We start from the raw sequence: 264,043 nt of genomic DNA, 5'->3' as shown, positions 1-264,043 counted from the left end.
TTCAGCCCCTCTGTTTCTCGCCCTCTGTTTCAGCCCCTCTGATTCAGCCCCTCTGTTTCAGCCGCTCTGTTTCTCCCCCTCTGTTCCAGCCCCTCTGTTTCAGCCCCTCTCTTTCAGCCACTCTGTTTCAGCCCCTCTGTTTCAGCCCCTCTGTTTCTTGCCCTCTGTTTCAGCACCTCTGATTCAGCCCCTCTGTTTCAGCCGCTCTGTTTCTCCCCCTCTGTTCCAGCACCTCTGTTTCAGCCTCTCTGTTTCAGCCACTCTGTTTCAGCCCCTCTGTTTCAGCCCCTTGGTTTCTCGCCATCTGTTTCAGCCCCTCTGTTTCTCGCCCTCTGTTTCAGCCCCTCTGTTTCAGCCCGTCTGTTTCAGCCCCTCTGTTTCAGCCCGTCTGTTTCAGCCACTCTGTTTCTCGCCCTCTGTTTCAGCCCCTCTGTTTCTCACCCTCTGTTTCAGCCTCTCTGATTCAGCCCCTCTGTTTCTCGCCCTCTGTTTCAGCCCCTCTGTTTCAGCCACTCTGATTCAGCCTATCTGTTTCTCGCCCTCTGTTTCAGCCCCTCTGTTTCTCGCCCTCTGTTTCAGCCCCTCTGTTTCTCGCCCTCTGTTTCAGCCCCTCTGTTTCAGCCCGTCTGTTTCAGCCCCTCTGTTTCAGCCCCTCTGTTTCTCACCCTCTGTTTCAGGCTCTCTGTTTCAGACCCTCTGTTTCTCGCCCTCTGTTTCTCACCCGCTGTTTCAGCCCCTTTGTTTCTCGCCCTCTGTTTCAGCCCCTCTGTTTCAGCCCCTCTGATTCAGCCCCTCATTCAGCCCCTCTGTTTCTCGCCCTCTGTTTCAGACCCTCTGTTTCAGCCCCTCTGTTTCAGCTCCTCTGTTTCAGCCCCTCTGTTTCTCGCCCTCTGTTTCAGCCCCTCTGTTTCTCGCCATCTGTTTCTGCCCCTCTGTTTCTAGCCCTCTGTTTCAGCCCCAATGTTTCTCGCCCTCTGTTTCAGCCCCGCTGATTCAGCCCCTCTGTTTCAGCCCCTCTGAATCAGCCCCTCAGATTCAGCCCCTCTGATTTAGCCCCTCTGTCTCAGCCCCTCTGTTTCTCGCCCTCTGTTTCAGCCCCTCTGATTCTCGCCCTCTGTTTCAGCCCCTCTGTTTCTCGCCCTCTGTTTCAGCCCCTCTGATTCAGCTCCTCTGTTTCAGCCCCTCTGATTCAGCCCCTCTGTTTCTCGCCCTCTATTTCAGCCCCTCTGGTTCAGCCCCTCTGTTTCAGCCCCTCTGTTTCTCACCCTCTGTTTCAGCCCATCTGATTCAGCCCCTCTGATTCAGCCCCTCTGATTCACCCCCTCTGTTTCCCGCCCCTCTGTTTCAGCCCCACTGTTTCTCGCCCTCTGTTTCAGCCCCTCTGTTTCAGCCCGTCTGTTTCAGCCACTCTGTTTCTCGCCCTCTGTTTCAGCCCCTCTGTTTCTCACCCTCTGTTTCAGCCCCTCTGATTCAGCCCCTCTGTTTCTCGCCCTCTGTTTCAGCCCCTCTGTTTCTCGCCCTCTGTTTCAGCCCCTCTGTTTCAGCCCCTCTGTTTCAGCCCCTCTGTTTCTCGCCCTCTGTTTCAGCCCCTCTGTTTCTCGCCCTCTGTTTCAGGCCCTCTGTTTCTCGCCCTATGTTTCAGCCCCTCTGATTCAGCCCCACTGTTTCAGCCCCTCTGATTTAGCCACTCTGTTTCAGCCCCTCTATTTCAGCCCCTCTGGTACAGCCCCTCTGTTTCTCGCCCTCTATTTCTCACCCTCTGTTTCTCGCCCTCTGTTTCAGCCCCTTTGTTTTTCGCCCTCTGTTCCAGCCCCTCTGTTTCTCGCCCTCTGTTTCAGCCCCTCTGATTCTCCATCTCTGTTTCAGCCCCTCTGTTTCTCGCCCTCTGTTTCAGCCCCTCTGATTCAGCCCCTCTGTTTCAGCCCCTCTGATTCAGTCCCCTCTGATTCAGCCCCTCTGATTCAGCCCCTCTGTTTCCCGCTCCTCTGTTTCAGCCCCACTGTTTCTCGCCCTCAGTTTCAGCCCCTCTGTTTCAGCCCGTCTGTTTCAGCCACTCTGTTTCTCGCCCTCTGTTTCAGCCCCTCTGTTTCTCACCCTCTGTTTCAGCCCCTCTGATTCAGCCCCTCTGTTTCTCGCCCTCTGTTTCAGCCCCTCTGATTCAGCCCCTCTGATTCAGCCCCTCTGATTCAGCCCCTCTGTTTCCCGCCCTCTGTTTCTCGCCTTATGTTACAGCCCCTCTGATTCAGCCCCACTGTTTCAGCCCCTCTGATTTAGCCACTCTGTTTCAGCCCCTCTGTTTCAGCCCCTCTGGTTCAGCCCCTCTGTTTCTCGCCCTCTATTTCTCACCCTCTGTTTCTCGCCCTCTGTTTCAGCCCCTCTGTTTTTCGCCCTCTGTTTCAGCCCCTCTGTTTCTCGCCCTCTGTTTCAGCCCCTCTGATTCAGCTCCTCTGTTTCAGCCCCTCTGATTCAGCCCCTCTGTTTCTCGCCCTCTATTTCAGCCCCTCTGGTTCAGCCCCTCTGTTTCAGCCCCTCTGTTTCTCACCCTCTGTTTCAGCCCATCTGATTCAGCCCCTCTGATTCAGCCCCTCTGATTCACCCCCTCTGTTTCCCGCCCCTCTGTTTCAGCCCCACTGTTTCTCGCCCTCTGTTTCAGCCCCTCTGTTTCAGCCCGTCTGTTTCAGCCACTCTGTTTCTCGCCCTCTGTTTCAGCCCCTCTGTTTCTCACCCTCTGTTTCAGCCCCACTGATTCAGCCCCTCTGTTTCTCGCCCTCTGTTTCAGCCCCTCTGTTTCTCGCCCTCTGTTTCAGCCCCTCTGTTTGAGCCCCTCTGTTTCAGCCCCTCTGTTTCTCGCCCTCTGTTTCAGCCCCTCTGTTTCTCGCCCTCTGTTTCAGGCCCTCTGTTTCTCGCCCTATGTTTCAGCCCCTCTGATTCAGCCCCACTGTTTCAGCCCCTCTGATTTAGCCACTCTGTTTCAGCCCCTCTATTTCAGCCCCTCTGGTACAGCCCCTCTGTTTCTCGCCCTCTATTTCTCACCCTCTGTTTCTCGCCCTCTGTTTCAGCCCCTTTGTTTTTCGCCCTCTGTTTCAGCCCCTCTGTTTCTCGCCCTCTGTTTCAGCCCCTCTGATTCTCCATCTCTGTTTCAGCCCCTCTGTTTCTCGCCCTCTGTTTCAGCCCCTCTGATTCAGCCCCTCTGTTTCAGCCCCTCTGATTCAGTCCCCTCTGATTCAGCCCCTCTGATTCAGCCCCTCTGTTTCCCGCTCCTCTGTTTCAGCCCCACTGTTTCTCGCCCTCTGTTTCAGCCCCTCTTTTTCAGCCCGTCTGTTTCAGCCACTCTGTTTCTCGCCCTCTGTTTCAGCCCCTCTGTTTCTCACCCTCTGTTTCAGCCCCTCTGATTCAGCCCCTCTGTTTCTCGCCCTCTGTTTCAGCCCCTCTGATTCAGCCCCTCTGATTCAGCCCCTCTGATTCAGCCCCTCTGTTTCCAGCCCTCTGTTTCTCGCCTTATGTTACAGCCCCTCTGATTCAGCCCCACTGTTTCAGCCCCTCTGATTTAGCCACTCTGTTTCAGCCCCTCTGTTTCAGCCCCTCTGGTTCAGCCCCTCTGTTTCTCGCCCTCTATTTCTCACCCTCTGTTTCTCGCCCTCTGTTTCAGCCCCTCTGTTTTTCGCCCTCTGTTTCAGCCCCTCTGTTTCTTGCCCTCTGTTTCAGGCTCTCTGTTTCAGCCCCGCTGTTTCAGCCCCTCTGTTTCAGCCCCTCTGTTTCTCGCCCTCTGTTTCAGCCCCTCTGATTCTCGCTCTCTGTTTCAGGCCCTCTGTTTCTCGCCCTCTGTTTCAGCCCCTCTGATTCAGCCCCTCTGTTTCAGCCCCTCTGATTCAGTCCCCTCTGATTCAGCCCCTCTGATTCAGCCCCTCTGTTTCTCGCCCTCTATTTCAGCCCCTCTGTTTCAGCCCCTCTGTTCCAGCCCCTCTGTTTCTCACCCTCTGTTTCAGCCCCTCTGATTCAGCCCCTCTGATTCACCCCTCTGATTCAGCCCCTCTGTTTCCCGCCCCTCTGTTTCAGCCCCTCTGTTTCTCGCCCTCTGTTTCAGCCCCTCTGTTTCACGCCCTCTGTTTCAGCCCCACTGTTTCAGCCCCTCTGTTTCAGCTACTCTGTTTCAGCGCCTCTGATTCTCGCCCTCTGTTTCAGCCCCTCTGATTCAGCCCTTCTGTTTCAGCCCCTCTGTTTCTCCGCCTCTGTTCCAGCCCCTCTGTTTCAGCCCCTCTGTTTCAGCCCCTCTGATTCAGCCCCTCTGATTCAGCCCCTCTGTTTCCCGCCCTCTGTTTCAGCCCCTCTGTTTCAACCCCTCTGTTTCTCACCCTCTGTTTCAGCCCCTCTGATTCAGCCCCTCTGACTCAGCCCCTCTGTTTCTCGCCCTCTGTTTCAGCCAATCTGTTCCTAGCCCTCTGTTTCAGCCCCTCTGTTTCTCGCCCTCTGTTTCAGCCCCTCTGATTCAGCCCCTCTGTTTCTCGCCCTCTGTTTCAGCGCCTGTTTCAGCCCCTCTGTTTCTCGCCCTCTGTTTCAGCCCCTCTGATTCAGCCCCTCTGTTTCAGCCCCTCTGATTCAGTCCCCTCTGATTCAGCCCCTCTGATTCAGCCTCTCTGTTTCTCGCCCTCTGTTTCAGCCCCTCTGTTTCAGCCCCTCTGTTCCAGCCCCTCTGTTTCTCACCCTCTGTTTCAGCACCTCTGATTCAGCCCCTCTGATTCACCCCTCTGATTCAGCCCCTCTGTTTCCCGCCCCTCTGTTTCAGCCCCTCTGTTTCTCGCCCTCTGTTTCAGCCCCTCTGTTTCACGCCCTCTGTTTCAGCACCTCTGATTCAGCCCCTCTGTTTCAGCCGCTCTGTTTCTCCCCCTCTGTTCCAGCACCTCTGTTTCAGCCTCTCTGTTTCAGCCACTCTGTTTCAGCCCCTCTGTTTCAGCCCCTTGGTTTCTCGCCATCTGTTTCAGCCCCTCTGTTTCTCGCCCTCTGTTTCAGCCCCTCTGTTTCAGCCCGTCTGTTTCAGCCCCTCTGTTTCAGCCCGTCTGTTTCAGCCACTCTGTTTCTCGCCCTCTGTTTCAGCCCCTCTGTTTCTCACCCTCTGTTTCAGCCTCTCTGATTCAGCCCCTCTGTTTCTCGCCCTCTGTTTCAGCCCCTCTGTTTCAGCCACTCTGATTCAGCCTATCTGTTTCTCGCCCTCTGTTTCAGCCCCTCTGTTTCTCGCCCTCTGTTTCAGCCCCTCTGTTTCTCGCCCTCTGTTTCAGCCCCTCTGTTTCAGCCCGTCTGTTTCAGCCCCTCTGTTTCAGCCCCTCTGTTTCTCACCCTCTGTTTCAGGCTCTCTGTTTCAGACCCTCTGTTTCTCGCCCTCTGTTTCTCACCCGCTGTTTCAGCCCCTTTGTTTCTCGCCCTCTGTTTCAGCCCCTCTGTTTCAGCCCCTCTGATTCAGCCCCTCATTCAGCCCCTCTGTTTCTCGCCCTCTGTTTCAGACCCTCTGTTTCAGCCCCTCTGTTTCAGCTCCTCTGTTTCAGCCCCTCTGTTTCTCGCCCTCTGTTTCAGCCCCTCTGTTTCTCGCCATCTGTTTCTGCCCCTCTGTTTCTAGCCCTCTGTTTCAGCCCCAATGTTTCTCGCCCTCTGTTTCAGCCCCGCTGATTCAGCCCCTCTGTTTCAGCCCCTCTGAATCAGCCCCTCAGATTCAGCCCCTCTGATTTAGCCCCTCTGTCTCAGCCCCTCTGTTTCTCGCCCTCTGTTTCAGCCCCTCTGATTCTCGCCCTCTGTTTCAGCCCCTCTGTTTCTCGCCCTCTGTTTCAGCCCCTCTGATTCAGCTCCTCTGTTTCAGCCCCTCTGATTCAGCCCCTCTGTTTCTCGCCCTCTATTTCAGCCCCTCTGGTTCAGCCCCTCTGTTTCAGCCCCTCTGTTTCTCACCCTCTGTTTCAGCCCATCTGATTCAGCCCCTCTGATTCAGCCCCTCTGATTCACCCCCTCTGTTTCCCGCCCCTCTGTTTCAGCCCCACTGTTTCTCGCCCTCTGTTTCAGCCCCTCTGTTTCAGCCCGTCTGTTTCAGCCACTCTGTTTCTCGCCCTCTGTTTCAGCCCCTCTGTTTCTCACCCTCTGTTTCAGCCCCTCTGATTCAGCCCCTCTGTTTCTCGCCCTCTGTTTCAGCCCCTCTGTTTCTCGCCCTCTGTTTCAGCCCCTCTGTTTCAGCCCCTCTGTTTCAGCCCCTCTGTTTCTCGCCCTCTGTTTCAGCCCCTCTGTTTCTCGCCCTCTGTTTCAGGCCCTCTGTTTCTCGCCCTATGTTTCAGCCCCTCTGATTCAGCCCCACTGTTTCAGCCCCTCTGATTTAGCCACTCTGTTTCAGCCCCTCTATTTCAGCCCCTCTGGTACAGCCCCTCTGTTTCTCGCCCTCTATTTCTCACCCTCTGTTTCTCGCCCTCTGTTTCAGCCCCTTTGTTTTTCGCCCTCTGTTCCAGCCCCTCTGTTTCTCGCCCTCTGTTTCAGCCCCTCTGATTCTCCATCTCTGTTTCAGCCCCTCTGTTTCTCGCCCTCTGTTTCAGCCCCTCTGATTCAGCCCCTCTGTTTCAGCCCCTCTGATTCAGTCCCCTCTGATTCAGCCCCTCTGATTCAGCCCCTCTGTTTCCCGCTCCTCTGTTTCAGCCCCACTGTTTCTCGCCCTCAGTTTCAGCCCCTCTGTTTCAGCCCGTCTGTTTCAGCCACTCTGTTTCTCGCCCTCTGTTTCAGCCCCTCTGTTTCTCACCCTCTGTTTCAGCCCCTCTGATTCAGCCCCTCTGTTTCTCGCCCTCTGTTTCAGCCCCTCTGATTCAGCCCCTCTGATTCAGCCCCTCTGATTCAGCCCCTCTGTTTCCCGCCCTCTGTTTCTCGCCTTATGTTACAGCCCCTCTGATTCAGCCCCACTGTTTCAGCCCCTCTGATTTAGCCACTCTGTTTCAGCCCCTCTGTTTCAGCCCCTCTGGTTCAGCCCCTCTGTTTCTCGCCCTCTATTTCTCACCCTCTGTTTCTCGCCCTCTGTTTCAGCCCCTCTGTTTTTCGCCCTCTGTTTCAGCCCCTCTGTTTCTCGCCCTCTGTTTCAGCCCCTCTGATTCAGCTCCTCTGTTTCAGCCCCTCTGATTCAGCCCCTCTGTTTCTCGCCCTCTATTTCAGCCCCTCTGGTTCAGCCCCTCTGTTTCAGCCCCTCTGTTTCTCACCCTCTGTTTCAGCCCATCTGATTCAGCCCCTCTGATTCAGCCCCTCTGATTCACCCCCTCTGTTTCCCGCCCCTCTGTTTCAGCCCCACTGTTTCTCGCCCTCTGTTTCAGCCCCTCTGTTTCAGCCCGTCTGTTTCAGCCACTCTGTTTCTCGCCCTCTGTTTCAGCCCCTCTGTTTCTCACCCTCTGTTTCAGCCCCACTGATTCAGCCCCTCTGTTTCTCGCCCTCTGTTTCAGCCCCTCTGTTTCTCGCCCTCTGTTTCAGCCCCTCTGTTTGAGCCCCTCTGTTTCAGCCCCTCTGTTTCTCGCCCTCTGTTTCAGCCCCTCTGTTTCTCGCCCTCTGTTTCAGGCCCTCTGTTTCTCGCCCTATGTTTCAGCCCCTCTGATTCAGCCCCACTGTTTCAGCCCCTCTGATTTAGCCACTCTGTTTCAGCCCCTCTATTTCAGCCCCTCTGGTACAGCCCCTCTGTTTCTCGCCCTCTATTTCTCACCCTCTGTTTCTCGCCCTCTGTTTCAGCCCCTTTGTTTTTCGCCCTCTGTTTCAGCCCCTCTGTTTCTCGCCCTCTGTTTCAGCCCCTCTGATTCTCCATCTCTGTTTCAGCCCCTCTGTTTCTCGCCCTCTGTTTCAGCCCCTCTGATTCAGCCCCTCTGTTTCAGCCCCTCTGATTCAGTCCCCTCTGATTCAGCCCCTCTGATTCAGCCCCTCTGTTTCCCGCTCCTCTGTTTCAGCCCCACTGTTTCTCGCCCTCTGTTTCAGCCCCTCTTTTTCAGCCCGTCTGTTTCAGCCACTCTGTTTCTCGCCCTCTGTTTCAGCCCCTCTGTTTCTCACCCTCTGTTTCAGCCCCTCTGATTCAGCCCCTCTGTTTCTCGCCCTCTGTTTCAGCCCCTCTGATTCAGCCCCTCTGATTCAGCCCCTCTGATTCAGCCCCTCTGTTTCCAGCCCTCTGTTTCTCGCCTTATGTTACAGCCCCTCTGATTCAGCCCCACTGTTTCAGCCCCTCTGATTTAGCCACTCTGTTTCAGCCCCTCTGTTTCAGCCCCTCTGGTTCAGCCCCTCTGTTTCTCGCCCTCTATTTCTCACCCTCTGTTTCTCGCCCTCTGTTTCAGCCCCTCTGTTTTTCGCCCTCTGTTTCAGCCCCTCTGTTTCTTGCCCTCTGTTTCAGGCTCTCTGTTTCAGCCCCGCTGTTTCAGCCCCTCTGTTTCAGCCCCTCTGTTTCTCGCCCTCTGTTTCAGCCCCTCTGATTCTCGCTCTCTGTTTCAGGCCCTCTGTTTCTCGCCCTCTGTTTCAGCCCCTCTGATTCAGCCCCTCTGTTTCAGCCCCTCTGATTCAGTCCCCTCTGATTCAGCCCCTCTGATTCAGCCCCTCTGTTTCTCGCCCTCTATTTCAGCCCCTCTGTTTCAGCCCCTCTGTTCCAGCCCCTCTGTTTCTCACCCTCTGTTTCAGCCCCTCTGATTCAGCCCCTCTGATTCACCCCTCTGATTCAGCCCCTCTGTTTCCCGCCCCTCTGTTTCAGCCCCTCTGTTTCTCGCCCTCTGTTTCAGCCCCTCTGTTTCACGCCCTCTGTTTCAGCCCCACTGTTTCAGCCCCTCTGTTTCAGCTACTCTGTTTCAGCGCCTCTGATTCTCGCCCTCTGTTTCAGCCCCTCTGATTCAGCCCTTCTGTTTCAGCCCCTCTGTTACTCCGCCTCTGTTCCAGCCCCTCTGTTTCAGCCCCTCTGTTTCAGCCCCTCTGATTCAGCCCCTCTGATTCAGCCCCTCTGTTTCCCGCCCTCTGTTTCAGCCCCTCTGTTTCAACCCCTCTGTTTCTCACCCTCTGTTTCAGCCCCTCTGATTCAGCCCCTCTGACTCAGCCCCTCTGTTTCTCGCCCTCTGTTTCAGCCAATCTGTTCCTAGCCCTCTGTTTCAGCCCCTCTGTTTCTCGCCCTCTGTTTCAGCCCCTCTGATTCAGCCCCTCTGTTTCTCGCCCTCTGTTTCAGCGCCTGTTTCAGCCCCTCTGTTTCTCGCCCTCTGTTTCAGCCCCTCTGATTCAGCCCCTCTGTTTCAGCCCCTCTGATTCAGTCCCCTCTGATTCAGCCCCTCTGATTCAGCCCCTCTGTTTCTCGCCCTCTGTTTCAGCCCCTCTGTTTCAGCCCCTCTGTTCCAGCCCCTCTGTTTCTCACCCTCTGTTTCAGCACCTCTGATTCAGCCCCTCTGATTCACCCCTCTGATTCAGCCCCTCTGTTTCCCGCCCCTCTGTTTCAGCCCCTCTGTTTCTCGCCCTCTGTTTCAGCCCCTCTGTTTCACGCCCTCTGTTTCAGCCCCACTGTTTCAGCCCCTCTGTTTCAGCTCCTCTGTTTCAGCCCCACTGTTTCAGCCCCTCTGATTCAGCCCCTCTGTTTCTCGCCCTCTGTTTCAGCCCCTCTGTTTCAGCCCCTCTGTTCCAGCCCCTCTGTTTCTCACCCTCTGTTTCAGCCCCTCTGATTCAGCCCCTCTGATTCACCCCTCTGATTCAGCCCCTCTGTTTCCCGCCCCTCTGTTTCAGCCCCTCTGTTTATCGCCCTCTGTTTCAGCCCCTCTGTTTCACGCCCTCTGTTTCAGCCCCTCTGTTTCTCGCCCTCTGTTTCAGCCCCTCTGATTCAGCCCTTCTGTTTCAGCCCCTCTGTTTCTCCGCCTCTGTTCCAGCCCCTCTGTTTCAGCCCCTCTGTTTCAGCCCCTCTGATTCAGCCCCTCTGATTCAGCCCCTCTGTTTCCCGCCCTCTGTTTCAGCCCCTCTGTTTCAACCCCTCTGTTTCTCACCCTCTGTTTCAGCCCCTCTGATTCAGCCCCTCTGACTCAGCCCCTCTGTTTCTCGCCCTCTGTTTCAGCCAATCTGTTCCTAGCCCTCTGTTTCAGCCCCTCTGTTTCTCGCCCTCTGTTTCAGCCCCTCTGATTCAGCCCCTCTGTTTCTCGCCCTCTGTTTCAGCGCCTCTGTTTCAGCCCCTCTGTTTCTCGCCCTCTGTTTCAGCCCCTCTTTTTTAGCCCCTCTGTTTCTCGCCCTCTGTTTCTGCCCCTCTGTTTCTCGCCCTCTGTTTCAGCCCCGCTGTTTCTCGCCATCTGTTTCAGCCCCGCTGATTCAGCCCCTCTGTTTCAGCCCCTCTGAATCAGCCCCTCTGATTCAGACCCTCTGTTTCAGCCCCTCTGTTTCAGCCCCTCTGTTTCAGCCCCTCTGTTTCTCGCCCTCTGTTTCAGCCCCTCTGATTCTCGCCCTCTGTTTCAGCCCCTCTGTTTCTCGCCCTCTGTTTCAGCCCCTCTGATTCAGCCCCTCTGTTTCAGCTCCTCTGATTCAGCCCCTCTGATTCAGCCCTTCTGATTCAGCCCCTCTGTTTCTCGCCCTCTGTTTCTGCCCCTCTGTTTCAGCCCCTCTGTTTCAGCCCCTCTGTTTCAGCCCCTCTGTTTCAGCCCCTCTGATTCAGCCCCTCTGATTCAGCCCCTCTGTTTCCCGCCCTCTGTTTCAGCCCCTCTGTTTCTCGCCCTCTGATTCAGCCCCTCTGTTTCAGCCCCTCTGTTTCAGCCCCTCTGTTTCAGCCCCTCTGTTTCGCCCTCTGTTTCAGCCCCTCTGTTTCTCGCACTCTGTTTCAGCCCCTCTGATTCAGCCACTCTGTTTCAGCCCCTCTGTTTCTCCCCCTCTGTTCCAGCCCCTCTGTTTCAACACCTCTGATTCAGCCCCTCTGATTCAGCCCCTCTGTTTCCCGCCCCTCTGTTTCAGCCCCTCTGTTTCTCGCCCTCTGTTTCAGCCCCTCTGTTTCAGCCCGTCTGTTTCAGCCACTCTGTTTCTCGCCCTCTGTTTCAACCCCTCTGTTTCTCACCCTCTGTTTCAGCCCCGCTGATTCAGCCCCTCTGTTTCTCGCCCTCTGTTTCAGACCCTCTGTTTCAGCCCCACTGTTTCAGCGCCTCTGTTACTCGCCCTCTGTTTCAGCCCCTCTGTTTCTCGCCCTCTGTTGCAGGCCCTCTGTTTCTCGCCCTCTGTTTCAGCCCCTCTGATTCAGCCCCACTGTTTCAGCCCCTCTGATTCAGCCCCTCTGTTTCAGCCCCTCTGTTTCAGCCCCTCTGGTTCAGCCCCTCTGTTTCTCGCCCTCTATCTCTCACCCTCTTTTTCTCGCCCTCTGTTTCAGCCCCTCTGTTTTTCGCCCTCTGTTTCAGCCGCTCTGTTTCTTGCCCTCTGTTTCAGGCTCTCTGTTTCAGCCCCTCTGTTTCAGCCCCTCTGTTTCAGCCCCTCTGTTTCTCGCCCTCTGTTTCAGCCCCTCTGAATCTCGCCCTCTGTTTCAGCCCCTCTGTTTCTCGCCCTCTGTTTCAGCCCCTCTGATTCAGCCCCGCAGTTTCAGCCCTTCTGATGCAGTCCCCTCTGATTCAGCCCCTCTGATTCAGCCCCTCTGTTTCTCGCCCTCTGTTTCAACCCCACTGTTTCAGCCCCTCTGTTTCAGCCCCTCTGAATCAGCGCCTCTGTTTCTCGCCCTCTGTTTCAGCCCCTCTGTTTCTCGCCCTCTGTTTCAGCCCCTCTGTTTCAGCCCCTCTGTTTCTCGCCCTCTGTTTCTGCCCCTCTGTTTCACCCCCTCTGATTCAGCCCCTCTGTTTCAGCCCCTCTGTTACTCCGCCTCTGTTCCAGCCCCTCTGTTCCAGCCCCTCTGTTTCAGCCACTCTGCTTCAGCCCCTCTGTTACTCGCCCTCTGTTTCAGCCCCTCTGTTTCTCGCCCTCTGTTGCAGGCCCTCTGTTTCTCGCCCTCTGTTTCAGCCCCTCTGATTCAGCCCCACTGTTTCAGCCCCTCTGATTCAGCCCCTCTGTTTCTCGCCCTCTGTTTCAGCCCCTCTGGTTCAGCCCCTCTGTTTCTCGCCCTCTATTTCTCACCCTCTGTTTCTCGCCCTCTGTTTCAGCCCCTCTGTTTTTCGCCCTCTGTTTCAGCCACTCTGTTTCTTGCCCTCTGTTTCAGGCTCTCTGTTTCAGCCCCTCTGTTTCAGCCCCTCTGTTTCAGCCCCTCTGTTTCTCGCCCTCTGTTTCAGCCCCTCTGAATCTCGCCCTCTGTTTCAGCCCCTCTGTTTCTCGCCCTCTGTTTCAGCCCCTCTGATTCAGCCCCGCAGTTTCAGCCCTTCTGATGCAGTCCCCTCTGATTCAGCCCCTCTGATTCAGCCCCTCTGTTTCTCGCCCTCTGTTTCAACCCCACTGTTTCAGCCCCTCTGTTTCAGCCCCTCTGAATCAGCGCCTCTGTTTCTCGCCCTCTGTTTCAGCCCCTCTGTTTCTCGCCCTCTGTTTCACCCCCTCTGATTCAGCCCCTCTGTTTCAGCCCCTCTGTTACTCCGCCTCTGTTCCAGCCCCTCTGTTCCAGCCCCTCTGTTTCAGCCACTCTGTTTCAGCCCCTCTGTTTCAGCCCCTCTGTTTCAGCCCCTCTGTTTCTCGCCCTCTGTTTCAGCCTCTCTGTTTCTCACCCTCTGTTTCAGCCCCTCTGAATCAGCCCCTCTGTTTCTCGCCCTCTGTTTCAGCCCCTCTGTTTCTCACCCTCTGTTTCGCGCCCTCTGTTTCAGCCCCTCTGTTTCTCGCCCGCTGTTTCAGCCCCTTTGTTTCTCGCCCTCTGTTTCAGCCCCTCTGTTTCAGCCCCTCTGATTCAGCCCCTCTGATTCGGCCGCTCTGTTTCTCGCCCTCTGTTTCAGACCCTCTGTTTCAGCCCCTCTGTTTCAGCTCCTCTGTTTATCGCCCTCTGTTTCAGCCCCTCTGTTTCTCGCCCTCTGTTTCAGCCCCTCTGTTTCTCGCCCTCTGTTTCGGCCCCTCTGTTTCTCGCCCTCTGTTTCAGCCCCTCTGTTTCAGCCCCTCTGTTTCTCGCCCTCTGTTTCTGCCCCTCTGTTTCACCCCCTCTGATTCAGCCCCTCTGTTTCAGCCCCTCTGTTACTCCGCCTCTGTTCCAGTCCCTCTGTTCCAGCCCCTCTGTTTCAGCCACTCTGTTTCAGCCCCTCTGTTTCAGCCCCTCTGTTTCAGCCCCTCTGTTTCTCGCCCTCTGTTTCAGCCTCTCTGTTTCTCACCCTCTGTTTCAGCCCCTCTGAATCAGCCCCTCTGTTTCTCGCCCTCTGTTTCAGCCCCTCTGTTTCTCGCCCTCTGTTTCAGCCCCTCTGTTTCAGCCCCTCTGTTTCAGCCCATCTGTTTCTCGCCCTCTGTTTCAGCCCCTCTGTTTCTCGTCCTCTGTTTCAGGCCCTCTGTTTCTCGCCCTATGTTTCAGCCCCTCTGATTCAGCCCCACTGTTTCAGCCCCTCTGATTTAGCCCCTCTGTTTCAGCCCCTCTGTTTCAGACCCTCTGGTTCAGCCCCTCTGTTTCTCGCCCTCTATTTCTCACCCTCTGTTTCTCGCCCTCTGAATCAGCCCCTCTGTTTCTCGCCCTCTGTTTCAGCCCCTCTGTTTCTCGCCCTCTGTTGCAGGCCCTCTGTTTCTCGCCCTCTGTTTCAGCCCCTCTGATTCAGCCCCACTGTTTCAGCCCCTCTGATTCAGCCCCTCTGTTTCAGCCCCTCTGTTTCAGCCCCTCTGGTTCAGCCCCTCTGTTTCTCGCCCTCTATTTCTCACCCTCTGTTTCTCGCCCTCTGTTTCAGCCCCTCTGTTTTTCGCCCTCTGTTTCAGCCGCTCTGTTTCTTGCCCTCTGTTTCAGGCTCTCTGTTTCAGCCCCTCTGTTTCAGCCCCTCTGTTTCAGCCCCTCTGTTTCTCGCCCTCTGTTCCAGCCCCTCTGAATCTCGCCCTCTGTTTCAGCCACTCTGTTTCTCGCCCTCTGTTTCAGCCCCTCTGATTCAGCCCCGCTGTTTCAGCCCCTCTGATGCAGTCCCCTCTGATTCAGCCCCTCTGATTCAGCCCCTCTGTTTCTCGCCCTCTGTTTCAACCCCACTGTTGCAGCCCCTCTGTTTCAGCCCCTCTGTTTCAGCGCCTCTGTTTCTCGCCCTCTGTTTCAGCCCCTCTGTTTCTCGCCCTCTGTTTCACCCCCTCTGATTCAGCCCCTCTGTTTCAGCCCCTCTGTTACTCCGCCTCTGTTCCAGCCCCTCTGTTCCAGCCCCTCTGTTTCAGCCACTCTGTTTCAGCCCCTCTGTTTCAGCCCCTCTGTTTCAGCCCCTCTGTTTCTCACCCTCTGTTTCAGCCTCTCTGTTTCTCACCCTCTGTTTCAGCCCCTCTGAATCAGCCCCTCTGTTTCTCGCCCTCTGTTTCAGCCCCTCTGTTTCTCGCCCTCTGTTTCAGCCCCTCTGTTTCAGCCCCTCTGTTTCAGCCCATCTGTTTCTCGCCCTCTGTTTCAGCCCCTCTGTTTCTCGCCCTCTGTTTCAGGCCCTCTGTTTCTCGCCCTATGTTTCAGCCCCTCTGATTCAGCCCCACTGTTTCAGCCCCTCTGATTTAGCCCCTCTGTTTCAGCCCCTCTGTTTCAGACCCTCTGGTTCAGCCCCTCTGTTTCTCGCCCTCTATTTCTCACCCTCTGTTTCTCGACCTCTGTTTCAGCCCCTCTGTTTTTCGCCCTCTGTTTCAGCCCCTCTGTTTCTTGCCCTCTGTTTCAGGCTCTCTGTTTCAGCCCCTCTGTGTCAGCCCCTCTGTTTCAGCCCCTCTGTTTCTCGCCCTCTGTTTCAGCCCCTCTGATTCTCGCTCTCTGTTTCAGGCCCACTGTTTCTCGCCCTCTGTTTCAGCCCCTCTGATTCAGCCCCTCTGTTTCAGCCCCTCTGATTCAGTCCCCTCTGATTCAGCCCCTCTGAATCAGCCCCTCTGTTTCTCGCCCTCTGTTTCAGCCCCTCTGTTTCAGCCCCTCTGTTTCAGCCCCTCTGTTTCTCACCCTCTGTTTCAGCCCCTCTGATTCAGCCCGTCTGATTCACCCCTCTGATTCAGCCCCTCTGTTTCCCGCCCCTCTGTTTCAGCCCATCTGTTTCTCGCCCTCTGTTTCAGCCCCTCTGTTTCTCGCCCTCTGTTTCAGCCCCACTGTTTCAGCCCCTCTGTTTCAGCTCCTCTGTTTCAGCGCCTCTGATTCTCGCCCTCTGTTTCAGCCCCTCTGTTTCTCGCCCTCTGTTTCAGCCCCTCTGATTCAGCCCTTCTGATTCAGCCCCTCTGTTTCCCGCCCCTCTGTTTCAGCCCCTCTGTTTCTCGCCCTCTGTTTCAGCCCCTCTGTTTCTCGCCCTCTGTTTCAGCCCCACTGTTTCAGCCCCTCTGTTTCAGCTCCTCTGTTTCAGCGCCTCTGATTCTCGCCCTCTGTTTCAGCCCCTCTGTTTCTCGCCCTCTGTTTCAGCCCCTCTGATTCAGCCCTTCTGTTTCAGCCCCTCTGTTTCTCCGCCTCTGTTCCAGCCCCTCTGTTTCAGCCCCTCTGTTTCAGCCCCTCTGATTCAGCCCCTCTGATTCAGCCCCTCTGTTTCCCGCCTTCTGATTCTCGCCCTCTGTTTCAGCCCCTCTGTTTCTCGCCCTCTGTTTCAGCCCCTCTGATTCAGCCCTTCTGTTTCAGCCCCTCTGTTTCTCCGCCTCTGTTTCAGCCCCTCTGATTCAGCCCCACTGTTTCAGCCCCTCTGATTCAGCCCCTCTGTTTCAGCCCCTCTGTTTCAGCCCCTCTGGTTCAGCCCCTCTGTTTCTCGCCCTCTATTTCTCACCCTCTGTTTCTCGCCCTCTGTTTCAGCCCCTCTTTTTTTCGCCCTCTGTTTCAGCCGCTCTGTTTCTTGCCCTCTGTTTCAGGCTCTCTGTTTCAGCCCCTCTGTTTCAGCCCCTCTGTTTCAGCCCCTCTGTTTCTCGCCCTCTGTTTCAGCCCCTCTGAATCTCGCCCTCTGTTTCAGCCCCTCTGTTTCTCGCCCTCTGTTTCAGCCCCTCTGATTCAGCCCCGCTGTTTCAGCCCCTCTGATGCAGTCCCCTCTGATTCAGCCCCTCTGATTCAGCCCCTCTGTTTCTCGCCCTCTGTTTCAACCCCACTGTTGCAGCCCCTCTGTTTCAGCCCCTCTGTTTCAGCGCCTCTGTTTCTCGCCCTCTGTTTCAGCCCCTCTGTTTCTCGCCCTCTGTTTCACCCCCTCTGATTCAGCCCCTCTGTTTCAGCCCCTCTGTTACTCCGCCTCTGTTCCAGCCCCTCTGTTCCAGCCCCTCTGTTTCAGCCACTCTGTTTCAGCCCCTCTGTTTCAGCCCCTCTGTTTCAGCCCCTCTGTTTCTCGCCCTCTGTTTCAGCCTCTCTGTTTCTCACCCTCTGTTTCAGCCCCTCTGAATCAGCCCCTCTGTTTCTCGCCCTCTGTTTCAGCCCCTCTGTTTCTCGCCCTCTGTTTCAGCCCCTCTGTTTCAGCCCCTCTGTTTCAGCCCATCTGTTTCTCGCCCTCTGTTTCAGCCCCTCTGTTTCTCGCCCTCTGTTTCAGGCCCTCTGTTTCTCGCCCTATGTTTCAGCCCCTCTGATTCAGCCCCACTGTTTCAGCCCCTCTGATTTAGCCCCTCTGTTTCAGCCCCTCTGTTTCAGACCCTCTGGTTCAGCCCCTCTGTTTCTCGCCCTCTATTTCTCACCCTCTGTTTCTCGACCTCTGTTTCAGCCCCTCTGTTTTTCGCCCTCTGTTTCAGCCCCTCTGTTTCTTGCCCTCTGTTTCAGGCTCTCTGTTTCAGCCCCTCTGTGTCAGCCCCTCTGTTTCAGCCCCTCTGTTTCTCGCCCTCTGTTTCAGCCCCTCTGATTCTCGCTCTCTGTTTCAGGCCCACTGTTTCTCGCCCTCTGTTTCAGCCCCTCTGATTCAGCCCCTCTGTTTCAGCCCCTCTGATTCAGTCCCCTCTGATTCAGCATCTCTGAATCAGCCCCTCTGTTTCTCGCCCTCTGTTTCAGCCCCTCTGTTTCAGCCCCTCTGTTTCAGCCCCTCTGTTTCTCACCCTCTGTTTCAGCCCCTCTGATTCAGCCCGTCTGATTCACCCCTCTGATTCAGCCCCTCTGTTTCCCGCCCCTCTGTTTCAGCCCCTCTGTTTCTCGCCCTCTGTTTCAGCCCCTCTGTTTCTCGCCCTCTGTTTCAGCCCCACTGTTTCAGCCCCTCTGTTTCAGCTCCTCTGTTTCAGCGCCTCTGATTCTCGCCCTCTGTTTCAGCCCCTCTGTTTCTCGCCCTCTGTTTCAGCCCCTCTGATTCAGCCCTTCTGATTCAGCCCCTCTGTTTCCCGCCCCTCTGTTTCAGCCCCTCTGTTTCTCGCCCTCTGTTTCAGCCCCTCTGTTTCTCGCCCTCTGTTTCAGCCCCACTGTTTCAGCCCCTCTGTTTCAGCTCCTCTGTTTCAGCGCCTCTGATTCTCGCCCTCTGTTTCAGCCCCTCTGTTTCTCGCCCTCTGTTTCAGCCCCTCTGATTCAGCCCTTCTGTTTCAGCCCCTCTGTTTCTCCGCCTCTGTTCCAGCCCCTCTGTTTCAGCCCCTCTGTTTCAGCCCCTCTGATTCAGCCCCTCTGATTCAGCCCCTCTGTTTCCCGCCCTCTGTTTCAGCCCCTCTGTTTCAGCCCCTCTGTTTCTCACCCTCTGTTTCAGCCCCTCTGATTCAGCCCCTCTGACTCAGCCCCTCTGTTTCTCGCCCTCTGTTTCAGCCAATCTGTTCCTAGCCCTCTGTTTCAGCCCCTCTTTTTCTCGCCCTCTGTTTCAGCCCCTCTGATTCAGCCCCTCTGTTTCTCGCCCTCTGTTTCAGCGCCTCTGTTTCAGCCCCTCTGTTTCTCGCCCTCTGTTTCAGCCCCTCTTTTTTAGCCCCTCTGTTTCTCGCCCTCTGTTTCTGCCCCTCTGTTTCTCGCCCTCTGTTTCAGCCCCGCTGTTTCTCGCCCTCTGTTTCAGCCCCGCTGATTCAGCCCCTCTGTTTCAGCCCCTCTGAATCAGCCCCTCTGATTCAGACCCTCTGTTTCAGCCCCTCTGTTTCAGCCCCTCTGTTTCAGCCCCTCTGTTTCTCGCCCTCTGTTTCAGCCCCTCTGATTCTCGCCCTCTGTTTCAGCCCCTCTGTTTCTCGCCCTCTGTTTCAGCCCCTCTGATTCAGCCCCTCTGTTTCAGCTCCTCTGATTCAGCCCCTCTGATTCAGCCCTTCTGATTCAGCCCCTCTGTTTCTCGCCCTCTGTTTCAGCCCCTCTGTTTCAGCCCCTCTGTTTCAGCCCCTCTGTTTCAGCCCCTCTGATTCAGCCCCTCTGATTCAGCCCCTCTGTTTCCCGCCCTCTGTTTCAGCCCCTCTGTTTCTCGCCCTCTGTTTCAGCCCCTCTGTTTCAGCCCCTCTGTTTCAGCCCCTCTGTTTCAGCCCCTCTGTTTCGCCCTCTGTTTCAGCCCCTCTGTTTCTCGCACTCTGTTTCAGCCCCTCTGATTCAGCCCCTCTGTTTCAGCCCCTCTGTTTCTCCCCCTCTGTTCCAGCCCCTCTGTTTCAACCCCTCTGTCTCAGCCCCTCTGTTTCAGCCCCTCTGTTTCAGCCCCTCTGTTTCTCGCCATCTGTTTCAGCCCCTCTGTTTCTCGCCCTCTGTTTCAGCCACTCTGTTTCAGCCCGTCTGTTTCAGCCCCTCTGTTTCTCACCCTCTGTTTCAGCCCCTCTGATTCAGCCCCAGTTTCTCGCCCTCTGGTTCAGCCCCTCTGTTTCTCACCCTCTGTTTCAGTCCCTCTGTTTCAGCCCCTCTGATTCAGCCCCTCTGATTCTCGCCCTCGGTTTCAGCCCCTCTGGTTCTGGCCCTCTGTTTCAGACCCTCTGTTTCTCGCCCTCTGATTCAGCCCGTCTATTTCAGCCCCTCTGTTTCAGCCCCTCTGTTTCTCACCCTCTGTTTCGCGCCCTCTGTTTCAGCCCCTCTGTTTCTCGCCCGCTGTTTCAGCCCCTTTGTTTCTCGCCCTCTGTTTCAGCCCCTCTGTTTCAGCCCCTCTGATTCAGCCCCTCTGATTCGGCCCCTCTGTTTCTCGCCCTCTGTTTCAGACCCTCTGTTTCAGCCCCTCTGTTTCAGCTCCTCTGTTTATCGCCCTCTGTTTCAGCCCCTCTGTTTCTCGCCCTCTGTTTCAGCCCCTCTGTTTCTCGCCCTCTGTTTCAGCCCCTCTTTTTCAGCCCCTCTGTTTCTCGCCCTCTGTTTCTGCCCCTCTGTTTCTCGCCCTCTGTTTCAGCCCCGCTGATTCTCGTCCTCTGTTTCAGCCCCGCTGATTCAGCCCCTCTGTTTCAGCCCCTCTGAATCAGCCCCTCTGATTCAGCCCCTCTGTTTCAGCCCCTCTGTTTCAGCCCCTCTGTTTCTCGCCCTCTGTTTCAGCCCCTCTGATTCTCGCACTCTGTTTCAGCCCCTCTGTTTCTCGCCCTCTGTTTAAGCCCCTCTGATTCAGCCCCTCTGTTTCAGCCCCTCTTATTCAGCGCCTCTGATTCAGCCCCTCTGATTCAGCCCCTCTGTTTAACGCCCTCTGTTTCAGCCCCGCTGTTTCAGCCCCTCTGTTTCAGCCCCTCTGTTTCTCACCCTCTGTTTCAGCCCATCTGATTCAGCCCCTCTGATTCAGCCCCTCTGATTCAGCCCCTCTGTTTCCCGCCCCTCTGTTTCAGCCCCTCTGTTTCTCGCCCTCTGTTTCAGCCCCTCTGTTTCAGCCCGTCTGTTTCAGCCACTCTGTTTCTCGCCCTCTGTTTCAACCCCTCTGTTTCTCACCCTCTGTTTCAGCCCCGCTGATTCAGCCCCTCTGTTTCTCGCCCTCTGTTTCAGACCCTCTGTTTCAGCCCCACTGTTTCAGCGCCTCTGTTACTCGCCCTCTGTTTCAGCCCCTCTGTTTCTCGCCCTCTGTTTCAACCCCTCTGTTTCTCATCCTCTGTTTCAGCCCCGCTGATTCAGCCCCTCTGTTTCTCGCCCTCTGTTTCAGACCCTCTGTTTCAGCCCCACTGTTTCAGCGCCTCTGTTACTCGCCCTCTGTTTCAGCGCCTCTGATTCTCGCCCTCTGTTTCAGCCCCTCTGTTTCTCGCCCTCTGTTTCAGCCCCTCTGATTCAGCCCTTCTGATTCAGCCCCTCTGTTTCCCGCCCCTCTGTTTCAGCCCCTCTGTTTCTCGCCCTCTGTTTCAGCCCCTCTGTTTCTCGCCCTCTGTTTCAGCCCCACTGTTTCAGCCCCTCTGTTTCAGCTCCTCTGTTTCAGCGCCTCTGATTCTCGCCCTCTGTTTCAGCCCCTCTGTTTCTCGCCCTCTGTTTCAGCCCCTCTGATTCAGCCCTTCTGTTTCAGCCCCTCTGTTTCTCCGCCTCTGTTCCAGCCCCTCTGTTTCAGCCCCTCTGTTTCAGCCCCTCTGATTCAGCCCCTCTGATTCAGCCCCTCTGTTTCCCGCCCTCTGTTTCAGCCCCTCTGTTTCAGCCCCTCTGTTTCTCACCCTCTGTTTCAGCTCCTCTGATTCAGCCCCTCTGTTTCTCGCCCTCTGTTTCAGCGCCTCTGTTTCAGCCCCTCTGTTTCTCGCCCTCTGTTTCAGCCCCTCTTTTTTAGCCCCTCTGTTTCTCGCCCTCTGTTTCTGCCCCTCTGTTTCTCGCCCTCTGTTTCAGCCCCGCTGTTTCTCGCCCTCTGTTTCAGCCCCGCTGATTCAGCCCCTCTGTTTCAGCCCCTCTGAATCAGCCCCTCTGATTCAGCCCCTCTGTTTCAGCCCCTCTGTTTCAGCCCCTCTGTTTCAGCCCCTCTGTTTCTCGCCCTCTGTTTCAGCCCCTCTGATTCTCGCCCTCTGTTTCAGCCCCTCTGTTTCTCGCCCTCTGTTTCAGCCCCTCTGATTCAGCCCCTCTGTTTCAGCTCCTCTGTTTCAGCCCCTCTGTTTCAGCCCCTCTGTTTCAGCCCCTCTGTTTCAGCCCCTCTGTTTCGCCCACTGTTTCAGCCCCTCTGTTTCTCGCACTCTGTTTCAGCCCCTCTGATTCAGCCCCTCTGTTTCAGCCCCTCTGTTTCTCCCCCTCTGTTCCAGCCCCTCTGTTTCAACCCCTCTGTCTCAGCCCCTCTGTTTCAGCCCCTCTCTTTCAGCCCCTCTGTTTCTCGCCATCTGTTTCAGCCCCTCTGTTTCTCGCCCTCTGTTTCAGCCACTCTGTTTCAGCCCGTCTGTTTCAGCCACTCTGTTTCTCGCCCTCTGTTTCAGCCCCTCTGTTTCTCACCCTCTGTTTCAGCCCCTCTGATTCAGCCCCTGTTTCTCGCCCTCTGGTTCAGCCCCTCTGTTTCTCACCCTCTGTTTCAGCCCCTCTGTTTCAGCCCCTCTGATACTCGCCCTCGGTTTCAGCCCCTCTGGTTCTGGCCCTCTGTTTCAGACCCTCTGTTTCTCGCCCTCTGATTCAGCCCGTCTGTTTCAGCCCCTCTGTTTCAGCCCCTCTGTTTCTCACCCTCTGTTTCGCGCCCTCTGTTTCAGCCCCTCTGTTTCTCGCCCGCTGTTTCAGCCCCTTTGTTTCTCGCCCTCTGTTTCAGCCCCTCTGTTTCAGCCCCTCTGATTCAGCCCCTCTGATTCGGCCCCTCTGTTTCTCGCCCTCTGTTTCAGACCCTCTGTTTCAGCCCCTCTGTTTCAGCTCCTCTGTTTATCGCCCTCTGTTTCAGCCCCTCTGTTTCTCGCCCTCTGTTTCAGCCCCTCTGTTTCAGCCCCTCTGTTTCTCGCCCTCTGTTTCAGCCACTCTTTTTCAGCCCCTCTGTTTCTCGCCCTCTGTTTCTGCCCCTCTGTTTCTCGCCCTCTGTTTCAGCCCCGCTGATTCTCGCCCTCTGTTTCAGCCCCGCTGATTCAGCCCCTCTGTTTCAGCCCCTCTGAATCAGCCCCTCTGATTCAGCCCCTCTGTTTCAGCCCCTCTGTTTCAGCCCCTCTGTTTCTCGCCCTCTGTTTCAGCCCCTCTGATTCTCGCACTCTGTTTCAGCCCCTCTGTTTCTCGCCCTCTGTTTAAGCCCCTCTGATTCAGCCCCTCTGTTTCAGCCCCTCTTATTCAGCGCCTCTGATTCAGCCCCTCTGATTCAGCCCCTCTGTTTCCCGCCCTCTGTTTCAGCCCCGCTGTTTCAGCCCCTCTGTTTCAGCCCCTCTGTTTCTCACCCTCTGTTTCAGCCCATCTGATTCAGCCCCTCTGATTCAGCCCCTCTGATTCAGCCCCTCTGTTTCCCGCCCCTCTGTTTCAGCCCCTCTGTTTCTCGCCCTCTGTTTCAGCCCCTCTGTTTCAGCCCGTCTGTTTCAGCCACTCTGTTTCTCGCCCGCTGTTTCAACCCCTCTGTTTCTCACCCTCTGTTTCAGCCCCGCTGATTCAGCCCCTCTGTTTCTCGCCCTCTGTTTCAGACCCTCTGTTTCAGCCCCACTGTTTCAGCGCCTCTGTTACTCGCCCTCTGTTTCAGCCCCTCTGTTTCTCGCCCTCTGTTTCAACCCCTCTGTTTCTCACCCTCTGTTTCAGCCCCGCTGATTCAGCCCCTCTGTTTCTCGCCCTCTGTTTCAGACCCTCTGTTTCAGCCCCACTGTTTCAGCGCCTCTGTTACTCGCCCTCTGTTTCAGCGCCTCTGATTCTCGCCCTCTGTTTCAGCCCCTCTGTTTCTCGCCCTCTGTTTCAGCCCCTCTGATTCAGCCCTTCTTATTCAGCCCCTCTGTTTCCCGCCCCTCTGTTTCAGCCCCTCTGTTTCTCGCCCTCTGTTTCAGCCCCTCTGTTTCAGCCCCACTGTTTCAGCCCCTCTGTTTCAGCTCCTCTGTTTCAGCGCCTCTGATTCTCGCCCTCTGTTTCAGCCCCTCTGTTTCTCGCCCTCTGTTTCAGCCCCTCTGATTCAGCCCTTCTGTTTCAGCCCCTCTGTTTCTCCGCCTCTGTTCCAGCCCCTCTGTTTCAGCCCCTCTGTTTCAGCCCCTCTGATTCAGCCCCTCTGATTCAGCCCCTCTGTTTCCCGCCCTCTGTTTCAGCCCCTCTGTTTCAGCCCCTCTGTTTCTCACCCTCTGTTTCAGCCCCTCTGATTCAGCCCCTCTGACTCAGCCCCTCTGTTTCTCGCCCTCTGTTTCAGCCAATCTGTTCCTAGCCCTCTGTTTCAGCCCCTCTGTTTCTCGCCCTCTGTTTCAGCCCCTCTGATTCAGCCCCTCTGTTTCTCGCCCACTGTTTCAGCGCCTCTGTTTCAGCCCCTCTGTTTCTCGCCCTCTGTTTCAGCCCCTCTTTTTTAGCCCCTCTGTTTCTCGCCCTCTGTTTCTGCCCCTCTGTTTCTCGCCCTCTGTTTCAGCCCCGCTGTTTCTCGCCCTCTGTTTCAGCCCCGCTGATTCAGCCCCTCTGTTTCAGCCCCTCTGAATCAGCCCCTCTGATTCAGCCCCTCTGTTTCAGCCCCTCTGTTTCAGCCCCTCTGTTTCAGCCCCTTGTTTCTCGCCCTCTGTTTCAGCCCCTCTGATTCTCGCCCTCTGTTTCAGCCCCTCTGTTTCTCGCACTCTGTTTCAGCCCCTCTGATTCAGCCCCTCTGTTTCAGCTCCTCTGATTCAGCCCTTCTGATTCAGCCCCTCTGTTTCTCGCCCACTGTTTCAGCCCCTCTGTTTCAGCCCCTCTGTTTCAGCCCCTCTGTATCAGCCCCTCTGTTTCAGCCCCTCTGATTCAGCCCCTCTGATTCAGCCCCTCTGTTTCCCGCCCTCTGTTTCAGCCCCTCTGTTTCTCGCCCTCTGTTTCAGCCCCTCTGTTTCAGCCCCTCTGTTTCAGCCCCTCTGTTTCAGCCCCTCTGTTTCGCCCTCTGTTTCAGCCCCTCTGTTTCTCGCACTCTGTTTCAGCCCCTCTGTTTCAGCCCCTCTGTTTCAGCCCCTCTGTTTCTCCCCCTCTGTTCCAGCCCCTCTGTTTCAACCCCTCTGTCTCAGCCCCTCTGTTTCAGCCCCTCTGTTTCAGCCCCTCTGTTTCTCGCCATCTGTTTCAGCCCCTCTGTTTCTCGCCCTCTGTTTCAGCCACTCTGTTTCAGCCCGTCTGTTTCAGCCACTCTGTTTCTCGCCCTCTGTTTCAGCCCCTCTGTTTCAGCCCCTCTGTTTCTCGCCATCTGTTTCAGCCCCTCTGTTTCTCGCCCTCTGTTTCAGCCACTCTGTTTCAGCCCGTCTGTTTCAGCCCCTCTGTTTCTCGCCCTCTGTTTCAGCCCCTCTGTTTCAGCCCCTCTGTTTCAGCCCCTCTGTTTCAGCCCCTCTGATTCAGCCCCTCTGATTCAGCCCCTCTGTTTCCCGCCCTCTGTTTCAGCCCCTCTGTTTCTCGCCCTCTGTTTCAGCCCCTCTGTTTCAGCCCCTCTGTTTCAGCCCCTCTGTTTCAGCCCCTCTGTTTCGCCCTCTGTTTCAGCCCCTCTGTTTCTCGCACTCTGTTTCAGCCCCTCTGATTCAGCCCCTCTGTTTCAGCCCCTCTGTTCCTCACCCTCTGTTCCAGCCCCTCTGTTTCAACCCCTCTGTCTCAGCCCCTCTGTTTCAGCCCCTCTGTTTCAGCCCCTCTGTTTCTCGCCATCTGTTTCAGCCCGTCTGTTTCTCGCCCTCTGTTTCAGCCACTCTGTTTCAGCCCGTCTGTTTCAGCCTCTCTGTTTCTCGCCCTCTGTTTCAGCCCCTCTGTTTCTCACCCTCTGTTTCAGCCCCTCTGTTTCAGCCCCTCTGATTCAGCCCCTCTGATTCTCGCCCTCGGTTTCAGCCCCTCTGGTTCTGGCCCTCTGTTTCAGACCCTCTGTTTCTCGCCCTCTGATTCAGCCCGTCTGTTTCAGCCCCTCTGTTTCAGCCCCTCTGTTTCTCACCCTCTGTTTCGCGCCCTCTGTTTCAGCCCCTCTGTTTCTCGCCCGCTGTTTCAGCCCCTTTGTTTCTCGCCCTCTGTTTCAGCCCCTCTGTTTCAGCCCCTCTGATTCAGCCCCTCTGATTCGGCCCCTCTGTTTCTCGCCCTCTGTTTCAGACCCTCTGTTTCAGCCCCTCTGATTCAGCCCCTCTGTTTCAGCCCCTCTGTTTCAGCCCCTCTGTTTCAGCCCCTCTGTTTCTCGCCCTCTGTTTCAGCCCCTCTGATTCTCGCCCTCTGTTTCAGCCCCTCTGTTTCTCGCACTCTGTTTCAGCCCCTCTGATTCAGCCCCTCTGTTTCAGCTCCTCTGATTCAGCCCCTCTGATTCAGCCCTTCTGATTCAGCCCCTCTGTTTCTCGCCCTCTGTTTCAGCCCCTCTGTTTCAGCCCCTCTGTTTCAGCCCCTCTGTTTCAGCCCCTCTGATTCAGCCCCTCTGATTCAGCCCCTCTGTTTCCCGCCCTCTGTTTCAGCCCCTCTGTTTCTCGCCCTCTGTTTCAGCCCCTCTGTTTCAGCCCCTCTGTTTCAGCCCCTCTGTTTCAGCCCCTCTGTTTCGCCCTCTGTTTCAGCCCCTCTGTTTCTCGCACTCTGTTTCAGCCCCTCTGATTCAGCCCCTCTGTTTCAGCCCCTCTGTTTCTCCCCCTCTGTTCCAGCCCCTCTGTTTCAACCCCTCTGTCTCAGCCCCTCTGTTTCAGCCCCTCTGTTTCAGCCCCTCTGTTTCTCGCCATCTGTTTCAGCCCCTCTGTTTCTCGCCCTCTGTTTCAGCCACTCTGTTTCAGCCCGTCTGTTTCAGCCACTCTGTTTCTCGCCCTCTGTTTCAGCCCCTCTGTTTCAGCCCCTCTGTTTCTCGCCATCTGTTTCAGCCCCTCTGTTTCTCGCCCTCTGTTTCAGCCACTCTGTTTCAGCCCGTCTGTTTCAGCCCCTCTGTTTCTCGCCCACTGTTTCAGCCCCTCTGTTTCAGCCCCTCTGTTTCAGCCCCTCTGTTTCAGCCCCTCTGATTCAGCCCCTCTGATTCAGCCCCTCTGTTTCCCGCCCTCTGTTTCAGCCCCTCTGTTTCTCGCCCTCTGTTTCAGCCCCTCTGTTTCAGCCCCTCTGTTTCAGCCCCTCTGTTTCAGCCCCTCTGTTTCGCCCTCTGTTTCAGCCCCTCTGTTTCTCGCACTCTGTTTCAGCCCCTCTGATTCAGCCCCTCTGTTTCAGCCCCTCTGTTTGTCCCCCTCTGTTCCAGCCCCTCTGTTTCAACCCCTCTGTCTCAGCCCCTCTGTTTCAGCCCCTCTGTTTCAGCCCCTCTGTTTCTCGCCATCTGTTTCAGCCCCTCTGTTTCTCGCCCTCTGTTTCAGCCACTCTGTTTCAGCCCGTCTGTTTCAGCCACTCTGTTTCTCGCCCTCTGTTTCAGCCCCTCTGTTTCTCACCCTCTGTTTCAGCCCCTCTGATTCAGCCCCTGTTTCTCGCCCTCTGGTTCAGCCCCTCTGTTTCTCACCCTCTGTTTCAGTCCCTCTGTTTCAGCCCCTCTGATTCAGCCCCTCTGATTCTCGCCCTCGGTTTCAGCCCCTCTGGTTCTGGCCCTCTGTTTCAGACCCTCTGTTTCTCGCCCTCTGATTCAGCCCGTCTGTTTCAGCCCCTCTGTTTCAGCCCCTCTGTTTCTCACCCTCTGTTTCGCGCCCTCTGTTTCAGCCCCTCTGTTTCTCGCCCGCTGTTTCAGCCCCTTTGTTTCTCGCCCTCAGTTTCAGCCCCTCTGTTTCAGCCCCTCTGATTCAGCCCCTCTGATTCGGCCCCTCTGTTTCTCGCCCTCTGTTTCAGACCCTCTGTTTCAGCCCCTCTGTTTCAGCTCCTCTGTTTATCGCCCTCTGTTTCAGCCCCTCTGTTTCTCGCCTTCTGTTTCAGCCCCTCTGTTTCTCGCCCTCTGTTTCAGCCCCTCTGTTTCTCGCCCTCTGTTTCAGCCCCTCTTTTTCAGCCCCTCTGTTTCTCGCCCTCTGTTTCTGCCCCTCTGTTTCTCACCCTCTGTTTCGCGCCCTCTGTTTCAGCCCCTCTGTTTCTCGCCCGCTGTTTCAGCCCCTTTGTTTCTCGCCCTCTGTTTCAGCCCCTCTGTTTCAGCCCCTCTGATTCAGCCCCTCTGATTCGGCCCCTCTGTTTCTCGCCCTCTGTTTCAGACCCTCTGTTTCAGCCCCTCTGTTTCAGCTCCTCTGTTTATCGCCCTCTGTTTCAGCCCCTCTGTTTCTCGCCCTCTGTTTCAGCCCCTCTGTTTCTCGCCCTCTGTTTCAGCCCCTCTGTTTCTCGCCCTCTGTTTCAGCCCCTCTTTTTCAGCCCCTCTGTTTCTCGCCCTCTGTTTCTGCCCCTCTGTTTCTCGCCCTCTGTTTCAGCCCCGCTGATTCTCGCCCTCTGTTTCAGCCCCGCTGATTCAGCCCCTCTGTTTCAGCCCCTCTAAATCAGCCCCTCTGATTCAGCCCCTCTGTTTCAGCCCCTCTGTTTCAGCCCCTCTGTTTCTCGCCCTCTGTTTCAGCCCCTCTGATTCTCGCACTCTGTTTCAGCCCCTCTGTTTCTCGCCCTCTGTTTAAGCCCCTCTGATTCAGCCCCTCTGTTTCAGCCCCTCTTATTCAGCGCCTCTGATTCAGCCCCTCTGATTCAGCCCCTCTGTTTCCCGCCCTCTGTTTCAGCCCCGCTGTTTCAGCCCCTCTGTTTCAGCCCCTCTGTTTCTCACCCTCTGTTTCAGCCCATCTGATTCAGCCCCTCTGATTCAGCCCCTCTGATTCAGCCCCTCTGTTTCCCGCCCCTCTGTTTCAGCCCCTCTGTTTCTCGCCCTCTGTTTCAGCCCCTCTGTTTCAGCCCGTCTGTTTCAGCCACTCTGTTTCTCGCCCTCTGTTTCAACCCCTCTGTTTCTCACCCTCTGTTTCAGCCCCGCTGATTCAGCCCCTCTGTTTCTCGCCCTCTGTTTCAGACCCTCTGTTTCAGCCCCACTGTTTCAGCGCCTCTGTTACTCGCCCTCTGTTTCAGCCCCTCTGTTTCTCGCCCTCTGTTTCAACCCCTCTGTTTCTCACCCTCTGTTTCAGCCCCGCTGATTCAGCCCCTCTGTTTCTCGCCCTCTGTTTCAGACCCTCTGTTTCAGCCCCACTGTTTCAGCGCCTCTGTTACTCGCCCTCTGTTTCAGCGCCTCTGATTCTCGCCCTCTGTTTCAGCCCCTCTGTTTCTCGCCCTCTGTTTCAACCCCTCTGATTCAGCCCTTCTTATTCAGCCCCTCTGTTTCCCGCCCCTCTGTTTCAGCCCCTCTGTTTCTCGCCCTCTGTTTCAGCCCCTCTGTTTCTCGCCCTCTGTTTCAGCCCCACTGTTTCAGCCCCTCTGTTTCAGCTCCTCTGTTTCAGCGCCTCTGATTCTCGCCCTCTGTTTCAGCCCCTCTGTTTCTCGCCCTCTGTTTCAGCCCCTCTGATTCAGCCCTTCTGTTTCAGCCCCTCTGTTTCTCCGCCTCTGTTCCAGCCCCTCTGTTTCAGCCCCTCTGTTTCAGCCCCTCTGATTCAGCCCCTCTGATTCAGCCCCTCTGTTTCCCGCCCTCTGTTTCAGCCCCTCTGTTTCAGCCCCTCTGTTTCTCACCCTCTGTTTCAGCCCCTCTGATTCAGCCCCTCTGACTCAGCCCCTCTGTTTCTCGCCCTCTGTTTCAGCCAATCTGTTCCTAGCCCTCTGTTTCAGCCCCTCTGTTTCTCGCCCTCTGTTTCAGCCCCTCTGATTCAGCCCCTCTGTTTCTCGCCCTCTGTTTCAGCGCCTCTGTTTCAGCCCCTCTGTTTCTCGGCCTCTGTTTCAGCCCCTCTTTTTTAGCCCCTCTGTTTCTCGCCCTCTGTTTCTGCCCCTCTGTTTCTCGCCCTCTGTTTCAGCCCCGCTGTTTCTCGCCCTCTGTTTCAGCCCCGCTGATTCAGCCCCTCTGTTTCAGCCCCTCTGAATCAGCCCCTCTGATTCAGCCCCTCTGTTTCAGCCCCTCTGTTTCAGCCCCTCTGTTTCAGCCCCTCTGTTTCTCGCCCTCTGTTTCAGCTCCTCTGATTCTCGCCCTCTGTTTCAGCCCCTCTGTTTCTCGCCCTCTGTTTCAGCCCCTCTGATTCAGCCCCTCTGTTTCAGCTCCTCTGATTCAGCCCCTCTGATTCAGCCCTTCTGATTCAGCCCCTCTGTTTCTCGCCCTCTGTTTCAGCCCCTCTGTTTCAGCCCCTCTGTTTCAGCCCCTCTGTTTCAGCCCCTCTGTTTCAGCCCCTCTGATTCAGCCCCTCTGATTCAGCCCCTCTGTTTCCCGCCCTCTGTTTCAGCCCCTCTGTTTCTCGCCCTCTGTTTCAGCCCCTCTGTTTCAGCCCCTCTGTTTCAGCCCCTCTGTTTCTCGCACTCTGTTTCAGCCCCTCTGATTCAGCCCCTCTGTTTCAGCCCCTCTGTTTCTCCCCCTCTGTTCCAGCCCCTCTGTTTCAACCCCTCTGTCTCAGCCCCTCTGTTTCAGCCCCTCTGTTTCAGCCCCTCTGTTTCTCGCCATCTGTTTCAGCCCCTCTGTTTCTCGCCCTCTGTTTCAGCCACTCTGTTTCAGCCCGTCTGTTTCAGCCACTCTGTTTCTCGCCCTCTGTTTCAGCCCCTCTGTTTCTCACCCTCTGTTTCAGCCCCTCTGATTCAGCCCCTGTTTCTCGCCCTCTGGTTCAGCCCCTCTGTTTCTCGCCCTCTGTTTCAGCCCCTCTGTTTCAGCCCCTCTGATTCAGCCCCTCTGTTTCTCGCCCTCGGTTTCAGCCCCTCTGGTTCTGGCCCTCAGTTTCAGACCCTCTGTTTCTCGCCCTCTGATTCAGCCCGTCTGTTTCCGCCCCTCTGTTTCAGCCCCTCTGTTTCTCACCCTCTGTTTCGCGCCCTCTGTTTCAGCCCCTCTGTTTCTCGCCCGCTGTTTCAGCCCCTTTGTTTCTCGCCCTCTGTTTCAGCCCCTCTGTTTCAGCCCCTCTGATTCAGCCCCTCTGATTCGGCCCCTCTGTTTCTCGCCCTCTGTTTCAGACCCTCTGTTTCAGCCCCTCTGTTTCAGCTCCTCTGTTTATCGCCCTCTGTTTCAGCCCCTCTGTTTCTCGCCCTCTGTTTCAGCCCCTCTGTTTCTCGCCCTCTGTTTCAGCCCCTCTGTTTCTCGCCCTCTGTTTCAGCCCCTCTGTTTCAGCCCCTCTGTTTCTCGCCCTCTGTTTCTGCCCCTCTGTTTCTCGCCCTCTGTTTCAGCCCCGCTGATTCTCGCCCTCTGTTTCAGCCCCGCTGATTCAGCCCCTCTGTTTCAGCCCCTCTGTTTCTCGCCCTCTGTTTCAGCTCCTCTGATTCTCGCCCTCTGTTTCAGCCCCTCTGTTTCTCGCCCTCTGTTTCAGCCCCTCTGATTCAGCCCCTCTGTTTCAGCTCCTCTGATTCAGCCCCTCTGATTCAGCCCTTCTGATTCAGCCCCTCTGTTTCTCGCCCTCTGTTTCAGCCCCTCTGTTTCAGCCCCTCTGTTTCAGCCCCTCTGTTTCAGCCCCTCTGTTTCAGCCCCTCTGATTCAGCCCCTCTGATTCAGCCCCTCTGTTTCCCGCCCTCTGTTTCAGCCCCTCTGTTTCTCGCCCTCTGTTTCAGCCCCTCTGTTTCAGCCCCTCTGTTTCAGCCCCTCTGTTTCAGCCCCTCTGTTTCGCCCTCTGTTTCAGCCCCTCTGTTTCTCGCACTCTGTTTCAGCCCCTCTGATTCAGCCCCTCTGTTTCAGCCCCTCTGTTTCTCCCCCTCTGTTCCAGCCCCTCTGTTTCAACACCTCTGTCTCAGCCCCTCTGTTTCAGCCCCTCTGTTTCAGCCCCTCTGTTTCTCGCCATCTGTTTCAGCCCCTCTGTTTCTCGCCCTCTGTTTCAGCCACTCTGTTTCAGCCCGTCTGTTTCAGCCACTCTGTTTCTCGCCCTCTGTTTCAGCCCCTCTGTTTCTCACCCTCTGTTTCAGCCCCTCTGATTCAGCCCCTGTTTCTCGCCCTCTGGTTCAGCCCCTCTGTTTCTCGCCCTCTGTTTCAGCCCCTCTGTTTCAGCCCCTCTGATTCAGCCCCTCTGTTTCTCGCCCTCGGTTTCAGCCCCTCTGGTTCTGGCCCTCAGTTTCAGACCCTCTGTTTCTCGCCCTCTGATTCAGCCCGTCTGTTTCAGCCCCTCTGTTTCAGCCCCTCTGTTTCTCACCCTCTGTTTCGCGCCCTCTGTTTCAGCCCCTCTGTTTCTCGCCCGCTGTTTCAGCCCCTTTGTTTCTCGCCCTCTGTTTCAGCCCCTCTGTTTCAGCCCCTCTGATTCAGCCCCTCTGCTTCGGCCCCTCTGTTTCTCGCCCTCTGTTTCAGACCCTTTGTTTCAGCCCCTCTGTTTCAGCTCCTCTGTTTATCGCCCTCTGTTTCAGCCCCTCTGTTTCTCGCCCTCTGTTTCAGCCCCTCTGTTTCTCGCCCTCTGTTTCAGCCCGTCTGTTTCTCGCCCTCTGTTTCAGCCCCTCTGTTTCAGCCCCTCTGTTTCTCGCCCTCTGTTTCTGCCCCTCTGTTTCTCGCCCTCTGTTTCAGCCCCGCTGATTCTCGCCCTCTGTTTCAGCCCCGCTGATTCAGCCCCTCTGTTTCTGCCCCTCTGAATCAGCCCCTCTGATTCAGCCCCTCTGTTTCAGCCCCTCTGTTTCAGCCCCTCTGTTTCTCGCCCTCTGTTTCAGCCCCTCTGATTCTCGCACTCTGTTTCAGCCCCTCTGTTTCTCGCCCTCTGTTTAAGCCCCTCTGATTCAGCCCCTCTGTTTCAGCCCCTCTTATTCAGCGCCTCTGATTCAGCCCCTCTGATTCAGCCCCTCTGTTTCCCGCCCTCTGTTTCAGCCCCGCTGTTTCAGCCCCTCTGTTTCAGCCCCTCTGTTTCTCACCCTCTGTTTCAGCCCATCTGATTCAGCCCCTCTGATTCAGCCCCTCTGATTCAGCCCCTCTGTTTCCCGCCCCTCTGTTTCAGCCCCTCTGTTTCTCGCCCTCTGTTTCAGCCCCTCTGTTTCAGCCCGTCTGTTTCAGCCACTCTGTTTCTCGCCCTCTGTTTCAACCCCTCTGTTTCTCACCCTCTGTTTCAGCCCCGCTGATTCAGCCCCTCTGTTTCTCGCCCTCTGTTTCAGACCCTCTGTTTCAGCCCCACTGTTTCAGCGCCTCTGTTACTCGCCCTCTGTTTCAGCCCCTCTGTTTCTCGCCCTCTGTTGCAGGCCCTCTGTTTCTCGCCCTCTGTTTCAGCCCCTCTGATTCAGCCCCACTGTTTCAGCCCCTCTGATTCAGCCCCTCTGTTTCAGCCCCTCTGTTTCAGCCCCTCTGGTTCAGCCCCTCTGTTTCTCGCCCTCTATTTCTCACCCTCTGTTTCTCGCCCTCTGTTTCAGCCCCTCTGTTTTTCGCCCTCTGTTTCAGCCGCTCTGTTTCTTGCCCTCTGTTTCAGGCTCTCTGTTTCAGCCCCTCTGTTTCAGCCCCTCTGTTTCAGCCCCTCTGTTTCTCGCCCTCTGTTTCAGCCCCTCTGAATCTCGCCCTCTGTTTCAGCCCCTCTGTTTCTCGCCCTCTGTTTCAGCCCCTCTGATTCAGCCCCGCTGTTTCAGCCCCTCTGATGCAGTCCCCTCTGATTCAGCCCCTCTGATTCAGCCCCTCTGTTTCTCGCCCTCTGTTTCAACCCCACTGTTTCAGCCCCTCTGTTTCAGCCCCTCTGTTTCAGCGCCTCTGTTTCTCGCCCTCTGTTTCAGCCCCTCTGTTTCTCGCCCTCTGTTTCACCCCCTCTGATTCAGCCCCTCTGTTTCAGCCCCTCTGTTAATCCGCCTCTGTTCCAGCCCCTCTGTTCCAGCCCCTCTGTTTCAGCCACTCTGTTTCAGCCCCTCTGTTTCAGCCCCTCTGTTTCAGCCCCTCTGTTTCTCGCCCTCTGTTTCAGCCTCTCTGTTTCTCACCCTCTGTTTCAGCCCCTCTGAATCAGCCCCTCTGTTTCTCGCCCTCTGTTTCAGCCCCTCTGTTTCTCGCCCTCTGTTTCAGCCCCTCTGTTTCAGCCCCTCTGTTTCAGCCCATCTGTTTCTCGCCCTCTGTTTCAGCACCTCTGTTTCTCGCCCTCTGTTTCAGGCCCTCTGTTTCTCGCCCTATGTTTCAGCCCCTCTGATTCAGCCCCACTGTTTCAGCCCCTCTGATTTAGCCCCTCTGTTTCAGCCCCTCTGTTTCAGACCCTCTGGTTCAGCCCCTCTGTTTCTCGCCCTCTATTTCTCACCCTCTGTTTCTCGACCTCTGTTTCAGCCCCTCTGTTTTTCGCCCTCTGTTTCAGCCCCTCTGTTTCTTGCCCTCTGTTTCAGGCGCTCTGTTTCAGCCCCTCTGTGTCAGCCCCTCTGTTTCAGCCCCTCTGTTTCTCGCACTCTGTTTCAGCCCCTCTGATTCTCGCTCTCTGTTTCAGGCCCACTGTTTCTCGCCCTCTGTTTCAGCCCCTCTGATTCAGCCCCTCTGTTTCAGCCCCTCTGATTCAGTCCCGTCTGATTCAGCCCCTCTGAATCAGCCCCACTGTTTCTCGCCCTCTGTTTCAGCCCCTCTGTTTCAGCCCCTCTGTTTCAGCCCCTCTGTTTCTCACCCTCTGTTTCAGCCCCTCTGATTCAGCCCGTCTGATTCACCCCTCTGATTCAGCCCCTCTGTTTCCCGCCCCTCTGTTTCAACCCCTCTCTTTCTCGCCCTCTGTTTCAGCCCCTCTGTTTCTCGCCCTCTGTTTCAGCCCCACTGTTTCAGCCCCTCTGTTTCAGCTCCTCTGTTTCAGCGCCTCTGATTCTCGCCCTCTGTTTCAGCCCCTCTGTTTCTCGCCCTCTGTTTCAGCCCCTCTGATTCAGCCCTTCTTATTCAGCCCCTCTGTTTCCCGCCCCTCTGTTTCAGCCCCTCTGTTTCTCGCCCTCTGTTTCAGCCCCTCTGTTTCTCGCCCTCTGTTTCAGCCCCACTGTTTCAGCCCCTCTGTTTCAGCTCCTCTGTTTCAGCGCCTCTGATTCTCGCCCTCTGTTTCAGCCCCTCTGTTTCTCGCCCTCTGTTTCAGCCCCTCTGATTCAGCCCTTCTGTTTCAGCCCCTCTGTTTCTCCGCCTCTGTTCCAGCCCCTCTGTTTCAGCCCCTCTGTTTCAGCCCCTCTGATTCAGCCCCTCTGATTCAGCCCCTCTGTTTCCCGCCCTCTGTTTCAGCCCCTCTGTTTCAGCCCCTCTGTTTCTCACCCTCTGTTTGAGCCCCTCTGATTCAGCCCCTCTGATTCAGCCCCTCTGTTTCTCGACCTCTGTTTCAGCCAATCTGTATCTCGCCCTCTGTTTCAGCCCCTCTGTTTCTCGCCCTCTGTTTCAGCCCCTCTGATTCAGCCGCTCTGTTTCTCGCCCTCTGTTTCAGCGCCTCTGTTTCAGCCCCTCTGTTTCTCGCCCTCTGTTTCAGCCCCTCTTTTTTAGCCCCTCTGTTTCTCGCCCTCTGTTTCATCCCCTCTGATTCAGCCCCTCTGTTTCTCGCCCTCTGTTTCAGACCCTCTGTTTCAGCCCCTCTGTTTCAGCTCCTCTGTATATCGCCCTCTGTTTCAGCCCCTCTGTTTCTCGCCCTCTGTTTCAGCCCCTCTGTTTCTCGCCCTCTGTTTCAGCCCCTCTGTTTCTCGCCCTCTGTTTCAGCCCCTCTGTTTCAGCCCCTCTGTTTCTCGCCCTCTGTTTCTGCCCCTCTGTTTCTCCCCCTCTGTTTCAGCCCCGCTGTTTCTCGCCCTCTGTTTCAGCCCCGCTGATTCAGCCCCTCTGTTTCAGCCCCTCTGAATCAGCCCCTCTGATTCAGCCCCTCTGTTTCAGCCCCTCTGTTTCAGCCCCTCTGTTTCTCGCCCTCTGTTTCAGCCCCTCTGATTCTCGCACTCTGTTTCAGCCCCTCTGTTTCTCGCCCTCTGTTTAAGCCCCTCTGATTCAGCCCCTCTGTTTCAGCCCCTCTGATTCAGCCCCTCTGATTCACCCCCTCTGATTCAGCCCCTCTGTTTCTCACCCTCTGTTTCAGCCCCGCTGTTTCAGCCCCTCTGTTTCAGCCCCTCTGTTTCTCACCCTCTGTTTCAGCCCATCTGATTCAGCCCCTCTGATTCAGCCCCTCTGATTCAGCCCCTCTGTTTCCCGCCCCTCTGTTTCAGCCCCTCTGTTTCTCGCCCTCTGTTTCAGCCCCTCTGTTTCAGCCCGTCTGTTTCAGCCACTCTGTTTCTCGCCCTCTGTTTCAACCCCTCTGTTTCTCACCCTCGGTTTCATCCCCGCTGATTCAGCCCCTCTGTTTCTCGCCCTCTGTTTCAGACTCTCTGTTTCTCGCCCTCTGTTTCAGACCCTCTGTTTCAGCCCCACTGTTTCAGCGCCTCTGTTACTCGCCCTCTGTTTCAGCCCCTCTGTTTCTCGCCCTCTGTTGCAGGCCCTCTGTTTCTCGCCCTCTGTTTCAGCCCCTCTGATTCAGCCCCACTGTTTCAGCCCCTCTGATTCAGCCCCTCTGTTTCAGCCCCTCTGTTTCAGCCCCTCTGGTTCAGCCCCTCTGTTTCTCGCCCTCTATTTCTCACCCTCTGTTTCTCGCCCTCTGTTTCAGCCCCTCTGTTTTTCGCCCTCTGTTTCAGCCGCTCTGTTTCTTGCCCTCTGTTTCAGGCTCTCTGTTTCAGCCCCTCTGTTTCAGCCCCTCTGTTTCAGCCCCTCTGTTTCTCGCCCTCTGTTTCAGCCCCTCTGAATCTCGCCCTCTGTTTCAGCCCCTCTGTTTCTCGCCCTCTGTTTCAGCCCCTCTGATTCAGCCCCGCTGTTTCAGCCCCTCTGATGCAGTCCCCTCTGATTCAGCCCCTCTGATTCAGCCCCTCTGTTTCTCGCCCTCTGTTTCAACCCCACTGTTTCAGCCCCTCTGTTTCAGCCCCTCTGTTTCAGCGCCTCTGTTTCTCGCCCTCTGTTTCAGCCCCTCTGTTTCTCGCCCTCTGTTTCACCCCCTCTGATTCAGCCCCTCTGTTTCAGCCCCTCTGTTACTCCGCCTCTGTTCCAGCCCCTCTGTTCCAGCCCCTCTGTTTCAGCCACTCTGTTTCAGCCCCTCTGTTTCAGCCCCTCTGTTTCAGCCCCTCTGTTTCTCGCCCTCTGTTTCAGCCTCTCTGTTTCTCACCCTCTGTTTCAGCCCCTCTGAATCAGCCCCTCTGTTTCTCGCCCTCTGTTTCAGCCCCTCTGTTTCTCGCCCTCTGTTTCAGCCCCTCTGTTTCAGCCCCTCTGTTTCAGCCCATCTGTTTCTCGCCCTCTGTTTCAGCACCTCTGTTTCTCGCCCTCTGTTTCAGGCCCTCTGTTTCTCGCCCTATGTTTCAGCCCCTCTGATTCAGCCCCACTGTTTCAGCCCCTCTGATTTAGCCCCTCTGTTTCAGCCCCTCTGTTTCAGACCCTCTGGTTCAGCCCCTCTGTTTCTCGCCCTCTATTTCTCACCCTCTGTTTCTCGACCTCTGTTTCAGCCCCTCTGTTTTTCGCCCTCTGTTTCAGCCCCTCTGTTTCTTGCCCTCTGTTTCAGGCGCTCTGTTTCAGCCCCTCTGTGTCAGCCCCTCTGTTTCAGCCCCTCTGTTTCTCGCACTCTGTTTCAGCCCCTCTGATTCTCGCTCTCTGTTTCAGGCCCACTGTTTCTCGCCCTCTGTTTCAGCCCCTCTGATTCAGCCCCTCTGTTTCAGCCCCTCTGATTCAGTCCCGTCTGATTCAGCCCCTCTGAATCAGCCCCACTGTTTCTCGCCCTCTGTTTCAGCCCCTCTGTTTCAGCCCCTCTGTTTCAGCCCCTCTGTTTCTCACCCTCTGTTTCAGCCCCTCTGATTCAGCCCGTCTGATTCACCCCTCTGATTCAGCCCCTCTGTTTCCCGCCCCTCTGTTTCAACCCCTCTCTTTCTCGCCCTCTGTTTCAGCCCCTCTGTTTCTCGCCCTCTGTTTCAGCCCCACTGTTTCAGCCCCTCTGTTTCAGCTCCTCTGTTTCAGCGCCTCTGATTCTCGCCCTCTGTTTCAGCCCCTCTGTTTCTCGCCCTCTGTTTCAGCCCCTCTGATTCAGCCCTTCTTATTCAGCCCCTCTGTTTCCCGCCCCTCTGTTTCAGCCCCTCTGTTTCTCGCCCTCTGTTTCAGCCCCTCTGTTTCTCGCCCTCTGTTTCAGCCCCACTGTTTCAGCCCCTCTGTTTCAGCTCCTCTGTTTCAGCGCCTCTGATTCTCGCCCTCTGTTTCAGCCCCTCTGTTTCTCGCCCTCTGTTTCAGCCCCTCTGATTCAGCCCTTCTGTTTCAGCCCCTCTGTTTCTCCGCCTCTGTTCCAGCCCCTCTGTTTCAGCCCCTCTGTTTCAGCCCCTCTGATTCAGCCCCTCTGATTCAGCCCCTCTGTTTCCCGCCCTCTGTTTCAGCCCCTCTGTTTCAGTCCCTCTGTTTCTCACCCTCTGTTTGAGCCCCTCTGATTCAGCCCCTCTGATTCAGCCCCTCTGTTTCTCGACCTCTGTTTCAGCCAATCTGTATCTCGCCCTCTGTTTCAGCCCCTCTGTTTCTCGCCCTCTGTTTCAGCCCCTCTGATTCAGCCGCTCTGTTTCTCGCCCTCTGTTTCAGCGCCTCTGTTTCAGCCCCTCTGTTTCTCGCCCTCTGTTTCAGCCCCTCTTTTTTAGCCCCTCTGTTTCTCGCCCTCTGTTTCATCCCCTCTGATTCAGCCCCTCTGTTTCTCGCCCTCTGTTTCAGACCCTCTGTTTCAGCCCCTCTGTTTCAGCTCCTCTGTATATCGCCCTCTGTTTCAGCCCCTCTGTTTCTCGCCCTCTGTTTCAGCCCCTCTGTTTCTCGCCCTCTGTTTCAGCCCCTCTGTTTCTCGCCCTCTGTTTCAGCCCCTCTGTTTCAGCCCCTCTGTTTCTCGCCCTCTGTTTCTGCCCCTCTGTTTCTCCCCCTCTGTTTCAGCCCCGCTGTTTCTCGCCCTCTGTTTCAGCCCCGCTGATTCAGCCCCTCTGTTTCAGCCCCTCTGAATCAGCCCCTCTGATTCAGCCCCTCTGTTTCAGCCCCTCTGTTTCAGCCCCTCTGTTTCTCGCCCTCTGTTTCAGCCCCTCTGATTCTCGCACTCTGTTTCAGCCCCTCTGTTTCTCGCCCTCTGTTTAAGCCCCTCTGATTCAGCCCCTCTGTTTCAGCCCCTCTGATTCAGCCCCTCTGATTCACCCCCTCTGATTCAGCCCCTCTGTTTCTCACCCTCTGTTTCAGCCCCGCTGTTTCAGCCCCTCTGTTTCAGCCCCTCTGTTTCTCACCCTCTGTTTCAGCCCATCTGATTCAGCCCCTCTGATTCAGCCCCTCTGATTCAGCCCCTCTGTTTCCCGCCCCTCTGTTTCAGCCCCTCTGTTTCTCGCCCTCTGTTTCAGCCCCTCTGTTTCAGCCCGTCTGTTTCAGCCACTCTGTTTCTCGCCCTCTGTTTCAACCCCTCTGTTTCTCACCCTCGGTTTCATCCCCGCTGATTCAGCCCCTCTGTTTCTCGCCCTCTGTTTCAGACTCTCTGTTTCTCGCCCTCTGTTTCAGCCCCTCTGTTTCAGCCACACTGTTTCAGCGCCTCTGTTTCTCGCCCTCTGTTTCAGCCCCTCTGTTTCTCGCCCTCTGTTTCAGGCCCTCTGTTTCTCGCCCTCTGTTTCAGCCCCTCTGATTCAGCCCCTCTGTTTCAGCCCCTCTGTTTCAGCCCCTCTGGTTCAGCCCCTCTGTTTCTCACCCTCTATTTCTCACTCTCTGTTTCTCGCCCTCTGTTTCAGCCCCTCTGTCTTTCTCCCTCTGTTTCAGCCGCTCTGTTTCTTGCCCTCTGTTTCAGGCTCTCTGTTTCAGCCCCTCTGTTTCAGCCCCTCTGTTTCAGCCTCTCTGTTTCTCGCACTCTGTTTCAGCCCCTCTGAATCTCGCCCTCTGTTTCAGCCCCTCTGTTTCTCGCCCTCTGTTTCAGCCCCTCTGATTCAGCCCCGCTGTTTCAGCCCCTCTGATGCAGTCCCCTCTGATTCAGCCCCTCTGATTCAGCCCCTCTGTTTCTCGCCCTCTGTTTCAGCCCCTCTGTTTCAGCCCGTCTGTTTCAGCCACTCTGTTTCTCGCCCTCTGTTTCAACCCCTCTGTTTCTCACCCTCTGTTTCAGCCCCGCTGATTCAGCCCCTCTGTTTCTCGCCCTCTGTTTCAGACCCTCTGTTTCAGCCCCACTGTTTCAGCGCCTCTGTTACTCGCCCTCTGTTTCAGCCCCTCTGTTTCTCGCCCTCTGTTTCAACCCCTCTGTTTCTCACCCTCTGTTTCAGCACCGCTGATTCAGCCCCTCTGTTTCTCGCCCTCTGTTTCAGACCCTCTGTTTCAGCCCCACTGTTTCAGCGCCTCTGTTACTCGCCCTCTGTTTCAGCGCCTCTGATTCTCGCCCTCTGTTTCAGCCCCTCTGTTTCTCGCCCTCTGTTTCAGCCCCTCTGATTCAGCCCTTCTTATTCAGCCCCTCTGTTTCCCACCCCTCTGTTTCAGCCCCTCTGTTTCTCGCCCTCTGTTCCAGCCCCTCTGTTTCTCGCCCTCTGTTTCAGCCCCACTGATTCAGCCCCTCTGTTTCAGCTCCTCTGTTTCAGCGCCTCTGATTCTCGCCCTCTGTTTCAGCCCCTCTGTTTCTCGCCCTCTGTTTCAGCCCCTCTGATTCAGCCCTTCTGTTTCAGCCCCTCTGTTTCTCCGCCTCTGTTCCAGCCCCTCTGTTTCAGCCCCTCTGTTTCAGCCCCTCTGATTCAGCCCCTCTGATTCAGCCCCTCTGTTTCCCGCCCTCTGTTTCAGCCCCTCTGTTTCAGTCCCTCTGTTTCTCACCCTCTGTTTCAGCCCCTCTGATTCAGCCCCTCTGACTCAGCCCCTCTGTTTCTCGCCCTCTGTTTCAGCCAATCTGTTCCTAGCCCTCTGTTTCAGCCCCTCTGTTTCTCGCCCTCTGTTTCAGCCCCTCTGATTCAGCCCCTCTGTTTCTCGCCCTCTGTTTCAGCGCCTCTGTTTCAGCCCCTCTGTTTCTCGCCCTCTGTTTCAGCCCCTCTTTTTTAGCCCCTCTGTTTCTCGCCCTCTGTTTCTGCCCCTCTGTTTCTCGCCCTCTGTTTCAGCCCCGCTGTTTCTCGCCCTCTGTTTCAGCCCCGCTGATTCAGCCCCTCTGTTTCAGCCCCTCTGAATCAGCCCCTCTGATTCAGCCCCTCTGTTTCAGCCCCTCTGTTTCAGCCCCTCTGTTTCAGCCCCTCTGTTTCTCGCCCTCTGTTTCAGCCCCTCTGATTCTCGCCCTCTGTTTCAGCCCCTCTGTTTCTCGCCCTCTGTTTCAGCCCCTCTGATTCAGCCCCTCTGTTTCAGCTCCTCTGATTCAGCCCCTCTGATTCAGCCCTTCTGATTCAGCCCCTCTGTTTCTCGCCCTCTGTTTCAGCCCCTCTGTTTCAGCCCCTCTGTTTCAGCCCCTCTGTTTCAGCCCCTCTGTTTCAGCCCCTCTGATTCAGCCCCTCTGATTCAGCCCCTCTGTTTCCCGCCCTCTGTTTCAGCCCCTCTGTTTCTCGCCCTCTGTTTCAGCCCCTCTGTTTCAGCCCCTCTGTTTCAGCCCCTCTGTTTCAGCCCCTCTGTTTCGCCCTCTGTTTCAGCCCCTCTGTTTCTCGCACTCTGTTTCAGCCCCTCTGATTCAGCCCCTCTGTTTCAGCCCCTCTGTTTCTCCCCCTCTGTTCCAGCCCCTCTGTTTCAACCCCTCTGTCTCAGCCCCTCTGTTTCAGCCCCTCTGTTTCAGCCCCTCTGTTTCTCGCCATCTGTTTCAGCCCCTCTGTTTCTCGCCCTCTGTTTCAGCCACTCTGTTTCAGCCCGTCTGTTTCAGCCACTCTGTTTCTCGCCCTCTGTTTCAGCCCCTCTGTTTCTCACCCTCTGTTTCAGCCCCTCTGATTCAGCCCCTGTTTCTCGCCCTCTGGTTCAGCCCCTCTGTTTCTCGCCCTCTGTTTCAGCCCCTCTGTTTCAGCCCCTCTGATTCAGCCCCTCTGTTTCTCGCCCTCGGTTTCAGCCCCTCTGGTTCTGGCCCTCAGTTTCAGACCCTCTGTTTCTCGCCCTCTGATTCAGCCCGTCTGTTTCAGCCCCTCTGTTTCAGCCCCTCTGTTTCTCACCCTCTGTTTCGCGCCCTCTGTTTCAGCCCCTCTGTTTCTCGCCCGCTGTTTCAGCCCCTTTGTTTCTCGCCCTCTGTTTCAGCCCCTCTGTTTCAGCCCCTCTGATTCAGCCCCTCTGATTCGGCCCCTCTGTTTCTCGCCCTCTGTTTCAGACCCTCTGTTTCAGCCCCTCTGTTTCAGCTCCTCTGTTTATCGCCCTCTGTTTCAGCCCCTCTGTTTCTCGCCCTCTGTTTCAGCCCCTCTGTTTCTCGCCCTCTGTTTCAGCCCCTCTGTTTCTCGCCCTCTGTTTCAGCCCCTCTGTTTCAGCCCCTCTGTTTCTCGCCCTCTGTTTCTGCCCCTCTGTTTCTCGCCCTCTGTTTCAGCCCCGCTGATTCTCGCCCTCTGTTTCAGCCCCGCTGATTCAGCCCCTCTGTTTCAGCCCCTCTGAATCAGCCCCTCTGATTCAGCCCCTCTGTTTCAGCCCCTCTGTTTCAGCCCCTCTGTTTCTCGCCCTCTGTTTCAGCCCCTCTGATTCTCGCACTCTGTTTCAGCCCCTCTGTTTCTCGCCCTCTGTTTAAGCCCCTCTGATTCAGTCCCTCTGTTTCAGCCCCTCTTATTCAGCGCCTCTGATTCAGCCCCTCTGATTCAGCCCCTCTGTTTCCCGCCCTCTGTTTCAGCCCCGCTGTTTCAGCCCCTCTGTTTCAGCCCCTCTGTTTCTCACCCTCTGTTTCAGCCCATCTGATTCAGCCCCTCTGATTCAGCCCCTCTGATTCAGCCCCTCTGTTTCCCGCCCCTCTGTTTCAGCCCCTCTGTTTCTCGCCCTCTGTTTCAGCCCCTCTGTTTCAGCCCGTCTGTTTCAGCCACTCTGTTTCTCGCCCTCTGTTTCAACCCCTCTGTTTCTCACCCTCTGTTTCAGCCCCGCTGATTCAGCCCCTCTGTTTCTCGCCCTCTGTTTCAGACCCTCTGTTTCAGCCCCACTGTTTCAGCGCCTCTGTTACTCGCCCTCTGTTTCAGCCCCTCTGTTTCTCGCCCTCTGTTGCAGGCCCTCTGTTTCTCGCCCTCTGTTTCAGCCCCTCTGATTCAGCCCCACTGTTTCAGCCCCTCTGATTCAGCCCCTCTGTTTCAGCCCCTCTGTTTCAGCCCCTCTGGTTCAGCCCCTCTGTTTCTCGCCATCTATTTCTCACCCTCTGTTTCTCGCCCTCTGTTTCAGCCCCTCTGTTTTTCGCCCTCTGTTTCAGCCGCTCTGTTTCTTGCCCTCTGTTTCAGGCTCTCTGTTTCAGCCCCTCTGTTTCAGCCCCTCTGTTTCAGCCCCTCTGTTTCTCGCCCTCTGTTTCAGCCCCTCTGAATCTCGCCCTCTGTTTCAGCCCCTCTGTTTCTCGCCCTCTGTTTCAGCCCCTCTGATTCAGCCCCGCTGTTTCAGCCCCTCTGATGCAGTCCCCTCTGATTCAGCCCCTCTGATTCAGCCCCTCTGTTTCTCGCCCTCTGTTTCAACCCCACTGTTGCAGCCCCTCTGTTTCAGCCCCTCTGTTTCAGCGCCTCTGTTTCTCGCCCTCTGTTTCAGCCCCTCTGTTTCTCGCCCTCTGTTTCACCCCCTCTGATTCAGCCCCTCTGTTTCAGCCCCTCTTATTCAGCGCCTCTGATTCAGCCCCTCTGATTCAGCCCCTCTGTTTCCCGCCCTCTGTTTCAGCCCCGCTGTTTCAGCCCCTCTGTTTCAGCCCCTCTGTTTCTCACCCTCTGTTTCAGCCCATCTGATTCAGCCCCTCTGATTCAGCCCCTCTGATTCAGCCCCTCTGTTTCCCGCCCCTCTGTTTCAGCCCCTCTGTTTCTCGCCCTCTGTTTCAGCCCCTCTGTTTCAGCCCGTCTGTTTCAGCCACTCTGTTTCTCGCCCTCTGTTTCAACCCCTCTGTTTCTCACCCTCTGTTTCAGCCCCGCTGATTCAGCCCCTCTGTTTCTCGCCCTCTGTTTCAGACCCTCTGTTTCAGCCCCACTGTTTCAGCGCCTCTGTTACTCGCCCTCTGTTTCAGCCCCTCTGTTTCTCGCCCTCTGTTGCAGGCCCTCTGTTTCTCGCCCTCTGTTTCAGCCCCTCTGATTCAGCCCCACTGTTTCAGCCCCTCTGATTCAGCCCCTCTGTTTCAGCCCCTCTGTTTCAGCCCCTCTGGTTCAGCCCCTCTGTTTCTCGCCCTCTATTTCTCACCCTCTGTTTCTCGCCCTCTGTTTCAGCCCCTCTGTTTTTCGCCCTCTGTTTCAGCCGCTCTGTTTCTTGCCCTCTGTTTCAGGCTCTCTGTTTCAGCCCCTCTGTTTCAGCCCCTCTGTTTCAGCCCCTCTGTTTCTCGCCCTCTGTTTCAGCCCCTCTGAATCTCGCCCTTTGTTTCAGCCCCTCTGTTTCTCGCCCTCTGTTTCAGCCCCTCTGATTCAGCCCCGCTGTTTCAGCCCCTCTGATGCAGTCCCCTCTGATTCAGCCCCTCTGATTCAGCCCCTCTGTTTCTCGCCCTCTGTTTCAACCCCACTGTTTCAGCCCCTCTGTTTCAGCCCCTCTGTTTCAGCGCCTCTGTTTCTCGCCCTCTGTTTCAGCCCCTCTGTTTCTCGCCCTCTGTTTCACCCCCTCTGATTCAGCCCCTCTGTTTCAGCCCCTCTGTTACTCCGCCTCTGTTCCAGCCCCTCTGTTCCAGCCCCTCTGTTTCAGCCACTCTGTTTCAGCCCCTCTGTTTCAGCCCCTCTGTTTCAGCCCCTCTGTTTCTCGCCCTCTGTTTCAGCCTCTCTGTTTCTCACCCTCTGTTTCAGCCCCTCTGAATCAGCCCCTCTGTTTCTCGCCCTCTGTTTCAGCCCCTCTGTTTCTCGCCCTCTGTTTCAGCCCCTCTGTTTCAGCCCCTCTGTTTCAGCCCATCTGTTTCTCGCCCTCTGTTTCAGCACCTCTGTTTCTCGCCCTCTGTTTCAGGCCCTCTGTTTCTCGCCCTATGTTTCAGCCCCTCTGATTCAGCCCCACTGTTTCAGCCCCTCTGATTTAGCCCCTCTGTTTCAGCCCCTCTGTTTCAGACCCTCTGGTTCAGCCCCTCTGTTTCTCGCCCTCTATTTCTCACCCTCTGTTTCTCGACCTCTGTTTCAGCCCCTCTGTTTTTCGCCCTCTGTTTCAGCCCCTCTGTTTCTTGCCCTCTGTTTCAGGCGCTCTGTTTCAGCCCCTCTGTGTCAGCCCCTCTGTTTCAGCCCCTCTGTTTCTCGCCCTCTGTTTCAGCCCCTCTGATTCTCGCTCTCTGTTTCAGGCCCACTGTTTCTCGCCCTCTGTTTCAGCCCCTCTGATTCAGCCCCTCTGTTTCAGCCCCTCTGATTCAGTCCCCTCTGATTCAGCCCCTCTGAATCAGCCCCACTGTTTCTCGCCCTCTGTTTCAGCCCCTCTGTTTCAGCCCCTCTGTTTCAGCCCCTCTGTTTCTCACCCTCTGTTTCAGCCCCTCTGATTCAGCCCGTCTGATTCACCCCTCTGATTCAGCCCCTCTGTTTCCCGCCCCTCTGTTTCAGCCCCTCTCTTTCTCGCCCTCTGTTTCAGCCCCTCTGTTTCTCGCCCTCTGTTTCAGCCCCACTGTTTCAGCCCCTCTGTTTCAGCTCCTCTGTTTCAGCGCCTCTGATTCTCGCCCTCTGTTTCAGCCCCTCTGTTTCTCGCCCTCTGTTTCAGCCCCTCTGATTCAGCCCTTCTTATTCAGCCCCTCTGTTTCCCGCCCCTCTGTTTCAGCCCCTCTGTTTCTCGCCCTCTGTTTCAGCCCCTCTGTTTCTCGCCCTCTGTTTCAGCCCCTCTGATTCAGCCCTTTTGTTTCAGCCCCTCTGTTTCTCCGCCTCTGTTCCAGCCCCTCTGTTTCAGCCCCTCTGTTTCTCACCCTCTGTTTGAGCCCCTCTGATTCAGCCCCTCTGATTCAGCCCCTCTGTTTCTCGACCTCTGTTTCAGCCAATCTGTATCTCGCCCTCTGTTTCAGCCCCTCTGTTTCTCGCCCTCTGTTTCAGCCCCTCTTTTTTAGCCCCTCTGTTTCTCGCCCTCTGTTTCATCCCCTCTGATTCAGCCCCTCTGTTTCTCGCCCTCTGTTTCAGACCCTCTGTTTCAGCCCCTCTGTTTCAGCTCCTCTGTATATCGCCCTCTGTTTCAGCCCCTCTGTTTCTCGCCCTCTGTTTCAGCCCCTCTGTTTCTCGCCCTCTGTTTCAGCCCCTCTGTTTCAGCCCCTCTGTTTCTCGCCCTCTGTTTCTGCCCCTCTGTTTCTCCCCCTCTGTTTCAGCCCCGCTATTTCTCGCCCTCTGTTTCAGCCCCGCTGATTCAGCCCCTCTGTTTCAGCCCCTCTGAATCAGCCCCTCTGATTCAGCCCCTCTGTTTCAGCCCCTCTGTTTCAGCCCCTCTGTTTCTCGCCCTCTGTTTCAGCCCCTCTGATTCTCGCACTCTGTTTCAGCCCCTCTGTTTCTCGCCCTCTGTTTAAGCCCCTCTGATTCAGCCCCTCTGTTTCAGCCCCTCTGATTCAGCCCCTCTGATTCACCCCCTCTGATTCAGCCCCTCTGTTTCTCGCCCTCTGTTTCAGCCCCGCTGTTTCAGCCCCTCTGTTTCAGCCCCTCTGTTTCTCACCCTCTGTTTCAGCCCATCTGATTCAGCCCCTCTGATTCAGCCCCTCTGATTCAGCCCCTCTGTTTCCCGCCCCTCTGTTTCAGCCCCTCTGTTTCTCGCCCTCTGTTTCAGCCCCTCTGATTCAGCCCGTCTGTTTCAGCCACTCTGTTTCTCGCCCTCTGTTTCAACCCCTCTGTTTCTCACCCTCGGTTTCAGCCCCGCTGATTCAGCCCCTCTGTTTCTCGCCCTCTGTTTCAGACCCTCTGTTTCTCGCCCTCTGTTTCAGCCCCTCTGTTTCAGCCACACTGTTTCAGCGCCTCTGTTTCTCGCCCTCTGTTTCAGCCCCTCTGTTTCTCGCCCTCTGTTTCAGGCCCTCTGTTTCTCGCCCTCTGTTTCAGCCCCTCTGATTCAGCCCCTCTGTTTCAGCCCCTCTGTTTCAGCCCCTCTGGTTCAGCCCCTCTGTTTCTCACCCTCTATTTCTCACTCTCTGTTTCTCGCCCTCTGTTTCAGCCCCTCTGTCTTTCGCCCTCTGTTTCAGCCGCTCTGTTTCTTGCCCTCTGTTTCAGGCTCTCTGTTTCAGCCCCTCTGTTTCAGCCCCTCTGTTTCAGCCTCTCTGTTTCTCGCACTCTGTTTCGGCCCCTCTGAATCTCGCCCTCTGTTTCAGCCCCTCTGTTTCTCGCCCTCTGTTTCAGCCCCTCTGATTCAGCCCCGCTGTTTCAGCCCCTCTGATGCAGTCCCCTCTGATTCAGCCCCTCTGATTCAGCCCCTCTGTTTCTCGCCCTCTGTTTCAACCCCACTGTTTCAGCCCCTCTGTTTCAGCCCCTCTGTTTCAGCCCCTCTGTTTCTCGCCCTCTGTTTCAGCCCCTCTGATTCAGCCCTTCTGTTTCAGCCCCTCTGTTTCTCCACCTCTGTTCCAGCCCCTCTGTTTCAGCCCTTCTGTTTCAGCCCCTCTGATTCAGCCCGTCTGATTCAGCCCCTCTGTTTCCCGCCCTCTGTTTCAGCCCCTCTGTTTCAGCCCCTCTGTTTCTCACCCTCTGTTTGACCCCCTCTGATTCAGCCCCTCTGATTCAGCCCCTCTGTTTCAGCCCCTCTGTTTCTCGCCCTCTGTTTCAGCCCCTCTGATTCTCGCACTCTGTTTCAGCCCCTCTGTTTCTCGCCCTCTGTTTAAGCCCCTCTGATTCAGTCCCTCTGTTTCAGCCCCTCTTATTCAGCGCCTCTGATTCAGCCCCTCTGATTCAGCCCCTCTGTTTCCCGCCCTCTGTTTCAGCCCCGCTGTTTCAGCCCCTCTGTTTCAGCCCCTCTGTTTCTCACCCTCTGTTTCAGCCCATCTGATTCAGCCCCTCTGATTCAGCCCCTCTGATTCAGCCCCTCTGTTTCCCGCCCCTCTGTTTCAGCCCCTCTGTTTCTCGCCCTCTGTTTCAGCCCCTCTGTTTCAGCCCGTCTGTTTCAGCCACTCTGTTTCTCGCCCTCTGTTTCAACCCCTCTGTTTCTCACCCTCTGTTTCAGCCCCGCTGATTCAGCCCCTCTGTTTCTCGCCCTCTGTTTCAGACCCTCTGTTTCAGCCCCACTGTTTCAGCGCCTCTGTTACTCGCCCTCTGTTTCAGCCCCTCTGTTTCTCGCCCTCTGTTGCAGGCCCTCTGTTTCTCGCCCTCTGTTTCAGCCCCTCTGATTCAGCCCCACTGTTTCAGCCCCTCTGATTCAGCCCCTCTGTTTCAGCCCCTCTGTTTCAGCCCCTCTGGTTCAGCCCCTCTGTTTCTCGCCATCTATTTCTCACCCTCTGTTTCTCGCCCTCTGTTTCAGCCCCTCTGTTTTTCGCCCTCTGTTTCAGCCGCTCTGTTTCTTGCCCTCTGTTTCAGGCTCTCTGTTTCAGCCCCTCTGTTTCAGCCCCTCTGTTTCAGCCCCTCTGTTTCTCGCCCTCTGTTTCAGCCCCTCTGAATCTCGCCCTCTGTTTCAGCCCCTCTGTTTCTCGCCCTCTGTTTCAGCCCCTCTGATTCAGCCCCGCTGTTTCAGCCCCTCTGATGCAGTCCCCTCTGATTCAGCCCCTCTGATTCAGCCCCTCTGTTTCTCGCCCTCTGTTTCAACCCCACTGTTGCAGCCCCTCTGTTTCAGCCCCTCTGTTTCAGCGCCTCTGTTTCTCGCCCTCTGTTTCAGCCCCTCTGTTTCTCGCCCTCTGTTTCACCCCCTCTGATTCAGCCCCTCTGTTTCAGCCCCTCTTATTCAGCGCCTCTGATTCAGCCCCTCTGATTCAGCCCCTCTGTTTCCCGCCCTCTGTTTCAGCCCCGCTGTTTCAGCCCCTCTGTTTCAGCCCCTCTGTTTCTCACCCTCTGTTTCAGCCCATCTGATTCAGCCCCTCTGATTCAGCCCCTCTGATTCAGCCCCTCTGTTTCCCGCCCCTCTGTTTCAGCCCCTCTGTTTCTCGCCCTCTGTTTCAGCCCCTCTGTTTCAGCCCGTCTGTTTCAGCCACTCTGTTTCTCGCCCTCTGTTTCAACCCCTCTGTTTCTCACCCTCTGTTTCAGCCCCGCTGATTCAGCCCCTCTGTTTCTCGCCCTCTGTTTCAGACCCTCTGTTTCAGCCCCACTGTTTCAGCGCCTCTGTTACTCGCCCTCTGTTTCAGCCCCTCTGTTTCTCGCCCTCTGTTGCAGGCCCTCTGTTTCTCGCCCTCTGTTTCAGCCCCTCTGATTCAGTCCCACTGTTTCAGCCCCTCTGATTCAGCCCCTCTGTTTCAGCCCCTCTGTTTCAGCCCCTCTGGTTCAGCCCCTCTGTTTCTCGCCCTCTATTTCTCACCCTCTGTTTCTCGCCCTCTGTTTCAGCCCCTCTGTTTTTCGCCCTCTGTTTCAGCCGCTCTGTTTCTTGCCCTCTGTTTCAGGCTCTCTGTTTCAGCCCCTCTGTTTCAGCCCCTCTGTTTCAGCCCCTCTGTTTCTCGCCCTCTGTTTCAGCCCCTCTGAATCTCGCCCTTTGTTTCAGCCCCTCTGTTTCTCGCCCTCTGTTTCAGCCCCTCTGATTCAGCCCCGCTGTTTCAGCCCCTCTGATGCAGTCCCCTCTGATTCAGCCCCTCTGATTCAGCCCCTCTGTTTCTCGCCCTCTGTTTCAACCCCACTGTTTCAGCCCCTCTGTTTCAGCCCCTCTGTTTCAGCGCCTCTGTTTCTCGCCCTCTGTTTCAGCCCCTCTGTTTCTCGCCCTCTGTTTCACCCCCTCTGATTCAGCCCCTCTGTTTCAGCCCCTCTGTTACTCCGCCTCTGTTCCAGCCCCTCTGTTCCAGCCCCTCTGTTTCAGCCACTCTGTTTCAGCCCCTCTGTTTCAGCCCCTCTGTTTCAGCCCCTCTGTTTCTCGCCCTCTGTTTCAGCCTCTCTGTTTCTCACCCTCTGTTTCAGCCCCTCTGAATCAGCCCCTCTGTTTCTCGCCCTCTGTTTCAGCCCCTCTGTTTCTCGCCCTCTGTTTCAGCCCCTCTGTTTCAGCCCCTCTGTTTCAGCCCATCTGTTTCTCGCCCTCTGTTTCAGCACCTCTGTTTCTCGCCCTCTGTTTCAGGCCCTCTGTTTCTCGCCCTATGTTTCAGCCCCTCTGATTCAGCCCCACTGTTTCAGCCCCTCTGATTTAGCCCCTCTGTTTCAGCCCCTCTGTTTCAGACCCTCTGGTTCAGCCCCTCTGTTTCTCGCCCTCTATTTCTCACCCTCTGTTTCTCGACCTCTGTTTCAGCCCCTCTGTTTTTCGCCCTCTGTTTCAGCCCCTCTGTTTCTTGCCCTCTGTTTCAGGCGCTCTGTTTCAGCCCCTCTGTGTCAGCCCCTCTGTTTCAGCCCCTCTGTTTCTCGCCCTCTGTTTCAGCCCCTCTGATTCTCGCTCTCTGTTTCAGGCCCACTGTTTCTCGCCCTCTGTTTCAGCCCCTCTGATTCAGCCCCTCTGTTTCAGCCCCTCTGATTCAGTCCCCTCTGATTCAGCCCCTCTGAATCAGCCCCACTGTTTCTCGCCCTCTGTTTCAGCCCCTCTGTTTCAGCCCCTCTGTTTCAGCCCCTCTGTTTCTCACCCTCTGTTTCAGCCCCTCTGATTCAGCCCGTCTGATTCACCCCTCTGATTCAGCCCCTCTGTTTCCCGCCCCTCTGTTTCAGCCCCTCTCTTTCTCGCCCTCTGTTTCAGCCCCTCTGTTTCTCGCCCTCTGTTTCAGCCCCACTGTTTCAGCCCCTCTGTTTCAGCTCCTCTGTTTCAGCGCCTCTGATTCTCGCCCTCTGTTTCAGCCCCTCTGTTTCTCGCCCTCTGTTTCAGCCCCTCTGATTCAGCCCTTCTTATTCAGCCCCTCTGTTTCCCGCCCCTCTGTTTCAGCCCCTCTGTTTCTCGCCCTCTGTTTCAGCCCCTCTGTTTCTCGCCCTCTGTTTCAGCCCCTCTGATTCAGCCCTTTTGTTTCAGCCCCTCTGTTTCTCCGCCTCTGTTCCAGCCCCTCTGTTTCAGCCCCTCTGTTTCTCACCCTCTGTTTGAGCCCCTCTGATTCAGCCCCTCTGATTCAGCCCCTCTGTTTCTCGACCTCTGTTTCAGCCAATCTGTATCTCGCCCTCTGTTTCAGCCCCTCTGTTTCTCGCCCTCTGTTTCAGCCCCTCTTTTTTAGCCCCTCTGTTTCTCGCCCTCTGTTTCATCCCCTCTGATTCAGCCCCTCTGTTTCTCGCCCTCTGTTTCAGACCCTCTGTTTCAGCCCCTCTGTTTCAGCTCCTCTGTATATCGCCCTCTGTTTCAGCCCCTCTGTTTCTCGCCCTCTGTTTCAGCCCCTCTGTTTCTCGCCCTCTGTTTCAGCCCCTCTGTTTCTCGCCCTCTGTTTCAGCCCCTCTGTTTCAGCCCCTCTGTTTCTCGCCCTCTGTTTCTGCCCCTCTGTTTCTCCCCCTCTGTTTCAGCCCCGCTATTTCTCGCCCTCTGTTTCAGCCCCGCTGATTCAGCCCCTCTGTTTCAGCCCCTCTGAATCAGCCCCTCTGATTCAGCCCCTCTGTTTCAGCCCCTCTGTTTCAGCCCCTCTGTTTCTCGCCCTCTGTTTCAGCCCCTCTGATTCTCGCACTCTGTTTCAGCCCCTCTGTTTCTCGCCCTCTGTTTAAGCCCCTCTGATTCAGCCCCTCTGTTTCAGCCCCTCTGATTCAGCCCCTCTGATTCACCCCCTCTGATTCAGCCCCTCTGTTTCTCGCCCTCTGTTTCAGCCCCGCTGTTTCAGCCCCTCTGTTTCAGCCCCTCTGTTTCTCACCCTCTGTTTCAGCCCATCTGATTCAGCCCCTCTGATTCAGCCCCTCTGATTCAGCCCCTCTGTTTCCCGCCCCTCTGTTTCAGCCCCTCTGTTTCTCGCCCTCTGTTTCAGCCCCTCTGTTTCAGCCCGTCTGTTTCAGCCACTCTGTTTCTCGCCCTCTGTTTCAACCCCTCTGTTTCTCACCCTCGGTTTCAGCCCCGCTGATTCAGCCCCTCTGTTTCTCGCCCTCTGTTTCAGACCCTCTGTTTCTCGCCCTCTGTTTCAGCCCCTCTGTTTCAGCCACACTGTTTCAGCGCCTCTGTTTCTCGCCCTCTGTTTCAGCCCCTCTGTTTCTCGCCCTCTGTTTCAGGCCCTCTGTTTCTCGCCCTCTGTTTCAGCCCCTCTGATTCAGCCCCTCTGTTTCAGCCCCTCTGTTTCAGCCCCTCTGGTTCAGCCCCTCTGTTTCTCACCCTCTATTTCTCACTCTCTGTTTCTCGCCCTCTGTTTCAGCCCCTCTGTCTTTCGCCCTCTGTTTCAGCCGCTCTGTTTCTTGCCCTCTGTTTCAGGCTCTCTGTTTCAGCCCCTCTGTTTCAGCCCCTCTGTTTCAGCCTCTCTGTTTCTCGCACTCTGTTTCGGCCCCTCTGAATCTCGCCCTCTGTTTCAGCCCCTCTGTTTCTCGCCCTCTGTTTCAGCCCCTCTGATTCAGCCCCGCTGTTTCAGCCCCTCTGATGCAGTCCCCTCTGATTCAGCCCCTCTGATTCAGCCCCTCTGTTTCTCGCCCTCTGTTTCAACCCCACTGTTTCAGCCCCTCTGTTTCAGCCCCTCTGTTTCAGCCCCTCTGTTTCTCGCCCTCTGTTTCAGCCCCTCTGATTCAGCCCTTCTGTTTCAGCCCCTCTGTTTCTCCACCTCTGTTCCAGCCCCTCTGTTTCAGCCCTTCTGTTTCAGCCCCTCTGATTCAGCCCGTCTGATTCAGCCCCTCTGTTTCCCGCCCTCTGTTTCAGCCCCTCTGTTTCAGCCCCTCTGTTTCTCACCCTCTGTTTGACCCCCTCTGATTCAGCCCCTCTGATTCAGCCCCTCTGTTTCTCGCCCTCTGTTTCAGCCAATCTGTATCTCGCCCTCTGTTTCAGCCCCTCTGTTTCTCGCCCTCTGTTTCAGCCCCTCTGATTCAGCCGCTCTGTTTCTCGCCCTCTGTTTCAGCGCCTCTGTTTCAGCCCCTCTGTTTCTTGCCCTCTGTTTCAGCCCCTCTTTTTTAGCCCCTCTGTTTCTCGCCCTCTGTTTCATCCCCTCTGATTCAGCCCCTCTGATTCAGCCCCTCTGTTTCTCGCCCTCTGTCTCAGACCCTCTGTTTCAGCCCCTCTGTTTCAGCTCCTCTGTTTATCGCCCTCTGTTTCAGCCCCTCTGTTTCTCGCCCTCTGTTTCAGCCCCTCTGTTTCTCGCCCTCTGTTTCAGCCCCTCTGTTTCTCGCCCTCTGTTTCAGCCCCTCTGTTTCAGCCCCTCTGTTTCTCGCCCTCTGTTTCTGCCCCTCTGTTTCTCGCCCTCTGTTTCAGCCCCGCTGTTTCTCGCACTCTGTTTCAGCCCCGCTGATTCAGCCCCTCTGTTTCAGCCCCTCTGAATCAGCCCCTCTGATTCAGCCCCTCTGTTTCAGCCCCTCTGTTTCAGCCCCTCTGTTTCTTCCCCTCTGTTTCAGCCCCTCTGATTCTCGCACTCTGTTTCAGCCCCTCTGTTTCTCGCCCTTTGTTTAAGCCCCTCTGATTCAGCCCCTCTGTTTCAGCCCCTCTGATTCAGCCCCTCTGATTCAGCCCCTCTGATTCAGCCCCTCTGTTTCTCGCCCTCTGTTTCAGCCCCGCTGTTTCAGCCCCTCTGTTTCAGCCCCTCTGTTTCTCACCCTCTGTTTCAGCCCATCTGATTCAGCCCCTCTGATTCAGCCCCTCTGATTCAGCCCCTCTGTTTCCCGCCCCTCTGTTTCAGCCCCTCTGTTTCTCGCCCTCTGTTTCAGCCCCTCTGTTTCAGCCCGTCTGTTTCAGCCACTCTGTTTCTCGCCCTCTGTTTCAACCCCTCTGTTTCTCACCCTCTGTTTCAGCCCCGCTGATTCAGCCCCTCTGTTTCTCGCCCTCTGTTTCAGACCCTCTGTTTCTCGCCCTCTGTTTCAGCCCCTCTGTTTCAGCCACACTGTTTCAGCGCCTCTGTTTCTCGCCCTCTGTTTCAGCCCCTCTGTTTCTCGCCCTCTGTTTCAGGCCCTCTGTTTCTCGCCCTCTGTTTCAGCCCCTCTGATTCAGCCCCACTGTTTCAGCCCCTCTGATTCAGCCCCTCTGTTTCAGCCCCTCTGTTTCAGCCCCTCTGTTTCAGCCCCTCTGTTTCTCGCCCTCTATTTCTCACTCTCTGTTTCTCGCCCTCTGTTTCAGCCCCTCTGTTTTTCGCCCTCTGTTTCAGCCGCTCTGTTTCTTGCCCTCTGTTTCAGGCTCTCTGTTTCAGCCCCTCTGTTTCAGCCCCTCTGTTTCAGCCCCTCTGTTTCTCGCCCTCTGTTTCAGCCCCTCTGAATCTCGCCCTCTGTTTCAGCCCCTCTGTTTCTCGCCCTCTGTTTCAGCCCCTCTGATTCAGCCCCGCTGTTTCAGCCCCTCTGATGCAGTCCCCTCTGATTCAGCCCCTCTGATTCAGCCCCTCTGTTTCTCGCCCTCTGTTTCAACCCCACTGTTTCAGCCCCTCTGTTTCAGCCCCTCTGTTTCAGCGCCTCTGTTTCTCGCCCTGTTTCAGCCCCTCTGTTTCTCGCCCTCTGTTTCACCCCCTCTGATTCAGCCCCTCTGTTTCAGCCCGTCTGTTACTCCGCCTCTGTTCCAGCCCCTCTGTTCCAGCCCCTCTGTTCCAGCCACTCTGTTTCAGCCCCTCTGTTTCAGCCCCTCTGTTTCAGCCCCTCTGTTTCTCGCCCTCTGTTTCAGCCCCTCTGTTTCTCACCCTCTGTTTCAGCCCCTCTGATTCAGCCCCTCTGTTTCTCGCCCTCTGTTTCTGCCCCTCTGTTTCTCGCCCTCTGTTTCAGCCCCACTGTTTCAGCCCCTCTGTTTCAGCCCATCTGTTTCTCGCCCTCTGTTTCAGACCCTCTGTTTCTCGCCCTCTGTTTCAGGCCCTCTGTTTCTCGCCCTATGTTTCAGCCCCTCTGATTCAGCCCCACTGTTTCAGCCCCTCTGATTTAGCCCCTCTGTTTCAGCCCCTCTGTTTCAGCCCCTCTGGTTCAGCCCCTCTGTTTCTCGCCCTCTATTTCTCACCCTCTGTTTCTCGCCCTCTGTTTCAGCCCCTCTGTTTTTCGCCCTCTGTTTCAGCCCCTCTGTTTCTTGCCCTCTGTTTCAGGCTCTCTGTTTCAGCCCCTCTGTTTCTCGCCCTCTGTTTCAGCCCCTCTGATTCAGCCCCTCTGTTTCAGCCCCTCTGATTCAGTCCCCTCTGATTCAGCCCCTCTGATTCAGCCCCTCTGTTTCTCGCCCTCTGTTTCAGCACCTCTGTTTCAGCCCCTCTGTTTCAGCCCCTCTGTTTCTCACCCTCTGTTTCAGCACCTCTGATTCAGCCCCTCTGATTCACCCCTCTGATTCAGCCCCTCTGTTTCCCGCCCCTCTGTTTCAGCCCCTCTGTTTCTCGCCCTCTGTTTCAGCCCCTCTGTTTCTCGCCCTCTGTTTCAGCCCCACTGTTTCAGCCCCTCTGTTTCAGCACCTCTGTTTCAGCGCCTCTGATTCGCGCCCTCTGTTTCAGCCCCTCTGTTTCTCGCCCTCTGTTTCAGCCCCTCTGATTCATCCCTTCTGTTTCAGCCCCTCTGTTTCTCCGCCTCTGTTCCAGCCCCTCTGATTCAGCCCCTCTGTTTCAGCTCCTCTGATTCAGCCCCTCTTATTCAGCCCCTCTGATTCAGCCCCTCTGTTTCTCGCCCTCTGTTTCAGCCCCTCTGTTTTAGGCCCTCTGTTTCAGCCCCTCTGTTTCTCACCCTCTGTTTCAGCCCCTCTGATTCAGCCCCTCTGTTTCCCGCCCTTCTGTTTCAGCCCCTCTGTTTCTCCGCCTCTGTTCCAGCCCCTCTGTTTCAGCCCCTCTGTTTCAGCCCCTCTGATTCAGCCCCTCTGATTCAGCCCCTCTGTTTCCCGCCCTCTGTTTCAGCGCCTCTGTTTCAGCCCCTCTGTTTCTCACCCTCTGTTTCAGCCCCTCTTTTTTAGCCCCTCTGTTTCTCGCCCTCTGTTTCTGCCCCTCTGTTTCTCGCCCTCTGTTTCAGCCCCGCTGTTTCTCGCCCTCTGTTTCAGCCCCGCTGATTCAGCCCCTCTGTTTCAGCCCCTCTGAATCAGCCCCTCTGATTCAGACCCTCTGTTTCTCACCCTCTGTTTCAGCCCCTCTGTTTCAGCCCCTCTGTTTCTCGCCCTCTGTTTCAGCCCCTCTGATTCTCGCCCTCTGTTTCAGCCCCTCTGTTTCTCGCCCTCTGTTTAAGCCCCTCTGATTCAGCCCCTCTGTTTCAGCTCCTCTGATTCAGCCCCTCTGATTCAGCCCCTCTGTTTTAGCCCCTCTGTTTCAGCCCCTCTGTTTCTCACCCTCTGTTTCAGCCCCTCTGATTCAGCCCCTCTGTTTCCCGCCCTTCTGTTTCAGCCCCTCTGTTTCTCCGCCTCTGTTCCAGCCCCTCTGTTTCAGCCCCTCTGTTTCAGCCCCTCTGATTCAGCCCCTCTGATTCAGCCGCTCTGTTTCTCGCCCTCTGTTTCAGCGCCTCTGTTTCAGCCCCTCTGTTTCTCACCCTCTGTTTCAGCCCCTCTTTTTTAGCCCCTCTGTTTCTCGCCCTCTGTTTCTGCCCCTCTGTTTCTCGCCCTCTGTTTCAGCCCCGCTGTTTCTCGCCCTCTGTTTCAGCCCCGCTGATTCAGCCCCTCTGTTTCAGCCCCTCTGAATCAGCCCCTCTGATTCAGACCCTCTGTTTCAGCCCCTCTGTTTCAGCCCCTCTGTTTCAGCCCCTCTGTTTCTCGCCCTCTGTTTCAGCCCCTCTGATTCTCGCCCTCTGTTTCAGCCCCTCTGTTTCTCGCCCTCTGTTTAAGCCCCTCTGATTCAGCCCCTCTGTTTCAGCTCCTCTGATTCAGCCCCTCTGATTCAGCCCCTCTGATTCAGCCCCTCTGTTTCTCGCCCTCTGTTTCAGCCCCTCTGTTTCAGCCCCTCTGTTTCAGCCCCTCTGTTTCTCACCCTCTGTTTCAGCCCCTTTGATTCAGCCCCTCTGTTTCCCGCCCCTCTGTTTCAGCCCCTCTGTTTCTCGCCCTCTGTTTCAGCCCCTCTGTTTCTCGCCCTCTGTTTCAGCCCCTCTGTTTCAGCCCCTCTGTTTCAGCCCCTCTGTTTCAGCCCCTCTGTTTCGCCCTCTGTTTCAACCCCTCTGTTTCTCGCCATCTGTTTCAGCCCCTCTGTTTCTCGCCCTCTGTTTCAGCCCCTCTGTTTCAGCCCGTCTGTTTCAGCCACTCTGTTTCTCGCCCTCTGTTTCAGCCCCTCTGTTTCTCACCCTCTGTTTCAGCCCCTCTGATTCAGCCCCTGTTTCTCGCCCTCTGTTTCAGCCCCTCTGTTTCTCGCCCTCTGTTTCAGCCCCTCTGTTTCAGCCCCTCTGATTCAGCCCCTCTGTTTCTCGCCCTCGGTTTCAGCCCCTCTGTTTCTGGCCCTCTGTTTCAGACCCTCTGTTTCTCGCCCTCTGTTTCAGCCCGTCTGTTTCAGCCCCTCTGTTTCAGCCCCGCTGTTTCTCACCCTCTGTTTCGCGCCCTCTGTTTCAGCCCCTCTGTTTCTCGCCCGCTGTTTCAGCACCTTTGTTTCTCGCCCTCTGTTTCTCGCCCTCTGTTTCAGCCCCTCTGATTCAGCCCCTCTGATTCAGCCCCTCTGTTTCTCGCCCTCTGTTTCAGACCCTCTGTTACAGCCCCTCTTTTTCAGCTCCTCTGTTTCTCGCCCTCTGTTTCAGCCCCTCTGTTTCTCGCCCTCTGTTTCAGCCCCTCTGTTTCTCGCCCTCTGTTTCAGCCCCTCTGTTTCAGCCCCTCTGTTTCTCGCCCTCTGTTTCTGCCCCTCTGTTTCTCGCCCTCTGTTTCAGCCCCGCTGTTTCTCGCCCTCTGTTTCAGCCCCGCTGATTCAGCCCCTCTGTTTCAGCCCCTCTGAATCAGCCCCTCTGATTCAGCCCCTCTGTTTCAGCCCCTCTGTTTCAGCCCCTCTGTTTCTCGCCCTCTGTTTCAGCCCCTCTGATTCTCGCACTCTGTTTCAGCCCCTCTGTTTCTCGCCCTCTGTTTAAGCCCCTCTGATTCAGCCCCTCTGTTTCAGCCCCTCTGATTCAGCCCCTCTGATTCAGCCCCTCTGATTCAGCCCCACTGTTTCTCGCCCTCTGTTTCAGCCCCGCTGTTTCAGCCCCTCTGTTTCAGCCCCTCTGAATCAGCCCCTCTGATTCAGCCCCTCTGTTTCAGCCCCTCTGTTTCAGCACCTCTGTTTCTCGCCCTCTGTTTCAGCCCCTCTGATTCTCGCTCTCTGTTTCAGCCCCTCTGTTTCTCGCCCTCTGTTTCAGCCCCTCTGATTCAGTCCCCTCTGTTTCAGCCCCTCTGATTCAGCCCCTCTGTTTCTCGCCCTCTATTTCAGCACCTCTGTTTCAGCTCCTCTGTTTCAGCCCATCTGTTTCTCACCCTCTGTTTCTCACCCTCTGTTTCAGCCCCTCTGATTCAGCCCCTCTGATTCACCCCTCTGATTCAGCCCCTCTGTTTCCCGCCCCTCTGTTTCAGCCCCTCTGTTTCTCGCCCTCTGTTTCAGCCCCTCTGTTTCTCGCCCTCTGTTTCAGCCCCTCTGTTTCAGCCCGTCTGTTTCAGCCCCTCTGATTCTCGCCCTCTGTTTCAGCCCCTCTGTTTCTCGCCCTCTGTTTAAGCCCCTCTGATTCAGCCCCTCTGTTTCAGCCCCTCTGATTCAGCCCCTCTGATTCACCCCCTCTGATTCAGCCCCTCTGTTTCTCGCCCTCTGTTTCAGCCCCGCTGTTTCAGCCCCTCTGTTTCAGCCCCTCTGTTTCTCACCCTCTGTTTCAGCCCATCTGATTCAGCCCCTCTGATTCAGCCCCTCTGATTCAGCCCCTCTGTTTCCCGCCCCTCTGTTTCAGCCCCTCTGTTTCTCGCCCTCTGTTTCAGCCCCTCTGTTTCAGCCCGTCTGTTTCAGCCACTCTGTTTCTCGCCCTCTGTTTCAACCCCTCTGTTTCTCACCCTCGGTTTCAGCCCCGCTGATTCAGCCCCTCTGTTTCTCGCCCTCTGTTTCAGACCCTCTGTTTCTCGCCCTCTGTTTCAGCCCCTCTGTTTCAGCCACACTGTTTCAGCGCCTCTGTTTCTCGCCCTCTGTTTCAGCCCCTCTGTTTCTCGCCCTCTGTTTCAGGCCCTCTGTTTCTCGCCCTCTGTTTCAGCCCCTCTGATTCAGCCCCTCTGTTTCAGCCCCTCTGTTTCAGCCCATCTGGTTCAGCCCCTCTGTTTCTCACCCTCTATTTCTCACTCTCTGTTTCTCGCCCTCTGTTTCAGCCCCTCTGTCTTTCGCCCTCTGTTTCAGCCGCTCTGTTTCTTGCCCTCTGTTTCAGGCTCTCTGTTTCAGCCCCTCTGTTTCAGCCCCTCTGTTTCAGCCTCTCTGTTTCTCGCACTCTGTTTCAGCCCCTCTGAATCTCGCCCTCTGTTTCAGCCCCTCTGTTTCTCGCCCTCTGTTTCAGCCCCTCTGATTCAGCCCCGCTGTTTCAGCCCCTCTGATGCAGTCCCCTCTGATTCAGCCCCTCTGATTCAGCCCCTCTGTTTCTCGCCCTCTGTTTCAACCCCACTGTTTCAGCCCCTCTGTTTCAGCCCCTCTGTTTCAGCCCCTCTGTTTCTCGCCCTCTGTTTCAGCCCCTCTGATTCAGCCCTTCTGTTTCAGCCCCTCTGTTTCTCCACCTCTGTTCCAGCCCCTCTGTTTCAGCCCTTCTGTTTCAGCCCCTCTGATTCAGCCCGTCTGATTCAGCCCCTCTGTTTCCCGCCCTCTGTTTCAGCCCCTCTGTTTCAGCCCCTCTGTTTCTCACCCTCTGTTTGACCCCCTCTGATTCAGCCCCTCTGATTCAGCCCCTCTGTTTCTCGCCCTCTGTTTCAGCCAATCTGTATCTCGCCCTCTGTTTCAGCCCCTCTGTTTCTCGCCCTCTGTTTCAGCCCCTCTGATTCAGCCGCTCTGTTTCTCGCCCTCTGTTTCAGCGCCTCTGTTTCAGCCCCTCTGTTTCTTGCCCTCTGTTTCAGCCCCTCTTTTTTAGCCCCTCTGTTTCTCGCCCTCTGTTTCATCCCCTCTGATTCAGCCCCTCTGATTCAGCCCCTCTGTTTCTCGCCCTCTGTCTCAGACCCTCTGTTTCAGCCCCTCTGTTTCAGCTCCTCTGTTTATCGCCCTCTGTTTCAGCCCCTCTGTTTCTCGCCCTCTGTTTCAGCCCCTCTGTTTCTCGCCCTCTGTTTCAGCCCCTCTGTTTCTCGCCCTCTGTTTCAGCCCCTCTGTTTCAGCCCCTCTGTTTCTCGCCCTCTGTTTCTGCCCCTCTGTTTCTCGCCCTCTGTTTCAGCCCCGCTGTTTCTCGCACTCTGTTTCAGCCCCGCTGATTCAGCCCCTCTGTTTCAGCCCCTCTGAATCAGCCCCTCTGATTCAGCCCCTCTGTTTCAGCCCCTCTGTTTCAGCCCCTCTGTTTCTTCCCCTCTGTTTCAGCCCCTCTGATTCTCGCACTCTGTTTCAGCCCCTCTGTTTCTCGCCCTTTGTTTAAGCCCCTCTGATTCAGCCCCTCTGTTTCAGCCCCTCTGATTCAGCCCCTCTGATTCAGCCCCTCTGATTCAGCCCCTCTGTTTCTCGCCTTCTGTTTCAGCCCCGCTGTTTCAGCCCCTCTGTTTCAGCCCCTCTGTTTCTCACCCTCTGTTTCAGCCCATCTGATTCAGCCCCTCTGATTCAGCCCCTCTGATTCAGCCCCTCTGTTTCCCGCCCCTCTGTTTCAGCCCCTCTGTTTCTCGCCCTCTGTTTCAGCCCCTCTGTTTCAGCCCGTCTGTTTCAGCCACTCTGTTTCTCGCCCTCTGTTTCAACCCCTCTGTTTCTCACCCTCTGTTTCAGCCCCGCTGATTCAGCCCCTCTGTTTCTCGCCCTCTGTTTCAGACCCTCTGTTTCTCGCCCTCTGTTTCAGCCCCTCTGTTTCAGCCACACTGTTTCAGCGCCTCTGTTTCTCGCCCTCTGTTTCAGCCCCTCTGTTTCTCGCCCTCTGTTTCAGGCCCTCTGTTTCTCGCCCTCTGTTTCAGCCCCTCTGATTCAGCCCCACTGTTTCAGCCCCTCTGATTCAGCCCCTCTGTTTCAGCCCCTCTGTTTCAGCCCCTCTGTTTCAGCCCCTCTGTTTCTCGCCCTCTATTTCTCACTCTCTGTTTCTCGCCCTCTGTTTCAGCCCCTCTGTTTTTCGCCCTCTGTTTCAGCCGCTCTGTTTCTTGCCCTCTGTTTCAGGCTCTCTGTTTCAGCCCCTCTGTTTCAGCCCCTCTGTTTCAGCCCCTCTGTTTCTCGCCCTCTGTTTCAGCCCCTCTGAATCTCGCCCTCTGTTTCAGCCCCTCTGTTTCTCGCCCTCTGTTTCAGCCCCTCTGATTCAGCCCCGCTGTTTCAGCCCCTCTGATGCAGTCCCCTCTGATTCAGCCCCTCTGATTCAGCCCCTCTGTTTCTCGCCCTCTGTTTCAACCCCACTGTTTCAGCCCCTCTGTTTCAGCCCCTCTGTTTCAGCGCCTCTGTTTCTCGCCCTGTTTCAGCCCCTCTGTTTCTCGCCCTCTGTTTCACCCCCTCTGATTCAGCCCCTCTGTTTCAGCCCGTCTGTTACTCCGCCTCTGTTCCAGCCCCTCTGTTCCAGCCCCTCTGTTCCAGCCACTCTGTTTCAGCCCCTCTGTTTCAGCCCCTCTGTTTCAGCCCCTCTGTTTCTCGCCCTCTGTTTCAGCCCCTCTGTTTCTCACCCTCTGTTTCAGCCCCTCTGATTCAGCCCCTCTGTTTCTCGCCCTCTGTTTCTGCCCCTCTGTTTCTCGCCCTCTGTTTCAGCCCCACTGTTTCAGCCCCTCTGTTTCAGCCCATCTGTTTCTCGCCCTCTGTTTCAGACCCTCTGTTTCTCGCCCTCTGTTTCAGGCCCTCTGTTTCTCGCCCTATGTTTCAGCCCCTCTGATTCAGCCCCACTGTTTCAGCCCCTCTGATTTAGCCCCTCTGTTTCAGCCCCTCTGTTTCAGCCCCTCTGGTTCAGCCCCTCTGTTTCTCGCCCTCTATTTCTCACCCTCTGTTTCTCGCCCTCTGTTTCAGCCCCTCTGTTTTTCGCCCTCTGTTTCAGCCCCTCTGTTTCTTGCCCTCTGTTTCAGGCTCTCTGTTTCAGCCCCTCTGTTTCAGCCCCTCTGTTTCTCGCCCTCTGTTTCAGCCCCTCTGATTCTCGCTCTCTGTTTCAGCCCCTCTGTTTCTCGCCCTCTGTTTCAGCCCCTCTGATTCAGCCCCTCTGTTTCAGCCCCTCTGATTCAGTCCCCTCTGATTCAGCCCCTCTGATTCAGCCCCTCTGTTTCTCGCCCTCTGTTTCAGCACCTCTGTTTCAGCCCCTCTGTTTCAGCCCCTCTGTTTCTCACCCTCTGTTTCAGCACCTCTGATTCAGCCCCTCTGATTCACCCCTCTGATTCAGCCCCTCTGTTTCCCGCCCCTCTGTTTCAGCCCCTCTGTTTCTCGCCCTCTGTTTCAGCCCCTCTGTTTCTCGCCCTCTGTTTCAGCCCCACTGTTTCAGCCCCTCTGTTTCAGCACCTCTGTTTCAGCGCCTCTGATTCGCGCCCTCTGTTTCAGCCCCTCTGTTTCTCGCCCTCTGTTTCAGCCCCTCTGATTCATCCCTTCTGTTTCAGCCCCTCTGTTTCTCCGCCTCTGTTCCAGCCCCTCTGATTCAGCCCCTCTGTTTCAGCTCCTCTGATTCAGCCCCTCTGATTCAGCCCCTCTGATTCAGCCCCTCTGTTTCTCGCCCTCTGTTTCAGCCCCTCTGTTTTAGGCCCTCTGTTTCAGCCCCTCTGTTTCTCACCCTCTGTTTCAGCCCCTCTGATTCAGCCCCTCTGTTTCCCGCCCTTCTGTTTCAGCCCCTCTGTTTCTCCGCCTCTGTTCCAGCCCCTCTGTTTCAGCCCCTCTGTTTCAGCCCCTCTGATTCAGCCCCTCTGATTCAGCCCCTCTGTTTCCCGCCCTCTGTTTCAGCGCCTCTGTTTCAGCCCCTCTGTTTCTCACCCTCTGTTTCAGCCCCTCTTTTTTAGCCCCTCTGTTTCTCGCCCTCTGTTTCTGCCCCTCTGTTTCTCGCCCTCTGTTTCAGCCCCGCTGTTTCTCGCCCTCTGTTTCAGCCCCGCTGATTCAGCCCCTCTGTTTCAGCCCCTCTGAATCAGCCCCTCTGATTCAGACCCTCTGTTTCTCACCCTCTGTTTCAGCCCCTCTGTTTCAGCCCCTCTGTTTCTCGCCCTCTGTTTCAGCCCCTCTGATTCTCGCCCTCTGTTTCAGCCCCTCTGTTTCTCGCCCTCTGTTTAAGCCCCTCTGATTCAGCCCCTCTGTTTCAGCTCCTCTGATTCAGCCCCTCTGATTCAGCCCCTCTGTTTTAGCCCCTCTGTTTCAGCCCCTCTGTTTCTCACCCTCTGTTTCAGCCCCTCTGATTCAGCCCCTCTGTTTCCCGCCCTTCTGTTTCAGCCCCTCTGTTTCTCCGCCTCTGTTCCAGCCCCTCTGTTTCAGCCCCTCTGTTTCAGCCCCTCTGATTCAGCCCCTCTGATTCAGCCGCTCTGTTTCTCGCCCTCTGTTTCAGCGCCTCTGTTTCAGCCCCTCTGTTTCTCACCCTCTGTTTCAGCCCCTCTTTTTTAGCCCCTCTGTTTCTCGCCCTCTGTTTCTGCCCCTCTGTTTCTCGCCCTCTGTTTCAGCCCCGCTGTTTCTCGCCCTCTGTTTCAGCCCCGCTGATTCAGCCCCTCTGTTTCAGCCCCTCTGAATCAGCCCCTCTGATTCAGACCCTCTGTTTCAGCCCCTCTGTTTCAGCCCCTCTGTTTCAGCCCCTCTGTTTCTCGCCCTCTGTTTCAGCCCCTCTGATTCTCGCCCTCTGTTTCAGCCCCTCTGTTTCTCGCCCTCTGTTTAAGCCCCTCTGATTCAGCCCCTCTGTTTCAGCTCCTCTGATTCAGCCCCTCTGATTCAGCCCCTCTGATTCAGCCCCTCTGTTTCTCGCCCTCTGTTTCAGCCCCTCTGTTTCAGCCCCTCTGTTTCAGCCCCTCTGTTTCTCACCCTCTGTTTCAGCCCCTTTGATTCAGCCCCTCTGTTTCCCGCCCCTCTGTTTCAGCCCCTCTGTTTCTCGCCCTCTGTTTCAGCCCCTCTGTTTCTCGCCCTCTGTTTCAGCCCCTCTGTTTCAGCCCCTCTGTTTCAGCCCCTCTGTTTCAGCCCCTCTGTTTCGCCCTCTGTTTCAACCCCTCTGTTTCTCGCCATCTGTTTCAGCCCCTCTGTTTCTCGCCCTCTGTTTCAGCCCCTCTGTTTCAGCCCGTCTGTTTCAGCCACTCTGTTTCTCGCCCTCTGTTTCAGCCCCTCTGTTTCTCACCCTCTGTTTCAGCCCCTCTGATTCAGCCCCTGTTTCTCGCCCTCTGTTTCAGCCCCTCTGTTTCTCGCCCTCTGTTTCAGCCCCTCTGTTTCAGCCCCTCTGATTCAGCCCCTCTGTTTCTCGCCCTCGGTTTCAGCCCCTCTGTTTCTGGCCCTCTGTTTCAGACCCTCTGTTTCTCGCCCTCTGTTTCAGCCCGTCTGTTTCAGCCCCTCTGTTTCAGCCCCGCTGTTTCTCACCCTCTGTTTCGCGCCCTCTGTTTCAGCCCCTCTGTTTCTCGCCCGCTGTTTCAGCACCTTTGTTTCTCGCCCTCTGTTTCTCGCCCTCTGTTTCAGCCCCTCTGATTCAGCCCCTCTGATTCAGCCCCTCTGTTTCTCGCCCTCTGTTTCAGACCCTCTGTTACAGCCCCTCTTTTTCAGCTCCTCTGTTTCTCGCCCTCTGTTTCAGCCCCTCTGTTTCTCGCCCTCTGTTTCAGCCCCTCTGTTTCTCGCCCTCTGTTTCAGCCCCTCTGTTTCAGCCCCTCTGTTTCTCGCCCTCTGTTTCTGCCCCTCTGTTTCTCGCCCTCTGTTTCAGCCCCGCTGTTTCTCGCCCTCTGTTTCAGCCCCGCTGATTCAGCCCCTCTGTTTCAGCCCCTCTGAATCAGCCCCTCTGATTCAGCCCCTCTGTTTCAGCCCCTCTGTTTCAGCCCCTCTGTTTCTCGCCCTCTGTTTCAGCCCCTCTGATTCTCGCACTCTGTTTCAGCCCCTCTGTTTCTCGCCCTCTGTTTAAGCCCCTCTGATTCAGCCCCTCTGTTTCAGCCCCTCTGATTCAGCCCCTCTGATTCAGCCCCTCTGATTCAGCCCCACTGTTTCTCGCCCTCTGTTTCAGCCCCGCTGTTTCAGCCCCTCTGTTTCAGCCCCTCTGAATCAGCCCCTCTGATTCAGCCCCTCTGTTTCAGCCCCTCTGTTTCAGCACCTCTGTTTCTCGCCCTCTGTTTCAGCCCCTCTGATTCTCGCTCTCTGTTTCAGCCCCTCTGTTTCTCGCCCTCTGTTTCAGCCCCTCTGATTCAGTCCCCTCTGTTTCAGCCCCTCTGATTCAGCCCCTCTGTTTCTCGCCCTCTATTTCAGCACCTCTGTTTCAGCTCCTCTGTTTCAGCCCATCTGTTTCTCACCCTCTGTTTCTCACCCTCTGTTTCAGCCCCTCTGATTCAGCCCCTCTGATTCACCCCTCTGATTCAGCCCCTCTGTTTCCCGCCCCTCTGTTTCAGCCCCTCTGTTTCTCGCCCTCTGTTTCAGCCCCTCTGTTTCTCGCCCTCTGTTTCAGCCCCACTGTTTCAGCCCCTCTGTTTCAGCTCCTCTGTTTCAGCGCCTCTGATTCTCGCCCTCTGTTTCAGCCCCTCTGTTTCTCGCCCTCTGTTTCAGCCCCTCTGATTCAGCCCTTCTGTATCAGCCCCTCTGTTTCTCCGCCTCTGTTCCAGCCCCTCTGTTTCAGCCCCTCTGTTTCAGCCCCTCTGATTCAGCCCCTCTGATTCAGCCCCTCTGTTTCCCGCCCTCTGTTTCAGCCCCTCTGTTTCAGACCCTCTGTTTCTCACCCTCTGATTCAGCCTCTCTGATTCAGCCCCTCTGTTTCTCGCCCTCTGTTTCAGCCAATCTGTATCTCGCCCTCTGTTTCAGCCCCTCTGTTTCTCGCCCTCTGTTTCAGCCCCTCTGATTCAGCCGCTCTGTTTCTCGCCCTCTGTTTCAGCGCCTCTCTTTCAGCCCCTCTGTTTCTCGCCCTCTGTTTCAGCCCCTCTTTTTTAGCCCCTCTGTTTCTCGCCCTCTGTTTCTGCCCCTCTGTTTCTCGCCCTCTGTTTCAGCCCCGCTGTTTCTCGCCCTCTGTTTCAGCCCCGCTGATTCAGCCCCTCTGTTTCAGCCCCTCTGAATCAGCCCCTCTGATTCAGACCCTCTGTTTCAGGCCCTCTGTTTCAGCCCCTCTGTTTCAGCCCCTCTGTTTCTCGCCCTCTGTTTCAGCCCCTCTGATTCTCGCCCTCTGTTTCAGCCCCTCTGTTTCTCGCCCTCTGTTTCAGCCCCTCTGATTCAGCCCCTCTGTTTCAGCTCCTCTGATTCAGCCCCTCTGATTCAGCCCCTCTGATTCAGCCCCTCTGTTTCTCACCCTCTGTTTCAGCCCCTCTGATTCAGCCCCTCTGATTCAGCCCCTCTGTTTCCCGCCCCTCTGTTTCAGCCCCTCTGTTTCTCGCCCTCTGTTTCAGCCCCTCTGTTTCTCGCCCTCTGTTTCAGCCCCTCTGTTTCAGCCCCTCTGTTTCAGCCCCTCTGTTTCAGCCCCTCTGTTTCGCCCTCTGTTTCAGCCCCTCTGTTTCTCGCCATCTGTTTCAGCCCCTCTGTTTCTCGCCCTCTGTTTCAGCCCCTCTTTTTCAGCCCGTCTGTTTCAGCCACTCTGTTTCTCGCCCTCTGTTTCAGCCCCTCTGTTTCTCACCCTCTGTTTCAGCCCCTCTGATTCAGCCCCTGTTTCTCGCCCTCTGTTTCAGCCCCTCTGTTTCTCGCCCTCTGTTTCAGCCCCTCTGTTTCAGCCCCTCTGATTCAGCCCCTCTGTTTCTCGCCCTCGGTTTCAGCCCCTCTGTTTCTGGCCCTCTGTTTCAGACCCTCTGTTTCTCGCCCTCTGTTTCAGCCCGTCTGTTTCAGCCCCCCTGTTTCAGCCCCTCTGTTTCTCACCCTCTGTTTCGCGCCCTCTGTTTCAGCCCCTCTGTTTCTCGCCCGCTGTTTCAGCCCCTTTGTTTCTCGCCCTCTGTTTCAGCCCCTCTGTTTCAGCCCCTCTGATTCAGCCCCTCTGATTCAGCCCCTCTGTTTCTCGCCCTCTGTTTCAGACCCTCTGTTTCAGCCCCTCTGTTTCAGCTCCTCTGTTTCTCGCCCTCTGTTTCAGCCCCTCTGTTTCTCGCCCTCTGTTTCAGCCCCTCTGTTTCTCGCCCTCTGTTTCAGCCCCTCTGTTTCAGCCTCTCTGTTTCTCGCCCTCTGTTTCTGCCCCTCTGTTTCTCGCCCTCTGTTTCAGCCCCGCTGTTTCTCGCCCTCTGTTTCAGCCCCGCTGATTCAGCCCCTCTGTTTCAGCCCCTCTGAATCAGCCCCTCTGATTCAGCCCCTCTGTTTCAGCCCCTCTGTTTCAGCCCCTCTGTTTCTCGCCCTCTGTTTCAGCCCCACTGATTTTCGCACTCTGTTTCAGCCCCTCTGTTTCTCGCCCTCTGTTTAAGCCCCTCTGATTCAGCCCCTCTGTTTCAGCCCCTCTGATTCAGCCCCTCTGATTCAGCCCCTCTGATTCAGCCCCTCTGTTTCTCGCCCTCTGTTTCAGCCCCGCTGTTTCAGCCCCTCTGTTTCAGCCCCTCTGTTTCTCACCCTCTGTTTCAGCCCATCTGATTCAGCCCCTCTGATTCAGCCCCTCTGATTCAGCCCCTCTGTTTCCCGCCCCTCTGTTTCAGCCCCTCTGTTTCTCGCCCTCTGTTTCAGCCCCTCTGTTTCAGCCCGTCTGTTTCAGCCACTCTGTTTCTCGCCCTCTGTTTCAACCCCTCTGTTTCTCACCCTCTGTTTCAGCCCCGCTGATTCAGCCCCTCTGTTTCTCGCCCTCTGTTTCAGCCCCTCTGTTTCTCGCCCTCTGTTTCAGCCCCTCTGTTTCAGCCCCACTGTTTCAGCGCCTCTGTTTCTCGCCCTCTGTTTCAGCCCCTCTGTTTCTCACCCTCTGTTTCTCGCCCTCTGTTTCAGCCCCTCTGTTTTTCGTCCTCTGTTTCAGCCGCTCTGTTTCTTGACCTCTGTTTCAGGCTCTCTGTTTCAGCCCCTCTGTTTCAGCCCCTCTGTTTCAGCCCCTCTGTTTCTCGCCCTCTGTTTCAGCCCCTCTGAATCTCGCCCTCTGTTTCAGCCCCTCTGTTTCTCGCCCTCTGTTTCAGCCCCTCTGATTCAGTCCCTCTGTTTCAGCCCCTCTGATGCAGTCCCCTCTGATTCAGCCCCTCTGATTCAGCCCCTCTGTTTCCCGCCCTTCTGTTTCAGCCCCTCTGTTTCTCCGCCTCTGTTCCAGCCCCTCTGTTTCAGCCCCTCTGTTTCAGCCCCTCTGATTCAGCCCCTCTGATTCAGCCGCTCTGTTTCTCGCCCTCTGTTTCAGCGCCTCTGTTTCAGCCCCTCTGTTTCTCACCCTCTGTTTCAGCCCCTCTTTTTTAGCCCCTCTGTTTCTCGCCCTCTGTTTCTGCCCCTCTGTTTCTCGCCCTCTGTTTCAGCCCCGCTGTTTCTCGCCCTCTGTTTCAGCCCCGCTGATTCAGCCCCTCTGTTTCAGCCCCTCTGAATCAGCCCCTCTGATTCAGACCCTCTGTTTCAGCCCCTCTGTTTCAGCCCCTCTGTTTCAGCCCCTCTGTTTCTCGCCCTCTGTTTCAGCCCCTCTGATTCTCGCCCTCTGTTTCAGCCCCTCTGTTTCTCGCCCTCTGTTTAAGCCCCTCTGATTCAGCCCCTCTGTTTCAGCTCCTCTGATTCAGCCCCTCTGATTCAGCCCCTCTGATTCAGCCCCTCTGTTTCTCGCCCTCTGTTTCAGCCCCTCTGTTTCAGCCCCTCTGTTTCAGCCCCTCTGTTTCTCACCCTCTGTTTCAGCCCCTTTGATTCAGCCCCTCTGTTTCCCGCCCCTCTGTTTCAGCCCCTCTGTTTCTCGCCCTCTGTTTCAGCCCCTCTGTTTCTCGCCCTCTGTTTCAGCCCCTCTGTTTCAGCCCCTCTGTTTCAGCCCCTCTGTTTCAGCCCCTCTGTTTCGCCCTCTGTTTCAACCCCTCTGTTTCTCGCCATCTGTTTCAGCCCCTCTGTTTCTCGCCCTCTGTTTCAGCCCCTCTGTTTCAGCCCGTCTGTTTCAGCCACTCTGTTTCTCGCCCTCTGTTTCAGCCCCTCTGTTTCTCACCCTCTGTTTCAGCCCCTCTGATTCAGCCCCTGTTTCTCGCCCTCTGTTTCAGCCCCTCTGTTTCTCGCCCTCTGTTTCAGCCCCTCTGTTTCAGCCCCTCTGATTCAGCCCCTCTGTTTCTCGCCCTCGGTTTCAGCCCCTCTGTTTCTGGCCCTCTGTTTCAGACCCTCTGTTTCTCGCCCTCTGTTTCAGCCCGTCTGTTTCAGCCCCTCTGTTTCAGCCCCGCTGTTTCTCACCCTCTGTTTCGCGCCCTCTGTTTCAGCCCCTCTGTTTCTCGCCCGCTGTTTCAGCACCTTTGTTTCTCGCCCTCTGTTTCTCGCCCTCTGTTTCAGCCCCTCTGATTCAGCCCCTCTGATTCAGCCCCTCTGTTTCTCGCCCTCTGTTTCAGACCCTCTGTTACAGCCCCTCTTTTTCAGCTCCTCTGTTTCTCGCCCTCTGTTTCAGCCCCTCTGTTTCTCGCCCTCTGTTTCAGCCCCTCTGTTTCTCGCCCTCTGTTTCAGCCCCTCTGTTTCAGCCCCTCTGTTTCTCGCCCTCTGTTTCTGCCCCTCTGTTTCTCGCCCTCTGTTTCAGCCCCGCTGTTTCTCGCCCTCTGTTTCAGCCCCGCTGATTCAGCCCCTCTGTTTCAGCCCCTCTGAATCAGCCCCTCTGATTCAGCCCCTCTGTTTCAGCCCCTCTGTTTCAGCCCCTCTGTTTCTCGCCCTCTGTTTCAGCCCCTCTGATTCTCGCACTCTGTTTCAGCCCCTCTGTTTCTCGCCCTCTGTTTAAGCCCCTCTGATTCAGCCCCTCTGTTTCAGCCCCTCTGATTCAGCCCCTCTGATTCAGCCCCTCTGATTCAGCCCCACTGTTTCTCGCCCTCTGTTTCAGCCCCGCTGTTTCAGCCCCTCTGTTTCAGCCCCTCTGAATCAGCCCCTCTGATTCAGCCCCTCTGTTTCAGCCCCTCTGTTTCAGCACCTCTGTTTCTCGCCCTCTGTTTCAGCCCCTCTGATTCTCGCTCTCTGTTTCAGCCCCTCTGTTTCTCGCCCTCTGTTTCAGCCCCTCTGATTCAGTCCCCTCTGTTTCAGCCCCTCTGATTCAGCCCCTCTGTTTCTCGCCCTCTATTTCAGCACCTCTGTTTCAGCTCCTCTGTTTCAGCCCATCTGTTTCTCACCCTCTGTTTCTCACCCTCTGTTTCAGCCCCTCTGATTCAGCCCCTCTGATTCACCCCTCTGATTCAGCCCCTCTGTTTCCCGCCCCTCTGTTTCAGCCCCTCTGTTTCTCGCCCTCTGTTTCAGCCCCTCTGTTTCTCGCCCTCTGTTTCAGCCCCACTGTTTCAGCCCCTCTGTTTCAGCTCCTCTGTTTCAGCGCCTCTGATTCTCGCCCTCTGTTTCAGCCCCTCTGTTTCTCGCCCTCTGTTTCAGCCCCTCTGATTCAGCCCTTCTGTATCAGCCCCTCTGTTTCTCCGCCTCTGTTCCAGCCCCTCTGTTTCAGCCCCTCTGTTTCAGCCCCTCTGATTCAGCCCCTCTGATTCAGCCCCTCTGTTTCCCGCCCTCTGTTTCAGCCCCTCTGTTTCAGACCCTCTGTTTCTCACCCTCTGATTCAGCCTCTCTGATTCAGCCCCTCTGTTTCTCGCCCTCTGTTTCAGCCAATCTGTATCTCGCCCTCTGTTTCAGCCCCTCTGTTTCTCGCCCTCTGTTTCAGCCCCTCTGATTCAGCCGCTCTGTTTCTCGCCCTCTGTTTCAGCGCCTCTCTTTCAGCCCCTCTGTTTCTCGCCCTCTGTTTCAGCCCCTCTTTTTTAGCCCCTCTGTTTCTCGCCCTCTGTTTCTGCCCCTCTGTTTCTCGCCCTCTGTTTCAGCCCCGCTGTTTCTCGCCCTCTGTTTCAGCCCCGCTGATTCAGCCCCTCTGTTTCAGCCCCTCTGAATCAGCCCCTCTGATTCAGACCCTCTGTTTCAGGCCCTCTGTTTCAGCCCCTCTGTTTCAGCCCCTCTGTTTCTCGCCCTCTGTTTCAGCCCCTCTGATTCTCGCCCTCTGTTTCAGCCCCTCTGTTTCTCGCCCTCTGTTTCAGCCCCTCTGATTCAGCCCCTCTGTTTCAGCTCCTCTGATTCAGCCCCTCTGATTCAGCCCCTCTGATTCAGCCCCTCTGTTTCTCACCCTCTGTTTCAGCCCCTCTGATTCAGCCCCTCTGATTCAGCCCCTCTGTTTCCCGCCCCTCTGTTTCAGCCCCTCTGTTTCTCGCCCTCTGTTTCAGCCCCTCTGTTTCTCGCCCTCTGTTTCAGCCCCTCTGTTTCAGCCCCTCTGTTTCAGCCCCTCTGTTTCAGCCCCTCTGTTTCGCCCTCTGTTTCAGCCCCTCTGTTTCTCGCCATCTGTTTCAGCCCCTCTGTTTCTCGCCCTCTGTTTCAGCCCCTCTTTTTCAGCCCGTCTGTTTCAGCCACTCTGTTTCTCGCCCTCTGTTTCAGCCCCTCTGTTTCTCACCCTCTGTTTCAGCCCCTCTGATTCAGCCCCTGTTTCTCGCCCTCTGTTTCAGCCCCTCTGTTTCTCGCCCTCTGTTTCAGCCCCTCTGTTTCAGCCCCTCTGATTCAGCCCCTCTGTTTCTCGCCCTCGGTTTCAGCCCCTCTGTTTCTGGCCCTCTGTTTCAGACCCTCTGTTTCTCGCCCTCTGTTTCAGCCCGTCTGTTTCAGCCCCCCTGTTTCAGCCCCTCTGTTTCTCACCCTCTGTTTCGCGCCCTCTGTTTCAGCCCCTCTGTTTCTCGCCCGCTGTTTCAGCCCCTTTGTTTCTCGCCCTCTGTTTCAGCCCCTCTGTTTCAGCCCCTCTGATTCAGCCCCTCTGATTCAGCCCCTCTGTTTCTCGCCCTCTGTTTCAGACCCTCTGTTTCAGCCCCTCTGTTTCAGCTCCTCTGTTTCTCGCCCTCTGTTTCAGCCCCTCTGTTTCTCGCCCTCTGTTTCAGCCCCTCTGTTTCTCGCCCTCTGTTTCAGCCCCTCTGTTTCAGCCTCTCTGTTTCTCGCCCTCTGTTTCTGCCCCTCTGTTTCTCGCCCTCTGTTTCAGCCCCGCTGTTTCTCGCCCTCTGTTTCAGCCCCGCTGATTCAGCCCCTCTGTTTCAGCCCCTCTGAATCAGCCCCTCTGATTCAGCCCCTCTGTTTCAGCCCCTCTGTTTCAGCCCCTCTGTTTCTCGCCCTCTGTTTCAGCCCCACTGATTTTCGCACTCTGTTTCAGCCCCTCTGTTTCTCGCCCTCTGTTTAAGCCCCTCTGATTCAGCCCCTCTGTTTCAGCCCCTCTGATTCAGCCCCTCTGATTCAGCCCCTCTGATTCAGCCCCTCTGTTTCTCGCCCTCTGTTTCAGCCCCGCTGTTTCAGCCCCTCTGTTTCAGCCCCTCTGTTTCTCACCCTCTGTTTCAGCCCATCTGATTCAGCCCCTCTGATTCAGCCCCTCTGATTCAGCCCCTCTGTTTCCCGCCCCTCTGTTTCAGCCCCTCTGTTTCTCGCCCTCTGTTTCAGCCCCTCTGTTTCAGCCCGTCTGTTTCAGCCACTCTGTTTCTCGCCCTCTGTTTCAACCCCTCTGTTTCTCACCCTCTGTTTCAGCCCCGCTGATTCAGCCCCTCTGTTTCTCGCCCTCTGTTTCAGCCCCTCTGTTTCTCGCCCTCTGTTTCAGCCCCTCTGTTTCAGCCCCACTGTTTCAGCGCCTCTGTTTCTCGCCCTCTGTTTCAGCCCCTCTGTTTCTCACCCTCTGTTTCTCGCCCTCTGTTTCAGCCCCTCTGTTTTTCGTCCTCTGTTTCAGCCGCTCTGTTTCTTGACCTCTGTTTCAGGCTCTCTGTTTCAGCCCCTCTGTTTCAGCCCCTCTGTTTCAGCCCCTCTGTTTCTCGCCCTCTGTTTCAGCCCCTCTGAATCTCGCCCTCTGTTTCAGCCCCTCTGTTTCTCGCCCTCTGTTTCAGCCCCTCTGATTCAGTCCCTCTGTTTCAGCCCCTCTGATGCAGTCCCCTCTGATTCAGCCCCTCTGATTCAGCCCCTCTGTTTCTCGCCCTGTGTTTCAACCCCACTGTTTCAGCCCCTCTGTTTCAGCCCCTCTGTTTCAGCGCCTCTGTTTCTCGCCCTCTGTTTCAGCCCCTCTGTTTCTCGCCCTCTGTTTCAGCCCCTCTGATTCAGCCCCTCTGATTCAGCCCCTCTGTTACTCCGCCTATGTTCCAGCCCCTCTGTTCCAGCCCCTCTGTTTCAGCCACTCTGTTTCAGCCCCTCTGTTTCAGCCCCTCTGTTTCTCGCCCTCTGTTTCAGCCCCTCTGTTTCTCGCCCCCGGTTTCAGCCCCTCTGTTTCAGCCCGTCTGTTTCAGCCACTCTGTTTCTCGCCCTCTATTTCAGCCCCTCTGTTTCAGCCCCTCTGATTCAGCCCCTCTGTTTCTCGCCCTCGGTTTCAGCCCCTCTGTTTCTGGCCCTCTGTTTCAGACCCTCTGTTTCTTGCCCTCTGTTTCAGCCCGTCTGTTTCAGCCCCTATGTTTCAGCCCCTCTGTTTCTCACCCTCTGTTTCGCGCCCTCTGTTTCAGCCCCTTTGTTTCTCGCCCTCTGTTTCAGCCCCTCTGTTTCAGCCCCTCTGATTCAGCCCCTCTGATTCAGCCCCTCTGTTTCTCGCCCTCTGTTTCAGACCCTCTGTTTCAGCCCCTCTGTTTCAGCCCCTCTGTTTCTCGCCCTCTGTTTCAGCCCCTCTGTTTCTCGCCCTCGGTTTCAGCCCCTCTGTTTCAGCCCGTCTGTTTCAGCCCCTCTGTTTCTCGCCCTCTGTTTCAGCCCCTCTGTTTCAGCCCCACTGTTTCAGCGCCTCTGTTTCTCGCCCTCTGTTTCAGCCCCTCTGTTTCTCACCCTCTGTTTCTCGCCCTCTGTTTCAGCCCCTCTGTTTTTCGCCCTCTGTTTCAGCCGCTCTGTTTCTTGACCTCTGTTTCAGGCTCTCTGTTTCAGCCCCTCTGTTTCAGCCCCTCTGTTTCAGCCCCTCTGTTTCTCGCCCTCTGTTTCAGCCCCTCTGAATCTCGCCCTCTGTTTCAGCCCCTCTGTTTCTCGCCCTCTGTTTCAGCCCCTCTGATTCAGTCCCTCTGTTTCAGCCCCTCTGATGCAGTCCCCTCTGATTCAGCCCCGCTGATTCAGCCCCTCTGTTTCTCGCCCTGTGTTTCAACCCCACTGTTTCAGCCCCTCTGTTTCAGCCCCTCTGTTTCAGCGCCTCTGTTTCTCGCCCTCTGTTTCAGCCCCTCTGTTTCTCGCCCTCTGTTTCAGCCCCTCTGATTCAGCACCTCTGATTCAGCCCCTCTGTTACTCCGCCTATGTTCCAGCCCCTCTGTTCCAGCCCCTCTGTTTCAGCCACTCTGTTTCAGCCCCTCTGTTTCAGCCCCTCTGTTTCTCGCCCTCTGTTTCAGCCCCTCTGTTTCTCGCCCCCGGTTTCAGCCCCTCTGTTTCAGCCCGTCTGTTTCAGCCACTCTGTTTCTCGCCCTCTATTTCAGCCCCTATGTTTCAGCCCCTCTGTTTCTCACCCTCTGTTTCTCGCCCTCTGTTTCAGCCCCTTTGTTTCTCGCCCTCTGTTTCAGCCCCTCTGTTTCAGCCCCTCTGATTCAGCCCCTCTGATTCAGCCCCTCTGTTTCTCGCCCTCTGTTTCAGACCCTCTGTTTCAGCCCCTCTGTTTCAGCCCCTCTGTTTCTCGCCCTCTGTTTCAGCCCCTCTGTTTCTCGCCCTCGGTTTCAGCCCCTCTGTTTCAGCCCGTCTGTTTCAGCCACTCTGTTTCTCGCCTCTATTTCAGCCCCTCTGTTTCAGCCCCTCTGATTCAGCCCCTCTCTTTCTCGCCCTCTGTTTCAGCCCCTCTGTTTCTCGCCCTCTGTTTCAGCCCCTCTGTTTCTCGCCCTCTGTTTCAGCCCCTCTGTTTCAGCCCCTCTGATTCAGCCCCTCTGTTTCTCGCCCTCTGTTTCAGCCCGTCTGTTTCTCGCACTCTGTTTCAGCCCCACTGTTTCTCGCCCTCTGTTTCAGCCCCTGTGATTCAGCCCCTCTGTTTCTCGCCCTCTGTTTCAGCCCCTCTGTTTCTCGCCCTCTGTTTCAGCCCCTCTGTTTCAGCCCCTCTGTTTCTCGCTCTCTGTTTCTGCCCCTCTGTTTCTCGCCCTCCTTTTCATCCCCGTTGTTTCTCGCCCTCTGTTTCAGCCCGGCCTATTCAGCCCCTCTGTTTCAGCCCCTCTGAATCAGCCCCTCTGATTCAGCCCCTCTGTTTCAGCCCCTCTGTTTCAGCCCCTCTGTTTCAGCCCCTCTGTTTCTCGCCCTCTGTTTCAGCCCCTCTGATTCTAGCCCTCTGTTTCAGCCCCTCTGTTTCTCGCCCTCTGTTTCAGCCCCTCTGATTCAGCCCCTCTGTTTCAGCCCCTCTGATTCAGCCCCTCTGATTCAGCACCTCTGATTCAGCCCCTCTGTTTCCCGCCCACTGTTTCAGCCCCTCTGTTTCAGCCCCTCTCTTTCAGCCCCTCTGTGTCTCACCCTGTGTTTCAGCCCCTCTGATTCAGCCCCTCTGTTTCAGCCCCTCTGTTTCAGCCCCTCTGTTTCTCGCCCTCTGTTTCAGCCCCTCTGATTCAGCCCCTCTGATTCAGACCCTCTGATTCAGCCCCTCTGATTCAGCCCCTCTGATTCAGCCCCTCTGTTTCCCGCCCACTGTTTCAGCCCCTCTGTTTCAGCCCCTCTCTTTCAGCCCCTCTGTGTCTCACCCTGTGTTTCAGCCCCTCTGATTCAGCCCCTCTGATTCAGCCCCTCTGATTCAGCTCGTCTGTTTCCCGCCCCTCTGTTTCAGCCCCTCTGTTTCTCGCCCTCTGTTTCAGCCCCTCTGTTTCAGCCCGTCTGTTTCAGCCACTCTGTTTCTCGCCCTCTGTTTCAACCCCTCTGTTTCTCACCCTCTGTTTCAGCCCCGCTGATTCAGCCCCTCTGATGCAGTCCCCTCTGATTCAGCCCCTCTGATTCAGCCCCTCTGTTTCTCGCCCTCTGTTTCAACCCCACTGTTTCAGCCCCTCTTTTTCAGCCCCTCTGTTTCAACCCCTCTGTTTCTCACCCTCTGTTTCAGCCCCGCTGATTCAGCCCCTCTGTTTCTCGCCCTCTGTTTCAGCCCCTCTGTTTCTCGCCCTCTGTTTCAGCCCCTCTGTTTCTCGCCCTCTGTTTCAGGCCCTCTGTTTCTCGCCCTCTGTTTCAGCCCCTCTGATTCAGCCCCACTGTTTCAGCCCCTCTGATTCAGCCCCTCTGTTTCAGGACCTCTGTTTCTCGCCCTCTATTTCTCACCCTCTGTTTCTCGCCCTCTGTTTCAGCCCCTCTGTTTTTCGCCCTCTGTTTCAGCCGCTCTGTTTCTTGCCCTCTGTTTCAGGCGCTCTGTTTCAGCCCCTCTGTTTCAGCCCCTCTGTTTCAGCCCCTCTGTTTCTCGCCCTCTGTTTCAGCCCCTCTGAATCTCGCCCTCTGTTTCAGCCCCTCTGTTTCTCGCCCTCTGTTTCAGCCCCTCTGATTCAGCCCCTCTGTTTCAGCCCCTCTGATGCAGTCCCCTCTGATTCAGCCCCTCTGATTCAGCCCCTCTGTTTCTCGCCCTCTGTTTCAACCCCACTGTTTCAGCCCCTCTTTTTCAGCCCCTCTGTTTCAGCGCCTCTGTTTCTCGCCCTCTGTTTCAGCCCCTCTGTTTCTCGCCCTCTGTTTCAGCCCCTCTGATTCAGCCCCTCTGTTTCAGCCCCTCTGTTACTCCGCCTATGTTCCAGCCCCTCTGTTCCAGCCCCTCTGTTTCAGCCACTCTGTTTCAGCCCCTCTGTTTCAGCCCCTCTGTTTCTCGCCCTCGGTTTCAGCCCCTCTGTTTCAGCCCGTCTGTTTCAGCCACTCTGTTTCTCGCCCTCTATTTCAGCCCCTCTGTTTCAGCCCCTCTGATTCAGCCCCTCTGTTTCTCGCCCTCGTTTTCAGCCCCTCTGTTTCTGGCCCTCTGTTTCAGACCCTCTGTTTCTCGCCCTCTGTTTCAGCCCGTCTGTTTCAGCCCCTCTGTTTCTCACCCTCTGTTTCTCGCCCTCTGTTTCAGCCCCTCTGTTTCTCGCCCGCTGTTTCAGCCCCTTTGTTTCTCGCCCTCTGTTTCAGCCCCTCTGTTTCAGCCACTCTGATTCAGCCCCTCTGATTCAGCCCCTCTGTTTCTCGCCCTCTGTTTCAGACCCTCTGTTTCAGCCCCTCTGTTTCAGCCCCTCTGTTTCTCGCCCTCTGTTTCAGCCCCTCTGTTTCTCGCCCTCGGTTTCAGCCCCTCTGTTTCAGCCCGTCTGTTTCAGCCACTCTGTTTCTCGCCTCTATTTCAGCCCCTCTGTTTCAGCCCCTCTGATTCAGCCCCTCTCTTTCTCGCCCTCTGTTTCAGCCCCTCTGTTTCTCGCCCTCTGTTTCAGCCCCTCTGTTTCTCGCCCTCTGTTTCAGCCCCTCTGTTTCAGCCCCTCTGATTCAGCCCCTCTGTTTCTCGCCCTCTGTTTCAGCCCGTCTGTTTCTCGCACTCTGTTTCAGCCCCACTGTTTCTCGCCCTCTGTTTCAGCCCCTCTGATTCAGCCCCTCTGTTTCTCGCCCTCTGTTTCAGCCCCTCTGTTTCAGCCCCTCTGTTTCTCGCCCTCTGTTTCAGCCCCTCTGTTTCAGCCCCTCTGTTTCTCGCTCTCTGTTTCTGCCCCTCTGTTTCTCACCCTCTTTTTCAGCCCCGTTGTTTCTCGCCCTCTGTTTCAGCCCCGCTGATTCAGCCCCTCTGTTTCAGCCCCTCTGAATCAGCCCCTCTGATTCAGCCCCTCTGTTTCAGCCCCTCTGTTTCAGCCCCTCTGTTTCAGGCCCTCTGTTTCTCGCCCTCTGTTTCAGCCCCTCTGATTCTAGCCCTCTGTTTCAGCCCCTCCGTTTCTCGCCCTCTGTTTCAGCCCCTCTGATTCAGCCCCTCTGTTTCAGCCCCTCTGATTCAGCCCCTCTGATTCAGCCCCTCTGATTCAGCCCCTCTGTTTCAGGCTCTCTGTTTCAGCCCCTCTGTTTCAGCCCCTCTGTTTCAGCCCCTCTGTTTCTCACCCTCTGTTTCAGCCCCTCTGATTCAGCCCCTCTGATTCAGCCCCACTGATTCAGCCCCTCTGTTTCTCGCCCTCTGTTTCAGCCCCTCTGTTTCAGCCCGTCTGTTTCAGCCACTCTGTTTCTCGCCCTCTGTTTCAACCCCTCTGTTTCTCACCCTCTGTTTCAGCCCCGCTGATTCAGCCCCTCTGTTTCTCGCCCTCTGTTTCAGCCCCTCTGTTTCTCACCCTCTGTTTCAGCCCCTCTGTTTCAGCCCCACTGTTTCAGCGCCTCTGTTTCTCGCCCTCTGTTTCAGCCCCTCTGTTTCTCGCCCTCTGTTTCAGGCCCTCTGTTTCTCGCCCTCTGTTTCAGCCCCTCTGATTCAGCCCCACTGTTTCAGCCCCTCTGATTCAGCCCCTCTGTTTCAGGCCCTCTGTTTCTCGCCCTCTATTTCTCACCCTCTGTTTCTCGCCCTCTGTTTCAGCCCCTCTGTTTTTCGCCCTCTGTTTCAGCCGCTCTGTTTCTTGCCCTCTGTTTCAGGCGCTCTGTTTCAGCCCCTCTGTTTCAGCCCCTCTGTTTCAGCCCCTCTGTTTCTCGCCCTCTGTTTCAGCCCCTCTGAATCTCGCCCTCTGTTTCAGCCCCTCTGTTTCTCGCCCACTGTTTCAGCCCCTCTGATTCAGCCCCTCTGTTTCAGCCCCTCTGATGCAGTCCCCTCTGATTCAGCCCCTCTGATTCAGCCCCTCTGTTTCTCGCCCTCTGTTTCAACCCCACTGTTTCAGACCCTCTGTTTCAGCCCCTCTGTTTCAGCCCCTCTGTTTCTCGCCCTCTGTTTCAGCCCCTCTGATTCAGCCCCTCTGTTTCAGCCCCTCTGTTACTCCGCCTATGTTCCAGCCCCTCTGTTCCAGCCCCTCTGTTTCAGCCACTCTGTTTCAGCCCCTCTGTCTCAGCCCCTCTGTTTCTCGCCCTCGGTTTCAGCCCCTCTGTTTCAAACCGTCAGTTTCAGCCACTCTGTTTCTCGCCCTCTATTTCAGCCCCTCTGTTTCAGCCCCTCTGATTCAGCCCCTCTGTTTCTCGCCCTCGGTTTCAGCCCCTCTGTTTCTGGCCCTCTGTTTCAGACCCTCTGTTTCTCGCCCTCTGTTTCAGCCCGTCTGTTTCAGCCCCTATGTTTCAGCCCCTCTGTTTCTCACCCTCTGTTTCTCGCCCTCTGTTTCAGCCCCTCTGTTTCTCGCCCGCTGTTTCAGCCCCTTTGTTTCTCGCCCTCTGTTTCAGCCCCTCTGTTTCAGCCCCTCTGATTCAGCCCCTCTGATTCAGCCCCTCTGTTTCTCGCCCTCTGTTTCAGACCCTCTGTTTCAGCCCCTCTGTTTCAGCCCCTCTGTTTCTCGCCCTCTGTTTCAGCCCCTCTGATTCAGCCCCTCTGTTTCTCGCCCTCTGTTTCAGCCCCTCTGTTTCAGCCCCTCTGTTTCTCGCCCTCTGTTTCAGCCCCTCTGTTTCAGCCCCTCTGTTTCTCGCTCTCTGTTTCTGCCCCTCTGTTTCTCGCCCTCTTTTTCAGCCCTGTTGTTTCTCGCCCTCTGTTTCAGCCCCGCTGATTCAGCCCCTCTGTTTCAGCCCCTCTGAATCAGCCCCTCTGATTCAGCCCCTCTGTTTCAGCCCCTCTGTTTCAGCCCCTCTGTTTCAGCCCCTCTGTTTCTCGCCCTCTGTTTCAGCCCCTCTGATTCAGCCCCTCTGATTCAGACCCTCTGATTCAGCCCCTCTGATTCAGCCCCTCTGATTCAGCCCCTCTGTTTCCCGCCCACTGTTTCAGCCCCTCTGTTTCAGCCCCTCTCTTTCAGCCCCTCTGTGTCTCACCCTGTGTTTCAGCCCCTCTGATTCAGCCCCTCTGATTCAGCCCCTCTGATTCAGCTCGTCTGTTTCCCGCCCCTCTGTTTCAGCCCCTCTGTTTCTCGCCCTCTGTTTCAGCCCCTCTGTTTCAGCCCGTCTGTTTCAGCCACTCTGTTTCTCGCCCTCTGTTTCAACCCCTCTGTTTCTCACCCTCTGTTTCAGCCCCGCTGATTCAGCCCCTCTGATGCAGTCCCCTCTGATTCAGCCCCTCTGATTCAGCCCCTCTGTTTCTCGCCCTCTGTTTCAACCCCACTGTTTCAGCCCCTCTTTTTCAGCCCCTCTGTTTCAGCGCCTCTGTTTCTCGCCCTCTGTTTCAGCCCCTCTGTTTCTCGCCCTCTGTTTCAGACCCTCTGATTCAGCCCCTCTGTTTCAGCCCCTCTGTTACTCCGCCTATGTTCCAGCCCCTCTGTTCCAGCCCCTCTGTTTCAGCCACTCTGTTTCAGCCCCTATGTTTCAGCCCCTCTGTTTCTCGCCCTCGGTTTCAGCCCCTCTGTTTCAGCCCGTCTGTTTCAGCCACTCTGTTTCTCGCCCTCTATTTCAGCCCCTCTGTTTCAGCCCCTCTGATTCAGCCCCTCTGTTTCTCGCCCTCGTTTTCAGCCCCTCTGTTTCTGGCCCTCTGTTTCAGACCCTCTGTTTCTCGCCCTCTGTTTCAGCCCGTCTGTTTCAGCCCCTCTGTTTCTCACCCTCTGTTTCTCGCCCTCTGTTTCAGCCCCTCTGTTTCTCGCCCGCTGTTTCAGCCCCTTTGTTTCTCGCCCTCTGTTTCAGCCCCTCTGTTTCAGCCCCTCTGATTCAGCCCCTCTGATTCAGCCCCTCTGTTTCTCGCCCTCTGTTTCAGACCCTCTGTTTCAGCCCCTCTGTTTCAGCCCCTCTGTTTCTCGCCCTCTGTTTCAGCCCCTCTGTTTCTCGCCCTCGGTTTCAGCCCCTCTGTTTCAGCCCGTCTGTTTCAGCCAATTTGTTTCTCGCCTCTATTTCAGCCCCTCTGTTTCAGCCCCTCTGATTCAGCCCCTCTGTTTCTCGCCCTCTGTTTCAGCCCCTCTGTTTCTCGCCCTCTGTTTCAGCCCCTCTGTTTCTCGCCCTCTGTTTCAGCCCCTCTGTTTCAGCCCCTCTGATTCAGCCCCTCTGTTTCTCGCCCTCTGTTTCAGCCCGTCTGTTTCTCGCACTCTGTTTCAGCCCCACTGTTTCTCGCCCTCTGTTTCAGCCCCTCTGATTCAGCCCCTCTGTTTCTCGCCCTCTGTTTCAGCCCCTCTGTTTCAGCCCCTCTGTTTCTCGCCCTCTGTTTCAGCCCCTCTGTTTCTCGCCCTCTGTTTCAGCCCCTCTGTTTCAGCCCCTCTGTTTCTCGCCCTCTGTTTCAACCCCTCTGTTTCTCACCCTCTGTTTCAGCCCCGCTGATTCAGCCCCTCTGTTTCAGCCCCTCTGATTCAGCCCCTCTGATTCAGCACCTCTGATTCAGCCCCTCTGTTTCCCGCCCACTGTTTCAGCCCCTCTGTTTCAGCCCCTCTCTTTCAGCCCCTCTGTGTCTCACCCTGTGTTTCAGCCCCTCTGATTCAGCCCCTCTGATTCAGCCCCTCTGATTCGGCTCCTCTGTTTCCCGCCCCTCTGTTTCAGCCCCTCTGTTTCTCGCCCTCTGTTTCAGCCCCTCTGTTTCAGCCCGTCTGTTTCAGCCACTCTGTTTCTCGCCCTCTGTTTCAACCCCTCTGTTTCTCACCCTCTGTTTCAGCCCCGCTGATTCAGCCCCTCTGTTTCTCGCCCTCTGTTTCAGCCCCTCTGTTTCTCGCCCTCTGTTTCAGCCCCTCTGTTTCAGCCCCACTGTTTCAGCGCCTCTGTTTCTCGCCCTCTGTTTCAGCCCCTCTGTTTCTCGCCCTCTGTTTCAGGCCCTCTGTTTCTCGCCCTCTGTTTCAGCCCCTCTGATTCAGCCCCACTGTTTCAGCCCCTCTGATTCAGCCCCTCTGTTTCAGGACCTCTGTTTCTCGCCCTCTATTTCTCACCCTCTGTTTCTCGCCCTCTGTTTCAGCCCCTCTGTTTTTCGCCCTCTGTTTCAGCCGCTCTGTTTCTTGCCCTCTGTTTCAGGCGCTCTGTTTCAGCCCCTCTGTTTCAGCCCCTCTGTTTCAGCCCCTCTGTTTCTCGCCCTCTGTTTCAGCCCCTCTGAATCTCGCCCTCTGTTTCAGCCCCTCTGTTTCTCGCCCTCTGTTTCAGCCCCTCTGATTCAGCCCCTCTGTTTCAGCCCCTCTGATGCAGTCCCCTCTGATTCAGCCCCTCTGATTCAGCCCCTCTGTTTCTCGCCCTCTGTTTCAACCCCACTGTTTCAGCCCCTCTTTTTCAGCCCCTCTGTTTCAGCGCCTCTGTTTCTCGACCTCTGTTTCAGCCCCTCTGTTTCTCGCCCTCTGTTTCAGCCCCTCTGATTCAGCCCCTCTGTTTCAGCCCCTCTGTTACTCCGCCTATGTTCCAGCCCCTCTGTTCCAGCCCCTCTGTTTCAGCCACTCTGTTTCAGCCCCTCTGTTTCAGCCCCTCTGTTTCTCGCCCTCGGTTTCAGCCCCTCTGTTTCAGCCCGTCTGTTTCAGCCACTCTGTTTCTCGCCCTCTATTTCAGCCCCTCTGTTTCAGCCCCTCTGATTCAGCCCCTCTGTTTCTCGCCCTCGTTTTCAGCCCCTCTGTTTCTGGCCCTCTGTTTCAGACCCTCTGTTTCTCGCCCTCTGTTTCAGCCCGTCTGTTTCAGCCCCTCTGTTTCTCACCCTCTGTTTCTCGCCCTCTGTTTCAGCCCCTCTGTTTCTCGCCCGCTGTTTCAGCCCCTTTGTTTCTCGCCCTCTGTTTCAGCCCCTCTGTTTCAGCCCCTCTGATTCAGCCCCTCTGATTCAGCCCCTCTGTTTCTCGCCCTCTGTTTCAGACCCTCTGTTTCAGCCCCTCTGTTTCAGCCCCTCTGTTTCTCGCCCTCTGTTTCAGCCCCTCTGTTTCTCGCCCTCGGTTTCAGCCCCTCTGTTTCAGCCCGTCTGATTCAGCCCCTCTCTTTCTCGCCCTCTGTTTCAGCCCCTCTGTTTCTCGCCCTCTGTTTCAGCCCCTCTGTTTCTCGCCCTCTGTTTCAGCCCCTCTGTTTCAGCCCCTCTGATTCAGCCCCTCTGTTTCTCGCCCTCTGTTTCAGCCCGTCTGTTTCTCGCACTCTGTTTCAGCCCCACTGTTTCTCGCCCTCTGTTTCAGCCCCTCTGATTCAGCCCCTCTGTTTCTCGCCCTCTGTTTCAGCCCCTCTGTTTCAGCCCCTCTGTTTCTCGCCCTCTGTTTCAGCCCCTCTGTTTCTCGCTCTCTGTTTCTGCCCCTCTGTTTCTCGCCCTCTTTTTCAGCCCCGTTGTTTCTCGCCCTCTGTTTCAGCCCCGCTGATTCAGCCCCTCTGTTTCAGCCCCTCTGAATCAGCCCCTCTGATTCAGCCCCTCTGTTTCAGCCCCTCTGTTTCAGCCCCTCTGTTTCAGGCCCTCTGTTTCTCGCCCTCTGTTTCAGCCCCTCTGATTCTAGCCCTCTGTTTCAGCCCCTCCGTTTCTCGCCCTCTGTTTCAGCCCCTCTGATTCAGCCCCTCTGTTTCAGCCCCTCTGATTCAGCCCCTCTGATTCAGCCCCTCTGATTCAGCCCCTCTGTTTCAGGCTCTCTGTTTCAGCCCCTCTGTTTCAGCCCCTCTGTTTCTCACCCTCTGTTTCAGCCCCTCTGATTCAGCCCCTCTGATTCAGCCCCTCTGTTTCTCGCCCTCTGTTTCAGCCCCTCTGTTTCAGCCCGTCTGTTTCAGCCACTCTGTTTCTCGCCCTCTGTTTCAACCCCTCTGTTTCTCTCCCTCTGTTTCAGCCCCGCTGACTCAGCCCCTCTGTTTCTCGCCCTCTGTTTCAGCCCCTCTGTTTCTCGCCCTCTGTTTCAGCCCCTCTGTTTCAGCCCCACTGTTTCAGCGCCTCTGTTTCTCGCCCTCTGTTTCAGCCCCTCTGTTTCTCGCCCTCTGTTTCAGGCCCTCTGTTTCTCGCCCTCTGTTTCAGCCCCTCTGATTCAGCCCCACTGTTTCAGCCCCTCTGATTCAGCCCTTCTGTTTCAGGCCCTCTGTTTCTCGCCCTCTATTTCTCACCCTCTGTTTCTCGCCCTCTGTTTCAGCCCCTCTGTTTTTCGCCCTCTGTTTCAGCCGCTCTGTTTCTTGCCCTCTGTTTCAGGCGCTCTGTTTCAGCCCCTCTGTTTCAGCCCCTCTGTTTCAGCCCCTCTGTTTCTCGCCCTCTGTTTCAGCCCCTCTGAATCTCGCCCTCTGTTTCAGCCCCTCTGTTTCTCGCCCACTGTTTCAGCCCCTCTGATTCAGCCCCTCTGTTTCAGCCCCTCTGATGCAGTCCCCTCTGATTCAGCCCCTCTGATTCAGCCCCTCTGTTTCTCGCCCTCTGTTTCAACCCCACTGTTTCAGACCCTCTGTTTCAGCCCCTCTGTTTCAGCCCCTCTGTTTCTCGCCCTCTGTTTCAGCCCCTCTGATTCAGCCCCTCTGTTTCAGCCCCTCTGTTACTCCGCCTATGTTCCAGCCCCTCTGTTCCAGCCCCTCTGTTTCAGCCACTCTGTTTCAGCCCCTCTGTCTCAGCCCCTCTGTTTCTCGCCCTCGGTTTCAGCCCCTCTGTTTCAAACCGTCAGTTTCAGCCACTCTGTTTCTCGCCCTCTATTTCAGCCCCTCTGTTTCAGCCCCTCTGATTCAGCCCCTCTGTTTCTCGCCCTCGGTTTCAGCCCCTCTGTTTCTGGCCCTCTGTTTCAGACCCTCTGTTTCTCGCCCTCTGTTTCAGCCCGTCTGTTTCAGCCCCTATGTTTCAGCCCCTCTGTTTCTCACCCTCTGTTTCTCGCCCTCTGTTTCAGCCCCTCTGTTTCTCGCCCGCTGTTTCAGCCCCTTTGTTTCTCGCCCTCTGTTTCAGCCCCTCTGTTTCAACCCCTCTGATTCAGCCCCTCTGATTCAGCCCCTCTGTTTCTCGCCCTCTGTTTCAGACCCTCTGTTTCAGCCCCTCTGTTTCAGCCCCTCTGTTTCTCGCCCTCTGTTTCAGCCCCTCTGATTCAGCCCCTCTGTTTCTCGCCCTCTGTTTCAGCCCCTCTGTTTCAGCCCCTCTGTTTCTCGCCCTCTGTTTCAGCCCCTCTGTTTCAGCCCCTCTGTTTCTCGCTCTCTGTTTCTGCCCCTCTGTTTCTCGCCCTCTTTTTCAGCCCTGTTGTTTCTCGCCCTCTGTTTCAGCCCCGCTGATTCAGCCCCTCTGTTTCAGCCCCTCTGAATCAGCCCCTCTGATTCAGCCCCTCTGTTTCAGCCCCTCTGTTTCAGCCCCTCTGTTTCAGCCCCTCTGTTTCTCGCCCTCTGTTTCAGCCCCTCTGATTCAGCCCCTCTGATTCAGACCCTCTGATTCAGCCCCTCTGATTCAGCCCCTCTGATTCAGCCCCTCTGTTTCCCGCCCACTGTTTCAGCCCCTCTGTTTCAGCCCCTCTCTTTCAGCCCCTCTGTGTCTCACCCTGTGTTTCAGCCCCTCTGATTCAGCCCCTCTGATTCAGCCCCTCTGATTCAGCTCGTCTGTTTCCCGCCCCTCTGTTTCAGCCCCTCTGTTTCTCGCCCTCTGTTTCAGCCCCTCTGTTTCAGCCCGTCTGTTTCAGCCACTCTGTTTCTCGCCCTCTGTTTCAACCCCTCTGTTTCTCACCCTCTGTTTCAGCCCCGCTGATTCAGCCCCTCTGATGCAGTCCCCTCTGATTCAGCCCCTCTGATTCAGCCCCTCTGTTTCTCGCCCTCTGTTTCAACCCCACTGTTTCAGCCCCTCTTTTTCAGCCCCTCTGTTTCAGCGCCTCTGTTTCTCGCCCTCTGTTTCAGCCCCTCTGTTTCTCGCCCTCTGTTTCAGACCCTCTGATTCAGCCCCTCTGTTTCAGCCCCTCTGTTACTCCGCCTATGTTCCAGCCCCTCTGTTCCAGCCCCTCTGTTTCAGCCACTCTGTTTCAGCCCCTATGTTTCAGCCCCTCTGTTTCTCGCCCTCGGTTTCAGCCCCTCTGTTTCAGCCCGTCTGTTTCAGCCACTCTGTTTCTCGCCCTCTATTTCAGCCCCTCTGTTTCAGCCCCTCTGATTCAGCCCCTCTGTTTCTCGCCCTCGTTTTCAGCCCCTCTGTTTCTGGCCCTCTGTTTCAGACCCTCTGTTTCTCGCCCTCTGTTTCAGCCCGTCTGTTTCAGCCCCTCTGTTTCTCACCCTCTGTTTCTCGCCCTCTGTTTCAGCCCCTCTGTTTCTCGCCCGCTGTTTCAGGCCCTTTGTTTCTCGCCCTCTGTTTCAGCCCCTCTGTTTCAGCCCCTCTGATTCAGCCCCTCTGATTCAGCCCCTCTGTTTCTCGCCCTCTGTTTCAGACCCTCTGTTTCAGCCCCTCTGTTTCAGCCCCTCTGTTTCTCGCCCTCTGTTTCAGCCCCTCTGTTTCTCGCCCTCGGTTTCAGCCCCTCTTTTTCAGCCCGTCTGTTTCAGCCAATTTGTTTCTCGCCTCTATTTCAGCCCCTCTGTTTCAGCCCCTCTGATTCAGCCCCTCTGTTTCTCGCCCTCTGTTTCAGCCCCTCTGTTTCTCGCCCTCTGTTTCAGCCCCTCTGTTTCTCGCCCTCTGTTTCAGCCCCTCTGTTTCAGCCCCTCTGATTCAGCCCCTCTGTTTCTCGCCCTCTGTTTCAGCCCGTCTGTTTCTCGCACTCTGTTTCAGCCCCACTGTTTCTCGCCCTCTGTTTCAGCCCCTCTGATTCAGCCCCTCTGTTTCTCGCCCTCTGTTTCAGCCCCTCTGTTTCAGCCCCTCTGTTTCTCGCCCTCTGTTTCAGCCCCTCTGTTTCTCGCCCTCTGTTTCAGCCCCTCTGTTTCAGCCCCTCTGTTTCTCGCCCTCTGTTTCAACCCCTCTGTTTCTCACCCTCTGTTTCAGCCCCGCTGATTCAGCCCCTCTGTTTCTCGCCCTCTGTTTCAGCCCCTCTGTTTCTCGCCCTCTGTTTCAGCCCCTCTGTTTCAGCCCCACTGTTTCAGCGCCTCTGTTTCTCGCCCTCTGTTTCAGCCCCTCTGTTTCTCGCCCTCTGTTTCAGGCCCTCTGTTTCTCGCCCTCTGTTTCAGCCCCTCTGATTCAGCCCCACTGTTTCAGCCCCTCTGATTCAGCCCCTCTGTTTCAGGCCCTCTGTTTCTCGCCCTCTATTTCTCACCCTCTGTTTCTCGCCCTCTGTTTCAGCCCCTCTGTTTTTCGCCCTCTGTTTCAGCCCCTCTGTTTCTCGCCCTCTGTTTCAGCCCCTCTGTTTCTCGCCCTCTGTTTCAGCCCCTCTGATTCAGCCCCTCTGTTTCAGCCCCTCTGATGCAGTCCCCTCTGATTCAGCCCCTCTGATTCAGCCCCTCTGTTTCTCGCCCTCTGTTTCAACCCCACTGTTTCAGCCACTCTTTTTCAGCCCCTCTGTTTCAGCGCCTCTGTTTCTCGCCCTCTGTTTCAGCCCCTCTGTTTCTCGCCCTCTGTTTCAGCCCCTCTGATTCAGCCCCTCTGTTTCAGCCCCTCTGTTACTCCGCCTATGTTCCAGCCCCTCTGTTCCAGCCCCTCTGTTTCAGCCACTCTGTTTCAGCACCTCTGTTTCAGCCCCTCTGTTTCTCGCCCTCGGTTTCAGCCCCTCTGTTTCAGCCCGTCTGTTTCAGCCACTCTGTTTCTCGCCCTCTATTTCAGCCCCTCTGTTTCAGCCCCTCTGATTCAGCCCCTCTGTTTCTCGCCCTCGGTTTCAGCCCCTCTGTTTCTGGCCCTCTGTTTCAGACCCTCTGTTTCTCGCCCTCTGTTTCAGCCCGTCTGTTTCAGCCCCTCTGTTTCTCACCCTCTGTTTCTCGCCCTCTGTTTCAGCCCCTCTGTTTCTCGCCCGCTGTTTCAGCCCCTTTGTTTCTCGCCCTCTGTTTCAGCCCCTCTGTTTCAGCCCCTCTGATTCAGCCCCTCTGATTCAGCCCCTCTGTTTCTCGCCCTCTGTTTCAGACCCTCTGTTTCAGCACCTCTGGTTCAGCCCCTCTGTTTCTCGCCCTCTGTTTCAGCCCCTCTGTTTCTCGCCCTCGGTTTCAGCCCCTCTGTTTCAGCCCGTCTGTTTCAGCCACTCTGTTTCAGCCCCACTGTTTCAGCGCCTCTGTTTCTCGCCCTCTGTTTCTCGCCCTCTGTTTCAGGCTTTCTGTTTCTCGCCCTCTGTTTCAGCCCCTCTGATTCAGCCCCACTGTTTCAGCCCCTCTGATTCAGCCCCTCTGTTTCAGGCCCTCTGTTTCTCGCCCTCTATTTCTCACCCTCTGTTTCTCGCCCTCTGTTTCAGCCCCTATGTTTTTCGCCCTCTGTTTCAGCCGCACTGTTTCTTGCCCTCTGTTTCAGGCGATCTGTTTCAGCCCGTCTGTTTCAGCCCCTCTGTTTCAGCGCCTCTGTTTCTCGCCCTCTGTTTCAGCCCCTCTGAATCTCGCCCTCTGTTTCAGCCCCTCTGTTTCTCGCCCTCTGTTTCAGCCCCTCTGATTCAGCCCCTCTGTTTCAGCCCCTCTGATGCAGACCCCTCTGATTCAGCCCCTCTGATTCAGCCCCTCTGTTTCTCGCCCTCTGTTTCAACCCCACTGTTTCAGACCCTCTGTTTCAGCCCCTCTGTTTCAGCGCCTCTGTTTCTCGACCTCTGTTTCAGCCCCTCTGTTTCTCGCCCTCTGTTTCAGCCCCTCTGATTCAGCCCCTCTGTTTCAGCCCCTCTGTTACTCCGCCTATGTTCCAGCCCCTCTGTTCCAGCCCCTCTGTTTCAGCCACTCTGTTTCAGCCCCTCTGTCTCAGCCCCTCTGTTTCTCGCCCTCGGTTTCAGCCCCTCTGTTTCAGCCCGTCTGTTTCAGCCACTCTGTTTCTCGCCCTCTATTTCAGCCCCTCTGTTTCAGCCCCTCTGATTCAGCCCCTCTGTTTCTCGCCCTCGGTTTCAGCCCCTCTGTTTCTGGCCCTCTGTTTCAGACCCTCTGTTTCTCGCCCTCTGTTTCAGCCCGTCTGTTTCAGCCCCTATGTTTCAGCCCCTCTGTTTCTCACCCTCTTTTTCTCGCCCTCTGTTTCAGCCCCTCTGTTTCTCGCCCGCTGTTTCAGCTCCTTTGTTTCTCGCCCTCTGTTTCAGCCCCTCTGTTTCAGCCCATCTGATTCAGCCCCTCTGATTCAACCCCTCTGTTTCTCGCCCTCTGTTTCAGACCCTCTGTTTCAGCCCCTCTGTTTCAGCCCCTCTGTTTCTCGCCCTCTGTTTCAGCCCCTCTGTTTCTCGCCCTCGGTTTCAGCCCCTCTGTTTCAGCCCGTCTGTTTCAGCCACTCTGTTTCTCGCCTCTATTTCAGCCCCTCTGTTTCAGCCCCTCTGATTCAGCCCCTCTGTTTCTCGCCCTCTGTTTCATCCCCTCTGTTTCTCGCCCTCTGTTTCAGCCCCTCTGTTTCTCGCCCTCTGTTTCAGCCCCTCTGTTTCAGCCCCTCTGATTCAGCTTCTCTGTTTCTCGCCCACTGTTTCAGCCCGTCTGTTTCTCGCACTCTGTTTCAGCCCCACTGTTTCTCGCCCTCTGTTTCAGCCACTCTGATTCAACCCCTCTGTTTCTCGCCTTCTGTTTCAGCCCCTCTGTTTCAGCCCCTCTGTTTCTCGCCCTCTGTTTCAGCCCCTCTGTTTCAGCCCCTCTGTTTCTCGCTCTCTGTTTCTGCCCCTCTGTTTCTCGCCCTCTTTTTCAGCCCCGTTGTTTCTCGCCCTCTGTTTCAGCCCCGCTGATTCAGCCCCTCTGTTTCAGCCCCTCTGAATCAGCCCCTCTGATTCAGCCCCTCTGTTTCAGCCCCTCTGTTTCAGCCCCTCTGTTTCAGCCCATCTGTTTCTCGCCCTCTGTTTCAGCCCCTCTGATTCTAGCCCTCTGTTTCAGCCCCTCTGTTTCTCGCCCTCTGTTTCAGCCCCTCTGATTCAGCCCCTCTGTTTCAGCCCCTCTGATTCAGCCCCTCTGATTCAGCCCCTCTGATTCAGCCCCTCTGATTCAGCCCCTCTGTTTCCCGCACCTCTGTTTCAGCCCCTCTGTTTCTCGCCCTCTGTTTCAGCCCCTCTGTTTCTCGCTCTCTGTTTCTCGCCCTCTGTTTCAGCCCCTCTGTTTCAGAGCCTTTGTTTCGCCCTCTGTTTCAGCCCCTCTGTTTCTCGCCCTCTGTTTCACCCCCTCTGATTCAGCCCCTCTGTTTCAGCCCCTCTGTTTCTCCCCCTCTGTTCCAGCCCTTCTGTTTCAGCCCCTCTGTTTCTCGCCCTCTGTTTCAGCCCCTCTGTTTCTCGCCCTCTGTTTCAGCCCCTCTGTTTCAGCCTCTCTGATTCAGCCCCTCTGTTTCTCGCCCTCTGTTTCAGGCCCTCTGTTTCTCGCCCTCTGTTTCAGACCCTCTGTTTCAGCCCCTCTGTTTCAGCTCCTCTGTTTCAGCCCCTCTGTTTCTCGCCCTCTGTTTCTGCCCCTCTGTTTCTAGCCCTCTGTTTCAGCCCCTCTGTTTCTCGCCATCTGTTTCAGCCCCTCTGTTTCAGCCCCTCTGTTTCTCGACCTCTGTTCCTGTCCCTCTGTTTCTCGGCCTCTGTTTCAGCCCCTCTGTTTCTCGCCCTCTGATTCAGCACCTCTGATTCAGCCCCTCTGTTTCAGCCCCTCTGTTTCTCGCCCTCTATTTCAGCCCCTCTGTTTCAGACCCTCTGTTTCAGCCCCTCTGTTTCTCACCCTCTGTTTCAGCCCATCTGATTCAGCCCCTCTGTTTCAGCCCCTCTGTTTCTCGCCCTCTATTTCTCACGCTCTGTTTCTCGCCCTCTGTTTCAGCCCCTCTGTTTTTCGCACTCTGTTTCAGCCGCTCTGTTTCTTGCCCTCTGTTTCAGGCTCTCTGTTTCAGCCCCTCTGTTTCAGCCCCTCTGTTTCAGTCCCTCTGTTTCTCGCCTTCTGTTTCAGCCCCTCTGATTCTTTCCCTCTGTTTCAGCCCCTCTGTTTCTCGCCCACTGTTTCAGCCCCTCTGATTCAGCCCCTCTGTTTCAGCCCCTCTGATGCAGTCCCCTCTGATTCAGCCCCTCTGATTCAGCCCCTCTGTTTCTCGCCCTCTGTTTCAGCCGCTCTGTTTCAGCCCCTCTGTTTCAGCCCCTCTGTTTCTCACCCTCTGTTTCAGCCCCTCTGATTCAGCCACTCTGATTCAGCCCCTCTGATTCAGCCCCTCTGTTTCTCGCCCTCTGTTTCAGCCCCTCTGTTTCTCGCCCTCTGTTTCAACCCCACTGTTTCAGCCCCTCTGTTTCAGCGCCTCTGTTTCTCGCCCTCTGTTTCAGCCCCTCTGTTTCTCGCCCTCTGTTTCAGCCCCTCTGATTCAGCCCCTCTGGTTCAGCCCCTCTGTTTCTCCGCCTCTGTTCCAGCCCCGCTGTTTCAGCCCCTCTGTTTCAGCCACTCTGTTTCAGCCCCTCTGTTTCAGCCCCTCTGTTTCAGCCCCTCTGTTTCTCGCCCTCTGTTTCAGCCCCTCTGTTTCTCGCCCTCGGTTTCTCGCCCTCTATTTCAGCCCCTCTGTTTCAGCCCCTCTGATTCAGCCCCTCTGTTTCTCGCCCTCGGTTTCAGCCCCTCTATTTCGGGCCCTCTGTTTCAGACCCTCTGTTTCTCGCCCTCTGTTTCAGCCCCTCTGATTCAGCCCCTCTGTTTCTCGCCCTCTGTTTCAGACCCTCTGTTTCAGCCCCTCTGTTTCAGCCCCTCTGTTTCTCGCCCTCTGTTTCAGCCCCTCTGTTTCTCGCCCTCGGTTTCAGCCCCTCTGTTTCAGCCCGTCTGTTTCAGCCACTCTGTTTCTCGTCCTCTATTTCAGCCCCTCTGTTTCAGCCCCATCTCTTTCAGCCCCTCTGTTTCTCGCCCTCTGTTTCAGCCCCTCTGTTTCAGCCCCTCTGTTTCTCGCCCTCTGTTTCAGCCCCTCTGATTCAGCCCCGCTGTTTCAGCCCCTCTGATGCAGTCCCCTCTGATTCAGCCCCTCTGATTCAGCCCCTCTGTTTCTCGCCCTCTGTTTCAACCCCACTGTTTCAGCCCCTCTGTTTCAGCTCCTCTGTTTCAGCGCCTCTGTTTCTCGCCCTCTGTTTCAGCCCCTCTGTTTCTCGCTGTCTGTTTCAGCCACTCTGATTCAGCCCCTCTGTTTCAGCCCCTCTGTTACTCCGCCTCTGTTCCAGCCCCTCTGTTCCAGCCCCTCTGTTTCAGCCACTCTGTTTCAGCCCCTCTGTTTCAGCCCCTCTGTTTCAGCCCCTCTGTTTCTCGGCCTCTGTTTCAGCCCCTCTGTTTCTCACCCTCTGTTTCAGCCCCTCTGATTCAGCCCCTCTGTTTCTCGCCCTCTGTTTCAGCCCCTCTGTTTCAGCCCATCTGTTTCTCGCCCTCTGTTTCAGCCCCTCTGTTTCTCGCCCTCTGTTTCAGGCCCTCTGTTTCTCGCCCTATGTTTCAGCCCCTCTGATTCAGCCCCACTGTTTCAGCCCCTCTGATTTAGCCCCACTGTTTCAGCCCCTCTGATTCAGCACCTCTGATTCAGGCCCTCTGATTCAGCCCCTCTGTTTCTCGCCCTCTATTTCAGCCCCTCTGTTTCAGCCCCTCTGTTTCAGCCCCTCTGTTTCTCACCATCTGTTTCAGCCCATCTGATTCAGCCCCTCTGTTTCAGCCCCTCTGTTTCTCGCCCTCTATTTCTCACGCTCTGTTTCTCGCCCTCTGTTTCAGCCCCTCTGTTTTTCGCCCTCTGTTTCAGCCGCTCTGTTTCTTGCCCTCTGTTTCAGGCTCCCTGTTTCAGCCCCTCTGTTTCAGCCCCTCTGTTTCAGTCCCTCTGTTTCTCGCCTTCTGTTTCAGCCCCTCTGATTCTCGCCCTCTGTTTCAGCCCCTCTGTTTCTCGCCCACTGTTTCAGCCCCTCTGATTCAGCCCCTCTGTTTCAGCCCCTCTGATGCAGTCCCCTCTGATTCAGCCCCTCTGATTCAGCCCCTCTGTTTCTCGCCCTCTGTTTCAGCCGCTCTGTTTCAGCCCCTCTGTTTCAGCCCCTCTGTTTCTCACCCTCTGTTTCAGCCCCTCTGATTCAGCCACTCTGATTCAGCCCCTCTGATTCAGCCCCTCTGTTTCCCGCCCCTCTGTTTCAGCCCCTCTGTTTCTCGCCCTCTGTTTCAACCCCACTGTTTCAGCCCCTCTGTTTCAGCGCCTCTGTTTCTCGCCCTCTGTTTCAGCCCCTCTGTTTCTCGCCCTCTGTTTCAGCCCCTCTGATTCAGCCCCTCTGGTTCAGCCCCTCTGTTCCTCCGCCTCTGTTCCAGCCCCGCTGTTTCAGCCCCTCTGTTTCAGCCACTCTGTTTCAGCCCCTCTGTTTCAGCCCCTCTGTTTCAGCCCCTCTGTTTCTCGCCCTCTGTTTCAGCCCCTCTGTTTCTCGCCCTCGGTTTCTCGCCCTCTATTTCAGCCCCTCTGTTTCAGCCCCTCTGATTCAGCCCCTCTCTTTCTCGCCCTCGGTTTCAGCCCCTCTATTTCGGGCCCTCTGTTTCAGACCCTCTGTTTCTCGCCCTCTGTTTCAGCCCCTCTGATTCAGCCCCTCTGTTTCTCGCCCTCTGTTTCAGACCCTCTGTTTCAGCCCCTCTGTTTCAGCCCCTCTGTTTCTCGCCCTCTGTTTCAGCCCCTCTGTTTCTCGCCCTCGGTTTCAGCCCCTCTGTTTCAGCCCGTCCTTTTCAGCCACTCTGTTTCTCGTCCTCTATTTCAGCCCCTCTGTTTCAGCCCCATCTGTTTCAGCCCCTCTGTTTCTCGCCCTCTGTTTCAGCCCCTCTGATTCAGCCCCGCTGTTTCAGCCCCTCTGATGCAGTCCCCTCTGATTCAGCCCCTCTGATTCAGCCCCTCTGTTTCTCGCCCTCTGTTTCAACCCCACTGTTTCAGCCCCTCTGTTTCAGCTCCTCTGTTTCAGCCACTCTGATTCAGCCCCTCTGTTTCAGCCCCTCTGTTACTCCGCCTCTGTTCCAGCCCCTCTGTTCCAGCACCTCTGTTTCAGCCACTCTGTTTCAGCCCCTCTGTTTCAGCCCCTCTGTTTCAGCCCCTCTGTTTCTCGGCCTCTGTTTCAGCCCCTCTGTTTCTCACCCTCTGTTTCAGCCCCTCTGATTCAGCCCCTCTGTTTCTCGCCCTCTGTTTCAGCCCCTCTGTTTCTCGCCCTCTGTTTCAGCCCCTCTGTTTCAGCCCCTCTGTTTCAGCCCATCTGTTTCTCGCCCTCTGTTTCAGCCCCTCTGTTTCTCGCCCTCTGTTTCAGGCCCTCTGTTTCTCGCCCTATGTTTCAGCCCCTCTGATTCAGCCCCACTGTTTCAGCCCCTCTGATTTAGCCCCTCTGTTTCAGCCCCTCTGTTTCAGCCCCTCTGGTTCAGCCCCTCTGTTTCTCGCCCTCTATTTCTCACCCTCTGTTTCTCGCCCTCTGTTTCAGCCCCTCTGTTTTTCGCCCTCTGTTTCAGCCCCTCTGTTTCTTGCCCTCTGTTTCAGGCTCTCTGTTTCAGCCCCTCTGTTTCACCCCCTCTGTTTCAGCCCCTCTGTTTCTCGCCCTCTGTTTCAGCCCCTCTGATTCTCGCTCTCTGTTTCAGCCCCATTGTTTCTCGCCCTCTGTTTCAGCCCCTCTGATTCAGCCCCTCTGTTTCAGCCCCTCTGATTCAGTCCCCTCTGATTCAGCCCCTCTGATTCAGCCCCTCTGTTTCTCGCCCTCTGTTTCAGCACCTCTGTTTCAGCCCCTCTGTTTCAGCCACTCTGATTCAGCCCCTCTGATTCAGCCCCTCTGTTTCCCGCCCCTCTGTTTCAGCCCCTCTGTTTCTCGCCCTCTGTTTCAACCTCACTGTTTCAGCCCCTCTGTTTCAGCGCCTCTGTTTCTCGCCCTCTGTTTCAGCCCCTCTGATTCTCGCCCTCTGTTTCAGCCCCTCTGATTCAGCCCCTCTGGTTCAGCCCCTCTGTTACTCCGCCTCTGTTCCAGCCCCGCTGTTTCAGCCCCTCTGTTTCAGCCACTCTGTTTCAGCCCCTCTGTTTCAGCCCCTCTGTTTCAGCCCCTCTGTTTCTCGCCCTCTGTTTCAGCCCCTCTGTTTCTCGCCCTCGGTTTCAGCCCCTCTGTTTCAGCACCTCTGTTTCAGCCACTCTGTTTCTCGCCCTCTGTTTCAGCCCCTCTGTTTCTCGCCCTCTGTTTCAGGCCCTCTGTTTCTCGCCCTATGTTTCAGCACCTCTGATTCAGCCCCACTGTTTCAGCCCCTCTGATTTAGCCCCTCTGTTTCAGCCCCTCTGTTTCAGCCCCTCTGGTTCAGCCCCTCTGTTTCTCGCCCTCTATTTCTCACCCTCTGTTTCAGCCCCTCTGTTTCTCACCCTCTGTTTCAGCCCCTCTGATTCAGCCCCTCTGTTTCTCGCCCTCTGTTTCAGCCCCTCTGTTTCTCGCCCTCTGTTTCAGCCCCTCTGTTTCAGCCCCTCTGTTTCAGCCACTCTGTTTCTCGCCCTCTGTTTCAGCCCCTCTGTTTCTCGCCCTCTGTTTCAGGCCCTCTGTTTCTCGCCCTATGTTTCAGCCCCTCTGATTCAGCCCCACTGTTTCAGCCCCTCTGATTTAGCCCCTCTGTTTCAGCCCCTCTGTTTCAGCCCCTCTGGTTCAGCCCCTCTGTTTCTCGCCCTCTATTTCTCACCCTCTGTTTCTCGCCCTCTGTTTCAGCCCCTCTGTTTTTCGCCCTCTGTTTCAGCCCCTCTGTTTCTTGCCCTCTGTTTCAGGCTCTCTGTTTCAGCCCCTCTGTTTCAGCCCCTCTGTTTCAGCCCCTCTGTTTCTCGCCCTCTGTTTCAGCCCCTCTGATTCTCGCTCTCTGTTTCAGCCCCATTGTTTCTCGCCCTCTGTTTCAGCCCCTCTGATTCAGCCCCTCTGTTTCAGCCCCTCTGATTCAGTCCCCTCTGATTCAGCCCCTCTGATTCAGCCCCTCTGTTTCTCGCCCTCTGTTTCAGCACCTCTGTTTCAGCCCCTCTGTTTCAGCCACTCTGATTCAGCCCCTCTGATTCAGCCCCTCTGTTTCCCGCCCCTCTGTTTCAGCCCCTCTGTTTCTCGCCCTCTGTTTCAACCCCACTGTTTCAGCCCCTCTGTTTCAGCGCCTCTGTTTCTCGCCCTCTGTTTCAGCCCCTCTGTTTCTCGCCCTCTGTTTCAGCCCCTCTGATTCAGCCCCTCTGGTTCAGCCCCTCTGTTACTCCGCCTCTGTTCCAGCCCCGCTGTTTCAGCCCCTCTGTTTCAGCCACTCTGTTTCAGCCCCTCTGTTTCAGCCCCTCTGTTTCAGCCCCTCTGTTTCTCGCCCTCTGTTTCAGCCCCTCTGTTTCTCGCCCTCGGTTTCAGCCCCTCTGTTTCAGCCCCTCTGTTTCAGCCACTCTGTTTCTCGCCCTCTATTTCAGCCCCTCTGTTTCAGCCCCTCTGATTCAGCCCCTCTGTTTCTCGCCCTCGGTTTCAGCCCCTCTATTTCGGGCCCTCTGTTTCAGACCCTCTGTTTCTCGCCCTCTGTTTCAGCCCCTCTGTTTCTCGCCCTCTGTTTCAGACCCTCTGTTTCAGACCCTCTGTTTCAGCCCCTCTGTTTCAGCCCCTCTGTTTCTCGCCCTCTGTTTCAGCCCCTCTGTTTCTCGCCCTCGGTTTCAGCCCCTCTGTTTCAGCCCGTCTGTTTCAGCCACTCTGTTTCTCGTCCTCTATTTCAGCCCCTCTGTTTCAGCCCCATCTGTTTCAGCCACTCTGTTTCTCGCCCTCTGTTTTAGCCCCTCTGATTCAGCCCCGCTGTTTCAGCCCCTCTGATGCAATCCCCTCTGATTCAGCCCCTCTGATTCAGCCCCTCTGTTTCTCGCCCTCTGTTTCAACCCCACTGTTTCAGCCCCTCTGTTTCAGCCCCTCTGTTTCAGCGCCTCTGTTTCTCGCCCTCTGTTTCAGCCCCTCTGTTTCTCGCCCTCTGTTTCAGACACTCTGATTCAGCCCCTCTGTTTCAGCCCCTCTGTTACTCCGCCTCTGTTCCAGCCCATCTGTTCCAGCCCCTCTGTTTCAGCCACTCTGTTTCAGCCCCTCTGTTTCAGCCCCTCTGTTTCAGCCCCTCTGTTTGTCGGCCTCTGTTTCAGCCCCTCTGTTTCTCGCCCTCTGTTTCAGCCCCTCTGTTTCAGCCCCTCTGTTTCAGCCACTCTGTTTCTCGCCCTCTGTTTCAGCCCCTCTGTTTCTCGCCCTCTGTTTCAGGCCCTCTGTTTCTCGCCCTATGTTTCAGCCCCTCTGATTCAGCCCCACTGTTTCAGCCCCTCTGATTTAGCCCCTCTGTTTCAGCCCCTCTGTTTCAGCCCCTCTGGTTCAGCCCCTCTGTTTCTCGCCCTCTATTTCTCACCCTCTGTTTCTCGCCCTCTGTTTCAGCCCCTCTGTTTTTCGCCCTCTGTTTCAGCCCCTCTGTTTCTTGCCCTCTGTTTCAGGCTCTCTGTTTCAGCCCCTCTGTTTCAGCCCCTCTGTTTCAGCCCCTCTGTTTCTCGCCCTCTGTTTCAGCCCCTCTGATTCTCGCTCTCTGTTTCAGCCCCACTGTTTCTCGCCCACTGTTTCAGCCCCTCTGATTCAGCCCCTCTGTTTCAGCCCCTCTGATTCAGTCCCCTCTGATTCAGCCCCTCTGATTCAGCCCCTCTGCTTCTCGCCCTCTGTTTCAGCACCTCTGTTTCAGCCCCTCAGTTTCAGCCCCTCTATTTCTCACCCTCTGTTTCAGCCCCTCTGATTCAGCCCCTCTGATTCACCCCTCTGATTCAGCCCCTCTGTTTCCCGCCCCTCTGTTTCAGCCCCTCTGTTTCTCGCCCTCTGTTTCAGCCCCTCTGTTTCTCGCCCTCTGTTTCAGCCCCACTGTTTCAGCCCCTCTGTTTCAGCTCCTCTGTTTCAGCGCCTCTGATTCTCGCCCTCTGTTTCAGCCGCTCTGTTTCTCGCCCTCTGTTTCAGCCCCTCTGATTCAGCCCTTCTGTTTCAGCCCCTCTGTTTCTCCGCCTCTGTTCCAGCCCCTCTGTTTCAGCCCCTCTGTTTCAGCCCCTCTGATTCAGTCCCTCTGATTCAGCCCCTCTGTTTCTCGCCCTCTGTTTCAGCCCCTCTGTTTCAGCCCCTCTGTTTCTCACCCTCTGTTTCAGCCCCTCTGATTCAGCCCCTCTGATTCACCCCTCTGTTTCTGGCCCTCTGTTTCAGCCAATCTGTATCTCGCCCTCTGTTTCAGCCCCTCTGTTTCTCGCCCTCTGTTTCAGCCCCTCTGATTCTGCCGCTCTGTTTCTCGCCCTCTGTTTCAGCGCCTCTGTTTCAGCCCCTCTGTTTCTCGCCCTCTGTTTCAGCCCCTATTTTTTAGCCCCTCTGTTTCTCGCCCTCTGTTTCTGCCCCTCTGTTTCTCGCCCTCTGTTTCAGCCCCGCTGTTTCTCGCCCTCTGTTTCAGCCCCGCTGATTCAGCCCCTCTGTTTCAGCCCCTCTGAATCAGCCCCTCTGATTCAGACCCTCTGTTTCAGGCCCTCTGTTTCAGCCCCTCTGTTTCAGCCCCTCTGTTTCTCGCCCTCTGTTTCAGCCCCTCTGATTCTCGCCCTCTGTTTCAGCCCCTCTGTTTCTCGCCCTCTGTTTCAGCCCCTCTGATTCAGCCCCTCTGTTTCAGCTCCTCTGATTCAGCCCCTCTGATTCAGCCCCTCTGATTCAGCCCCTCTGTTTCTCGCCCTCTGTTTCAGCCCCTCTGTTTCAGCCCCTCTGTTTCAGCCCCTCTGTTTCTCACGCTCTGTTTCAGCCCCTCTGATTCAGCCACTCTGATTCAGCCCCTCTGTTTCCCGCCCGTCTGTTTCAGCCCCTCTGTTTCTCACCCTCTGTTTCAGCCCCTCTGTTTCTCGCCCTCTGTTTCAGCCCCTGTGTTTCAGCCCCTCTGTTTCAGCCCCTCTGTTTCAGCCCCTCTGTTTCGCCCTCTGTTTCAGCCCCTCTGTTTCTCGCACTCTGTTTCAGCCCCTCTGATTCAGCCCCTCTGTTTCAGCCCCTCTGTTTCTCCCCCTCTGTTCCAGCCCCTCTGTTTCAACCCCTCTGTTTCAGCCACTCTGTTTCAGCCCCTCTGTTTAAGCCCCTCTGTTTCAGCCCCTCTGTTTCTCGCCCTCTGTTTCAGCCCCTCTGTTTCAGCCCCTCTGATTCAGCCCCTCTGTTTCTCGCCCTCGGTTTCGGCCCCTCTGTTTCTGGCCCTCTGTTTCAGACCCTCTGTTTCTCGCCCTCTGTTTCAGCCCGTCTGTTTCAGCCCCTCTGTTTCAGCCCCTCTGTTTCTCACCCTCTGTTTCGCGCCCTCTGTTTCAGCCCCTCTGTTTCTCGCCCGCTGTTTCAGCCCCTTTGTTTCTCGCCCTCTGTTTCAGCCCCTCTGTTTCAGCCCCTCTGATTCAGCCCCTCTGATTCAGCCCCTCTGTTTCTCGCCCTTTGTTTCAGACCCTCTGTTTCAGCCCCTCTGTTTCAGCTCCTCTGTTTATCGCCCTCTGTTTCAGCCCCTCTGTTTCTCGCCCTCTGTTTCAGCCCCTCTGTTTCTCGCCCTCTGTTTCAGCCCCTCTGTTTCTCGCCCTCTGTTTCAGCCCCTCTGTTTCAGCCCCTCTGTTTCTCGCCCTCTGTTTCTGCCCCTCTGTTTCTCGCCCTCTGTTTCAGCCCCGCTGTTTCTCGCCCTCTGTTTCAGCCCCGCTGATTCAGCCCCTCTGTTTCAGCCCCTCTGAATCAGCACCTCTGATTCAGCCCCTCTGTTTCAGCCCCTCTGTTTCAGCCCCTCTGTTTCTCGCCCTCTGTTTCAGCCCCTCTGATTCTCGCACTCTGTTTCAGCCCCTCTGTTTCTCGCCCTCTGTTTAAGCCCCTCTGATTCAGCCCCTCTGTTTCAGCCCCTCTGATTCAGCCCCTCTGATTCAGCCCCTCTGATTCAGACCCTCTGTTTCAGCCCCTCTGTTTCAGCCCCTCTGTTTCAGCACCTCTGTTTCTCGCCCTCTGTTTCAGCCCCTCTGTTTCTCGCCCTCTGTTTCAGCCCCGCTGTTTCAGCCCCTCTGTTTCAGCCCCTCTGTTTCTCACCCTCTGTTTCAGCCCATCTGATTCAGCCCCTCTGATTCAGCCCCTCTGATTCAGCCCCTCTGTTTCCCGCCCCTCTGTTTCAGCCCCTCTGTATCTCGCCCTCTGTTTCAGCCCCTCTGATTCAGCCTCTCTGTTTCAGCAGCTCTGTTTCTCGCCCTCTGTTTCAGCCCCTCTGTTTCTCGCCCTCTGTTTCAGCCCCGCTGTTTCAGCCCCTCTGTTTCAGCCCCTCTGTTTCTCACCCTCTGTTTCAGCCCATCTGATTCAGCCCCTCTGATTCAGCCCCTCTGATTCAGCCCCTCTGTTTCCCGCCCCTCTGTTTCAGCCCCTCTGTTTCTCGCCCTCTGTTTCAGCCCCTCTGTTTCAGCTCCACTGTTTCAGCGCCTCTGTTTCTCGCCCTCTGTTTCAGCCCCTCTTTTTCAGCCCGTCTGTTTCAGCCACTCTGTTTCTCGCCATCTGTTTCAACCCCTCTGTTTCTCACCCTCTGTTTCAGCACCGCTGATTCAGCCCCTCTGTTTCTCGCCCTCTGTTTCAGCCCCTCTGTTTCAGCTCCACTGTTTCAGCGCCTCTGTTTCTCGCCCTCTGTTTCAGCCCCTCTGTTTCTCGCCCTCTGTTTCAGGACCTCTGTTTCTCGCCCTCTGTTTCAGCCCCTCTGATTCAGCCCCACTGTTTCAGCCCCTCTGATTCAGCCCCTCTGTTTCAGGCCCTCTGTTTCTCGCCCTCTATTTCTCACCCTCTGTTTCTCGCCCTCTGTTTCAGCCCCTCTGTTTTTCGCCCTCTGTTTCAGCCGCTCTGTTTCTTGCCCTCTGTTTCAGGCTCTCTGTTTCAGCCCCTCTGTTTCAGCCCCTCTGTTTCAGCCCCTCTGTTTCTCGCCCTCTGTTTCAGCCCCTCTGAATCTCGCCCTCTGTTTCAGCCCCTCTGTTTCTCGCCCTCTGTTTCAGCCCCTCTGATTCAGCCCCTCTGTTTCAGCCCCTCTGATTCAGCCCCTCTGTTTCTCGCCCTCAGTTTCAACCCCACTGTTTCAGCCCCTCTGTTTCAGCCCCTCTGTTTCAGCGCCTCTGTTTCTCGCCCTCTGTTTCAGCCCCTCTGTTTCTCGCCCTCTGTTTCAGCCCCTCTGATTCAGCCCCTCTGTTACTCCGCCTATGTTCCAGCCCCTCTGTTCCAGCCCCTCTGTTTCAGCCACTCTGTTTCAGCCCCTCTGTTTCAGCCCCTCTGTTTCTCACCCTCTGTTTCAGCCCCTCTGTTCAGCCCCTGTTTCTCGCCCTCTGTTTCAGCCCCTCTGTTTCTCGCCCTCTGTTTCAGCCCCTCTGTTTCAGCCCCTCTGATTCAGCCCCTCTGTTTCTCGCCCTCGGTTTCAGCCCCTCTGTTTCTCGCCCGCTGTTTCAGCACCTTTGTTTCTCGCCCTCTGTTTCAGCCCCTCTGTTTCAGCCCCTCTGATTCAGCCCCTCTGATTCAGCCCCTCTGTTTCTCGCCCTCTGTTTCAGACCCTCTGTTTCAGCCCCTCTGTTTCAGCTCTTCTGTTTATCGCCCTCTGTTTCAGCCCCTCTGTTTCTCGCCCTCTGTTTCAGCCCCTCTGTTTCTCGCCCTCTGTTTCAGCCCCTCTGTTTCTCGCCCTCTGTTTCAGCCCCTCTGTTTCAGCCCCTCTGTTTCTCGCCCTCTGTTTCTGCCCCTCTGTTTCTCGCCCTCTGTTTCAGCCCCGCTGTTTCTCGCCCTCTGTTTCAGCCGCGCTGATTCAGCCCCTCTGTTTCAGCCCCTCTGAATCAGCCCCTCTGATTCAGCCCCTCTGTTTCAGCCCCTCTGTTTCAGCCCCTCTGTTTCTCGCCCTCTGTTTCAGCCCCTCTGATTCTCGCACTCTGTTTCAGCCCCTCTGATTCTTGCACTCTGTTTCAGCCCCTCTGTTTCAGCCCCTCTGTTTCAGCCCCTCTGTTTCTCGCCCTCTGTTTCAGCCCCTCTGAATCTCGCCCTCTGTTTCAGCCCCTCTGTTTGTCGCCCTCTGTTTCAGCCCCTCTGATTCAGCCCCTCTGTTTCAGCCCCTCTGATGCAGTCCCCTCTGATTCAGCCCCTCTGATTCAGCCCCTCTGTTTCTCGCCCTCTGTTTCAACCCCACTGTTTCAGCCCCTCTGTTTCAGCCCCTCTGTTTCAGCGCCTCTGTTTCTCGCCCTCTGTTTCAGCCCCTCTGTTTCTCGCCCTCTGTTTCAGCCCCTCTGATTCAGCCGCTCTGTTTCAGCCCCTCTGTTACTCCGCCTATGTTCCAGCCCCTCTGTTCCAGCCCCTCTGTTTCAGCGACTCTGTTTCAGCCCCTCTGTTTCAGCCCCTCTGTTTCTCGCCCTCTGTTTCAGCCCCTCTGTTTCTCGCCCTCGGTTTCAGCCCCTCTGTTTCAGCCCATCTGTTTCAGCCACTCTGTTTCTCGCCCTCTATTTCAGCCCCTCTGTTTCAGCCCCTCTGATTCAGCCCCTCTGTTTCTCGCCCTCGGTTTCAGCCCCTCTGTTTCTGGCCCTCTGTTTCAGACCCTCTGTTTCTCGCCCTCTGTTTCAGCCCGTGTGTTTCAGCCCCTATGTTTCAGCCCCTCTGTTTCTCACCCTCTGTTTCTCGCCCTCTGTTTCAGCCCCTCTGTTTCTCGCCCGCTGTTTCAGCCCCTTTGTTTCTCGCCCTCTGTTTCAGCCCCTCTATTTCAGCCCCTCTGATTCAGCCCCTCTGATTCCGCCCCTCTGTTTCTCGCCCTCTGTTTCAGACCCTCTGTTTCAGCCCCTCTGTTTCAGCCCCTCTGTTTCTCGCCCTCTGTTTCAGCCCCTCTGATTCAGCCCCTCTGTTTCAACCCCTCTGATTCAGCCCCTCTGATTCAGCCCCTCTGATTCAGCCCCTCTGTTTCCCGCCCTCTGTTTCAGCCCCTCTGTTTCAGCCCCTCTGTTTCTCACACTCTGTTTCAGCCCCTCTGATTCAGCCCCTCTGATTCAGCCCCTCTGATTCAGCCCCTCTGTTTCCCGCCCCTCTGTTTCAGCCCCTCTGTTTCTCGACCTCTGTTTCAGCCCCTCTGTTTCTCGCCCTCTGTTTCTCGCCCTCTGTTTCAGCGCCTTTGTTTCGCCCTCTGTTTCAGCCCCTCTGTTTCTCGCCCTCTGTTTCACCCCCTCTGATTCAGCCCCTCTGTTTCAGCCCCTCTGTTTCTCCCCCTCTGTTCCAGCCCTTCTGTTTCAGCCCCTCTGTTTCTCGCCCTCTGTTTCAGCCCCTCTGTTTCTCGCCCTCTGTTTCAGCCCCTCTGTTTCAGCCTCTCTGATTCAGCCCCTCTGTTTCTCGCCCTCTGTTTCAGCCCCTCTGTTTCTCGCCCACTGTTTCAGACCCTCTGTTTCAGCCCCTCTGTTTCAGCTCCTCTGTTTCAGCCCCTCTGTTTCTCGCCCTCTGTTTCAGCCCCTCTGTTTCAGCCCCTCTGTTTCTCGACCTCTGTTCCTGCCCCTCTGTTTCTCACCCTCTGTTTCAGCCCATCTGATTCAGCCCCTCTGTTTCAGCCCCTCTGTTTCAGCCCCTCTGTTTCCCGCCCCTCTGTTTCAGCCCCTCTGTTTCTCGCCCTCTGTTTCAGCCCCTCTGTTTCAGCTCCACTGTTTCAGCGCCTCTGTTTCTCGCCCTCTGTTTCAGCCCCTCTTTTTCAGCCCGTCTGTTTCAGCCACTCTGTTTCTCGCCATCTGTTTCAACCCCTCTGTTTCTCACCCTCTGTTTCAGCACCGCTGATTCAGCCCCTCTGTTTCTCGCCCTCTGTTTCAGCCCCTCTGTTTCAGCTCCACTGTTTCAGCGCCTCTGTTTCTCGCCCTCTGTTTCAGCCCCTCTGTTTCTCGCCCTCTGTTTCAGGACCTCTGTTTCTCGCCCTCTGTTTCAGCCCCTCTGATTCAGCCCCACTGTTTCAGCCCCTCTGATTCAGCCCCTCTGTTTCAGGCCCTCTGTTTCTCGCCCTCTATTTCTCACCCTCTGTTTCTCGCCCTCTGTTTCAGCCCCTCTGTTTTTCGCCCTCTGTTTCAGCCGCTCTGTTTCTTGCCCTCTGTTTCAGGCTCTCTGTTTCAGCCCCTCTGTTTCAGCCCCTCTGTTTCAGCCCCTCTGTTTCTCGCCCTCTGTTTCAGCCCCTCTGAATCTCGCCCTCTGTTTCAGCCCCTCTGTTTCTCGCCCTCTGTTTCAGCCCCTCTGATTCAGCCCCTCTGTTTCAGCCCCTCTGATTCAGCCCCTCTGTTTCTCGCCCTCAGTTTCAACCCCACTGTTTCAGCCCCTCTGTTTCAGCCCCTCTGTTTCAGCGCCTCTGTTTCTCGCCCTCTGTTTCAGCCCCTCTGTTTCTCGCCCTCTGTTTCAGCCCCTCTGATTCAGCCCCTCTGTTACTCCGCCTATGTTCCAGCCCCTCTGTTCCAGCCCCTCTGTTTCAGCCACTCTGTTTCTGCCCCTCTGTTTCAGCCCCTCTGTTTCTCACCCTCTGTTTCAGCCCCTCTGTTCAGCCCCTGTTTCTCGCCCTCTGTTTCAGCCCCTCTGTTTCTCGCCCTCTGTTTCAGCCCCTCTGTTTCAGCCCCTCTGATTCAGCCCCTCTGTTTCTCGCCCTCGGTTTCAGCCCCTCTGTTTCTCGCCCGCTGTTTCAGCACCTTTGTTTCTCGCCCTCTGTTTCAGCCCCTCTGTTTCAGCCCCTCTGATTCAGCCCCTCTGATTCAGCCCCTCTGTTTCTCGCCCTCTGTTTCAGACCCTCTGTTTCAGCCCCTCTGTTTCAGCTCCTCTGTTTATCGCCCTCTGTTTCAGCCCCTCTGTTTCTCGCCCTCTGTTTCAGCCCCTCTGTTTCTCGCCCTCTGTTTCAGCCCCTCTGTTTCTCGCCCTCTGTTTCAGCCCCTCTGTTTCAGCCCCTCTGTTTCTCGCCCTCTGTTTCTGCCCCTCTGTTTCTCGCCCTCTGTTTCAGCCCCGCTGTTTCTCGCCCTCTGTTTCAGCCGCGCTGATTCAGCCCCTCTGTTTCAGCCCCTCTGAATCAGCCCCTCTGATTCAGCCCCTCTGTTTCAGCCCCTCTGTTTCAGCCCCTCTGTTTCTCGCCCTCTGTTTCAGCCCCTCTGATTCTCGCACTCTGTTTCAGCCCCTCTGATTCTTGCACTCTGTTTCAGCCCCTCTGTTTCAGCCCCTCTGTTTCAGCCCCTCTGTTTCTCGCCCTCTGTTTCAGCCCCTCTGAATCTCGCCCTCTGTTTCAGCCCCTCTGTTTGTCGCCCTCTGTTTCAGCCCCTCTGATTCAGCCCCTCTGTTTCAGCCCCTCTGATGCAGTCCCCTCTGATTCAGCCCCTCTGATTCAGCCCCTCTGTTTCTCGCCCTCTGTTTCAACCCCACTGTTTCAGCCCCTCTGTTTCAGCCCCTCTGTTTCAGCGCCTCTGTTTCTCGCCCTCTGTTTCAGCCCCTCTGTTTCTCGCCCTCTGTTTCAGCCCCTCTGATTCAGCCGCTCTGTTTCAGCCCCTCTGTTACTCCGCCTATGTTCCAGCCCCTCTGTTCCAGCCCCTCTGTTTCAGCGACTCTGTTTCAGCCCCTCTGTTTCAGCCCCTCTGTTTCTCGCCCTCTGTTTCAGCCCCTCTGTTTCTCGCCCTCGGTTTCAGCCCCTCTGTTTCAGCCCATCTGTTTCAGCCACTCTGTTTCTCGCCCTCTATTTCAGCCCCTCTGTTTCAGCCCCTCTGATTCAGCCCCTCTGTTTCTCGCCCTCGGTTTCAGCCCCTCTGTTTCTGGCCCTCTGTTTCAGACCCTCTGTTTCTCGCCCTCTGTTTCAGCCCGTCTGTTTCAGCCCCTATGTTTCAGCCCCTCTGTTTCTCACCCTCTGTTTCTCGCCCTCTGTTTCAGCCCCTCTGTTTCTCGCCCGCTGTTTCAGCCCCTTTGTTTCTCGCCCTCTGTTTCAGCCCCTCTATTTCAGCCCCTCTGATTCAGCCCCTCTGATTCCGCCCCTCTGTTTCTCGCCCTCTGTTTCAGACCCTCTGTTTCAGCCCCTCTGTTTCAGCCCCTCTGTTTCTCGCCCTCTGTTTCAGCCCCTCTGATTCAGCCCCTCTGTTTCAACCCCTCTGATTCAGCCCCTCTGATTCAGCCCCTCTGATTCAGCCCCTCTGTTTCCCGCCCTCTGTTTCAGCCCCTCTGTTTCAGCCCCTCTGTTTCTCACACTCTGTTTCAGCCCCTCTGATTCAGCCCCTCTGATTCAGCCCCTCTGATTCAGCCCCTCTGTTTCCCGCCCCTCTGTTTCAGCCCCTCTGTTTCTCGACCTCTGTTTCAGCCCCTCTGTTTCTCGCCCTCTGTTTCTCGCCCTCTGTTTCAGCGCCTTTGTTTCGCCCTCTGTTTCAGCCCCTCTGTTTCTCGCCCTCTGTTTCACCCCCTCTGATTCAGCCCCTCTGTTTCAGCCCCTCTGTTTCTCCCCCTCTGTTCCAGCCCTTCTGTTTCAGCCCCTCTGTTTCTCGCCCTCTGTTTCAGCCCCTCTGTTTCTCGCCCTCTGTTTCAGCCCCTCTGTTTCAGCCTCTCTGATTCAGCCCCTCTGTTTCTCGCCCTCTGTTTCAGCCCCTCTGTTTCTCGCCCACTGTTTCAGACCCTCTGTTTCAGCCCCTCTGTTTCAGCTCCTCTGTTTCAGCCCCTCTGTTTCTCGCCCTCTGTTTCAGCCCCTCTGTTTCAGCCCCTCTGTTTCTCGACCTCTGTTCCTGCCCCTCTGTTTCTCACCCTCTGTTTCAGCCCATCTGATTCAGCCCCTCTGTTTCAGCCCCTCTGTTTCAGCCCCTCTGGTTCAGCCCCTCTGTTTCTCGCCCTCTATTTCTCACGCTCTGATTCTCGCCCTCTGTTTCAGCCCCTCTGTTTTTCGCCCTCTGTTTCAGCCGCTCTGTTTCTTGCCCTCTGTTTCAGGCTCTCTGTTTCAGCCCCTCTGTTTCAGCCCCTCTGTTTCAGTCCCTCTGTTTCTCGCCCTCTGTTTCAGCCCCTCTGATTCTCGCCCTCTGTTTCAGCCCCTCTGTTTCTCGCCCTCTGTTTCAGCCCCTCTGATTCAGACCCTCTGATGCAGTCCCCTCTGATTCAGCCCCTCTGTTTCTCGCCCTCTGTTTCAGACCCTCTGTTTCAGCCCCTCTGTTTCAGCTCCTCTGTTTATCGCCCTCTGTTTCAGCCCCTCTGTTTCTCGCCCTCTGTTTCAGCCCCTCTGTTTCTCGCCCTCTGTTTCAGCCCCTCTGTTTCTCGCCCTCTGTTTAAGCCCCTCTGTTTCAGCCCCTCTGTTTCTCGCCCTCTGTTTCTGCCCCTCTGTTTCTCGCCCTCTGTTTCAGCCCCGCTGTTTCTCGCCCTCTGTTTCAGCCCCGCTGATTCAGCCCCTCTGTTTCAGCCCCTCTGAATCAGCACCTCTGATTCAGCCCCTCTGTTTCAGCCCCTCTGTTTCAGCCCCTCTGTTTCTCGCCCTCTGTTTCAGCCCCTCTGATTCTCGCACTCTGTTTCAGCCCCTCTGTTTCTCGCCCTCTGTTTAAGCCCCTCTGATTCAGCCCCTCTGTTTCAGCCCCTCTGATTCAGCCCCTCTGATTCAGCCCCTCTGATTCAGACCCTCTGTTTCAGCCCCTCTGTTTCAGCCCCTCTGTTTCAGCACCTCTGTTTCTCGCCCTCTGTTTCAGCCCCTCTGTTTCTCGCCCTCTGTTTCAGCCCCGCTGTTTCAGCCCCTCTGTTTCAGCCCCTCTGTTTCTCACCCTCTGTTTCAGCCCATCTGATTCAGCCCCTCTGATTCAGCCCCTCTGATTCAGCCCCTCTGTTTCCCGCCCCTCTGTTTCAGCCCCTCTGTATCTCGCCCTCTGTTTCAGCCCCTCTGATTCAGCCCCTCTGTTTCAGCAGCTCTGTTTCTCGCCCTCTGTTTCAGCCCCTCTGTTTCTCGCCCTCTGTTTCAGCCCCGCTGTTTCAGCCCCTCTGTTTCAGCCCCTCTGTTTCTCACCCTCTGTTTCAGCCCATCTGATTCAGCCCCTCTGATTCAGCCCCTCTGATTCAGCCCCTCTGTTTCCCGCCCCTCTGTTTCAGCCCCTCTGTTTCTCGCCCTCTGTTTCAGCCCCTCTGTTTCAGCTCCACTGTTTCAGCGCCTCTGTTTCTCGCCCTCTGTTTCAGCCCCTCTTTTTCAGCCCGTCTGTTTCAGCCACTCTGTTTCTCGCCATCTGTTTCAACCCCTCTGTTTCTCACCCTCTGTTTCAGCACCGCTGATTCAGCCCCTCTGTTTCTCGCCCTCTGTTTCAGCCCCTCTGTTTCAGCTCCACTGTTTCAGCGCCTCTGTTTCTCGCCCTCTGTTTCAGCCCCTCTGTTTCTCGCCCTCTGTTTCAGGACCTCTGTTTCTCGCCCTCTGTTTCAGCCCCTCTGATTCAGCCCCACTGTTTCAGCCCCTCTGATTCAGCCCCTCTGTTTCAGGCCCTCTGTTTCTCGCCCTCTATTTCTCACCCTCTGTTTCTCGCCCTCTGTTTCAGCCCCTCTGTTTTTCGCCCTCTGTTTCAGCCGCTCTGTTTCTTGCCCTCTGTTTCAGGCTCTCTGTTTCAGCCCCTCTGTTTCAGCCCCTCTGTTTCAGCCCCTCTGTTTCTCGCCCTCTGTTTCAGCCCCTCTGAATCTCGCCCTCTGTTTCAGCCCCTCTGTTTCTCGCCCTCTGTTTCAGCCCCTCTGATTCAGCCCCTCTGTTTCAGCCCCTCTGATTCAGCCCCTCTGTTTCTCGCCCTCAGTTTCAACCCCACTGTTTCAGCCCCTCTGTTTCAGCCCCTCTGTTTCAGCGCCTCTGTTTCTCGCCCTCTGTTTCAGCCCCTCTGTTTCTCGCCCTCTGTTTCAGCCCCTCTGATTCAGCCCCTCTGTTACTCCGCCTATGTTCCAGCCCCTCTGTTCCAGCCCCTCTGTTTCAGCCACTCTGTTTCAGCCCCTCTGTTTCAGCCCCTCTGTTTCTCACCCTCTGTTTCAGCCCCTCTGTTCAGCCCCTGTTTCTCGCCCTCTGTTTCAGCCCCTCTGTTTCTCGCCCTCTGTTTCAGACCCTCTGTTTCAGCCCCTCTGTTTCAGCTCCTCTGTTTCTCGCCCTCGGTTTCAGCCCCTCTGTTTCTCGCCCGCTGTTTCAGCACCTTTGTTTCTCGCCCTCTGTTTCAGCCCCTCTGTTTCAGCCCCTCTGATTCAGCCCCTCTGATTCAGCCCCTCTGTTTCTCGCCCTCTGTTTCAGACCCTCTGTTTCAGCCCCTCTGTTTCAGCTCCTCTGTTTATCGCCCTCTGTTTCAGCCCCTCTGTTTCTCGCCCTCTGTTTCAGCCCCTCTGTTTCTCGCCCTCTGTTTCAGCCCCTCTGTTTCTCGCCCTCTGTTTCAGCCCCTCTGTTTCAGCCCCTCTGTTTCTCGCCCTCTGTTTCTGCCCCTCTGTTTCTCGCCCTCTGTTTCAGCCCCGCTGTTTCTCGCCCTCTGTTTCAGCCGCGCTGATTCAGCCCCTCTGTTTCAGCCCCTCTGAATCAGCCCCTCTGATTCAGCCCCTCTGTTTCAGCCCCTCTGTTTCAGCCCCTCTGTTTCTCGCCCTCTGTTTCAGCCCCTCTGATTCTCGCACTCTGTTTCAGCCCCTCTGATTCTTGCACTCTGTTTCAGCCCCTCTGTTTCAGCCCCTCTGTTTCAGCCCCTCTGTTTCTCGCCCTCTGTTTCAGCCCCTCTGAATCTCGCCCTCTGTTTCAGCCCCTCTGTTTGTCGCCCTCTGTTTCAGCCCCTCTGATTCAGCCCCTCTGTTTCAGCCCCTCTGATGCAGTCCCCTCTGATTCAGCCCCTCTGATTCAGCCCCTCTGTTTCTCGCCCTCTGTTTCAACCCCACTGTTTCAGCCCCTCTGTTTCAGCCCCTCTGTTTCAGCGCCTCTGTTTCTCGCCCTCTGTTTCAGCCCCTCTGTTTCTCGCCCTCTGTTTCAGCCCCTCTGATTCAGCCGCTCTGTTTCAGCCCCTCTGTTACTCCGCCTATGTTCCAGCCCCTCTGTTCCAGCCCCTCTGTTTCAGCGACTCTGTTTCAGCCCCTCTGTTTCAGCCCCTCTGTTTCTCGCCCTCTGTTTCAGCCCCTCTGTTTCTCGCCCTCGGTTTCAGCCCCTCTGTTTCAGCCCATCTGTTTCAGCCACTCTGTTTCTCGCCCTCTATTTCAGCCCCTCTGTTTCAGCCCCTCTGATTCAGCCCCTCTGTTTCTCGCCCTCGGTTTCAGCCCCTCTGTTTCTGGCCCTCTGTTTCAGACCCTCTGTTTCTCGCCCTCTGTTTCAGCCCGTCTGTTTCAGCCCCTATGTTTCAGCCCCTCTGTTTCTCACCCTCTGTTTCTCGCCCTCTGTTTCAGCCCCTCTGTTTCTCGCCCGCTGTTTCAGCCCCTTTGTTTCTCGCCCTCTGTTTCAGCCCCTCTATTTCAGCCCCTCTGATTCAGCCCCTCTGATTCCGCCCCTCTGTTTCTCGCCCTCTGTTTCAGACCCTCTGTTTCAGCCCCTCTGTTTCAGCCCCTCTGTTTCTCGCCCTCTGTTTCAGCCCCTCTGATTCAGCCCCTCTGTTTCAACCCCTCTGATTCAGCCCCTCTGATTCAGCCCCTCTGATTCAGCCCCTCTGTTTCCCGCCCTCTGTTTCAGCCCCTCTGTTTCAGCCCCTCTGTTTCTCACACTCTGTTTCAGCCCCTCTGATTCAGCCCCTCTGATTCAGCCCCTCTGATTCAGCCCCTCTGTTTCCCGCCCCTCTGTTTCAGCCCCTCTGTTTCTCGACCTCTGTTTCAGCCCCTCTGTTTCTCGCCCTCTGTTTCTCGCCCTCTGTTTCAGCGCCTTTGTTTCGCCCTCTGTTTCAGCCCCTCTGTTTCTCGCCCTCTGTTTCACCCCCTCTGATTCAGCCCCTCTGTTTCAGCCCCTCTGTTTCTCCCCCTCTGTTCCAGCCCTTCTGTTTCAGCCCCTCTGTTTCTCGCCCTCTGTTTCAGCCCCTCTGTTTCTCGCCCTCTGTTTCAGCCCCTCTGTTTCAGCCTCTCTGATTCAGCCCCTCTGTTTCTCGCCCTCTGTTTCAGCCCCTCTGTTTCTCGCCCTCTGTTTCAGACCCTCTGTTTCAGCCCCTCTGTTTCAGCTCCTCTGTTTCAGCCCCTCTGTTTCTCGCCCTCTGTTTCAGCCCCTCTGTTTCAGCCCCTCTGTTTCTCGACCTCTGTTCCTGCCCCTCTGTTTCTCACCCTCTGTTTCAGCCCAACTGATTCAGCCCCTCTGTTTCAGCCCCTCTGTTTCAGCCCCTCTGGTTCAGCCCCTCTGTTTCTCGCCCTCTATTTCTCACGCTCTGATTCTCGCCCTCTGTTTCAGCCCCTCTGTTTTTCGCCCTCTGTTTCAGCCGCTCTGTTTCTTGCCCTCTGTTTCAGGCTCTCTGTTTCAGCCCCTCTGTTTCAGCCCCTCTGTTTCAGTCCCTCTGTTTCTCGCCCTCTGTTTCAGCCCCTCTGATTCTCGCCCTCTGTTTCAGCCCCTCTGTTTCTCGCCCTCTGTTTCAGCCCCTCTGATTCAGACCCTCTGATGCAGTCCCCTCTGATTCAGCCCCTCTGATTCAGCCCCTCTGTTTCTCGCCCTCTGTTTCAGCCCCTCTGTTTCAGCCCCTCTGTTTCAGCCCCTCTGATTCAGCCACTCTGATTCAGCCCCTCTGATTCTGCCCCTCTGTTTCCCGCCCCTCTGTTTCAGCCCCTCTGTTTCTCGCCCTCTGTTTCAGCCACTCTGTTTCTCGCCCTCTGTTTCAACCCCACTGTTTCAGCCCCTCTGTTTCAGCGCCTCTGATTCTCGCCCTCTGTTTCAGCCCCTCTGTTTCTCGCCCTCTGTTTCAGCCCCTCTGTTTCAGCCCCATCTGTTTCAGCCCCTCTGTTTCTCGCCCTCTGTTTCAGCCCCTCTGTTTCAGCCCCATCTGATTCAGCCCCTCTGTTACTCCGCCTCTGTTCCAGCCCCTCTGTTTCAGCCCCACTGTTTCAGCCCCTCTGTTTCAGCCCCTCTGTTTCAGCCACTCTGTTTCTCGCCCTCTATTTCAGCCCAATCTGTTTCAGCCCCTCTGATTCAGCCCCTCTGTTTCTCGCCCTCGGTTTCAGCCCCTCTGATTCTCGCTCTCTGTTTCAGGCCCTCTGTTTCTCGCCCTCTGTTTCAGCCCCTCTGATTCAGCCCCTCTGTTTCAGCCCCTCTGATTCAGTCCCCTCTGATTCAGCCCCTCTGATTCAGCCCCTCTGTTTCTCGCCCTCTGTTTCAGCCCCTCTGTTTCAGCCCCTCTGATTCAGCCCCTCTGTTTCTCGCCCTCGGTTTCAGCCCCTCTGATTCTGGCCCTCTGTTTCAGACCCTCTGTTTCTCGCCCTCTGTTTCAGCCCCTCTGTTTCCGCCCCTCTGATTCAGCCCCTCTGATTCAGCCCCTCTGTTTCTCGCCCTCTGTTTCAGACCCTCTGTTTCAGCCCCTCTGTTTCAGCCCCTCTGTTTCTCGCCCTCTGTTTCAGCCCCTCTGTTTCTCGCCCTCGGTTTCAGCCCCTCTGTTTCAGCCCGTCTGTTTCAGCTCCTCTGTTTCAGCCACTCTGTTTCAGCGCCTTTGTTTCGCCCTCTGTTTCAGCCAATCTGTTTCTCGCCCTCTGTTTCAGACCCTTTGTTTCAGCCCCTCTGTTTCAGCTCCTCTGTTTCAGCCCCTCTGTTTCTCGCCCTCTGTTTCAGCCCCTCTGTTTCTCGCCCTCTGTTTCAGCCCCTCTGTTTCAGCCCGTCTGTTTCAGCCACTCTGTTTATCGCCCTCTGTTTCAGCCCCTCTGTTTCTCGCCCTCTGTTTCAGCCCCTCTGTTTTTCGCCCTCTGTTTCAGCCCCTCTGTTTCTTGCCCTCTGTTTCAGGCTCTCTGTTTCAGCCCCTCTGTTTCAGCCCCTCTGTTTCAGCCCCTCTGTTTCTCGCCCTCTGTTTCAGCCCCTCTGATTCTCGCTCTCTGTTTCAGGCCCTCTGTTTCTCGCCCTCTGTTTCAGCCCCTCTGATTCAGCCCCTCTGTTTCAGCCCCTCTGATTCAGTCCCCTCTGATTCAGCCCCTCTGATTCAGCCCCTCTGTTTCTCGCCCTCTGTTTCAGCCCCTCTGTTTCAGCCCCGCTGTTTCAGCCCCTCTGTTTCTCACCCTCTGTTTCAGCCCCTCTGATTCAGCCCCTCTGATTCAGCCCCTCTGATTCAGCCCCTCTGTTTCCCGCCCCTCTGTTTCAGCCCCTCTGTTTCTCGCCCTCTGTTTCAGCCCCTCTGTTTCTCGCCCTCTGTTTCAGCCCCACTGTATCAGCCCCTCTGTTTCAGCTCCTCTGTTTCAGCGCCTCTGTTTCTCGCCCTCTGTTTCTGCCCCTCTGTTTCTCGCCCTCTGTTTCAGCCCCTCTGATTCAGCCCCTCTGTTTCAGCCCCTCTGTTTCTCCGCCTCTGTTCCAACCCCTCTGTTTCAGCCCCTCTGTTTCAGTCACTCTGTTTCAGCCCCTATGTTTCAGCCCCTCTGTTTCAGCCCCTCTGTTTCTCGCCCTCTGTTTCAGCCCCTCTGTTTCTCGCCCTCTGTTTCAGCCCCTCTGTTTCAGAGCGTCTGGTTCAGCCACTCTGTTTCTCGCCCTCTGTTTCAGCCCCTCTGTTTCTCGCTCTCTGTTTCAGCCCCTCTGATTCAGACCCTCTGTTTCTCGCCCTCTGTTTCAGCCCCTCTGTTTCAGCCCCTCTGTTTCTCGCCCTCTGTTTCAGCCCCTCTGTTTCAGCCCCTCTGTTTCTCGCCCTCTGTTTCTGCCCCTCTGTTTCTCGCCCTCTGTTTCAGCCCCGCTGTTTCTCGCCCTCTGTTTCAGCCCCGCTGATTCAGCCCCTCTGTTTCAGCCCCTCTGAATCACCCCCTCTGATTCAGCCCCTCTGTTTCAGCCCCTCTGTTTCAGCCCCTCTGTTTCAGCACCTCTGTTTCTCGCCCTCTGTTTCAGCCCCTCTAATTCTCGCCCTCTGTTTCAGCCCCTCTGTTTCTCGCCCTCTGTTTCAGCCCCCTTGATTCAGCCCCTCTGTTTCAGCCCCTCTGATTCAGCCCCTCTGATTCAGCCCCTCTGATTCAGCCCCTCTGTTTCCCGCCCTCTGTTTCAGCCCCTCTGTTTCAGCCCCTCTGTTTCAGCCCCTCTGTTTCTCACGCTCTGTTTCAGCTCCTCTGATTCAGCCCCTCTGATTCAGCCCCTCTGTTTCTCGCCCTCTGTTTCAGCCAATCTGTATCTCGCCCTCTGTTTCAGCCCCTCTGTTTCTCGCCCTCTGTTTCAGCCCCTCTGATTCAGCCCCTCTGTTTCTCGCCCTCTGTTTCAGCGCCTCTGTTTCAGCCCCTCTGTTTCTCGCCCTCTGTTTCAGCCGCTCTTTTTCAGCCCCTCTGTTTCTCGCCCTCTATTTCTGCCCCTCTGTTTCTCGCCCTCTGTTTCAGCCCCACTGTTTCTCGCCCTCTGTTTCAGCCCCGCTGATTCAGCCACTCTGTTTCAGCCCCTCTGAATCAGCCCCTCTGATTCAGACCCTCTGTTTCAGCCCCTCTGTTTCAGCCACTCTGTTTCAGCCCCTGTGTTTCTCGCCCTCTGTTTCAGCCCCTCTGATTCTCGCCCTCTGTTTCAGCCCCTCTGTTTCTCGCCCTCTGTTCCAGCCCCTCTGATTCAGCCCCTCTGTTTCAGCCCCTCTGTTTCTCACCCTCTGTTTCAGCCCCTCTGATTCAGCCCCTCTGTTTCTCGCCCTCTGTTTCAGCCCCTCTGTTTCAGCCCCTCTGTTACAGCCCCTCTGTTTCTCACCCTGTGTTTTAGCCCCTCTGATTCAGCCCCTCTGATTCAGCCCCTCTGTTTCCCGCCCCTCTGTTTCAGCCCCTCTGTTTCTCACCCTGTGTTTCAGCCCCTCTGATTCAGCCCCTCTGATTCAGACCCTCTGTTTCCCGCCCCTCTGTTTCAGCCCCTCTGTTTCTCGCCCTCTGTTTCAGCCCCTCTGTTTCTCGCCCTCTGTTTCAGCCCCTCTGTTTCAGCCCCTCTGTTTCAGCGCCTCTGTTTCGCCCTCTGTTTCAGCCCCTCTGAACTCGCCCTCTGTTTCAGCCCCTCTGATTCAGCCCCTCTGTTTCAGCCCCTCTGTTTCTCCCCCTCTGTTTCAGCCCCTCTGTTTCAGCCCCTCTGTTTCTCGCCATCTGTTTCAGCCCCTCTGTTTCTCGCCCTCTGTTTCAGCCCCTCTGTTTCAGCCCGTCTGTTTCAGCCACTCTGTTTCTCGCCCTCTGTTTCAGCCCCTCTGTTTCAGCCCCTCTGTTTCAGCCCCTCTGTTTCAGCCCGTCTGTTTCAGCCCCTCTGTTTCAGCCCCTCTGTTTCTCGCCCTCTGTTTCAGCCCCTCTGTTTCTCGCCCTCTGTTTCAGGCCCTCTGTTTCTCGCCCTATGTTTCAGCCCCTCTGATTCAGCCCCACTGTTTCAGCCCCTCTGATTCAGCCCCTCTGTTTCAGCCCCTCTGTTTCAGCCCCTCTGGTTCAGCCTCTCTGTTTCTCGCCCTCTATTTCTCACCCTCTGTTTCTCGCCCTCTGTTTCAGCCCCTCTGTTTTTCGCCCTCTGTTTCAGCCCCTCTGTTTCTTGCCCTCTGTTTCAGGCTCTCTGTTTCAGCCCCTCTGTTTCAGCCCCTCTGTTTCAGCCCCTCTGTTTCTCGCCCTCTGTTTCAGCCCCTCTGATTCTCGCTCTCTGTTTCAGGCCCTCTGTTTCTCGCCCTCTGTTTCAGCAACTCTGATTGAGCCCCTCTGTTTCAGTCCCTCTGATTCAGTCCCCTCTGATTCAGCCCCTCTGATTCAGCCCCTCTGTTTCTCGCCCTCTGTTTCAGCCCCTCTGTTTCAGCCCCTCTGATTCAGCCCCTCTGATTCAGCCCCTCTGTTTCTCACCCTCTGTTTCAGCCCCTCTGATTCAGCCCCTCTGATTCAGCCCCTCTGATTCAGCCCCTCTGTTTCCCGCCCCTCTGTTACAGCCCCTCTGTTTCTCGCCCTCTGTTTCAGCCCCTGTGTTTCTCGCCCTCTGTTTCAGCCCCACTGTTTCAGCCCCTCTGTTTCAGCTCCTCTGTTTCAGCGCCTCTGTTTCTCGCCCTCTGTTTCTGCCCCTCTGTTTCTCGCCCTCTGTTTCAGCCCCTCTGATTCAGCCCCTCTGTTTCAGCCCCTCTGTTTCTCCGCCTCTGTTCCAGCCCCTCTGTTTCAGCCCCTCTGTTTCAGCCACTCTGTTTCAGCCCCTATGTTTCAGCCCCTCTGTTTCAGCCCCTCTGTTTCTCGCCCTCTGTTTCAGCCCCTCTGTTTCTCGCCCTCTGTTTCAGCCCCTCTGTTTCAGAGCGTCTGTTTCAGCCACTCTGTTTCTCGCCCTCTGTTTCAGCCCCTCTGTTTCTCGCCCTCTGTTACAGCCCCTCTGATTCAGCCCCTCTGTTTCTCGCCCTCTGTTTCAGCCCCTCTGTTTCAGCCCCTCTGTTTCTCGCCCTCTGTTTCAGCCCCTCTGTTTCAGCCCCTCTGTTTCTCGCCCTCTGTTTCTGCCCGTCTGTTTCTCGCCCTCTGTTTCAGCCCCGCTGTTTCTCGCCCTCTGTTTCAGCCCCGCTGATTCAGCCCCTCTGTTTCAGCCCCTCTGAATCAGCTCCTCTGATTCAGCCCGTCTGTTTCTGCCCCTCTGTTTCAGCCCCTCTGTTTCAGCCCCTCTGTTTCTCGCCCTCTGTTTCAGCCCCTCTGATTCTCGCCCTCTGTTTCAGCCCCTCTGTTTCTCGCCCTCTGTTTCAGCCCCTCTGATTCAGCCCCTCTGTTTCAGCCCCTCTGATTCAGCCCCTCTGATTCAGCCCCTCTGATTCAGCCCCTCTGTTTCCCGCACGCTGTTTCAGCCCCTCTGTTTCAGCCCCTCTGTTTCAGCCCCTCTGTTTCTCACCCTCTGTTTCAGCCCCTCTGATTCAGCCCCTCTGATTCAGCCCCTCTGTTTCTCGCCCTCTGTTTCAGCCAATCTGTATCTCGCCCTCTGTTTCAGCCCCTCTGTTTCTCGCCCTCTGTTTCAGCCCCTCTGATTCAGCCCCTCTGTTTCTCGCCCTCTGTTTCAGCGCCTCTGTTTCAGCCCCTCTGTTTCTCGCCCTCTGTTTCAGCCTCTCTTTTTCAGCCCCTCTGTTTCTCGCCCTCTATTTCTGCCCCTCTGTTTCTCGCCCTCTGTTTCAGCCCCGCTGTTTCTCGCCCTCTGTTTCAGCCCCGCTGATTCAGCCCCTCTGTTTCAGCCCCTCTGAATCAGCCCCTCTGATTCAGACCCTCTGTTTCAGCCCCTCTGTTTCAGCCCCTCTGTTTCAGCCCCTGTGTTTCTCGCCCTCTGTTTCAGCCCCTCTGATTCTCGCCCTCTGTTTCAGCCCCTCTGTTTCTCGCCCTCTGTTTCACCCCCTCTGATTCAGCCCCTCTGTTTCAGCCCCTCTGTTTCTCACCCTCTGTTTCAGCCCCTCTGATTCAGCCCCTCTGTTTCTCGCCCTCTGTTTCAGCCCCTCTGTTTCAGCCCCTCTGTTTCAGCCCCTCTGTTTCTCACCCTCTGTTTCAGCCCCTCTGATTCAGCCCCTCTGATTCAGCCCCTCTGTTTCCCGCCCCTCTGTTTCAGCCCCTCTGTTTCTCGCCCTGTGTTTCAGCCCCTCTGTTTCTCGCCCTCTGTTTCAGCACCTCTGTTTCAGCCCCTCTGTTTCAGCCCCTCTGTTTCAGCGCCTCTGTTTCGCCCTCTGTTTCAGCCCCTCTGTTTCTCACCCTCTGTTTCAGCCCATCTGATTCAGCCCCTCTGTTTCAGCCCCTCTGTTTCTCCCCCTCTGTTTCAGCCCCTCTGTTTCTCGCTCTCTGTTTCAGCCCCTCTGATTCAGCCCCTCTGTTTCAGCCCCTCTGTTTCTCACCCTCTGTTTCAGCCCCTCTGATTCAGCCCCTCTGTTTCTCGCCCTCTGTTTCAGCCCCTCTGTTTCAGCCCCTCTGTTTCAGCCCCTCTGTTTCTCACCCTCTGTTTCAGCCCCTCTGATTCAGCCCCTCTAATTCAGCCCCTCTGTTTCCCGCCCCTCTGTTTCAGCCCCTCTGTTTCTCGCCTTCTGTTTCAGCCCCTCTGTTTCTCGCCCTCTGTTTCAGCCCCTCAGTTTCAGCCCCTCTGTTTCAGCCCCTCTGTTTCAGCGCCTCTGTTTCGCCCTCTGTTTCAGCTCCTCTGATTCAGCCCCTCTGTTTCAGCCCCTCATTTTCTCCCCCTCTGTTCCAGCCCCTCTGTTTCAACCCCTCTGTTTCAGCCCCTCTGTTTCTCGCCCTCTGTTTCAGCCCCTCTGTTTCAGCCCCTCTGTTTCAGACCATCTGTTTCTCGCCCTCTGTTTCAGCCCCTCTGTTTCAGCCCGTCTGTTTCAGCCACTCTGTTTCTCGCCCTCTGTTTCAGCCCCTCTGTTTCAGCCACTCTGTTTCAGCCCCTCTGTTTCTCGCCCTCTATTTCTCACCCTCTGTTTCTCGCCCTCTGTTTCAGCCCCTCTGTTTTTCGCCCTCTGTTTCAGCCCCTCTGTTTCTCGCTCTCTGTTTCAGGCCCTCTGTTTCTCGCCCTCTGTTTCAGCCCCTCTGATTCAGCCCCTCTGTTTCAGCCCCTCTGATTCAGTCCCCTCTGATTCAGGCTCTCTGTTTCAGCCCCTCTGTTTCAGCCCCTCTGTTTCTCGCCCTCTGTTTCAGCCCCTCTGATTCTCGCTCTCTGTTTCAGGCCCTCTGTTTCTCGCCCTCTGTTTCAGCCCCTCTGATTCAGCCCCTCTGTTTCAGCCCCTCTGATTCAGTCCCCTCTGATTCAGCCCCTCTGATTCAGCCCCTCTGTTTCTCGCCCTCTGTTTCAGCCCCTCTGATTCAGCCCCTCTGTTTCAGCCCCTCTGTTTCTCCGCCTCTGTTCCAACCCCTCTGTTTCAGCCCCTCTGTTTCAGTCACTCTGTTTCAGCCCCTATGTTTCAGCCCCTCTGTTTCAGCCCCTCTGTTTCTCGCCCTCTGTTTCAGCCCCTCTGTTTCTCGCCCTCTGTTTCAGCCCCTCTGTTTCAGAGCGTCTGGTTCAGCCACTCTGTTTCTCGCCCTCTGTTTCAGCCCCTCTGTTTCTCGCTCTCTGTTTCAGCCCCTCTGATTCAGACCCTCTGTTTCTCGCCCTCTGTTTCAGCCCCTCTGTTTCAGCCCCTCTGTTTCTCGCCCTCTGTTTCAGCCCCTCTGTTTTAGCCCCTCTGTTTCTCGCCCTCTGTTTCTGCCCCTCTGTTTCTCGCCCTCTGTTTCAGCCCCGCTGTTTCTCGCCCTCTGTTTCAGCCCCGCTGATTCAGCCCCTCTGTTTCAGCCCCTCTGAATCACCCCCTCTGATTCAGCCCCTCTGTTTCAGCCCCTCTGTTTCAGCCCCTCTGTTTCAGCACCTCTGTTTCTCGCCCTCTGTTTCAGCCCCTCTAATTCTCGCCCTCTGTTTCAGCCCCTCTGTTTCTCGCCCTCTGTTTCAGCCCCCTTGATTCAGCCCCTCTGTTTCAGCCCCTCTGATTCAGCCCCTCTGATTCAGCCCCTCTGATTCAGCCCCTCTGTTTCCCGCCCTCTGTTTCAGCCCCTCTGTTTCAGCCCCTCTGTTTCAGCCCCTCTGTTTCTCACGCTCTGTTTCAGCTCCTCTGATTCAGCCCCTCTGATTCAGCCCCTCTGTTTCTCGCCCTCTGTTTCAGCCAATCTGTATCTCGCCCTCTGTTTCAGCCCCTCTGTTTCTCGCCCTCTGTTTCAGCCCCTCTGATTCAGCCCCTCTGTTTCTCGTCCTCTGTTTCAGCGCCTCTGTTTCAGCCCCTCTGTTTCTCGCCCTCTGTTTCAGCCGCTCTTTTTCAGCCCCTCTGTTTCTCGCCCTCTATTTCTGCCCCTCTGTTTCTCGCCCTCTGTTTCAGCCCCACTGTTTCTCGCCCTCTGTTTCAGCCCCGCTGATTCAGCCACTCTGTTTCAGCCCCTCTGAATCAGCCCCTCTGATTCAGACCCTCTGTTTCAGCCCCTCTGTTTCAGCCACTCTGTTTCAGCCCCTGTGTTTCTCGCCCTCTGTTTCAGCCCCTCTGATTCTCGCCCTCTGTTTCAGCCCCTCTGTTTCTCGCCCTCTGTTCCAGCCCCTCTGATTCAGCCCCTCTGTTTCAGCCCCTCTGTTTCTCACCCTCTGTTTCAGCCCCTCTGATTCAGCCCCTCTGTTTCTCGCCCTCTGTTTCAGCCCCTCTGTTTCAGCCCCTCTGTTACAGCCCCTCTGTTTCTCACCCTGTGTTTTAGCCCCTCTGATTCAGCCCCTCTGATTCAGCCCCTCTGTTTCCCGCCCCTCTGTTTCAGCCCCTCTGTTTCTCACCCTGTGTTTCAGCCCCTCTGATTCAGCCCCTCTGATTCAGACCCTCTGTTTCCCGCCCCTCTGTTTCAGCCCCTCTGTTTCTCGCCCTCTGTTTCAGCCCCTCTGTTTCTCGCCCTCTGTTTCAGCCCCTCTGTTTCAGCCCCTCTGTTTCAGCGCCTCTGTTTCGCCCTCTGTTTCAGCCCCTCTGAACTCGCCCTCTGTTTCAGCCCCTCTGATTCAGCCCCTCTGTTTCAGCCCCTCTGTTTCTCCCCCTCTGTTTCAGCCCCTCTGTTTCAGCCCCTCTGTTTCTCGCCATCTGTTTCAGCCCCTCTGTTTCTCGCCCTCTGTTTCAGCCCCTCTGTTTCAGCCCGTCTGTTTCAGCCACTCTGTTTCTCGCCCTCTGTTTCAGCCCCTCTGTTTCAGCCCCTCTGTTTCAGCCCCTCTGTTTCAGCCCGTCTGTTTCAGCCCCTCTGTTTCAGCCCCTCTGTTTCTCGCCCTCTGTTTCAGCCCCTCTGTTTCTCGCCCTCTGTTTCAGGCCCTCTGTTTCTCGCCCTATGTTTCAGCCCCTCTGATTCAGCCCCACTGTTTCAGCCCCTCTGATTCAGCCCCTCTGTTTCAGCCCCTCTGTTTCAGCCCCTCTGGTTCAGCCTCTCTGTTTCTCGCCCTCTATTTCTCACCCTCTGTTTCTCGCCCTCTGTTTCAGCCCCTCTGTTTTTCGCCCTCTGTTTCAGCCCCTCTGTTTCTTGCCCTCTGTTTCAGGCTCTCTGTTTCAGCCCCTCTGTTTCAGCCCCTCTGTTTCAGCCCCTCTGTTTCTCGCCCTCTGTTTCAGCCCCTCTGATTCTCGCTCTCTGTTTCAGGCCCTCTGTTTCTCGCCCTCTGTTTCAGCAACTCTGATTGAGCCCCTCTGTTTCAGTCCCTCTGATTCAGTCCCCTCTGATTCAGCCCCTCTGATTCAGCCCCTCTGTTTCTCGCCCTCTGTTTCAGCCCCTCTGTTTCAGCCCCTCTGATTCAGCCCCTCTGATTCAGCCCCTCTGTTTCTCACCCTCTGTTTCAGCCCCTCTGATTCAGCCCCTCTGATTCAGCCCCTCTGATTCAGCCCCTCTGTTTCCCGCCCCTCTGTTACAGCCCCTCTGTTTCTCGCCCTCTGTTTCAGCCCCTGTGTTTCTCGCCCTCTGTTTCAGCCCCACTGTTTCAGCCCCTCTGTTTCAGCTCCTCTGTTTCAGCGCCTCTGTTTCTCGCCCTCTGTTTCTGCCCCTCTGTTTCTCGCCCTCTGTTTCAGCCCCTCTGATTCAGCCCCTCTGTTTCAGCCCCTCTGTTTCTCCGCCTCTGTTCCAGCCCCTCTGTTTCAGCCCCTCTGTTTCAGCCACTCTGTTTCAGCCCCTATGTTTCAGCCCCTCTGTTTCAGCCCCTCTGTTTCTCGCCCTCTGTTTCAGCCCCTCTGTTTCTCGCCCTCTGTTTCAGCCCCTCTGTTTCAGAGCGTCTGTTTCAGCCACTCTGTTTCTCGCCCTCTGTTTCAGCCCCTCTGTTTCTCGCCCTCTGTTACAGCCCCTCTGATTCAGCCCCTCTGTTTCTCGCCCTCTGTTTCAGCCCCTCTGTTTCAGCCCCTCTGTTTCTCGCCCTCTGTTTCAGCCCCTCTGTTTCAGCCCCTCTGTTTCTCGCCCTCTGTTTCTGCCCGTCTGTTTCTCGCCCTCTGTTTCAGCCCCGCTGTTTCTCGCCCTCTGTTTCAGCCCCGCTGATTCAGCCCCTCTGTTTCAGCCCCTCTGAATCAGCTCCTCTGATTCAGCCCGTCTGTTTCTGCCCCTCTGTTTCAGCCCCTCTGTTTCAGCCCCTCTGTTTCTCGCCCTCTGTTTCAGCCCCTCTGATTCTCGCCCTCTGTTTCAGCCCCTCTGTTTCTCGCCCTCTGTTTCAGCCCCTCTGATTCAGCCCCTCTGTTTCAGCCCCTCTGATTCAGCCCCTCTGATTCAGCCCCTCTGATTCAGCCCCTCTGTTTCCCGCACGCTGTTTCAGCCCCTCTGTTTCAGCCCCTCTGTTTCAGCCCCTCTGTTTCTCACCCTCTGTTTCAGCCCCTCTGATTCAGCCCCTCTGATTCAGCCCCTCTGTTTCTCGCCCTCTGTTTCAGCCAATCTGTATCTCGCCCTCTGTTTCAGCCCCTCTGTTTCTCGCCCTCTGTTTCAGCCCCTCTGATTCAGCCCCTCTGTTTCTCGCCCTCTGTTTCAGCGCCTCTGTTTCAGCCCCTCTGTTTCTCGCCCTCTGTTTCAGCCTCTCTTTTTCAGCCCCTCTGTTTCTCGCCCTCTATTTCTGCCCCTCTGTTTCTCGCCCTCTGTTTCAGCCCCGCTGTTTCTCGCCCTCTGTTTCAGCCCCGCTGATTCAGCCCCTCTGTTTCAGCCCCTCTGAATCACCCCCTCTGATTCAGCCCCTCTGTTTCAGCCCCTCTGTTTCAGCCCCTCTGTTTCAGCACCTCTGTTTCTCGCCCTCTGTTTCAGCCCCTCTAATTCTCGCCCTCTGTTTCAGCCCCTCTGTTTCTCGCCCTCTGTTTCAGCCCCCTTGATTCAGCCCCTCTGTTTCAGCCCCTCTGATTCAGCCCCTCTGATTCAGCCCCTCTGATTCAGCCCCTCTGTTTCCCGCCCTCTGTTTCAGCCCCTCTGTTTCAGCCCCTCTGTTTCAGCCCCTCTGTTTCTCACGCTCTGTTTCAGCTCCTCTGATTCAGCCCCTCTGATTCAGCCCCTCTGTTTCTCGCCCTCTGTTTCAGCCAATCTGTATCTCGCCCTCTGTTTCAGCCCCTCTGTTTCTCGCCCTCTGTTTCAGCCCCTCTGATTCAGCCCCTCTGTTTCTCGTCCTCTGTTTCAGCGCCTCTGTTTCAGCCCCTCTGTTTCTCGCCCTCTGTTTCAGCCGCTCTTTTTCAGCCCCTCTGTTTCTCGCCCTCTATTTCTGCCCCTCTGTTTCTCGCCCTCTGTTTCAGCCCCACTGTTTCTCGCCCTCTGTTTCAGCCCCGCTGATTCAGCCACTCTGTTTCAGCCCCTCTGAATCAGCCCCTCTGATTCAGACCCTCTGTTTCAGCCCCTCTGTTTCAGCCACTCTGTTTCAGCCCCTGTGTTTCTCGCCCTCTGTTTCAGCCCCTCTGATTCTCGCCCTCTGTTTCAGCCCCTCTGTTTCTCGCCCTCTGTTCCAGCCCCTCTGATTCAGCCCCTCTGTTTCAGCCCCTCTGTTTCTCACCCTCTGTTTCAGCCCCTCTGATTCAGCCCCTCTGTTTCTCGCCCTCTGTTTCAGCCCCTCTGTTTCAGCCCCTCTGTTACAGCCCCTCTGTTTCTCACCCTGTGTTTTAGCCCCTCTGATTCAGCCCCTCTGATTCAGCCCCTCTGTTTCCCGCCCCTCTGTTTCAGCCCCTCTGTTTCTCACCCTGTGTTTCAGCCCCTCTGATTCAGCCCCTCTGATTCAGACCCTCTGTTTCCCGCCCCTCTGTTTCAGCCCCTCTGTTTCTCGCCCTCTGTTTCAGCCCCTCTGTTTCTCGCCCTCTGTTTCAGCCCCTCTGTTTCAGCCCCTCTGTTTCAGCGCCTCTGTTTCGCCCTCTGTTTCAGCCCCTCTGAACTCGCCCTCTGTTTCAGCCCCTCTGATTCAGCCCCTCTGTTTCAGCCCCTCTGTTTCTCCCCCTCTGTTTCAGCCCCTCTGTTTCAGCCCCTCTGTTTCTCGCCATCTGTTTCAGCCCCTCTGTTTCTCGCCCTCTGTTTCAGCCCCTCTGTTTCAGCCCGTCTGTTTCAGCCACTCTGTTTCTCGCCCTCTGTTTCAGCCCCTCTGTTTCAGCCCCTCTGTTTCAGCCCCTCTGTTTCAGCCCGTCTGTTTCAGCCCCTCTGTTTCAGCCCCTCTGTTTCTCGCCCTCTGTTTCAGCCCCTCTGTTTCTCGCCCTCTGTTTCAGGCCCTCTGTTTCTCGCCCTATGTTTCAGCCCCTCTGATTCAGCCCCACTGTTTCAGCCCCTCTGATTCAGCCCCTCTGTTTCAGCCCCTCTGTTTCAGCCCCTCTGGTTCAGCCTCTCTGTTTCTCGCCCTCTATTTCTCACCCTCTGTTTCTCGCCCTCTGTTTCAGCCCCTCTGTTTTTCGCCCTCTGTTTCAGCCCCTCTGTTTCTTGCCCTCTGTTTCAGGCTCTCTGTTTCAGCCCCTCTGTTTCAGCCCCTCTGTTTCAGCCCCTCTGTTTCTCGCCCTCTGTTTCAGCCCCTCTGATTCTCGCTCTCTGTTTCAGGCCCTCTGTTTCTCGCCCTCTGTTTCAGCAACTCTGATTGAGCCCCTCTGTTTCAGTCCCTCTGATTCAGTCCCCTCTGATTCAGCCCCTCTGATTCAGCCCCTCTGTTTCTCGCCCTCTGTTTCAGCCCCTCTGTTTCAGCCCCTCTGATTCAGCCCCTCTGATTCAGCCCCTCTGTTTCTCACCCTCTGTTTCAGCCCCTCTGATTCAGCCCCTCTGATTCAGCCCCTCTGATTCAGCCCCTCTGTTTCCCGCCCCTCTGTTACAGCCCCTCTGTTTCTCGCCCTCTGTTTCAGCCCCTGTGTTTCTCGCCCTCTGTTTCAGCCCCACTGTTTCAGCCCCTCTGTTTCAGCTCCTCTGTTTCAGCGCCTCTGTTTCTCGCCCTCTGTTTCTGCCCCTCTGTTTCTCGCCCTCTGTTTCAGCCCCTCTGATTCAGCCCCTCTGTTTCAGCCCCTCTGTTTCTCCGCCTCTGTTCCAGCCCCTCTGTTTCAGCCCCTCTGTTTCAGCCACTCTGTTTCAGCCCCTATGTTTCAGCCCCTCTGTTTCAGCCCCTCTGTTTCTCGCCCTCTGTTTCAGCCCCTCTGTTTCTCGCCCTCTGTTTCAGCCCCTCTGTTTCAGAGCGTCTGTTTCAGCCACTCTGTTTCTCGCCCTCTGTTTCAGCCCCTCTGTTTCTCGCCCTCTGTTACAGCCCCTCTGATTCAGCCCCTCTGTTTCTCGCCCTCTGTTTCAGCCCCTCTGTTTCAGCCCCTCTGTTTCAGCCCCTCTGTTTCTCGCCCTCTGTTTCAGCCCCTCTGTTTCAGCCCCTCTGTTTCTCGCCCTCTGTTTCTGCCCGTCTGTTTCTCGCCCTCTGTTTCAGCCCCGCTGTTTCTCGCCCTCTGTTTCAGCCCCGCTGATTCAGCCCCTCTGTTTCAGCCCCTCTGAATCAGCTCCTCTGATTCAGCCCGTCTGTTTCTGCCCCTCTGTTTCAGCCCCTCTGTTTCAGCCCCTCTGTTTCTCGCCCTCTGTTTCAGCCCCTCTGATTCTCGCCCTCTGTTTCAGCCCCTCTGTTTCTCGCCCTCTGTTTCAGCCCCTCTGATTCAGCCCCTCTGTTTCAGCCCCTCTGATTCAGCCCCTCTGATTCAGCCCCTCTGATTCAGCCCCTCTGTTTCCCGCACGCTGTTTCAGCCCCTCTGTTTCAGCCCCTCTGTTTCAGCCCCTCTGTTTCTCACCCTCTGTTTCAGCCCCTCTGATTCAGCCCCTCTGATTCAGCCCCTCTGTTTCTCGCCCTCTGTTTCAGCCAATCTGTATCTCGCCCTCTGTTTCAGCCCCTCTGTTTCTCGCCCTCTGTTTCAGCCCCTCTGATTCAGCCCCTCTGTTTCTCGCCCTCTGTTTCAGCGCCTCTGTTTCAGCCCCTCTGTTTCTCGCCCTCTGTTTCAGCCTCTCTTTTTCAGCCCCTCTGTTTCTCGCCCTCTATTTCTGCCCCTCTGTTTCTCGCCCTCTGTTTCAGCCCCGCTGTTTCTCGCCCTCTGTTTCAGCCCCGCTGATTCAGCCCCTCTGTTTCAGCCCCTCTGAATCAGCCCCTCTGATTCAGACCCTCTGTTTCAGCCCCTCTGTTTCAGCCCCTCTGTTTCAGCCCCTGTGTTTCTCGCCCTCTGTTTCAGCCCCTCTGATTCTCGCCCTCTGTTTCAGCCCCTCTGTTTCTCGCCCTCTGTTTCACCCCCTCTGATTCAGCCCCTCTGTTTCAGCCCCTCTGTTTCTCACCCTCTGTTTCAGCCCCTCTGATTCAGCCCCTCTGTTTCTCGCCCTCTGTTTCAGCCCCTCTGTTTCAGCCCCTCTGTTTCAGCCCCTCTGTTTCTCACCCTCTGTTTCAGCCCCTCTGATTCAGCCCCTCTGATTCAGCCCCTCTGTTTCCGGCCCCTCTGTTTCAGCCCCTCTGTTTCTCGCCCTCTGTTTCAGCCCCTCTGTTTCTCGCCCTCTGTTTCAGCCCCTCTGTTTCAGCCCCTCTGTTTCAGCCCGTCTGTTTCAGCGCCTCTGCTTCGCCCTCTGTTTCAGCCCCTCTGTTTCTCACCCTCTGTTACAGCCCCTTTGATTCAGCCCCTCTGTTTCAGCCCCTCTGTTTCTCACACCTGTTTCAGCCCCTCTGATTCAGCCCCTCTGATTCAGCCCCTCTGTTTCCCGCCCCTCTGTTTCAGCCCCTCTGTTTCTCGCCCTGTGTTTCAGCCCCTCTGTTTCTCGCCCTCTGTTTCAGCACCTCTGTTTCAGCCCCTCTGTTTCAGCCCCTCTGTTTCAGCGCCTCTGTTTCGCCCTCTGTTTCAGCCCCTCTGTTTCTCACCCTCTGTTTCAGCCCATCTGATTCAGCCCCTCTGTTTCAGCCCCTCTGTTTCTCCCCCTCTGTTTCAGCCCCTCTGTTTCTCGCTCTCTGTTTCAGCCCCTCCGATTCAGCCCCTCTGTTTCAGCCCCTCTGTTTCTCACCCTCTGTTTCAGCCCCTCTGATTCAGCCCCTCTGTTTCTCGCCCTCTGTTTCAGCCCCTCTGTTTCAGCCCCTCTGTTTCAGCCCCTCTGATTCAGCCCCTCTAATTCAGCCCCTCTGTTTCCCGCCCCTCTGTTTCAGCCCCTCTGTTTCTCGCCTTCTGTTTCAGCCCCTCTGTTTCTCGCCCTCTGTTTCAGCCCCTCAGTTTCAGCCCCTCTGTTTCAGCCCCTCTGTTTCAGCGCCTCTGTTTCGCCCTCTGTTTCAGCTCCTCTGATTCAGCCCCTCTGTTTCAGCCCCTCATTTTCTCCCCCTCTGTTCCAGCCCCTCTGTTTCAACCCCTCTGTTTCAGCCCCTCTGTTTCTCGCCCTCTGTTTCAGCCCCTCTGTTTCAGCCCCTCTGTTTCAGACCATCTGTTTCTCGCCCTCTGTTTCAGCCCCTCTGTTTCAGCCCGTCTGTTTCAGCCACTCTGTTTCTCGCCCTCTGTTTCAGCCCCTCTGTTTCAGCCACTCTGTTTCAGCCCCTCTGTTTCTCGCCCTCTATTTCTCACCCTCTGTTTCTCGCCCTCTGTTTCAGCCCCTCTGTTTTTCGCCCTCTGTTTCAGCCCCTCTGTTTCTCGCTCTCTGTTTCAGGCCCTCTGTTTCTCGCCCTCTGTTTCAGCCCCTCTGATTCAGCCCCTCTGTTTCAGCCCCTCTGATTCAGTCCCCTCTGATTCAGGCTCTCTGTTTCAGCCCCTCTGTTTCAGCCCCTCTGTTTCTCGCCCTCTGTTTCAGCCCCTCTGATTCTCGCTCTCTGTTTCAGGCCCTCTGTTTCTCGCCCTCTGTTTCAGCCCCTCTGATTCAGCCCCTCTGTTTCAGCCCCTCGGATTCAGTCCCCTCTGATTCAGCCCCTCTGATTCAGCCCCTCTGTTTCTCGCCCTCTGTTTCAGCACCTCTGTTTCAGCCCCTCTGTTTCAGCCCCTCTGTTTCTCACCCTCTGTTTCAGCCCCTCTGATTCAGCCCCTCTGATTCAGCCCCTCTGATTCAGCCCCTCTGTTTCCCGCCCCTCTGTTTCAGCCCCTCTGTTTCTCGCCCTCTGTTTCAGCCCCTCTGTTTCTCGCCCTCTGTTTCAGCCCCACTGTTTCAGCCCCTCTGTTTCAGCTCCTCTGTTTCAGCGCCTCTGTTTCTCGCCCTCTGTTTCTGCCCCTCTGTTTCTCGCCCTCTGTTTCAGCCCCTCTGATTCAGCCCCTCTGTTTCTGCCCCTCTGTTTCTCCGTCTCCGTTCCAGCCCCTCTGTTTCAGCCCCTCTGTTTCAGCCACTCTGTTTCAGCCCCTATGTTTCAGCCCCTCTGTTTCAGCCCCTCTGTTTCTCGCCCTCTGTTTCAGCCCCTCTGTTTCTCGCCCTCTGTTTCAGCCCCTCTGTTTCAGAGCGTCTGTTTCAGCCACTCTGTTTCTCGCCCTCTGTTTCAGCCCCTCTGTTTCTCGCCCTCTGTTTCAGCCCCTCTGATTCAGCCCCTCTGTCTCTCGCCCTCTGTTTCAGCACCTCTGTTTCAGCCCCTCTGTTTCTCGCGCTCTGTTTCAGCCCCTCTGTTTCTCGCCCTCTGTTTCTGCCCCTCTGTTTCTCGCCCTCTGTTTCAGCCCTGCTGTTTCTCGCCCTCTGTTTCAGCCCCGCTGATTCAGCCCCTCTGTTTCAGCCCCTCTGAATCAGCCCCTCTGATTCAGCCCCTCTGTTTCAGCCCCTCTGTTTCAGCCCCTCTGTTTCAGCCCCTCTGTTTCTCGCCCTCTGTTTCAGCCCCTCTGATTCTCGCCCTCTGTTTCAGCCCCTCTGTTTCTCGACCCCTGTTTCAGCCCCTCTGATTCAGCCCCTCTGTTTCTCGCCCTCTGTTTCAGCCCCTCTGTTTCAGCCCCTCTGTTTCTCGCCCTCTGTTTCAGCCCCTCTGATTCTCGCTCTCTGTTTCAGGCCCTCTGTTTCTCGCCCTCTGTTTCAGCCCCTCTGATTCAGCCCCTCTGTTTCAGCCCCTCTGATTCAGTCCCCTCTGATTCAGCCCCTCTGATTCAGCCCCTCTGTTTCTCGCCCTCTGTTTCAGCCCCTCTGTTTCAGCCCCTCTGTTTCAGCCCCTCTGTTTCTCACCCTCTGTTTCAGCCCCTCTGATTCAGCCCCTCTGATTCAGCCCCTCTGATTCAGCCCCTCTGTTTCCCGCCCCTCTGTTTCTCGCCCTCTGTTTCAGCCCCTCTGATTCTCGCTCTCTGTTTCAGGCCCTCTGTTTCTCGCCCTCTGTTTCAGCCCCTCTGATTCAGCCCCTCTGTTTCAGCCCCTCTGATTCAGTCCCCTCTGATTCAGCCCCTCTGATTCAGCCCCTCTGTTTCTCGCCCTCTGTTTCAGCCCCTCTGTTTCAGCCCCTCTGTTTCAGCCCCTCTGTTTCTCACCCTCTGTTTCAGCCCCTCTGATTCAGCCCCTCTGATTCAGCCCCTCTGATTCAGCCCCTCTGTTTCCCGCCCCTCTGTTTCAGCCCCTCTGTTTCTCGCCCTCTGTTTCAGCCCCTCTGTTTCTCGCCCTCTGTTTCAGCCCCACTGTTTCAGCCCCTCTGTTTCAGCTCCTCTGTTTCAGCGCCTCTGTTTCTCGCCCTCTGTTTCTGCCCCTCTGTTTCTCGCCCTCTGTTTCAGCCCCTCTGATTCAGCCCCTCTGTTTCAGCCCCTCTGTTTCTCCGCCTCTGTTCCAGCCCCTCTGTTTCAGCCCCTCTGTTTCAGCCACTCTGTTTCAGCCCCTATGTTTCAGCCCCTCTGTTTCAGCCCCTCTGTTTCTCGCCCTCTGTTTCAGCCCCTCTGTTTCTCGCCCTCTGTTTCAGCCCCTCTGTTTCAGAGCGTCTGTTTCAGCCACTCTGTTTCTCGCCCTCTGTTTCAGCCCCTCTGTTTCTCGCCCTCTGTTTCAGCCCCTCTGATTCAGCCCCTCTGTTTCTCGCCCTCTGTTTCAGCCCCTCTGTTTAAGCCCCTCTGTTTCTCGCCCTCTGTTTCAGCCCCTCTGTTTCAGCCCCTCTGTTTCTCGCCCTCTGTTTCTGCCCCTCTGTTTCTCGCCCTCTGTTTCAGCCCCTCTGTTTCTCGCCCTCTGTTTCAGCCCCTCTGATTCTGGCCCTCTGTTTCAGCCCCTCTGTTTCTCGCCCTCTGTTTCAGCCCCTCTGATTCAGCCCCTCTGTTTCAGCCCATCTGATTCAGCCCCTCTGATTCAGACCCTCTGATTCAGCCCCTCTGTTTCCCGCCCTCTGTTTCAGCCCCTCTGTTTCAGCCCCCCTGTTTCAGCCCCTCTGTTTCTCACCCTCTGTTTCAGCCCCTCTGATTCAGCCCCTCTGATTCAGCCCCTCTGTTTCTCGCCCTCTGTTTCAGCCAATCTGTATCTCGCCCTCTGTTTCAGCCCCTCTGTTTCTCGCCCTCTGTTTCAGCCCCTCTGATTCAGCCCCTCTGTTTCTCGCCCTCTGTTTCAGCGCCTCTGTTTCAGCCCCTCTGTTTCTCGCCCTCTGTTTCAGCCCCTCTTTTTCAGCCCCTCTGTTTCTCGCCCTCTGTTTCATCCCCACTGATTCAGCCCCTCTGTTTCAGCCCCTCTGAATCAGCCCCTCTGATTCAGACCCTCTGTTTCAGACCCTCTGTTTCAGCCCCTCTGTTTCAGCCCCTGTGTTTCTCGCCCTCTGTTTCAGCCCCTCTGATTCTCGCCCTCTGTTTCAGCCCCTCTGTTTCACGCCCTCTGTTTCAGCCCCTCTGATTCAGCCCCTCTGTTTCAGCCCCTCTGTTTCTCACCCTCTGTTTCAGCCCCTCTGATTCAGCCCCTCTGTTTCTCGCCCTGTTTCAGCCCCTCTGTTTCAGCCCCTCTGTTTCAGCCCCTCTGTTTCTCACCCTCTGTTTCAGCCCCTCTGATTCAGCCCCTCTGATTCAGCCCCTCTGTTTCCCGCCCCTCTGTTTCAGCCCCTCTGTTTCTCGCTCTCTGTTTCAGCCCCTCTGTTTCTCGCCCTCTGTTTCAGCCCCTCTGTTTCAGCCCCTCTGTTTCAGCCACTCTGTTTCAGTGCCTCTGTTTCGCCCTCTGTTTCAGCCCCTCTGTTTCTCACCCTCTGTTTCAGCCCCTCTGATTCAGCCCCTCAGATTCAGCCCCTCTGCTTCTCGCCCTCTGTTTCAGCCAATCTGTATCTCGCCCTCTGTTTCAGCCTCTCTGTTTCTCGCCCTCTGTTTCAGCCCCTCTGATTCAGCCCCTCTGTTTCTCGCACTCTGTTTCAGCCCCTCTGTTTCTCGCCCTCTGTTTCAGCCCCTCTTTTTCAGCCCCTCTGTTTCTCGCCCTCTATTTCTGCCCCTCTGTTTCTCGCCCTCTGTTTCAGCCCCGCTGTTTCTCGCCCTCTGTTTCAGCCCCGCTGATTCAGCCCCTCTGTTTCAGCCCCTCTGAATCAGCCCCTCTGATTCAGACCCTCTGTTTCAGACCCTCTGTTTCAGCCCCTCTGTTTCAGCCCCTGTGTTTTTCGCCCTCTGTTTCAGCCCCTCTGATTCTCGCCCTCTGTTTCAGCCCCTCTGTTTCTCGCCCTCTGTTTCAGCCCCTCTGATTCAGCCCCTCTGTTTCAGCCCCTCTGTTTCTCACCCTCTGTTTCAGCCCCTCTGATTCAGCCCCTCTGTTTCTCGCCCTCTGTTTCAGCCCCTCAGTTTCAGCCCCTCTGTTTCAGCCCCTCTGTTTCTCACCCTCTGTTTCAGCCCCTCTGATTCAGCCCCTCTAATTCAGCCCCTCTGTTTCCCGCCCCTCTGTTTCAGCCCCTCTGTTTCTCGCCCTCTGTTTCAGCCCCTCTGTTTCTCGCCCTCTGTTTCAGCCCCTCTGTTTCAGCCCCTCTGTTTCAGCCCCTCTGTTTCAGCGCCTCTGTTTCGCCCTCTGTTTCAGCCCCTCTGATTCAGCCCCTCTGTTTCAGCCCCTCTGTTTCTCACCCTCTGTTCCAGCCCCTCTGTTTCAACCCCTCTGTTTCAGCCACTCTGTTTCAGCCCCTCTGTTTCAGCCCCTCTGTTTCAGCCCCTCTGTTTCTCGCCATCTGTTTCAGCCCCTCTGTTTCTCACCCTCTGTTTCAGCCCCTCTGTTTCAGCCCGTCTGTTTCAGCCACTCTGTTTCTCGCCCTCTGTTTCAGCCCCTCTGTGTCAGCCCCTCTGTTTCAGCCCCTCTGTTTCTCGCCCTCTGTTTCAGCCCCTCTGTTTCTCGCCCTCTGTTTCAGGCCCTCTGTTTCTCGCCCTATGTTTCAGCCCCTCTGATTCAGCCCCACTGTTTCAGCCCCTCTGATTCAGCCCCTCTGTTTCAGCCCCTCTGTTTCAGCCCTTCTGGTTCAGCCCCTCTGTTTCTCGCCCTCTATTTCTCACCCTCTGTTTCTCGCCCTCTGTTTCAGCCCCTCTGTATTTCGCCCTCTGTTTCAGCCCCTCTGTTTCTTGCCCTCTGTTTCAGGCTCTCTGTTTCAGCCCCTCTGTTTCAGCCCCTCTGTTTCAGCCCCTCTGTTTCTCGCCCTCTGTTTCAGCCCCTCTGATTCTCGCTCTCTGTTTCAGGCCCTCTGTTTCTCGCCCTCTGTTTCAGCCCCTCTGATTCAGCCCCTCTGTTTCAGCCCCTCTGATTCAGTCCCCTCTGATTCAGCCCCTCTGATTCAGCCCCTCTGTTTCTCGCCCTCTGTTTCAGCCCCTCTGTTTCAGCCCCTCTGTTTCTCACCCTCTGTTTCAGCCCCTCTGTTTCTCGCCCTCTGTTTCAGCCACTCTGTTTCAGCCCCTCTGTTTCAGCCCCTCTGTTTCTCGCCCTCTGTTTCAGCCCCTCTGTTTCTCGCCCTCTGTCTCAGCCCCTCTGTTTCTCGACCTCTGTTTCAGCCCCTCTGATTCAGCCCCTCTGTTTCAGCTCCTCTGATTCAGCCCCTCTGATTCAGCCCCTCTGTTTCAGACCCTCTGTTTCAGCCCCACTGTTTCAGCCCCTCTGTTTCTCGCCCTCTGTTTCAGCCCCTCTGATTCAGACCCTCTGTTTCAAACCCTCTGATTCAGCCCCACTGTTTCAGCCCCTCTGAATCAGCCTCTCTGATTCAGCCCCTCTGTTTCTCGCCCTCTGTTTCAGCCCCTCTGTTTCTCGCCCTCTGTTTCAGCCCCTCAGTTTGTCGCCCTCTGTTTCAGCCCCGCTGATTCAGCCCCTCTGTTTCAGCCCCTCTGAATCAGCCCCTCTGATTCAGCCCCTCTGTTTCAGACCATCTGTTTCAGCCCCTCTGTTTCAGCCCCTATGTTTCTCGCCCTCTGTTTCAGCCCCTCTATTTCTCGCCCTCTGTTTCAGCCCCACTGATTCAGAACCACTGTTTCAACCCCTCTGATTCAGCCCCTCTAATTTAGCCCCTCTGATTCAGCCCCTCTGTTTCTCGCCCTCTATTTCAGCCCATCTGTTTCAGCCCCTCTGTTTCTTGCCCTCTGTTTCAGCCCCTCTGTTTCTCGCCCTCTGTTTCAGCCCCTCTGTTTCTCGCCCTCTGTTTCAGCTCCTCTGATTCAGCCCCTCTGATTTAGACCTCTGATTCAGCCCCTCTGTTTCTCGCCCTCAATTTCAGCCCCTCTGTTTTTCGCCCTCTTTTTCAGCCCCTCTGTTTCAGCCCGTCTGTTTCAGCCCCTCTGTTTCTCGCCCTCTGTTTCAGCCCCTCTGTTTCTCGCCCTCTGTTTCAGCCCCTCTGTTTCTCGCACTCTGTGTCAGCCCCTCTGATTCAGCCCCTCTGTTGCAGCCCCTCTGATTCAGCCCCTCTGTTTCAGCCCCTCTATTTCAGCCCCTCTGTTTCAGCCCCTCTGTTTCATCCCCTCTGTTTCTCGCCCTCTGTTTCTCACCCTCTGTTTCTCGCCCTCTGTTTCAGACCCTCTGCTTTTTGCCCTCTGTTTCAGCCCCTCTGTTTCTTGCCCTCTGTTTCTCACCCTCTGTTTCTCGCCCTCTGTTTCAGCCCCTCTGTGTTTTGCCCTCTGTTTCAGCTCGTCTGTTTCAGCCCCTCTGTTTCAGCCCCTCTGTTTCTCGCCCTCTGTTTCAGCCCCTCTGTTTCTCGCCCTCTGTTTCAGCCCCTCTGTTTCTTGCCCTCTGTTTCAGCCCCTCTGTTTCTCGCCCTCTGTTTCAGCCCCTCTGTTTCTCGCACTCTGTTTCAGCTCCTCTGATTCAGCCCCTCTGATTTAGACCTCTGATTCAGCCCCTCTGTTTCTCGCCCTCAGTTTCAGCCCCTCTGTTTTTCGCCCTCTTTTTCAGCCCCTCTGTTTCAGCCCGTCTGTTTCAGCCACTCTGTTTCTCGCCCTCTGTTTCAGCCCCTCTGTTTCTCACCCTCTGTTTCAGCCCCTCTGTTTCTCGCCCTCTGTTTCAGCCCCTCTTTTTTTAGCCCTCTGTTTCAGCCCCTCTGTTTCTCGCCCTCTGTTTCAGGCTCTCTGTTTCAGCCCGTCTCTTTCAACCCATCTGTTACAGCCCCTCTGTTTCTGGCCCTCTGTTTCTCGCCCACTGTTTCAGCCCCTTTGTTTCTCGCCCTCTGTTTCAGTTCCTCTGTTTCAGCCCCTCTGATCCAGCCCCTCTGATTCAGCCCCTCTGTTTCTCGCCCTCTGTTTCAGCCCCTCTGTTTCAGCCCCTCTGTTTCAGCCCCTCTGTTTCTCGCCCTCAATTTCAGCCCCTCTGTTTCTCGCCCTCTGTTTCAGCCCCTCCGTTTCTCGCCCTCTGTTTCAGCCACTCTGTTTCAGCCCCTCTGTTTCAGCCCCTCTGTTTCAGCCCCTCTGTTTATCGACCTCTGTTTCAGCCGCTCTGTTTCTCGCCCGCTGTTTCAGCCCCTCTGTTTCGCGCCCTCTGTTTCTCAACCTCTGTTTCAGCACCACTGTTTCAGCCCCTCTGTTTCAGCCCCTCTGTTTCAACCCCTCTGTTACAGCCCCTCTGTTTCTAGCCCTCTGTTTCAGCCAATCTGTTTCTCGCCCTCTGTTTCAGCCCCTCTGTTTCAGACCCTCTGTTTCTCACCCGCTGTTTCTGCCCCTCTGTTTCTCGCCCTCTGTTTCAGACCCTCAGTTTCTCGCCCTCTGTTTCAGCCCCGCTGATTCAGCCCCTCTGTTTCAGCCCCTCTGAATCAGCCCCTCTGTTTCACCCCCTCTGTTTCAGCCCCTCTGTTTCAGCCCCTCTGTTTCTCGCCCTCTGTTTCAGCCCCTCTGTTTCTCGCCCTATGTTTCAGCCCCTCTGGTTCTCGCACTCTGTGTCAGCCCCTCTGATTCAGCCCCTCTGTTGCAGCCCCTCTGATTCAGCCACTCTGTTTCAGCCCCTCTATTTCAGCCCCTCTGTTTCAGCCCCTCTGTTTCATCCCCTCTGTTTCTCGCCCTCTGTTTCTCACCCTCTGTTTCTTGCCCTCTGTTTCAGCCCCTCTGTTTTTGCCCTCTGTTTCAGCCCCTCTGTTTCTTGCCCTCTGTTTCTCACCCTCTGTTTCTCGCCCTCTGTTTCAGACCCTCTGTTTTTTACCCTCTGTTTCAGCCCGTCTGTTTCAGCCCCTCTGTTTCAGCCCCTCTGTTTCTCGCCCTCTTTTTCAGCCCCTCTGTTTCTCGCCCTCTGTTTCAGCCCCTCTGTTTCTCGCCCTCTGTTTCAACCTCTCTGTTTCTCGCCCTCTGTTTCAGCCCCTCTGTTTCTCGCCCTCTGTTTCAGCCCCTCTGTTTCTCGACCTCTGTTTCAGCCCCTCTGATTCAGCCCCTCTGTTTCAGCTCCTCTGATTCAGCCCCTCTGATTCAGCCCCTCTGTTTCAGACCCTCTGTTTCAGCCCCTCTGTTTCAGCCCCTCTGTTTCTCGCCCTCTGTTTCAGCCCCTCTGATTCAGACCCTCTGTTTCAACCCCTCTGATTCAGCCCCTCTGTTTCAGCCCCTCTGAATCAGCCTCTCTGATTCAGCCCCTCTGTTTCTCGCCCTCTGTTCCAGCCCCTCTGTTTCTCGCCCTCTGTTTCAGCCCCTCAGTTTCTCGCCCTCTGTTTCAGCCCCGCTGATTCAGCCCCTCTGTTTCAGTCCCTCTGAATCAGCCCCTCTGATTCAGCCCATCTGTTTCAGACCCTCTGTTTCAGCCCATCTGTTTCAGCCCCTCTGTTTCTCGCCCTCTGTTTCAGCCCCTCTATTTCTCGCCCTCTGTTTCAGCCTCTCTGATTCAGCCCCTCTGATTTAGCCCCTCTGATTCAGCCCCTCTGTTTCTCGCCCTCTGTTTCAGCCCTTCTGTTTCAGCCCCTCTGTTTCTTGCCCTCAGTTTCAGCCCCTCTGTTTTTCGCCCTCTTTTTCAGCCCCTCTGTTTCAGCCCCTCTGTTTCAGCCACTCTGTTTCTCGCCCTCTGTTTCAGCCCCTCTATTTCTCGCCCTCTGTTTAGCCCCTCTGTTTTTCGCCCTCTGTTTCAGCCCCTCTGTTTCTCGCCCTCTGTTTCAGGCTCTCTGTTTCAGCCCGTCTGTTTCAGCCCCTCTGTTTCAGCCCCTCTGTTTCTGGCCCTCTGTTTCTCGCCCGCTGTTTCAGAACCTTTGTTTCTCGCCCTCTGTTTCAGTTCCTCTGTTTCAGCCCCTCTGATTCAGCCCCTCTGATTCAGCCCCTCTGTTTCTCGCCCTCTGTTTCAGCCCCTCTGTTTCAGCCCCTCTGTTTCAGCCCCTCTGTTTCAGCCCCTCTGTTTCTCGCCCTCTATTTCAGCCCCTCTGTTTCTCGCCCTCTGTTTCAGCCCCTCTGTTTCTCGCCCTCTGTTCCAGCCCCTCTGTTTCTCGCCCTCTGTTTCAGCCCCTCAGTTTCTCGCCCTCTGTTTCAGCCCCGCTGATTCAGCCCCTCTGTTTCAGTCCCTCTGAATCAGCCCCTCTGATTCAGCCCATCTGTTTCAGACCCTCTGTTTCAGCCCATCTGTTTCAGCCCCTCTGTTTCTCGCCCTCTATTTCAGCCCCTCTATTTCTCGCCCTCTGTTTCAGCCTCTCTGATTCAGCCCCTCTGATTTAGCCCCTCTGATTCAGCCCCTCTGTTTCTCGCCCTCTGTTTCAGCCCTTCTGTTTCAGCCCCTCTGTTTCTTGCCCTCTGTTTCAGCCCCTCTGTTTCTCGCCCTCTGTTTCAGCCCCTCTGTTTCTCACCCTCTGTTTCACCTCCTCTGATTCAGCCCCTCTGATTTAGACCTTTGATTCAGACCCTCTGTTTCTCGCCCTCAGTATCAGCCCCTCTGTTTTTCGCCCTCTTTTTCAGCCCCTCTGTTTCAGCCCGTCTGTTTCAGCCACTCTGTTTCTCGCCCTCTGTTTCAGCCCCTCTATTTCTCGCCCTCTGTTTAGCCCCTCTGCTTTTCGCCCTCTGTTTCAGCCCGTCTGTTTCAGCCCCTCTGTTTCAGCCCCTCTGTTTCTGGCCCTCTGTTTCTCGCCCGCTGTTTCAGCCCCTTTGTTTTTCGCCCTCTGTTTCAGTTCCTCTGTTTCAGCCCCTCTGATTCAGCCCCTCTGATTCAGCCCCTCTGTTTCTCGCCCTCTGTTTCAGCCGCTCTGTTTCAGCCCCTCTGTTTCAGCCCCTCTGTTTCAGCCCCTCTGTTTCTCGCCCTCTATTTCAGCCCCTCTGTTTCTCGCCCTCTGTTTCAGCCCCTCTGTTTCTCGCCCTCTGTTTCAGCCCCTCTGTTTCAGCCCCTCTGTTTCAGCCCCTCTGTTTCAGCCCCTCTGTTTCTCGCCCTCTGTTTCAGCCCCTCTGTTTCTCGCCCTCTGTTTCAGCCCCTCTGTTTCAGCACCTCTGTTTCAGCCCCTCTGTTTCAGCCACTCTGTTTCAGTCCCTCTGTTTCAGCCCCTCTGTTTCAGCCCCTCTGTTTCACCCTCTCTTTTTCTCGCCCTCTGTTTCAGCCCCTCTGTTTTTCGCCCTCTTTTTCAGCCCCTCTGTTTCAGCCCTCTGTTTCAGCCCCTCTGTTTCTCACCCTCTGTTTCAGCCCCTCTGATTCAGCCCCTCTGTTTCTCGCCCTCTGTTTCAGCCCCTCTGTTTCGCGCCCTCTGTTTCAGCCCCTCTGTTTCTCGCCCTCTGTTTCAGCCCCACTGTTTCAGCCCCTCTGTTTCAGCCCCTCTGAATCAGCCCCTCTGATTCAGCCCCTCTGTTTCAGACCCTCTGTTTCAGCCCCTCTGTTTCAGCCCCTCTGTTTCTCGACCGCTGTTTCAGCCCCTCTGATTCAGACCCTCTGTTTCAACCGCTCTGATTCAGCCCCTCTGATTTAGCCCCTCTATTTCAGCCCCTCTGTTTCAGCCCCTCTGTTTCAGGCTCTCTGTTTCAGCCCGTCTGTTTCAGCCCCTCTGTTTCAGCCCCTCTGTTTCTCGCCCGCTGTTTCAGTCCCTTAGTTTCTCCCCCTCTGTTTCAGCCCCTCTGTTTCTCGCCCTCTGTTTCAGCCCCTCTGTTTCAGCCCCTCTGTTTCTCGCCCTCTGTTTCAGCCCCTCTGTTTCTCGCCCTCTGTTTCAGCACCTCTGTTTCAGCACCTCTGTTTCAGCGCCCCTGTTTCAGCCACCCTGTTTCAGCCCCTCTGTTTCAGCCCCTCTGTTTCAGCCCCTCTGTTTCACCCCCTCTGTTTCTCGCCCTCTGTTTCAGCCCCTCTGTTTTTCGCCCTCTTTTTCAGCCCCTCTGTTTCAGCCCTCTGTTTCAGCCCCTCTGTTTCTCACCCTCTGTTTCAGCCCCTCTGTTTCTCGCCCTCTGTTTCAGCCCCTCTGTTTCGCGCCCTCTGTTTCAGCCCCTCAGTTTCTCGCCCTCTGTTTCAGCCCCGCTGATTCAGCCCCTCTGTTTCAGCCCCTCTGAATCAGCCCCTCTGATTCAGCCCCTCTGTTTCAGACCCTCTGTTTCAGCCCCTCTGTTTCAGCCCCTCTGTTTCTCGCCCTCTGTTTCAGCCCCTCTATTTCTCGCCCTCTGTTTCAGCCCCACTGATTCAGGCCCTCTGTTTCAACCCCTCTGATTCAGCCCCTCTGATTTAGCCCCTCTGATTCAGCCCCTCTGTTTCTCGCCCTCTGTTTCAGCCCTTCTGTTTCAGCCCCTCTGTTTCTTGCCCTCTGTTTCAGCCCCTCTGTTTCTCGCCCTCTGTTTCAGCCCCTCTGTTTCTCACCCTCTGTTTCAGCTCCTCTGATTCAGCCCCTCTGATTTAGACCTCTGATTCAGACCCTCTGTTTCTCGCCCTCAGTTTCAGCCCCTCTGTTTTTCGCCCTCTTTTTCAGCCCCTCTGTTTCAGCCCGTCTGTTTCAGCCACTCTGTTTCTCGCCCTCTGTTTCAGCCCCTCTATTTCTCGCCCTCTGTTTAGCCCCTCTGTTTTTCGCCCTCTGTTTCAGCCCCTCTGTTTCTCGCCCTCTGTTTCAGGCTCTCTGTTTCTCGCCCGCTGTTTCAGCCCCTCTGTTTCAGCCCCTCTGTTTCAGTTCCTCTGTTTCAGCCCCTCTGATTCAGCCCCTCTGATTCAGCCCCTCTGTTTCTCGCCCTCTGTTTCAGCCCCTCTGTTTCAGCCCCTCTGTTTCAGCCCCTCTGTTTCTCGCCCTCCATTTCAGCCTTTCTGTTTCTCGCCCTCTGTTTCAGCCCCTCTGTTTCTCGCCCTCTGTTTCAGCCCCTCTGTTTCAGCCCCTCTGTTTCAGCCCCTCTGTTTCAGCCCCTCTGTTTCTCGCCCTCTGTTTCAGCCCCTCTGTTTCTCGCCCTCTGTTTCAGCCCCTCTGTTTCAGCACCTCTGTTTCAGCCCCTCTGTTTCAGCCACTCTGTTTCAGCCCCTCTGTTTCAGCCCCTCTGTTTCAGCCCCTCTGTTTCACCCTCTCTGTTTCTCGCCCTCTGTTTCAGCCCCTCTGTTTTTCGCCCTCTTTTTCAGCCCCTCTGTTTCAGCCCTCTGTTTCAGCCCCTCTGTTTCTCACCCTCTGTTTCAGCCCCTCTGATTCAGCACCTCTGTTTCTCGCCCTCTGTTTCAGCCCCTCTGTTTCGCGCCCTCTGTTTCAGCCCCTCTGTTTCTCGCCCTCTGTTTCAGCCCCACTGTTTCAGCCCCTCTGTTTCAACCCCTCTGAATCAGCCCCTCTGATTCAGCCCCTCTGTTTCAGACCCTCTGTTTCAGCCACTATGTTTCAGCCCCTCTGTTTCTCGACCTCTGTTTCAGCCCCTCTGATTCAGACCCTCTGTTTCAACCGCTCTGATTCAGCCCCTCTGATTTAGCCCCTCTATTTCAGCCCCTCTGTTTCAGCTCCTCTGTTTCAGGCTCTCTGTTTCAGCCCGTCTGTTTCAGCCCCTCTGTTTCAGCCCCTCTGTTTCTCGCCCGCTGTTTCAGTCCTTCGTTTCTCCCCCTCTGTTTCAGCCCCTCTGTTTCTCGCCCTCTGTTTCAGCCCCTCTGTTTCAGCCCCTCTGTTTCTCGCCCTCTGTTTAAGCCCCTCTGTTTCTCGCCCTCTGTTTCAGCCCCTCTGTTTCAGCACCTCTGTTTCAGCCCCCCTGTTTCAGCCACCCTGTTTCAGCCCCTCTGTTTCAGCCCCTCTGTTTCATCCCCTCTGTTTCACCCCCTCTGTTTCTCGCCCTCTGTTTCAGCCCCTCTGTTTTTCGCCCTCTTTTTCAGCCCCTCTGTTTCAGCCCTCTGTTTCAGCCCCTCTGTTTCTCACCCTCTGTTTCAGCCCCTCTGATTCAGCCCCTCTGTTTCTCGCCCTCTGTTTCAGCCCCTCTGTTTCGCGCCCTCTGTTTCAGCCGCTCTGTTTCTCGCCCTCTGTTTCAGCCCCTCTGTTTCAGCCCCTCTGTTTCAGCCCCTCTGTTTCTCGCCCTCAATTTCAGCCCCTCTGTTTATCGCCCTCTGTTTCAGCCCCTCTGTTTCTCGCCCTCTGTTTCAGCCCCTCTGTTTCAGCCCCTCTGTTTCAGCCCCTCTGTTTCAGCCCCTCTGTTTCTCGCCCTCTGTTTCAGCCCCTCTGTTTCTCGCCCTCTGTTTCAGCCCCTCTGTTTCAGCACCTCTGTTTCAGCCCCTCTGTTTCAGCCACTCTGTTTCAGCCCCTCTGTTTCAGCCCCTCTGTTTCAGCCCCTCTGTTTCACCCTCTCTGTTTCTCGCCCTCTGTTTCAGCCCCTCTGTTTTTCGCCCTCTTTTTCAGCCCCTCTGTTTCAGCCCTCTGTTTCAGCCCCTCTGTTTCTCACCCTCTGTTTCAGCCCCTCTGATTCAGCCCCTCTGTTTCTCGCCCTCTGTTTCAGCCCCTCTGTTTCGCGCCGTCTGTTTCAGCCCCTCTGTTTCTCAACCTCTGTTTCAGCCCCACTGTTTCAGCCCCTCTGATTCAGCCCCTCTGTTTCAACCCCTCTGTTACAGCCCCTCTGTTTCTAGCCCTCTGTTTCAGCCAATCTGTTTCTCGCCCTCTGTTTCAGCCCCTCTGTTTCTCACCCTCTGTTTCACCTCCTCTGATTCAGCCCCTCTGATTTAGACCTTTGATTCAGACCCTCTGTTTCTCGCCCTCAGTATCAGCCCCTCTGTTTTTCGCCCTCTTTTTCAGCCCCTCTGTTTCAGCCCGTCTGTTTCAGCCACTCTGTTTCTCGCCCTCTGTTTCAGCCCCTCTATTTCTCGCCCTCTGTTTAGCCCCTCTGCTTTTCGCCCTCTGTTTCAGCCCCTCTGTTTCTCGCCCTCTGTTTCAGGCTCTCTGTTTCAGCCCGTCTGTTTCAGCCCCTCTGTTTCAGCCCCTCTGTTCCTGGCCCTCTGTTTCTCGCCCGCTGTTTCAGCCCCTTTGTTTTTCGCCCTCTGTTTCAGTTCCTCTGTTTCAGCCCCTCTGATTCAGCCCCTCTGATTCAGCCCCTCTGTTTCTCGCCCTCTGTTTCAGCCGCTCTGTTTCAGCCCCTCTGTTTCAGCCCCTCTGTTTCAGCCCCTCTGTTTCTCGCCCTCTATTTCAGCCCCTCTGTTTCTCGCCCTCTGTTTCAGCCCCTCTGTTTCTCGCCCTCTGTTTCAGCCCCTCTGTTTCAGCCCCTCTGTTTCAGCCCCTCTGTTTCAGCCCCTCTGTTTCTCGCCCTCTGTTTCAGCCCCTCTGTTTCTCGCCCTCTGTTTCAGCCCCTCTGTTTCAGCACCTCTGTTTCAGCCCCTCTGTTTCAGCCACTCTGTTTCAGCCCCTCTGTTTCAGCCCCTCTGTTTCAGCCCCTCTGTTTCACCCTCTCTTTTTCTCGCCCTCTGTTTCAGCCCCTCTGTTTTTCGCCCTCTTTTTCAGCCCCTCTGTTTCAGCCCTCTGTTTCAGCCCCTCTGTTTCTCACCCTCTGTTTCAGCCCCTCTGATTCAGCCCCTCTGTTTCTCGCCCTCTGTTTCAGCCCCTCTGTTTCGCGCCCTCTGTTTCAGCCCCTCTGTTTCTCGCCCTCTGTTTCAGCCCCACTGTTTCAGCCCCTCTGTTTCAGCCCCTCTGAATCAGCCCCTCTGATTCAGCCCCTCTGTTTCAGACCCTCTGTTTCAGCCCCTCTGTTTCAGCCCCTCTGTTTCTCGACCGCTGTTTCAGCCCCTCTGATTCAGACCCTCTGTTTCAACCGCTCTGATTCAGCCCCTCTGATTTAGCCCCTCTATTTCAGCCCCTCTGTTTCAGCCCCTCTGTTTCAGGCTCTCTGTTTCAGCCCGTCTGTTTCAGCCCCTCTGTTTCAGCCCCTCTGTTTCTCGCCCGCTGTTTCAGTCCCTTAGTTTCTCCCCCTCTGTTTCAGCCCCTCTGTTTCTCGCCCTCTGTTTCAGCCCCTCTGTTTCAGCCCCTCTGTTTCTCGCCCTCTGTTTCAGCCCCTCTGTTTCTCGCCCTCTGTTTCAGCACCTCTGTTTCAGCACCTCTGTTTCAGCGCCCCTGTTTCAGCCACCCTGTTTCAGCCCCTCTGTTTCAGCCCCTCTGTTTCAGCCCCTCTGTTTCACCCCCTCTGTTTCTCGCCCTCTGTTTCAGCCCCTCTGTTTTTCGCCCTCTTTTTCAGCCCCTCTGTTTCAGCCCTCTGTTTCAGCCCCTCTGTTTCTCACCCTCTGTTTCAGCCCCTCTGATTCAGCCCCTCTGTTTCTCGCCCTCTGTTTCAGCCCCTCTGTTTCGCGCCCTCTGTTTCAGCCCCTCAGTTTCTCGCCCTCTGTTTCAGCCCCGCTGATTCAGCCCCTCTGTTTCAGCCCCTCTGAATCAGCCCCTCTGATTCAGCCCCTCTGTTTCAGACCCTCTGTTTCAGCCCCTCTGTTTCAGCCCCTCTGTTTCTCGCCCTCTGTTTCAGCCCCTCTATTTCTCGCCCTCTGTTTCAGCCCCACTGATTCAGGCCCTCTGTTTCAACCCCTCTGATTCAGCCCCTCTGATTTAGCCCCTCTGATTCAGCCCCTCTGTTTCTCGCCCTCTGTTTCAGCCCTTCTGTTTCAGCCCCTCTGTTTCTTGCCCTCTGTTTCAGCCCCTCTGTTTCTCGCCCTCTGTTTCAGCCCCTCTGTTTCTCACCCTCTGTTTCAGCTCCTCTGATTCAGCCCCTCTGATTTAGACCTCTGATTCAGACCCTCTGTTTCTCGCCCTCAGTTTCAGCCCCTCTGTTTTTCGCCCTCTTTTTCAGCCCCTCTGTTTCAGCCCGTCTGTTTCAGCCACTCTGTTTCTCGCCCTCTGTTTCAGCCCCTCTATTTCTCGCCCTCTGTTTAGCCCCTCTGTTTTTCGCCCTCTGTTTCAGCCCCTCTGTTTCTCGCCCTCTGTTTCAGGCTCTCTGTTTCTCGCCCGCTGTTTCAGCCCCTCTGTTTCAGCCCCTCTGTTTCAGTTCCTCTGTTTCAGCCCCTCTGATTCAGCCCCTCTGATTCAGCCCCTCTGTTTCTCGCCCTCTGTTTCAGCCCCTCTGTTTCAGCCCCTCTGTTTCAGCCCCTCTGTTTCTCGCCCTCCATTTCAGCCTTTCTGTTTCTCGCCCTCTGTTTCAGCCCCTCTGTTTCTCGCCCTCTGTTTCAGCCCCTCTGTTTCAGCCCCTCTGTTTCAGCCCCTCTGTTTCAGCCCCTCTGTTTCTCGCCCTCTGTTTCAGCCCCTCTGTTTCTCGCCCTCTGTTTCAGCCCCTCTGTTTCAGCACCTCTGTTTCAGCCCCTCTGTTTCAGCCACTCTGTTTCAGCCCCTCTGTTTCAGCCCCTCTGTTTCAGCCCCTCTGTTTCACCCTCTCTGTTTCTCGCCCTCTGTTTCAGCCCCTCTGTTTTTCGCCCTCTTTTTCAGCCCCTCTGTTTCAGCCCTCTGTTTCAGCCCCTCTGTTTCTCACCCTCTGTTTCAGCCCCTCTGATTCAGCACCTCTGTTTCTCGCCCTCTGTTTCAGCCCCTCTGTTTCGCGCCCTCTGTTTCAGCCCCTCTGTTTCTCGCCCTCTGTTTCAGCCCCACTGTTTCAGCCCCTCTGTTTCAACCCCTCTGAATCAGCCCCTCTGATTCAGCCCCTCTGTTTCAGACCCTCTGTTTCAGCCACTATGTTTCAGCCCCTCTGTTTCTCGACCTCTGTTTCAGCCCCTCTGATTCAGACCCTCTGTTTCAACCGCTCTGATTCAGCCCCTCTGATTTAGCCCCTCTATTTCAGCCCCTCTGTTTCAGCTCCTCTGTTTCAGGCTCTCTGTTTCAGCCCGTCTGTTTCAGCCCCTCTGTTTCAGCCCCTCTGTTTCTCGCCCGCTGTTTCAGTCCTTCGTTTCTCCCCCTCTGTTTCAGCCCCTCTGTTTCTCGCCCTCTGTTTCAGCCCCTCTGTTTCAGCCCCTCTGTTTCTCGCCCTCTGTTTAAGCCCCTCTGTTTCTCGCCCTCTGTTTCAGCCCCTCTGTTTCAGCACCTCTGTTTCAGCCCCCCTGTTTCAGCCACCCTGTTTCAGCCCCTCTGTTTCAGCCCCTCTGTTTCATCCCCTCTGTTTCACCCCCTCTGTTTCTCGCCCTCTGTTTCAGCCCCTCTGTTTTTCGCCCTCTTTTTCAGCCCCTCTGTTTCAGCCCTCTGTTTCAGCCCCTCTGTTTCTCACCCTCTGTTTCAGCCCCTCTGATTCAGCCCCTCTGTTTCTCGCCCTCTGTTTCAGCCCCTCTGTTTCGCGCCCTCTGTTTCAGCCGCTCTGTTTCTCGCCCTCTGTTTCAGCCCCTCTGTTTCAGCCCCTCTGTTTCAGCCCCTCTGTTTCTCGCCCTCAATTTCAGCCCCTCTGTTTATCGCCCTCTGTTTCAGCCCCTCTGTTTCTCGCCCTCTGTTTCAGCCCCTCTGTTTCAGCCCCTCTGTTTCAGCCCCTCTGTTTCAGCCCCTCTGTTTCTCGCCCTCTGTTTCAGCCCCTCTGTTTCTCGCCCTCTGTTTCAGCCCCTCTGTTTCAGCACCTCTGTTTCAGCCCCTCTGTTTCAGCCACTCTGTTTCAGCCCCTCTGTTTCAGCCCCTCTGTTTCAGCCCCTCTGTTTCACCCTCTCTGTTTCTCGCCCTCTGTTTCAGCCCCTCTGTTTTTCGCCCTCTTTTTCAGCCCCTCTGTTTCAGCCCTCTGTTTCAGCCCCTCTGTTTCTCACCCTCTGTTTCAGCCCCTCTGATTCAGCCCCTCTGTTTCTCGCCCTCTGTTTCAGCCCCTCTGTTTCGCGCCGTCTGTTTCAGCCCCTCTGTTTCTCAACCTCTGTTTCAGCCCCACTGTTTCAGCCCCTCTGATTCAGCCCCTCTGTTTCAACCCCTCTGTTACAGCCCCTCTGTTTCTAGCCCTCTGTTTCAGCCAATCTGTTTCTCGCCCTCTGTTTCTGCCCCTCTGTTTCAGACCCTCTGTTTCGCGCCCGCTGTTTCTGCCCCTCTGTTTCTCGCCCTCTGTTTCAGACCCTCAGTTTCTCGCCCTCTGTTTCAGCCCCGCTGATTCAGCCCGTCTGTTTCAGCCCCTCTGAATCAGCCCCTCTGTTTCAGCCCCTTTGTTTCAGCCCCTCTGTTTCAGCCCCTCTGTTTCTCGCCCTCTGTTTCAGCCCCTCTGTTTCTCGCCCTCTGTTTCAGCCCCTCTGTTTCTCGCACTCTGTGTCAGCCCCTCTGATTCAGCCCCTCTGTTGCAGCCCCTCTGATTCAGCCCCTATGTTTCAGCCCCTCTATTTCAGCCCCTCTGTTTCAGCCCCTCTGTTTCATCCCCTCTGTTTCTCGCCCTCTGTTTCTCACCCTCTGTTTCTCGCCCTCTGTTTCAGCCCCTCTGTTTTTTGCCCTCTGTTTCAGCCCCTCTGTTTCTTGCCCTCTGTTTCTCACCCTCTGTTTCTCGCCCTCTGTTTCAGCCCCTCTGTTTTTTGCCCTCTGTTTCAGCCCCTCTGTTACTTGCCCTCTGTTTCTCACCCTCTGTTTCTCGCCCTCTGTTTCAGACCCTCTGTTTTTTGCCCTCTGTTTCAGCCCGTCTGTTTCAGCCCCTCTGTTTCTCGCCCTCTGTTTCAGCCCCTCTGTTTCTCGCCCTCTGTTTCAACCTCTCTGTTTCTCGCCCTCTGTTTCAGCCACTCTGTTTCAGCTCCTCTGTTTCAGCCCCTCTGTTTCTCGCCCTCTGTTTCAGCCCCTCTGTTTCTCGCCCTCTGTCTCAGCCCCTCTTTTTCTCGACCTCTGTTTCAGCCCCTCTGATTCAGCCCCTCTGTTTCAGCTCTCTGATTCAGCCCCTCTGATTCAGCCCCTCTGTTTAAGACCCTCTGTTTCAGCCCCTCTGTTTCAGCCCCTCTGTTTCTCGCCCTCTGTTTCAGCCCCTCTGATTCAGACCCTCTGTTTCAACCCCTCTGATTCAGCCCCTCTGTTTCAGCCCCTCTGAATCAGCCTCTCTGATTCAGCCCCTCTGTTTCTCGCCCTCTGTTTCTCGCCCTCTGTTTCAGCCCCTCAGTTTCTCGCCCTCTGTTTCAGCCCCGCTGATTCAGCCCCTCTGTTTCAGCCCCTCTGAATCAGCCCCTCTGATTCAGCCCCTCTGTTTCAGACCCTCTGTTTCAGCCCCTCTGTTTCAGCCCCTCTGTTTCCCGCCCTCTATTTCAGCCCCTCTATTTCTCGCCCTCTGTTTCAGCCCCACTGATTCAGACCCTCTGTTTCAACCCCTCTGATTCAGCCCCTCTGATTTAGCCCCTCTGTTTCAGCCCCTCCGTTTCTCGCCCTGTGTTTCAGCCCCTCTGTTTCTCACCCTCTGTTTCAGCTCCTCTGATTCAGCCCCTCTGATTTAGACCTCTGATTCAGACCCTCTGTTTCTCGCCCTCAGTTTCAGCCCCTCTGTTTTTCGCCCTCTTTTTCAGCCCCTCTGTTTCAGCCCGTCTGTTTCAGCCACTCTGTTTCTCGCCCTCTGATTCAGCCCCTCTATTTCTCGCCCTCTGTTTAGCCCCTCTGTTTTTCGCCCTCTGTTTCAGCCCCTCTGTTTCTCGCCCTCTGTTTCAGGCTCTCTGTTTCAGCCCGTCTGTTTCAGCCCCTCTGTTTCAGACCCTCTGTTTCTGGCCCTCTGTTTCTCGCCCGCTGTTTCAGCCCCTTTGTTTCTCGCCCTCTGTTTCAGTTCCTCTGTTTCAGCCCCTCTGATTCAGCGCCTCTGATTCAGCCCCTCTGTTTCTCGCCCTCCGTTTCAGCCCCTCTGTTTCAGCCCCTCTGTTTCAGCCCCTCTGTTTCTCGCCCTCTATTTCAGCCCCTCCGTTTCTCGCCCTCTGTTTCAGCCCCTCTGTTTTTCGCCCTCTGTTTCAGCCCCTCTGTTTCTCGCCCTCTGTTTCAGGCTCTCTGTTTCAGCCCGTCTGTTTCAGCCCCTCTGTTTCAGCCCCTCTGTTTCTGGCCCTCTGTTTCTCGCCCGCTGTTTCAGCCCCTTTGTTTCTCGCCCTCTGTTTCAGTTCCTCTGTTTCAGCCCCTCTGATTCAGCCCCTCTGATTCAGCCCCTCTGTTTCTCGCCCTCTGTTTCAGCCCCTCTGTTTCAGCCCCTCTGTTTCAGCCCCTCTGTTTCAGCCCCTCTGTTTCTCGCCCTCTATTTCAGCCCCTCTGTTTCTCGCCCTCTGTTTCAGCCCCTCTGTTTCTCGCCCGCTGTTTCAGCCCCTCTGTTTCAGCCCCTCTGTTTCAGCCCCTCTGTTTCAGCCCCTCTGTTTCTCGCCCTCTGTTTCAGCCCCTCTGTTTCTCGCCCTCTGTTTCAGCCCCTCTGTTTCAGCACCTCTGTTTCAGCCCCTCTGTTTCAGCCACTCTGTTTCAGCCCCTCTGTTTCAGCCCCTCTGTTTCAGCCCCTCTGTTTCACCCTCTCTTTTTCTCGCCCTCTGTTTCAGCCCCTCTGTTTTTCGCCCTCTTTTTCAGCCCCTCTGTTTCAGCCCTCTGTTTCAGCCCCTCTGTTTCTCACCCTCTGTTTCAGCCCCTCTGATTCAGCCCCTCTGTTTCTCGCCCTCTGTTTCAGCCCCTCTGTTTCGCGCCCTCTGTTTCAGCCCCTCTGTTTCTCGCCCTCTGTTTCAGCCCCACTGTTTCAGCCCCTCTGTTTCAGCCCCTCTGAATCAGCCCCTCTGATTCAGCCCCTCTGTTTCAGACCCTCTGTTTCAGCCCCTCTGTTTCAGCCCCTCTGTTTCTCGACCTCTGTTTCAGCCCCTCTGATTCAGACCCTCTGTTTCAACCGCTCTGATTCAGCCCCTCTGATTTAGCCCCTCTATTTCAGCCCCTCTGTTTCAGCCCCTCTGTTTCAGGCTCTCTGTTTCAGCCCCTCTGTTTCAGCCCCTCTGTTTCAGCCCCTCTGTTTCTCGCCCGCTGTTTCAGTCCCTTAGTTTCTCCCCCTCTGTTTCAGCCCCTCTGTTTCAGCCCCTCTGTTTCAGCCCCTCTGTTTCAGCCCCTCTGTTTCTCGCCCTCTGTTTCAGCCCCTCTGTTTCTCGCCCTCTGTTTCAGCACCTCTGTTTCAGCACCTCTGTTTCAGCGCCCCTGTTTCAGCCACCCTGTTTCAGCCCCTCTGTTTCAGCCCCTCTGTTTCAGCCCCTCTGTTTCACCCCCTCTGTTTCTCGCCCTCTGTTTCAGCCCCTCTGTTTTTCGCCCTCTTTTTCAGCCCCTCTGTTTCAGGCCTCTGTTTCAGCCCCTCTGTTTCTCACCCTCTGTTTCAGCCCCTCTGATTCAGCCCCTCTGTTTCTCGCCCTCTGTTTCAGCCCCTCTGTTTCGCGCCCTCTGTTTCAGCCCCTCAGTTTCTCGCCCTCTGTTTCAGCCCCGCTGATTCAGCCCCTCTGTTTCAGCCCCTCTGAATCAGCCCCTCTGATTCAGCCCCTCTGTTTCAGACCCTCTGTTTCAGCCCCTCTGTTTCAGCCCCTCTGTTTCTCGCCCTCTGTTTCAGCCCCTCTATTTCTCGCCCTCTGTTTCAGCCCCACTGATTCAGACCCTCTGTTTCAACCCCTCTGATTCAGCCCCTCTGATTTAGCCCCTCTGATTCAGCCCCTCTGTTTCTCGCCCTCTGTTTCAGCCCTTCTGTTTCAGCCCCTCTGTTTCTTGCCCTCTGTTTCAGCCCCTCTGTTTCTCGCCCTCTGTTTCAGGCTCTCTGTTTCAGCCCGTCTGTTTCAGCCCCTCTGTTTCAGCCCCTCTGTTTCTGGCCCTCTGTTTCTCGCCCGCTGTTTCAGCCCCTTTGTTTCTCGCCCTCTGTTTCAGTTCCTCTGTTTCAGCCCCTCTGATTCAGCGCCTCTGATTCAGCCCCTCTGTTTCTCGCCCTCCGTTTCAGCCCCTCTGTTTCAGCCCCTCTGTTTCAGCCCCTCTGTTTCTCGCCCTCTATTTCAGCCCCTCCGTTTCTCGCCCTCTGTTTCAGCCCCTCTGTTTTTCGCCCTCTGTTTCAGCCCCTCTGTTTCTCGCCCTCTGTTTCAGGCTCTCTGTTTCAGCCCGTCTGTTTCAGCCCCTCTGTTTCAGCCCCTCTGTTTCTGGCCCTCTGTTTCTCGCCCGCTGTTTCAGCCCCTTTGTTTCTCGAACTCTGTTTCAGTTCCTCTGTTTCAGCCCCTCTGATTCAGCCCCTCTGATTCAGCCCCTCTGTTTCTCGCCCTCTGTTTCAGCCCCTCTGTTTCAGCCCCTCTGTTTCAGCCCCTCTGTTTCAGCCCCTCTGTTTCTCGCCCTCTATTTCAGCCCCTCTGTTTCTCGCCCTCTGTTTCAGCCCCTCTGTTTCTCGCCCTCTGTTTCAGCCCCTCTGTTTCAGCCCCTCTGTTTCAGCCCCTCTGTTTCAGCCCCTCTGTTTCTCGCCCTCTGTTTCAGCCCCTCTGTTTCTCGCCCTCTGTTTCAGCCCGTCTGTTTCAGCCCCTCTGTTTCAGCCCCTCTGTTTCTGGCCCTCTGTTTCTCGCCCGCTGTTTCAGCCCCTTTGTTTCTCGCCCTCTGTTTCAGTTCCTCTGTTTCAGCCCCTCTGATTCAGCCCCTCTGATTCAGCCCCTCTGTTTCTCGCCCTCTGTTTCAGCCCCTCTGTTTCAGCCCCTCTGTTTCAGCCCCTCTGTTTCAGCCCCTCTGTTTCTCGCCCTCTATTTCAGCCCCTCTGTTTCTCGCCCTCTGTTTCAGCCCCTCTGTTTCTCGCCCGCTGTTTCAGCCCCTCTGTTTCAGCCCCTCTGTTTCAGCCCCTCTGTTTCAGCCCCTCTGTTTCTCGCCCTCTGTTTCAGCCCTTCTGTTTCTCGCCCTCTGTTTCAGCCCCTCTGTTTCAGCACCTCTGTTTCAGCCCCTCTGTTTCAGCCACTCTGTTTCAGCCCCTCTGTTTCAGCCCCTCTGTTTCAGCCCCTCTGTTTCACCCTCTCTTTTTCTCGCCCTCTGTTTCAGCCCCTCTGTTTTTCGCCCTCTTTTTCAGCCCCTCTGTTTCAGCCCTCTGTTTCAGCCCCTCTGTTTCTCACCCTCTGTTTCAGCCCCTCTGATTCAGCCCCTCTGTTTCTCGCCCTCTGTTTCAGCCCCTCTGTTTCGCGCCCTCTGTTTCAGCCCCTCTGTTTCTCGCCCTCTGTTTCAGCCCCACTGTTTCAGCCCCTCTGTTTCAGCCCCTCTGAATCAGCCCCTCTGATTCAGCCCCTCTGTTTCAGACCCTCTGTTTCAGCCCCTCTGTTTCAGCCCCTCTGTTTCTCGACCTCTGTTTCAGCCCCTCTGATTCAGACCCTCTGTTTCAACCGCTCTGATTCAGCCCCTCTGATTTTGCCCCTCTATTTCAGCCCCTCTGTTTCAGCCCCTCTGTTTCAGGCTCTCTGTTTCAGCCCGTCTGTTTCAGCCCCTCTGTTTCAGCCCCTCTGTTTCTCGCCCGCTGTTTCAGTCCCTTAGTTTCTCCCCCTCTGTTTCAGCCCCTCTGTTTCTCGCCCTCTGTTTCAGCCCCTCTGTTTCAGCCCCTCTGTTTCTCGCCCTCTGTTTCAGCCCCTCTGTTTCTCGCCCTCTGTTTCAGCACCTCTGTTTCAGCACCTCTGTTTCAGCGCCCCTGTTTCAGCCACCCTGTTTCAGCCCCTCTGTTTCAGCCCCTCTGTTTCAGCCCCTCTGTTTCACCCCCTCTGTTTCTCGCCCTCTGTTTCAGCCCCTCTGTTTTTCGCCCTCTTTTTCAGCCCCTCTGTTTCAGCCCTCTGTTTCAGCCCCTCTGTTTCTCACCCTCTGTTTCAGCCCCTCTGATTCAGCCCCTCTGTTTCTCGCCCTCTGTTTCAGCCCCTCTGTTTCGCGCCCTCTGTTTCAGCCCCTCAGTTTCTCGCCCTCTGTTTCAGCCCCGCTGATTCAGCCCCTCTGTTTCAGCCCCTCTGAATCAGCCCCTCTGATTCAGCCCCTCTGTTTCAGACCCTCTGTTTCAGCCCCTCTGTTTCAGCCCCTCTGTTTCTCGCCCTCTGTTTCAGCCCCTCTATTTCTCGCCCTCTGTTTCAGCCCCACTGATTCAGACCCTCTGTTTCAACCCCTCTGATTCAGCCCCTCTGATTTAGCCCCTCTGATTCAGCCCCTCTGTTTCTCGCCCTCTGTTTCAGCCCTTCTGTTTCAGCCCCTCTGTTTCTTGCCCTCTGTTTCAGCCCCTCTGTTTCTCGCCCTCTGTTTCAGGCTCTCTGTTTCAGCCCGTCTGTTTCAGCCCCTCTGTTTCAGCCCCTCTGTTTCTGGCCCTCTGTTTCTCGCCCGCTGTTTCAGCCCCTTTGTTTCTCGCCCTCTGTTTCAGTTCCTCTGTTTCAGCCCCTCTGATTCAGCGCCTCTGATTCAGCCCCTCTGTTTCTCGCCCTCCGTTTCAGCCCCTCTGTTTCAGCCCCTCTGTTTCAGCCCCTCTGTTTCTCGCCCTCTATTTCAGCCCCTCCGTTTCTCGCCCTCTGTTTCAGCCCCTCTGTTTTTCGCCCTCTGTTTCAGCCCCTCTGTTTCTCGCCCTCTGTTTCAGGCTCTCTGTTTCAGCCCGTGTGTTTCAGCCCCTCTGTTTCAGCCCCTCTGTTTCTGGCCCTCTGTTTCTCGCCCGCTGTTTCAGCCCCTTTGTTTCTCGAACTCTGTTTCAGTTCCTCTGTTTCAGCCCCTCTGATTCAGCCCCTCTGATTCAGCCCCTCTGTTTCTCGCCCTCTGTTTCAGCCCCTCTGTTTCAGCCCCTCTGTTTCAGCCCCTCTGTTTCAGCCCCTCTGTTTCTCGCCCTCTATTTCAGCTCCTCTGTTTCTCGCCCTCTGTTTCAGCCCCTCTGTTTCTCGCCCTCTGTTTCAGCCCCTCTGTTTCAGCCCCTCTGTTTCAGCCCCTCTGTTTCAGCCCCTCTGTTTCTCGCCCTCTGTTTCAGCCCCTCTGTTTCTCGCCCTCTGTTTCAGCCCCTCTGTTTCAGCACCTCTGTTTCAGCCACTCTGTTTCAGCCACTCTGTTTCAGCCCCTCTGTTTCAGCCCCTCTGTTTCAGCCCCTCTGTTTCACCCTCTCTTTTTCTCGCCCTCTGTTTCAGCCCCTCTGTTTTTCGCCCTCTTTTTCAGCCCCTCTGTTTCAGCCCTCTGTTTCAGCCCCTCTGTTTCTCACCCTCTGTTTCAGCCCCTCTGATTCAGCCCCTCTGTTTCTCGCCCTCTGTTTCAGCCCCTCTGTTTCGCGCCCTCTGTTTCAGCCCCTCTGTTTCTCGCCCTCTGTTTCAGCCCCACTGTTTCAGCCCCTCTGTTTCAGCCCCTCTGAATCAGCCCCTCTGATTCAGCCCCTCTGTTTCAGACCCTCTGTTTCAGCCCCTCTGTTTCAGCCCCTCTGTTTCTCGACCTCTGTTTCAGCCCCTCTGATTCAGACCCTCTGTTTCAACCGCTCTGATTCAGCCCCTCTGATTTAGCCCCTCTATTTCAGCCCCTCTGTTTCAGCCCCTCTGTTTCAGGCTCTCTGTTTCAGCCCGTCTGTTTCAGCCCCTCTGTTTCAGCCCCTCTGTTTCTCGCCCGCTGTTTCAGTCCCTTAGTTTCTCCCCCTCTGTTTCAGCCCCTCTGTTTCTCGCCCTCTGTTTCAGCCCCTCTGTTTCAGCCCCTCTGTTTCTCGCCCTCTGTTTCAGCCCCTCTGTTTCTCGCCCTCTGTTTCAGCACCTCTGTTTCAGCACCTCTGTTTCAGCGCCCCTGTTTCAGCCACCCTGTTTCAGCCCCTCTGTTTCAGCCCCTCTGTTTCAGCCCCTCTGTTTCACCCCCTCTGTTTCTCGCCCTCTGTTTCAGCCCCTCTGTTTTTCACCCTCTTTTTCAGCCCCTCTGTTTCAGGCCTCTGTTTCAGCCCCTCTGTTTCTCACCCTCTGTTTCAGCCCCTCTGATTCAGCCCCTCTGTTTCTCGCCCTCTGTTTCAGCCCCTCTGTTTCGCGCCCTCTGTTTCAGCCCCTCAGTTTCTCGCCCTCTGTTTCAGCCCCGCTGATTCAGCCCCTCTGTTTCAGCCCCTCTGAATCAGCCCCTCTGATTCAGCCCCTCTGTTTCAGACCCTCTGTTTCAGCCCCTCTGTTTCAGCCCCTCTGTTTCTCGCCCTCTGTTTCAGCCCCTCTATTTCTCGCCCTCTGTTTCAGCCCCACTGATTCAGACCCTCTGTTTCAACCCCTCTGATTCAGCCCCTCTGATTTAGCCCCTCTGATTCAGCCCCTCTGTTCCTCGCCCTCTGTTTCAGCCCTTCTGTTTCAGCCCCTCTGTTTCTTGCCCTCTGTTTCAGCCCCTCTGTTTCTCGCCCTCTGTTTCAGCCCCTCTGTTTCTCACCCTCTGTTTCAGCTCCTCTGATTCAGCCCCTCTGATTTAGACCTCTGATTCAGACCCTCTGTTTCTCGCCCTCAGTTTCAGCCCCTCTGTTTTTCGCCCTCTTTTTCAGCCCCTCTGTTTCAGCCCGTCTGTTTCAGCCACTCTGTTTCTCGCCCTCTGTTTCAGCCCCTCTATTTCTCGCCCTCTGTTTAGCCCCTCTGTTTTTCGCCCTCTGTTTCAGCCCCTCTGTTTCTCGCCCTCTGTTTCAGGCTCTCTGTTTCTCGCCCGCTGTTTCAGCCCCTCTGTTTCAGCCCCTCTGTTTCAGTTCCTCTGTTTCAGCCCCTCTGATTCAGCCCCTCTGATTCAGCCCCTCTGTTTCTCGCCCTCTGTTTCAGCCCCACTGTTTCAGCCCATCTGTTTCAGCCCCTCTGTTTCAGCCCCTCTGTTTCTCGCCCTCCATTTCAGCCTTTCTGTTTCTCGCCCTCTGTTTCAGCCCCTCTGTTTCTCGCCCTCTGTTTCAGCCCCTCTGTTTCAGCCCCTCTGTTTCAGCCCCTCTGTTTCTCGCCCTCTGTTTCAGCCCCTCTGTTTCTCGCCCTCTGTTTCAGCCCCTCTGTTTCAGCACCTCTGTTTCAGCCCCTCTGTTTCAGCCACTCTGTTTCAGCCCCTCTGTTTCAGCCCCTCTGTTTCAGCCCCTCTGTTTCACCCTCTCTGTTTCTCGCCCTCTGTTTCAGCCCCTCTGTTTTTCGCCCTCTTTTTCAGCCCCTCTGTTTCAGCCCTCTGTTTCAGCCCCTCTGTTTCTCACCCTCTGTTTCAGCCCCTCTGATTCAGCACCTCTGTTTCTCGCCCTCTGTTTCAGCCCCTCTGTTTCGCGCCCTCTGTTTCAGCCCCTCTGTTTCTCACCCTCTGTTTCAGCCCCACTGTTTCAGCCCCTCTGTTTCAGCCCCTCTGAATCAGCCCCTCTGATTCAGCCCCTCTGTTTCAGACCCTCTGTTTCAGACCCTATGTTTCAGCCCCTCTGTTTCTCGACCTCTGTTTCAGCCCCTCTGATTCAGACCCTCTGTTTCAACCGCTCTGATTCAGCCCCTCTGATTTAGCCCCTCTATTTCAGCCCCTCTGTTTCAGCTCCTCTGTTTCAGGCTCTCTGTTTCAGCCCGTCTGTTTCAGCCCCTCTGTTTCAGCCCCTCTGTTTCTCGCCCGCTGTTTCAGTCCTTCGTTTCTCCCCCTCTGTTTCAGCCCCTCTGTTTCTCGCCCTCTGTTTCAGCCCCTCTGTTTCAGCCCCTCTGTTTCTCGCCCTCTGTTTAAGCCCCTCTGTTTCTCGCCCTCTGTTTCAGCCCCTCTGTTTCAGCACCTCTGTTTCAGCCCCCCTGTTTCAGCCACCCTGTTTCAGCCCCTCTGTTTCAGCCCCTCTGTTTCATCCCCTCTGTTTCACCCCCTCTGTTTCTCGTCCTCTGTTTCAGCCCCTCTGTTTTTCGCCCTCTTTTTCAGCCCCTCTGTTTCAGCCCTCTGTTTCAGCCCCTCTGTTTCTCACCCTCTGTTTCAGCCCCTCTGATTCAGCCCCTCTGTTTCTCGCCCTCTGTTTCAGCCCCTCTGTTTCGCGCCCTCTGTTTCAGCCCCTCTGTTTCTCGCCCTCTGTTTCAGCCCCTCTGTTTCAGCCCCTCTGTTTCAGCCCCTCTGTTTCTCGCCCTCAATTTCAGCCCCTCTGTTTATCGCCCTCTGTTTCAGCCCCTCTGTTTCTCGCCCTCTGTTTCAGCCCCTCTGTTTCAGCCCCTCTGTTTCAGCCCCTCTGTTTCAGCCCCTCTGTTTCTCGCCCTCTGTTTCAGCCCCTCTGTTTCTCGCCCTCTGTTTCAGCCCCTCTGTTTCAGCACCTCTGTTTCAGCCCCTCTGTTTCAGCCACTCTGTTTCAGCCCCTCTGTTTCAGCCCCTCTGTTTCAGCCCCTCTGTTTCACCCTCTCTGTTTCTCGCCCTCTGTTTCAGCCCCTCTGTTTTTCGCCCTCTTTTTCAGCCCCTCTGTTTCAGCCCTCTGTTTCAGCCCCTCTGTTTCTCACCCTCTGTTTCAGCCCCTCTGATTCAGCCCCTCTGTTTCTCGCCCTCTGTTTCAGCCCCTCTGTTTCGCGCCCTCTGTTTCAGCCCCTCTGTTTCTCAACCTCTGTTTCAGCCCCACTGTTTCAGCCCCTCTGTTTCAGCCCCTCTGTTTCAACCCCTCTGTTACAGCCCCTCTGTTTCTAGCCCTCTGTTTCAGCCAATCTGTTTCTCGCCCTCTGTTTCAGACCCTCAGTTTCTCGCCCTCTGTTTCAGCCCCGCTGATTCAGCCCGTCTGTTTCAGCCCCTCTGAATCAGCCCCTCTGTTTCAGCCCCTTTGTTTCAGCCCCTCTGTTTCAGCCCCTCTGTTTCTCGCCCTCTGTTTCAGCCCCTCTGTTTCTCGCCCTCTGTTTCAGCCCCTCTGTTTCTCGCACTCTGTGTCAGCCCCTCTGATTCAGCCCCTCTGTTGCAGCCCCTCTGATTCAGCCCCTATGTTTCAGCCCCTCTATTTCAGCCCCTCTGTTTCAGCCCCTCTGTTTCATCCCCTCTGTTTCTCGCCCTCTGTTTCTCACCCTCTGTTTCTCGCCCTCTGTTTCAGCCCCTCTGTTTTTTGCCCTCTGTTTCAGCCCCTCTGTTTCTTGCCCTCTGTTTCTCACCCTCTGTTTCTCGCCCTCTGTTTCAGCCCCTCTGTTTTTTGCCCTCTGTTTCAGCCCCTCTGTTTCTTGCCCTCTGTTTCTCACCCTCTGTTTCTCGCCCTCTGTTTCAGACCCTCTGTTTTTTGCCCTCTGTTTCAGCCCGTCTGTTTCAGCCCCTCTGTTTCAGCCCCTCTGTTTCTCGCCCTCTGTTTCAGCCCCTCTGTTTCTCGCCCTCTGTTTCAGCCCCTCTGTTTCTCGCCCTCTGTTTCAACCTCTCTGTTTCTCGCCCTCTGTTTCAGCCACTCTGTTTCAGCTCCTCTGTTTCAGCCCCTCTGTTTCTCGCCCTCTGTTTCAGCCCCTCTGTTTCTCGCCCTCTGTCTCAGCCCCTCTTTTTCTCGACCTCTGTTTCAGCCCCTCTGATTCAGCCCCTCTGTTTCAGCTCTCTGATTCAGCCCCTCTGATTCAGCCCCTCTGTTTAAGACCCTCTGTTTCAGCCCCTCTGTTTCAGCCCCTCTGTTTCTCGCCCTCTGTTTCAGCCCCTCTGTTTCTCACCCTCTGTTTCAGCCCCTCTGATTCAGCCCCTCTGTTTCTCGCCCTCTGTTTCAGCCCCTCTGTTTCGCGCCCTCTGTTTCAGCCCCTCTGTTTCTCGCCCTCTGTTTCAGCCCCACTGTTTCAGCCCCTCTGTTTCAGCCCCTCTGAATCAGCCCCTCTGATTCAGCCCCTCTGTTTCAGACCCTCTGTTTCAGCCCCTCTGTTTCAGCCCCTCTGTTTCTCGACCTCTGTTTCAGCCCCTCTGATTCAGACCCTCTGTTTCAACCGCTCTGATTCAGCCCCTCTGATTTAGCCCCTCTATTTCAGCCCCTCTGTTTCAGCCCCTCTGTTTCAGGCTCTCTGTTTCAGCCCGTCTGTTTCAGACCCTCTGTTTCAGCCCCTCTGTTTCTCGCCCGCTGTTTCAGTCCCTTAGTTTCTCCCCCTCTGTTTCAGCCCCTCTGTTTCTCGCCCTCTGTTTCAGCCCCTCTGTTTCAGCCCCTCTGTTTCTCGCCCTCTGTTTCAGCCCCTCTGTTTCTCGCCCTCTGTTTCAGCACCTCTGTTTCAGCACCTCTGTTTCAGCGCCCCTGTTTCAGCCACCCTGTTTCAGCCCCTCTGTTTCAGCCCCTCTGTTTCAGCCCCTCTGTTTCACCCCCTCTGTTTCTCGCCCTCTGTTTCAGCCCCTCTGTTTTTCGCCCTCTTTTTCAGCCCCTCTGTTTCAGCCCTCTGTTTCAGCCCCTCTGTTTCTCACCCTCTGTTTCAGCCCCTCTGATTCAGCCCCTCTGTTTCTCGCCCTCTGTTTCAGCCCCTCTGTTTCGCGCCCTCTGTTTCAGCCCCTCAGTTTCTCGCCCTCTGTTTCAGCCCCGCTGATTCAGCCCCTCTGTTTCAGCCCCTCTGAATCAGCCCCTCTGATTCAGCCCCTCTGTTTCAGACCCTCTGTTTCAGCCCCTCTGTTTCAGCCCCTCTGTTTCTCGCCCTCTGTTTCAGCCCCTCTATTTCTCGCCCTCTGTTTCAGCCCCACTGATTCAGACCCTCTGTTTCAACCCCTCTGATTCAGCCCCTCTGATTTAGCCCCTCTGATTCAGCCCCTCTGTTTCTCGCCCTCTGTTTCAGCCCTTCTGTTTCAGCCCCTCTGTTTCTTGCCCTCTGTTTCAGCCCCTCTGTTTCTCGCCCTCTGTTTCAGCCCCTCTGTTTCTCACCCTCTGTTTCAGCTCCTCTGATTCAGCCCCTCTGATTTAGACCTCTGATTCAGACCCTCTGTTTCTCGCCCTCAGTTTCAGCCCCTCTGTTTTTCGCCCTCTTTTTCAGCCCCTCTGTTTCAGCCCGTCTGTTTCAGCCACTCTGTTTCTCGCCCTCTGTTTCAGCCCCTCTATTTCTCGCCCTCTGTTTAGCCCCTCTGTTTTTCGCCCTCTGTTTCAGCCCCTCTGTTTCTCGCCCTCTGTTTCAGGCTCTCTGTTTCTCGCCCGCTGTTTCAGCCCCTCTGTTTCAGCCCCTCTGTTTCAGTTCCTCTGTTTCAGCCCCTCTGATTCAGCCCCTCTGATTCAGCCCCTCTGTTTCTCGCCCTCTGTTTCAGCCCCTCAGTTTCAGCCCGTCTGTTTCAGCCCCTCTGTTTCAGCCCCTCTGTTTCTCGCCCTCCATTTCAGCCTTTCTGTTTCTCGCCCTCTGTTTCAGCCCCTCTGTTTCTCGCCCTCTGTTTCAGCCCCTCTGTTTCAGCCCCTCTGTTTCAGCCCCTCTGTTTCAGCCCCTCTGTTTCTCGCCCTCTCTTTCAGCCCCTCTGTTTCTCGCCCTCTGTTTCAGCCCCTCTGTTTCAGCACCTCTGTTTCAGCCCCTCTGTTTCAGCCACTCTGTTTCAGCCCCTCTGTTTCAGCCCCTCTGTTTCAGCCCCTCTGTTTCACCCTCTCTGTTTCTCGCCCTCTGTTTCAGCCCCTCTGTTTTTCGCCCTCTTTTTCAGCCCCTCTGTTTCAGCCCTCTGTTTCAGCCCCTCTGTTTCTCACCCTCTGTTTCAGCCCCTCTGATTCAGCACCTCTGTTTCTCGCCCTCAGTTTCAGCCCCTCTGTTTCGCGCCCTCTGTTTCAGCCCCTCTGTTTCTCGCCCTCTGTTTCAGCCCCACTGTTTCAGCCCCTCTGTTTCAGCCCCTCTGAATCAGCCCCTCTGATTCAGCCCCTCTGTTTCAGACCCTCTGTTTCAGACCCTATGTTTCAGCCCCTCTGTTTCTCGACCTCTGTTTCAGCCCCTCTGATTCAGACCCTCTGTTTCAACCGCTCTGATTCAGCCCCTCTGATTTAGCCCCTCTATTTCAGCCCCTCTGTTTCAGCTCCTCTGTTTCAGGCTCTCTGTTTCAGCCCGTCTGTTTCAGCCCCTCTGTTTCAGCCCCTCTGTTTCTCGCCCGCTGTTTCAGTCCTTCGTTTCTCCCCCTCTGTTTCAGCCCCTCTGTTTCTCGCCCTCTGTTTCAGCCCCTCTGTTTCAGCCCCTCTGTTTCTCGCCCTCTGTTTAAGCCCCTCTGTTTCTCGCCCTCTGTTTCAGCCCCTCTGTTTCAGCACCTCTGTTTCAGCCCCCCTGTTTCAGCCACCCTGTTTCAGCCCCTCTGTTTCAGCCCCTCTGTTTCATCCCCTCTGTTTCACCCCCTCTGTTTCTCGTCCTCTGTTTCAGCCCCTCTGTTTTTCGCCCTCTTTTTCAGCCCCTCTGTTTCAGCCCTCTGTTTCAGCCCCTCTGTTTCTCACCCTCTGTTTCAGCCCCTCTGATTCAGCCCCTCTGTTTCTCGCCCTCTGTTTCAGCCCCTCTGTTTCGCGCCCTCTGTTTCAGCCCCTCTGTTTCTCGCCCTCTGTTTCAGCCGCTCTGTTTCAGCCCCTCTGTTTCAGCCCCTCTGTTTCTCGCCCTCAATTTCAGCCCCTCTGTTTATCGCCCTCTGTTTCAGCCCCTCTGTTTCTCGCCCTCTGTTTCAGCCCCTCTGTTTCAGCCCCTCTGTTTCAGCCCCTCTGTTTCAGCCCCTCTGTTTCTCGCCCTCTGTTTCAGCCCCTCTGTTTCTCGCCCTCTGTTTCAGCCCCTCTGTTTCAGCACCTCTGTTTCAGCCCCTCTGTTTCAGCCACTCTGTTTCAGCCCCTCTGTTTCAGCCCCTCTGTTTCAGCCCCTCTGTTTCACCCTCTCTGTTTCTCGCCCTCTGTTTCAGCCCCTCTGTTTTTCGCCCTCTTTTTCAGCCCCTCTGTTTCAGCCCTCTGTTTCAGCCCCTCTGTTTCTCACCCTCTGTTTCAGCCCCTCTGATTCAGCACCTCTGTTTCTCGCCCTCTGTTTCAGCCCCTCTGTTTCGCGCCCTCTGTTTCAGCCCCTCTGTTTCTCACCCTCTGTTTCAGCCCCTCTGATTCAGCCCCTCTGTTTCTCGCCCTCTGTTTCAGCCCCTCTGTTTCGCGCCCTCTGTTTCAGCCCCTCTGTTTCTCAACCTCTGTTTCAGCCCCACTGTTTCAGCCCCTCTGTTTCAGCCCCTCTGTTTCAACCCCTCTGTTACAGCCCCTCTGTTTCTAGCCCTCTGTTTCAGCCAATCTGTTTCTCGCCCTCTGTTTCAGACCCTCAGTTTCTCGCCCTCTGTTTCAGCCCCGCTGATTCAGCCCGTCTGTTTCAGCCCCTCTGAATCAGCCCCTCTGTTTCAGCCCCTTTGTTTCAGCCCCTCTGTTTCAGCCCCTCTGTTTCTCGCCCTCTGTTTCAGCCCCTCTGTTTCTCGCCCTCTGTTTCAGCCCCTCTGTTTCTCGCACTCTGTGTCAGCCCCTCTGATTCAGCCCCTCTGTTGCAGCCCCTCTGATTCAGCCCCTATGTTTCAGCCCCTCTATTTCAGCCCCTCTGTTTCAGCCCCTCTGTTTCATCCCCTCTGTTTCTCGCCCTCTGTTTCTCACCCTCTGTTTCTCGCCCTCTGTTTCAGCCCCTCTGTTTTTTGCCCTCTGTTTCAGCCCCTCTGTTTCTTGCCCTCTGTTTCTCACCATCTGTTTCTCGCCCTCTGTTTCAGCCCCTCTGTTTTTTGCCCTCTGTTTCAGCCCCTCTGTTTCTTGCCCTCTGTTTCTCACCCTCTGTTTCTCGCCCTCTGTTTCAGACCCTCTGTTTTTTGCCCTCTGTTTCAGCCCGTCTGTTTCAGCCCCTCTGTTTCAGCCCCTCTGTTTCTCGCCCTCTGTTTCAGCCCCTCTGTTTCTCGCCCTCTGTTTCAGCCCCTCTGTTTCTCGCCCTCTGTTTCAACCTCTCTGTTTCTCGCCCTCTGTTTCAGCCACTCTGTTTCAGCTCCTCTGTTTCAGCCCCTCTGTTTCTCGCCCTCTGTTTCAGCCCCTCTGTTTCTCGCCCTCTGTCTCAGCCCCTCTTTTTCTCGACCTCTGTTTCAGCCCCTCTGATTCAGCCCCTCTGTTTCAGCTCTCTGATTCAGCCCCTCTGATTCAGCCCCTCTGTTTAAGACCCTCTGTTTCAGCCCCTCTGTTTCAGCCCCTCTGTTTCTCGCCCTCTGTTTCAGCCCCTCTGATTCAGACCCTCTGTTTCAACCCCTCTGATTCAGCCCCTCTGTTTCAGCCCCTCTGAATCAGCCTCTCTGATTCAGCCCCTCTGTTTCTCGCCCTCTGTTTCAGCCCCGCTGTTTCTCGCCCTCTGTTTCAGCCCCTCAGTTTCTCACCCTCTGTTTCAGCCCCGCTGATTCAGCCCCTCTGTTTCAGCCCCTCTGAATCAGCCCCTCTGATTCAGCCCCTCTGTTTCAGACCCTCTGTTTCAGCCCCTCTGTTTCAGCCCCTCTGTTTCTCGCCCTCTATTTCAGCCCCTCTATTTCTCGCCCTCTGTTTCAGCCCCACTGATTCAGACCCTCTGTTTCAACCCCTCTGATTCAGCCCCTCTGATTTAGCCCCTCTGTTTCAGCCCCTCCGTTTCTCGCCCTGTGTTTCAGCCCCTCTGTTTCTCACCCTCTGTTTCAGCTCCTCTGATTCAGCCCCTCTGATTTAGACCTCTGATTCAGACCCTCTGTTTCTCGCCCTCAGTTTCAGCCCCTCTGTTTTTCGCCCTCTTTTTCAGCCCCTCTGTTTCAGCCCGTCTGTTTCAGCCACTCTGTTTCTCGCCCTCTGTTTCAGCCCCTCTATTTCTCGCCCTCTGTTTAGCCCCTCTGTTTTTCGCCCTCTGTTTCAGCCCCTCTGTTTCTCGCCCTCTGTTTCAGGCTCTCTGTTTCAGCCCGTCTGTGTCAGCCCCTCTGTTTCAGCCCCTCTGTTTCTGGCCCTCTGTTTCTCGCCCGCTGTTTCAGCCCCTTTGTTTCTCGCCCTCTGTTTCAGTTCCTCGGTTTCAGCCCCTCTGATTCAGCGCCTCTGATTCAGCCAATCTGTTTCTCGCCCTCCGTTTCAGCCCCTCTGTTTCAGCCCCTCTGTTTCAGCCCCTCTGTTTCAGCCCCTCTGTTTCTCGCCCTCTATTTCAGCCCCTCCGTTTCTCGCCCTCTGTTTCAGCCCCTCTGTTTCTCGCCCTCTGTTTCAGCCCCTCTGTTTCAGCCCCTCTGTTTCAGCCCCTCTGTTTCTCGCCCTCTGTTTCAGCCCCTCTGTTTCTCGCCCTCTGTTTCAGCCCTTCTGTTTCAGACCCTCTGTTTCTCGCCCTGCGTTTCAGCCCCTCTGTTTCAGCACCTCTGTTTCAGCCCCTCTGTTTCAGCCACTCTGTTTCAGCCCCTCTGTTTCAGCCCCTCTGTTTCAGCCCCTCTGTTTCACCCTCTCTGTTTCTCGCCCTCTGTTTCAGCCCCTCTGTTTTTCGCCCTCTTTTTCAGCCCCTCTGTTTCAGCCCTCTGTTTCAGCCCCTCTGTTTCTCACCCTCTGTTTCAGCCCCTCTGATTCAGCCCCTCTGTTTCTCGCCCTCTGTTTCAGCCCCTCTGTTTCGCGCCCTCTGTTTCAGCCCCTCTGTTTCTCGCCCTGTTTCAGCCTCACTGTTTCAGCCCCTCTGTTTCAGCCCCTCTGAATCAGCCCCTCTGATTCAGCCCCTCTGTTTCAGACCCTCTGTTTCAGCCCCTCTGTTTCAGCCCCTCTGTTTCTCGACCTCTGTTTCAGCACCTCTGATTCAGACCCTCTGTTTCAACCGCTCTGATTCAGCCCCTCTGATTTAGCCCCTCGATTTCAGCCCCTCTGTTTCAGCTCCTCTGTTTCAGGCTCTCTGTTTCAGCCCGTCTGTTTCAGCCCCTCTGTTTCAGCCACTCTGTTTCTCGCCCGCTGTTTCAGTCCCTTAGTTTCTCCACCTCTGTTTCAGCCCCTCTGTTTCTCGCCCTCTGTTTCAGCCCCTCTGTTTCAGCCCCTCTGTTTCTCGCCCTCTGTTTCAGCCCCTCTGTTTCTCGCCCTCTGTTTCAGCCCCTCTGTTTCTCGCCCTCTGTTTCAGCCCCTCTGTTTCTCGCCCTCTGTCTCAGCCCCCTTTTTCTCGACCTCTGTTTCAGCCCCTCTGATTCAGCCCCTCTGTTTCAGCTCTCTGATTCAGCCCCTCTGATTCAGCCCCTCTGTTTAAGACCCTCTGTTTCAGCCCCTCTGTTTCAGCCCCTCTGTTTCTCGCCCTCTGTTTCAGCCCCTCTGATTCAGACCCTCTGTTTCAACCCCTCTGATTCAGCCCCTCTGTTTCAGCCCATCTGAATCAGCCTCTCTGATTCAGCCCCTCTGTTTCTCGCCCTCTGTTTCAGCCCCTCTGTTTCTCGCCCTCTGTTTCAGCCCCTCAGTTTCTCGCCCTCTGTTTCAGCCCCGCTGATTCAGCCCCTCTGTTTCAGCCCCTCTGAATCAGCCGCTCTGATTCAGCCCCTCTGTTTCAGACCCTCTGTTTCAGCCCCTCTGTTTCAGCCCCTCTGTTTCTCGCCCTCTATTTCAGCCCCTCGATTTCTCGCCCTCTGTTTCAGCCCCACTGATTCAGACCCTCTGTTTCAACCCCTCTGATTCAGCCCCTCTGATTTAGCCCCTCTGTTTCAGCCCCTCCGTTTCTCGCCCTCTGTTTCAGCCCCTCTGTTTCTCCCCCTCTGTTTCAGCTCCTCTGATTCAGCCCCTCTGATTTAGACCTCTGATTCAGACCCTCTGTTTCTCGCCCTCTGTTTCAGCCCCTCTGTTTCGCGCCCTCTGGTTCAGCCCCTCTGTTTCTCGCCCTGTTTCAGCCTCACTGTTTCAGCCCCTCTGTTTCAGCCCCTCTGAATCAGCCCCTCTGATTCACCCCCTCTGTTCCAGACCCTCTGTTTCAGCCCCTCTGTTTCAGCCCCTCTGTTTCTCGACCTCTGTTTCAGCACCTCTGATTCAGACCCTCTGTTTCAACCGCTCTGATTCAGCCCCTCTGATTTAGCCCCTCTATTTCAGCCCCTCTCTTTCAGCCCCTCTGTTTCAGGCTCTCTGTTTCAGCCCGTCTGTTTCAGCCCCTCTGTTTCAGCCACTCTGTTTCTCGCCCGCTCTTTCAGTCCCTTAGTTTCTCCCCCTCTGTTTCAGCCCCTCTGTTTCTCGCCCTCTGTTTCAGCCCCTCTGTTTCAGCCCCTCTGTTTCTCGCCCTCTGTTTCAGCCCCTCTGTTACTCGCCCTCTGTTTCAGCCCCTCTGTTTCAGCACCTCTGTTTCAGCCCTCCTGTTTCAGCCACCCTGTTTCAGCCCCTCTGTTTCAGCCCCTCTGTTTCAGCCCCTCTGTTTCACCCCCTCTGTTTCTCGCCCTCTGTTTCCGCCCCTCTGTTTTTCGCCCTCTTTTTCAGCCCCTCTGTTTCAGCCCTCTGTTTCAGCCCCTCTGTTTCTCACCCTCTGTTTCAGCCCCTCTGATTCAGCCCCTCTGTTTCTCGCCCTCTGTTTCAGCCCCTCTGTTTCGCGCCCTCTGTTTCAGCCCCTCTGTTTCTTGCCCTCTGTTTCAGCCCCACTGTTTCAGCCCCTCTGTTTCAGCCCCTCTGTTTCAACCCCTCTGTTTCAGCCCCTCTGTTTCTAGCCCTCTGTTTCAGCCCCTCAGTTTCTCGCACACTCTTTCAGCCCCGATGATTCAGCCCCTCTGTTTCAGCCCCTCTGAATCAGCCCCTCTGATTCAGCCCCTCTGTTTCAGACCCTCTGTTTCAGCCCCTCTGTTTCAGCCCCTCTGTTTCTCGCCCTCTGTTTCAGCCCCTCTGATTCAGACCCTCTGTTTCAGCCCCTCTGTTTCTCCCCCTCTGTTTCAGCCCTTCTGTTTCAGCCCCTCTGTTTCTTGCCCTTTGTTTCAGCCCCTCTGTTTCTCACCCTCTGTTTCAGCCCCTCTGATTCAGCCCCTCTGTTTCAGCCCCTATGATTCAGGCCCTCTGATTTAGCCCTCTGATTCAGCACCTCTGTTTCTCGCCCTCTGTTTCAGCTCTTCTGTTTCAGCCCCTCTGTTTCAGCCCCTCTGTTTCTCACCCTCTGTTTCAGCCCCTCAGTATCTAGCCCTCTGCTTCAGCCCCGCTGATTCAAACCCTCTGTTTCAGCCCCTCTGAATCAGCCCCTCTGATTCAGCCCCTCTGTTTCAGACCCTCTGTTTCAGCCCCTCTGTTTCAGCCCCTCTGTTTCTCGCCCTCTATTTCAGCCCCTCTATTTCTCGCCCTCTGTTTCAGCCCCACTGATTCAGACCCTCTGTTTCAACCCCTCTGATTCAGCCCCTCTGATTTAGCCCCTCTGTTTCAGCCCCTCCGTTTCTCGCCCTGTGTTTCAGCCCCTCTGTTTCTCACCCTCTGTTTCAGCTCCTCTGATTCAGCCCCTCTGATTTAGACCTCTGATTCAGACCCTCTGTTTCTCGCCCTCAGTTTCAGCCCCTCTGTTTTTCGCCCTCTTTTTCAGCCCCTCTGTTTCAGCCCGTCTGTTTCAGCCACTCTGTTTCTCGCCCTCTGTTTCAGCCCCTCTATTTCTCGCCCTCTGTTTAGCCCCTCTGTTTTTCGCCCTCTGTTTCAGCCCCTCTGTTTCTCGCCCTCTGTTTCAGGCTCTCTGTTTCAGCCCGTCTGTGTCAGCCCCTCTGTTTCAGCCCCTCTGTTTCTGGCCCTCTGTTTCTCGCCCGCTGTTTCAGCCCCTTTGTTTCTCGCCCTCTGTTTCAGTTCCTCGGTTTCAGCCCCTCTGATTCAGCGCCTCTGATTCAGCCAATCTGTTTCTCGCCCTCCGTTTCAGCCCCTCTGTTTCAGCCCCTCTGTTTCAGCCCCTCTGTTTCAGCCCCTCTGTTTCTCGCCCTCTATTTCAGCCCCTCCGTTTCTCGCCCTCTGTTTCAGCCCCTCTGTTTCTCGCCCTCTGTTTCAGCCCCTCTGTTTCAGCCCCTCTGTTTCAGCCCCTCTGTTTCTCGCCCTCTGTTTCAGCCCCTCTGTTTCTCGCCCTCTGTTTCAGCCCTTCTGTTTCAGACCCTCTGTTTCTCGCCCTGCGTTTCAGCCCCTCTGTTTCAGCACCTCTGTTTCAGCCCCTCTGTTTCAGCCACTCTGTTTCAGCCCCTCTGTTTCAGCCCCTCTGTTTCAGCCCCTCTGTTTCACCCTCTCTGTTTCTCGCCCTCTGTTTCAGCCCCTCTGTTTTTCGCCCTCTTTTTCAGCCCCTCTGTTTCAGCCCTCTGTTTCAGCCCCTCTGTTTCTCACCCTCTGTTTCAGCCCCTCTGATTCAGCCCCTCTGTTTCTCGCCCTCTGTTTCAGCCCCTCTGTTTCGCGCCCTCTGTTTCAGCCCCTCTGTTTCTCGCCCTGTTTCAGCCTCACTGTTTCAGCCCCTCTGTTTCAGCCCCTCTGAATCAGCCCCTCTGATTCAGCCCCTCTGTTTCAGACCCTCTGTTTCAGCCCCTCTGTTTCAGCCCCTCTGTTTCTCGACCTCTGTTTCAGCACCTCTGATTCAGACCCTCTGTTTCAACCGCTCTGATTCAGCCCCTCTGATTTAGCCCCTCGATTTCAGCCCCTCTGTTTCAGCTCCTCTGTTTCAGGCTCTCTGTTTCAGCCCGTCTGTTTCAGCCCCTCTGTTTCAGCCACTCTGTTTCTCGCCCGCTGTTTCAGTCCCTTAGTTTCTCCACCTCTGTTTCAGCCCCTCTGTTTCTCGCCCTCTGTTTCAGCCCCTCTGTTTCAGCCCCTCTGTTTCTCGCCCTCTGTTTCAGCCCCTCTGTTTCTCGCCCTCTGTTTCAGCCCCTCTGTTTCTCGCCCTCTGTTTCAGCCCCTCTGTTTCTCGCCCTCTGTCTCAGCCCCCTTTTTCTCGACCTCTGTTTCAGCCCCTCTGATTCAGCCCCTCTGTTTCAGCTCTCTGATTCAGCCCCTCTGATTCAGCCCCTCTGTTTAAGACCCTCTGTTTCAGCCCCTCTGTTTCAGCCCCTCTGTTTCTCGCCCACTGTTTCAGCCCCTCTGATTCAGACCCTCTGTTTCAACCCCTCTGATTCAGCCCCTCTGTTTCAGCCCATCTGAATCAGCCTCTCTGATTCAGCCCCTCTGTTTCTCGCCCTCTGTTTCAGCCCCTCTGTTTCTCGCCCTCTGTTTCAGCCCCTCAGTTTCTCGCCCTCTGTTTCAGCCCCGCTGATTCAGCCCCTCTGTTTCAGCCCCTCTGAATCAGCCGCTCTGATTCAGCCCCTCTGTTTCAGACCCTCTGTTTCAGCCCCTCTGTTTCAGCCCCTCTGTTTCTCGCCCTCTATTTCAGCCCCTCGATTTCTCGCCCTCTGTTTCAGCCCCACTGATTCAGACCCTCTGTTTCAACCCCTCTGATTCAGCCCCTCTGATTTAGCCCCTCTGTTTCAGCCCCTCCGTTTCTCGCCCTCTGTTTCAGCCCCTCTGTTTCTCCCCCTCTGTTTCAGCTCCTCTGATTCAGCCCCTCTGATTTAGACCTCTGATTCAGACCCTCTGTTTCTCGCCCTCTGTTTCAGCCCCTCTGTTTCGCGCCCTCTGGTTCAGCCCCTCTGTTTCTCGCCCTGTTTCAGCCTCACTGTTTCAGCCCCTCTGTTTCAGCCCCTCTGAATCAGCCCCTCTGATTCACCCCCTCTGTTCCAGACCCTCTGTTTCAGCCCCTCTGTTTCAGCCCCTCTGTTTCTCGACCTCTGTTTCAGCACCTCTGATTCAGACCCTCTGTTTCAACCGCTCTGATTCAGCCCCTCTGATTTAGCCCCTCTATTTCAGCCCCTCTCTTTCAGCCCCTCTGTTTCAGGCTCTCTGTTTCAGCCCGTCTGTTTCAGCCCCTCTGTTTCAGCCACTCTGTTTCTCGCCCGCTCTTTCAGTCCCTTAGTTTCTCCCCCTCTGTTTCAGCCCCTCTGTTTCTCGCCCTCTGTTTCAGCCCCTCTGTTTCAGCCCCTCTGTTTCTCGCCCTCTGTTTCAGCCCCTCTGTTACTCGCCCTCTGTTTCAGCCCCTCTGTTTCAGCACCTCTGTTTCAGCCCTCCTGTTTCAGCCACCCTGTTTCAGCCCCTCTGTTTCAGCCCCTCTGTTTCAGCCCCTCTGTTTCACCCCCTCTGTTTCTCGCCCTCTGTTTCCGCCCCTCTGTTTTTCGCCCTCTTTTTCAGCCCCTCTGTTTCAGCCCTCTGTTTCAGCCCCTCTGTTTCTCACCCTCTGTTTCAGCCCCTCTGATTCAGCCCCTCTGTTTCTCGCCCTCTGTTTCAGCCCCTCTGTTTCGCGCCCTCTGTTTCAGCCCCTCTGTTTCTTGCCCTCTGTTTCAGCCCCACTGTTTCAGCCCCTCTGTTTCAGCCCCTCTGTTTCAACCCCTCTGTTTCAGCCCCTCTGTTTCTAGCCCTCTGTTTCAGCCCCTCAGTTTCTCGCACACTCTTTCAGCCCCGATGATTCAGCCCCTCTGTTTCAGCCCCTCTGAATCAGCCCCTCTGATTCAGCCCCTCTGTTTCAGACCCTCTGTTTCAGCCCCTCTGTTTCAGCCCCTCTGTTTCTCGCCCTCTGTTTCAGCCCCTCTGATTCAGACCCTCTGTTTCAGCCCCTCTGTTTCTCCCCCTCTGTTTCAGCCCTTCTGTTTCAGCCCCTCTGTTTCTTGCCCTTTGTTTCAGCCCCTCTGTTTCTCACCCTCTGTTTCAGCCCCTCTGATTCAGCCCCTCTGTTTCAGCCCCTATGATTCAGGCCCTCTGATTTAGCCCTCTGATTCAGCACCTCTGTTTCTCGCCCTCTGTTTCAGCTCTTCTGTTTCAGCCCCTCTGTTTCAGCCCCTCTGTTTCTCACCCTCTGTTTCAGCCCCTCAGTATCTAGCCCTCTGCTTCAGCCCCGCTGATTCAAACCCTCTGTTTCAGCCCCTCTGAATCAGCCCCTCTGATTCAGCCCCTCTGTTTCAGACCCTCTGTTTCAGCCCCTCTGTTTCAGCCCCTCTGTTTCTCGCCCTCTGTTTCAGCCCCTCTATTTCTCGCCCTCTGTTTCAGCCCCTCTGATTCAGATCCTCTGTTTCAACCCCTCTGATTCAGCCCCTCTGATTTAGCCCCTCTGATTCAGCCCCTCTGTTTCTCGCCCTCTGTTTCAGCCCTTCTGTTTCAGCCCCTCTGTTTCTTGCCCTCTGTTTCAGCCCCTCTGTTTCAGCCACTCGGTTTCAGCCACTCTGTTTCTCGCCCTCTGTTTCAGCCCCTCTGTTTCTCACCCTCTGTTTCAGCCCCTCTGATTCAGCCCCTCTGTTTCTCGCCCTCTGTTTCAGCCCCTCTGTTTCTCGCCCTCTGTTTCAGCCCCTCTGTTTCTCGCCCTCTGTTTCAGCCCCTCTGTTTCTCACCCTCTCTTTCAGCCCCTCTGATTCAGCCCCTCTGATTCAGCCCCTCTGTTTCTCGCCCTCTGTTTCAGCCCCTCTGTTTCAGCCCCTCTGTTTCAGCCCTTCTGTTTCAGCCCCTCTGTTTCTTGCCCTCTGTTTCAGCCCCTCTGTTTCAGCCACTCTGTTTCAGCCACTCTGTTTCTCGCCCTCTGTTTCAGCCCCTCTGTTTCAGCCCCTCTGATTCAGCCCCTCTGTTTCTCGCCCTCTGTTTCAGCCACTCTGTTTCTCGCCCTCTGTTTCAGCCCCTCTGTTTCTCGCCCTCTGTTTCAGCCCCACTGTTTCAGCCCCTCTGTTTCAGCCCCTCTGATTCAGCCCCTCTGTTTCTCGCCCCGTGTTTCAGCCCCTCTGTTTCTCGCCCTCTGTTTCAGCCCCTCTGTTTCTCGCCCTCTGTTTCAGCCCCACTGTTTTTCGCCCTCTTTTTCAGCCCCTCTGTTTCAGCCCGTCTGTTTCAGCCACTCTGTTTCTCGCCCTCTGTTTCAGCCCCTCTGTTTCTCACCCTCTGTTTCAGCCCCTCTGATTCAGCCCCTCTGTTTCTCGTCCTCTGTTTCAGCCCCTCTGTTTCTCGCCATCTGTTTCAGCCCCTCTGTTTCTCGCCCTCTGTTTCAGCCCCTCTGTTTCTTGCCCTCAGTTTCAGCCCCTCTGTTTCTCGCCCTCTGTTTCAGCCCCTCTGTTTCAGCTGCTCTGTTTCTCGCCCTCTGTTTCTGCCCCTCTGTTTCTCACCCTCTGTTTCAGCCCCTCAGTTTCTCGCCCTCTGTTTCAGCCCCGCTGATTCAGCCCCTCTGTTTCAGCCCCTCTGAATCAGCCCCTCTGATTCAGCCCGTCTGTTTCAGACCCTCTGTTTCAGCCCCTCTGTTTCTTCCCCTCTGTTTCTCGCCCTCTGTTTCAGCCCCTATGTTTCTCGCCCTCTGTTTCAGCCCCTCTGTTTCTCGCCCTCTGTTTCAGCCCCTCTGTTTCAGCCGCTCTGTTTCTCGCCCTCTGTTTCTGCCCCTCTGTTTCTCGCCCTCTGTTTCAGCCCCTCAGTTTCTCGCCCTCTGTTTCAGCCCCGCTGATTCAGCCCCTCTGTTTCAGCCCCTCTGAATCAGCCCCTCTGATTCAGCCCGTCTGTTTCAGACCCTCTGTTTCAGCCCCTCTGTTTCTTCCCCTCTGTTTCTCGCCCTCTGTTTCAGCCCCTATGTTTCTCGCTCTCTGTTTCAGCCCCTCTGTTTCTCGCCCTCTGTTTCAGCCCCTATGTTTCTCGCCCTCTGTTTCAGCCCCTCTGTTTCTCGCCCTCTGTTTCAGCCCCTCTGATTCAGACCCTCTGTTTCAACCCCTCTGATTCAGCCCCTCTAGTTTAGCCCCTCTGATTCAGCCCCTCTGTTTCTCGCCCTCTGTTTCAGCCCTTCTGTTTCAGCCCCTCTGTTTCTTGCCCTCTGTTTCAGCCCCTCTGTTTCTCGCCCTCTGTTTCAGCCCCTCTGATTCAGCCCCTCTGTTTCAGCCCCTCTGATTCAGCCCCTCTGATTTAGCCCTCTGATTAAGCCCCTCTGTTTCTCGCTCTCTGTCTCAGCCCCTCTGTTTCAGCCCCTCTGTTTCAGCCCCTCTGTTTCTCACCCTCTGTTTAAACCCTCTGATTCAGCCCCTCTGATTCAGCCCCACTCATTCAGCCCCTATGTTTCAGCCCCTTTGTTTCTCGCCCTCTGTTTCAGCCCCTCTGTTTCTCGCCCTCTGTTTCAGCCCCTCTGTTTCTCGCCCTCTGTTTCAGCCCCTCTGTTTCTCGCCCTCTGTTTCAGCCCCTCTGTTTCTTGCCCTCTGTTTCAGCCACTCTGTTTCTCGCCCTCTGTTTCAGCCTCTCTGTTTCTCGCCCTCTGTTTCAGCCCCTCTTTTTCTGCCCCTCTGTTTCAGCCCCTCTGATTCTCGCCCTCTGTTTCAGCCCCTCTGTTTCTCGCCCTCTGTTCCAGCCCCTCTGTTTCAGCCCCTCTGTTTGAGCCCCTCTGTTTCAGCCCCTCTATTTCAGCCCCTCTGTTTCAGCCCCTCTGTTTCAGCCCATCTGTTTTTCGCCATGTTTCAGCCACTCTGTTTCTCGCCCTCTGTTTCAGCCCCTCTGTTTCTAGCCCTCTGTATCAGCCGCTTTGTTTCAGCCCCTCTGTTTCAGCCCCTCTGTTTCAGCCCCTCTGTTTCTCGCCCTCTGTTTCTCGCCCTCTGTTTCAGCCCCTCTGATTCAGACCCTCTGTTTCAACCCCTCTGATTCAGCCCCTCTGATTCAGCCCCACTCATTCAGCCCCTATGTTTCAGCCCCTCTGTTTCTCGTCCTCTGTTTCAGCCCCTGTGTTTCTCGCCCTCTGTTTCAGCCCCTCTGTTTCTCGCCCTCTGTTTCAGCCCCTCTGTTTCAGCCCCTCTGTTTCTCGCCCTCTGTTTCTCGCCCTCTGTTTCAGCCCCTCTGATTCAGCCCCTCTGTTTCAGCCTCTCTGAATCAGCCCCTCTGATTCAGCCCCTCTGTTTCAGACCCACTGTTTCAGCCCCTCTGTTTCAGCCCCTCTGTTTCTCGCCCGCTGTTTCAGCCCCTCTATTTCTCGCCCTCTGTTTCAGCACCTCTGATTCAGACCCTCTGTTTCAACCCCTCTGATTCAGCCCCTCTGATTTAGCCCCTCTGATTCAGCCCCTTTGTTTCTCGCACTCTGTTTCAGCCCTTCTGTTTCAGCCCCTCTGTTTCTTGCCCTCTGATTCAGCCCCTCTGTTTCTCGCCCTCTGTTTCAGCCCCTCTGATTCAGCCCCTCTGATTTAGCCCTCTGATTCAGCCCCTCTGTTTCTCGCCCTCTTTTTCAGCCCCTCTGTTTCAGCCCGTCTGTTTCAGCCACTCTGTTTCTCGCCCTCTGTTTCAACCCCTCTGTTTCAGCCCCTCTGTTTCATCCCCTCTGTTTCTCGCCCTCTGTTTCAGCCCCTCTGTTTTTCGCCATCTGTTTCAGCCCCTCTGTTTCTCGCCCTCTGTTTCAGGCTCTCTGTTTCAGCCCGTCTGTTTCAGCCCCTCTGTTTAAGCCCCTCTGTTTCTGGCCCTCTGTTTCTCGCCCGCTGTTTCAGCTCCTTTGTTTCTCGCCCTCTGTTTCAGTTCCTCTGTTTCAGCCCCTCTGATTCAGCCCCTCTGATTCAGCCCCTCTGTTTCTCGCCCTCTGTTTCAGCCCCTCTGTTTCAGCCCCTCTGTTTCTCGCCCTCTGTTTCAGCTCCTCTGATTCAGCCCCTCTGATTTAGACCTCTGATTCAGACCCTCTGTTTCTCGCCCTCAGTTTCAGCCCCTCTGTTTATCGCCCTCTTTTTCAGCCCCTCTGTTTCAGCCCGTCTGTATCAGCCACTCTGTTTCTCGCCCTCTGTTTCAGCCCCTCTATTTCTCGCCCTCTGTTTAGCCCCTCTGTTTTTCGCCCTCTGTTTCAGCCCCTCTGTTTCTCGCCCTCTGTTTCAGGCTCTCTGTTTCAGCCCCTCTGTTTCAGCCCCTCTGTTTCTGGCCCTCTGTTTCTCGCCCTCTGTTTCAGTTCCTCTGTTTCAGCCCCTCTGATTCAGCCCCTCTGATTCAGCCCCTCTGTTTCTCGCCCTCTGTTTCAGCCCCTCTGTTTCAGCCCCTCTGTTTCAGCCCCTCTGTTTCAGCCCCTCTGTTTCTCGCCCTCTATTTCAGCCCCTCTGTTTCTCGCCCTCTGTTTCAGCCCCTCTGTTTCTCGCCCTCTGTTTCAGCCCCTCTGTTTCAGCCCGTCTGTTTCAGCCCCTCTGTTTCAGCCCCTCTGTTTCTCGCCCTCTGTTTCAGCCCTTCTGTTTCAGCCCCTCTGTTTCTTGCCCTCTGTTTCTGCCCCTCTGTTTCTCGCCCTCTGTTTCAGCCCCTCTGTTTCTCGCCCTCTGTTTCAGCTCCTCTGATTCAGCCCCTCTGATTTAGACCTTTGATTCAGACCCTCTGTTTCTCGCCCTCAGTTTCAGCCCCTCTGTTTTTCGCCCTCTTTTTCAGCCCCTCTGTTTCAGCCCGTCTGTTTCAGCCACTCTGTTTCTCGCCCTCTGTTTCAGCCCCACTATTTCTCGCTCTCTGTTTAGCCCCTCTGTTTTTCGCCCTCTGTTTCAGCCCCACTGTTTCTCGCCCTCTGTTTCAGGCTCTCTGTTTCAGCCCGTCTGTTTCAGCCCCTCTGTTTCAGCCCCTCTGTTTCTGGCCCTCTGTTTCTCGCCCGCTGTTTCAGCCCCTTTGTTTCTCGCCCTCTGTTTCAGTTCCTCTGTTTCAGCCCCTCTGATTCAGCCCCTCTGATTCAGCCCCTCTGTTTCTCGCCCTCTGTTTCAGCCCCTCTGTTTCAGCCCCTCTGTTTCAGCCCCTCTGTTTCTCGCCCTCTATTTCAGCCCCTCTGTTTCTCGCCCTCTGTTTCAGCCCCTCTGTTTCTCGCCCTCTGTTTCAGCCCCTCTGTTTCAGCCCCTCTGTTTCAGCCCCTCTGTTTCTCGCCCTCTGTTTCAGCCCCTCTGTTTCTCGCCCTCTGTTTCAGACCCTCTGTTTCAGCACCTCTGTTTCAGCCCCTCTGTTTCAGCCACTCTGTTTCAGCCCCTCTGTTTCAGCCCCTCTGTTTCAGCCCCTCTGTTTCACCCTCTCTGTTTCTCGCCCTCTGTTTCAGCCCCTCTGTTTTTCGCCCTCTTTTTCAGCCCCTCTGTTTCAGCCCTCTGTTTCAGCCCCTCTGTTTCTCACCCTCTGTTTCAGCCCCTCTGATTCAGCCCCTCTGTTTCTCGCCCTCTGTTTCAGCCCCTCTGTTTCGCGCCCTCTGTTTCAGCCCCTCTGTTTCTCGCCCTCTGTTTCAGCCCCACTGTTTCAGCCCCTCTGTTTCAGCCCCTCTGAATCAGCCCCTCTGATTCAGCCCCTCTGTTTCAGACCCTCTGTTTCAGCCCCTCTGTTTCAGCCCCTCTGTTTCCCGACCTCTGTTTCAGCCCCTCTGATTCAGACCCTCTGTTTCAACCGCTCTGATTCAGCCCCTCTGATTTAGCCCCTCTATTTCAGCCCCTCTGTTTCAGCCCCTCTGCTTCAGGCTCTCTGTTTCAGCCCGTCTGTTTCAGCCCCTCTGTTTCAGCCCCTCTGTTTCTCGCCCGCTGTTTCAGTCCCTTAGTTTCTCCCCTCTGTTTCAGCCCCTCTGTTTCTCGCCCTCTATTTCAGCCCCTCTGTTTCAGCCCCTCTGTTTCTCGCCCTCTGTTTCAGCCCCTCTGTTTCTCGCCCTCTGTTTCAGCCCCTCTGTTTCAGCACCTCTGCTTCAGCCCCCCTGTTTCAGCCACCCTGTTTCAGCCCCTCTGTTTCAGCCCCTCTGTTTCAGCCCCTCTGTTTCACCCCCTCTGTTTCTCGCCCTCTGTTTCAGCCCCGCTGTTTTTCGCCCTCTTTTTCAGCCCCTCTGTTTCAGCCCTCTGTTTCAGCCCCTCTGTTTCTCACCCTCTGTTTCAGCCCCTCTGATTCAGCCCCTCTGTTTCTCGCCCTCTGTTTCAGCCCGTCTGTTTCAGCCCCTCTGTTTCAGCCCCTCTGTTTCTCGCCCTCTGTTTCAGCACCACTGTTTCAGCCCCTCTGTTTCAGCCCCTCTGTTTCAACCCCTCTGTTTCAGCCCCTCTGTTTCTAGCCCTCTGTTTCAGCCACTCTGTTTCTCGTCCTCTGTTTCAGCCCCTCTGTTTCAGCCCCTCTGTTTCTCGCCCGCTGTTTCTGCCCCTCTGTTTCTCGCCCTCTGTTTCAGCCCCTCAGTTTCTCGCCCTCTCTTTCAGCCCCGATGATTCAGCCCCTCTGTTTCAGCCCCTCTGAATCCGCCCCTCTGATTCAGCCCCTCTGTTTCAGACCCTCTGTTTCAGCCCCTCTGTTTCAGCCCCTCTGTTTCTCGCCCTCTGTTTCAGCCCCTCTGATTCAGACCCTCTGTTTCAGCCCCTCTGTTTCTCCCCCTCTGTTTCAGCCCTTCTGTTTCAGCCCCTCTGTTTCTTGCCCTTTGTTTCAGCACCTCTGTTTCTCGCCCTCTGTTTCAGCCCCTCTGTTTCAGCCCCTCTGTTTCAGCCCCTCTGTTTCTCACCATCTGTTTCAGCCCCTCAGTATCTAGCCCTCTGTTTCAGCCCCGCTGATTCAACCCCTCTGTTTCAGCCCCTCTGAATCAGCCCCTCTATTTCAGCCCCTCTGTTTCAGACCCTCTGTTTCAGCCCCTCTGTTTCAGCCCCTCTGTTTCTCGCCCTCTGTTTCAGCCCCTCTATTTCTCGCCCTCTGTTTCAGCCCCTCTGATTCAGATCCTCTGTTTCAACCCCTCTGATTCAGCCCCTCTGATTTAGCCCCTCTGATTCAGCCCCTCTGTTTCTCGCCCTCTGTTTCAGCCCTTCTGTTTCAGCCCCTCTGTTTCTTGCCCTCTGTTTCAGCCCCTCTGTTTCTCACCATCTGTTTCAGCCCCTCTGATTCAGCCCCTCTGTTTCTCGCCCTCTGTTTCAGCCCCTCTGTTTCTCGCCCTCTGTTTCAGCCCCACTGTTTCAGCCCCTCTGTTTCAGCCCCACTGTTTCAGCCCCTCTGTTTCAGCCCCTCTGTTTCAGCCCCTCTGTTTCTCGCCCTCTGTTTCAGCCCCTCTGATTCAGCCCCTCTGTTTCTCGCCCTCTGTTTCAGCCCCTCTGTTTCTCGCCCTCTGTTTCAGCCCCTCTGTTTCTCGCCCTCTGTTTCAGCCCCACTGTTTTTCGCCCTCTTTTTCAGCCCCTCTGTTTCAGCCCGTCTGTTTCAGCCACTCTGTTTCTCGCCCTCTGTTTAAGCCCCTCTGTTTCTCACCCTCTGTTTCAGCCCCTCTGATTCAGCCCCTCTGTTTCTCGTCCTCTGTTTCAGCCCCTCTGTTTCAGCCCCTCTGTTTCACCCCCTCTGTTTCTTGCCCTCAGTTTCAGCCCCTCTGTTTCTCGCCCTCTGTTTCAGCCCCTCTGTTTCAGCTGCTCTGTTTCTCGCCCTCTGTTTCTGCCCCTCTGTTTCTCACCCTCTGTTTCAGCCCCTCAGTTTCTCGCCCTCTGTTTCAGCCCCGCTGATTCAGCCCCTCTGTTTCAGCCCCTCTGAATCAGCCCCTCTGATTCAGCCCGTCTGTTTCAGACCCTCTGTTTCAGCCCCTCTGTTTCTTCCCCTCTGTTTCTCGCCCTCTGTTTCAGCCCCTTTGTTTCTCGCCCTCTGTTTCAGTTCCTCTGTTTCAGCCCCTCTGATTCAGCCCCTCTGATTCAGCCCCTCTGTTTCTCGCCCTCTGTTTCAGCCCCTCTGTTTCAGCCCCTCTGTTTCAGCCCCTCTGTTTCTCGCCCTCTATTTCAGCCCCTCTGTTTCTCGCCCTCTGTTTCAGCCCCTCTGTTTCTCGCCCTCTGTTTCAGCCCCTCTGTTTCAGCCCCTCTGTTTCAGCCCCTCTGTTTCTCGCCCTCTGTTTCAGCCCCTCTGTTTCTCGCCCTCTGTTTCAGACCCTCTGTTTCAGCACCTCTGTTTCAGCCCCTCTGTTTCAGCCACTCTGTTTCAGCCCCTCTGTTTCAGCCCCTCTGTTTCAGCCCCTCTGTTTCACCCTCTCTGTTTCTCGCCCTCTGTTTCAGCCCCTCTGTTTTTCGCCCTCTTTTTCAGCCCCTCTGTTTCAGCCCTCTGTTTCAGCCCCTCTGTTTCTCACCCTCTGTTTCAGCCCCTCTGATTCAGCCCCTCTGTTTCTCGCCCTCTGTTTCAGCCCCTCTGTTTCGCGCCCTCTGTTTCAGCCCCTCTGTTTCTCGCCCTCTGTTTCAGCCCCACTGTTTCAGCCCCTCTGTTTCAGCCCCTCTGAATCAGCCCCTCTGATTCAGCCCCTCTGTTTCAGACCCTCTGTTTCAGCCCCTCTGTTTCAGCCCCTCTGTTTCCCGACCTCTGTTTCAGCCCCTCTGATTCAGACCCTCTGTTTCAACCGCTCTGATTCAGCCCCTCTGATTTAGCCCCTCTATTTCAGCCCCTCTGTTTCAGCCCCTCTGCTTCAGGCTCTCTGTTTCAGCCCGTCTGTTTCAGCCCCTCTGTTTCAGCCCCTCTGTTTCTCGCCCGCTGTTTCAGTCCCTTAGTTTCTCCCCTCTGTTTCAGCCCCTCTGTTTCTCGCCCTCTATTTCAGCCCCTCTGTTTCAGCCCCTCTGTTTCTCGCCCTCTGTTTCAGCCCCTCTGTTTCTCGCCCTCTGTTTCAGCCCCTCTGTTTCAGCACCTCTGTTTCAGCCCCCCTGTTTCAGCCACCCTGTTTCAGCCCCTCTGTTTCAGCCCCTCTGTTTCAGCCCCTCTGTTTCACCCCCTCTGTTTCTCGCCCTCTGTTTCAGCCCCGCTGTTTTTCGCCCTCTTTTTCAGCCCCTCTGTTTCAGCCCTCTGTTTCAGCCCCTCTGTTTCTCACCCTCTGTTTCAGCCCCTCTGATTCAGCCCCTCTGTTTCTCGCCCTCTGTTTCAGCCCGTCTGTTTCAGCCCCTCTGTTTCAGCCCCTCTGTTTCTCGCCCTCTGTTTCAGCACCACTGTTTCAGCCCCTCTGTTTCAGCCCCTCTGTTTCAACCCCTCTGTTTCAGCCCCTCTGTTTCTAGCCCTCTGTTTCAGCCACTCTGTTTCTCGTCCTCTGTTTCAGCCCCTCTGTTTCAGCCCCTCTGTTTCTCGCCCGCTGTTTCTGCCCCTCTGTTTCTCGCCCTCTGTTTCAGCCCCTCAGTTTCTCGCCCTCTCTTTCAGCCCCGATGATTCAGCCCCTCTGTTTCAGCCCCTCTGAATCCGCCCCTCTGATTCAGCCCCTCTGTTTCAGACCCTCTGTTTCAGCCCCTCTGTTTCAGCCCCTCTGTTTCTCGCCCTCTGTTTCAGCCCCTCTGATTCAGACCCTCTGTTTCAGCCCCTCTGTTTCTCCCCCTCTGTTTCAGCCCTTCTGTTTCAGCCCCTCTGTTTCTTGCCCTTTGTTTCAGCACCTCTGTTTCAGCCCCTCTGTTTCAGCCCCTCTGTTTCAGCCCCTCTGTTTCTCACCATCTGTTTCAGCCCCTCAGTATCTAGCCCTCTGTTTCAGCCCCGCTGATTCAACCCCTCTGTTTCAGCCCCTCTGAATCAGCCCCTCTATTTCAGCCCCTCTGTTTCAGACCCTCTGTTTCAGCCCCTCTGTTTCAGCCCCTCTGTTTCTCGCCCTCTGTTTCAGCCCCTCTATTTCTCGCCCTCTGTTTCAGCCCAACTGATTCAGATCCTCTGTTTCAACCCCTCTGATTCAGCCCCTCTGATTTAGCCCCTCTGATTCAGCCCCTCTGTTTCTCGCCCTCTGTTTCAGCCCTTCTGTTTCAGCCCCTCTGTTTCTTGCCCTCTGTTTCAGCCCCTCTGTTTCTCACCATCTGTTTCAGCCCCTCTGATTCAGCCCCTCTGTTTCTCGCCCTCTGTTTCAGCCCCTCTGTTTCTCGCCCTCTGTTTCAGCCCCACTGTTTCAGCCCCTCTGTTTCAGCCCCACTGTTTCAGCCCCTCTGTTTCAGCCCCTCTGTTTCAGCCCCTCTGTTTCTCGCCCTCTGTTTCAGCCCCTCTGATTCAGCCCCTCTGTTTCTCGCCCTCTGTTTCAGCCCCTCTGTTTCTCGCCCTCTGTTTCAGCCCCTCTGTTTCTCGCCCTCTGTTTCAGCCCCACTGTTTTTCGCCCTCTTTTTCAGCCCCTCTGTTTCAGCCCGTCTGTTTCAGCCACTCTGTTTCTCGCCCTCTGTTTAAGCCCCTCTGTTTCTCACCCTCTGTTTCAGCCCCTCTGATTCAGCCCCTCTGTTTCTCGTCCTCTGTTTCAGCCCCTCTGTTTCAGCCCCTCTGTTTCACCCCCTCTGTTTCTTGCCCTCAGTTTCAGCCCCTCTGTTTCTCGCCCTCTGTTTCAGCCCCTCTGTTTCAGCTGCTCTGTTTCTCGCCATCTGTTTCTGCCCCTCTGTTTCTCACCCTCTGTTTCAGCCCCTCAGTTTCTCGCCCTCTGTTTCAGCCCCGCTGATTCAGCCCCTCTGTTTCAGCCCCTCTGAATCAGCCCCTCTGATTCAGCCCGTCTGTTTCAGACCCTCTGTTTCAGGCCCCTCTGTTTCTTCCCCTCTGTTTCTCGCCCTCTGTTTCTGCCCCTCTGTTTCTCGCCCTCTGTTTCAGCCCCTCTGTTTCTCGCCCTCTGTTTCAGCCCCTCTGTTTCAGCCGCTCTGTTTCTCGCCCTCTGTTTCTGCCCCTCTGTTTCTCGCCCTCTGTTTCAGCCCCCTCAGTTTCTCGCCCTCTGTTTCAGCCCCGCTGATTCAGCCCCTCTGTTTCAGCCCCTCTGAATCAGCCCCTCTGATTCAGCCCGTCTGTTTCAGACCCTCTGTTTCAGCCCCTCTGTTTCTTCCCCTCTGTTTCTCGCCCTCTGTTTCAGCCCCTGTGTTTCTCGCTCTCTGTTTCAGCCCCTCTGTTTCTCGCCCTCTGTTTCAGCCCCTATGTTTCTCGTCCTCTGTTTCAGCCCCTCTGTTTCTCGCCCTCTGTTTCAGCCCCTCTGATTCAGACCCTCTGTTTCAACCCCTCTGATTCAGCCCCTCTGATTTAGCCCCTCTGATTCAGCCCCTCTGTTTCTCGCCCTCTGTTTCAGCCCTTCTGTTTCAGCCCCTCTGTTTCTCGCCCTCTGTTTCAGCCCCTCTGTTTCAGCACCTCTGTTTCAGCCCCTCTGTTTCAGCCACTCTGTTTCAGCCCCACTGTTTCAGCCCCTTTGTTTCAGCCCCTCTGTTTCACCCTCTCTGTTTCTCGCCCTCTGTTTCAGCCCCTCTGTTTTTCGCCCTCTTTTTCAGCCCCTCTGTTTCAGCCCTCTGTTTCAGCCCCTCTGTTTCTCACCCTCTGTTTCAGCCCCTCTGATTTCAGCCCCTCTGTTTCTCGCCCTCTGTTTCAGCCCCTCTGTTTCGCGCCCTCTGTTTCAGCCCCTCTGTTTCTCGCCCTCTGTTTCAGCCCCACTGTTTCAGCCCCTCTGAATCAGCCCCTCTGATTCAGCCCCTCTGTTTCAGACCCTCTGTTTCAGCCCCTCTGTTTCAGCCCCTCTGTTTCTCGACCTCTGTTTCAGCCCCTCTGATTCAGACCCTCTGTTTCAACCGCTCTGATTCAGCCCCTCTGATTTAGCCCCTCTATTTCAGCCACCCTGTTTCAGCCCCTCTGTTTCAGCCCCTCTGTTTCAGCCCCTCTGTTTCAAACCCTCTGTTTCTCGCCCTCTGTTTCAACCCCTCTGATTCAGCCCCTCTGATTTAGCCCCTCTGATTTAGCCCCTCTGTTTCTCGCCCTCTTTTACAGCCCCTCTGATTCAGCCCCTCTGTTTCAGCCCCTCTGATTCAGCCCCTCTGTTTCAGCCCCTCTATTTCAGCCCCTCTGTTTCAGCACCTCTGTTTCAGGCTCTCTGTTTCAGCCCGTCTGTTTCAGCCCCTCTGTTTCAGCCCGTCTGTTTCTCGCCCTCTGTTTCAGCCCCTCTGTTTCAGCCCCTCTGTTTCAGCCCCTCTGTTTCTCGCCCTCTGTTTCAGCCCCTCTATTTCTCGCCCTCTGTTTCAGCCCCACTGATTCAGACCCTCTGTTTCAACCCCTCTGATTCAGCCCCTCTGATTTAGCCCCTCTGATTCAGCCCCTCTGTTTCTCGCCCTCTGTTTCAGCCCTTCTGTTTCAGCCCCTCTGTTTCTTGCCCTCTGTTTCTGCCCCTCTGTTTCTCGCCCTCTGTTTCAGCCCCTCTGTTTCTCGCCCTCTGTTTCAGCTCCTCTGATTCAGCCCCTCTGATTTAGACCTCTGATTCAGACCCTCTGTTTCTCGCCCTCAGTTTCAGCCCCTCTGTTTTTCGCCCTCTTTTTCAGCCCCTCTGTTTCAGCCCGTCTGTTTCAGCCACTCTGTTTCTCGCCCTCTGTTTCAGCCCCCACTATTTCTCGCTCTCTGTTTAGCCCCTCTGTTTTTCGCACTCTGTTTCAGCCCCTCTGTTTCTCGCCCTCTGTTTCAGGCTCTCTGTTTCAGCCCGTCTGTTTCAGCCCCTCTGTTTCAGCCCCTCTGTTTCTGGCCCTCTGTTTCTCGCCTGCTGTTTCAGCCCCTTTGTTTCTCGCCCTCTGTTTCAGTTCCTCTGTTTCAGCCCCTCTGATTCAGACCCTCTGATTCAGCCCCTCTGTTTCTCGCCCTCTGTTTCAGCCCCTCTGTTTCAGCCCCTCTGTTTCTCGCCCTCTATTTCAGCCCCTCTGTTTCTCGCCCTCTGTTTCAGCCCCTCTGTTTCTCGCCCTCTGTTTCAGCCCCTCTGTTTCAGCCCCTCTGTTTCAGCCCCTCTGTTTCTCGCCCTCTGTTTCAGCCCCTCTGTTTCTCGCCCTCTGTTTCAGCCCCTCTGTTTCAGCACCTCTGTTTCAGCCCCTCTGTTTCAGCCACTCTGTTTCAGCCCCTCTGTTTCAGCCCCTCTGTTTCAGCCCCTCTGTTTCACCCTCTCTGTTTCTCGCCCTCAGTTTCTGCCCCTCTGTTTTTCGCCCTCTTTTTCAGCCCCTCTGTTTCAGCCCTCAGTTTCAGCCCCTCTGTTTCTCACCCTCTGTTTCAGCCCCTCTGTTTCGCGCCCTCTGTTTCAGCCCCACTGTTTCAGCCCCTCTGTTTCAGCCCCTCTGAATCAGCCCCTCTGATTCAGCCCCTCTGATTCAGCCCCTCTGTTTCTCGCCCGCTGTTTCAGTCCCTTAGTTTCTCCCCTCTGTTTCAGCCCCTCTGTTTCTCGCCCTCTGTTTCAGCCCCTCTGTTTCAGCCCCTCTGTTTCTCGCCCTCTGTTTCAGCCCCTCTGTTTCTCGCCCTCTGTTTCAGCCCCTCTGTTTCAGCACCTCTGTTTCAGCCCCCCTGTTTCAGCCACCCTGTTTTAGCCCCTCTGTTTCAGCCCCTCTGTTTCAGCCCCTCTGTTTCACCCCCTCTGTTTCTCGCCCTCTGTTTCAGCCCCTCTGTTTCAGCCGCTCTGTTTCTCGCCCTCTGTTTCTGCCCCTCTGTTTCTCGCCCTCTGTTTCAGCCCCTCAGTTTCTCGCCCTCTGTTTCAGCCCCGCTGATTCAGCCCCTCTGTTTCAGCCCCTCTGAATCAGCCCCTCTGATTCAGCCCGTCTGTTTCAGACCCTCTGTTTCAGCCCCTCTGTTTCTTCCCCTCTGTTTCTCGCCCTCTGTTTCAGCCCCTGTGTTTCTCGCTCTCTGTTTCAGCCCCTCTGTTTCTCGCCCTCTGTTTCAGCCCCTATGTTTCTCGTCCTCTGTTTCAGCCCCTCTGTTTCTCGCCCTCTGTTTCAGCCCCTCTGATTCAGACCCTCTGTTTCAACCCCTCTGATTCAGCCCCTCTGATTTAGCCCCTCTGATTCAGCCCCTCTGTTTCTCGCCCTCTGTTTCAGCCCTTCTGTTTCAGCCCCTCTGTTTCTCGCCCTCTGTTTCAGCCCCTCTGTTTCAGCACCTCTGTTTCAGCCCCTCTGTTTCAGCCACTCTGTTTCAGCCCCTCTGTTTCAGCCCCTCTGTTTCAGCCCCTCTGTTTCACCCTCTCTGTTTCTCGCCCTCTGTTTCAGCCCCTCTGTTTTTCGCCCTCTTTTTCAGCCCCTCTGTTTCAGCCCTCTGTTTCAGCCCCTCTGTTTCTCACCCTCTGTTTCAGCCCCTCTGATTCAGCCCCTCTGTTTCTCGCCCTCTGTTTCAGCCCCTCTGTTTCGCGCCCTCTGTTTCAGCCCCTCTGTTTCTCGCCCTCTGATTCAGCCCCACTGTTTCAGCCCCTCTGAATCAGCCCCTCTGATTCAGCCCCTCTGTTTCAGACCCTCTGTTTCAGCCCCTCTGTTTCAGCCCCTCTGTTTCTCGACCTCTGTTTCAGCCCCTCTGATTCAGACCCTCTGTTTCAACCGCTCTGATTCAGCCCCTCTGATTTAGCCCCTCTATTTCAGCCACCCTGTTTCAGCCCCTCTGTTTCAGCCCCTCTGTTTCAGCCCCTCTGTTTCAACCCCTCTGTTTCTCGCCCTCTGTTTCAACCCCTCTGATTCAGCCCCTCTGATTTAGCCCCTCTGATTTAGCCCCTCTGTTTCTCGCCCTCTTTTACAGCCCCTCTGATTCAGCCCCTCTGTTTCAGCCCCTCTGATTCAGCCCCTCTGTTTCAGCCCCTCTATTTCAGCCCCTCTGTTTCAGCCCCTCTGTTTCAGGCTCTCTGTTTCAGCCCGTCTGTTTCAGCCCCTCTGTTTCAGACCCTCTGTTTCAGCCCCTCTGTTTCAGCCCCTCTGTTTCTCGACCTCTGTTTCAGCCCCTCTGATTCAGACCCTCTGTTTCAACCGCTCTGATTCAGCCCCTCTGATTTAGCCCCTCTATTTCAGCCACCCTGTTTCAGCCCCTCTGTTTCAGCCCCTCTGTTTCAGCCCCTCTGTTTCAACCCCTCTGTTTCTCGCCCTCTGTTTCAACCCCTCTGATTCAGCCCCTCTGATTTAGCCCCTCTGATTTAGCCCCTCTGTTTCTCGCCCTCTTTTACAGCCCCTCTGATTCAGCCCCTCTGTTTCAGCCCCTCTGATTCAGCCCCTCTGTTTCAGCCCCTCTATTTCAGCCCCTCTGTTTCAGCCCCTCTGTTTCAGGCTCTCTGTTTCAGCCCGTCTGTTTCAGCCCCTCTGTTTCAGCCCGTCTGTTTCTCGCCCTCTGTTTCAGCCCCTCTGTTTCAGCCCCTCTGTTTCAGCCCCTCTGTTTCTCGCCCTCTGTTTCAGCCCCTCTATTTCTCGCCCTCTGTTTCAGCCCCACTGATTCAGACCCTCTGTTTCAACCCCTCTGATTCAGCCCCTCTGATTTAGCCCCTCTGATTCAGCCCCTCTGTTTCTCGCCCTCTGTTTCAGCCCTTCTGTTTCAGCCCCTCTGTTTCTTGCCCTCTGTTTCTGCCCCTCTGTTTCTCGCCCTCTGTTTCAGCCCCTCTGTTTCTCGCCCTCTGTTTCAGCTCCTCTGATTCAGCCCCTCTGATTTAGACCTCTGATTCAGACCCTCTGTTTCTCGCCCTCAGTTTCAGCCCCTCTGTTTTTCGCCCTCTTTTTCAGCCCCTCTGTTTCAGCCCGTCTGTTTCAGCCACTCTGTTTCTCGCCCTCTGTTTCAGCCCCACTATTTCTCGCTCTCTGTTTAGCCCCTCTGTTTTTCGCACTCTGTTTCAGCCCCTCTGTTTCTCGCCCTCTGTTTCAGGCTCTCTGTTTCAGCCCGTCTGTTTCAGCCCCTCTGTTTCAGCCCCTCTGTTTCTGGCCCTCTGTTTCTCGCCCGCTGTTTCAGCCCCTTTGTTTCTCGCCCTCTGTTTCAGTTCCTCTGTTTCAGCCCCTCTGATTCAGACCCTCTGATTCAGCCCCTCTGTTTCTCGCCCTCTATTTCAGCCCCTCTGTTTCTCGCCCTCTGTTTCAGCCCCTCTGTTTCAGCCCCTCTGTTTCTCGCCCTCTATTTCAGCCCCTCTGTTTCTCGCCCTCTGTTTCAGCCCCTCTGTTTCTCGCCCTCTGTTTCAGCCCCTCTGTTTCAGCCCCTCTGTTTCAGCCCCTCTGTTTCTCGCCCTCTGTTTCAGCCCCTCTGTTTCTCGCCCTCTGTTTCAGCCCCTCTGTTTCAGCACCTCTGTTTCAGCCCCTCTGTTTCAGCCACTCTGTTTCAGCCCCTCTGTTTCAGCCCCTCTGTTTCAGCCCCTCTGTTTCACACTCTCTGGTTCTCGCCCTCAGTTTCTGCCCCTCTGTTTTTCGCCCTCTTTTTCAGCCCCTCTGTTTCAGCCCTCTGTTTCAGCCCCTCTTTTTCTCACCCTCTGTTTCAGCCCCTCTGTTTCGCGCCCTCTGTTTCAGCCCCACTGTTTCAGCCCCTCTGTTTCAGCCCCTCTGAATCAGCCCCTCTGATTCAGCCCCTCTGATTCAGCCCCTCTGTTTCTCGCCCGCTGTTTCAGTCCCTTAGTTTCTCCCCTCTGTTTCAGCCCCTCTGTTTCTCGCCCTCTGTTTCAGCCCCTCTGTTTCAGCCCCTCTGTTTCTCGCCCTCTGTTTCAGCCCCTCTGTTTCTCGCCCTCTGTTTCAGCCCCTCTGTTTCAGCACCTCTGTTTCAGCCCCCCTGTTTCAGCCACCCTGTTTTAGCCCCTCTGTTTCAGCCCCTCTGTTTCAGCCCCTCTGTTTCACCCCCTCTGTTTCTCGCCCTCTGTTTCAGCCCCTCTGTTTTTCGCCCTCTTTTTCAGCCCCTCTGTTTCAGCCCTCTGTTTCAGCCCCTCTGTTTCTCACCCTCTGTTTCAGCCCCTCTGATTCAGCCCCTCTGTTTCTCGCCCTCTGTTTCAGCCCGTCTGTTTCAGCCCCTCTGTTTCAGCCCCTCTGTTTCTCGCCCTCTGTTTCAGCCCCACTGTTTCAGCCCCTCTGTTTCAGCCCCTCTGTTTCAACCCCTCTGTTTCAGCCCCTCTGTTTCTAGCCCTCTGTTTCAGCCACTCTGTTTCTCGTCCTCTGTCTCAGCCCCTCTGTTTCAGCCCCTCTGTTTCTCGCCCGCTGTTTCTGCCCCACTGTTTCTCGCCCTCTGTTTCAGCCCCTCAGTTTCTCGCCCTCTCTTTCAGCCCCGATGATTCAGCACCTCTGTTTCAGCCCCTCTGAATCCGCCCCTCTGATTCAGCCCCTCTGTTTCAGACCCTCTGTTTCAGCCCCTCTGTTTCAGCCCCTCTGTTTCTCGCCCTCTGTTTCAGCCCCTCTGATTCAGACCCTCTGTTCCAGCCCCTCTGTTTCTCCCCCTCTGTTTCAGCCCTTCTGTTTCAGCCCCTCTGTTTCTTGCCCTTTGTTTCAGCCCCTCTGTTTCTCGCCCTCTGTTTCAGCCCCTCTGATTCAGCCCCTCTGTTTCAGCCCCTCTGATTCAGGCCCTCTGATTTAGCCCTCTGATTCAGCACCTCTGTCTCTCGCCCTCTGTTTCAGCCCCTCTGTTTCAGCCCCTCTGTTTCAGCCCCTGTTTCTCACCCTCTGTTTCAGCCCCTCAGTATCTAGCCCTCTGTTTCAGCCCCGCTGATTCAACCCCTCTGTTTCAGCCCCTCTGAATCAGCCCCTCTATTTCAGCCCCTCTGTTTCAGACCCTCTGTTTCAGCCCCTCTGTTTCAGCCCCTCTGTTTCTCGCCCTCTGTTTCAGCCCCTCTATTTCTCGCACTCTGTTTCAGCCCCTCTGATTCAGATCCTCTGTTTCAACCCCTCTGATTCAGCCCCTCTGATTTAGCCCCTCTGATTCAGCCCCTCTGTTTCTCGCCCTCTGTTTCAGCCCTTCTGTTTCAGCCCCTCTGCTTCTTGCCCTCTGTTTCAGCCCCTCTGTTTCTCACCATCTGTTTCAGCCCCTCTGATTCAGCCCCTCTGTTTCTCGCTCTCTGTTTCAGCCCCTCTGTTTCTCGCCCTCTGTTTCAGCCCCACTGTTTCAGCCCCTCTGTTTCAGCCCCTCTGATTCAGCCCCTCTGTTTCTCGCCCTCTGTTTCAGCCCCTCTGTTTCTCGCCCTCTGTTTCAGCCCCTCTGTTTCTCGCCCTCTGTTTCAGCCCCACTGTTTTTCGCCCTCTTTTTCAGCCACTCTGTTTCAGCCCGTCTGTTTCAGCCACTCTGTTTCTCGCCCTCTGTTTCAGCCCCTCTGTTTCTCACCCTCTGTTTCAGCCCCTCTGATTCAGCCCCTCTGTTTCTCGTCCTCTGTTTCAGCCCCTCTGTTTCAGCCCCTCTGTTTCACCCCCTCTGTTTCTCGCCCTCTGTTTCAGCCCCTCTGTTTCTTGCCCTCAGTTTCAGCCCCTCTGTTTCTCGCCCTCTGTTTCAGCCCCTCTGTTTCAGCTGCTCTGTTTCTCGCCCTCTGTTTCTGCCCCTCTGTTTCTCACCCTCTGTTTCAGCCCCTCAGTTTCTCGCCCTCTGTTTCAGCCCCGCTGATTCAGCCCCTCTGTTTCAGCCCCTCTGAATCAGCCCCTCTGATTCAGCCCGTCTGTTTCAGACCCTCTGTTTCAGCCCCTCTGTTTCTTCCCCTCTGTTTCTCGCCCTCTGTTTCTGCCCCTCTGTTTCTCGCCCTCTGTTTCAGCCCCTCTGTTTCTCGCCCTCTGTTTCAGCCCCTCTGTTTCAGCCGCTCTGTTTCTCGCCCTCTGTTTCTGCCCCTCTGTTTCTCGCCCTCTGTTTCAGCCCCTCTGTTTCTCGCCCTCTGTTTCAGCCCGTCTGTTTCAGCCCCTCTGTTTCAGCCCCTCTGTTTCTCGCCCTCTGTTTCAGCCCCACTGTTTCAGCCCCTCTGTTTCAGCCCCTCTGTTTCAACCCCTCTGTTTCAGCCCCTCTGTTTCTAGCCCTCTGTTTCAGCCACTCTGTTTCTCGTCCTCTGTTTCAGCCCCTCTGTTTCAGCCCCTCTGTTTCTCGCCCGCTGTTTCTGCCCCACTGTTTCTCGCCCTCTGTTTCAGCCCCTCAGTTTCTCGCCCTCTCTTTCAGCCCCGATGATTCAGCACCTCTGTTTCAGCCCCTCTGAATCCGCCCCTCTGATTCAGCCCCTCTGTTTCAGACCCTCTGTTTCAGCCCCTCTGTTTCAGCCCCTCTGTTTCTCGCCCTCTGTTTCAGCCCCTCTGATTCAGACCCTCTGTTTCAGCCCCTCTGTTTCTCCCCCTCTGTTTCAGCCCTTCTGTTTCAGCCCCTCTGTTTCTTGCCCTTTGTTTCAGCCCCTCTGTTTCTCGCCCTCTGTTTCAGCCCCTCTGATTCAGCCCCTCTGTTTCAGCCCCTCTGATTCAGGCCCTCTGATTTAGCCCTCTGATTCAGCACCTCTGTTTCTCGCCCTCTGTTTCAGCCCCTCTGTTTCAGCCCCTCTGTTTCAGCCCCTCTGTTTCTCACCCTCTGTTTCAGCCCCTCAGTATCTAGCCCTCTGTTTCAGTCCCGCTGATTCAACCCCTCTCTTTCAGCCCCTCTGAATCAGCCCCTCTATTTCAGCCCCTCTGTTTCAGTCCCTCTGTTTCAGCCCCTCTGTTTCAGCCCCTCTGTTTCTCGCCATCTGTTTCAGCCCCTCTATTTCTAGCACTCTGTTTCAGCCCCTCTGATTCAGATTCTCTGTTTCAACCCCTCTGATTCAGCCCCTCTGATTTAGCCCCTCTGATTCAGCCCCTCTGTTTCTCGCCCTCTGTTTCAGCCCTTCTGTTTCAGCCCCTCTGTTTCTTGCCCTCTGTTTCAGCCCCTCTGTTTCTCACCATCTGTTTCAGCCCCTCTGATTCAGCCCCTCTGTTTCTCGCTCTCTGTTTCAGCCCCTCTGTTTCTCGCCCTCTGTTTCAGCCCCACTGTTTCAGCCCCTCTGTTTCAGCCCCTCTGATTCAGCCCCTCTGTTTCTCGCCCTCTGTTTCAGCCCCTCTGTTTCTCGCCCTCTGTTTCAGCCCCTCTGTTTCTCGCCCTCTGTTTCAGCCACTCTGTTTTTCGCCCTCTTTTTCAGCCACTCTGTTTCAGCCCGTCTGTTTCAGCCACTCTGTTTCTCGCCCTCTGTTTCAGCCCCTCTGTTTCTCACCCTCTGTTTCAGCCCCTCTGATTCAGCCCCTCTGTTTCTCGTCCTCTGTTTCAGCCCCTCTGTTTCAGCCCCTCTGTTTCACCCCCTCTGTTTCTCGCCCTCTGTTTCAGCCCCTCTGTTTCTTGCCCTCAGTTTCAGCCCCTCTGTTTCTCGCCCTCTGTTTCAGCCCCTCTGTTTCAGCTGCTCTGTTTCTCGCCCTCTGTTTCTGCCCCTCTGTTTCTCACCCTCTGTTTCAGCCCCTCAGTTTCTCGCCCTCTGTTTCAGCCCCGCTGATTCAGCCCCTCTGTTTCAGCCCCTCTGAATCAGCCCCTCTGATTCAGCCCGTCTGTTTCAGACCCTCTGTTTCAGCCCCTCTGTTTCTTCCCCTCTGTTTCTCGCCCTCTGTTTCTGCCCCTCTGTTTCTCGCCCTCTGTTTCAGCCCCTCTGTTTCTCGCCCGCTGTTTCAGCCCCTCTGTTTCAGCCGCTCTGTTTCTCGCCCTCTGTTTCTGCCCCTCTGTTTCTCGCCCTCTGTTTCAGCCCCTCAGTTTCTCGCCCTCTGTTTCAGCCCCGCTGATTCAGCCCCTCTGTTTCAGCCCCTCTGTTTCTAGCCCTCTGTTTCAGCCACTCTGTTTCTCGTCCTCTGTTTCAGCCCCTCTGTTTCAGCCCCTCTGTTTCTCGCCCGCTGTTTCTGCCCCACTGTTTCTCGCCCTCTGTTTCAGCCCCTCAGTTTCTCGCCCTCTCTTTCAGCCCCGATGATTCAGCACCACTGTTTCAGCCCCTCTGAATCCGCCCCTCTGATTCAGCCCCTCTGTTTCAGACCCTCTGTTTCAGCCCCTCTGTTTCAGCCCCTCTGTTTCTCGCCCTCTGTTTCAGCCCCTCTGATTCAGACCCTCTGTTTCAGCCCCTCTGTTTCTCCCCCTCTGTTTCAGCCCTTCTGTTTCAGCCCCTCTGTTTCTTGCCCTTTGTTTCAGCCCCTCTGTTTCTCGCCCTCTGTTTCAGCCCCTCTGATTCAGCCCCTCTGTTTCAGCCCCTCTGATTCAGGCCCTCTGATTTAGCCCTCTGATTCAGCACCTCTGTTTCTCGCCCTCTGTTTCAGCCCCTCTGTTTCAGCCCCTCTGTTTCAGCCCCTCTGTTTCTCACCCTCTGTTTCAGCCCCTCAGTATCTAGCCCTCTGTTTCAGCCCCGCTGATTCAACCCCTCTCTTTCAGCCCCTCTGAATCAGCCCCTCTATTTCAGCCCCTCTGTTTCAGTCCCTCTGTTTCAGCCCCTCTGTTTCAGCCCCTCTGTTTCTCGCCATCTGTTTCAGCCCCTCTATTTCTAGCACTCTGTTTCAGCCCCTCTGATTCAGATTCTCTGCTTCAACCCCTCTGATTCAGCCCCTCTGATTTAGCCCCTCTGATTCAGCCCCTCTGTTTCTCGCCCTCTGTTTCAGCCCTTCTGTTTCAGCCCCTCTGTTTCTTGCCCTCTGTTTCAGCCCCTCTGTTTCTCACCATCTGTTTCAGCCCCTCTGATTCAGCCCCTCTGTTTCTCGCTCTCTGTTTCAGCCCCTCTGTTTCTCGCCCTCTGTTTCAGCCCCACTGTTTCAGCCCCTCTGTTTCAGCCCCTCTGATTCAGCCACTCTGTTTCTCGCCCTCTGTTTCAGCCCCTCTGTTTCTCACCCTCTGTTTCAGCCCCTCTGATTCAGCCCCTCTGTTTCTCGTCCTCTGTTTCAGCCCCTCTGTTTCAGCCCCTCTGTTTCACCCCCTCTGTTTCTCGCCCTCTGTTTCAGCCCCTCTGTTTCTTGCCCTCAGTTTCAGCCCCTCTGTTTCTCGCCCTCTGTTTCAGCCCCTCTGTTTCAGCTGCTCTGTTTCTCGCCCTCTGTTTCTGCCCCTCTGTTTCTCACCCTCTGTTTCAGCCCCTCAGTTTCTCGCCCTCTGTTTCAGCCCCGCTGATTCAGCCCCTCTGTTTCAGCCCCTCTGAATCAGCCCCTCTGATTCAGCCCGTCTGTTTCAGACCCTCTGTTTCAGCCCCTCTGTTTCTTCCCCTCTGTTTCTCGCCCTCTGTTTCTGCCCCTCTGTTTCTCGCCCTCTGTTTCAGCCCCTCTGTTTCTCGCCCGCTGTTTCAGCCCCTCTGTTTCAGCCGCTCTGTTTCTCGCCCTCTGTTTCTGCCCCTCTGTTTCTCGCCCTCTGTTTCAGCCCCTCAGTTTCTCGCCCTCTGTTTCAGCCCCGCTGATTCAGCCCCTCTGTTTCAGCCCCTCTGTTTCTAGCCCTCTGTTTCAGCCACTCTGTTTCTCGTCCTCTGTTTCAGCCCCTCTGTTTCAGCCCCTCTGTTTCTCGCCCGCTGTTTCTGCCCCACTGTTTCTCGCCCTCTGTTTCAGCCCCTCAGTTTCTCGCCCTCTCTTTCAGCCCCGATGATTCAGCACCTCTGTTTCAGCCCCTCTGAATCCGCCCCTCTGATTCAGCCCCTCTGTTTCAGACCCTCTGTTTCAGCCCCTCTGTTTCAGCCCCTCTGTTTCTCGCCCTCTGTTTCAGCCCCTCTGATTCAGACCCTCTGTTTCAGCCCCTCTGTTTCTCCCCCTCTGTTTCAGCCCTTCTGTTTCAGCCCCTCTGTTTCTTGCCCTTTGTTTCAGCCCCTCTGTTTCTCGCCCTCTGTTTCAGCCCCTCTGATTCAGCCCCTCTGTTTCAGCCCCTCTGATTCAGGCCCTCTGATTTAGCCCTCTGATTCAGCACCTCTGTTTCTCGCCCTCTGTTTCAGCCCCTCTGTTTCAGCCCCTCTGTTTCAGCCCCTCTGTTTCTCACCCTCTGTTTCAGCCCCTCAGTATCTAGCCCTCTGTTTCAGCCCCGCTGATTCAACCCCTCTCTTTCAGCCCCTCTGAATCAGCCCCTCTATTTCAGCCCCTCTGTTTCAGTCCCTCTGTTTCAGCCCCTCTGTTTCAGCCCCTCTGTTTCTCGCCATCTGTTTCAGCCCCTCTATTTCTAGCACTCTGTTTCAGCCCCTCTGATTCAGATTCTCTGTTTCAACCCCTCTGATTCAGCCCCTCTGATTTAGCCCCTCTGATTCAGCCCCTCTGTTTCTCGCCCTCTGTTTCAGCCCTTCTGTTTCAGCCCCTCTGTTTCTTGCCCTCTGTTTCAGCCCCTCTGTTTCTCACCATCTGTTTCAGCCCCTCTGATTCAGCCCCTCTGTTTCTCGCTCTCTGTTTCAGCCCCTCTGTTTCTCGCCCTCTGTTTCAGCCCCACTGTTTCAGCCCCTCTGTTTCAGCCCCTCTGATTCAGCCCCTCTGTTTCTCGCCCTCTGTTTCAGCCCCTCTGTTTCTCGCCCTCTGTTTCAGCCCCTCTGTTTCTCGCCCTCTGTTTCAGCCCCACTGTTTTTCGCCCTCTTATTCAGCCACTCTGTTTCAGCCCGTCTGTTTCAGCCACTCTGTTTCTCGCCCTCTGTTTCAGCCCCTCTGTTTCTCACCCTCTGTTTCAGCCCCTCTGATTCAGCCCCTCTGTTTCTCGTCCTCTGTTTCAGCCCCTCTGTTTCAGCCCCTCTGTTTCACCCCCTCTGTTTCTCGCCCTCTGTTTCAGCCCCTCTGTTTCTTGCCCTCAGTTTCAGCCCCTCTGTTTCTCGCCCTCTGTTTCAGCCCCTCTGTGTCAGCTGCTCTGTTTCTCGCCCTCTGTTTCTGCCCCTCTGTTTCTCACCCTCTGTTTCAGCCCCTCAGTTTCTCGCCCTCTGTTTCAGCCCCGCTGATTCAGCCCCTCTGTTTCAGCCCCTCTGAATCAGCCCCTCTGATTCAGCCCGTCTGTTTCAGACCCTCTGTTTCAGCCCCTCTGTTTCTTCCCCTCTGTTTCTCGCCCTCTGTTTCTGCCCCTCTGTTTCTCGCCCTCTGTTTCAGCCCCTCTGTTTCTCGCCCGCTGTTTCAGCCCCTCTGTTTCAGCCGCTCTGTTTCTCGCCCTCTGTTTCTGCCCCTCTGTTTCTCGCCCTCTGTTTCAGCCCCTCAGTTTCTCGCCCTCTGTTTCAGCCCCGCTGATTCAGCCCCTCTGTTTCAGCCCCTCTGAATCAGCCCCTCTGTTTCAACCGCTCTGATTCAGCCCCTCTGATTTAGCCCCTCTATTTCAGCCCCTCTGTTTCAGCCCCTCTGTTTCAGCCCCTCTGTTTCTCGCCCGCTGTTTCAGTCCCTTAGTTTCTCCCCTCTGTTTCAGCCCCTCTGTTTCTCGCCCTCTGTTTCAGCCCCTCTGTTTCAGCCCCTCTGTTTCTCGCCCTCTGTTTCAGCCCCTCTGTTTCTCGCCCTCTGTTTCAGCCCCTCTGTTTCAGCACCTCTGTTTCAGCCCCCCTGTTTCAGCCACCCTGTTTTAGCCCCTCTGTTTCAGCCCCTCTGTTTCAGCCCCTCTGTTTCACCCCCTCTGTTTCTCGCCCTCTGTTTCAGCCCCTCTGTTTTTCGCCCTCTTTTTCAGCCCCTCTGTTTCAGCCCTCTGTTTCAGCCCCTCTGTTTCTCACCCTCTGTTTCAGCCCCTCTGATTCAGCCCCTCTGTTTCTCGCCCTCTGTTTCAGCCCGTCTGTTTCAGCCCCTCTGTTTCAGCCCCTCTGTTTCTCGCCCTCTGTTTCAGCCCCACTGTTTCAGCCCCTCTGTTTCAGCCCCTCTGTTTCAACCCCTCTGTTTCAGCCCCTCTGTTTCTAGCCCTCTGTTTCAGCCACTCTGTTTCTCGTCCTCTGTTTCAGCCCCTCTGTTTCAGCCCCTCTGTTTCTCGCCCGCTGTTTCTGCCCCACTGTTTCTCGCCCTCTGTTTCAGCCCCTCAGTTTCTCGCCCACTCTTTCAGCCCCGATGATTCAGCACCTCTGTTTCAGCCCCTCTGAATCCGCCCCTCTGATTCAGCCCCTCTGTTTCAGACCCTCTGTTTCAGCCCCTCTGTTTCAGCCCCTCTGTTTCTCGCCCTCTGTTTCAGCCCCTCTGATTCAGACCCTCTGTTTCAGCCCCTCTGTTTCTCCCCCTCTGTTTCAGCCCTTCTGTTTCAGCCCCTCTGTTTCTTGCCCTTTGTTTCAGCCCCTCTGTTTCTCGCCCTCTGTTTCAGCCCCTCTGATTCAGCCCCTCTGTTTCAGCCCCTCTGATTCAGGCCCTCTGATTTAGCCCTCTGATTCAGCACCTCTGTTTCTCGCCCTCTGTTTCAGCCCCTCTGTTTCAGCCCCTCTGTTTCAGCCCCTCTGTTTCTCACCCTCTGTTTCAGCCCCTCAGTATCTAGCCCTCTGTTTCAGCCCCGCTGATTCAACCCCTCTCTTTCAGCCCCTCTGAATCAGCCCCTCTATTTCAGCCCCTCTGTTTCAGTCCCTCTGTTTCAGCCCCTCTGTTTCAGCCCCTCTGTTTCTCGCCATCTGTTTCAGCCCCTCTATTTCTCGCACTCTGTTTCAGCCCCTCTGATTCAGATTCTCTGTTTCAACCCCTCTGATTCAGCCCCTCTGATTTAGCCCCTCTGATTCAGCCCCTCTGTTTCTCGCCCTCTGTTTCAGCCCTTCTGTTTCAGCCCCTCTGTTTCTTGCCTTCTGTTTCAGCCCCTCTGTTTCTCACCATCTGTTTCAGCCCCTCTGATTCAGCCCCTCTGTTTCTCGCTCTCTGTTTCAGCCCCTCTGTTTCTCGCCCTCTGTTTCAGCCCCACTGTTTCAGCCCCTCTGTTTCAGCCCCTCTGATTCAGCCCCTCTGTTTCTCGCCCTCTGTTTCAGCCCCTCTGTTTCTCGCCCTCTGTTTCAGCCCCTCTGTTTCTCGCCCTCTGTTTCAGCCCCACTGTTTTTCGCCCTCTTTTTCAGCCACTCTGTTTCAGCCCGTCTGTTTCAGCCACTCTGTTTCTCGCCCTCTGTTTAAGCCCCTCTGTTTCTCACCCTCTGTTTCAGCCCCTCTGATTCAGCCCCTCTGTTTCTCGTCCTCTGTTTCAGCCCCTCTGTTTCAGCCCCTCTGTTTCACCCCCTCTGTTTCTCGCCCTCTGTTTCAGCCCCTCTGTTTCTTGCCCTCAGTTTCAGCCCCTCTGTTTCTCGCCCTCTGTTTCAGCCCCTCTGTTTCAGCTGCTCTGTTTCTCGCCCTCTGTTTCTGCCCCTCTGTTTCTCACCCTCTGTTTCAGCCCCTCAGTTTCTCGCCCTCTGTTTCAGCCCCGCTGATTCAGCCCCTCTGTTTCAGCCCCTCTGAATCAGCCCCTCTGATTCAGCCCGTCTGTTTCAGACCCTCTGTTTCAGCCCCTCTGTTTCTTCCCCTCTGTTTCTCGCCCTCTGTTTCTGCCCCTCTGTTTCTCGCCCTCTGTTTCAGCCCCTCTGTTTCTCGCCCGCTGTTTCAGCCCCTCTGTTTCAGCCGCTCTGTTTCTCGCCCTCTGTTTCTGCCCCTCTGTTTCTCGCCCTCTGTTTCAGCCCCTCAGTTTCTCGCCCTCTGTTTCAGCCCCGCTGATTCAGCCCCTCTGTTTCAGCCCCTCTGAATCAGCCCCTCTGTTTCAGCCCCTCTGATTCAGCCCCTCTGTTTCAGCCCCTCTGTTTCAGGCTCTCTGTTTCAGCCCGTCTGTTTCAGCCCCTCTGTTTCAGCCCCTCTGTTTCTCGCCCTCTGTTTCAGCCCCTCTGTTTCAGCCCCTCTGTTTCAGCCCCTCTGTTTCTCGCCCTCTGTTTCAGCCCCTCTATTTCTCGCCCTCTGTTTCAGCCCCACTGATTCAGACCCTCTGTTTCAACCCCTCTGATTCAGACCCTCTGATTTAGCCCCTCTGATTCAGCCCCTCTGTTTCTCGCCCTCTGTTTCAGCCCTTCTGTTTCAGCCCCTCTGTTTCTTGCCCTCTGTTTCTGCCCCTTTGTTTCTCGCCCTCTGTTTCAGCCCCTCTGTTTCTCGCCCTCTGTTTCAGCTCCTCTGATTCAGCCCCTCTGATTTAGACCTCTGATTCAGACCCTCTGTTTCTCGCCCTCAGTTTCAGCCCCTCTGTTTTTCGCCCTCTTTTTCAGCCCCTCTGTTTCAGCCCGTCTGTTTCAGCCACTCTGTTTCTCGCCCTCTGTTTCAGCACCACTATTTCTCGCTCTCTGTTTAGCCCCTCTGTTTTTCGCCCTCGGTTTCAGCCCCTCTGTTTCTCGGCCTCTTTTTCAGCCCCTCTGTTTCAGCCCCTCTGATTCAGCCAATCTGTTTTAGCCCCTCTGATTCAGCCCCTCTGTTTCTCGCCCTCTGTTTCAGCCCCTCTGTTTCAGCCCCTCTGTTTCTCGCCCTCTATTTCAGCCCCTCTGTTTCTCGCCCTCTGTTTCAGCCCCTCTGTTTCTCGCCCTCTGTTTCAGCCCCTCTGTTTCAGCCCCTCTGTTTCAGCCCCTCTGTTTCTCGCCCTCTGTTTCAGCCCCTCTGTTTCTCGCCCTCTGTTTCAGCCCCTCTGTTTCAGCACCTCTGTTTCAGCCCCTCTGTTTCAGCCACTCTGTTTCAGCCCCTCTGTTTCAGCCCCTCTGTTTCAGCCCCTCTGTTTCACCCTCTCTGTTTCTCGCCCTCAGTTTCTGCCCCTCTGTTTTTCGCCCTCTTTTTCAGCCCCTCTGTTTCAGCCCTCTGTTTCAGCCCCTCTGTTTCTCACCCTCTGTTTCAGCCCCTCTGATTCAGCCCCTCTGTTTCTCGCCCTCTGTTTCAGCCCCTCTGTTTCGCGCCCTCTGTTTCAGCCCCTCTGTTTCTCGCCCTCTGTTTCAGCCCCACTGTTTCAGCCCCTCTGTTTCAGCCCCTCTGTTTCAGCCCCTCTGTTTCTCGCCCGCTGTTTCAGTCCCTTAGTTTCTCCCCTCTGTTTCAGCCCCTCTGTTTCTCGCCCTCTGTTTCAGCCCCTCTGTTTCAGCCCCTCTGTTTCTCGCCCTCTTTTTCAGCCCCTCTGTTTCTCGCCCTCTGTTTCAGCCCCTGTGTTTCAGCACCTCTGTTTCAGCCCCCCTGTTTCAGCCACCCTGTTTCAGCCCCTCTGTTTCAGCCCCTCTGTTTCAGCCCCTCTGTTTCACCCCCTCTGTTTCTCGCCCTCTGTTTCAGCCCCTCTGTTTTTCGCCCTCTTTTTCAGCCCCTCTGTTTCAGCCCTCTGTTTCAGCCCCTCTATTTCTCACCCTCTGTTTCAGCCCCTCTGATCCAGCCCCTCTGTTTCTCGCCCTCTGTTTCAGCCCGTCTGTTTCAGCCCCTCTGTTTCAGCCCCTCTGTTTCTCGCCCTCTGTTTCAGCCCCACTGTTTCAGCCCCTCTGTTTCAGCCCCTCTGTTTCAACCCCTCTGTTTCAGCCCTTCTGTTTCTAGCCCTCTGTTTCAGCCACTCTGTTTCTCGTCCTCTGTTTCAGCCCCTCTGTTTCAGAGCCTCTGTTTCTCGCCCGCTGTTTCTGCCCCTCTGTTTCTCGCCCTCTGTTTCAGCCCCTCAGTTTCTCGCCCTCTCTTTCAGCCCCGATGATTCAGCCCCTCTGTTTCAGCCCCTCTGAATCCGCCCCTCTGATTCAGCCCCTCTGTTTCAGACCCTCTGTTTCAGCCCCTCTGTTTCAGCCCCTCTGTTTCTCGCCCTCTGTTTCAGCCCCTCTGATTCAGACCCTCTGTTTCAGCCCCTCTGTTTCTCCCTCTCTGTTTCAGCCCTTCTGTTTCAGCCCCTCTGTTTCTTGCCCTTTGTTTCAGCCCCTCTGTTTCTCGCCCTCTGTTTCAGCCCCTCTGATTCAGCCCCTCTGTTTCAGCCCCTCTGATTCAGGCCCTCTGATTTAGCCCTCTGATTCAGCACCTCTGTCTCTCGCCCTCTGTTTCAGCCCCTCTGTTTCAGCCCCTCTGTTTCAGCCCCTCTGTTTCTCACCCTCTGTTTCAGCCCCTCAGTATCTAGCCCTCTGTTTCAGCCCCGCTGATTCAACCCCTCTGTTTCAGCCCCTCTGAATCAGCCCCTCTATTTCAGCCCCTCTGTTTCAGACCCTCTGTTTCAGCCCCTCTGTTTCAGCCCCTCTGTTTCTCGCCCTCTGTTTCAGCCCCTCTATTTCTCGCCCTCTGTTTCAGCCCCTCTGATTCAGATCCTCTGTTTCAACCCCTCTGATTCAGCCCCTCTGAATTAGCCCCTCTGATTCAGCCCCTCTGTTTCTCGCCCTCTGTTTCAGCCCTTCTGTTTCAGCCCCTCTGTTTCTTGCCCTCTGATTCAGCCCCTCTGTTTCTCGCCCTCTGTTTCAGCCCCTCTATTTCTCGCCCTCTGTTTCAGCCCCACTGTTTCAGCCCCTCTGTTTCAGCCCCTCTGATTCAGCCCCTCTGTTTCTCGCCCTCTGTTTCAGCCCCTCTGTTTCTCGCCCTCTGTTTCAGCCCCTCTGTTTCTCGCCCTCTGTTTCAGCCCCACTGTTTTTCGCCCTCTTTTTCAGCCCCTCTGTTTCAGCCCGTCTGTTTCAGCCACTCTGTTTCTCGCCCTCTGTTTCAGCCCCTCTGTTTCTCACCCTCTGTTTCAGCCCCTCTGATTCAGCCCCTCTGTTTCTCGTCCTCTGTTTCAGCCCCTCTGTTTCAGCCCCTCTGTTTCACCCCCTCTGTTTCTCGCCCTCTGTTTCAGCCCCTCTGTTTCTTGCCCTCAGTTTCAGCCCCTCTGTTTCTCGCCCTCTGTTTCAGCCCCTCTGTTTCAGCTGCTCTGTTTCTCGCCCTCTGTTTCTGCCCCCTCTGTTTCTCACCCTCTGTTTCAGCCCCTCAGTTTCTCGCCCTCTGTTTCAGCCCCGCTGATTCAGCCCCTCTGTTTCAGCCCCTCTGAATCAGACCCTCTGATTCAGCCCGTCTGTTTCAGACCCTCTGTTTCAGCCCCTCTGTTTCTTCCCCTCTGTTTCAGCCCTTCTGTTTCAGCCCCTCTGTTTCTTGCCCTTTGTTTCAGCCCCTCTGTTTCTCGCCCTCTGTTTCAGCCCCTCTGATTCAGCCCCTCTGTTTCAGCCCCTCTGATTCAGGCCCTCTGATTTAGCCCTCTGATTCAGCACCTCTGTCTCTCGCCCTCTGTTTCAGCCCCTCTGTTTCAGCCCCTCTGTTTCAGCCCCTCTGTTTCTCACCCTCTGTTTCAGCCCCTCAGTATCTAGCCCTCTGTTTCAGCCCCGCTGATTCAACCCCTCTGTTTCAGCCCCTCTGAATCAGCCCCTCTATTTCAGCCCCTCTGTTTCAGACCCTCTGTTTCAGCCCCTCTGTTTCAGCCCCTCTGTTTCTCGCCCTCTGTTTCAGCCCCTCTATTTCTCGCCCTCTGTTTCAGCCCCTCTGATTCAGATCCTCTGTTTCAACCCCTCTGATTCAGCCCCTCTGAATTAGCCCCTCTGATTCAGCCCCTCTGTTTCTCGCCCTCTGTTTCAGCCCTTCTGTTTCAGCCCCTCTGTTTCTTGCCCTCTGATTCAGCCCCTCTGTTTCTCGCCCTCTGTTTCAGCCCCTCTATTTCTCGCCCTCTGTTTCAGCCCCACTGTTTCAGCCCCTCTGTTTCAGCCCCTCTGATTCAGCCCCTCTGTTTCTCGCCCTCTGTTTCAGCCCCTCTGTTTCTCGCCCTCTGTTTCAGCCCCTCTGTTTCTCGCCCTCTGTTTCAGCCCCACTGTTTTTCGCCCTCTTTTTCAGCCCCTCTGTTTCAGCCCGTCTGTTTCAGCCACTCTGTTTCTCGCCCTCTGTTTCAGCCCCTCTGTTTCTCACCCTCTGTTTCAGCCCCTCTGATTCAGCCCCTCTGTTTCTCGTCCTCTGTTTCAGCCCCTCTGTTTCAGCCCCTCTGTTTCACCCCCTCTGTTTCTCGCCCTCTGTTTCAGCCCCTCTGTTTCTTGCCCTCAGTTTCAGCCCCTCTGTTTCTCGCCCTCTGTTTCAGCCCCTCTGTTTCAGCTGCTCTGTTTCTCGCCCTCTGTTTCTGCCCCCTCTGTTTCTCACCCTCTGTTTCAGCCCCTCAGTTTCTCGCCCTCTGTTTCAGCCCCGCTGATTCAGCCCCTCTGTTTCAGCCCCTCTGAATCAGCCCCTCTGATTCAGCCCGTCTGTTTCAGACCCTCTGTTTCAGCCCCTCTGTTTCTTCCCCTCTGTTTCTCGCCCTCTGTTTCTGCCCCTCTGTTTCTCGCCCTCTGTTTCAGCCCCTCTGTTTCTCGCCCTCTGTTTCAGCCCCTCTGTTTCAGCCGCTCTGTTTCTCGCCCTCTGTTTCTGCCCCTCTGTTTCTCGCTCTCTGTTTCAGCCCCTCAGTTTCTCGCCCTCTGTTTCAGCCCCGCTGATTCAGCCCCTCTGTTTCAGCCCCTCTGAATCAGCCCCTCTGATTCAGCCCGTCTGTTTCAGACCCTCTGTTTCAGCCCCTCTGTTTCTTCCCCTCTGTTTCTCGCCCTCTGTTTCAGCCCCTATGTTTCTCGCTCTCTGTTTCAGCCCCTCTGTTTCTCGCCCTCTGTTTCAGCCCCTATGTTTCTCGTCCTCTGTTTCAGCCCCTCTGTTTCTCGCCCTCTGTTTCAGCCCCTCTGATTCAGACCCTCTGTTTCAACCCCTCTGATTCAGCCCCTCTGATTTAGCCCCTCTGATTCAGCCCCTCTGTTTCTCGCCCTCTGTTTCAGCCCTTCTGTTTCAGCCCCTCTGTTTCTCGCCCTCTGTTTCAGCCCCTCTGTTTCAGCACCTCTGTTTCAGCCCCTCTGTTTCAGCCACTCTGTTTCAGCCCCTCTGTTTCAGCCCCTCTGTTTCAGCCCCTCTGTTTCACCCTCTCTGTTTCTCGCCCTCTGTTTCAGCCCCTCTGTTTTTCGCCCTCTTTTTCAGCCCCTCTGTTTCAGCCCTCTGTTTCAGCCCCTCTGTTTCACACCCTCTGTTTCAGCCCCTCTGATTCAGCCCCTCTGTTTCTCGCCCTCTGTTTCAGCCCCTCTGTTTCGCGCCCTCTGTTTCAGCCCCTCTGTTTCTCGCCCTCAGTTTCAGCCCCACTGTTTCAGCCCCTCTGAATCAGCCCCTCTGATTCAGCCCCTCTGTTTCAGACCCTCTGTTTCAGCCCCTCTGTTTCAGCCCCTCTGTTTCTCGACCTCTGTTTCAGCCCCTCTGATTCAGACCCTCTGTTTCAACCGCTCTGATTCAGCCCCTCTGATTTAGCCCCTCTATTTCAGCCCCTCTGTTTCAGCCCCTCTGTTTCAGGCTCTCTGTTTCAGCCCGTCTGTTTCAGCCCCTCTGTTTCAGCCCCTCTGTTTCTCGCCCGCTGTTTCAGTCCCTTAGTATCTCCCCCTCTGTTTCAGCCCCTCTGTTTCTCGCCCTCTGTTTCAGCCCCTCTGTTTCAGCCCCTCTGTTTCTCGCCCGCTATTTCAGTCCCTTAGTTTCTCCCCCTCTGTTTCAGCCCCTCTGTTTCAGCCCCTCTGTTTCAGCCGCTCTGTTTCAACCCCTCTGTTTCTCGCCCTCTGTTTCAACCCCTCTGATTCAGCCCCTCTGATTTAGCCCCTCTATTTCAGCCCCTCTGTTTCAGCCCCTCTGTTTCAGGCTCTCTGTTTCAGCCCGTCTGTTTCAGCCCCTCTGTTTCAGCCCCTCTGTTTCTCGCCCGCTGTTTCAGCCCCTCTGTTTCTCGCCCTCTGATTCAGCCCCTCTGTTTCAGCACCTCTGTTTCAGCCCCCCTGTTTCAGCCACCCTGTTTCAGCCCCTCTGTTTCAGCCCCTCTGTTTCAGCCCCTCTGTTTCACCCCCTCTGTTTCTCGCCCTCTGTTTCAGCCCCTCTGTTTTTCGCCCTCTTTTTCAGCCCCTCTGTTTGTCGCCCTCTGTTTCAGCCCCTCTGTTTCAGACCCTCTGTTTCAGACACTCTGATTCTCGCCCTCTGTTTCAGCCCCTCTGTTTCAGACCCTCTGTTTCAGAACCTCTGTTTCGCGCCCTCTGTTTCAGACCCTCTGTTTCAGACCCTCTGTTTCAGAGCCTCTGTTTCTCGCCCTCTGTTTCTCGCTCTATGTTTCAGACCCTCTGTTTCAGACACTCTGTTTCTCGCCCTCTGTTTCTCGCCCTCTGTTTCAGACCCTCTGCTTCGGCCCCTCTGTTTCGCGCCCTCTGTATCAGACCCTCTGTTTCAGACCCTCTGTTTCTCTCCCTCTGTTTCAGCCCCTCTGTTTCAGACCCTCTGTTTCAGACCGTCTGTTTCGCGTCCTCTGTTTCAGACCCTCTGTTTCAGACCCTCTGTTCCAGACCCTCTTTTTTTCGCCCTCTGTTTCTCGCCCTATGTTTCAGACCCTCTGTTTCAGACCCTCTGTTTCAGACCCTCTGTTTCTCGCCCTTTGTTTCTCGACCTCTGTTTCGGCCCCTCTGTTTCTCGCCCTCTGTTTCGGCCCCTCTGTTTCGCGCCCTCTGTTTCAGACCCTCTGTTTCAGACCCTCTGTTTCTCGCCCTCTGTTTCGCGCCCTCTGTTTCGCGCCCTCTGTTTCAGACCCTCTGTTTCGGCCCCTCTATTTCCCGCCCTCTGTTTCGCGCCCTCTGTTTCACGACCTCTGTTTCAGGCCCTGTGTTTCAGGCCGTCTTTATCTCGCCCTCTGTTTCTCGCCCTCTGTTTCAGACCCTCTGTTTCAGACCCTCTGTTTCAGCCCCTCTGTTTCAGACCCTCTGTTTCTCGCCCTCTTTATCTCGCCCTCTGTTTCTCGCCCTCTGTTTCAGACCCTCTGTTTCGGCCCCTCTGTTTTGCGCCCTCTGTTTCAGCCCCTCTGTTTCTCGCCCTCTGTTTCAGCCCCTCTGTTTCGCGCCCTCTGTTTCAGCCCCTCTGTTTCTCGCCCTCTGTTTCAGCCCCACTGTTTCAGCCCCTCTGTTTCAGCCCCTCTGAATCAGCCCCTCTGATTCAGCCCCTCTGTTTCAGACCCTCTGTTTCAGCCCCTCTGTTTCAGCCCCTCTGTTTCTCGACCTCTGTTTCAGCCCCTCTGATTCAGACCCTCTGTTTCACCCGCTCTGATTCAGCCCCTCTGATTTAGCCCCTCTATTTCAGCCCCATTGTTTCAGCCCCTCTGTTTCAGGCTCTCTGTTTCAGCCCGTCTGTTTCAGCCCCTCTGTTTCAGCCCCTCTGTTTCTCGCCCGCTGTTTCAGTCCCTTAGTTTCTCCAACTCTGTTTCAGCCCCTCTGTTTCTCGCCCTCTGTTTCAGCCCCTCTGTTTCAGCCCCTCTGTTTCTCGCCCTCTGTTTCAGCCCCTCTGTTTCTCGCCCTCTGATTCAGCCCCTCTGTTTCAGCACCTCTGTTTCAGACCCCTGTTTCAGCCACCCTGTTTCAGCCCCTCTGTTTCAGCCCCTCTGTTTCAGCCCCTCTGTTTCACCCCCTCTGTTTCTCGCCCTCTGTTTCAGACCCTCTGTTTTTCGCCCTCTTTTTCAGCCCCTCTGTTTCTCGCCCTCTGTTTCAGCCCCTCTGTTTGAGAACCTCTGTTTCAGACACTCTGATTCTCGCCCTCTGTTTCAGCCCCTCTGTTTCAGCCCCTCTGATTCAGCCCCTCTGTTTCTCGTCCTCTGTTTCAGCCCCTCTGTTTCAGCCCCTCTGTTTCACCCCCTCTGTTTCTCGCCCTCTGTTTCAGCCCCTCCGTTTCTTGCCCTCAGTTTCAGCCCCTCTGTTTCTCGCCCTCTGTTTCAGCCCCTCTGTTTCAGCTGCTCTGTTTCTCGCCCTCTGTTTCTGCCCCTCTGTTTCTCACCCTCTGTTTCAGCCCCTCAGTTTCTCGCCCTCTGTTTCAGCCCCGCTGATTCAGCCCCTCTGTTTCAGCCCCTCTGAATCAGCCCCTCTGATTCAGCCCGTCTGTTTCAGACCCTCTGTTTCAGCCCCTCTGTTTCTTCCCCTCTGTTTCTCGCCCTCTGTTTCTGCCCCTCTGTTTCTCGCCCTCTGTTTCAGCCCCTCTGTTTCTCGCCCTCTGTTTCAGCCCCTCTGTTTCAGCCGCTCTGTTTCTCGCCCTCTGTTTCTGCCCCTCTGTTTCTCGCCCTCTGTTTCAGCCCCTCAGTTTCTCGCCCTCTGTTTCAGCCCCGCTGATTCAGCCCCTCTGTTTCAGCCCCTCTGAATCAGCCCCTCTGATTCAGCCCGTCTGTTTCAGACCCTCTGTTTCAGCCCCTCTGTTTCTTCCCCTCTGTTTCTCGCCCTCTGTTTCAGCCCCTATGTTTCTCGCTCTCTGTTTCAGCCCCTCTGTTTCTCGCCCTCTGTTTCAGCCCCTATGTTTCTCGTCCTCTGTTTCAGCCCCTCTGTTTCTCGCCCTCTGTTTCAGCCCCTCTGATTCAGACCCTCTGTTTCAACCCCTCTGATTCAGCCCCTCTGATTTAGCCCCTCTGATTCAGCCCCTCTGTTTCTCGCCCTCTGTTTCAGCCCTTCTGTTTCAGCCCCTCTGTTTCTCGCCCTCTGTTTCAGCCCCTCTGTTTCAGCACCTCTGTTTCAGCCCCTCTGTTTCAGCCACTCTGTTTCAGCCCCTCTGTTTCAGCCCCTCTGTTTCAGCCCCTCTGTTTCACCCTCTCTGTTTCTCGCCCTCTGTTTCAGCCCCTCTGTTTTTCGCCCTCTTTTTCAGCCCCTCTGTTTCAGCCCTCTGTTTCAGCCCCTCTGTTTCTCACCCTCTGTTTCAGCCACTCTGTTTCAGCCCCTCTGTTTCAGCCCCTCTGTTTCAGCCCCTCTGTTTCACCCTCTCTGTTTCTCGCCCTCTGTTTCAGCCCCTCTGTTTTTCGCCCTCTTTTTCAGCCCCTCTGTTTCAGCCCTCTGTTTCAGCCCCTCTGTTTCTCGCCCTCTGTTTCAGCCCCTCTGTTTCGCGCCCTCTGTTTCAGCCCCTCTGTTTCTCGCCCTCTGTTTCAGCCCCACTGTTTCAGCCCCTCTGAATCAGCCCCTCTGATTCAGCCCCTCTGTTTCAGACCCTCTGTTTCAGCCCCTCTGTTTCAGCCCCTCTGTTTCTCGACCTCTGTTTCAGCCCCTCTGATTCAGACCCTCTGTTTCAACCGCTCTGATTCAGCCCCTCTGATTTAGCCCCTCTATTTCAGCCCCTCTGTTTCAGCCCCTCTGTTTCAGGCTCTCTGTTTCAGCCCGTCTGTTTCAGCCCCTCTGTTTCAGCCCCTCTGTTTCTCGCCCGCTGTTTCAGTCCCTTAGTATCTCCCCCTCTGTTTCAGCCCCTCTGTTTCTCGCCCTCTGTTTCAGCCCCTCTGTTTCAGCCCCTCTGTTTCTCGCCCGCTGTTTCAGTCCCTTAGTTTCTCCCCCTCTGTTTCAGCCCCTCTGTTCAGCCCCTCTGTTTCAGCCCCTCTGTTTCAACCCCTCTGTTTCTCGCCCTCTGTTTCAACCCCTCTGATTCAGCCCCTCTGATTTAGCCCCTCTATTTCAGCCCCTCTGTTTCAGCCCCTCTGTTTCAGGCTCTCTGTTTCAGCCCGTCTGTTTCAGCCCCTCTGTTTCAGCCCCTCTGTTTCTCGCCCGCTGTTTCAGCCCCTCTGTTTCTCGCCCTCTGATTCAGCCCCTCTGTTTCAGCACCTCTGTTTCAGCCCCCCTGTTTCAGCCACCCTGTTTCAGCCCCTCTGTTTCAGCCCCTCTGTTTCAGCCCCTCTGTTTCACCCCCTCTGTTTCTCGCCCTCTGTTTCAGCCCCTCTGTTTTTCGCCCTCTTTTTCAGCCCCTCTGTTTGTCGCCCTCTGTTTCAGCCCCTCTGTTTCAGACCCTCTGTTTCAGACCCTCTGTTTCAGAACCTCTGTTTCGCGCCCTCTGTTTCAGACCCTCTGTTTCAGACCCTCTGTTTCAGACCCTCTGTTTCTCGCCCTCTGTTTCAGACCCTCTGTTTCAGACCCTCTGTTTCTCGCCCCGTGTTTCGCGCCCTCTGTTTCGCGCCCTCTGTTTCAGTCCCTCTGTTTCAGAACCTCTGTTTCTCGCCCTCTGTTTCAGCCCCTCTGTTTCAGACCCTCTGTTTCGCGCCCTCTGTTTCGCGCCCTCTGTTTCGCGCCCTCTGTTTCAGACCTCCTGTTTCAGACCCTCTGTTTCAGACTCTCAGTTTCTCGCCCTCTGTTTCAGACCCTCTGTTTCAGACCCTCTGTTTCTCGCCCTCTGTTTCGCGCCCTCTGTTTCGCGCCCTCTGTTTCAGACCCTCTGTTTCGGCCCCTCTGTTTCCCGCCCTCTGTTTCGGCCCCTCTGTTTCGCGCCCTCTGTTTCACGACCTCTGTTTCAGGCCCTGTGTTTCAGGCCCTCTTTATCTCGCCCTCTGTTTCTCTCCCTCTGTTTCAGACCCTCTGTTTCAGACCCTCTGTTTCAGCCCCTCTGTTTCAGACCCTCTGTTTCAGACCCTCTGTTTCTCGCCCTCTTTATCTCGCCCTCTGTTTCTCGCCCTCTGTTTCAGACCCTCTGTTTCGGCCCCTCTGTTTCGCACCCTCTGTTTCAGACCCTCTGTTTCTCGTCCCGTGTTTCGCGCCCTCTGTTTCGCGCCCTTTGTTTCAGTCCCTCTGTTTCAGAACCTCTGTTTCTCGCCCTCTGTTTCAGCCCCTCTGTTTCAGTCCCTCTGGTTCGCGCCCTCTGTTTCTCGCCCTCTGTTTCGCGCCCTCTGTTTCAGACCTCCTGTTTCAGACCCTCTGTTTCAGACTCTCAGTTTCTCGCCCTCTGTTTCAGACCCTCTGTTTCAGACCCTCTGTTTCTCGCCCTCTGCTTCGGCCCCTCTGTTTCTCGCCCTCTGTTTCAGTCCCTCTGTTTCAGAACCTCTGTTTCTCGCCCTCTGTTTCAGCCCCTCTGTTTCAGACCCTCTGGTTCGTGCCCTCTGTTTCGCGCCCTCTGTTTCAGATCCCCTGTTTAAGACCCTCTGTTTCAGACTCTCTGTTTCTCGCCCTCTGTTTTAGCCCCTCTATATCTCGCCCTCTGTTTCTCGCCCTCTGTTTCGCGCCCTCTGTTTCAGACCCTCTGTTTCAGACCCTCTGTTTCTCGCCCTCTGTTTCAGACCCTGTGTTTCAGACCCTCTGTTTCAGCATCTCAGTTTCAGACCCTCTGTTTCAGACCCTCTGTTTCTCGCCCTCTGTTTCGCACCCTCTCTTTCAGACCCTCTGTTTCTCGCCCTCTGTTTCTCGCCCACTGTTTCAGCCCCTCTGTTTCAGCCCCTCTGTTTCTTGCCCTCTGTTTCAGCCCCTCTGTTTCAGACCCTCTGTTTCAGCCCCTCTGTTTCAGCCCCCTCTGTTTCAGACCCTCTATTTATCGCCCTCTGTTTTGAGCCCTCCGTTTCAGACCCTCTGTTTCAGCCCCTCTTGTCAGCCCCTCTGTTTCAGCCCCTCTGTTTCAGCCCCTCTGTTTCAGACCCTCTGTTTCAGACCCTCTGATTCTCGCCCTCTGTTTCAGCCCCTCTGTTTCAGACCCTCTGTTTCAGACCCTCTGTTTCAGCACCTCTGTTTCAGCCCCTCTGTTTCAGCCCCTCTGTTTCAGACCCTCTGTTTCAGACCCTCTGTTTCGCGCCCTCTTTTTCAGACCCTCTGTTTCAGACCCTCTGTTTCTCGCCCTCTGTTTCTCGCTCTATGTTTCAGACCCTCTGTTTCAGACACTCTGTTTCTCGCCCTCTGTTTCTCGCCCTCTGTTTCAGACCCTCTGTTTCGGCCCCTCTGTTTCACGCCCTCTGTTTCGGCCCCTCTGTTTCGCGCCCTCTGTTTCACGACCTCTGTTTCAGGCCCTGTGTTTCAGGCCCTCTTTATCTCGCCCTCTGTTTCTCGCCCTCTGTTTCAGACCGTCTGTTTCAGACCCTCTGTTTCAGCCCCTCTGTTTCAGACCCTCTGTTTCAGACCCTCTGTTTCTCGCCCTCTTTATCTCGCCCTCTGTTTCTCGCCCTCTGTTTCAGACCCTCTGTTTCGGCCCCTCTGTTTCGCGCCCTCTGTTTCAGACCCTCTGTTTCAGACCCTCTGTTTCTCGTCCTCTGTTTCGCGCCCTCTGTTTCGCGCCCTCTGTTTCAGACCCTCTGTTTGGGCCCCTCTGTTTCCCGCCCTCTGTTTCGGGCCCTCTGTTTCGCGCCCTCTGTTTCACGACCTCTGTTTCAGGCCCTGTGTTTCAGGCCGTCTTTATCTCGCCCTCTGTTTCTCGCCCTCTGTTTCAGACCCTCTGTTTCAGACCCTCTGTTTCAGCCCCTCTGTTTCAGACCCTCTGTTTCAGACCCTCTGTTTCTCGCCCTCTGTTTCGCGCCCTCTGTTTCGCGCCCTCTGTTTCGCGCCCTCTTTTTCAGACCCTCTGTTTCAGACCCTCTGTTTCTCGCCCTCTGTTTCTCGCTCTCTGTTTCAGACCCTCTGTTTCAGACCCTCTGTTTCGCGCCCTCTGTTTCAGACCCTCTGTTTCGGGCCCTCTGTTTCTCGCCCTCTGCTTCGGACCCTCTGTTTCGCGCCCTCTGTTTCAGACCCTCTGTTTCAGACCCTCTGTTTCTCGCCCACTGTTTCAGCCCATCTGTTTCAGACCCTCTGTTTCTCGCCCTATGTTTCGCGCCCTCTATTTCGCGCCCTCTGTTTCAGACCCTCTGTTTCAGCCCCTCTGTTTCAGCCCCTCTGTTTCACGCCCTCTTTTTCGGCCCCTCTGTTTCGCGCCCTCAGTTTCAGACCCTCTGTTTCAGACCCTCTGTTTCAGACCCTCTGTTTCTCGCCCTCTGTTTCGTGCCCTCTGTTTCGCGCCCTCTGTTTCAGACCCTCTGTTTCGGCCCCTCTGTTTCCCACCCTCTGTTTCGGCCCCTCTGTTTAAGGCCTCTGTTTCAGACCCTCTGTTGCAGACCCTCTGTTTCTCGCCCTCTGTTTCGCGCCCTCTGTTTCGCGCCCTCTGTTTCAGACCCTCTGTTTCGGCCCCTTGCTTTCCCGCCGTCTGTTTCGGCCCCTGTGTTTCTAGCCCTCAGTTTCTCGCCCTCTGTTTCAGACCCTCTGTTTCAGACCCTCTGTTTCTCGCCCCGTGTTTCGCGCCCTCTGTTTCGCGCCCTCTGTTTCAGTCCCTCTGTTTCAGAACCTCTGTTTCTCGCCCTCTGTTTCAGCCCCTCTGTTTCAGGCCCTCTGGTTCGCGCCCTCTGTTTCGCGCCCTCTGTTTCGCGCCCTCTGTTTCAGACCTCCTGTTTCAGACCCTCTGTTTCAGACCCTCTGTTTCAGACCCTCTGTTTCTCGCCCTCTGTTTCGTGCCCTCTGTTTCGCGCCCTCTGTTTCAGACCCTGTGTTTCGGCCCCTCTGTTTCCCGCCCTCTGGTTCGGCCCCTCTGTTTCGCGCCCTCTGTTTCAGACCCTCTGTTTCAGACCCTCTGTTTCTCGCCCTCTGTTTCAGCCCATCTGTTTCAGACCCTCTGTTTCTCGCCCTATGTTTCGCGCCCTCTATTTCGCGCCCTCTGTTTCAGACCCTCTGTTTCAGCCCCTCTGTTTCAGCCCCTCTGTTTCACGCCCTCTTTTTCGGCCCCTCTGTTTCGCGCCCTCAGTTTCAGACCCTCTGTTTCAGACCCTCTGTTTCAGACCCTCTGTTTCTCGCCCTCTGTTTCGTGCCCTCTGTTTCGCGCCCTCTGTTTCAGACCCTCTGTTTCGGCCCCTCTGTTTCCCACCCTCTGTTTCGGCCCCTCTGTTTAAGGCCTCTGTTTCAGACCCTCTGTTGCAGACCCTCTGTTTCTCGCCCTCTGTTTCGCGCCCTCTGTTTCGCGCCCTCTGTTTCAGACCCTCTGTTTCGGCCCCTTGCTTTCCCGCCATCTGTTTCGGCCCCTGTGTTTCTAGCCCTCAGTTTCTCGCCCTCTGTTTCAGACCCTCTGTTTCAGACCCTCTGTTTCTCGCCCCGTGTTTCGCACCCTCTGTTTCGCGCCCTCTGTTTCAGTCCCTCTGTTTCAGAACCTCTGTTTCTCGCCCTCTGTTTCAGCCCCTCTGTTTCAGGCCCTCTGGTTCGCGCCCTCTGTTTCGCGCCCTCTGTTTCGCGCCCTCTGTTTCAGACCTCCTGTTTCAGACCCTCTGTTTCAGACCCTCTGTTTCAGACCCTCTGTTTCTCGCCCTCTGTTTCGTGCCCTCTGTTTCGCGCCCTCTGTTTCAGACCCTGTGTTTCGGCCCCTCTGTTTCCCGCCCTCTGTTTCGGCCCCTCTCTTTAAGGCCTCTGTTTCAGACCCTCTGTTGCAGACCCTCTGTTTCTCGCCCTCTGTTTCGCGTCCTCTGTTTCGCGCCCTCTGTTTCAGACCCTCTGTTTCGGCCCCTTGCTTTCCCGCCGTCTGTTTCAGCCCCTGTGTTTCTAGCCCTCAGTTTCTCGCCCTCTGTTTCAGACCCTCTGTTTCAGACCCTCTGTTTCTCGCCCCGTGTTTCGCGCCCTCTGTTTCGCGCCCTCTGTTTCAGTCCCTCTGTTTCAGAACCTCTGTTTCTCGCCCTCTGTTTCAGCCCCTCTGTTTCAGAACCTCTGGTTCGCGCCCTCTGTTTCGCGCCCTCTGTTTCGCGCCCTCTGTTTCAGACCTCCTGTTTCAGACCCTCTGTTTCAGACTCTCAGTTTCTCGCCCTCTGTTTCAGACCCTCTGTTTCAGACCCTCTGTTTCTCGCCCTCTGTTTCGCGCCCTCTGTTTCGCGCCCTCTGTTTCAGACCCTCTGTTTCGGCCCCTCTGTTTCCCGCCCTCTGTTTCGGCCCATCTGTTTCGCGCCCTCTGTTTCACGACCTCTGTTTCAGGCCCTGTGTTTCAGGCCCTCTTTATCTCGCCCTCTGTTTCTCTCCCTCTGTTTCAGACCCGCTGTTTCAGACCCTCTGTTTCAGCCCCTCTGTTTCAGACCCTCTGTTTCAGACCCTCTGTTTCTCGCCCTCTTTATCTCGCCCTCTGTTTCTCGCCCTCTGTTTCAGACCCTCTGTTTCGGCCCCTCTGTTTTGCGCCCTCTGTTTCAGACCCTCTGTTTCAGACCCTCTGTTTCTCGTCCTCTGTTTCGCGCCCTCTGTTTCGCGCCCTCTGTTTCAGACCCTCTGTTTCGGCCCCTCTGTTTCCCGCCCTCTGTTTCGGCCCCTCTGTTTCGCGCCCTCTGTTTCACGACCTCTGTTTCAGGCCCTGTGTTTCAGGCCGTCTTTATCTCGCCCTCAGTTTCTCGCCCTCTGTTTCAGACCCTCTGTTTCAGACCCTCTGTTTCTCGCCCCGTGTTTCGCGCCCTCTGTTTCGCGCCCTCTGTTTCAGTCCCTCTGTTTCAGAACCTCTGTTTCTCGCCCTCTGTTTCAGCCCCTCTGTTTCAGACCCTCTGTTTCGCGCCCTCTGTTTCGCGCCCTCTGTTTCGCGCCCTCTGTTTCAGACCTCCTGTTTCAGACCCTCTGTTTCAGACTCTCAGTTTCTCGCCCTCTGTTTCAGACCCTCTGTTTCAGACCCTCTGTTTCTCGCCCTCTGTTTCGCGCCCTCTGTTTCGCGCCCTCTGTTTCAGACCCTCTGTTTCGGACCCTCTGTTTCCCGCCCTCTGTTTCGGCCCCTCTGTTTCGCGCCCTCTGTTTCACGACCTCTGTTTCAGGCCCTGTGTTTCAGGCCCTCTTTATCTCGCCCTCTGTTTCTCTCCCTCTGTTTCAGACCCTCTGTTTCAGACCCTCTGTTTCAGCCCCTCTGTTTCAGACCCTCTGTTTCAGACCCTCTGTTTCTCGCCCTCTTTATCTCGCCCTCTGTTTCTCGCCCTCTGTTTCAGACCCTCTGTTTCGGCCCCTCTGTTTCGCACCCTCTGTTTCAGACCCTCTGTTTCTCGTCCCGTGTTTCGCGCCCTCTGTTTCGCGCCCTTTGTTTCAGTCCCTCTGTTTCAGAACCTCTGTTTCTCGCCCTCTGTTTCAGCCCCTCTGTTTCAGTCCCTCTGGTTCGCGCCCTCTGTTTCTCGCCCTCTGTTTCGCGCCCTCTGTTTCAGACCTCCTGTTTCAGACCCTCTGTTTCAGACTCTCAGTTTCTCGCCCTCTGTTTCAGACCCTCTGTTTCAGACCCTCTGTTTCTCGCCCTCTGCTTCGGCCCCTCTGTTTCTCGCCCTCTGTTTCAGTCCCTCTGTTTCAGAACCTCTGTTTCTCGCCCTCTGTTTCAGCCCCTCTGTTTCAGACCCTCTGGTTCGCGCCCTCTGTTTCGCGCCCTCTGTTTCGCGCCCTCTGTTTCAGATCCCCTGTTTAAGACCCTCTGTTTCAGACTCTCTGTTTCTCGCCCTCTGTTTTAGCCCCTCTATATCTCGCCCTCTGTTTCTCGCCCTCTGTTTCGCGCCCTCTGTTTCAGACCCTCTGTTTCAGACCCTCTGTTTCTCGCCCTCTGTTTCAGACCCTGTGTTTCAGACCCTCTGTTTCAGCATCTCAGTTTCAGACCCTCTGTTTCAGACCCTCTGTTTCTCGCCCTCTGTTTCGCACCCTCTCTTTCAGACCCTCTGTTTCTCGCCCTCTGTTTCTCGCCCACTGTTTCAGCCCCTCTGTTTCAGCCCCTCTGTTTCTTGCCCTCTGTTTCAGCCCCTCTGTTTCAGACCCTCTGTTTCAGCCCCTCTGTTTCAGCCCCCTCTGTTTCAGACCCTCTATTTATCGCCCTCTGTTTTGAGCCCTCTGTTTCAGACCCTCTGTTTCAGCCCCTCTTGTCAGCCCCTCTGTTTCAGCCCCTCTGTTTCAGCCCCTCTGTTTCAGACCCTCTGTTTCAGACCCTCTGATTCTCGCCCTCTGTTTCAGCCCCTCTGTTTCAGACCCTCTGTTTCAGACCCTCTGTTTCAGCACCTCTGTTTCAGCCCCTCTGTTTCAGCCCCTCTGTTTCAGACCCTCTGTTTCAGACCCTCTGTTTCGCGCCCTCTGTTTCAGACCCTCTGTTTCAGACCCTCTGTTTCAGACCCTCTGTTTCTCGCTCTATGTTTCAGACCCTCTGTTTCAGACACTCTGTTTCTCGCCCTCTGTTTCTCGCCCTCTGTTTCAGACCCTCTGTTTTGGCCCCTCTGTTTCTCGCCCTCTGCTTCGGCCCCTCTGTTTCGCGCCCTCTGTATCAGACCCTCTGTTTCAGACCCTCTGTTTCTCTCCCTCTGTTTCAGACCCTCTGTTTCAGACCCTCTGGTTCAGACCTCTGTTTCTCGCCCTCTGTTTTGTGCCCTCTGTTTCAGACACTCTGTTTCAGACCCTCTGATTCTCGCCCTCTGTTTCAGCCCCTCTGTTTCAGACCCTCTGTTTCAGACCCTCTGTTTCAGCACCTCTGTTTCAGCCCCTCTGTTTCAGCCCCTCTGTTTCAGACCCTCTGTTTCAGACCCTCTGTTTCGCGCCCTCTTTTTCAGACCCTCTGTTTCAGACCCTCTGTTTCTCGCCCTCTGTTTCTCGCTCTATGTTTCAGACCCTCTGTTTCAGACACTCTGTTTCTCGCCCTCTGTTTCTCGCCCTCTGTTTCAGACCCTCTGTTTTGGCCCCTCTGTTTCTCGCCCTCTGCTTCGGCCCCTCTGTTTCGAGCCCTCTGTATCAGACCCTCTGTTTCAGACCCTCTGTTTCTCTCCCTCTGTTTCAGACCCTCTGTTTCAGACCCTCTGGTTCAGACCTCTGTTTCTCGCCCTCTGTTTTGTGCCCTCTGTTTCAGACACTCTGTTTCAGACCCTCTGTTTCTCGCGCTCTGTTTCTCGCCCTCTGTTTCAGACCCTCTGTTTCAGACCCTCTGTTTCTCGCCCTCTGTTTCACGCCCTCTGTTTCGCACCCTCTGTTTCGCGCCCTCTCTTTCGCGCCCTCTGTTTCAGAACCTCTGTTTCGGCCCCTCTGTTTCTCACCCTCTGCTTCGGCCCCTCTGTTTCGCGCCCTCTGTTTCAGACCCTCTGTTTCAGACCCTCTGTTTCTCGCCGTCTGTTTCAGACCCTCTGTTTCAGACCCTCTGTTTCGCGCCCTCTGATTCGGCCCATCTGTTTCTCGCCCTCTGTTTCGGCCACTCTGTTTTGCGCCCTCTGTTTCAGACCCTCTGTTTCGGCCCCTCTGTTTCGCGCCCTCTGTTTCGTGCCCTCTGTTTCAGACCCTCTGTTTCAGACCCTCTGTTTCTCGTGCTCTGTTTCTCGCCCTCTGTTTCAGACACTCTGTTTCAGAACCTCTGTTTCTCGCCCTCTGTTTCACGCCCTCTGTTTCGCACCCTCTGTTTCACGCCCTCTCTTTCGCGCCCTCTGTTTCAGACCCTCTGTTTCGGCCCCTCTGTTTCTCGCCCTCTGCTTCGGCCCCTCTGTTTCGCGCCCTCTGTTTCAGACCCTCTGTTTCAGACCCTCTGTTTCTCGCCGTCTGTTTCAGACCCTCTGTTTCAGACCCTCTGTTTCTCGCCCTCTGATTCGGCCCATCTGTTTCTCGTCCTCTGTTTCGGCCCCTCTGTTTCGCGCTCTCTGTTTTAGACCCTCTGTTTCGGCCCCTCTGTTTTGCGCCCTCTGTTTCGTGCCCTCTGTTTCAGACCCTCTGTTTCAGCCACTCTGTTTCTCGCCCTCTGCTTCGGCCCCTCTGTTTCGCGCCCTCTGTTTCAGACCCTCTGTTTCAGACCCTCTGTTTCAGACCCTCTGTTTCAGCCCCTCTGTTTCAGACCCTCTGTTTCTCGCCCTCTGTTTCAGCCCCTCTGTTTCAGACCCTCTGTTTCGCGCCCTCTGTTTCGCGCCCTCTGTTTCAGACCCTCTGTTTCAGACACTCTGTTTCAGACCCTCTGTTTCTCGTGCTCTGTTTCTCGCCCTCTGTTTCAGACACTCTGTTTCAGACCCTCTGTTTCTCGCCCTCTGCTTCGGCCCCTCTGTTTCGCGCCCTCTGTTTCAGACCCTCTGTTTCAGACCCTCTGTTTCTCGCCGTCTGTTTCAGACCCTCTGTTTCAGACCCTCTGTTTCTCGCCCTCTGATTCGGCCCATCTGTTTCTCGTCCTCTGTTTTGGCCCCTCTGTTTCGCGCTCTCTGTTTTAGACCCTCTGTTTCGGCACTTCTGTTTTGCGCCCTCTGTTTCGTGCCCTCTGTTTCAGACCCTCTGTTTCAGCCACTCTGTTTCTCGCCCACTGCTTCGGCCCCTCTGTTTCGCGCCCTCTGTTTCAGACCCTCTGTTTCAGACCCTCTGTTTCAGACCCTCTGTTTCAGCCCCTCTGTTTCAGACCCTCTGTTTCTCGCCCTCTGTTTCAGCCCCTCTGTTTCAGACCCTCTGTTTCGCGCCCTCTGTTTCGCGCCCTCTGTTTCAGACCCTCTGTTTCAGACACTCTGTTTCTCGCCCTCTGTTTCAGCCCCTCTGTTTCAGACCCTCTATTTCAGCCCCTCTGTTTCAGACCCTCTGTTTCAGACCCACTGATTCTCGCCCTCTGTTTCGCGCCCTCAGTTTCAGACCCTCTGTTTCGCGCCCTCTGTTTCAGCCCCTCTGTTTCAGCCCCTCTGTTTCAGCCCCTCTGTTTCAGCCCCTCTGTTTCTCGCCCTCTGTTTCAGCCCCTCTGTTTCTGAACCTCTGTTTCATAAACTCTGTTTCAGCCCCTCTGTTTCAGACCCTCTGTTTCTCGCCCTCTGTTTTGAGCCCTCTGTTTCAGACCCTCTGTTTCAGCCCCTCTGTTTCAGCCCCTCTTGTCAGCCCCTCTGTTTCTCGCCCTCTATTTCAGCCCCTCTGTTTCAGACCCTCTGTTTCAGACCCTCTGTTTCTCGCCCTCTGTTTCAGCCCATCTGTTTCAGACCCTCTGTTTCAGCACCTCTGTTTCAGCCCCTCTGTTTCAGCCCCTCTGTTTCAGACCCTCTGTTTCAGACCCTCTGTTTCGCGCCCTCTGTTTCAGACCCTCTGTTTCAGACCCTCTGTTTCAGCGCCTCTGTTTCAGACCCTCTGTTTCAGACCCACTGTTTCTCGCCCTCTGTTTCGCGCCCTCAGTTTCAGACCCTCTGTTTCGCGCCCTCTGTTTCAGACCCTCTGTTTCAACCCCTCTGTTTCAGCCCCTCTGTTTCTCGCCCTCTGTTTTAGCCCCTCTGTTTCAGACCCTCTGTTTCAGCCCCTCTGTTTCAGCCCCTCTGTTTCAGACCCTCTATTTATCGCCCTCTGTTTTGAGCCCTCTGTTTCAGACCCTCTGTTTCAGACCCTCTTGTCAGCCCCTCTGTTTCTCGCCCTCTGTTTCAGACCCTCTGTTTCAGACCCTCTGTTTCAGACCCTCTGATTCTCGCCCTCTGTTTCAGCCCCTCTGTTTCAGACCCTCTGTTTCAGCCCCTCTGTTTCAGACCCTCTGTTTCAGACCCTCTGTTTCGCACCCTCTGTTTCAGACCCTCTGTTTCAGACCCTCTGTTTCAGACCCTCTGTTTCTCGCCCTCTGTTTCAGACCCTCTGTTTCAGACCCTCTGTTTCGCACCCTCTGTTTCAGACCCTCTGTTTCAGACCCTCTGTTTCAGACCCTCTGTTTCTCGCCCTCTGTTTCAGACCCTCTGTTTTGGCCCCTCTGTTTCTCGCCCTCTGCTTCGGCCCCTCTGTTTCGCGCCCTCTGTATCAGACCCTCTGTTTCAGACCCTCTGTTTCTCTCCCTCTGTTTCAGACCCTCTGTTTCAGACCCTCTGTTTCAGACCTCTGTTTATCGCCCTCTGTTTTGTGCCCTCTGTTTCAGACCCTCTGTTTCAGACCCTCTGTTTCTCGTGCTCTGTTTCTCGCCCTCTGTTTCAGACCCTCTGTTTCAGACCCTCTGTTTCTCGCCCTCTGTTTCACGCCCTCTGTTTCGCACCCTCTGTTTCGCGCCCTCTCTTTCGCGCCCTCTGTTTCAGACCCTCTGTTTCGGCCCCTCTGTTTCTCGCCCTCTGCTTCGGCCCCTCTGTTTCGCGCCCTCTGTTTCAGACCCTCTGTTTCAGACCCTCTGTTTCAGCCCCTCTGTTTCAGCCCCTCTTGTCAGCCCCTCTGTTTCTCGCCCTCTATTTCAGCCCCTCTGTTTCAGACCCTCTGTTTCAGACCCTCTGTTTCTCGCCCTCTGTTTCAGCCCCTCTGTTGTAGCCTCACTGTTTCAGCCCCTTTCTTTAAGCCGCTATTTTCTCGCCCTCTGTTTCAGCCCCTCTGTTTCCGCCCCTCTGTTTCAGCCCCTCTGTTTCTCGCTCTCTGTTTCAGCCCCTCTGTTTCCGCCCCTCTGTTTCAGCCCCTCTGTTTCAGCCCCTCTGTTTCTCGCCCTCTGTTTCAGCCCCTCTGTTTCTTGCCCTCTGTTTCAGCCACTCTGTTTCTCGCCCTCTGTTTCAGCCACTCTGTTTCTGGCCCTCTGTTTCAGCCCCTCTGTTTCTCGCTCTCTGTTTCAGCCCCTCTGTTTCCGCCCCTCTGTTTCAGCCCCTCTGTTTCAGCCCCTCTGTTTCTCGCCCTCTGTATCAGGCACTTTGTTTCAGCCCCTTTGTTTCAGCCCCACTTTTTCAGCCGCTCTGTTTCTCGCCCTCTGTTTCTCGCCCTCTGTTTCAGCCACTCTGTTTCTCGCCCTCTGTTTCAGCCCCTCTGTTTCAGCCCATCTGATTCAGCCTGTCTGATTCAGCCCCTCTGTTTCTCGCCCTCTGTTTCAGCCCCTCTGTTTCAGACCCTCTGTTTCAGACCCTCTGTTTCGCGCCCTCTGTTTCAGACCCTCTGTTTCAGACCCTCTGTTTCAGCGCCTCTGTTTCAGACCCTCTGTTACAGACCCACTGTTTCTCGCCCTCTGTTTCGCGCCCTCAGTTTCAGACCCTCTGTTTCGCGCCCTCTGTTTCAGCCCCTCTGTTTCAGCCCCTCTGTTTCAGCCCCTCAGTTTCAGCCCCTCTGTTTCAGACCCTCTGTTTCAGCCCCTCTGTTTCAGACCCTCTATTTATCGCCCTCTGTTTTGAGCCCTCTGTTTCAGACCCTCTGTTTCAGACCCTCTTGTCAGCCCCTCTGTTTCTCGCCCTCTGTTTCAGCCCCTCTGTTTCAGCCCCTCTGTTTCAGACACTCTGATTCTCGCCCTCTGTTTCAGCCCCTCTGTTTCAGACCCTCTGTTTCAGCACCTCTGTTTCAGCCCCTCTGTTTCAGCCCCTCTGTTTCAGCCCCTCTGTTTCAGACCCTCTGTTTCAGACCCTCTGTTTCGCGCCCTCTGTTTCAGACCCTCTGTTTCAGACCCTCTGTTTCAGACCCTCTGTTTCTCGCCCTCTGTTTCTCGCTCTATGTTTCAGACCCTCTGTTTCAGACACTCTGTTTCTCGCCCTCTGTTCCTCGCCCTCTGTTTCAGACCCTCTGTTTTGGCCCCTCTGTTTCTCGCCCTCTGCTTCGGCCCCTCTGTTTCGCGCCCTCTGTATCAGACCCTCTGTTTCAGACCCTCTGTTTCTCTCCCTCTGTTTCAGCCCCTCTGTTTCAGACCCTCTGTTTCAGACCGTCTGTTTCGCGTCCTCTGTTTCAGACCCTCTGTTTCAGACCCTCTGTTCCAGACCCTCTTTTTTTCGCCCTCTGTTTCTCGCCCTATGTTTCAGAACCTCTGTTTCAGACCCTCTGTTTCAGACCCTCTGTTTCTCGCCCTTTGTTTCTCGACCTCTGTTTCGGCCCCTCTGTTTCTCGCCCTCTGTTTCGGCCCCTCTGTTTCGCGCCCTCTGTTTCAGACCCTCTGTTTCAGACCCTCTGTTTCTCGCCCTCTGTTTCACGCCCTCTGTTTTGCGCCCTCTGTTTCAGACCCTCTGTTTCTGCCCCTCTGTTTCAGCCCCTCTGTTTCTCGCTCTCTGTTTCAGCCCCTCTGTTTCCGCCCCTCTGTTTCGGCCCCTCTGTTTCGCGCCCTCTGTTTCACGACCTCTGTTTCAGGCCCTGTGTTTCAGGCCCTCTTTATCTCGCCCTCTGTTTCTCGCCCTCTGTTTCAGACCCTCTGTTACAGACCCTCTGTTTCAGCCCCTCTGTTTCAGGCCCTCTGTTTCAGACCCTCTGTTTCTCGCCCTCTTTATCTCGCCCTCTGTTTCTCGCCCTCTGTTTCAGACCCTCTGTTTCGGCCCCTCTGTTTTGCGCCCTCTGTTTCAGACCCTCTGTTTCTCGTCCTCTGTTTCGCGCCCTCTGTTTCGCGCCCTCTGTTTCAAACCCTCTGTTTCGGCCCCTCTGTTTCCCGCCCTCTGTTTCGGCCCCTCTGTTTCACGCCCTCTGTTTCACGACCTCTGTTTCAGGCCCTGTGTTTCAGGCCGTCTTTATCTCGCCCTCTGTTTCGCCCCCTCTGTTTCGCGCCCTCTGTTTCGCGCCCTCTGTTTCAGACCCTCTGTTTCAGACCCTCTGTTTCTCGCCCTCTGTTTCTCGCGCTCTGTTTCAGACCCTCTGTTTCAGACCCTCTGTTTCTCGCCCTCTGTTTTGCGCCCTCTGTTTCGCGCCCTCTGTTTCAGACCCTCTGTATCGGGCCCTCTGTTTCTCGCCCTCTCCTTCGGACCCTCTGTTTCGCGCCCTCTGTTTCAGACCCTCTGTTTCTCGCCCTATGTTTCGCGCCCTCTATGTCGCGCCCTCTGTTTCAGACCCTCTGTTTCTCGCCCTATGTTTCGCGCCCTCTATGTCGCGCCCTCTGTTTCAGACCCTCTGTTTCAGCCCCTCTGTTTCAGCCCCTCTGTTTCAGCCCCTCTGTTTCAGACCCTCTGTTTCTCGCCCTCTGTTTCGGCCCCTCTGTTTCTCGCCCTCTGTTTCAGCCCCTCTGTTTCAGCCCCTCTGTTTCAGACCCTCTGTTACTCGCCCTCTGTTTCGGCCCCTCTGTTTCTCGCCCTCTTTTTCGGCCCCTCTGTTTCGCGCCCTCAGTTTCAGACCCTCTGTTTCAGACCCTCTGTTTCAGCCCCTCTGTTTCAGACCCTCTGGTTCGCGCCCTCTGTTTCGCGCCCGCTGTTTCGCGCCCTCTGTTTCAGACCTCCTGTTTCAGACCCTCTGTTTCAGACTCTCAGTTTCTCGCCCACTGTTTCAGACCCTCTGTTTCAGACCCTCTGTTTCTCGCCCTCTGCTTCGGCCCCTCTGTTTCTCGCCCTCTGTTTCAGTCCCTCTGTTTCAGAACCTCTGTTTCTCGCCCTCTGTTTCAGCCCCTCTGTTTCAGACCCTCTGGTTCGCGCCCTCTGTTTCGCGCCCTCTGTTTCGCGCCCTCTGTTTCAGATCCCCTGTTTAAGACCCTCTGTTTCAGACTCTCTGTTTCTCGCCCTCTGTTTTAGCCCCTCTATATCTCGCCCTCTGTGTCTCGCCCTCTGTTTCGCGCCTTCTGTTTCAGACCCTCTGTTTCAGACCCTCTGTTTCTCGCCCTCTGTTTCAGACCCTGTGTTTCAGACCCTCTGTTTCAGCCCCTCAGTTTCAGACCCTCTGTTTCAGACCCTCTGTTTCTCGCCCTCTGTTTCGCACCCTCTCTTTCAGACCCTCTGTTTCTCGCCCTCTGTTTCTCGCCCACTGTTTCAGCCCCTCTGTTTCAGCCCCTCTGTTTCTTGCCCTCTGTTTCAGCCCCTCTGTTTCAGACCCTCTGTTTCAGCCCCTCTGTTTCAGCCGCTCTGTTTCAGACACTCTATTTATCGCCCTCAGTTTTGAGCCCTCTGTTTCAGACCCTCTGTTTCAGCCCCTCTTGTCAGCCCCTCTGTTTCAGCCCCTCTGTTTCAGCCCCTCTGTTTCAGACCCTCTGTTTCAGACCCTCTGATTCTCGCCCTCTGTTTCAGCCCCTCTGTTTCAGACCCTCTGTTTCAGACCCTCTGTTTCGCGCCCTCTTTTTCAGACCCTCTGTTTCAGACCCTCTGTTTCTCGCCCTCTGTTTCTCGCTCTATGTTTCAGACCCTCTGTTTCAGACACTCTGTTTCTCGCCCTCTGTTTCTCGCCCTCTGTTTCAGACCCTCTGTTTTGGCACCTCTGTTTCTCGCCCTCTGCTTCGGCACCTCTGTTTCGCGCCCTCTGTATCAGACCCTCTGTTTCAGACCCTCTGTTTCTCTCCCTCTGTTTCAGACCCTCTGTTTCAGACCCTCTGGTTCAGACCTCTGTTTCTCGCCCTCTGTTTTGTGCCCTCTGTTTCAGACACTCTGTTTCAGACCCTCTGTTTCTCGCGCTCTGTTTCTCGCCCTCTGTTTCAGACCCTCTGTTTCAGACCCTCTGTTTCTCGCCCTCTGTTTCACGCCCTCTGTTTCGCACCCTCTGTTTCGCGCCCTCTCTTTCGCGCCCTCTGTTTCAGAACCTCTGTTTCGGCCCCTCTGTTTCTCGCCCTCTGCTTCGGCCCCTCTGTTTCGCGCCCTCTGTTTCAGACCCTCTGTTTCAGACCCTCTGTTTCGCGCCCTCTGATTCGGCCCATCTGTTTCTCGCCCTCTGTTTCGGCCACTCTGTTTTGCGCCCTCTGTTTCAGACCCTCTGTTTCGGCCCCTCTGTTTCGCGCCCTCTGTTTCGTGCCCTCTGTTTCAGACCCTCTGTTTCAGACCCTCTGTTTCTCGTGCTCTGTTTCTCGCCCTCTGTTTCAGACACTCTGTTTCAGACCCTTTGTTTCTCGCCCTCTGTTTCACGCCCTCTGTTTCGCACCCTCTGTTTCGCGCCCTCTCTTTCGCGCCCTCTGTTTCAGACCCTCTGTTTCGGCCCCTCTGTTTCTCGCCCTCTGCTTCGGCCCCTCTGTTTCGCGCCCTCTGTTTCAGACCCTCTGTTTCAGACCCTCTGTTTATCGCCGTCTGTTTCAGACCCTCTGTTTCAGACCCTCTGTTTCAGCCCCTCTGTTTCAGACCCTCTGGTTCGCGCCCTCTGTTTCGCGCCCGCTGTTTCGCGCCCTCTGTTTCAGACCTCCTGTTTCAGACCCTCTGTTTCAGACTCTCAGTTTCTCGCCCACTGTTTCAGACCCTCTGTTTCAGACCCTCTGTTTCTCGCCCTCTGCTTCGGCCCCTCTGTTTCTCGCCCTCTGTTTCAGTCCCTCTGTTTCAGAACCTCTGTTTCTCGCCCTCTGTTTCAGCCCCTCTGTTTCAGACCCTCTGGTTCGCGCCCTCTGTTTCGCGCCCTCTGTTTCGCGCCCTCTGTTTCAGATCCCCTGTTTAAGACCCTCTGTTTCAGACTCTCTGTTTCTCGCCCTCTGTTTTAGCCCCTCTATATCTCGCCCTCTGTGTCTCGCCCTCTGTTTCGCGCCTTCTGTTTCAGACCCTCTGTTTCAGACCCTCTGTTTCTCGCCCTCTGTTTCAGACCCTGTGTTTCAGACCCTCTGTTTCAGCCTCTCAGTTTCAGACCCTCTGTTTCAGACCCTCTGTTTCTCGCCCTCTGTTTCGCACCCTCTCTTTCAGACCCTCTGTTTCTCGCCCTCTGTTTCTCGCCCACTGTTTCAGCCCCTCTGTTTCAGCCCCTCTGTTTCTTGCCCTCTGTTTCAGCCCCTCTGTTTCAGACCCTCTGTTTCAGCCCCTCTGTTTCAGCCGCTCTGTTTCAGACCCTCTATTTATCGCCCTCAGTTTTGAGCCCTCTGTTTCAGACCCTCTGTTTCAGCCCCTCTTGTCAGCCCCTCTGTTTCAGCCCCTCTGTTTCAGCCCCTCTGTTTCAGACCCTCTGTTTCAGACCCTCTGATTCTCGCCCTCTGTTTCAGCCCCTCTGTTTCAGACCCTCTGTTTCAGACCCTCTGTTTCGCGCCCTCTATTTCAGACCCTCTGTTTCAGACCCTCTGTTTCTCGCTCTATGTTTCAGACCCTCTGTTTCAGACACTCTGTTTCTCGCCCTCTGTTTCTCGCCCTCTGTTTCAGACCCTCTGTTTTGGCACCTCTGTTTCTCGCCCTCTGCTTCGGCACCTCTGTTTCGCGCCCTCTGTATCAGACCCTCTGTTTCAGACCCTCTGTTTCTCTCCCTCTGTTTCAGACCCTCTGTTTCAGACCCTCTGGTTCAGACCTCTGTTTCTCGCCCTCTGTTTTGTGCCCTCTGTTTCAGACACTCTGTTTCAGACCCTCTGTTTCTCGCGCTCTGTTTCTCGCCCTCTGTTTCAGACCCTCTGTTTCAGACCCTCTGTTTCTCGCCCTCTGTTTCACGCCCTCTGTTTCGCACCCTCTGTTTCGCGCCCTCTCTTTCGCGCCCTCTGTTTCAGAACCTCTGTTTCGGCCCCTCTGTTTCTCGCCCTCTGCTTCGGCCCCTCTGTTTCGCGCCCTCTGTTTCAGACCCTCTGTTTCAGACCCTCTGTTTCTCGCCGTCTGTTTCAGACCCTCTGTTTCAGACCCTCTGTTTCGCGCCCTCTGATTCGGCCCATCTGTTTCTCGCCCTCTGTTTCGGCCACTCTGTTTTGCGCCCTCTGTTTCAGACCCTCTGTTTTGGCACCTCTGTTTCTCGCCCTCTGCTTCGGCACCTCTGTTTCGCGCCCTCTGTATCAGACCCTCTGTTTCAGACCCTCTGTTTCAGCCCCTCAGTTTCAGCCCCTCTGTTTCAGACCCTCTGTTTCAGCCCCTCTGTTTCAGACCCTCTATTTATCGCCCTCTGTTTTGAGCCCTCTGTTTCAGACCCTCTGTTTCAGACCCTCTTGTCAGCCCCTCTGTTTCTCGCCCTCTGTTTCAGCCCCTCTGTTTCAGCCCCTCTGTTTCAGACACTCTGATTCTCGCCCTCTGTTTCAGCCCCTCTGTTTCAGACCCTCTGTTTCAGCACCTCTGTTTCAGCCCCTCTGTTTCAGCCCCTCTGTTTCAGACCCTCTGTTTCAGACCCTCTGTTTCGCGCCCTCTGTTTCAGACCCTCTGTTTCAGACCCTCTGTTTCAGACCCTCTGTTTCTCGCCCTCTGTTTCTCGCTCTATGTTTCAGACCCTCTGTTTCAGACACTCTGTTTCTCGCCCTCTGTTCCTCGCCCTCTGTTTCAGACCCTCTGTTTTGGCCCCTCTGTTTCTCGCCCTCTGCTTCGGCCCCTCTGTTTCGCGCCCTCTGTATCAGACCCTCTGTTTCAGACCCTCTGTTTCTCTCCCTCTGTTTCAGCCCCTCTGTTTCAGACCCTCTGTTTCAGACCGTCTGTTTCGCGTCCTCTGTTTCAGACCCTCTGTTTCAGACCCTCTGTTCCAGACCCTCTTTTTTTCGCCCTCTGTTTCTCGCCCTATGTTTCAGACCCTCTGTTTCAGACCCTCTGTTTCAGACCCTCTGTTTCTCGCCCTTTGTTTCTCGACCTCTGTTTCGGCCCCTCTGTTTCTCGCCCTCTGTTTCGGCCCCTCTGTTTCGCGCCCTCTGTTTCAGACCCTCTGTTTCAGACCCTCTGTTTCTCGCCCTCTGTTTCACGCCCTCTGTTTTGCGCCCTCTGTTTCAGACCCTCTGTTTCTGCCCCTCTGTTTCAGCCCCTCTGTTTCTCGCTCTCTGTTTCAGCCCCTCTGTTTCCGCCCCTCTGTTTCGGCCCCTCTGTTTCGCGCCCTCTGTTTCACGACCTCTGTTTCAGGCCCTGTGTTTCAGGCCCTCTTTATCTCGCCCTCTGTTTCTCGCCCTCTGTTTCAGACCCTCTGTTACAGACCCTCTGTTTCAGCCCCTCTGTTTCAGGCCCTCTGTTTCAGACCCTCTGTTTCTCGCCCTCTTTATCTCGCCCTCTGTTTCTCGCCCTCTGTTTCAGACCCTCTGTTTCGGCCCCTCTGTTTTGCGCCCTCTGTTTCAGACCCTCTGTTTCTCGTCCTCTGTTTCGCGCCCTCTGTTTCGCGCCCTCTGTTTCAAACCCTCTGTTTCGGCCCCTCTGTTTCCCGCCCTCTGTTTCGGCCCCTCTGTTTCACGCCCTCTGTTTCACGACCTCTGTTTCAGGCCCTGTGTTTCAGGCCGTCTTTATCTCGCCCTCTGTTTCGCCCCCTCTGTTTCGCGCCCTCTGTTTCGCGCCCTCTGTTTCAGACCCTCTGTTTCAGACCCTCTGTTTCTCGCCCTCTGTTTCTCGCGCTCTGTTTCAGACCCTCTGTTTCAGACCCTCTGTTTCTCGCCCTCTGTTTTGCGCCCTCTGTTTCGCGCCCTCTGTTTCAGACCCTCTGTATCGGGCCCTCTGTTTCTCGCCCTCTCCTTCGGACCCTCTGTTTCGCGCCCTCTGTTTCAGACCCTCTGTTTCTCGCCCTATGTTTCGCGCCCTCTATGTCGCGCCCTCTGTTTCAGACCCTCTGTTTCTCGCCCTATGTTTCGCGCCCTCTATGTCGCGCCCTCTGTTTCAGACCCTCTGTTTCAGCCCCTCTGTTTCAGCCCCTCTGTTTCAGCCCCTCTGTTTCAGACCCTCTGTTTCTCGCCCTCTGTTTCGGCCCCTCTGTTTCTCGCCCTCTTTTTCGGCCCCTCTGTTTCGCGCCCTCAGTTTCAGACCCTCTGTTTAAGACCCTCTGTTTCAGACCCTCTGTTTCTCGCCCTCTGTTTCGCGCCCTCTATGTCGCGCCCTCTGTTTCAGCCCCTCTGTTTCAGCCCCTCTGTTTCAGCCCCTCTGTCTCAGCCCCTCTGTTTCAGACCCTCTGTTTCTCGCCCTCTGTTTCGGCCCCTCTGTTTCTCGCCCTCTTTTTCGGCCCCTCTGTTTCGCGCCCTCAGTTTCAGACCCTCTGTTTCAGACCCTCTGTTTCAGCCCCTCTGTTTCAGACCCTCTGGTTCGCGCCCTCTGTTTCGCGCCCGCTGTTTCGCGCCCTCTGTTTCAGACCTCCTGTTTCAGACCCTCTGTTTCAGACTCTCAGTTTCTCGCCACTGTTTCAGACCCTCTGTTTCAGACCCTCTGTTTCTCGCCCTCTGCTTCGGCCCCTCTGTTTCTCGCCCTCTGTTTCAGTCCCTCTGTTTCAGAACCTCTGTTTCTCGCCCTCTGTTTCAGCCCCTCTGTTTCAGACCCTCTGGTTCGCGCCCTCTGTTTCGCGCCCTCTGTTTCGCGCCCTCTGTTTCAGATCCCCTGTTTAAGACCCTCTGTTTCAGACTCTCTGTTTCTCGCCCTCTGTTTTAGCCCCTCTATATCTCGCCCTCTGTGTCTCGCCCTCTGTTTCGCGCCTTCTGTTTCAGACCCTCTGTTTCAGACCCTCTGTTTCTCGCCCTCTGTTTCAGACCCTGTGTTTCAGACCCTCTGTTTCAGCCCCTCAGTTTCAGACCCTCTGTTTCAGACCCTCTGTTTCTCGCCCTCTGTTTCGCACCCTCTCTTTCAGACCCTCTGTTTCTCGCCCTCTGTTTCTCGCCCACTGTTTCAGCCCCTCTGTTTCAGCCCCTCTGTTTCAGACCCTCTGTTTCAGACCCTCTGTTTCTCGCCCTCTGTTTTGCGCCCTCTGTTTCGCGCCCTCTGTTTCAGACCCTCTGTATCGGGCCCTCTGTTTCTCGCCCTCTCCTTCGGACCCTCTGTTTCGCGCCCTCTGTTTCAGACCCTCTGTTTCTCGCCCTATGTTTCGCGCCCTCTATGTCGCGCCCTCTGTTTCAGACCCTCTGTTTCTCGCCCTATGTTTCGCGCCCTCTATGTCGCGCCCTCTGTTTCAGACCCTCTGTTTCAGCCCCTCTGTTTCAGCCCCTCTGTTTCAGCCCCTCTGTTTCAGACCCTCTGTTTCTCGCCCTCTGTTTCGGCCCCTCTGTTTCTCGCCCTCTTTTTCGGCCCCTCTGTTTCGCGCCCTCAGTTTCAGACCCTCTGTTTAAGACCCTCTGTTTCAGACCCTCTGTTTCTCGCCCTCTGTTTCGCGCCCTCTATGTCGCGCCCTCTGTTTCAGCCCCTCTGTTTCAGCCCCTCTGTTTCAGCCCCTCTGTTTCAGCCCCTCTGTTTCAGACCCTCTGTTTCTCGCCCTCTGTTTCGGCCCCTCTGTTTCTCGCCCTCTTTTTCGGCCCCTCTGTTTCGCGCCCTCAGTTTCAGACCCTCTGTTTCAGACCCTCTGTTTCAGCCCCTCTGTTTCAGACCCTCTGGTTCGCGCCCTCTGTTTCGCGCCCGCTGTTTCGCGCCCTCTGTTTCAGACCTCCTGTTTCAGACCCTCTGTTTCAGACTCTCAGTTTCTCGCCACTGTTTCAGACCCTCTGTTTCAGACCCTCTGTTTCTCGCCCTCTGCTTCGGCCCCTCTGTTTCTCGCCCTCTGTTTCAGTCCCTCTGTTTCAGAACCTCTGTTTCTCGCCCTCTGTTTCAGCCCCTCTGTTTCAGACCCTCTGGTTCGCGCCCTCTGTTTCGCGCCCTCTGTTTCGCGCCCTCTGTTTCAGATCCCCTGTTTAAGACCCTCTGTTTCAGACTCTCTGTTTCTCGCCCTCTGTTTTAGCCCCTCTATATCTCGCCCTCTGTGTCTCGCCCTCTGTTTCGCGCCTTCTGTTTCAGACCCTCTGTTTCAGACCCTCTGTTTCTCGCCCTCTGTTTCAGACCCTGTGTTTCAGACCCTCTGTTTCAGCCCCTCAGTTTCAGACCCTCTGTTTCAGACCCTCTGTTTCTCGCCCTCTGTTTCGCACCCTCTCTTTCAGACCCTCTGTTTCTCGCCCTCTGTTTCTCGCCCACTGTTTCAGCCCCTCTGTTTCAGCCCCTCTGTTTCTTGCCCTCTGTTTCAGCCCCTCTGTTTCAGACCCTCTGTTTCAGCCCCTCTGTTTCAGACGCTCTGTTTCAGACACTCTATTTATCGCCCTCAGTTTTGAGCCCTCTGTTTCAGACCCTCTGTTTCAGCCCCTCTTGTCAGCCCCTCTGTTTCAGCCCCTCTGTTTCAGCCCCTCTGTTTCAGACCCTCTGTTTCAGACCCTCTGATTCTCGCCCTCTGTTTCAGCCCCTCTGTTTCAGACCCTCTGTTTCAGACCCTCTGTTTCGCGCCCTCTTTTTCAGACCCTCTGTTTCAGACCCTCTGTTTCTCGCCCTCTGTTTCTCGCTCTATGTTTCAGACCCTCTGTTTCAGACACTCTGTTTCTCGCCCTCTGTTTCTCGCCCTCTGTTTCAGACCCTCTGTTTTGGCACCTCTGTTTCTCGCCCTCTGCTTCGGCACCTCTGTTTCGCGCCCTCTGTATCAGACCCTCTGTTTCAGACCCTCTGTTTCTCTCCCTCTGTTTCAGACCCTCTGTTTCAGACCCTCTGGTTCAGACCTCTGTTTCTCGCCCTCTGTTTTGTGCCCTCTGTTTCAGACACTCTGTTTCAGACCCTCTGTTTCTCGCGCTCTGTTTCTCGCCCTCTGTTTCAGACCCTCTGTTTCAGACCCTCTGTTTCTCGCCCTCTGTTTCACGCCCTCTGTTTCGCACCCTCTGTTTCGCGCCCTCTCTTTCGCGCCCTCTGTTTCAGAACCTCTGTTTCGGCCCCTCTGTTTCTCGCCCTCTGCTTCGGCCCCTCTGTTTCGCGCCCTCTGTTTCAGACCCTCTGTTTCAGACCCTCTGTTTCGCGCCCTCTGATTCGGCCCATCTGTTTCTCGCCCTCTGTTTCGGCCACTCTGTTTTGCGCCCTCTGTTTCAGACCCTCTGTTTCGGCCCCTCTGTTTCGCGCCCTCTGTTTCGTGCCCTCTGTTTCAGACCCTCTGTTTCAGACCCTCTGTTTCTCGTGCTCTGTTTCTCGCCCTCTGTTTCAGACACTCTGTTTCAGACCCTTTGTTTCTCGCCCTCTGTTTCACGCCCTCTGTTTCGCACCCTCTGTTTCGCGCCCTCTCTTTCGCGCCCTCTGTTTCAGACCCTCTGTTTCGGCCCCTCTGTTTCTCGCCCTCTGCTTCGGCCCCTCTGTTTCGCGCCCTCTGTTTCAGACCCTCTGTTTCAGACCCTCTGTTTATCGCCGTCTGTTTCAGACCCTCTGTTTCAGACCCTCTGTTTCAGCCCCTCTGTTTCAGACCCTCTGGTTCGCGCCCTCTGTTTCGCGCCCGCTGTTTCGCGCCCTCTGTTTCAGACCTCCTGTTTCAGACCCTCTGTTTCAGACTCTCAGTTTCTCGCCCACTGTTTCAGACCCTCTGTTTCAGACCCTCTGTTTCTCGCCCTCTGCTTCGGCCCCTCTGTTTCTCGCCCTCTGTTTCAGTCCCTCTGTTTCAGAACCTCTGTTTCTCGCCCTCTGTTTCAGCCCCTCTGTTTCAGACCCTCTGGTTCGCGCCCTCTGTTTCGCGCCCTCTGTTTCGCGCCCTCTGTTTCAGATCCCCTGTTTAAGACCCTCTGTTTCTGACTCTCTGTTTCTCGCCCTCTGTTTTAGCCCCTCTATATCTCGCCCTCTGTGTCTCGCCCTCTGTTTCGCGCCTTCTGTTTCAGACCCTCTGTTTCAGACCCTCTGTTTCTCGCCCTCTGTTTCAGACCCTGTGTTTCAGACCCTCTGTTTCAGCCTCTCAGTTTCAGACCCTCTGTTTCAGACCCTCTGTTTCTCGCCCTCTGTTTCGCACCCTCTCTTTCAGACCCTCTGTTTCTCGCCCTCTGTTTCTCGCCCACTGTTTCAGCCCCTCTGTTTCAGCCCCTCTGTTTCTTGCCCTCTGTTTCAGCCCCTCTGTTTCAGACCCTCTGTTTCAGCCCCTCTGTTTCAGCCGCTCTGTTTCAGACCCTCTATTTATCGCCCTCAGTTTTGAGCCCTCTGTTTCAGACCCTCTGTTTCAGCCCCTCTTGTCAGCCCCTCTGTTTCAGCCCCTCTGTTTCAGCCCCTCTGTTTCAGACCCTCTGTTTCAGACCCTCTGTTTCTCGCCCTCTGTTTCAGCCCCTCTGTTTCAGACCCTCTGGTTCGCGCCCTCTGTTTTGCGCCCTCTGTTTCGTGCCCTCTTTTTCAGACCCTCTGTTTCAGCCCCTCTGTTTCAGCCCCTCTGTTTCAGACCCTCTGTTTCAGACCCTCTGTTTCTCGCCCTCTGTTTCAGCCCCTCTGTTTCAGACCCTCTGGTTCGCGCCCTCTGTTTCGCGCCCTCTGTTTCGCGCCCTCTGTTTCAGATCCCCTGTTTAAGACCCTCTGTTTCAGACTCTCTGTTTCTCGCCCTCTGTTTTAGCCCCTCTATATCTCGCCCTCTGTGTCTCGCCCTCTGTTTCGCGCCTTCTGTTTCAGACCCTCTGTTTCAGACCCTCTGTTTCTCGCCCTCTGTTTCAGACCCTGTGTTTCAGACCCTCTGTTTCAGCCTCTCAGTTTCAGACCCTCTGTTTCAGACCCTCTGTTTCTCGCCCTCTGTTTCGCACCCTCTCTTTCAGACCCTCTGTTTCTCGCCCTCTGTTTCTCGCCCACTGTTTCAGCCCCTCTGTTTCAGCCCCTCTGTTTCTTGCCCTCTGTTTCAGCCCCTCTGTTTCAGACCCTCTGTTTCAGCCCCTCTGTTTCAGCCGCTCTGTTTCAGACCCTCTATTTATCGCCCTCAGTTTTGAGCCCTCTGTTTCAGACCCTCTGTTTCAGCCCCTCTTGTCAGCCCCTCTGTTTCAGCCCCTCTGTTTCAGCCCCTCTGTTTCAGACCCTCTGTTTCAGACCCTCTGATTCTCGCCCTCTGTTTCAGCCCCTCTGTTTCAGACCCTCTGTTTCAGACCCTCTGTTTCGCGCCCTCTATTTCAGACCCTCTGTTTCAGACCCTCTGTTTCTCGCCCTCTGTTTCTCGCTCTATGTTTCAGACCCTCTGTTTCAGACACTCTGTTTCTCGCCCTCTGTTTCTCGCCCTCTGTTTCAGACCCTCTGTTTTGGCACCTCTGTTTCTCGCCCTCTGCTTCGGCACCTCTGTTTCGCGCCCTCTGTATCAGACCCTCTGTTTCAGACCCTCTGTTTCTCTCCCTCTGTTTCAGACCCTCTGTTTCAGACCCTCTGGTTCAGACCTCTGTTTCTCGCCCTCTGTTTTGTGCCCTCTGTTTCAGACACTCTGTTTCAGACCCTCTGTTTCTCGCGCTCTGTTTCTCGCCCTCTGTTTCAGACCCTCTGTTTCAGACCCTCTGTTTCTCGCCCTCTGTTTCACGCCCTCTGTTTCGCACCCTCTGTTTCGCGCCCTCTCTTTCGCGCCCTCTGTTTCAGAACCTCTGTTTCGGCCCCTCTGTTTCTCGCCCTCTGCTTCGGCCCCTCTGTTTCGCGCCCTCTGTTTCAGACCCTCTGTTTCAGACCCTCTGTTTCTCGCCGTCTGTTTCAGACCCTCTGTTTCAGACCCTCTGTTTCGCGCCCTCTGATTCGGCCCATCTGTTTCTCGCCCTCTGTTTCGGCCACTCTGTTTTGCGCCATCTGTTTCAGACCCTCTGTTTCGGCCCCTCTGTTTCGCGCCCTCTGTTTCGTGCCCTCTGTTTCAGACCCTCTGTTTCAGACCCTCTGTTTCTCGTGCTCTGTTTCTCGCCCTCTGTTTCAGACACTCTGTTTCAGACCCTTTGTTTCTCGCCCTCTGTTTCACGCCCTCTGTTTCGCACCCTCTGTTTCGCGCCCTCTCTTTCGCGCCCTCTGTTTCAGACCCTCTGTTTCGGCCCCTCTGTTTCTCGCCCTCTGCTTCGGCCCCTCTGTTTCGCGCCCTCTGTTTCAGACCCTCTGTTTCAGACCCTCTGTTTATCGCCGTCTGTTTCAGACCCTCTGTTTCAGACCCTCTGTTTCTCGCACTCTGATTCGGCCCATCTGTTTCTCGTCCTCTGTTTCGGCCCCTCTGTTTCGCGCCCTCTGTTTTAGACCCTCTGTTTCGGCCCCTCTGTTTTGCGCCCTCTGTTTCGTGCCCTCTTTTTCAGACCCTCTGTTTCAGCCCCTCTGTTTCAGCCCCTCTGTTTCAGACCCTCTGTTTCAGACCCTCTGTTTCTCGCCCTCTGTTTCAGCCCCTCTGTTTCAGACCCTCTGGTTCGCGCCCTCTGTTTCGCGCCCTCTGTTTCGCGCCCTCTGTTTCAGATCCCCTGTTTAAGACCCTCTGTTTCAGACTCTCTGTTTCTCGCCCTCTGTTTTAGCCCCTCTATATCTCGCCCTCTGTGTCTCGCCCTCTGTTTCGCGCCTTCTGTTTCAGACCCTCTGTTTCAGACCCTCTGTTTCTCGCCCTCTGTTTCAGACCCTGTGTTTCAGACCCTCTGTTTCAGCCTCTCAGTTTCAGACCCTCTGTTTCAGACCCTCTGTTTCTCGCCCTCTGTTTCGCACCCTCTCTTTCAGACCCTCTGTTTCTCGCCCTCTGTTTCTCGCCCACTGTTTCAGCCCCTCTGTTTCAGCCCCTCTGTTTCTTGCCCTCTGTTTCAGCCCCTCTGTTTCAGACCCTCTGTTTCAGCCCCTCTGTTTCAGCCGCTCTGTTTCAGACCCTCTATTTATCGCCCTCAGTTTTGAGCCCTCTGTTTCAGACCCTCTGTTTCAGCCCCTCTTGTCAGCCCCTCTGTTTCAGCCCCTCTGTTTCAGCCCCTCTGTTTCAGACCCTCTGTTTCAGACCCTCTGATTCTCGCCCTCTGTTTCAGCCCCTCTGTTTCAGACCCTCTGTTTCAGACCCTCTGTTTCGCGCCCTCTATTTCAGACCCTCTGTTTCAGACCCTCTGTTACTCGCCCTCTGTTTCTCGCTCTATGTTTCAGACCCTCTGTTTCAGACACTCTGTTTCTCGCCCTCTGTTTCTCGCCCTCTGTTTCAGACCCTCTGTTTTGGCACCTCTGTTTCTCGCCCTCTGCTTCGGCACCTCTGTTTCGCGCCCTCTGTATCAGACCCTCTGTTTCAGACCCTCTGTTTCTCTCCCTCTGTTTCAGACCCTCTGTTTCAGACCCTCTGGTTCAGACCTCTGTTTCTCGCCCTCTGTTTTGTGCCCTCTGTTTCAGACACTCTGTTTCAGACCCTCTGTTTCTCGCGCTCTGTTTCTCGCCCTCTGTTTCAGACCCTCTGTTTCAGACCCTCTGTTTCTCGCCCTCTGTTTCACGCCCTCTGTTTCGCACCCTCTGTTTCGCGCCCTCTCTTTCGCGCCCTCTGTTTCAGAACCTCTGTTTCGGCCCCTCTGTTTCTCGCCCTCTGCTTCGGCCCCTCTGTTTCGCGCCCTCTGTTTCAGACCCTCTGTTTCAGACCCTCTGTTTCTCGCCGTCTGTTTCAGACCCTCTGTTTCAGACCCTCTGTTTCGCGCCCTCTGATTCGGCCCATCTGTTTCTCGCCCTCTGTTTCGGCCACTCTGTTTTGCGCCCTCTGTTTCAGACCCTCTGTTTCGGCCCCTCTGTTTCGCGCCCTCTGTTTCGTGCCCTCTGTTTCAGACCCTCTGTTTCAGACCCTCTGTTTCTCGTGCTCTGTTTCTCGCCCTCTGTTTCAGACACTCTGTTTCAGACCCTTTGTTTCTCGCCCTCTGTTTCACGCCCTCTGTTTCGCACCCTCTGTTTCGCGCCCTCTCTTTCGCGCCCTCTGTTTCAGACCCTCTGTTTCGGCCCCTCTGTTTCTCGCCCTCTGCTTCGGCCCCTCTGTTTCGCGCCCTCTGTTTCAGACCCTCTGTTTCAGACCCTCTGTTTATCGCCATCTGTTTCAGACCCTCTGTTTCAGACCCTCTGTTTCTCGCACTCTGATTCGGCCCATCTGTTTCTCGTCCTCTGTTTCGGCCCCTCTGTTTCGCGCCCTCTGTTTTAGACCCTCTGTTTCGGCCCCTCTGTTTTGCGCCCTCTGTTTCGTGCCCTCTTTTTCAGACCCTCTGTTTCAGCCCCTCTGTTTCAGCCCCTCTGTTTCAGACCCTCTGTTTCAGACCCTCTTTTTCTCGCCCTCTGTGTCGGCCCCTCTGTTTCTCGCCCTCTGTTTCGGCCCCTCTGTTTCGCGCCCTCTATTTCAGACCCTCTGTTTCAGACCCTCTGTTTCAGACCCTCTGTTTCAGCCCCTCTGTTTCAGACCCTCTGTTTCTCGCCCTCTGTTTCAGCCCCTCTGTTTCAGACCCTCTGTTTCGCGCCCTCTGTTTCGCGCCCTCTGTTTCAGACCCTCTGTTTCAGACACTCTGTTTCTCGCCCTCTGTTTCAGCCCCTCTGTTTCCCGCCCTCTGTTTCAGCCCGTCTGTTTCAGACCCTCTATTTCAGCCCCTCTGTTTCAGACCCTCTGTTTCTGACCCACTGCTTCTCGCCCTCTGTTTCGCGCCCTCAGTTTCAGACCCTCTGTTTCGCGCACTCTGTTTCAGCCCCTCTGTTTCAGCCCCTCTGTTTCAGCCCCTCTGTTTCGCGCCCTCTGTTTCAGCCCCTCTGTTTCAGACCCTCTGTTTCAGAAACTCTGTTTCAGCCCCTCTGTTTCAGACCCTCTGTTTCTCGCCCTCTGTTTTGATCCCTCTGTTTCAGACCCTCTGTTTCAGCCCCTCTGTTTCAGCCCCTCTTGTCAGCCCCTCTGTTTCTCGCCCTCTATTTCAGCCCCTCTGTTTCAGACCCTCTGTTTCAGACCCTCTGTTTCTCGCCCTCTGTTTCAGCCCCTCTGTTTCAGACCCTCTGTTTCAGCACCTCTGTTTCAGCCCCTCTGTTGCTGCCCCTCTGTTTCAGACCCTCTGTTTCAGACCCTCTGTTTCGCGCCCTCTGTTTCAGACCCTCTGTTTCAGACCCTCTGTTTCAGCGCCTGTTTCAGACCCTCTGTTTCAGACCCACTGTTTCTCGCCCTCTGTTTCGCGCCCTCAGTTTCAGCCCCTCTGTTTCAGCCCCTCTGTTTCAGCCCCTCTGTTTCTCGCCCTCTGTTTCAGACCCTCTGTTTCAGACCCTCTGTTTCTCGTGCTCTGTTTCTCGCCCTCTGTTTCAGACACTCTGTTTCAGACCCTCTGTTTCTCGCCCTCTGTTTCACGCCCTCTGTTTCGCACCCTCTGTTTCGCGCCCTCTCTTTCGCGCCCTCTGTTTCAGACCCTCTGTTTCGGCCCCTCTGTTTCTCGCCCTCTGCTTCGGCCCCTCTGTTTCGCGCCCTCTGTTTCAGACCCTCTGTTTCAGACCCTCTGTTTCTCGCCGTCTGTTTCAGAACCTCTGTTTCAGACCCTCTGTTTCTCGCCCTCTGATTCGGCCAATCTGTTTCTCGTCCTCTGTTTCGGCCCCTCTGTTTCGCGCCCTCTGTTTTAGACCCGCTGTTTCGGCCCCTCTGTTTTGCGCCCTCTGTTTCGTGCCCTCTGTTTCAGACCCTCTGTTTCAGCCACTCTGTTTCTCGCCCTCTGCTTCGGCCCCTCTGTTTCGCGCCCTCTGTTTCAGACCCTCTTTTTCAGACCCTCTGTTTCAGCCCCTCTGTTTCAGCCCCTCTGTTTCAGACCCTCTGTTTCAGACCCTCTGTTTCTCGCCCTCTGTTTCGGCCCCTCTGTTTCTCGCCCTCTGTTTCGGCCCCTCTGTTTCGCGCCCTCTATTTCAGACCCTCTGTTTCAGACCCTCTGTTTCAGACCCTCTGTTTCAGCCCCTCTGTTTCAGACCCTCTGTTTCTCGCCCTCTGTTTCAGCCCCTCTGTTTCGCGCCCTCTGTTTCGCGCCCTCTGTTTCGCGCCCTCTGTTTCAGACCCTCTGTTTCAGACACTCTGTTTCTCGCCCTCTGTTTCAGCCCCTCTGTTTCTCGCCCTCTGTTTCAGCCCGTCTGTTTCAGACCCTCTATTTCAGCCCCTCTGTTTCAGACCCTCTGTTTCAGACCCACTGTTTCTCGCCCTCTGTTTCGCGCCCTCAGTTTCAGACCCTCTGTTTCGCGCCCTCTGTTTCAGCCCCTCTGTTTCAGCCCCTCTGTTTCTCGCCCTCTGTTTCAGCCCCTCTGTTTCAGACCCTCTGTTTCAGAAACTATGTTTCAGCCCCTCTGTTTCAGACCCTCTGTTTCTCGCCCTCTGTTTTGATCCCTCTGTTTCAGACCCTCTGTTTCAGCCCCTCTGTTTCAGCCCCTCTTGTCAGCCCCTCTGTTTCTCGCCCTCTATTTCAGCCCCTCTGTTTCACACCCTCTGTTTCAGACCCTCTGTTTCTCGCCCTCTGTTTCAGCCCCTCTGTTTCAGACCCTCTGTTTCAGCACCTCTGTTTCAGCCCCTCTGTTTCAGCCCCTCTGTTTCAGACCCTCTGTTTCAGACCCTCTGTTTCGCGCCCTCTGTTTCAGACCCTCTGTTTCAGACCCTCTGTTTCAGCGCCTCTGTTTCAGACCCTCTGTTTCAGACCCACTGTTTCTCGCCCTCTGTTTCGCGCCCTCAGTTTCAGACCCTCTGTTTCGCGCCCTCTGTTTCAGACCCTCTGTTTCAGCCCCTCTGTTTCAGCCCCTCTGTTTCTCGCCCTCTGTTTTAGCCCCTCTGTTTCAGACCCTCTGTTTCAGCCCCTCTGTTTCAGCCCCTCTGTTTCAGACCCTCTATTTATCGCCCTCTGTTTTGAGCCCTCTGTTTCAGACCCTCTGTTTCAGACCCTCTTGTCAGCCCCTCTGTTTCTCGCCCTCTGTTTCAGCCCCTCTGTTTCAGACCCTCTGTTTCAGACCCTCTGATTCTCGCCCTCTGTTTCAGCCCCTCTGTTTCAGACCCTCTGTTTCAGCACCTCTGTTTCAGCCCCTCTGTTTCAGCCCCTCTGTTTCAGACCCTCTGTTTCAGACCCTCTGTTTCGCGCCCTCTGTTTCAGACCCTCTGTTTCAGACCCTCTGTTTCAGACCCTCTGTTTCTCGCACTCTGTTTCTCGCTCTATGTTTCAGACCCTCTGTTTCAGACACTCTGTTTCTCGCCCTCTGTTTCTCGCCCTCTGTTTCAGACCCTCTGTTTTGGCCCCTCTGTTTCTCACCCTCTGCTTCGGCCACTCTGTTTCGCGCCCTCTGTATCAGACCCTCTGTTTCAGACCCTCTGTTTCTCTCCCTCTGTTTCAGACCCTCTGTTTCAGACCCTCTGTTTCAGACCTCTGTTTCTCGCCCTCTGTTTTGTGCCCTCTATTTCAGACCCTCTGTTTCAGACCCTCTGTTTCTCGTGCTCTGTATCTCGCCCTCTGTTTCAGACCCTCTGTTTCAGACCCTCTGTTTCTCGCCCTCTGTTTCACGCCCTCTGTTTCGCACCCTCTGTTTCGCGCCCTCTCTTTCGCGCCCTCTGTTTCAGACCCTCTGTTTCGGCCCCTCTGTTTCTCGCCCTCTGCTTCGGCCCCTCTGTTTCGCGCCCTCTGTTTCAGCCCCTCTGTTTCAGCCCCTCTGTTTCAGCCCCTCTTGTCAGCCCCTCTGTTTCTCGCCCTCTATTTCAGCCCCTCTGTTTCAGACCCTCTGTTTCAGACCCTCTGTTTCTCGCCCTCTGTTTCAGCCCTTCTGTTTCAGACCCTCTGTTTCAGCACCTCTGTTTCAGCCCCTCTGTTTCAGCCCCTCTGTTTCAGACCCTCTGTTTCAGACCCTCTGTTTCGCGCCCTCTGTTTCAGACCCTCTGTTTCAGACCCTCTGTTTCAGCGCCTCTGTTTCAGACCCTCTGTTTCAGACCCACTGTTTCTCGCCCTCTGTTTCGCGCCCTCAGTTTCAGACCCTCTGTTTCGCGCCCTCTGTTTCAGCCCCTCTGTTTCAGCCCCTCTGTTTCAGCCCCTCTGTTTCAGCCCCTCTGTTTCTCGCCCTCTGTTTTAGCCCCTCTGTTTCAGACCCTCTGTTTCAGCCCCTATGTTTCAGCCCCTCTGTTTCAGACCCTCTATTTATCGCCCTCTGTTTTGAGCCCTCTGTTTCAGACCCTCTGTTTCAGACCCTCTTGTCAGCCCCTCTGTTTCTCGCCCTCTGTTTCAGCCCCTCTGATTAAGCCCCTCTCTTTCTCGCCCTCTGTTTCAGCCCCTCTGTTTCTCGCCCTCTGTTTCAGCACCTCTGATTCAGCCCCTCTGTTTCTCGCCCTCTGTTTCAGCCCCTCGGTTTCTCGCCCTCTGTTTCAGCCACTCTGTTTCTCGCCCTCTGTTTCAGCCCCTCTGTTTCAGCCCCTCTGTTTCAGCCCCTCTGTTTTTTCGCCCTCTGTTTCTCGCCCTCTGTTTCAGCCCCTCTGTTTCTCGCCCTCTGTTTCAGCCCCTCGGTTTCTCGCCCTCTGTTTCAGCCACTCTGTTTCAGCCCCTCTGTTTCAGCCCCTCTGTTTCAGTCCCTCGGTTTCTCGCCCTCTGTTTCTCGCCCTCTGTTTCAGCCCCTCTGTTTCTCGCCCTCTGTTTCAGCCCCTCTGTTTCTCGCCCTCTCGTCAGCCCCTCTGTTTCAGCCCCTCTGTTTCAGCCCCTCTGTTTCAGCCCCTCTGTTTCTCGCCCTCTGTTTCAGCCCCTCTGTTTCTTGCCCTCTGTTTCAGCCCCTCTGTTTCTCGCCCTCTGTTTCAGCCTCTCTGTTTCTCGCCCTCTGTTTCAGCCGCTATGTTTCAGCCCCTCTGTTTCTCGCCCTCTGTTTCAGCCCCTCGGTTTCTCGCCCTCTGTTTCAGCCACTCTGTTTCTCGCCCTCTGTTTCAGCCTTTCTGTTTCAGCCCCTCTGTTTCAGCCCCTCTGTTTTTTCGCCCTCTGTTTCTCGCCCTCTGTTTCAGCCCCTCTGTTTCTCGCCCTCTGTTTCAGCCCCTCTGTTTCAGACCCTCTATTTATCGCCCTCTGTTTTGAGCCCTCTGTTTCAGACCCTCTGTTTCAGACCCTCTTGTCAGCCCCTCTGTTTCTCGCCCTCTGTTTCAGCCCCTCTGTTTCAGACCCTCTGTTTCAGACCCTCTGATTCTCGCCCTCTGTTTCAGCCCCTCTGTTTCAGACCCTCTGTTTCAGCACCTCTGTTTCAGCCCCTCTGTTTCAGCCCCTCTGTTTCAGACCCTCTGTTTCAGACCCTCTGTTTCGCGCCCTCTGTTTCAGACCCTCTGTTTCAGACCCTCTGTTTCAGACCCTCTGTTTCTCGCACTCTGTTTCTCGCTCTATGTTTCAGACCCTCTGTTTCAGACACTCTGTTTCTCGCCCTCTGTTTCTCGCCCTCTGTTTCAGACCCTCTGTTTTGGCCCCTCTGTTTCTCGCCCTCTGCTTCGGCCCCTCTGTTTCGCGCCCTCTGTATCAGACCCTCTGTTTCAGACCCTCTGTTTCTCTCCCTCTGTTTCAGACCCTCTGTTTCAGACCCTCTGTTTCAGACCTCTGTTTCTCGCCCTCTGTTTTGTGCCCTCTGTTTCAGACCCTCTGTTTCAGACCCTCTGTTTCTCGTGTTCTGTATCTCGCCCTCTGTTTCAGACCCTCTGTTTCAGACCCTCTGTTTCTCGCCCTCTGTTTCACGCCCTCTGTTTCGCACCCTCTGTTTCGCGCCCTCTCTTTCGCGCCCTCTGTTTCAGACCCTCTGTTTCGGCCCCTCTGTTTCTCGCCCTCTGCTTCGGCCCCTCTGTTTCGCGCCCTCTGTTTCAGCCCCTCTGTTTCAGCCCCTCTGTTTCAGCCCCTCTTGTCAGCCCCTCTGTTTCTCGCCCTCTATTTCAGCCCCTCTGTTTCAGACCCTCTGTTTCAGACCCTCTGTTTCTCGCCCTCTGTTTCAGCCCCTCTGTTTCAGAACCTCTGTTTCAGCACCTCTGTTTCAGCCCCTCTGTTTCAGCCCCTCTGTTTCAGACCCTCTGTTTCAGACCCTCTGTTTCGCGCCCTCTGTTTCAGACCCTCTGTTTCAGACCCTCTGTTTCAGCGCCTCTGTTTCAGACCCTCTGTTTCAGACCCACTGTTTCTCGCCCTCTGTTTCGCGCCCTCAGTTTCAGACCCTCTGTTTCGCGCCCTCTGTTTCAGCCCCTCTGTTTCAGCCCCTCTGTTTCAGCCCCTCTGTTTCAGCCCCTCTGTTTCTCGCCCTCTGTTTTAGCCCCTCTGTTTCAGACCCTCTGTTTCAGCCCCTCTATTTCAGCCCCTCTGTTTCAGACCCTCTATTTATCGCCCTCTGTTTTGAGCCCTCTGTTTCAGACCCTCTGTTTCAGACCCTCTTGTCAGCCCCTCTGTTTCTCGCCCTCTGTTTCAGCCCCTCTGATTAAGCCCCTCTCTTTCTCGCCCTCTGTTTCAGCCCCTCTGTTTCTCGCCCTCTGTTTCAGCACCTCTGATTCAGCCCCTCTGTTTCTCGCCCTCTATTTATCGCCCTCTGTTTTGAGCCCTCTGTTTCAGACCCTCTGTTTCAGACCCTCTTGTCAGCCCCTCTGTTTCTCGCCCTCTGTTTCAGCCCCTCTGATTAAGCCCCTCTCTTTCTCGCCCTCTGTTTCAGCCCCTCTGTTTCTCGCCCTCTGTTTCAGCACCTCTGATTCAGCCCCTCTGTTTCTCGCCCTCTGTTTCAGCCCCTCGGTTTCTCGCCCTCTGTTTCAGCCACTCTGTTTCTCGCCCTCTGTTTCAGCCCCTCTGTTTCAGCCCCTCTGTTTCAGCCCCTCTGTTTTTTCGCCCTCTGTTTCTCGCCCTCTGTTTCAGCCCCTCTGTTTCTCGCCCTCTGTTTCAGCCCCTCGGTTTCTCACCCTCTGTTTCAGCCACTCTGTTTCAGCCCCTCTGTTTCAGCCCCTCTGTTTCAGTCCCTCGGTTTCTCGCCCTCTGTTTCTCGCCCTCTGTTTCAGCCCCTCTGTTTCTCGCCCTCTGTTTCAGCCCCTCTGTTTCTCGCCCTCTCGTCAGCCCCTCTGTTTCAGCCCCTCTGTTTCAGCCCCTCTGTTTCAGCCCCTCTGTTTCTCGCCCTCTGTTTCAGCCCCTCTGTTTCTTGCCCTCTGTTTCAGCCCCTCTGTTTCTCGCCCTCTGTTTCAGCCTCTCTGTTTCTCGCCCTCTGTTTCAGCCGCTCTGTTTCAGCCCCTCTGTTTCTCGCCCTCTGTTTCAGCCCCTCGGTTTCTCGCCCTCTGTTTCAGCCCCTCTGTTTCAGCCCCTCTGTTTCAGCCCCTCTGTTTTTTCGCCCTCTGTTTCTCGCCCTCTGTTTCAGCCCCTCTGTTTCTCGCCCTCTGTTTCAGCCCCTCGGTTTCTCGCCCTCTGTTTCAGCCACTCTGTTTCAGCCCCTCTGTTTCAGCCCCTCTGTTTCAGTCCCTCTGTTTCTCGCCCTCTGTTTCTCGCCCTCTGTTTCAGCCCCTCTGTTTCTCGCCCTCTCGTCAGCCCCTCTGTTTCAAACCCTCTGTTTCAGCCCCTCTGTTTCAGCCCCTCTGTTTCTCTCCCTCTGTTTCAGCCCCTCTGAAACTTGCCCTCTGTTTCAGCCCCTCTGTTTCTCGCCCTCTGTTTCAGCCTCTCTGTTTCTCGCCCTCTGTTTCAGCCCCTCTGTTTCAGCCCCTCTGTTTCTCGCCCTCTGTTTCAGCCCCTCTTTTTCAGCCCCTCTATTTCAGCCCCTTTGTTTCAGCCCCTCTGTTTCATCCTCTCTGTTTCTCGCCCTCTGTTTCTCACCCTCTGTTTCTCGCCCTCTGTTTCAGCCCCTCTGTTTTTCGCCCTCTGTTTCAGCCCCTCTGTTTCTCGCCCTCTGTTTCAGGCTCTCTGTTTCAGCCCGTCTGTTTCAGCCCCTCTGTTTCAGCCCCTCTGTTTCTCGCCCTCTGTTTCTCGCCCGCTGTTTCAGCCCCTTTGTTTTTCGCCCTCTGTTTCAGCCCCTCTGTTTCAGCCCCTCTGATTCAGCCCCTCTGATTCAGCCCCTCTGTTTCTCGCCCTCTGTTTCAGCCCCTCTGTTTCAGCCCTTCTGTTTCAGCCACTCTGTTTCAGCCGCTCTGTTTCAGCCCCTCTGTTTCTCGACCTCTGTTTCAGCCCCTCTGTTTCAGCTCCTCTGTTTCTCGCCCTCTGTTTCAGCCCCTCTGTTCACGCCCTCTGTTTCAGCCCCTCTGATTAAGCCCCTCTGTTTCAGCCCCTCTGAATCAGCCCCGCTGATTCAGCCCCTCTTTTTCAGCCCCTCTGTTTCAGCCCCTCTGTTTCTCGCCCTCTGTTTCAGCCCCTCAGATTCTCACCCTCTGTTTCAGCCTCTCTGTTTCAGCCCCTCTGTTTCTCGCTCTCTGTTTCAGCCCCTCTGTTTCTCGCCCTCTGTTTCAGCCCCTCTGATTCAGCCCCTTTGTTTCTCGCCCTCTGTTTCAGCCCCTCTGTTTCTCGCCCTCTGTTTCAGCCCCTCTGTTTATCGCCCTCTGTTTCAGCCCCTCTGTTTCAGCCCCTCTGTTTCTCGCCCTCTGTTTCAGCCCCTCTGTTTCTCGCCCTCTGTTTCAGCCCCTCTGTTTCTCGCCCTCTGTTTCAGCCCCTCTATTTCTCGCCCTCTGTTTCAGCCCCTCTATTATAGCCCCACTGTTTCAGCCCCTTTGTTTCAGCCCCTCTGTTTCTCGCCCTCTGTTTCAGCCGCTCTGTTTCTCGCCCTCTGTATCAGCCCCTCTGTTTCAGCCCCTCTGTTTCAGTCCCTCTGTTTGTCGCCCTCTGTTTCTGGCCCTCTGTTTCAGCCCCTCTATTTCTCGCTCTCTGTTTCAGCCCCTCTGTTTCCGCCCCTCTGTTTCAGCCCCTCTGTTTCAGCCCCTCTGTATCTCGCCCTCTGTTTCAGCCCCTCTGTTTCTTGCCCGCTGTTTCAGCCACTCTGTTTCTCGCCCTCTGTTTCAGCCTCTCTGTTTCTCGCACTCTGTTTCAGCCCCTCTGTTTCAGCACCTATGTTTCTCGCCCTCTGTTTCAGCCCCTCTGTTTCAGCCCCTCTGTTTCAGCCCCTCTGTTTCTCGCCCTCTGTTTCAGCCTCTCTGTTTCTCGCCCTCTGTTTCAGCCCCTCTGTTTCAGCCCCTCTGTTTCAGCCACTCTGTTTCAGCCCCTCTGTTTCTCGCCCTCTGTTTCAGCCCCTCTGTTTCTCGCCCTCTGTTTCAGCCCCTCTGTTTCACGCCCTCTGTATCAGCCGCTTTGTTTCAGCCCCTCTGTTTCAGCCCCTCTGTTTCAGCCCCTCTGTTTCTCACTCTCTGTGTCAGCCCCTCTGTTTCTCGCCCTCTGTTTCAGCCCCTCTGATTCAGCCCCTTTGTTTCTCGCCCTCTGTTTCAGCCCCTCTGTTTCTCGCCCTCTGTTTCAGCCCCTCTGTTTCTCGCCCTCTGTTTCAGCCCCTCTGTTTCAGCCCCTCTGTTTCTCGCCCTCTGTTTCTCGCCCTCTGTTTCAGCCCCTCTGTTTCTCGCCCTCTGTTTCAGCCCCTCTATTTCTCGCCCTCTGTTTCAGCCCCTCTATTTTAGCCCCACTGTTTCAGCCCCTCTGTTTCAGCCACTCTGTTTCTCGACCTCTGTTTCAGCTGCTCTGTTTCTCGCCCTCTGTACCAGCCCCTCTGTTTTAGCCCCTCTGTTTCAGTCCCTCTGTTTCTCGCCCTATGTTTCTGGCCCTCTGTTTCAGCCCCTCTATTTCTCGCTCTCTGTTTCAGCCCTTCTGTTTCCGCCCCTCTGTTTCAGCCCCTCTGTTTCTCGCCCTCTGTTTCAGCCCCTCTGTTTCAGCCCCTCTGATTCAGCCCCTCTGATTCAGCCCCTCTGTTTCTCGCCCTCTGTTTCAGCCACTCTGTTTCAGCCCCTCTGTTTCTTGCCCTCTGTTTCAGCCCCTATGTTTCTCGCCCTCTGTTTCAGCCCCTCTGTTTCAGCCCCTCTGTTTCAGCCCCTCTGTTTCTCGCCCTCTGTTTCAGACCCTGTGTTTCTCGCCCTCTGTTTCAGCCCCTCTGTTTCTCGCCCTCTGTTTCTGCCCCTCAGTTTCTCGCCCTCTGTTTCAGCCCCTCTGTTTCTCGCCTTCTGTTTCAGCCCCTCTGATTCAGCCCCTCTGTTTCAGCCCTTCTGATTCAGCCCCTCTGATTCAGCCCCTCTGTTTCTCGCCCTCTGTTTCAGCCCCTCTGTTTCAGCCCTTCTGTTTCAGCCACTCTGTTTCAGCCGCTCTGTTTCTTGCCCTCTGTTTCAGCCCCGCTGTTTCTCGACCTCTGTATCAGTCCCTCTGTTTCTCACCATCTGTTTCAGCCCCTCTGTTTCGCGCTCTCTGTTTCAGCCCCTCTGTTTCAGCTCCTCTGTTTCTCGCCCTCTGTTTCAGTCCCTCTGTTTCTCGCCCTCTGTTTCAGCCCCTCTGTTTCTCACCCTCTGTTTCAGCCTCTCTGTTTCAGCCCCTCTGTTTCTCGCTCTCTGTTTCAGCCCCTCTGTTTCTCGCCCTCTGTTTCAGCCCCTCTGATTAAGCCCCTCTGTTTCAGCCCCTCTGAATCAGCCCCCCTGATTCAGCCCCTCTGTTTCAGCCCCTCTGTTTCAGCCCATCTGTTTCAGCCCCTCTGTTTCTCGCCCTCTGTTTCAGCCCCTCAGTTTCTCACCCTCTGTTTCAGCCTCTCTGTTTCAGCCCCTCTGTTTCTCGCTCTCTGTTTCAGCCCTTCTGTTTCTCGCCCTCTGTTTCAGCCCCTCTGATTCAGCCCCTTTGTTTCTCGCCCACTGTTTCAGCCCCTCTGTTTCTCGCCCTCTGTTTCAGCCCCTCTGTTTCTCGCCCTCTGTTTCAGCCCCTCTGTTTCAGCCCCTCTGTTTCAGCCCCTCTGTTTCTCGCCCTCTGTTTCAGCCCCTCTGTTTCTCGCCCTCTGTTTCAGCCCCTCTGTTTCTCGCCCTCTGTTTCAGCCCCTCTATTTCTCGCCCTCTGTTTCAGCCCCTCTATTATAGCCCCACTGTTTCAGCCCCTTTGTTTCAGCCCCTCTGTTTCTCGCCCTCTGTTTCAGCCGCTCTGTTTCTCGCCCTCTGTATCAGCCCCTCTGTTTCAGCCCCTCTGTTTCAGTCCCTCTGTTTGTCGCCCTCTGTTTCTGGCCCTCTGTTTCAGCCCCTCTATTTCTCGTTCTCTGTTTCAGCCCCTCTGTTTCCGCCCCTCTGTTTCATCCGCTCTGTTTCAGCCCCTCTGTTTCTCACTCTCTGTGTCAGCCCCTCTGTTTCTCGCCCTCTGTTTCAGCCCCTCTGATTCAGCCCCTTTGTTTCTCGCCCTCTGTTTCAGCCCCTCGGTTTCTCGCCCTCTGTTTCAGCCCCTCTGTTTCTCGCCCTCTGTTTCAGCCCCTCTGTTTCAGCCCCTCTGTTTCAGCCCCTCTGTTTCTCGCCCTCTGTTTCAGCCCCTCTGTTTCTCGCCCTCTGTTTCAGCCCCTCTGTTTCTCGCCCTCTGTTTCAGCCCCTCTATTTCTCGCCCTCTGTTTCAGCCCCTCTATTTTAGCCCCACTGTTTCAGCCCCTCTGTTTCAGCCACTCTGTTTCTCGACCTCTGTTTCAGCTGCTCTGTTTCTCGCCCTCTGTGCCAGCCCCTCTGTTTCAGCCCCTCTGTTTCAGTCCCTCTGTTTCTCGCCCTCTGTTTCTGGCCCTCTGTTTCAGCCCCTCTATTTCTCGCTCTCTGTTTCAGCCCTTCTGTTTCCGCCCCTCTGTTTCAGCCCCTCTGTTTCTCGCCCTCTGTTTCAGCCCCTCTGTTTCAGCCCCTCTGATTCAGCCCCTCTGATTCAGCCCGTCTGTTTCTCGCCCTCTGTTTCAGCCACTCTGTTTCAGCCCCTCTGTTTCTTGCCCTCTGTTTCAGCCCCTATGTTTCTCGCCCTCTGTTTCAGCCCCTCTGTTTCTCGCCCTCTGTTTCAGCCCCTCTGTTACTCGCCCTCTGTTTCAGTCCCTCTGTTTCGCGCTCTCTGTTTCAGCCCCTCTGTTTCAGCCCCTCTGTTTCTTGCCCTCTGTTTCTGCCCGTCTGTTTCTCGCCCTCTGTTTCAGCCCCTCTGTTTCTCGCCCTCTGTTTCAGCCCCTCTGTTTTTTCGCCCTCTGTTTAAGCCCCTCTGTTCAGCGCTCTCTGTTTCAGCCCCTCTGTTTCTCGCCCTCTGTTTCAGCCCCTCTGTTTCAGCCCCTCTGTTTCAGCCCCTCTGTTTTTTCGCCCTCTGTTTCTCGCCCTCTGTTTCAGCCCCTCTGTTTCTCGCCCTCTGTTTCAGCCCCTCGGTTTCTCGCCCTCTGTTTCAGCCACTCTGTTTCAGCCCCTCTGTTTCAGCCCCTCTGTTTCAGTCCCTCTGTTTCTCGCCCTCTGTTTCTCGCCCTCTGTTTCAGTCCCTCTGTTTTTCGCCCTCTCGTCAGCCCCTCTGTTTCAAACCCTCTGTTTCAGCCCCTCTGTTTCAGCCCCTCTGTTTCTCGCCCTCTGTTTCAGCCCCTCTGTTTCTTGCCCTCTGTTTCAGCCCCTCTGTTTCTCGCCCTCTGTTTCAGCCTCTCTGTTTCTCGCCCTCTGTTTCAGCCCCTCTGTTTCAGCCCCTCTGTTTCTCGCCCTCTGTTTCAGCCCCTCTTTTTCAGCCCCTCTATTTCAGCCCCTTTGTTTCAGCCCCTATGTTTCATCCTCTCTGTTTCTCGCCCTCTGTTTCTCACCCTCTGTTTCTCGCCCTCTGTTTCAGCCCCTCTGTTTTTCGCCCTCTGTTTCAGCCCCTCTGTTTCTCGCCCTCTGTTTCAGGCTCTCTGTTTCAGCCCCTCTGTTTCTCGCCCTCTGTTTCTCGCCCGCTGTTTCAGCCCCTTTGTTTTTCGCCCTCTGTTTCAGCCCCTCTGTTTCAGCCCCTCTGATTCAGCCCCTCTGATTCAGCCCCTCTGTTTCTCGCCCTCTGTTTCAGCCCCTCTGTTTCAGCCCTTCTGTTTCAGCCACTCTGTTTCAGCCGCTCTGTTTCAGCCCCTCTGTTTCTCGACCTCTGTTTCAGCCCCTCTGTTTCAGCTCCTCTGTTTCTCGCCCTCTGTTTCAGCCCCTCTGTTCACGCCCTCTGTTTCAGCCCCTCTGATTAAGCCCCTCTGTTTCAGCCCCTCTGAATCAGCCCCTCTGATTCAGCCCCTCTGTTTCAGCCCCTCTGTTTCAGCCCCTCTGTTTCTCGCCCTCTGTTTCAGCCCCTCAGATTCTCACCCTCTGTTTCAGCCTCTCTGTTTCAGCCCCTCTGTTTCTCGCTCTCTGTTTCAGCCCCTCTGTTTCTCGCCCTCTGTTTCAGCCCCTCTGATTCAGCCCCTTTGTTTCTCGCCCTCTGTTTCAGCCCCTCTGTTTCTCGCCCTCTGTTTCAGCCCCTCTGTTTATCGCCCTCTGTTTCAGCCCCTCTGTTTCAGCCCCTCTGTTTCTCGCCCTCTGTTTCAGCCCCTCTGTTTCTCGCCCTCTGTTTCAGCCCCTCTGTTTCTCGCCCTCTGTTTCAGCCCCTCTATTTCTCGCCCTCTGTTTCAGCCCCTCTATTATAGCCCCACTGTTTCAGCCCCTTTGTTTCAGCCCCTCTGTTTCTCGCCCTCTGTTTCAGCCGCTCTGTTTCTCGCCCTCTGTATCAGCCCCTCTGTTTCAGCCCCTCTGTTTCAGTCCCTCTGTTTGTCGCCCTCTGTTTCTGGCCCTCTGTTTCAGCCCCTCTATTTCTCGCTCTCTGTTTCAGCCCCTCTGTTTCCGCCCCTCTGTTTCAGCCCCTCTGTTTCAGCCCCTCTGTATCTCGCCCTCTGTTTCAGCCCCTCTGTTTCTTGCCCTCTGTTTCAGCCACTCTGTTTCTCGCCCTCTGTTTCAGCCTCTCTGTTACTCGCCCTCTGTTTCAGCCCCTCTGTTTCAGCCCCTATGTTTCTCGCCCTCTGTTTCAGCCCCTCTGTTTCAGCCCCTCTGTTTCAGCCCCTCTGTTTCTCGCCCTCTGTTTCAGCCTCTCTGTTTCTCGCCCTCTGTTTCAGCCCCTCTGTTTCAGCCCCTCTGTTTCAGCCACTCTGTTTCAGCCCCTCTGTTTCTCGCCCTCTGTTTCAGGCCCTCTGTTTCTCGCCCTCTGTTTCAGCCCCTCTGTTTCACGCCCTCTGTATCAGCGGCTTTGTTTCAGCCCCTCTGTTTCAGCCCCTCTGTTTCTCACTCTCTGTGTCAGCCCCTCTGTTTCTCGCCCTCTGTTTCAGCCCCTCTGATTCAGCCCCTTTGTTTCTCGCCCTCTGTTTCAGCCCCTCTGTTTCTCGCCCTCTGTTTCAGCCCCTCTGTTTCTCGCCCTCTGTTTCAGCCCCTCTGTTTCAGCCCCTCTGTTTCTCGCCCTCTGTTTCTCGCCCTCTGTTTCAGCCCCTCTGTTTCTCGCCCTCTGTTTCAGCCCCTCTATTTCTCGCCCTCTGTTTCAGCCCCTCTATTTTAGCCCCACTGTTTCAGCCCCTCTGTTTCAGCCACTCTGTTTCTCGACCTCTGTTTCAGCTGCTCTGTTTCTCGCCCTCTGTACCAGCCCCTCTGTTTCACACCCTCTGTTTCAGTCCCTCTGTTTCTCGCCCTATGTTTCTGGCCCTCTGTTTCAGCCCCTCTATTTCTCGCTCTCTGTTTCAGCCCTTCTGTTTCCGCCCCTCTGTTTCAGCCCCTCTGTTTCTCGCCCTCTGTTTCAGCCCCTCTGTTTCAGCCCCTCTGATTCAGCCCCTCTGATTCAGCCCGTCTGTTTCTCGCCCTCTGTTTCAGCCACTCTGTTTCAGCCCCTCTGTTTCTTGCCCTCTGTTTCAGCCCCTATGTTTCTCGCCCTCTGTTTCAGCCCCTCTGTTTCAGCCCCTCTGTTTCAGCCCCTCTGTTTCTCGCCCTCTGTTTCAGACCCTGTGTTTCTCGCCCTCTGTTTCAGCCCCTCTGTTTCAGCCCCTCTGTTTCTCGCCCTCTGTTTCTGCCCCTCAGTTTCTCGCCCTCTGTTTCAGCCCCTCTGTTTCTCGCCTTCTGTTTCAGCCCCTCTGATTCAGCCCCTCTGTTTAAGCCCTTCTGATTCAGCCCCTCTGATTCAGCCCCTCTGTTTCTCGCCCTCTGTTTCAGCCCCTCTGTTTCAGCCCTTCTGTTTCAGCCACTCTGTTTCAGCCGCTCTGTTTCTTGCCCTCTGTTTCAGCCCCGCTGTTTCTCGACCTCTGTTTCAGTCCCTCTGTTTCTCACCATCTGTTTCAGCCCCTCTGTTTCGCGCTCTCTGTTTCAGCCCCTCTGTTTCAGCTCCTCTGTTTCTCGCCCTCTGTTTCGGCCCCTCTGTTTCTCGCCCTCTGTTTCAGCCCCTCTGTTTCTCACCCTCTGTTTCAGCCTCTCTGTTTCAGCCCCTCTGTTTCTCGCTCTCTGTTTCAGCCCCTCTGTTTCTCGCCCTCTGTTTCAGCCCCTCTGATTAAGCCCCTCTGTTTCAGCCCCTCTGATTCAGCCCCTCTGATTCAGCCCCTCTGTTTCAGCCCCTCTGTTTCAGCCCCTCTGTTTCTCGCCCTCTGTTTCAGCCCCTCAGTTTCTCACCCTCTGTTTCAGCCTCTCTGTTTCAGCCCCTCTGTTTCTCGCTCTCTGTTTCAGCCCCTCTGTTTCTCGCCCTCTGTTTCAGCCCCTCTGATTCAGCCCCTTTGTTTCTCGCCCTCTGTTTCAGCCCCTCTGTTTCTCGCCCTCTGTTTCAGCCCCTCTGTTTCTCGCCCTCTGTTTCAGCCCCTCTGTTTCAGCCCCTCTGTTTCAGCCCCTCTGTTTCTCGCCCTCTGTTTCAGCCCCTCTGTTTCTCGCCCTCTGTTTCAGCCCCTCTGTTTCTCGCCCTCTGTTTCAGCCCCTCTATTTCTCGCCCTCTGTTTCAGCCCCTCTATTATAGCCCCACTGTTTCAGCCCCTTTGTTTCAGCCCCTCTGTTTCTCGCCCTCTGTTTCAGCCGCTCTGTTTCTCGCCCTCTGTATCAGCCCCTCTGTTTCAGCCCCTCTGTTTCAGTCCCTCTGTTTGTCGCCCTCTGTTTCTGGCCCTCTGTTTCAGCCCCTCTATTTCTCGTTCTCTGTTTCAGCCCCTCTGTTTCCGCCCCTCTGTTTCATCCCCTCTGTTTCAGCCCCTCTGTTTCTCGCCCTCTGTTTCAGCCCCTCTGTTTCTCGCCCTCTGTATCAGCCGCTTTGTTTCAGCCCCTCTGTTTCAGCCCCTCTGTTTCAGCCCCTCTGTTTCTCACTCTCTGTGTCAGCCCCTCTGTTTCTCGCCCTCTGTTTCAGCCCCTCTGATTCAGCCCCTTTGTTTCTCGCCCTCTGTTTCAGCCCCTCGGTTTCTCGCCCTCTGTTTCAGCCCCTCTGTTTCTCGCCCTCTGTTTCAGCCCCTCTGTTTCAGCCCCTCTGTTTCAGCCCCTCTGTTTCTCGCCCTCTGTTTCAGCCCCTCTGTTTCTCGCCCTCTGTTTCTCGCCCTCTGTTTCAGCCCCTCTATTTCTCGCCCTCTGTTTCAGCCCCTCTATTTTAGCCCCACTGTTTCAGCCCCTCTGTTTCAGCCACTCTGTTTCTCGCCCTCTGTTTCAGCTGCTCTGTTTCTCGCCCTCTGTGCCAGCCCCTCTGTTTCAGCCCCTCTGTTTCAGTCCCTCTGTTTCTCGCCCTCTGTTTCTGGCCCTCTGTTTCAGCCCCTCTATTTCTCGCTCTCTGTTTCAGCCCTTCTGTTTCCGCCCCTCTGATTCAGCCCCTCTGTTTCTCGCCCTCTGTTTCAGCCCCTCTGTTTCAGCCCCTCTGTTTCTCACCCTCTGTTTCAGCCCCTCTGATTCAGCCCCTCTGATTCAGCCCCTCTGATTCAGCCCCTCTGTTTCCCGCCCCTCTGTTTCAGCCCCTCTGTTTCTCGCCCTCTGTTTCAGCCCCTCTGTTTCTCGCCCTCTGTTTCAGCCCCTCTGTTACTCGCCCTCTGTTTCAGTCCCTCTGTTTCGCGCTCTCTGTTTCAGCCCCTCTGTTTCAGCCCCTCTGTTTCTCGCCCTCTGTTTCTGCCCGTCTGTTTCTCGCCCTCTGTTTCAGCCCCTCTGTTTCTCGCCCTCTGTTTCAGCCCCTCTGTTTTTTCGCCCTCTGTTTAAGCCCCTCTGTTCAGCGCTCTCTGTTTCAGCCCCTCTGTTTCAGCCCCTCTGTTTCTCGCCCTCTGTTTCAGCCCCTCTGTTTCTCGCCCTCTGTTTTCGCCCCTCTGATTCAGCCCCTCTGTTTCAGCCCCTCTAAATCAGCCCCTCTGATTCAGCCCCTCTGTTTCAGCCCCTCTGTTTAAGCCCCTCTGTTTCTCGCCCTCTGTTTCAGCCCCTCTGTTTCTCACCCTCTGTTTCAGCCCCTCTGTTTCAGTCCCTCTGTTTCTCACCCTCTGTTTCAGCCCCTCTGTTTCTCGCCCTCTGTTTCTCGCCCTCTGTTTCAGCCCCTCTGTTTCTCGCCCTCTGTTTCAGCCCCTCTGTTTCTCGCCCTCTGTTTCAGCCCCTCTGTTTCAGCCCCTCTGTTTCAGCCCCTCTGTTTCTCGCCCTCTGTTTCAGCCCCTCTGTTTCTTGCCCTCTGTTTCAGCCCCTCTCTTTCTCGCCCTCTGTTTCAGCCTCTCTGTTTCTCGCCCTCTGTTTCAGCCCCTCTGTTTTAGCCCCTCTGTTTCAGCCCCTCTGTTTCTCGCCCTCTGTTTCAGCCCCTCTGTTTCTCGCCCTCTGTTTCTCGCTCGCTGTTTCAGCCCCTTTGTTTCTTGCCGTCTGTTTCAGCCCCTCTGTTTCAGCCCCTCTGATTCAGCCCCTCTGTTTCAGCCCCTCTGTTTCAGCCCCTCTGTTTCTCGCCCTCAGTATCTGCCCCTCTGTTTCTCGCCCTCTGTTTCAGCCCCTCTGTTTCTGCCCCTCTGTTTCAGCCCCTCTGTTTCAGCCCCTCTGTTTCTCGCCCTCTGTTTCAGCCCCTCTGTTTCACGCCCTCTGTTTCAGCCCCTCTGTTTCAGCCCCTCTGTTTGTTGCCTTCTGTTTCTGCCCCTTAGTTTCTCGCGCTCTGTTTCAGCCCCACTGTTTTTCGCCTTCTGTTTCAGCCCCTCTGATTCAGCCCCTCTATTTCAGCCCTTCTGATTCAGCCCCTCTGATTCAGCCCCTCTGTTTCTCGCCCTCTGTTTCAGCCCCTCTGTTTCAGCCCTTCTGTTTCAGACACTCTGTTTCAGCCCCTCTGTTTCTCGACCTCTGTTTCAGTCCCTCTGTTTCTCGCCATCTGTTTCAGCCCCTCTGTTTCGCGCTCTCTGTTTCAGCCCCTCTGTTTCAGCTCCTCTGTTTCTCGCCCTCTGTTTCTGCCCCTCTGTTTCTCGCCCTCTGTTTCAGCCCCTCTGTTTCTCGCCCTCTGTTTCAGCCCCTCTGATTAAGCCCCTCTCTTTCTCGCCCTCTGTTTCAGCCCCTCTGTTTCTCGCTCTCTGTTTCAGCCCCTATGTTTCTCACCCTCTGTTTCATCCCCTCTGTTTCAGCCCCTCTGTTTCTCGCTCTCTGTTTCAGCCCCTCTGTTTCTCGCCCTCTGTTTCAGCACCTCTGATTCAGCCCCTCTGTTTCTCGCCCTCTGTTTCAGCCCCTCGGTTTCTCGCCCTCTGTTTCAGCCCCTCTGTTTCTCGCCCTCTGTTTCAGCCCCTCTGTTTCAGCCCCTCTGTTTCAGCCCCTCTGTTTTTTCGCCCTCTGTCTCTCGCCCTCTGTTTCAGCCCCTCTGTTTCTCGCCCTCTGTTTCAGCCACTCTGTTTCAGCCCCTCTGTTTCAGCCCCTCTGTTTCAGTCCCTCGGTTTCTCGCCCTCTGTTTCAGCCACTCTGTTTCAGCCCCTCTGTTTCAGCCCCTCTGTTTCAGTCCCTCGGTTTCTCGCCCTCTGTTTCTCGCCCTCTGTTTCAGCCCCTCTGTTTCTCGCCCTCTGTTTCAGCCCCTCTGTTTCTCGCCCTCTCGTCAGCCCCTCCGTTTCAGCACCTCTGTTTCAGCCCCTCTGTTTCAGCCCCTCTGTTTCTCGCCCTCTGTTTCAGCCCCTCTGTTTCTCGCCCTCTGTTTCAGCCTCTCTGTTTCTCGCCCTCCGTTTCAGCCCCTCTGTTTCAGACCCTCTGTTTCAGCCCCTCTGTTTCTCGCCCTCTGTTTCAGCCCCTCTTTTTCAGCCCCTCTATTTCAGCCCCTTTGTTTCAGCCCCTCTGTTTCATCCTCTCTTTTTCTCGCCCTCTGTTTCTCACCCTCTGTTTCTCGCCCTCTGTTTCAGCCCCTCTGTTTCTCGCCCTCTGTTTCAGCCCCTTTGTTTTTCGCCCTCTGTTTCAGCCCGTCTGTTTCAGCCCCTCTGATTCAGCCCCTCTGATTCAGCCCCTCTGTTTCTCGCCCTCTGTTTCAGCCCCTCTGTTTCAGCCCTTCTGTTTCAGCCACTCTGTTTCAGCCGCTCTGTTTCAGCCCCTCTGTTTCTCGACCTCTGTTTCAGCCCCTCTGTTTCAGCTCCTCTGTTTCTCGCCCTCTGTTTCAGCCCCTCTGTTCACGCCCTCTGTTTCAGCCCCTCTGATTAAGCCCCTCTGTTTCAGCCCCTCTGAATCAGCCCCTCTGATTCAGCCCCTCTGTTTCAGCCCCTCTGTTTCTCGCCCTCTGTTTCAGCCCCTCAGTTTCTCACCCTCTGTTTCAGCCTCTCTGTTTCAGCCCCTCTGTTTCTCGCTCTCTGTTTCAGCCCCTCTGTTTCTCGCCCTCTGTTTCAGCCCCTCTGATTCAGCCCCTTTGTTTCTCGCCCTCTGTTTCAGCCCCTCTGTTTCTCGCCGTCTGTTTCAGCCCCTCTGTTTCTCGCCTTCTGTTTCAGCCCCTCTGTTTCAGCCCCTCTGTTTCAGCCCCTCTGTTTCTCGCCCTCTGTTTCAGCCCCTCTGTTTCTCGCCCTCTGTTTCAGCCCCTCTGTTTCTCGCCCACTGTTTCAGCCCCTCTATTTCTCGCCCTCTGTTTCAGCCCCTCTATTATAGCCCCACTGTTTCAGCCCATTTGATTCAGTCCCTCTGTTTGTCGCCCTCTGTTTCTGGCCCTCTGTTTCAGCCCCTCTATTTCTCGCTCTCTGTTTCAGCCCCTCTGTTTCCGCCCCTCTGTTTCAGCCCCTCAGTTTCTGCCCCTCTGTTTCTCGCCCTCTGTTTCAGCCCCTCTGTTTCAGCCCCTCTGATTCAGCCCCTCTGTTTCAGCCCCTCTGTTTCTCGCCCTCTGTTTCAGCCCCTCTGTTTCACGCCCTCTGTTTCAGCCCCTCTGTTTCAGCCCCTCTGTTTGTTGCCTTCTGTTTCTGCCCCTTAGTTTCTCGCCCTCTGTTTCAGCCGCACTGTTTTTCGCCTTCTGTTTCAGCCCCTCTGATTCAGCCCCTCTATTTCAGCCCTTCTGATTCAGCCCCTCTGATTCAGCCCCTCTGTTTCTCGCCCTCTGTTTCAGCCCCTCTGTTTCAGCCCTTCTGTTTCAGACACTCTGTTTCAGCCCCTCTGTTTCTCGACCTCTGTTTCAGTCCCTCTGTTTCTCGCCATCTGTTTCAGCCCCTCTGTTTCGCGCTCTCTGTTTCAGCCCCTCTGTTTCAGCTCCTCTGTTTCTCGCCCTCTGTTTCTGCCCCTCTGTTTCTCGCCCTCTGTTTCAGCCCCTCTGTTTCTCGCCCTCTGTTTCAGCCCCTCTGATTAAGCCCCTCTCTTTCTCGCCCTCTGTTTCAGCCCCTCTGTTTCTCGTCCTCTGTTTCAGCCCCTCTGTTTCTCACCCTCTGTTTCATCCCCTCTGTTTCAGCCCCTCTGTTTCTCGCTCTCTGTTTCAGCCCCTCTGTTTCTCGCCCTCTGTTTCAGCACCTCTGATTCAGCCCCTCTGTTTCTCGCCCTCTGTTTCAGCCCCTCGGTTTCTCGCCCTCTGTTTCAGCCCCTCTGTTTCTCGCCCTCTGTTTCAGCCCCTCTGTTTCAGCCCCTCTGTTTCAGCCCCTCTGTTTTTTCGCCCTCTGTTTCTCGCCCTCTGTTTCAGCCCCTCTGTTTCTCGCCCTCTGTTTCAGCCCCTCGGTTTCTCGCCCTCTGTTTCAGCCACTCTGTTTCAGCCCCTCTGTTTCAGCCCCTCTGTTTCAGTCCCTTGGTTTCTCGCCCTCTGTTTCTCGCCCTCTGTTTCAGCCCCTCTGTTTCTCGCCCTCTGTTTCAGCCCCTCTGTTTCTCGCCCTCTCGTCAGCCCCTCCGTTTCAGCCCCTCTGTTTCAGCCCCTCTGTTTCAGCCCCTCTGTTTCTCGCCCTCTGTTTCAGCCCCTCTGTTTCTTGCCCACTGTTTCAGCCCCTCTGTTTCTCGCCCTCTGTTTCAGCCTCTCTGTTTCTCGCCCTCTGTTTCAGCCCCTCTGTTTCAGACCCTCTGTTTCAGCCCCTCTGTTTCTCGACCTCTGTTTCAGCCCCTCTTTTTCAGCCCCTCTATTTCAGCTCCTTTGTTTCAGCCCCTCTGTTTCATCCTCTCTGTTTCTCGCCCTCTGTTTCTCACCCTCTGTTTCTCGCCCTCTGTTTCAGCCCCTCTGTTTTTCGCCCTCTGTTTCAGCCCCTCTGTTTCTCGCCCTCTGTTTCAGGCTCTCTGTTTCAGCCCGTCTGTTTCAGCCCCTCTGTTTCAGCCCCTCTGTATCTCGCCCTCTGTTTCTCGCCCGCTGTTTCAGCCCCTTTGTTTTTCGCCCTCTGATTCAGCCCCTCTGATTCAGCCCCTCTGTTTCTCGCCCTCTGTTTCAGCCCCTCTGTTTCAGCCCTTCTGTTTCAGCCACTCTGTTTCAGCCGCTCTGTTTCAGCCCCTCTGTTTCTCGACCTCTGTTTCAGCCCCTCTGTTTCAGCCCCTCAGTTTCTCACCCTCTGTTTCAGCCTCTCTGTTTCAGCCCCTCTGTTTCTCGCTCTCTGTTTCAGCCCCTCTGTTTCTCGCCCTCTGTTTCAGCCCCTCTGATTCAGCCCCTTTGTTTCTCGCCCTCTGTTTCAGCCCCTCTGTTTCTCGCCCTCTGTTTCAGCCCCTCTGTTTCAGCCCCTCTGTTTCAGCCCCTCTGTTTCTCGCCCTCTGTTTCAGCCCCTCTGTTTCTCGCCCTCTGTTTCAGCCCCTCTGTTTCTCGCCCACTGTTTCAGCCCCTCTATTTCTCGCCCTCTGTTTCAGCCCCTCTATTATAGCCCCACTGTTTCAGCCCCTTTGTTTCAGTCCCTCTGTTTGTCGCCCTCTGTTTCTGGCCCTCTGTTTCAGCCCCTCTATTTCTCGCTCTCTGTTTCAGCCCCTCTGTTTCCGCCCCTCTGTTTCAGCCCCTCTGTTTCAGCTCCTCTGTATCTCGCCCTCTGTTTCAGCCCCTCTGTTTCTTGCCCTCTGTTTCAGCCACTCTGTATCTCGCCCTCTGTTTCAGCCTCTCTGTTTCTCGCCCTCTGTTTCAGCCCCTCTGTTTCAGCACCTCTGTTTCAGTCCCTCTGTTTCAGCCCCTCTGTTTCTCGCCCTCTGTTTCAGCCTCTCTGTTTCTCGCCCTCTGTTTCAGCCCCTCTGTTTCAGCCCCTCTGTTTCAGCCACTCTGTTTCAGCCCCTCTGTTTCTCGCCCTCTGTTTCAGGCCCTCTGTTTCTCGCCCTCTGTTTCAGCCCCTCTGTTTCTCGCCCTCTGTATCAGCCGCTTTGTTCCAGCCCCTCTGTTTCAGCCCCTCTGTTTCAGCCCCTCTTTTTCAGCCCCTCTATTTCAGCCCCTTTGTTTCAGCCCCTCTGTTTCATCCTCTCTGTTTCTCGCCCTCTGTTTCTCACCCTCTGTTTCTCGCCCTCTGTTTCAGCCCCTCTGTTTTTCGCCCTGTGTTTCAGCCCCTCTGTTTCTCGCCCTCTGTTTCAGGCTCTCTGTTTCAGCCCGTCTGTTTCAGCCCCTCTGTTTCAGCCCCTCTGTTTCTCGCCCTCTGTTTCTCGCCCGCTGTTTCAGCCCCTTTGTTTTTCGCCCTCTGTTTCAGCCCCTCTGTTTCAGCCCCTCTGATTCAGCCCCTCTGATTCAGCCCCTCTGTTTCTCGCCCTCTGTTTCAACCCCTCTGTTTCAGCCCTTCTGTTTTAGCCACTCTGTTTCAGCCGCTCTGTTTCAGCCCCTCTGTTTCTCGACCTCTGTTTCAGCCCCTCTGTTTCAGCTCCTCTGTTTCTCGCCCTCTGTTTCAGCCCTTCTGTTCCAGCCACTCTGTTTCAGCCGCTCTGTTTCAGCCCCTCTGTTTCTCGACCTCTGTTTCAGCCCCTCTGTTTCAGCTCCTCTGTTTCTCGCCCTCTGTTTCAGCCCCTCTGTTCACGCCCTCTGTTTCAGCCCCTCTGATTCAGCCCCTCTGTTTCAGCCCCTCTGTTTCAGCCCCACTGTTTCTCGCCCTCTGTTTCAGCCCCTCAGTTTCACACCCTCTGTTTCAGCCTCTCTGTTTCAGCCCCTCTGTTTCTCGCTCTCTGTTTCAGCCCCTCTGTTTCTCGCCCTCTGTTTCAGCCCCTCTGATTCAGCCCCTTTGTTTCTCACCCTCTGTTTAAGCCCCTCTGTTTCTCGCCCTCTGTTTCAGCCCCTCTGTTTCTCGCCCTCTGTTTCAGCCCCTCTGTTTCAGCCCCTCTGTTTCAGCCCCTCTGTTTCTCGCCCTCTGTTTCAGCCCCTCTGTTTCTCGCCCTCTGTTTCAGCCCCTCTGTTTCTCGACCTCTGTTTCAGCCCTTCTATTTCTCGCCCTCTGTTTCAGCCCCTCTATTATAGCTCCACTGTTTCAGCCCCTTTGTTTCAGTCCCTCTGTTTGTCGCCCTCTGTTTCTGGCCCTCTGATTCAGCCCCTCTATTTCTCGCTCTCTGTTTCAGCCACTCTGTTTCTCGCCCTCTGTTTCAGCCCCTCTGTTTCAGCCCCTCTGTATCTCGCCCTCTGTTTCAGCCCGTCTGTTTCTTGCCCTCTGTTTCAGCCACTCTGTTTCTCGCCCTCTGTTTCAGCCTCTCTGTTTCTCGCCCTCTGTTTCAGCCCCTCTGTTTCAGCACCTCTGTTTCAGTCCCTCTGTTTCAGCCCCTCTGTTTCTCGCCCTCTGTTTCAGCCCCTCTGTTTCTCGCCCTCTGTTTCAGCCTCTCTGTTTCTCGCCCTCTGTTTCAGCCCCTCTGTTTCAGCCCCTCTGTTTCAGCCACTCTGTTTCAGCCCCTCTGTTTCACGCCCTCTGTTTCAGCCCCTCTGTTTCTCGCCCTCTGTTTCAGCCCCTCTGTTTCTCGCCCTCTGTATCAGCCGCTTTGTTTCAGCCCCTCTGTTTCAGCCCCTCTGTTTCAGCCCCTCTGTTTCTCACTCTCTGTGTCAGCCCCTCTGTTTCTCGCCCTCTGTTTCAGCCCCTCTGATTCAGCCCCTTTGTTTCTCGCCCTCTGTTTCAGCCCCTCTGTTTCTCGCCCTCTGTTTCAGCCCCTCTGTTTCTCGCCCTCTGTTTCAGCCCCTCTGTTTCTCGCCCTCTGTTTCAGCCCCTCTGTTTCAGCCCCTCTGTTTCAGCCCCTCTGTTTCTCGCCCTCTGTTTCAGCCCCTCTGTTTCTCGCCCTCTGTTTCAGCCCCTCTGTTTCTCGCCCTCTGTTCAGCCCCTCTATTTTGGCCCACTGTTTCAGCCCCTCTGTTTCAGCCACTCTGTTTCTCGCCCTCTATTTCAGCTGCTCTGTTTCTCGCCCTCTGTACCAGCCCCTCTGTTTCAGCCCCTCTGTTTCAGTCCCTCTGTTTCTCGCCCTCTGTTTCTTGCCCTCTGTTTCAGCCCCTCTATTTCTCGCTCTCTGTTTCAGCCCTTCTGTTTCCGCCCCTCTGTTTCAGCCCCTCTGTTTCTCGCCCTCTGTTTCAGCCCCTCTGTTTCAGCCCCTCTGTGTCAGCCCCTCTGATTCAGCCCCTCTGTTTCTCGCCCTCTGTTTCAGCCACTCTGTTTCAGCCCCTCTGTTTCTTGCCCTCTGTTTCAAACCCTATGTTTCTCGCCCTCCGTTTCAGCCCCTCTGTTTCAGCCCCTCTGTTTCAGCCCCTCTGTTTCTCGCCCTCTGTTTCAGCCCCTGTGATTCTCACCCTCTGTTTCAGCCCCTCTGTTTCAGCCCCTCTGTTTCTCGCCCTCTGTTTCTGCCCCTCAGTTTCTCGCCCTCTGTTTCAGCCCCTCTGATTCAGCCCCTCTGTTTCAGCCCTTCTGATTCAGCCCCTCTGATTCAGCCCCTCTGTTTCTCGCCCTCTGTTTCAGCCCCTCTGTTTCAGCCCTTCTGTTTCAGCCACTCTGTTTCAGCCGCTCTGTTTCTTGCCCTCTGTTTCAGCCCCGCTGTTTCTCGACCTCTGTTTCAGTCCCTCTGTTTCTCACCATCTGTTTCAGCCCCTCTGTTTCGCGCTCTCTGTTTCAGCCCCTCTGTTTCAGCTCCTCTGTTTCTCGCCCTCTGTTTCGGCCCCTCTGTTTCTCACCCTCTGTTTCAGCCCCTCTGTTTCAGTCCCTCTGTTTCTCACCCTCTGTTTCAGCCCCTCTGTTTCTCGCCCTCTGTTTCTCGCCCTCTGTTTCAGCCCCTCTGTTTCTCGCCCTCTGTTTCAGCCCCTCTGTCTCTCGCCCTCTGTTTCAGCCCCTCTGTTTCAGCCCCTCTGTTTCAGCCCCTCTGTTTCTCGCCCTCTGTTTCAGCCCCTCTGTTTCTTGCCCTCTGTTTCAGCCCCTCTCTTTCTCGCCCTCTGTTTCAGCCTCTCTGTTTCTCGCCCTCTGTTTCAGCCCCTCTGTTTCAGCCCCTCTGTTTCAGCCCCTCTGTTTCTCGCCCTCTGTTTCAGCCCCTCTGTTTCTCGCCCTCTGTTTCTCGCTCGCTGTTTCAGCCCCTTTGTTTCTTGCCGTCTGTTTCAGCCCCTCCTTTTCAGCCACTCTGATTCAGCCCCTCTGTTTCAGCCCCTCTGTTTCAGCCCCTCTGTTTCTCGCCCTCAGTTTCTGCCCCTCTGTATCTCGCCCTCTGTTTCAGCCCCTCTGTTTCAGCCCCTCTGTTTCAGCCCCTCTGTTTCAGCCGCTCTGTTTCTCGCCCTCTGTTTCAGCCCCTCTGTTTCACGCCCTCTGTTTCAGCCCCTCTGTTTCAGCCCCTCTGTTTGTTGCCTTCTGTTTCTGCCCCTTAGTTTCTCGCCCTCTGTTTCAGCCCCGCTGTTTTTCGCCTTCTGTTTCAGCCCCTCTGATTCAGCCCCTCTATTTCAGCCCTTATGATTCAGCCCCTCTGATTCAGCCCCTCTGTTTCTCGCCCTCTGTTTCAGCCCCTCTGTTTCAGCCCTTCTGTTTCAGACACTCTGTTTCAGCCCCAATGTTTCTCGACCTCTGTTTCAGTCCCTCTGTTTCTCGCCATCTGTTCCAGCCCCTCTGTTTCGCGCTCTCTGTTTCAGCCCCTCTGTTTCAGCTCCTCTGTTTCTCGCCCTCTGTTTCTGCCCCTCTGTTTCTCGCACTCTGTTTCAGCCTCTCTGTTTCTCGCCCTCTGTTTCAGCCCCTCTGATTAAGCCCCTCTCTTTCTCGCCCTCTGTTTCAGCCCCTCTGATTCAGCCCCTTTGTTTCTCGCCCTCTGTTTCAGCCCCTCTGTTTCTCGCCCTCTGTTTCAGCCCCTCTGTTTCTCGCCTTCTGTTTCAGCCCCTCTGTTTCAGCCCCTCTGTTTCAGCCCCTCTGTTTCTCGCCCTCTGTTTCAGCCCCTCTGTTTCTCGCCCTCTGTTTCAGCCCCTCTGTTTCTCGCCCACTGTTTCAGCCCCTCTATTTCTCGCCCTCTGTTTCAGCCCCTCTATTATAGCCCCACTGTTTCAGCCCATTTGATTCAGTCCCTCTGTTTGTCGCCCTCTGTTTCTGGCCCTCTGTTTCAGCCCCTCTATTTCTCGCTCTCTGTTTCAGCCCCTCTGTTTCCGCCCCTCTGTTTCAGCCCCTCAGTTTCTGCCCCTCTGTTTCTCGCCCTCTGTTTCAGCCCCTCTGTTTCAGCCCCTCTGATTCAGCCCCTCTGTTTCAGCCCCTCTGTTTCTCGCCCTCTGTTTCAGCCCCTCTGTTTCACGCCCTCTGTTTCAGCCCCTCTGTTTCAGCCCCTCTGTTTGTTGCCTTCTGTTTCTGCCCCTTAGTTTCTCGCCCTCTGTTTCAGCCGCACTGTTTTTCGCCTTCTGTTTCAGCCCCTCTGATTCAGCCCCTCTATTTCAGCCCTTCTGATTCAGCCCCTCTGATTCAGCCCCTCTGTTTCTCGCCCTCTGTTTCAGCCCCTCTGTTTCAGCCCTTCTGTTTCAGACACTCTGTTTCAGCCCCTCTGTTTCTCGACCTCTGTTTCAGTCCCTCTGTTTCTCGCCATCTGTTTCAGCCCCTCTGTTTCGCGCTCTCTGTTTCAGCCCCTCTGTTTCAGCTCCTCTGTTTCTCGCCCTCTGTTTCTGCCCCTCTGTTTCTCGCCCTCTGTTTCAGCCCCTCTGTTTCTCGCCCTCTGTTTCAGCCCCTCTGATTAAGCCCCTCTCTTTCTCGCCCTCTGTTTCAGCCCCTCTGTTTCTCGCCCTCTGTTTCAGCCCCTCTGTTTCTCACCCTCTGTTTCATCCCCTCTGTTTCAGCCCCTCTGTTTCTCGCTCTCTGTTTCAGCCCCTCTGTTTCTCGCCCTCTGTTTCAGCACCTCTGATTCAGCCCCTCTGTTTCTCGCCCTCTGTTTCAGCCCCTCGGTTTCTCGCCCTCTGTTTCAGCCCCTCTGTTTCTCGCCCTCTGTTTCAGCCCCTCTGTTTCAGCCCCTCTGTTTCAGCCCCTCTGTTTTTTCGCGCTCTGTTTCTCGCCCTCTGTTTCAGCCCCTCTGTTTCTCGCCCTCTGTTTCAGCCCCTCGGTTTCTCGCCCTCTGTTTCAGCCACTCTGTTTCAGCCCCTCTGTTTCAGCCCCTCTGTTTCAGTCCCTTGGTTTCTCGCCCTCTGTTTCTCGCCCTCTGTTTCAGCCCCTCTGTTTCTCGCCCTCTGTTTCAGCCCCTCTGTTTCTCGCCCTCTCGTCAGCCCCTCCGTTTCAGCCCCTCTGTTTCAGCCCCTCTGTTTCAGCCCCTCTGTTTCTCGCCCTCTGTTTCAGCCCCTCTGTTTCTTGCCCACTGTTTCAGCCCCTCTGTTTCTCGCCCTCTGTTTCAGCCTCTCTGTTTCTCGCCCTCTGTTTCAGCCCCTCTGTTTCAGACCCTCTGTTTCAGCCCCTCTGTTTCTCGACCTCTGTTTCAGCCCCTCTTTTTCAGCCCCTCTATTTCAGCTCCTTTGTTTCAGCCCCTCTGTTTCATCCTCTCTGTTTCTCGCCCTCTGTTTCTCACCCTCTGTTTCTCGCCCTCTGTTTCAGCCCCTCTGTTTTTCGCCCTCTGTTTCAGCCCCTCTGTTTCTCGCCCTCTGTTTCAGGCTCTCTGTTTCAGCCCGTCTGTTTCAGCCCCTCTGTTTCAGCCCCTCTGTATCTCGCCCTCTGTTTCTCGCCCGCTGTTTCAGCCCCTTTGTTTTTCGCCCTCTGATTCAGCCCCTCTGATTCAGCCCCTCTGTTTCTCGCCCTCTGTTTCAGCCCCTCTGTTTCAGCCCTTCTGTTTCAGCCACTCTGTTTCAGCCGCTCTGTTTCAGCCCCTCTGTTTCTCGACCTCTGTTTCAGCCCCTCTGTTTCAGCCCCTCAGTTTCTCACCCTCTGTTTCAGCCTCTCTGTTTCAGCCCCTCTGTTTCTCGCTCTCTGTTTCAGCCCCTCTGTTTCTCGCCCTCTGTTTCAGCCCCTCTGATTCAGCCCCTTTGTTTCTCGCCCTCTGTTTCAGCCCCTCTGTTTCTCGCCCTCTGTTTCAGCCCCTCTGTTTCAGCCCCTCTGTTTCAGCCCCTCTGTTTCTCGCCCTCTGTTTCAGCCCCTCTGTTTCTCGCCCTCTGTTTCAGCCCCTCTGTTTCTCGCCCACTGTTTCAGCCCCTCTATTTCTCGCCCTCTGTTTCAGCCCCTCTATTATAGCCCCACTGTTTCAGCCCCTTTGTTTCAGTCCCTCTGTTTGTCGCCCTCTGTTTCTGGCCCTCTGTTTCAGCCCCTCTATTTCTCGCTCTCTGTTTCAGCCCCTCTGTTTCCGCCCCTCTGTTTCAGCCCCTCTGTTTCAGCTCCTCTGTATCTCGCCCTCTGTTTCAGCCCCTCTGTTTCTTGCCCTCTGTTTCAGCCACTCTGTATCTCGCCCTCTGTTTCAGCCTCTCTGTTTCTCGCCCTCTGTTTCAGCCCCTCTGTTTCAGCACCTCTGTTTCAGTCCCTCTGTTTCAGCCCCTCTGTTTCTCGCCCTCTGTTTCAGCCTCTCTGTTTCTCGCCCTCTGTTTCAGCCCCTCTGTTTCAGCCCCTCTGTTTCAGCCACTCTGTTTCAGCCCCTCTGTTTCTCGCCCTCTGTTTCAGGCCCTCTGTTTCTCGCCCTCTGTTTCAGCCCCTCTGTTTCTCGCCCTCTGTATCAGCCGCTTTGTTCCAGCCCCTCTGTTTCAGCCCCTCTGTTTCAGCCCCTCTTTTTCAGCCCCTCTATTTCAGCCCCTTTGTTTCAGCCCCTCTGTTTCATCCTCTCTGTTTCTCGCCCTCTGTTTCTCACCCTCTGTTTCTCGCCCTCTGTTTCAGCCCCTCTGTTTTTCGCCCTGTGTTTCAGCCCCTCTGTTTCTCGCCCTCTGTTTCAGGCTCTCTGTTTCAGCCCGTCTGTTTCAGCCCCTCTGTTTCAGCCCCTCTGTTTCTCGCCCTCTGTTTCTCGCCCGCTGTTTCAGCCCCTTTGTTTTTCGCCCTCTGTTTCAGCCCCTCTGTTTCAGCCCCTCTGATTCAGCCCCTCTGATTCAGCCCCTCTGTTTCTCGCCCTCTGTTTCAACCCCTCTGTTTCAGCCCTTCTGTTTTAGCCACTCTGTTTCAGCCGCTCTGTTTCAGCCCCTCTGTTTCTCGACCTCTGTTTCAGCCCCTCTGTTTCAGCTCCTCTGTTTCTCGCCCTCTGTTTCAGCCCTTCTGTTCCAGCCACTCTGTTTCAGCCGCTCTGTTTCAGCCCCTCTGTTTCTCGACCTCTGTTTCAGCCCCTCTGTTTCAGCTCCTCTGTTTCTCGCCCTCTGTTTCAGCCCCTCTGTTCACGCCCTCTGTTTCAGCCCCTCTGATTAAGCCCCTCTGTTTCAGCCCCTCTGAATCAGCCCCTCTGATTCAGCCCCTCTGTTTCAGCCCCTCTGTTTCAGCCCCACTGTTTCTCGCCCTCTGTTTCAGCCCCTCAGTTTCACACCCTCTGTTTCAGCCTCTCTGTTTCAGCCCCTCTGTTTCTCGCTCTCTGTTTCAGCCCCTCTGTTTCTCGCCCTCTGTTTCAGCCCCTCTGATTCAGCCCCTTTGTTTCTCACCCTCTGTTTAAGCCCCTCTGTTTCTCGCCCTCTGTTTCAGCCCCTCTGTTTCTCGCCCTCTGTTTCAGCCCCTCTGTTTCAGCCCCTCTGTTTCAGCCCCTCTGTTTCTCGCCCTCTGTTTCAGCCCCTCTGTTTCTCGCCCTCTGTTTCAGCCCCTCTGTTTCTCGACCTCTGTTTCAGCCCTTCTATTTCTCGCCCTCTGTTTCAGCCCCTCTATTATAGCTCCACTGTTTCAGCCCCTTTGTTTCAGTCCCTCTGTTTGTCGCCCTCTGTTTCTGGCCCTCTGATTCAGCCCCTCTATTTCTCGCTCTCTGTTTCAGCCACTCTGTTTCTCGCCCTCTGTTTCAGCCCCTCTGTTTCAGCCCCTCTGTATCTCGCCCTCTGTTTCAGCCCGTCTGTTTCTTGCCCTCTGTTTCAGCCACTCTGTTTCTCGCCCTCTGTTTCAGCCTCTCTGTTTCTCGCCCTCTGTTTCAGCCCCTCTGTTTCAGCACCTCTGTTTCAGTCCCTCTGTTTCAGCCCCTCTGTTTCTCGCCCTCTGTTTCAGCCCCTCTGTTTCTCGCCCTCTGTTTCAGCCTCTCTGTTTCTCGCCCTCTGTTTCAGCCCCTCTGTTTCAGCCCCTCTGTTTCAGCCACTCTGTTTCAGCCCCTCTGTTTCACGCCCTCTGTTTCAGCCCCTCTGTTTCTCGCCCTCTGTTTCAGCCCCTCTGTTTCTCGCCCTCTGTATCAGCCGCTTTGTTTCAGCCCCTCTGTTTCAGCCCCTCTGTTTCAGCCCCTCTGTTTCTCACTCTCTGTGTCAGCCCCTCTGTTTCTCGCCCTCTGTTTCAGCCCCTCTGATTCAGCCCCTTTGTTTCTCGCCCTCTGTTTCAGCCCCTCTGTTTCTCGCCCTCTGTTTCAGCCCCTCTGTTTCTCGCCCTCTGTTTCAGCCCCTCTGTTTCTCGCCCTCTGTTTCAGCCCCTCTGTTTCAGCCCCTCTGTTTCAGCCCCTCTGTTTCTCGCCCTCTGTTTCAGCCCCTCTGTTTCTCGCCCTCTGTTTCAGCCCCTCTGTTTCTCGCCCTCTGTTCAGCCCCTCTATTTTGGCCCACTGTTTCAGCCCCTCTGTTTCAGCCACTCTGTTTCTCGCCCTCTATTTCAGCTGCTCTGTTTCTCGCCCTCTGTACCAGCCCCTCTGTTTCAGCCCCTCTGTTTCAGTCCCTCTGTTTCTCGCCCTCTGTTTCTTGCCCTCTGTTTCAGCCCCTCTATTTCTCGCTCTCTGTTTCAGCCCTTCTGTTTCCGCCCCTCTGTTTCAGCCCCTCTGTTTCTCGCCCTCTGTTTCAGCCCCTCTGTTTCAGCCCCTCTGTGTCAGCCCCACTGATTCAGCCCCTCTGTTTCTCGCCCTCTGTTTCAGCCACTCTGTTTCAGCCCCTCTGTTTCTTGCCCTCTGTTTCAAACCGTATGTTTCTCGCCCTCCGTTTCAGCCCCTCTGTTTCAGCCCCTCTGTTTCAGCCCCTCTGTTTCTCGCCCTCTGTTTCAGCCCCTGTGATTCTCACCCTCTGTTTCAGCCCCTCTGTTTCAGCCCCTCTGTTTCTCGCCCTCTGTTTCTGCCCCTCAGTTTCTCGCCCTCTGTTTCAGCCCCTCTGTTTCTCGCCTTCTGTTTCAGCCCCTCTGATTCAGCCCCTCTGTTTCAGCCCTTCTGATTCAGCCCCTCTGATTCAGCCCCTCTGTTTCTCGCCCTCTGTTTCAGCCCCTCTGTTTCAGCCCTTCTGTTTCAGCCACTCTGTTTCAGCCGCTCTGTTTCTTGCCCTCTGTTTCAGCCCCGCTGTTTCTCGACCTCTGTTTCAGTCCCTCTGTTTCTCACCATCTGTTTCAGCCCCTCTGTTTCGCGCTCTCTGTTTCAGCCCCTCTGTTTCAGCTCCTCTGTTTCTCGCCCTCTGTTTCGGCCCCTCTGTTTCTCACCCTCTGTTTCAGCCCCTCTGTTTCAGTCCCTCTGTTTCTCACCCTCTGTTTCAGCCCCTCTGTTTCTCGCCCTCTGTTTCTCGCCCTCTGTTTCAGCCCCTCTGTTTCTCGCCCTCTGTTTCAGCCCCTCTGTCTCTCGCCCTCTGTTTCAGCCCCTCTGTTTCAGCCCCTCTGTTTCAGCCCCTCTGTTTCTCGCCCTCTGTTTCAGCCCCTCTGTTTCTTGCCCTCTGTTTCAGCCCCTCTCTTTCTCGCCCTCTGTTTCAGCCTCTCTGTTTCTCGCCCTCTGTTTCAGCCCCTCTGTTTCAGCCCCTCTGTTTCAGCCCCTCTGTTTCTCGCCCTCTGTTTCAGCCCCTCTGTTTCTCGCCCTCTGTTTCTCGCTCGCTGTTTCAGCCCCTTTGTTTCTTGCCGTCTGTTTCAGCCCCTCCTTTTCAGCCACTCTGATTCAGCCCCTCTGTTTCAGCCCCTCTGTTTCAGCCCCTCTGTTTCTCGCCCTCAGTTTCTGCCCCTCTGTATCTCGCCCTCTGTTTCAGCCCCTCTGTTTCAGCCCCTCTGTTTCAGCCCCTCTGTTTCAGCCGCTCTGTTTCTCGCCCTCTGTTTCAGCCCCTCTGTTTCACGCCCTCTGTTTCAGCCCCTCTGTTTCAGCCCCTCTGTTTGTTGCCTTCTGTT

The sequence above is a fragment of the Chiloscyllium punctatum genome, chromosome 45 (genome assembly GCF_047496795.1).
Source record: "Chiloscyllium punctatum isolate Juve2018m chromosome 45, sChiPun1.3, whole genome shotgun sequence".
NCBI classification, from domain to species: domain Eukaryota; kingdom Metazoa; phylum Chordata; class Chondrichthyes; order Orectolobiformes; family Hemiscylliidae; genus Chiloscyllium; species Chiloscyllium punctatum.
The sequence above is the reverse complement of the archived record's forward strand: the minus strand, read 5'-3'. Positions refer to the sequence as shown.